General features: G+C 42.5%; 11 protein-coding genes across 14 annotated transcripts; 4 read left to right on the forward strand and 7 right to left on the reverse strand.

Moving 5' to 3' along the window:
• Window positions 1–1,191: 1,191 nt before the first annotated feature.
• Window positions 1,192–21,861, reverse strand: qrsl1 (glutaminyl-tRNA amidotransferase subunit QRSL1). The gene is made up of 11 exons (XM_061743843.1): window positions 21,706–21,861; window positions 16,551–16,710; window positions 16,378–16,476; window positions 16,200–16,296; window positions 14,344–14,505; window positions 14,058–14,233; window positions 12,781–12,893; window positions 12,341–12,533; window positions 2,784–2,901; window positions 2,474–2,679; window positions 1,192–2,181 (listed from the first exon to the last, which is right to left on the reverse strand). The coding sequence occupies exons 1-11, from the start codon at window positions 21,727–21,729 to the stop codon at window positions 1,964–1,966; spliced, it is 1,566 nt and encodes a 521-aa protein (XP_061599827.1). The 5' UTR covers window positions 21,730–21,861; the 3' UTR covers window positions 1,192–1,963.
• On the forward strand, window positions 21,859–38,602 carry rtn4ip1 (reticulon 4 interacting protein 1). 2 transcript variants are annotated; one of them, XM_061743844.1, is made up of 9 exons: window positions 21,859–22,338; window positions 25,107–25,258; window positions 29,835–29,903; window positions 30,126–30,250; window positions 31,793–31,841; window positions 32,014–32,150; window positions 32,322–32,505; window positions 36,921–37,013; window positions 38,258–38,602. In XM_061743844.1, the coding sequence occupies exons 1-9, from the start codon at window positions 22,056–22,058 to the stop codon at window positions 38,387–38,389; spliced, it is 1,224 nt and encodes a 407-aa protein (XP_061599828.1). In that variant the 5' UTR covers window positions 21,859–22,055; the 3' UTR covers window positions 38,390–38,602. The 2 variants fall into 2 exon arrangements, with proteins under 2 accessions (XP_061599828.1, XP_061599829.1); XM_061743845.1 differs by lacking the exon at window positions 21,859–22,338 and adding an exon at window positions 24,945–24,963.
• Window positions 38,603–43,541: 4,939 nt separating this feature from the next.
• On the reverse strand, window positions 43,542–54,759 carry rrh (retinal pigment epithelium-derived rhodopsin homolog). Its single transcript, XM_061743449.1, has 7 exons — window positions 54,536–54,759; window positions 49,100–49,290; window positions 47,650–47,749; window positions 46,503–46,656; window positions 44,970–45,138; window positions 44,564–44,742; window positions 43,542–44,476 (listed from the first exon to the last, which is right to left on the reverse strand). Exons 1-7 carry the CDS (start codon window positions 54,738–54,740, stop codon window positions 44,371–44,373), a joined length of 1,104 nt encoding a protein of 367 aa, XP_061599433.1. The 5' UTR covers window positions 54,741–54,759; the 3' UTR covers window positions 43,542–44,370.
• A 1,488-nt stretch (window positions 54,760–56,247) lies between these two features.
• LOC133462316 (cytochrome c oxidase subunit 8A, mitochondrial) lies at window positions 56,248–59,707 on the forward strand. Its single transcript, XM_061743512.1, has 2 exons — window positions 56,248–56,439; window positions 59,390–59,707. Exons 1-2 carry the CDS (start codon window positions 56,323–56,325, stop codon window positions 59,486–59,488), a joined length of 216 nt encoding a protein of 71 aa, XP_061599496.1. The 5' UTR covers window positions 56,248–56,322; the 3' UTR covers window positions 59,489–59,707.
• A 430-nt stretch (window positions 59,708–60,137) lies between these two features.
• On the reverse strand, window positions 60,138–69,782 carry hus1 (HUS1 checkpoint clamp component). Its single transcript, XM_061743579.1, has 8 exons — window positions 69,600–69,782; window positions 67,989–68,116; window positions 66,578–66,754; window positions 66,232–66,339; window positions 66,030–66,104; window positions 64,836–64,935; window positions 63,134–63,268; window positions 60,138–61,055 (listed from the first exon to the last, which is right to left on the reverse strand). The coding sequence occupies exons 1-8, from the start codon at window positions 69,649–69,651 to the stop codon at window positions 60,973–60,975; spliced, it is 858 nt and encodes a 285-aa protein (XP_061599563.1). The 5' UTR covers window positions 69,652–69,782; the 3' UTR covers window positions 60,138–60,972.
• Window positions 69,783–71,291: 1,509 nt separating this feature from the next.
• On the reverse strand, window positions 71,292–73,895 carry hikeshi (heat shock protein nuclear import factor hikeshi). Its single transcript, XM_061743072.1, has one exon. It carries the CDS (start codon window positions 73,782–73,784, stop codon window positions 73,182–73,184), a length of 603 nt encoding a protein of 200 aa, XP_061599056.1. The 5' UTR covers window positions 73,785–73,895; the 3' UTR covers window positions 71,292–73,181.
• An 8,866-nt stretch (window positions 73,896–82,761) lies between these two features.
• hectd1 (HECT domain containing 1) lies at window positions 82,762–134,051 on the forward strand. 2 transcript variants are annotated; one of them, XM_061743715.1, is made up of 45 exons: window positions 82,762–82,976; window positions 93,805–93,944; window positions 94,193–94,342; window positions 94,433–94,667; window positions 95,739–95,966; window positions 97,465–97,746; window positions 97,834–98,104; window positions 98,641–98,717; window positions 102,127–102,225; window positions 102,364–102,478; window positions 102,667–102,841; window positions 104,107–104,245; window positions 104,334–104,504; window positions 104,745–104,967; window positions 105,051–105,314; window positions 107,567–107,778; window positions 107,863–108,009; window positions 109,521–109,615; window positions 109,986–110,091; window positions 110,193–110,327; window positions 110,403–110,542; window positions 110,989–111,201; window positions 111,615–111,725; window positions 111,930–112,096; window positions 112,748–112,924; window positions 116,651–117,634; window positions 120,219–120,440; window positions 121,440–121,573; window positions 121,779–121,868; window positions 123,339–123,495; window positions 123,848–123,918; window positions 124,473–124,624; window positions 124,710–124,764; window positions 124,885–125,113; window positions 125,518–125,600; window positions 125,938–126,065; window positions 126,767–126,968; window positions 127,268–127,405; window positions 127,623–128,104; window positions 128,220–128,378; window positions 130,284–130,362; window positions 130,839–130,932; window positions 132,802–132,952; window positions 133,074–133,218; window positions 133,294–134,051. In XM_061743715.1, exons 3-45 carry the CDS (start codon window positions 94,203–94,205, stop codon window positions 133,429–133,431), a joined length of 7,815 nt encoding a protein of 2,604 aa, XP_061599699.1. In that variant the 5' UTR covers window positions 82,762–82,976; window positions 93,805–93,944; window positions 94,193–94,202; the 3' UTR covers window positions 133,432–134,051. The 2 variants fall into 2 exon arrangements, with proteins under 2 accessions (XP_061599699.1, XP_061599700.1); XM_061743716.1 differs by lacking the exon at window positions 121,779–121,868.
• On the reverse strand, window positions 134,009–139,371 carry ap4s1 (adaptor related protein complex 4 subunit sigma 1). The gene is made up of 6 exons (XM_061743717.1): window positions 139,162–139,371; window positions 137,059–137,208; window positions 136,900–136,986; window positions 136,750–136,818; window positions 135,858–135,869; window positions 134,009–135,347 (listed from the first exon to the last, which is right to left on the reverse strand). The coding sequence occupies exons 2-6, from the start codon at window positions 137,194–137,196 to the stop codon at window positions 135,219–135,221; spliced, it is 435 nt and encodes a 144-aa protein (XP_061599701.1). The 5' UTR covers window positions 137,197–137,208; window positions 139,162–139,371; the 3' UTR covers window positions 134,009–135,218.
• Window positions 139,372–140,326: 955 nt separating this feature from the next.
• Window positions 140,327–167,836, forward strand: strn3 (striatin, calmodulin binding protein 3). Its single transcript, XM_061744477.1, has 16 exons — window positions 140,327–140,779; window positions 147,543–147,646; window positions 152,890–152,963; window positions 153,429–153,507; window positions 153,742–153,903; window positions 155,056–155,188; window positions 155,335–155,470; window positions 157,311–157,450; window positions 157,538–157,716; window positions 161,998–162,045; window positions 162,435–162,556; window positions 163,816–163,983; window positions 165,091–165,231; window positions 165,312–165,419; window positions 166,264–166,350; window positions 166,697–167,836. Exons 1-16 carry the CDS (start codon window positions 140,576–140,578, stop codon window positions 166,864–166,866), a joined length of 2,055 nt encoding a protein of 684 aa, XP_061600461.1. The 5' UTR covers window positions 140,327–140,575; the 3' UTR covers window positions 166,867–167,836.
• A 4,888-nt stretch (window positions 167,837–172,724) lies between these two features.
• Window positions 172,725–202,721, reverse strand: scfd1 (sec1 family domain containing 1). Its single transcript, XM_061743766.1, has 25 exons — window positions 202,635–202,721; window positions 197,261–197,331; window positions 196,485–196,573; window positions 193,621–193,711; window positions 191,889–192,011; window positions 190,820–190,907; window positions 189,606–189,695; window positions 189,045–189,100; window positions 186,883–186,968; window positions 185,585–185,684; window positions 185,337–185,476; window positions 184,596–184,686; window positions 182,468–182,541; window positions 181,433–181,514; window positions 181,082–181,178; window positions 180,792–180,862; window positions 180,327–180,406; window positions 178,733–178,795; window positions 178,410–178,485; window positions 177,900–177,953; window positions 176,892–176,944; window positions 176,752–176,785; window positions 174,927–174,992; window positions 172,962–173,030; window positions 172,725–172,884 (listed from the first exon to the last, which is right to left on the reverse strand). Exons 1-25 carry the CDS (start codon window positions 202,663–202,665, stop codon window positions 172,861–172,863), a joined length of 1,899 nt encoding a protein of 632 aa, XP_061599750.1. The 5' UTR covers window positions 202,666–202,721; the 3' UTR covers window positions 172,725–172,860.
• A 5,403-nt stretch (window positions 202,722–208,124) lies between these two features.
• g2e3 (G2/M-phase specific E3 ubiquitin protein ligase) lies at window positions 208,125–222,593 on the reverse strand. Of its 2 annotated transcripts, none has more exons than XM_061743521.1 (17): window positions 222,462–222,593; window positions 220,047–220,121; window positions 218,430–218,527; window positions 217,533–217,634; window positions 215,539–215,663; window positions 214,749–214,917; window positions 214,479–214,585; window positions 214,199–214,315; window positions 212,540–212,664; window positions 212,294–212,387; window positions 212,048–212,218; window positions 211,812–211,954; window positions 210,667–210,851; window positions 210,405–210,577; window positions 209,613–209,652; window positions 209,236–209,407; window positions 208,125–208,488 (listed from the first exon to the last, which is right to left on the reverse strand). In XM_061743521.1, the coding sequence occupies exons 2-17, from the start codon at window positions 220,102–220,104 to the stop codon at window positions 208,208–208,210; spliced, it is 2,160 nt and encodes a 719-aa protein (XP_061599505.1). In that variant the 5' UTR covers window positions 220,105–220,121; window positions 222,462–222,593; the 3' UTR covers window positions 208,125–208,207. The 2 variants fall into 2 exon arrangements, with proteins under 2 accessions (XP_061599505.1, XP_061599506.1); XM_061743522.1 differs by having other exon boundaries at window positions 222,421–222,563.
• Between the last annotated feature and the right edge of the window lie 6,225 nt (window positions 222,594–228,818).

The raw sequence follows: 228,818 nt of genomic DNA on the forward strand, positions 1-228,818 counted from the left end.
AGACAGGAAGGCGACACCATGGAAATCCAAACATCCACGAGAGAATGTCAGAAGTAACGAGAGCCCAGCATCGGCTAAAAAACTCCAGAGACTGAAAACTACACTCAAGCTAAAGCCATCTTAGTTTTTTTTAATCTTTTTCAACCAAGGACACAAAAAAGAAGACTCCTCTATAAATTATAGATAAAAAGGGATTATCTGGGTAGAAGCAGATACACAGCTGAATGGATTTAACAACATCTCCCATGGAGGACATTTTCATTAGACTACACAGACGTGAATGTTAAAAAGATCAACTGAGTTGGGTTTTAGTTATATTTGAGTAAGTAGCCTACATAAGAAAATATTGGCCGTGTGGGGTCTTAAAGGGCAAGACCTTTCATTTTCATTGGCCTGTAACTTTGAATTAGTTTGACAAATTGCATCATCATTTGATAAGATTTCAATTTTCAACAATGCCACCTGGAGATGTAGTATAGCAGGTTACACACAGACACCTGGAGATGTAGTATAGCAAATTAGACACACACACCTGGAGATGTAGTATAGCAAATTACACACAGACACCTGGAGATGTAGTATAGCAAATTACACACACACATCTGGAGGAAGAAACCTTGAGGACTTTGTTTGGCCCAACCTGTTTAAAGGGATATGCCAACATTTTGGGAGTTTGATGAGGGTAACTGTTGGAGTCCCAAATCAACACAACATAAACAACGAAAGACACAGAGGCTGTTGATTCAACATGGGACATTTTGCTGTAAACGTCTGTCGTCAGCTCTGCAGCCATTTCAGCAGGGATCAGCTGAAGGAGCTGGTAGCCACAGCTAACTTTGAGTGTTATATAGTAGGTTTTTGTTCCTTTCTTGACATGAAACATTCTTATTTCTTTAAGTTTCTTTTTTTTTTTTTTTAAATCACCTAACCAGATTTCTATGCCCTCGTTTTTGTTCGAGTTAGTTTCGTAAAAGGCTGGAAAACCAAACCTTTGTAAAGCGATCCCTCCAGGTGTCACAGATTTGCTTCGTACCATCTCTGAACACCGATGAAGAATTGTCAAAACAATCCCGATTTACCGAACAGTTTTAAAGTAACCAGCCAATGACGACTAAAAACCTTAAAAGATAGGACAGACATTTCTGTCCCATTCCTAAACCATACTTTTTGTCACATTTAGTAAAAATCTGTTACTGTACACTAAAAAAAATAATTTCTAAAAAGTGAAGAAAAAAAAAAAGCCTTGTTTCAAGACAATTAGTCTTGGTTTTGTCTACAGGACTGTTTTGACAGTTTTAAGAATTAGTCAAGCCGGTTTTTCTGACCCCATCGGCAGGGGTATTTTGCTGAATATAAAGCATTTAGACTAGATTTAGGAAGATTAGACTTATTTCTGGAGGAGTTTTTGCAGTGTGGCTATCCATCTCATGAGTACACTGTAAAACAACAAACCTGGTCTTCGTTCATGGACCCGGAACAGAACAGAAACCCAGCCCCCGAACCAGAACCAAAGCTGCAGGGTTGTACTAAAAGAAACTAAGAATTCTACACCTGCTGAAAACAGCTACTTGATGTTGCACTTTGCCACAAAAACCAAAAGGTTGTAATTATCAAAAGAACAAACTGAAATGATTTTATATGAAACAAGAATTGAATATTGGCTTATGTTCGTTTATATAAAAAAGCAGTTTCCCAGTATTCATTAAAACATAAACAGTCAGGACAAGCATTTACACTGCAGTAAAATTAAATATGAAGATGAACTGAAAAGAAAAACAAGTACAACTTGCATCATTTTGCACATGAAAAACAACAGGATGTGATGACACATCTCAGGGTTGTCATTATTCATTATTTATCCCTAAAGCTGTTTTGTCTTCAGACTGGTAGATACAACAGCACAAAGAAAATCCTTTTTACAAAATAAAAGCGCGTAGTGGGTTTCTTGTATCTACAGCGCTCCTCATACAGCTGAAGTCTGCTCCCTCTCGGTCATTCCTAAATCACTCCTGCTCTCCCGTGGCTCATCACAGTCGCTGATGGAGGGGAATCCAACCCTCTTCTCCACCCACCGAGCCACACTGAGCAGCTGCTTGTCCTTCAGGGCCGGGCCAATCAGCTGCAGGCCAATGGGAAGGCCCCGCCTTGATAATGCCACTGGGACGGAGACGGCGGGCAGACCTGCAGCGAAGAAAAAACAGATCTGAAAGAAAACTCATGAAAGAGTGAAGGATTTGACAGAGAGGGCGAGTTAGAGAGCGGCTTGGAAGATGGAAAGAATCTCGTAATGAAATGTGTAAATGAAGGCCTCTTTAATACAGGGGAACATATGACGTCTTAACCACACTGACGCTGGTTTAGACAATCCAGTTACAGGTGTGGCTGCTCACACTCTGCATCTGCGCACTTGTGGGGGAGGGATAGTACTTCCTGCACTCCGTCGCCGGCTTAGCTTGAAGGGATTTTTTTGTACCTGCCATGTTTGCAGGCTGGGTGAAGACGTCTTCCTGTGCACTGCGTGTGCGGTTGTCTTCTTGTGTAAAGTCGTGGAAGCAGGCCGCATCCGTTAGGGTGGTGGGCGTCAGCAGCAAATCGACTCCTGAGCCAAACACGCGCCTGAAATCATCCGCGATCAGCCGGCGGACCTGCTGGGCCTTTACAAAGTAGTGCTGGTAGTTCCTGAAATAATTCAAGTGTCAGGAAACATCCAGCTGATAGACATGCAGCTTTAGTTTTAGTGAGTAAATAAGGAGGGCACAGACAGGTGCAATCTGCCGCCTTACTGTTGAAGCAGGAAGTAGTTTCCGGACAGTATCCTCCCTCTGACCACATCGTTGAAGCCCTCGTGTCGAGTTGTAGAGTACATGACCTCAGTGGAGTTGTCCATCTCGCTCCGGTGGCCTGGCAGACCAGATCAATAACCTTTATCACCACTTACATGCCACAAGCAAGACAATTACTTTTAACCAACAATATAAGCAAGCTGCTTGGAATTCACTGGTTTCCTGCATTAAATATTCACAGCTGGATTCACACCCCGACACTAATCGTTTCAGTCAGTGGCTTCCACACCTGGAGTCCAGCTGATGAACAGAGTTTGGAGGTGTAGTTTAGAGCTACGTGGTTTAAATAGACACAAACATTTTGTTTACTGTTCGTAAGAAGCATCTGCTGACGAGACGCATGCCTCGCAAGAAGAAGACCTCTGAAGACAGCGACCAAGAGTGGTTCATCTCCATGGGACTGGAGACAGAAACAGAGTCATCTCAAAGCGTTTAAACATCCATCGGTCCAGAGTTTGACAAACTGTCTGGAAGTGGAGGCAGTTTAGTTCGGTGGCTACCCTTTCCTAGAAGTGGATATCTCCAAAGACATGACAGAACCCTCAATGAGGCAAAGAAGAACTGTTGGGTTTAAGGTCAGGGCCTGTCGGGTAACAGCGCCACCTGTAGGCAGAGAGGGGAAATGCCTCACCTCCCTGCTGAGGAGAGGAAAATCCCCTGCTGATTAGGTGACTGAGAACACCTGCCTTCGGTGCTCCAGCAGAATCACTCCAGACAAGAGAGGAGAAGCATGTGTTCAGCTTGGGTCAAACCTTGGAGAAGCTACTGGTATGATTGTTTGCACTTTAAAATCATTTATGTTAAAGTTACAAGGACTTTGAATATTAAGTTAATTAAAATATTGAAAAAGTAGATACTACATGTTTTGTTTAAAAGTGATGTTAATACATTTCTGTTTTCTGTTCGAAGGTTTTCAACCTGAAACCTGATGAGATTCCTCCAATGAAAAAATAAATAAAAATTGGAGAAAGGAAGGAAAGAGTTGTCCCGTTGCTTCCTTCATGGTTTACCAGGCCTTTGTCAAGTTTGGGCAGTAGCTGAATACTGAAAAAACTAAATAACTTGTCAGTTGAAAACCAATGCATGACAGTGAAGACGAAGAAGGATTAAAGGCCTGATAAAAGTCAAAAAGGAAGCTGTCGAAGCAGAAGGGAAAACTGGACTTGATTATAAATTGTAAAATCCTCACAAAATGGCGGAGGAAGCTTTTGGAAAGACAGTGAGCCAACTGAAGAAAGAAAGGACTTTGGCTAAAAGTGCTTTCACCAGAGCAGCTAATTTCCTCACCAGAGGAGCACAAGACATGGCTAAAAGTGAACTACAACAGGAGTTTAGAAAGCTCACCTGTGAAGCAAGAAAACTCTGTGAAGCAAGTGATGACTACAAAGCTGGTTTACTAGCAGACCTTGAAGCTGAAGATGAAGAAGCAGATCTTAGCAAGCAACAGGAGGCTGACCTGGAGAAAACAATTAATGACTGTCAGTCAAAATTGGATGAAGTCAGGGAGCTGGTTCGAGTCAGACTATGGTCAAGCTATGGACAGGATGAATTGGAGACTGCAATCCAGGAAGCAGAGAAAGCTTGTGAGGATGCTGCTGCAATGCCAGTTAGTGCTGTAAATCAAGATGGCTATGAAGTACAGATGACCTTCAGTAAACAGCTGGTCCAAGAAGCTACAAAGAGCCTAGAAGCTTGGGAGATGTGGATTCAAGTGGAGGAAAAAGCTGATCTGGAAGGCAGAGTGAAGGCCCTTAAACTAATGAGTAATAAGCTTGAAACGAAAAGAGCAAACTTTGCCATAGCACAAAGCGTTGCAAAGGAGGAGAAAGATGCAGCAGTCCCAGTGTCAGCAGCAGCTAGCATAGCAACCACACCAGCTGCACACGCCGCACCCATTGTGAGAATAAAGCCAACTAGTCTGCCCAGGTTTTATGGTTGCAAAAGAGAGTTTCACCGATGGAAAAAAGACTGGGAGAGCCTACAAAAGCAGGGGGAACCCACCGGCTCAGTGGAAGTGAAAAAAATGCAACTGTTGGACAGTGTTGATGAAAAAATCTCCAGAGACCTCCGTCTGTCATCATATAACAGTGCTCAAGACATGTTCAGAGTGTTGGAGAACCGATTTGGAAATAAGTCCACAATCACTGTGGAGATAATCGAAGAACTCGATAAGATCCCCGCCTTAAAAGCACATCAGCCAAGAAAGGTCATTGATTTAATCCAAACTGTTGAAAAAGCCCTGGCTGACCTTACAGAGCTTGGAAACACGGGTGCCATCAAGAACCCTCTGGTAATTAAGTCCATCGAAAGCAAGCTACCAGATGTTGTGAAGAAAGACTGGCTCGTGTTCATGGTGAATCCCGCAAACAATGTCACTCCTGACAACCACTTCGATAGTCTCCTCAAGTTCCTGAAAACTCAAGAGGAAATTCTGGAGAAATTGGAGCAGCTCGGAGTAACTGAGAAGCCAGAGAGGCAAGAAAGGAAGTTCGAAAGGAAATTTGCTTCCACACGTTCTGCAAGACAAGAAGTAGGATGTGTTGTCTGTGGAGATGTAAGGCACGGAGAGAAAGTTTTCTTCTGTAAGCGGTTCAAGGAATTGAAGCTGGCTGGGAAACTGAATGCTGTAAAGAAGCTGGGAGCATGTAAAAGGTGCTTAGAATGTCATAAAGAAGAGGATGAATGTACAAGCACCTACCTGTGCAGAAACAAAGACTGCAGAAAGGGGAGCTCATCAGACCACCATTTCTTTCTCTGTCCGAGAGGAGGATCCAGGAGGGGCGAGGAAGACAGAGGTGGGAAAGACAGCAGGAAAAGGACTGAGCTTACAGAGGAACAGGAAAAATTCATGGCTGAACTCTCCCCTGAAATGGCAGAAAAATGCAGACGGGCTTTTACCAACATGACTGCAATAACCAACTGTGCAGAGAAGGACCGGTTGGGACTAGTGAAGGCAAATGGATTAGAAGAGCTACCTGTTATTATGATGCTGCTAGAAGTCACTGCCAATGCAGGTCAGAAGATCGGAACCTTGATCGACTTAGCATCGGACACCAACTACATCACTCACAGAGCTGCTGAAAGACTTAAGCTGAGGAGTGAAGCGATTACCTTAGTTGTCCAGGGAGTTGGAGAAATGGCGATGAGAGTCAACACCAGGCGATATCTACTCCGAGTGAGAGTCAAGACACCCCGAGGGACGGAACGAGCTCATGAACTCGTCTGCTATGGTCTAGATGAAATAGCAAAAATCCATAGAGTCATCAAACCTGAACAGTTGAGGAAGTTCTTCCCAGAGACTGAGCTGGAGGATTTGAAGCGACCAGAGAGTATTGAATTACTCATCAGCCACCGCGAAGGCAGACTTGCCCCACAGAGAGTGAAGATCGTTGGGGACCTCGTCTTGTGGGACGGCCCACTGGGGAAAACTGTAGGAGGAGCTCATCCAGGTCTCTTTGAGGAGGTTTACATGGCAGCACATCAATCTGAAACACACTTCGCTCGCTCAATGAGAACAGCTGCCGTGAAATATGAAGAGCTCATTGAAGCAGGAGGGAGGCAGGCTGACACCATGGTTGCTGGCAGAGAGTTCCTTGATTGGTGGAAATGGGACAGCATCGGAGCAGCCTGTGAACCGAAGTGTGGTGGATGTCGCTGTGGTAGCTGTCAACCAGGGGGAAAGGAGATGACACTGAACGAAGAAAAGGAACTTGAAATTATAAGACAAGGCCTCACCTATGTAAGAGCGGATGACCACAGTAATGCCCCACACTGGGACACAAAGTATCCCTGGACTGAAGACCCAATTTCTCTTCCCAACAACAGGAGTGGAGTGGTGGCTACCTTTCTGAAGACAGAAAAACAGCTCAGGAAGGACACCGAGTGGCAGGCTGCCTACACAGCCCAAATACACGAAATGGTGGCAAGAGGAGCAGCAAAGAAACTCACCAAAGAGAGTATTGACTGTTGGAGGGGACCGTTGTGGTATGTGAGCCACTTAGCAGCACCAAATCCCCACTCTTTGACGACACCAATCCGCATTGTATGGAACAGCAGCCAAAAATTCAAGGGGCTGAGTATGAATGATCTCCTTCTAAAAGGACCCGACGTTCTTAATCCAATCCAGGCAGTCTTACTCAGGTTCAGAAGAGGAGTTTTTGCAGTTCTGGGGGACATCATGAAGATGTATAACTCTGTGTGGCTGGAAGACCGGGAGATGCACCTCCACAGGTTCCTCTGGAGAGATACTCAGGATGAGGAGATCGGAGAGTATGCAATCACCAGAGTCAACATGGGTGATCGACCAGCAGGATGCATAGCACAGCTGGCTATGCGGGAGACGGCAAGGCTGCCAATGTTTACTCACCAAGAGGAGGAGCGTAGAGTCCTAGAGGAGGACAGCTATGTTGATGATATCCTGACATCCCACAGTGACTCAAACAGGCTGGAAAAGACCATCAAGGGCGTAGAGGAAATTCTGAAAGCTGGTGGATTCTTCCTGAAGCCGTGGGTCCGATCAGGGCAAAGTGGGAGGCAGACAAACCCGGAGGCAGGAAAACCTGGATCTGGAACATCAGCAGAAAAGGATGGAGTCATGATACTTCCAAATCAAAGGAGGGAAGGTGAAAACAGAGCCCTAGGGATTGGATACCTGGTCCAGGAAGACAAGCTTTACATCATAACCTCAATCAACTTCTCAAGAAGAAGAAAGAAAATAAGAACTGGACAAGACCTTCTTGAAGGGGAAGTGAAAGTAAAGACTCCTGACCCACTAACCAGAAGAGAGCTATTGAGCCAAGTAGCTGGACTCTATGACCCAATCGGGCTAGTCTCACCTACCAAGCAGAAAGGAGCCATACTTGTCAGGAAAGCATTCCAAGAGGCTGGAGGTGGAAGTCTGACCCGAGACACTTGGGACAAGCCACTTTCTGGAGACCTCAGAAAAGAAGCCATCAAACTGTTTGAGGAGTATGTGCGTCTTGGCCAGATCACTTTCCACAGAAGTCTCACACCAGCAGGCTGGGTTGGAAAACCTTGGGGAGTAACATTCTCGGATGGAAGTGACAAGAGCTTCGGAGCTGTGGTGTACCTCAGATGGGAGACAGAGCAAGGCATCCAGGTCAGATTGGTTGGATCCAAAGCGAAGCTCACACCACTGGACCAAAAAGGGGAACCAGTCAAGGCAGAGATTTGTGGTGCAGTCTTTGCAACCCGGCTCAGAAGATACTTTGAAAAGCACAGCCGAATGGAAGTAGAACGGTGGTTCCACCTGCTAGACAGCCAAACTGTGCTGGGAGCCATTCACCGAGACAGTTATGGATACCAGACCTTCTTTGGAAACAGGGTTGGTGAAATCCAGAAAGCCGGATCGCTTGAGGACTGGTGGTGGATCCCAGGAGACGTGAATATTGCTGACATTATTACCAGAGGAGCAACTCCTGAGGTTCTCCATGAGGATTCAGAATGGCAAAATGGACCATGGTTCCTGAGGCAGCCAGTGGAGGTGTGGCCAAAGAAGTCAGCTAAAGAAGTTGCAGCAAACGCCAAGGAGGGCATAGACCGACTCCAAAGGAAGGCTTTCTCAGCAGTAATGACCAGGGCTCAGGCAAGGAGTAACCAAAGTGTTGCACCACAAACTACTGACTGCAATAAACCTGTGACTCCTCCAATGACTCCTGATAATCGGAGAGAAGATCCAATCCGCAGACCTCCAGCAGGCTCTGCAATCAAACTGCTTGTGGATGAAAGGAGGTTCAGCAGTTTAACCAAACTGATCAGAGTCATTGCCTGGGTGTGGAGAGCTGCAACAAGGTGGAAGATGAAAGGCTCAGCTGTCAGTCAGCCAAAGTGGGAGGTAATAACCCCAAAGGAGGATGCTAAGACCAAGGCCAAACAAGCTGTACTGTCTGCTGGGGAGTGTGAAGACGCATTTCGAGACCTTTGCCTTGCGGCCCAGGATGGGGTCACCTTTCATGACACTACCCTCAACGGACTGGCTGTATACAGACACAAAGAATCAGGATTGCTGCTATGTGGAGGAAGAATACAGATCTTCAATGAAGAGGAAACCGCAGTACCAATCCTACCATATGAGGCTTGGATATCAACACTTCTGGCTCAGGAAGCCCACAAAGTGAACCACGAGGAGGTAGCAGGAACACTCCTACGGATGAGGAAGAAAGCCTGGGTTGTAAGAGGCCGAAGATTGGCTAAGAAAGTTGTTGACAGCTGTGTGATATGCAGAAAGGCCAGAGCAAGGAAGTGCCAGCAGATCATGGGCGACCTTCCAATGGAGCGGACGCAGCCAGCCAGACCATTTGAGTTCACAACAGTAGATCTATTCGGACCGTATGAAGTGAAGGATGCGGTGAAAAAGAGAGTGAAGCTCAAGGTCTGGGGTGTTGTCTTCTGCTGTATGGCGTCGAGGGCTATACACACAGATGTCGTTAGTGACCAATCAACCGAAGGGTTTTTACTTGTTTACCTAAGATTCACAGCATTGAGAGGGCATCCAAGAAAGCTGTGGTCAGACCCTGGGACGAACTTTGTGGGAGCCAAGCCTGCCCTGAAAGAACTTTACCTCTTTCTGCAGCAGTTGGAAAAGGCAGAACTAGAGAATGAGGCTTCCAAACATGGAACAGACTGGAGCTGGAAGATCCACCCAGCAGACTCGCCTCACAGGAATGGAGCTGCTGAAGCAGCCGTTAAGCTCGTGAAAAGAGCCCTGCATAACCTGGGAGGAGATGGAATCTTTACATGGGGGGAGTTTCAAACATTCCTTCACATGGCAGCCAACCTGGCTAATGAGAGGCCGATAGATGCCCGGACTCAGAGTCGAGAGGACTGCATAGACTACATCAGCCCAAACTCTCTACTGCTAGGTAGAGCTGGACCTAAGGGGGACCCAGGAAGCTTTGACTTTGAAAGCTACTCTTACAAGAGGCTAAGAGTGATCCAAGCAGAAGTTAACAAATTCTGGAAAAAGTGGAGTCAGTTGGCTGGCCCCAACCTGTTTGTCAGGAGTAAATGGCATACAAGAGAGCGCAATGTTGCCATTGGAGACATCGTCTGGGTAGCGGACCAGAACGCCTTGAGGGGCCAGTATAGGATGGCCAGAGTTGTCGGTGTCAACACCGACAGGAAAGGAGTCGTGAGGGATGTGTACGTTCGAACCTTCCCAAGCTACCCAGTCTCCTCTGGGAAACCTATCAAAGGGGTTGGCAAAGCAAAGACGGAACATTCAACCCAACTCCCTGCTACAGTTCTTCACAGAGATGTCAGGCGGATAGTCGTCTTGCTTCCAATGGAAGAGCAGGGTAACACAGGAGATACAGGTGATGAAGAGGATGGACCAAAGGTTGGACAGGCCACCACTAAGTAGATGGCTGTGACCTCCTTGGGTTCAGGAACCAGGAGCTCAAGTGGGAGGTGTTGGGTTTAAGGTCAGGGCCTGTCGGGTAACAGCGCCACCTGTAGGCAGAGAGGGGAAATGCCTCACCTCCCTGCTGAGGAGAGGAAAATCCCCTGCTGATTAGGTGACTGAGAACACCTGCCTTCGGTGCTCCAGCAGAATCACTCCAGACAAGAGAGGAGAAGCATGTGTTCAGCTTGGGTCAAACCTTGGAGAAGCTACTGGTATGATTGTTTGCACTTTAAAATCATTTATGTTAAAGTTACAAGGACTTTGAATATTAAGTTAATTAAAATATTGAAAAAGTAGATACTACATGTTTTGTTTAAAAGTGATGTTAATACATTTCTGTTTTCTGTTCGAAGGTTTTCAACCTGAAACCTGATGAGATTCCTCCAATGAAAAAATAAATAAAAATTGGAGAAAGGAAGGAAAGAGTTGTCCCGTTGCTTCCTTCATGGTTTACCAGGCCTTTGTCAAGTTTGGGCAGTAGCTGAATACTGAAAAAACTAAATAACTTGTCAAGAACCCATGGTGAAGCATGGTGGAGGGAGCATCATGTCTTGGGCTTACTTTACTTCTTCAAGACCTGGACAACGCGTCAACATCTTTAGTTATTGCCGCTACAGCTGTTGCGAAAGTAGTCAACGGATGACGACAGCAGCAGATGATCATTTAAATGATTATTCAGAGGCAGAGCCCTGATGTAATGCAGTGATGAATAATGATTAAGTTGTGTTATAGCACAACTACATCAGATAAATGAGTAGGCCTGCAACGATTCCTCGAGTATCTCGAATACAAAAAATAATCGAGGAATTTCTTTTGCCTCGAAGCCTTGTTTAATTCAAAAATAAATTTAAAGCTCACGTTTCACACTGATTCTTTTTGATGTGACACCACACCACAGATACGCCCATAGATACACATGATAGACTATATTTAGATACACTGGATATATAGATACACATATGACATGTATACCAGTGTATATTATATATAATATTATATATTAAAAATGTTTGGCAACAATATATAATATTATACATTGTACATTACATATTATACACTGTATATAGATACACTGTTTAAACGTTGCACAATTGAAAGGCATTTAGAGGTGTTTAAGAATAAATTTTATTTTAGATACTTAGATACTTAAAAACAAATAAAATTGTTTCTCAATATTTTTTCTATGTCTCAGGAAATGTTAAGTTTGAAGTAATTTTATTTATTTTTATTGGAAAATTTTACAAACAGTTAACTATTTATATGTAAATCAATGTCATTTTTTTCTTATAAAAGGAAACAAATTGGTTGTTTTTATTAAGTGATCTGTCTTGTTTTCTATTGTGTATTTGTAATTGGGCTTTAATGAATGAATGAATGAAAACCTTTATTGTCCCCGTAAGGAGACTCGGTTTGTCAGCCAGCAACAGAACAGTTAATTAAGCAAAAGTACGTTTTATCCGATTACTCGATTAATTGATAGAATTATCGATGACTAAAATATTCGATAGCTGCAACCCTACAAATGACACCAGAAAAACTAGATTTTGATAACTTTGGATTGACTGATTACGCCACATTGAGTCATGCTGGAGTCGTGCAAATGCAAAAAAGTGTTTCATTACACTTTTATAAATAACCTGGTTTATCGACACGTCTGCAAAACCACCACTTAGGCTTTGTGCAATTCTAGTGGTAATGAAAACACGACTAGTGATCCTAAACATAGAGATACTCTGTCCTATCTGCAGAGTTTGTACCTATTTTTGAGAGAAGGCTAAAGACTCAGCTCTTTAAAGAGCACTTCTGCATCTAGTAAACTAGACCTGAGAGCTTGACGAAGTCATTGCTGCCACAGAAGAGTCAACCAGCTGTTTGCTTACGTTTCCCTCCAGCACTGTGAATGTTTAATGGTCATGTTCAATAAAGACACAAGTAATTGCAATAGTTGGTGTTTTATCAGTGCAAGCACAATGTTTTTGTGTATTATTGTGGCTTAAATGAAGATCAGATCACAAACTATAATAAATCAATGCCACTTCTCTGCCACTGTAACGCGGTGCAGCTTGGCTCATACCGTACTCAAGTCCATCGAATCGGGCCATGTTGGATGCCACTTCAGCGTGGCATAGAACGTGGTAACAGACGATGGAGTACTGGGTATGTGGGAGGGACACTCGCTCCACCCGAGCCCCCGCCCTCTCAAACATGTCTGCCACACGACTCCACTGCGCCAATATCTCCTCGGACAGACCGGGGGCATGGTATTCCTGGTGGATAATCAGACAGGACAGCAGGATTGGAGGCGTTAGTCGGGCTAGTGCACCGTCTAGCCCCGTACTTACTCCTGGTAATACTGGGTACTCTTCACGGACTTCCCGCTGAGCCCAGGACTGAATTTTAAATCCTTCTTTAATCAATTGGCATTTTATGGATTTGAATGGGAATATATCTGAATGATGACTGGACTGTAACAGCTCTGTGGTCCATAAACGCTGAGACCTTTTATTAACTCACCTCTGGGATGCCGACGCAGATATTCCTGACGTCCAAGTCTTCAGGGAGCTCCATTTGTGATGAAGGGGCAGGAACTGTGGTGGAGTCTCTCACATCGAGTCCTTGGAGGACACCTGTTAGAAAACCAACGGAGTCTCAGGTTACAGAGTGTATCTGAGGCCGGTTTATCCCCGTCACATCAACCAGATAGCATCATCTAGTGCCACAGTTGATGGTTAGGAGCACATTAAACAATCTATCGTATGGGTGATCTACCCAATACTTTCATGTTTGCATTTTGGCTATAAACATATAAACGAGCTGATTGATAGAATTTTTTTTTTCTTATCCTGTTTTCAGGGTCAAGAAATTTTTTGGGGCAGGTGCTCATATCAAGAGAAAAAGCACTCAGTTAAGTAATATTTGTTTCCAGTGTGATATGCTGCATACGAGACCTAAAGCAGCACTTGTTTGGTCAAAAGCGGCATTTGTTTGGTTTAATTGTGTAAAACTGCTTGGTGACAAAGCTTTGGCACTGTAAAAGTAAACATATTGTAACTGTTGCGGTGTTTTATGTTTAACTGGCTCAACAAAGCCTTGCTTTGTTTGCTGCTAATAAATGTCATTGGAATAACTGTTACTTTTAAATGCTTTTATGAAAATGTGTGACATCATATGTGACCCATTGAAAGAAATCAGACCAACTTCCTGTCTTCTTGCAGCTCATTTTGCACCACTTGTGATGTGACTTCTGTCCTACTTTAACGATCTCCCATTCTGCTGCCAGACGCACAAACATTTACACTGTTTTAAACGGTCCACATAACGGGAATCGATGCAAACAGAAAGCTTTAGAGGTGGAATGGAGCTGCTGTGGAGGCAGACAACTACTCAACAGGTGTACTTTCTCCTGGCTTTTTCCTCTTGCATGTTTGGTGCTTCACGCTCTCGTAGCCTCCGACACTGTTTTCATTATTTAACATTTGCCTGCAGGAAGCTGGATTAACATCATTTGGCTGCTGCGACACACACGTCGATGGAGCTGTCAGAACTAGTACTTAATCATCTTTGTTGTGACCAGTTTTTCATTCAAATTAAATTCTGAGAGATAAAATAATGTTTCTTTTTAAAACGCAAAATAAAAAATTGCTGGAAAAAAAGTTCAGTAAGGGTATTCATAAAGTCAGAACGTGAAAGATAGTTGCCTCAGCACCACCAGGAGCCTTCCCATTTTCGTCAATTGGTCTTAGGTCATAAGAAAAATTAACTAGTTGTTTATCAGCACCTTCACTTCTCACCTAAGACGACAGATGCATCGCTGACGCAGCGCGTCATTATTCCTGGGACGTCCATGGAGTTGACCAGTGGGATGAGACCGTGTCTGGACAGGAGGCCGTACGTGGGCTTCAGGGCCACAACACCACACAGCGCTCCGGGGTTACGCGTCGACCCGCCCGTGTCTGACCCCAAAGCCCTGCCAGGTAATTTACCAAAACAGTCCATGAACATTTGAAAGCTCCAGTTTGGATTTTGCTCTATATTTCTTGTTGGCTTGATTTCCTGAAACATGAGAGTGCCCCTCACAGGTAGCTGGTGAGTGAAGCGACAGCTGCGGCGCTTCCACCTGAACTTCCTCCAGCGATGACCCAGTCGGAGTCTGCCGCCGTCTCCCTATGCCCCCTGTAGGAAGCAGCGTAGCTCCAGGGGTTCCTGACTGGACCGAAAGCCCCGTCAGTACTGCCTGAACTGAGAGAAAAACAGAAAAGGAAATACATTCCCAGTCATTTGTATTTATTTGTATTTAAACAGTTCTACTTGTAGTCATGTGAAAAGGTTTGTACCTGCTCTCTTAATGGTCATATGTATTTAAAAACATTGTAAAAATCCTCTGATTATAATAGGTCAACAAAAGACCTGTTTTTTTACTGTATCGTTGGGGGTTGTTTCTTTTAAAAAAAAGTGAAGCCAAAGACAAAAATAAAACTGGACAATGCAAAGTACCCACTTAATGCTTCAGTAGGATTTAAGAGGGTTACTTGCTGTCAGGTCCTGCTGATCATCTGCCCCGTGGAACTGATCATTGACCTCATGGGAACTGATCATCAGCCCTGTAGGAATTGATCATCAGCAGTTGTGCTGATATTTTGGCAGTTTGCTGTTTTAGGTGCGTGACAGAAAAACCAAACAGTATCTCAAGCACGGTGGTGGAGGAGGGGTGACGATTTGCAGAGACAGTGAGATGCAACACTGGCGTACCTCTGTATCTCAACATCTCCACTCTTTCGAAAGAGCCACAATGCGCATTACCCTGTTTTTGAGGTGGCCTAACCTACTCTTAAGTGCCACAAAACGTGTATATTTGGGTTTTGTGGTGAATACTGATCTATCGGTGTTTAGACACCACCTAGGTGGCCTGGTCTTGCTTTTGGATGCATGACACTGCTCTCAGATGCTGCACCACAGTGTAATACGAGGCTGTATTGTGAAATTACGTTCATGTTAATAATAGTGCATATAGCAGACCTATTGGTTAGTTTATTTATTTTTATTATTTAAAAAAGGACAATGTTAACCATCGCCATTTCACATTTCAGGAAGCTGAGCAGCGAGCATGGAGGGTTAGTGTCCGTGCAGTAGAAGAGGGAAGTAGGGCTTTCGTAGTTAGATCAGTAGTCACATCCCGGGGGAACTGGGAGTGTGGGGACAGAGTTTGAGGAAGACATATGTAGTCTGGTTATTTATTTGAAGTTTGTTTTTCTTTTAGTATGAAAATGAGGGTGTGAGAGGTCTGATGAGATCAACCAGGCCTTTGAGAACGAAATCCAGGGAGAGGAAGTTTATTTACGGCTCGGCAGTGGCCTATTTGCATTTCTTTGTTAGGGACCATCCTGGTAAGTTTGTTTGCTTGTGATAGGTGTTAGGGAAGGTAGTATCAGCACTGTTAGTACCTGGAGCTTGCACGAATGGGACCTGGGTGTGTTGAAGATGGCAGAGGTTGGGCTTTGGCAACCACTAGTTGTCAAAGCCCGACCTCTGAGGTAGTTGTGTTGTTGAGGAGCAGTGACAGCTGCATAAGAGGAGTGACCCTGGGACGCCAGAGATCACCGTTTAGCCTTCTGAAGATGTTGTGGGACCAAATAAACGAGACACTAGCAAAAGGAGGTTCCCATCTGAAGACCCCTGAGACACGTCAGTTACTGCAACTCTCAGGTCACAGTCAAGTTGTGCCACAGCCTTTACTGAGAGCTAATCCTTCTGGGAGCACAAGGGTCAACCTGCCTAATACTAACACCCACTATGATCAGAGGATTTTTGTAATGTTTTTATACAAAAGACAGGATTAAAGAACAAACTTGGTCAAAAGCGCATTTAAAACAAAACACGTTCATAGACAGAAATAGAGTTACTGTGAAAAAACATAGTGACAATGTGAACTTTACCCCATTGCAAACTCGTCCATGTTGGTTTTGCCCATGAGAACGGCTCCCTGGTCGAGGAGCTTCTGCACCACGGTGGCGTTGTACAGCGGAGCGTAGTCTGTGGACAACACAGACACAGGTTCATAGTTCTGGACCCGTATGATTGGAAATAAAACCTGAAGGAATTTTTACTACAGACTTTTAAGCATCCTGGAAGCACATGTGGTCTTGATATTCTCAGTGCAGAAGTTGTCCTTGACTGCAAAGGGGATTCCATCCAGGGGGCCTCTGGGAACACCTGCAGGAAGACAAGTTCAAGCGGTAACTCTGATGCGTCCACTCAGAGCAGGAGCAGAGCTCATGACTACAAACCTTGCAGCAGCCGGGCTTCCGACTGCTCGGCCTGCTTCAGGGACAGCTCCTCTGTCACAGTGATGTAAGCGTTAAGGTGCCAGGTTTTCTTGATGCGATTCAGACATTTCCTGCAGAGCTCCGTTGGGGAGATTTTCCCCTCCCTGAACGCCAGAGATACCTGGAAAACAACAACGAAACAACGTCAATGGAAGGTAACTCCACATGGATGAAAGCATATCTACTGGGCCCCGATGCTGCATCATTCCAGGGAAAGTCATCAACAAGTCGATGGTCAAATGGACAAGCCCATAAACAGTGTGGCTGAGCTGAAGTCTGGACCTCTGAGATGCTTCTGACAGGCTTGATATAATTTAAGTTACCTGGAGCTATACCTGTGGGAGTATTTTATTCCCATCAAACACAAGGGGTTCACTGCATGACATCATCAAAAAATCTAAAGAAATCATCAGGGAGAAAATAATTGTCTGGATTATCCTTTGCCACAATTTCCAGACACCTGGAGGTCCCATGTTCAACTGTGAAAACAATAATATGCAAGAAGAAACAGCTTGCAGGCCTCAGAAAACCATCCTCACTTTGAAATATGGGAATGGCAGCATCATAAAGTGGGGCTGCTTTATTATAGTACACATCACAAAATAGACATGATGAGGAAAGTCCTTTCCTCATTATGTGGAAATACTGAAGCAACAACATCTAAAAGTGAAAGCTTGGGCATGGATCTCCTTCCAAGGAGACAATGACCTCAAGTAAAGCTCCAGATGAGCTGCAAAGAGGCTTCAGGACGAGTGTAAGGGTGCGTCCCAATACTCCCCCTCGCCCTCCTTTTCTTCCCTAACCCTAACTTTTGCGCGTTCCCGTGAAGGTAGTGGTGTCCCAATTCCTCTTTTCACCAAGGGGGAGGGGGCATAACGAGGGCTAGGGGCTGAGAATATCCCCTTCAAATCGAGGGATTTCAGATGCTGACTTGGCGAGCGAGGGGGTATGAAGATTTCCCAGAATGCTTTTCGTCGTCATTTGCGGACTGAATCAAAAAAAAAAACATGGAGGACATTTCTGTTTTTTTTGGGAGTAAAATCAATATTTTGAGTTAGTTTCTGCATAAAAATGCATTTTGATTACATTTCTCGGCGCAAACCGATATTTTACTTTCATAATATTCACTCAGTGAATGTACATCATCCCTTTTTTGTCCGTTGTTCGCTAAGATCACGCCGGAATATGGTTACGTAAGCTACGCCGTAAGCTACGTAAGCTACGCCGTAGGCTGCGTCTATTTAAAGCTCGCCGACCGAGGAAAACATGCTTTACAGACTCGTCTCGATTTTGAGCAAGCAAGCATTTTTTCATTTTTTTGAGTCAAATGGCGAACCGCAAAGAGCAGGAGGATATTGAACCCACAAATGTAAGTATAATGTCCCATGGAATTAAAAAAATCACAGTGCTTTTGTATGTTTTAACAGTTTGAACAGTACATAGAAATACCACATTGTTTATTGTTTATTTTTAATACCAAAGAGTGAAATTACCGGAGTCAAATTACTTGTTGGACAATGTTCGAACCTGGCCAATAAAGCTGATTATGATTCTGAGTTAACGTAAGATAATATGTGGCTGTTGATGATGAGTCGGGTAGATAACATGCCGTGTCCTGTTAACTACTCGTTAACTCTCATATTTTCTACAAATTTGTTGTATATTTCACATTACTATAAGGCAGCAACGTTATTTGGGGGGGGTTACGAAGTAATAACGTCGCTTGCTGCCTTGTTATCATAGTTCAAACTTTTTTTTTTTGTTGTTTGTTTGTTTTTTTTACGAGGACGTTTGTGCATTGCAGTAATCACATTTCATTCCAGGGACTCCGGATCAGGTCCGACACCTAATAAGGTGAAAAAAAAGAATGAAAAAACATGGACAGGTTCCTGAACCTTTTAGAGAAAATGGTGGACCAGACACCTCATCAGCAGTAGCAGCACATACACTGCAAACTTTTTTTTTGTACATATTTCTGTGCAAATTTTTTTATATGGAACAGCACCTTTCTTTGTTCTGCGTGCAATGTTTACTTTTTTTCTTTTTAAAAATGTTATTTGAATATAGCAAATAAAGCCTTTTTTACTGCGGATTCTCTCACTATCCTTATTTTACTATTGATCTTGTTGTACAGTTTATAATTTGAGACATTACCTTACTTTGAGAAACCCCAGAAGAGAAAACTGTTGTGAAACAAGTTTTATTAGACAATTTAAAAGTATTTCCAAGTGAGTAAAACCACACAAGTACAAAACTATATGAAGAACATATGGACAGGTTCCTAAACCTTTAAGAGAAAATGGTGGACAGGACACCTCATCAGCAGTAGCAGCACATACACTGCAAACTTTTTTTTTTGTAAATATTTCTGTGCACATTTTTTTATATGGAATATAAGTGCCATATTAACAGCGCTACAGCTGAAATTAAAACAGCTTTTGGCTCTCAGCTTCCTGATCAGGCTAGGGATGGAAACGAGGGGTAGGGGGAGAATTGGGACAGGCACCTGGGCCAAGTGCCCTAGATTTTAAGTGCCCTAAAATCTCCCCCTTCTTTTTTAGGGCTTAGGGAAGAAAAGAAGTGCGAGTGGAGAAAAGAAGGGCGAGGGCTGTTGAAAATTTGTGTAAGCCCTGAAAAAGGCATCTACGAGCAAGAAGCCCACAAACTGGACTCAGCTCCAAGAGATCTGTCACGGCCAAACCAACCAATCAACCAAAATTCAAACAAGATACTGTGAGAAGTTGTGGATGCCCACATATCTGAACTTAAACGGCTGTAAATTTCAAAGAAAGTAATGAAAACTTCTTTAAAATAACTTTGTATCATCATTCTCACATGGAAAAAAGGGGAGAATCACTCAACTGCATTTAACTACATAAGGCTGTGACGGATCGATAATAATAATAATGTTGATAAGTCAACGTTTGAAGTGGATCGAAATATTTCACCTAGTCCTAAAACAAGTCTTAATACTGTGCGTGTTTTTTTATCCGCTTCAGATGTGGACTACTGTGCCAGTAATTGTGCTAGTCTTCTGTAACAAGGTCATTCCAAAAAGCTGTATTTCCAGTTTTGATATTATATTAGTGGTTGTTTTTTTCCCCTATGATAAAATATTAAAGCATATTTAATTTTTTTTTAATAAAAAGGAGACATATAATGAAATGTTTCAAATAAAACTATTTGATGAGGTCTAAATGAAATATTTGTAATTATTATTTGGTCAAAACAAAGTTACAGGCGGAGGGGGCGGAGGCAGCTCTTCAACTTAACTCTACACCTTTTATCTGCTGGAAGTGCCTCTTTCAAAATGTGTGTTACAGCTTTGTGCTACTCAATTCTGAGATATAGTGAATGCAGCATAATATGAGGCTCGGTGGATGTAAAAAAAATTGGGAGGCTGGAAAATTGACCTATTGGTAACTCCCGCCCCCTTTAGTTTTTGCTGTAAAACTTGAACATCTATCAGCTTGGATTAAAGTTTTACCGTCTGTGTTGAAACCTTGTCCCAAGATTTTTAAGACACATTTTGCACACAAGAGGACTACTTTTCATCAAGGAGCATTCAAATGAGACTTAACTATGACATGCTGGGATATGTACAACATATAGAAATAGATATAAATGGTAGTAATGTTAAATTTGCAGGTGAGGGTTTACAGATCACACTGAAGCAGGAGAAGCCTCATCTTATTGTTGTCATGATTATGAAGCCTCACGACTGGAAAACATCCGGGCTGTTTATTCACCGCCAGGTAAGAAAGGTTATACGTTTGTGTCTGGTGCTCGGTGGCTCCATAATCTGAAGAAAACTCAAGACGCTAGTGATGATTAATGTTAGCTACCGTTAGCATCAGCAAGATAACTTATCAGAGGCAAAGTCTGTGTTGCTTCGTCACGATGGTCATTCAGTAACTCTGGGTAATGTTAGAGTTAAAAACGTGAACCTTCTTGACATTAGGCAGCTTAATCCAAAGCAGACATTAAGCTTTGTTCTGTTTGGATTTAGGAAATGGAGCAAAATAAACTCCGCTGTCCAACTTCTCAGAACAAAATAGAGTTCAGGATGTTCCATGGTGCGTCCGAAATGCCATACTAAAAAGTATATACTAAAAAGTATACTTAAATTGGGCACACTTTTGAGTAAATATCAGTAGTGTGCATTAATTGGGACGTACTATTAAGAGCACACACGGCACTTCCTGCCGTTGGGAGGAAGTGACGTGTCACAGCAGCAGTAGCAGCACTGCTCCGCTCTTTCCCGTTTATTCTGGCCGAAACAAGATGACATTATATAATATTATTATATACGAATATTATAATATTAATATTATATAATAATATTATTATACTTAATATTATACTTATGACATATACGTAACACTTAGCAACCAAACACCGCTGCATTGCATTGTGGGAAGTTTCTGCTCGGCTAGTGTCCATCAATCCACACTAATAAATTTCTACGGAATGAGTATGGATAGCGCATACTATTGAGTACGTCCTAATGTTTCGGACGCACTAAAAAATCTCGCATACTCATTTTGCATACTCATTAGGGTGCAATTTCGGACGCAGCCCCAGTGTTTTTCTAGGAATCTGAAAGCTACAGATGTCCAAGCTCCAGTCCCTGTGGAACTGATAATGGACAGTTATTGGTTTATCTGCTTGGGGGCGGGGCTTACTGACACGTCACTTCTTCCCTGTCGGGGTCTGTGATGTCACAGAACCCTTCACATCTGAATTTCTCCTGCAGAAATAATCTGCCCCAAATTAAGTAACAGGTTGTTTTTGCTGGTGATTTTGAGAGGCTCGTTACTTCAAACATTCAACAAACAGTTTTTAAACACACAAGTAGTTTTTTTTCTTTTTACATAACACGCCCCCTTTAAAGCATTGTTACGTATTGGCTATTTAACAGCTTTATTTACGATTTTGCAGGCACATATTGTCGTTTATACACACATAAAGCAGTAAAATGCTGATTGTCGATTAAAGTTTACTTGAAAATAAAGACAATTGAGCAGCAAAACAGGTTTTAAGTTAATATTCCATGAACATACAACAGAGACTATCAAGCTAAACAATGAGGCAATGCGCAGTCAGTCTTACTAACCTCCTTTAACGTCAGGCCAAGCATGTTTTGTTGGTTTTTTAAACAATTGTTCAAATTCACAACAACCTTAACAGTGTGCTGCACAGAGAGCTGCCATGTTTGAGCCGGCTGTCAAAACCCAACATCCTCATCTGTGATTGGACGAGGCGTGAAGAAGCCGCGCTCTGATTGGTGGAGGTGCTGAGGAGCCTGTCGAGGACAGCCGTCTCAGAGTTTTACTAAAGAACAGAAAGAAAAGATGATTTACTGCACGAGTCGTTAGACGTTTCTAGATGAGAAGAAGCAATTGTTGAGTGATTTCTGCACTTGTCGCTGATCTGCAGTTGAACAGTGTTTTGGGGGGTTCAGACATGAATCCTGCAGGATATCTAGTGTCCAGAAGGTTGCTGCTTCATCTCGCCAAGGCAAAGTGCACACACACGTGTGCGTCCTGGCGCTGCGGCCAGGTGAGACTGCTGAGGACCTCCGGCAGGTCCAGGACTGTCATGCCGGCCTGGGTCATAGACACATACGGAAACAACGATGTTTTGCGGTTCACGAGAGATGCCAGCTTCCCCGTCATCAACTACCCCAATGAGGTGGTGGTTAAGGTGTGTGCGGCGGCTCTGAACCCGCTTGACGTCAGCATGAGAGGTGAGTGCATCATTTCCCACCAGCACAAGGAGGTCAAATAAAAATACATTTGCATATCCGTGTGTGTAAAATACACTTGCCACCCAGTTAGGGTTGCCACCTTTCAGAAATAGAAATAAGGGACGCCCTGATTTCAGCAGCGCAGGAGCCAAAAAAAAGCCCCAAAACTTCTAAACTGAATAAAAATGTGTTTATTTTATATGAAAAAACAAAATGCTTTGATTTAAAGTTTAAAGTGCTTTAATAGCATTGAATTTTCATGACTGTACAGACAGCCAACCATACTAGCAACTGAAATAGCCTCCTATGCTCTGTATGTCCACATCAGCCCAGATGTAATATAGCCTACAGGTAAAGAATATGGTGTAAAAGTTAACTTATTTCAATAATTCAACTAGAATATGGTGTAAAAGTTAATTTATTTCAATAATTCAACTAGAATATGGTGTAAAAGTTAATTTATTTCAATAATTCAACTAGAATATGGTGTAAAAGTCAATGAAAATACGGAATCGTGTCCCGTATTAGTTCAATACGGGACGCAACATTTTTTTCTCAAATAAAGGACAATTCCGTATTTTACGGGACGGGTGGCAACCCTACCCCCAGTAGATACCACTGCTGTCTGCTGTGGGTTGGGGAGGTTGTGATTAGGACTGGGTAGATTGTATTCACCACACAGAAAATATACCTGTTTTATTTTTAAACGTAGACTAAAAACTCATCTCTTTGGTCTGGCTTTTATGTAGCATCAAATTTTATAGATTTATTCTGTTTAACATTTTTTTAAGGGTATCTGTTTTATTTATTTATCTATCTCTTGTAATGTATATATATTTTTTATTGCTGTGGACTGATTATTTTTTAGCCTTAATCCTTGAACTTTTATCCTTTTTTTTTCATTTTAATTAACTATATTGTATGTCAGTGTGCATTGGTCTCCCAGTTTTTATTTTTTTGGTCTCCCAGTTTGTTTGTTTTTTTTTTTTGTTTATTACGCTTATCCTTCAGTCAAAATGTCAAAGCACTTTGTATTTCATGTACCTGGATGAAAGGTGCTATATAAATAAAATTTGATTGATTGATTGATGTTTCAGCTTAATGGAAAGCTTTCTGTCATTTGCTGGATTGCTTTCTGGTTACAAAGTGTTATAATACATTTTAGATTCATGTAAATGACTGAGGGAGACCAGAAAGAATCTAAAAAGTAAAATCAAATAAACAACATCATGTAGACATCATGTGTGTAAAGATATTTTTAAAAACCGTCTGATCATAGTGGGTCTTATTATAAGACATAACATTATTATTTACCAAAATAAAGTGGTCATCAGCAGATGTGCAGACCTCTATAAAAGAAGATATTTTGTCAGTTTGTTGGGTCTGAAGGATGATTTAATATATTTTAGTCTTTAGATATTCCTTGTGGGTTCTTCTTTGCCTTGTTCATTCTGTGAAGCATCTTGGCTGGATGTCCACTTCTAGGAAGAGTAGCGTTCGTCCTAAACTGTCTGCATTTTGAGACCGTTATTCTAAGTTTGGACTGATGGATGCCTGGCCACTTTGAGATGACGCTTGGTCCTTTTTAATCTTCTTGAAGGCATGTCTATGGAGATCTCCTTTTACTGAGCTATGGTTCACATCTTTTATCAAAGTCAATATAAACTACAGTTTCAAACCCAGTTTGTTAAGTTGACTCCTTGCACACAAGTTAGTGGTCCCTCTTTGCAGCCAGTGTTTGGTTTTATTCAAGATTTAAGAAAAATCCTCTGATTGGAGCAGCACCAACATCTAACCTTTTTCACCACATTATTTATTAAAGAAAAAATTTTGCCAAAAAGAAGAAATCATGGCGATAACGAGCACCCCATGAGTCAGGAGTTTATCGAGCTGCCTTCAGCAGGAACATTAAGTCATTTCCTGTATAGACTACTCAGTTTTGTCCTTCTTCTTTACAATGTTGTTTCACTTTGTTAATAATTTAGTTTGTTTTATTTGTATCCATTTATATTTTATGATTTTCACTTTTTGCTTTTGCATTTCAGATTTATTTATTTATTTAGATTCATGTAGTTAAATTTATTTTTTTCCTTTGAGGGGCCATGTTGTTTTATTTCTCTTCAATAGTTTTTTTTTCAACCATTTTATATCTTATTTCTTATCTTATTTCATTCAAAGTACAGATGTGTTTTGCACTGATGAATATTTTTGATCATATTCATGTAATATAATAATTTCCACCCCTTTTTAAGATTAAAATGATCCCAATCATTTTTTGTTTGAGAACACTTCCTTTGAACTTTTAAGTGGGAAAAATAGCAAATAATAGCAAAAGTGATGAAGAGACATGGATGTTGTCTGTGATGTAGCGTAGAAAAATGCTTCTGAGGTTTTAAAAAACGTTTTTATTACAGAGTTCACAAAGTCTGCTGAAAGTGAGGTGAAATGCTCAGCTCTTTTGTGTTGCACAGTTCTGTTTAAGTAAACATATGTAACATTTAAACGTGAGGTGGCTACTCCGGGTTTGAAGCTCCTGCTGTTTAGCAGGCTTGTAGGAGTTTCCAGTGTAAAGCAGCTGAGGTTGGTGTGGATGTAACCAGCACAAGAGTTATTCTCGTGTCACAGGTCTTTCTCTTCTGGCTGCAACTGAAATTACATTTTCATCTTCATGTTACACAGCTCTTTGACTTCTCTCTTTTATATTTTGCTCATCTCAGCTTCAGGCTCATTAAGATGTTTGGTTGAATCAGAAACTCTCTCCCTGTCAGGTGGCTTCGGTGCTGCTACGCTGGCTATGAAGAGAGACCCTCTGAACATCAGCCAGTCAGGCAGTGAGTTCCCTCTGATTCTGGGGAGGGATGTGTCTGGGGTCATCATGGAGTGTGGTCTGGATGTGAAGTACTTCAGAGAAGGAGATGAGGTAAAGAAACCAAATGGCATCTGAGTAGAGTAATAGGAGCTAAATGAGTCTTGTGTGAGCAGCATGTCGTCAGAGGTTTTAAAGAACGACCTCGCTGCAGCGGTGGTGCGTACACGACATGCGTAAAGATTATTTGCAATTTAAAAACACAAAACCTCAGCTGCAGAATGAGCTGTCTGATGCCACATGATGAGGGTGTAGTCACACTCTACAACAGAGATGTAATCATGCAAAATACACAAACAGCTGCTGTTCTACTTTTGTGGGATTGATTTTCAGCTTTGTCACGGCAACAAGACAACAACTCTACTGTGAGCGCCGTCAGTCACATGTTTTACAAACTTCAGAGTTTACGACGGCTCCAGCAGCCCAGAGTCTGTTCAGAAGCTTGTAGGGTTGATTTTTACTGTGCTTGACTCCCTTTTGACATGACGCCTTAAACTTAATGTTATTTGAAATGTTTAAATTAATGAAATGTCATTCTTAAGAAAAAACATGTATTCTTGTGTCTAATGGCATCCACTCATCTGGAAGAGTCAGGACACGGTGTTTACCACAGTGGAGCATCCTCTCCTCTTTTAACGACGGTCCACAAACGTCTGGGAACAAAGGAGAGCAGTTGTTGTTTTTTCAGATGCTCCAAATTTTTTCACTTGGTGAACGGTCTGAACTGCGGGCGAAGCCGTGCTTTTTCAGTGGACGCAGTTTAGCATTGTCTTGCTGAAAGAAGGCAACGGCTTCCCTGAAAAAGGGATGGACAATGGACCTCGAAATCTTCATACATCTGGAAGCAGATTTGCACATAAATCCCCACCTTGGCAGAAACCTGCTCCAGATTGACAAACAGCATGTAAAAGTTGGTTGATAAATAGTGTGCTTGCATTTATGAATGACAGTTGCTTGCAAACTAACAGCACTATGGAAGAGGATTAGGGCCACTGAAGAGAACATTTAATTCTGAGAAAAAAAGTCTTTAATCTCAGAATTCTGACTTAAAGCCTAAACCTAAAACAAAAATAAAATTTTACTGAGGATTTTTGTTTTCATTTCTAAAAAAAAAGTCAGTCTGGGGGGCACGGTGGCGCAGCTGGTAGTGCAGCGGTCTCACAGCAAGAAGGTGGGTGGGGTTGGCGAAAGAATCTTTCTGTGTGGAGTTTGTATGTTCTCCCCGTGTTCCCTTGGGTAGCTAGTGTGAGCTACCCTCACAAAAACATGCACACAGTCCTGGGCTATACATGCCCCCTCTGGCCAACCGGGGCGCCAGATGGGGTGGGGAGGATCCGGCCGGAATAACGTGATCCTTCCACGCGCTACGTCCAGCCAGAGAAGCCCCACCCTGTCTGGTGAAAAGAAGCGGCCTGCTCACTCCTCAGGTTAAGGAGGAGACCTGAGCTCAGTGCAGGGCCCTCCTGGGGTTGGTAGAGGATGGCAATGCCCAGGACTGTCAGTAGGTAGGAGCACGGGGTGGTAAAAATGGGAAAAAAAACGGGATAAAAATATTAAAAAAAAAAAAAAAAAAAAAAAAAGTCAGTGGCCCTAATCCTCTTCCGTACAGCTCCTCCTGTTGCTCAATAATGAACACAATTCCTCATCCAGAGACGACCATATGAGGACGTGTAAAGGTGCATCCTCAACGTGCATGTTTACGTGACATCACAATAGAGAGAATTGTAGCTGAAGTGGAGAAAACAAGTTATTTTGCTCCATTAGTGGGGTATGATGGGGACATGTGAGGCACAGGCTTGGAAAGATGCAGGTAAAACGTCTGGTCAGTGAAACGTTCAAAAGGTGAAGCAAAGATGGTGGGATAGAAAGTTAAATGCAAAAAATTAGTATTTCTCTACATCAACAAAACTCTGCTGCAAACAACCGTGTTGCCCCAAAAACTGGAGTGACGTCTTTTATCAGGACTCATATCCAATGGAGACAACAAACTCTGAAGTAAAGCGTATACTTTTATACAGTATGTGTTGCATCTATGCACCATGTATCTGTGCACTGAGGCAACCGGGGGGATGTATGGCTCCTAAAACACTTTTAAAGTAACTATAGATAGGAATATAATAAGCTCCAATAAATCAATCTGCAGACAAAGGTAATTTTAAACAATAATTCACATCATGCAAATTTTATTTTTCATTTATTTGGTAAATTGAATCCCAATTCCTGTTCGAGTCGACGTGTGCCCTTCACCTCCTGGTCCATTGATTTTAAGAAACATAATCTGAACCGTAAATATGTGAAATTCCCAACAATTAAGACAAATATATTTCTAATTTATTCTCATCAAACATGTTTTTAAATGTATCTGCACATTATGAAGGTGATATAATGCTGTAAAGTCTGGTGTTGACGAACTTAGACGTGGGATTCTTGTTTACACGAGCTCTGCGGTGCTCAGGGGAGGACGAGGTTTTGTTCGTTCCTACAAAAAGTTTGGAACTGCTAATGTTTTTGAGGAATGGCGAAACACCCCGTTAACAGTTTATGACTATTTGTTCTGCTCACATTTCATGAAAAAGGCAAATAGCCTGGATGGGAGCGTGTTGTGCTGCATCATGTTACGTGACTGAAGCTGATTTGTGGCACAGCGACTGTTTAAACCCAGATTCCTCGACGGGGTCCCGAGTCCTTGGAGTGGTTTCCATCAGATAATCATGGCTGGTTCTGACGCAGCCTTGACCGTTTGACAGTTTGAAGATGTAGTTTTTACAGAGGGGTGAACCTCCACCCATCTTTACTTCGGCAGACTGCTGCACGTCACTGATCTAATGACCTTAATGCCCCTCCAGGTGTTTGATTTACATTATTTTTCCAGTCGTCACATTTGCTGTCAGGAAATTCAAAAAGAGCAAATGCTTTGCATGAAATGGTAAAATGTCACACTTTGTTTTCTGTGTTCGTTGGGGAATATGATATGGAGTTAGGAAATTTGCAAATCATCGCATTTTTATTTTTATTTACATCCTAGTAGTTGATATAATCACCAAAATGCAAAACCGAACGCCACAGAAAGTCGTTCCTTCCAGCTGCCATCAAGCTCTATAATGTGCAATAACTGTCCTATGTGCAATACTCAAGCACTTTATTCTTAGCACTTTATTACTCAGTACTTTAGTACCCCGGCATTTTAATTTTAATTTTAAATCTAATTTTAATTCTAAGTGATCTGTTTTTTTTATTGGATCTGTTTTTTATCTTTGTGTTGAATGCATGCAGAAAAAATGCACTGATGCTGCTGCTGCTGCTGATGTAACACCTTAATTTCCTGCAAAGGATTAATAAAGTATCTATCATAATGGCTCAACTACAGCTGTGGAGCTTATCGCTGAACTGATCAGGTTTTATGGTAGAATAAGTGATGTACAGTATTTCAATACAGTGGATAGAGGTGATAAACAAACCTCCCCCATATAGTGTAAATAGCTCAGCTCGGCTGTGAGCTTTTGTTATTATCAGCATCATCTTAACTGATAATAAAACATTATTTTCTTTCAGAATCAGCGTGCGCTGACGTACCCCTGAATCAATCCTTGTTTGAATAATGTGTCATAAACCACTTTTACATTCCTGCCGAGTTATGTGGTATCAGAGATATGTGCCTGTGGCGCTAAAATGTTTCCGCAGTCAGATCATTTGTTATAGAACCCCAAGTTAGACAAAGTTTGGACGATATGAAGGAGAATGAACAAAGAAGGTATAAAGCAAAGACAGTATATTTGTTTATTTAATTGGATCCCCATTAGCAGCTGCACTGCAGCTACTAATCTTCCTGGGGTCCACCCGTAAGTTCACATAGAGTGATGAAAAAGTTCAACTAAAATACAAATTATAATGATAAGGAAAAGCTTACACTAATGATGACAGCAACTATTGCAGTAAAGTATATGGTTTCATGAAATATAATTTAATTTCATATATATATATATATATATATATATATATATATATATATATATATATATATATATATAATGATATTAAAGATCATTCTATTAAATTATACTAGTTGGGTATTAAAAAAAATTAACATTTCTTTAACAGAGGATTTTTTTATTTATTTATTTTTAAAAACTTACAAAGAAAACTAAAGTCAAGTTTTCTTTATTTTGTGTTTTTATCACTTCCCGAAATCAAATTCTGTAATTCGCGCCGCATTGGGGCAATCGCAGTGAACCAGCTGCACAGATATATCAATAACAGTTTCTTCCCCCAAGCTGTTGCTTTGATGAACTCTCATCACTCATAGAGTCTCAAAGTAATCAATCACCGTGCAATAATAATAATAAAAATAATAGCAGTAATTATAATAACACAATCATATGCTGCAACAATGCACTTTCCAATAATCATATCAACCTCATTCTGCTGCACCTTTCACTTTTTTTAAAATTGTATATGTTAATAAGAGCTGTCATTTGTCTATTACCTATTTACTGTAGAGTGAGCGAAAATAACCAAATCAAATTCCATGTCTTGTCTGACCTGACCTGGCCAAATAAATGTGATTCCTATAAAGTTGATTTTCTTTTCTTCCCTGGATTAATTAGTTTCTTTTTGGTGTTGTCTCCCTCAGGTGTGGGCAGCGATCCCACCGTGGAGGCAGGGCAGCCTGGCTGAGTTTGTGGTGCTGAGCGCCAATGAGGTACAACTCTGCTGATAAAACTCTTATCTTGTTTATGGAAATGTGTCACCTTGCTGTTTATGTTCGATTTGCCTGCATGAAGGTTTTTTTCATCACTTTCTCCTGTGGTAGCGTTATCTGTTTCCTTTTTAATGGTTTGTTGCATAACACAAGTCTGCTCTTGAAAGGTGGTGCAGCGCTGCTCGCCTAACCGCTGTTCCTGCTTGTGTGTGTTGCCTTCAGGTATCCTGGAAACCTAAATCACTCAGCCACACGGAGGCAGCAGCCCTTCCTTATGTGGCAGCCACTGCATGGTCGGCACTGGTGAACACTGGTGGACTCAATAAAGACAACTGCACCAACAAACGGTGAGAGAACATGGACATGCATCACTGTGTCCATCCCAAACAAGCTCTCTCTCTCCAGTCTGGTCACTCGCTGCTCCTGAAGTGCCGTCCTGATGTGTCGCGCCAGTGCTGCTTTGTAATGCAGTAGACATGAATAAGGGAATTCAAATTCTGGGAGTTTTCATAGTCGGAAATAGTCCCTGGAAATTAAAGAGAATATTTCCGAAGTTATAGAAATTTGCAAAACTGCGGGTGAGCTTCTTACAAAGAACTTCAATGCAGGAGAAAATGAAAACAATCAGATGGAAAATGCAAAGAAAGATTATTGTACAAACAATATCTGAGTTTAAGGGTTACATTTAGGTAAGTATGGTTTGCTGAAAAAAGTAAACAAGAGATTCTAATTTTTAACATACACTGCAGTGGTAGTGATGGAGATTTAAAAGAACCCACCTGATAATACATGAGAGTCTATGGGAGAGATCTTGATGGGAGTGATTTTGAACCTGGCTGAAATGGCGCCAGTATGGACGGGGCCACTGGTGGCCTGGCTTTAGGCTGGTTGGACAATAACACACAGAGTTCGCTCAAGTTGTCAAATCAGTCACGACTCTAATAGAGCGTATGAATGAATGAATGAATGAATGAATGAATGAATGAATGAATGAATGAATGAATGAATGAATGAATGAATGAATGAATGAATGAATGAATGAATGCTTTTCTTAGTGGATGCATCTCCTGATCGTCCTTATGAACAAACCGTTTCTGGAGTAGACCAAACAACTGTAAAGCTTAAATAGTTTACTTGACCTCCACGCCTATAGGGAGAGCCACCGTGCTACACGTTCAGAGGCTAAAGCCTGATTTAAGGTTCTGCGTTAAACCAACGCAGAGCATACGCCGTCGCCGTGACGCCGTCGTGAACCCGTCTGACTTTTCCGTCACTCCATTTCGCTGCGGTGCAAAACCCCCCGAGAGCGCTAGTTGATACTTTGTTTAGCTTCCGGCTTTTCCGGTCACAGTGAATCAAAGAGATAAGGACAACTATTGTGCAAAAAAACAAAACAACCTCAAAAAATAAAAATCAGACACACACACGAAGAAAAGAGCGCTGAAAGTTCACGACTGCTTCACGAACCGGAACCGGAAATGCTCTTGAAATGCTCATCACTGTGATGCTTTTTCTTTTCCTCCTGTTTGACAGTTTCTTGTTTTCATTTAAGAATTTAGGTTATAATTGTTTTTAACTCGATTAAGGAAAGCTCAGCTAGTTTATATCTAGTCATTTTTCCAACATCAATTTCAAATTCTTTTAACTTGGGCATATTTGGCAAAACAAGGATGCAGTATTTCATGGCTTTGCGTTATTATATTCTATGAAAAATGCTGCCCCATTTCATCCCAATTTGTATTATTTCCCAAATACCTCAGTTTAACTTCTCATTGGATTGTTTCTGCAACTTGTACAACCATAATCTTAGTCAGGTAAACAAATGTAGTGTCATAACCACGTTGATGCAACGTTCATATTGCATCTGTGTTTCATTCTTTACTTTGCAGGATTTTGATCCTCGGGGGGTCAGGGGGAGTGGGAACGTTTGCAATACAGGTATGTACGTTCGACTGACCAAGCTGCATATTTTATAGATGTTATTCTGTCACATTCAGTGTTTTTCACTTACCGTAACCCAAACGTGGGAAGTTAGAACAAAAATGGTACGAATGACATCCCTTAAGCCTGAATACAGCTGCTCATATTTGGTGACTGAACTTGTGTGTAGCTGCTGAAGGCGTGGGGAGCCCACGTGACAGTTACCTGCTCCCAGAATGCCGAGGGCTTTGTAAGGGGACTCAGGGTGGACCATGTTGTGGACTACACAGACGGACCTGTTGAGGAGCCACTCGGTGCATTGGAGAAGTAAGAGGATCTCACACCCAGATAAACCCTTCAGAGTTTATGCTTGAAGTGTGTTACCGGGAGAAACCAGACCTCTAAGCTGCACCATCAGTCATCTGCCTGAAGTTCTGCCTCTCGTTTCTGTCCTGCTCAGTCTCCTGATGTTCATTTATCTCTGTCTTCACACTGAAGATTTCACCTGATCCTGGATAATATCGGTGGAGACACAGAGCGCTGGGCGCTGGGCCTCCTGAAGCCATGGAGTGGAGCTAAATATGTCACTCTTGTGACACCCTTTCTGCAAAACACTGACCTGCTGGGTGTCGCTGACGGTATGATGCAGACTGCGGTGACAGTGGCCACCAAGGCCCTCAAGGTAATCCTGGCACAGTAAACTTAAACTTAAACTTTATTTATTTATATAGCACCAAATCATACAGTGCATATACAGTCTGATTACACACAGTACCTTTTTATTTAAAAAAAGAAAAAAGGGTCTTCCCTTCTGCCACTTATATGTAGTCATTTACATGTAATATGATGATTCTAGCTGAGTGAAGAAAGATTACGTTTTAATTCCTCTCTATTTACATGTGTTTCTCTTCTCCATCTTTGCACTTCTTCAATTTGTTTTTGAAAAACGTTGTGGTTTTCTCTTTTAAGCCTGGAACACTTGTAAAAGAGGCATTACTTCAAGTAGAGAAGTTCCTGTATGTCAGGGTGTTGTTCATTATTCATGGGTAAGTAAGTGATGGAACAGGAGATCAACAGGCGGGTTGATGTGGCGTCTGCTGTTTCTGGTCTTTTGTGATGAACAGAGTCGAGCCAAAAGGCAAGACTCTTTATATACCAGTTGATCTTTGCTCTTACTGACATCCATGGTCGTGAGGTGTGGGTCGTGATTGGAAATAACGAGACTGCAAATCCCAACAGCTGAAACAAGTTTCCACTGCACAGCAGCTAGACGCTCTCTTAGAGATTTGGGGCAAGAAGTTCAGTCATCTGGGAGGAGTTCAGAGCAGAGCCACGGCTCCGTCACGTGAAGAGAAGCCAGTTGAGGTGGTGCTCACAAAGCTGAACAGTCTGACTTGGGGTACCCCAGAGATCAGAATTGGGGCCTCTCCTTTTTTTCATCTACATCTTCTTCTTGACAACATCTTCCATCACTATGCAGGAGTAGATTTACGGTTCTTAAATTCAAATCAAGTTAAATTTCAACAGGAACCCACCGCCAAAGGCGACTGTTCCCGACGTCTGTTAATCCCCTGTCAAAACAGTTTGTTACATCTGAATTGTTGTTGTATCGCAGGGCTGTCAACTCTCACGCATTTCTCACGCTGAGAAGTGATTAACTTCAATGCACAGAAATCCCAACAGCCCATTTTACGAGTCAAAGGTAGACTACACTGCAATGCTGAGCCCTCACAGCTCAGAGCAGCTGTCTGGAGTTAACGACCTATCGGCCAATCAGGAAATAAAATTTTTCAACCAATCAGAAAATAGAATTTTTTGTTGCCAGGTGACATCTGAGTTTCAGCTTCAAGTATTTCATCTCCTGTAAGACATTTCAATTTTGAACATTTGAAAACAGAAATATTACGTTATTAAGAATTCAGGAGGTTCAGATTTGAGAGCGGCATAGACGTAACTGACGTTTGCATAGACGTAACTGACGTTTGCATAGATGTAACTGACGTTTGCATAGATGTAACTGACGTTTGCATAGATGTAACTGACGTTTGCATAGATGTAACTGACGTTTGCATAGATGTAACTGACGTTTGCATAGAGTAACTGACGTTTGCATAGAGTAACTGACGTTTGCATAGATGTAACTGACGTTTGCATAGATGTAACTGACGTTTGCATAGATGTAACTGACGTTTGCATAGAGTAACATACTTTAAGAAAAATCTGTTTAAAGGTTAAATGTGTGAAGCTTTACAAGTAATCTCATTTTAGCCCTAATTGCACTTAACCACATCCTGTGGTGGAGAAATGGTGTTAGCTGCATTTGCCAATTTTATTTGTCACTGTTTTGTTTTTTTTATGAGTTTTTTTTTCCAGACATATCAAAATGTAAAGGGGATGTACGGAGGAGTATCAGGTCCACAGAGGAAAAAAAACTACTGGCAGAAAAAAGGCAGAATTCTGACTTTTTTCTCAGAATTGTATTTTTTTCCGTAGGGGTGCACCAGGGCAAACTGATTTAAAGGCGTTCCCTAAAACCCTCCAAGGAGCAGCAAAAAGAGGTTTACATAGACATTAGAACCTCCTCATACTGCAATGATGTTGCCCCTCACAACCTGTCCAGACCCCTGCCACCCTTTTGCCCCCCCATGTAAAATAGACTAGATCCGCCACTGTCACTATGGTACTCATGTTTGCTGATCACACTGATGTGAACAAAGCTCACCACCCCTATACTCTCCACTACCCAGCCTACAAACATGTATTTAAGAAGAAGAAAAAAACTACATGACTGAAATGGCAGCAGAACCAAGATACCAAAATGAGCATTTGCTGAAGCAGATATAAATCCACCATTTATGAAACCATCATCCCAGTTCCCACACAGGTCAAGAGGTTGTGAGTTAGTTTAGACAATACTCTCACTTTCAAGTCATATGAACTTTATCTCCCAGGTGGCTTTCTTCCACCTTCCTCTTCCTCTTCCTCTTCACTCGACGCTGCTGTATATTTACCCCTCAGATCGGATATTATAATAATAACCCATCAGGCACGTGACAAAGCTTCCCCAAGAAACTCTCATAAGAACCAGTCATAAGAACACTTTTTTTTCTCAATTTTGAGATTTTCTTGAATTTATTTTACATTTCTGTGCAACTTGTTTCTCTTTTCTGAGTTAGATGGAATCTGTGATTCCAGAAACTCTGCTTTCACTTAACCTTGGAGATGTTTTATTCTGCCTTGGCAGCCTAAAAAATGACCGTACAAACTGTGAAATTTAGTCAATCATACAAAGTCAAGCTCCTTACATACTGGAGGCCGTTTGAAAACTTCCCATGTGATGCAAATGTGATGTGAAAAAATTATCATTAAAATACTGCAAAAATACCAAAACCTTTAAACTTCTGTTCAGGCTTGCTCCCCACGTTTCCTTAGATTCTGTCCTGTGTTTATTAATTTGTTTGGAAACGGTTTCGGCCTCCCCAGACGGATGTGCAGCAGCATCTGCTTCTCTCAGTCTACGTTCCCAGGCAAAAGCGATCAAAATCAGAATTTTTATTCCCATATCTGATTTTGTTTCACTGTCTGAACAAATTCCGACTTGGGTCACTTTCATATGTGGCGCTAAATCGGATACATATCCAATGTTTTCCAGTGCAACGTCAGTCTGAACGCTCAGGTCGAATCTGAGGTCGCTGTTATGGGCTGATGGTCTCAGTTCTGTGCTGGCGGGACTTTTGTGGCTGAAATTTGCTTTAATGAAACCGGTCAGGTTATGGTCCACATGTCCACCGGTCCACCACTCCCTGCTCTGATTCCTCATCGCCACACGTCTTTGTACAGCTATTGACGCCATCATTCCATGCATGGCAAATGTTAAAAGTCTGGCTCTCCTTTTCCTCAGGTTTCTTCTCATTATAATTAGCTTATGAATTTGTCCAGTTCCACTGCACAAAATCATCTTTGTTTACATCTGTACGCTTGACGTACACTCTTTGACGTCACTTCGTCTTCACAAGAGACTCCTGTTCACAACGAAGTCTGATATAAGACGCCCCTGAAATACTAATGTGAACAACCACAAAAACACACAGAACAGATCTCTGCAATCTGGTCAAGTGCATGTATGCAGCGGCGCCCGGCTGCCACTTAGCTGCCATGTAGAAGCAGGTAGAGAGTATTTCTCAGGTGAGATGAAGTAGTGCTGCAACCTTCAGAAGGTCCGTGGAGGGAACTCGAGGCCGAGTAGGACTGTGTTAGTCTTCCTTTGGTCCCTGATACGAAACATGTGGACAGCTACAGATTATTTCATAGCTAATTTTAATTCCCCTTTACAAATTAATAGTTTTTCAAAGCTTTTTTTATTGGACACTGTATTTTCTTCTCTGGAGTAAATAGTTAGAACATCAAACTGGGGATGACAACTTTATCAGGCTCTATGTGGAAAAGCAGACGTGGTTGTGCATCTTTGATTCTGTGCTGCAACGTGTTCTCTGCACCACAGAAACTCATGGTTTCCTCTTGAAGTTCTTTCATGTATTTAAAATTTTTAAGGAAGTACTAAGGCCAAGAGAGCTCGATTTGTCATTGTTGTAACGGATCTATTACATTTTTTTGCGATATGCAAACTGTGTTTTTTCTAAAGGAAACAGGATGACAAACTAGTGATGTAGTTCACCTCAGGCAGCTGGTTGGGATTTCAAAAAGCTACCAATGTCTGTAAATGATACCTATAGATACAATATATGTTTTACAAGTACCAGTCTATCAAATAAGTACCCAAAGAAACGTGGCCACAACTCTTTAAAGAAGAGCTAAAGATGCCAGATGACCGAGTAAGAGACAGAACAAGTCTAACAAACGTTCCTTTGTGCTGCTTTAAATGACACTTGTTTACAGTGTAACATACAGTGTATATAATACCTACAGTACAACTTGTTCATTGACATTGACACTTCTTTCTCACCTGTACAACCATAGATATACTCATCAGTTTTTTCTTTTCTACTATTATTTGTTTACGTGTTGACCGTCATCAGAGAGCAGCTGAGTCAGAGCCTGAACTGGAACATCCATTTCCATCTCTCTGTTTTCTTGCAGCATCTGGCCAAAGGAGTTCACTATCGCTGGGGGTTCTTTGCTCCTAGCGGGACTGCACTGGACGAAGTGAAAGACCTGGTGGATGCAGGACAGGTGAGAGACGGCTTTATCCTCTCAACCGTCCGGTGAGGGCAGGCAGACTTTAATTTCTGACCAGTTTTATGTGTCCGTATGTTCATCTGCTCCTCTCTCTTTCTATTCCACATGTTCCTGCATTGACCTGCGTTAAGAATTCACTGGAACGTTATTTAAATGCTTTAATGATGATGTTTTCTGCATACACATTTTGTGATGTTCTGTCTGAAATGCTCTGTTTAGCTCCTGAGTCTTTAAGGTCTGTTTCATGGAAGGCCATATCTCCTCTGTTTGGTTACAGATTGATCCACAATAGGAAAGTGTGAGACAGTTGGCCATTCTTTGTTTTCAAATGTGCTGAAGCAGCGACTTGGTTTCAGTTACACTATTGGGCATGCACGAGCCTGGCCAGCCGTCCTAAGAGATATTATGGTTCCATTGGATCCAGGTTTCAGTACAAGGGGGCATGAGATGCAGATGAAACTGCCTCCAGATGCTATCAGATTGCTCAAGAACAAAGCATGTGATGTAAACCGAGTGACAGCTAGACTAGTGTTGGCAAATCAGATCCAGAATGGCTGCAGTCGAGAAGGAAGCTGGCGAATGAAATGTTTTGCAGTTAAAAATGTGTTTCTCCAAGGTTTAAGTAGCAATGCTGCAGTCATCTCTGTTGGTTTGAACAGTGACTCTTGGAAGCTCCTGCATAAGTAATTGCATAACATCCGCCTCCACCCACTGGGATGGATTTGTAAGTCCTGTACTGGTGGAAATGGTTTGAACAGAAGAGGTACCAGACTGTTGTATGTGAGGGACTTTCAGCTAAGTAGATGGGTAGAGCAGTACGTCTAGAGCAGGGGTCTCCAACCCTGGGCCTGGAGAGCACCTATCCAGCATGTTTTAGGTGTCTCCCTGCATGAACACACCTGATTCTAATCAATGGTCGTCATTAACTTGTCATCAAGGTCTGGACAGTTCTGTTGTTGACACAGCTCCTTGTATCATGGTGTCTGAAGCAGGGAAAGATCTAAAACCTGCTGGATAGGTGCTCTCCAGGACCAGGGTTGGAGACCCCTGGTCTAGAAGAGCAGAAGGTTGTAGTGATCCCGTCTCACTGGCCTTTACATGAAACGGTTCACAAAAAAACATGACGGCTGAATGATCATCTGTATTGTTATGGAAATTGCGTTATCCGCCTCGCTCACTGATTATTGGTTACGTTCAAAATGGAGAAGTGTGACTTTCACTTCCTGTCTCTGTGTCAGATCCGGGCCGTGGTGGAGGAGACCTTCAGCTTTTCTCAGGTTCCTCAGGCCTTCAGCAAGGTGGAGAAGGGCCATGCCAGAGGAAAGACCGTAGTGGAGATCAGCAAAGGGGAGAGTGATTCACAAGGCTGACCCCCCCCTACCACCACCACGACACAAACTGAAGTTGTTGAACACAGAGCCTCCGACTGTGGCTTTCATGGTGCACTAAACAGTTACCACGAATACTGCTCCTGCAGAGAACAGCTGGACTCCATGTTGCTGAGCTGCTGAACCCATGCACACTGTCAGCATAAATGTGGGTGTTTGCTTACTGATGTTTGTCATTTATATTGGATGAATGGAAGAAAAATAAATAATTTAACTTTTTGCCACGTCAAACCTTTATTCTCTCGACACTATAAAATGTGAATGAAAACTGTTATTACAAAGATCCTAGGTCCCTGTAACGATGAGACATCGTTACTCCACTGGACATGTGTGGACACATAACTTTGCTTGTGTATTTGTTATGTCTTTTAATACAAACCATATGCCTGCCTGTCAGCTTCACCTGTAAATGGAGGGGCAGCAAGTGGGATGTAAAGTGTATATTGTATCAATTTTAGTAATGTGTGAGCATTTGGAGCAAATTGGAAAGGATCTCCTGTATGTACTTACCCCTGGGGTGTGTGCGGCCAAACGGTTCCCCGGGGGTTCATGCACTATTTATTGTCTTTGGGAGGGAAGGGTAAATGGTGTAAGGGGTGTATATTTACACTCACCGGCCACTTTATTAGGTGCACCTGTCAAACTGTTGAATTGGATCAGAATCTCCGTCATTCATTCCCGCACAACACAACGCAGAGGGAAAATAGATGGCTGCATAGACATGGTCAAGACGATCTGCTGCAGTTCAAACCGAGCATCAGACTAGGAAAGAAAGGTGATTTAAGTGACTTTGAACATGGCATGATTGTTGGTGCCAGACAGGTTGGTCTGAGTATTTCAGAACTGCTGATCTACTGGGATTTTCACACAACCATCTCTAGGGTTTACAGAGAAGGGTCTGAAATAGAGAAAATATCCAGTGAGCAGCAGTTCTGTGGGTGCAAATGCCTTGTTGATGCCAGAGGAGAATGGTCAGACTGGTTCAAGCTGATAGAAAGATAACAGTAACTCAACCAGTCGTTACAACCGAGGTGTGCAGAAGAGCAACACATGGAACCTTGAGGCGGATGGACTACAGTAGCAGAGGACCACACCGGGTCACTCCTGTCAGCTAAGAACAGGAAACTGAGGCTACAATTCACAGAGGCTCACCAAAACTGGACAACAGAAGATGGAAAAACATTCCCTGGTTTGAGTCTTGATTTCTGCTGCAACATTCAGATAGTATCTAAGGGGTGAGGTTTTGGACCCAAAAGCAGCACCAACTGGACCAGATAGATTGGTAATGACTTTTATTGTCAGCAGAAGCAGGTAAGCACAGCAAACACTCACAACTGTTGAAATGATGACACTGTTCCAGTGATGAGCAACGGAGAGCCGAGGAGAAATCACACACTGCAGCAGTGGAGGTGGAGGACTCTGAGAAGCCCCGTGAGCAGGCAGACAAAGTCCCGGAAGTGGCAAACACAGAAGGGCTGAGGCCTTTACCAGGGCAGAGACGAGGCAGGTAGGTCGGGAGCAAGCTGGGTCGAAACCGGAAGATCAGACGAAGGGTGAACGCTGGAAAGTCTTGCATGAGTACAAAGAACAACCTGGCAGTGAGTGTGGAGGAAAGTGGAGCTTTTAACCTGGCTTGAAAAATAGCAAAGGGAAATAACTTTACAAAATAGTCAAGTGATGAAGTTTTGTACAGTCGGCTGTGTAATTTAAAAAAGCAACATCATGCTTTTCCTTCACTGAAGGTTGAAGGAAAAAGGACAATGTTTCTTCATGTCAGCAGCTTATTGTAAAATTAAACCAAATACTGAAACTTAATACTGAATAAAAAGCATTAGTCACTGCAAAGTCACTGCTGCGCCTCACTTATCCACCAGCAGATGACAGTGTTGGCTGGGAAGAATCTCCTCCAGGGTTGGAGATGAAAGACTGGATGCAGCAAACTATGGTACGATAAAATGTTTTTCATTAATATGAATGTTAACCTCAACCACTATGATGAATTTATCTGTACTGATCAATAAAACTCAAACAGAAACCCTAGATAAGCACCAGCAGGGGGCCGGTACACTACCACTAACAAAACTGGCTTCTCTTATTTCCAGCTCAGGAGTTTTAGACTAAGCATGAGGCTTTTTAACGTATTATAATCGCATTTAAGTTTAATTTTATTTGAAGACTGGAGTTATAGATCGCCGCTACTCCTCTGCCTTGGCCCAAGCTTCGGGGAATATGATGATTAAAGTAGCCAGGCGGAGTCGATTCATTTAAACTAACATACTCTTCCTCCTGTAGCCATGTTTCTGTTAAACAGAAAATATCACTCCTGGTCTTGGTAATTAGATCTTTTACTAATATCGACTTGAACATTAAAGATTGTATATGTAGTGGTCCACATCTAACTTTCCGTTCATTAATTGGCACTGTGACAAATATGTATAAAATAAACACAAAAACCTCTGTCATTCAAATGAATCAGAATTTATTTACACAAGGATTAAAAGTGAAACAGTACTTACAATAAATTCTGATATCTAAACTACACATAAGCAAACACATCGGCGTGCACGGGTCAACATGCAGCTCGTCTGGGGCTCGGAACACTAGCGGGTCGCCCGTTGCAGCGTTACTGTAGTTGCCTTTTCCTGGCAACCAAATGCTTCTTTAGATACAACGGTTGAGAATGAAGGCCTTCAGCTACTAGCTCTCACGTAGGAGTTGTGGCCTTCACAGCTCACAGGCTCAGAAGAGAAGTCTGTGTTTGTGAGAGTGAATTTGAGAGAGAAGAGAGCGAGTGAGAGGGGGAGCCGCTCTTTATAGGTGTATGTAGGTGGGCCTGGGCTGCTGTGCATCAGCGGGCAACCCTGCTGGGTTTTGGGATCCATGTCCAACAGGAGGCCAGTGGCATCACTTTCACCCCTGTTTGTGAAAAGCAATGAAATGCAAAGCCTGCTGGGGTTTTGAGTCATTTTTAAGGTTTTTTGTCTTTCTTTGTTCAACACAGTGTTGTGGCTCAACACCTTATTAGAATCGCCAATTACATAATGCATTCCTATATTGTTACTGGCAGGCGGTAGTCCTTTAGAAGCAGCAGAGAAGCATGAGAGACTGCAGCTCTGCATCCTGGCCTGGTTTGTCAGGGGGAGTGTCTAATAATATCAGCCAGACTTCTAGAAATAAGAGCTGCACCATCCCGGGTGGGATGAAGGCCGTCTCTTCTAATCAGACCAGTCTTTCCCCAAAACGTCTTCCAGTCGTCAATAAAGGCCAAGTCATTATCTGAACAGCACCGATACAAACAGCGGCGGAGCGATGACATGCAGCTAAACATATCATCACTAGTCGGATTGGGAAGGGGACCAGAGAAACCTACGGAGTACGACATAGTTTTGGCGTAGTTACACAGCGACACAATATTAATTTTAGTGACCTCCGACTGGCTTAGACGGGTGTCATTAGCGCCGACATGAATGATAACTTTACTGAATTTACTTCAAATTTGCTTCGATGTGGCCTCTGGAATCCACAAACTAACGATGGTCGCTGGAGTTGGCCTCACGTGTCTCAAAATAGACTCGCCAATCACCAAGGTCGGTTTCTGGTTTGTCGTTGAGTGTGTTTTTAGTGCTTGTCTTATATTCTCAGCTATCTCGATCCAATATTGTTAAAAATGAGTTGGAACTTCTTTGATTTTGTCAAAATCAAAGACGTTCCAACTAATTTTGATATTTTTAAATTCAACATTATTTGATGACACGTCAAGTAATGTCAGATTTGAAAATAAAATAATTATTTTGAATTAGTGCCATCCTTTGCTTGAAGTTGTGAGAAAGCCCTGAGTCATTCCTTCAAATAATTGATTTGTTGGGATGAAGCCCCTCCCCCCGCCCATCTAATAAAACCACTGTCAATTTTTTTTCAGGGAGTCAGTGGCAGTAGGTTGAGAAGGGTTGTGAGCAATATATTTTTTAATTACCTTTTTCTATATATACCCATTTTGTGTCCATATGGAATCATATCCATGAAACCAATTTTCCAAGTTGTGCTGCCCAGTAGTAACTTCTGAAATGCGGCAAGGCTAATCCACTCTTATCCTTGTGTGAACAGAGGACTTTGAGTTACACTTTAGGCCTTTTGTTCTGCCACATGAATTTCACTTGTCTGTCCAAGCATGTAGGTACTCTTGTACTCTGAAACCTCCACATATTTCCCCAGGCAATGCATAAGAGCCAGTATAGATGACTGTGGAATTCTTATAAACAAAAGAAAATCATCTGTGAACAGCGAAATTGTATGCATCTCATCTCCATCATCAACTTTTCCCTCAATATGATAATTTCCGTTATCAACTCAGCAAGAGGTTCAATATACAGTACAAACAAAATAGAAGAGATTTGATTTCCTTGCCAAGCACTCTGCTAACAATCCTTAGGTCAAAAAACTTGGAGCAGGTGTGTCATTGTCCTGTATACATAATGAAAGATCTGATAACGTTTTTGGCGCAAGCTCTTCCATGGATGGATGGATGGATAGATGGATCTCACTTTTTCAAATTGCAGCTATTAATTCATCCGCCCGAGATGCAAATTAAGGTCTTTGAACATAGCTTCCAGTTTCCTTTGCCTTCAGGCTTTTAAGTCCTGTACAAATGAAGCTAGAGTTTAGTCCACATTACCGGTAGCAAGTCAGATTCTTCCCAGGTGGGACATAGAGTCCAGCAAGACTGCCCTTTCTCACAGATTCTCTTCATAACTTCTTTGGGCAGAATTTATAGGTGCAGCGAAGGACCAGAGGGGTTCAGGGGATTAAATATCTGGTTTTTGCAGATGATGTGGTCCTCAAGACTTTATATAGTGGTAATCTTCAAATCTCACTGGAACAGTTGTCAGACAAATGTGAAATGGGGAGGATGAGAATCAGAACCTCCAAATCTGAAACCATGGTTTTGAGTCAGAAAAGGCTGGAATGTCCTCTCCAAGTCAGGAGTGAGGTGTTCTCTCGAACAGAGGTTAGGTTAGGTTTGTTGAGGTTTTGTTCATGGCCGAGGCGAAGAATGGAGCAGGAGATCTACAGAGATCTGCAGTATTGTGGGCTTTGTACTGGTCTGTTGTGCTGGAGAGCTGAGCTGAGACTGTTTATTGGTGTATCTACATTCTTCCCCTCAACTATGGAACTATGGGAAGTGACTGAAAAGACAAGATGAAGGATACAAGTGGTTGAAGTGAGTTTCCTCTGCACTCTCCCTTAGAGATAGGAGGATAAGTCATCCAGGATAGACTCGGAGTAGACTCACTACTCCTTCACATTCAGAAGATGTGGCAGTGAAGACACTGAAAATGATTTATTTGCACTTGTACCTGTTCATTAAAATCTCAAAGCAGGGATGGTTTATCTGGATAAAACATCTCTGGGACGCCTCCCGGGGGATGCTGTTTTTGGCAAACTGGCCCAAGGCAGAAACAGGGCAAGAAGAAAACCATCCTCTCCAGCTGGAGAAAGGGACGTTTGCATTTTGTTTCAGAGTTGTATTTTAAGAAGGTAGAACCTTTGAAATGTGAGTCTTCAGACTGAGTTGCATGAAGTCACACAGAATCACACCAAAGTTTCATTCTCAATTTAGTTTGTTGTGTTGCTGGAGGAAGATACATCGCTATGAATCTGAGAGCCAGCCTGTCTGTCAAAACACAAGAGAGCAATTTTGAAATTCTGACTCTAGAAATACAAGTCCATGTGCAGTGACATGTTCATTGTTGGTTTGTTATTGTAACTGAACCACAAACCATGACAAGAAAGTGAAGCAAGTGGAGTTTACACAGTAAATACCACAGAACAGTCCATAATCATACAGAGATAGGTACAATAGAAAGATAAACACTGACAGGAAGTTAAACCATTACAACGCCCTACACAGGGTAATAACAGGGTCATTTAATACTAATATACTGTCATAGTACAGCAACACTGTCTCACGGGGTCAGATGTTGTTGAGATATTGTCATGGGAACCTGGGTACTGATGGTGATCCGCTGCCTGGTTTGACAGCGAATCATTCCAATGATTGCTCTTCTGAACCTGCAAGAGAAGATCATTTAAGTCCCTGAATGTCCCATCAGCACAACCCAAACCATGTAACAGTGAGCCAATATCACAGATACTCACTTTTTGTTGGCAATAACGTAAATGCAGGGGTTATAAAAGGTGGACGACTTGGCAAAGAGGGGAGCTATTATTGCCATGGGGGCAGGGATGGTCCTTGGGTCGCCAAACGATGCCCAGAGACACACTATGGAGTACGGAGACCAGGCAACCAGGAACATGAGGATCATTACTATGGACATCTGTCAACAGAAAAACAAAGAGTCAGAGGAGATAACACAGCAAAACAACGCTACAGGAGTGTGGCTCACCCTGCTCAACAAGCAGAACTACAGCATATGCTGTATTTATCCTTTAAAACGGATTATGTCACTGGAAGCCATTGCTGTAATAGCCTAAAATGAACGCTGAAAACCACTGAAGGAGGCTCACTAGCTCAACAACTACAAGAACAAGTCTGAGTTTTCACCTTGGTGACATCCATCTGGTCCGACCAGTCGATGTTGAGGTTTTCCAGACAGTTGCTCGCTTTATATCTCTTCATAGTGACGGACACGTTGTAGTAGCAGTAAAACATGACGGACAGAGGAATGATGAAGTTTACAGCTATCACTGCCATGGTGTAGGAGATAAAGGAGCTGTGGAAAAACAACAGTGGAGTTTACAGGTCTGGCACTACAGATGTCCTCGTCACTATCAGGGCGCTCAGGTTGTCTGCACTGGGAATACTGACATTTCCACATTGTCATCTCAGAGAAAATGTTAACATTCAGAGTTCCAACGTGTTTGAATAAAGCACAAATTATTAAAACACTCGTGCCTCGGAAGTCTACCTGATGTGTTTCCATATTTGTTTACTTCTCAGTTCAACATTTTTGTCTGCGCTTTGTTTTTTTATTCTCATCTTTTCTTGGATTTCTGCTGTGGTCTTGTGTTTGATTTGTTTCCTGATTTATTTTGAAAGTCTGGTTTCTTGTGTGTTGTTTCTTGTTTGACTTCCCTTTGCCAATCTTCCCTGACTGCACCTACGTCTCACCAGCCCCAGAGTAAATATTGTCTTTCCTTTGACCCTTGCTGGTCCATACTGTGTCTCCTGTTTTTGTGTTTCCTTTGGACGGAGGGTTTCTGAATTTATATTCGTCGCCATTTGGATTCCTTCCTGTGTAGTATTTTGTTCATTAGAAGACTTTTTGTAAATTATTCATGACTCTAGACTCCTTCAGCTGATCCAAATGAAACAGTTCCTGGTTAACACCTGCAGCAGGACCTCCTGTCTCAAATGTCTTGTGGTGGGGACATCAGTTAGCACAAGCTGCGTGCTCTGAGCCAAGCTTCATCCTCAGACACTTCCAGACCAACCCTCTACCTGTCACGGTGTTCTGTTAGTAAAATTAACAACACACCAAAACATCTTCTCCCTAAAATATGAATGACTCTGCTCTATCAGGTCTTTATTAATGGCTCAAAGGTCAATAGAGTGTTATTCCTCTTTTTAATGTTACTTTCTGTTTGACAGAAATTACTGCCTTTACTCCTCTTTTAAACTATCCATCTTCTCTGTCTAAAAAGAGGACATTATTGTCCTCAAAATGTTCCTCTTCCCAGAGATGCAGGTGGAGATTCACCTGGACCTGATGAATTGCTTTTCAACAATGGTCCGTGTGTTTAAGTTGTCTATTTCTCTGAAGTAAAGGCGTGTGACTTCAACAGTGAACACTAAAACTATAAATGCCTCGTACCATTTTCCTGTTTGCAGCCAAAGGCCACGTGGACGTGCTGGAAGGGCTTTCGTGGACCTGTCTGCCCCCTCAGCTCTCAGTTACCCATGTCCACCAGTTCTTCACCTTTCCTCCTTGGATCTGCAGTTTATTACAGACTTCTTGCAAGTGTGAAAATAAATCACCCCTCAAACTGTTTACTCTCCTGCTGTCTGACTGTGGCTCTAGTCCACGAGTCAAAAGTCTTGTTTGATCTAAAATATCACAAGCTGCTGCAGACTCACGCATCATTCTTCCTCCAGTTGATGGTGCACGTGGCTCCGGTGGGGTCCGGGGCGTAACCGGCCCAGCCCACTACTGGCATGGAGGACCAGAACACGGCATTCAGCCAGGCAGCCAGAATCAGAAGGTTGTAGGACCGCATCGTCATTTTCTGCCCTGGAGGAAGACAAACAACGATCCCTGTAAATCAGTAACTTTGAGAGGAAGGAACATGATGTTGAGAATTTGATGTTTGGTTCCGAGTATCCCAGTAAATGAGAACTAAAATTATTTTGTTTTCCACCTATTGGGGAAAACTGGGTCTTTCTGTTGTGGACGTCATCTTGAGAAAGGCCTGAAAGTTGGAGAAAGCACCCTCAGTCCCAGGACGGAGGACACAGAACTCCTCGAGACATTTGAATCATTTAAAAAATGTATTACATGCTTTATTTACATGCAGCAGGTCCACTCGCCTGTTACAGGTTTAAAGCTCAGACTGTGACGGTGTCAGGATGTCCACTCTGAAAAAACAACAACAACTACACCTTCTTCACTCCAGCTCTAAATTAAGTCTTACCTTTGGTGTTTCAACATCCTAAATCCTAATCTAGTGGAAATCTCCACGAGTTTCATGTGACTCCAAGTCTGTGTCAAATCTAAATAATCTTTGATCCTGCTGATTATTTCTAATCTGCCAATAAAAATTGAGCTTGCATCTTTGAAACAGCCTTTACTTCATTCTGATTGAATCATTTCTGAAGTTATGTGGATTTGTAAACTAGTCATTGATTATATTGGCTGTGAAGAGTCCCTGGAGCTGTCAATAATCCAGATCCATCTTCCTTCCTGAGATATGTCCTCTGCCCAGCAACTGTCCCACATGGGTGCGTTAGAACATACTGAAGAAGTCTGCTGACACAATTAAACCCCAAACTGTTGTGGTTGCAAAGGATTTAATGCATTTAGTGACATTTATACCAAATGTCACAGGTAAGACTAAATGTACCTAAACATTCCTTCCAAAACAAACTATTCCAAAAACCTTCAAAAACTCCACAACAGGAGCATCATTCTTGTTCCAGTAAATGGTGAGATGTTCTATGATAACCAGATGACCCCTGACCCCCTTCCTTTCCTTTATCGGGTAGGCGGAGCTCTACAAAGACGTACCGATGTCCGGTCTGCAGATGGTCAGGTAGCGATCGATGGCCACCACAGTCAGGAGGCCGATGCTTGCCATGCCAAAGAAGATGTTGAGAGCTGCATAGATCTGGAGGCAGACATGTGGAACGATCAGTGACTGAAATTACATGTTTATGTAAAGTTAGAGGGACAAACGTGAGTTCAAGTGCTTTTCTGTTAACCAGTTGAGTATGGTTTTGGTTTGATTCTGTTTGTCTGTGATGCTGGATAGTACATTATGTTTCTAAACCAGTGGATATTTTGGTTAAATCAATAACTTTAAAGTACTTAAAATGTTCTGTTTTGAGAGGACTTCAATTATTTTTGACCTGTTTCACTACAGAGCATGGACCAGAAGGACCCCAGTGGTCAAAAGAGGAACCGCATGTCTGGATCCAGACCCTAGTGGTCAGTAGAGGAACTGCACCTTTTGGCTCTTACGTAAATGGGGGCATTTTGAAAACTGGAGGTTGGCTCTGTTCTATCTGGCTCAGTATGTCACTAAACTCTTGGTACAAGTCATACTTATCTCTCACCTCGACTTCTGCATCTCTTCTTGCACGGATCTTCCTTTATAACTGAATTCCCAATAGATGCTCCAGAAAACCTGTGAGTGATGTCACAGGGGGCATGTCCAGCTCTTTTTACGGTCTATGGGTAAAAGTTGTCTTCATACTGGTTCTCCATTATTTGTCAGTACTAGTAACCCCTCTTTTAATCCTATATTGTTGTTTTTGAGTAGAGACACAATAGAAATCTTGATATTGTCGTGGGTCTTTGTACAACCTCAGTCACAATATCTAACCTCTTTCATCATGTCATTGTTTACTGAAAAGATAAGACCGTGATATGGGCATACTTAGTAACCCTCTTATTCATTAAGATGGATGCGATAAATGTTGACTGAAGGATATGGAAATGTTAAGAGTTCAAACCGTTTAATTATAATACTTTAATTCTATTCAAAGTGTCCATGCATAGTCGCTGTTTTGCCTCACTCAGATAAAATAACATAATTACACGTCTAGTTTCAGTCCTCCAAACTGAGCATTTTTCTCTGCACACATCACCTGCAGGCCAACAGTAAATGTCTGGCCTTCCTTTTTCTCTGCATTAGCTTCACATAGTTCAGCGTCAGTGTGCAAGAACAAGAACGGAGGGCAAAGATAATCTGCAGAAGGAATGCAAACCGCTGTGCTGCAGGAGCAGAACATGCGTCAGTCTGCTCAAAGGCTGGCCTTATGGCAGCTTAGATTAAACAATAGAAATATTACTGCAACATGTTTAAAGGTTTCAGGTTTCAAACCTCAAACGTGCAGCCCATTGACTTTACAGGAACTGGTTCAGAGAGGAGAAATGTTCTCATCTGCTGCAGGCCAGCAGTCAGGGTTCATGTCAAATACATCAGACATGACAGGTTCCACCACGGTGTACCAACCTGACAGCCGGCATAGCCAAACTTCCAGCTGCCGTGGAGGTCTGACGCCGCCGACATGGGATAACCAATCCCAGACACGCCGATGTCAGTGAAGGCCAAGTGGATGATGATGAAGTTGGTGGCAGTGCGGAGCTCCCTGAACTTCACAAACATCAGCAGCACCACAATGTTACTCGCTAAACTGATGACGCCTGATGGGAAAAAAGAAGAGCAGCGTCACAGGTAAAAAACATCTAAATTCAGTTAGAATCCTTTACTCAACGAAAACATGAAAAAATCTCATCGTAGCAGATCTTATACAAATAAAACTTCAAATGAACAATAATATCTTATTCTCTCCCACCCCACTTCATTATTTCTGACAAAACAAGAAGAAGACAAAATATGTGGACAATCCTAAGTACTTCTATGATTCAACATCGTGTAGATCCACCTTCAGCAGCAGGAACTCTCCGTAAATGTTTTCCTGTCTGACTTTATCAGTGTCTCATTGTGGTTGTGGAGGAGATCTGGTCCGTTCTTTTCCCCAACATTGCTTTGGTTTTTAGACGTTCACTTCTACACAGGTCTCTGCAGGTCCCACCACAGCATCTTAACCAGGTTCAGGTCTGGACTTGGACCAGGTCATTCTAGAACCTGGATTCTTTTATTTTTCATCATTCGGATCTGCTGTTGTGTTTGAGACCATTTCCTGTCACATAACCCAGTTTTCTACCTTTATCTGTCAGTGGTCACATTTGTCTCTAGAAGACTCTGGTCTACAGAGGAGTTCATGGTCCACTCAATGACTGACAGGTGTCCAGGTCCAGACCATCATCCCTCCACCACCGTGCTTGACAGTGGGTGTGAGGTGTTTCTGCTGGTTTTCTCCAAACATGGTTCTGGACATGAAGACCAAAATCTCCACGTTGGTCTCATCTGTCCAGAGGACATGGTTCCAGAAGTCTTCTGGTTGTACAGATGCAGTTGTGTGGACCTCATTTGTGTTATCATGTTCTTTTTAGACAAAAGAAGTTTCCTTCTGGAAAACTCTTCCAAACTAACCGTCCTGGTTCAGACTTCTTCTGATGGTGCTTCACGGACTTCAGCATCTTACATGTTCAGAGGAGCCTCTAGACTCTGTGATGGAGCTTTTAGTTTATTTAGGTTTGTTGTTGTTCTTTTTATGTTTATTGTTCTTTTGCTTGTTTTTTTAATTGTTTTTTGTTGTTTTTTTGGTATTCATCTGGTCATTGTATATGGTCTAATCTTGTGTACATGTTCTGGTACGTTCACTCCTGGTGAGATTATAATTGTTCTCACTGGAGAATATCAAACTCCAAGTACTTGTCAAATACTTTGATATCCCTTTCTGGGGGGAATAAGGGGAAACTAAGTATTACAAAAAATTAAATATTGGCACTGTGAATAAAAGTTATATTTTGTCGTTCATCTGAGGTGGTTGTATTTGTTTCCTATTCTAAGATCATTATTATTAAGTTTGTTCGAATATACCTTAAAAGAAAACCAGTCCTGCTTTATTATTATTAATATTATTATTTTGGTCTCTGAAGATTATCATAAACTTCAAAATCCAACACAGCAGACTCATACAAAAAAAATTAAATCAAATCCCTGATTTCAGGCGTCTTTGTGGTCATGGAGAGGAAATAATAAGCTCAAGTCTGAGTCTTACCCTACTGAGCAGCAAAGATAACATTGTTCACTTGTTTCAGTTAATTTTCTGTTTATTTGTGTTGGGACGTAAAAGTCCTCACACAAAGAATGCTTTCATCTTCTAAATGTGACACAAAAACCTCTAAAAATGTGATGTTGTGATTTTAGAGCAAAACTGCAGCCGTTCCCTTATCATTCACTTTCCTAATGTTCCTGCAGCTCTGTTGAGTTGGGGGCTTCCACATCAAACACCTTCTCATGCATTAACCTGGAGGACTCAGCTCCTTATGCTGGTGGCTGGAAACACTAAGGGCCTGATTTACTAAGATCCTAAATAAAGAGTACTAAATTGCGTGTGTACTGAAAAAAGTTTGCACGTGCTGTTGTTGTGTGTTTTGTGGGTGATCAACTAAGAATGCTTGCGCAATTGATAACAGGTGCAAACCGCAGTATTTAAATGAGGTGTTGCGTGTCTTACGGTTTGCGCCATGGAGAGTCTGGATGGAAAGCAGATAGTCGCAAGCGCAAAATGAAATTTGACGAGTTGGAGTTAGAGATATTAGTGGAAGAGGCAAATAAACACATTCATGAACTACAGCAATTTAAATATTACCAAAAGAAACGCAATATGCGAGAAAATCTGCGATAGAATAAATGCAGTTGGTAAGACAAAAAGAACGGCAGATGAGGTTAAAAGAAGGTGGCAAGATATAAGGCGAAGAACTAAAGAAAAAGTGGCCTTTAATAAAACTTGTGCAACCATTTTTAAAATAGCATGCAGCAGAATAAAGACTCTGTCTCTGCGTATTCTTTGATTTTGGCGATGTCGCCTCCTTGCCAGTTGTGCCGTATTCAGCACCCCTGCTGTGAAAAGCACCCCCTCGTCGCGGGAACGCACATGTGGAGATGACGCTATAAACTACTACCAAACGGACATATATTATCCACAGATCTCTTATTCACGAGTAAATGTCAAAAAGGACTAAATGCTCATGTTTAATTTACTACAAATGACAACGTACACACAATGACAAAAATTATATTCTCATTCCGTGTCACGTTCTGTTTAGCGTCCAGTTTTGTGTTAATGATTCATGTTTAAATGCGCTCATGTAATATATGTCCGTTTGGTAGTAGTTTATAGCGTCCTCTCCACATGTGCGTTCCCGCGACGAGGGGGTGCTTTTCACGGCAGGGGTGCTGAATACGGCACAACACCACAATAACAGCAGCCATCGGTGCGTAATGGCAGGCAGATTAGCACCTTCCTTTCGAACGTATTAAATACAGACACAATCACAATCCCCGCAATAACTTTCAGGCTTGGTAAATCTCATTGCGTGTGGTAAATTAACCTATTTGCATTTTCCCCTCCCAGTATTTAGCGCTTTCTGGCGGGTACGCCCCATATTGATTATTCATCAGGGCAAAAGTACTAAATGAACAGCGTGTGCTATTTTGCTCATTTGAGAGGCGCAGTCCTCTTTGCACGCTGTTAGTAGATCAGCTTGCACATTGGTTTGCGCGTGATGTCAAGTTTGCACACGTTTTACGCACGCAAACCTTTAGTAAATCAGGCCCTAAGACTGATACCTGCCAGCCCTCAGGTGAGCAGCTTCAGCATCACCCCCTCATGAAAATGTTGCTAACTTAGCAGAAGTGTCACAAGGATCAACTTAGACGAGTTTCCTGACATCAGAATCATCGGCTGTAGAGTTTTTAAAGACCCTGCCTTTATTGTCATTTGCCTGTAACTTTGTAATAGTTTGACAGACTTCTTCTTCTCCTTCTTTTATTTTTAATTTTATCATTGCTGTCTGGAGATGGCTTTTGTGACTACAGGAAGGACCTCGGAGGAGTTGTTTTTCTCACCATTTTTATGAAATTATAACCGTAAGAACAGCTGAGGGAGTGGAAATGTGATTATCAATAAGTGAAAACAGAAGGTACTGATGCTGCTCCCAAGATTGAAGTGAAACCATTATTTGCCAACTACATTCCCCCGTAATGCCATCTGGTTTTAAATTTTGGTGCACCATTTCTGCACACCTGGGGCCTCGTGTACAAAGAGGGCGTGGATTTCATCATGAATCCTTGCGTGGAAATGTTCAGATGTTCAAAACTGTGCATACGTCCAAATCCACGCATGTTTCATTTGAACATCACAACCAACGTGAAATTGAATGTGGACACAGGGGCACAACACTCCTCCCTGTGTCCTCCCTCAGGTAGATCAATTTGAATATATGATGAGGATAAATATCAATGAAAAACCACTCATCCAAACAAGGAACTTACAAAAGTAAATGATAAATTGAAGAAAAAAAACATCGGCCGTGAGCTGGATACGCTCCTGTCAGAGTTTTACAACTCCCAGAATACGTGTCCAGGATCCCCTCTCTCATAAGTATAACAACTCTGGATCCAACAGTGACTCAATCTCCACTGACCTCCATGTTAAAATGTCCAACTTCACAGCAGACCTTCACCTCAAATCATTTCAGAAACCTTACCCGTAAATGGCTAACCAATCATGCATAGCAGCACTCAATAACCTGTTGCTGCAATCACCTGCCTGGGCTTGCTAACTTACTGCCTGGGCGACTGTGGCTCCCTGCAGAGCTCTGTTAGTCCTCGGTTCAGCCCTGGCAGCAATGGCTTCAGATGTCATTTCAGTAATGACTTTTGAAATTAGGACGTTTGGACATTTGATCAGGTAACATTAGTGAGCATCATAGTTCACATAAGTTTTGGAGACTGGTGTTTGGTGGAAATGTTCCAATGAGTCAATGGACATTTCTGTTCCACCCATTCCTATTGTTGGATTAATCAGTTGTGTGATGTCACATCCTGTCAACATGGCGCCCTGCAGTAAGACGAAAAAGAGGCTTCAAAAGCACACTTCAGCAAACCCATGGATGATGTCACAGAGGGTTGTCCCGTTCTTTTTATGCAGAGTGGGAATAAACTTTAACATTCTATCAGACTGAGCATGTACATAAACGTTGAGTCAATCTGCAACTATTTGAAAAGAAACTCTACCTAAATGATATATCTTTGTTACTAATAGCAGGAGGAGCCATTCTCACAGACATCAATGTGACATCTGAAGTAAAATTGTTTACATACAGTACAGGTGAGATAAAACAATGTAAGTTTTGGATATATTTGGAAATCCTGCTCCCATTTTGTTTTGGGTTCTTTGAGGCAGAAGAAAAAGAAGATAACAGAGAGACGAGTAGAGGGAAAACTCTGCGGTTTAGAGAAGGCTGAAGACAAACATTTTCTTCATACGTTACATCTTCCCCCACTCTGCTAAATGTCCTCACTCTAGAAATCTACATGAAATTTCATATCAGATTTTTCCTGATCATGGTTTAATGCAGGTCTGTAAAAAATCATCTCATCTGACACAGAACTGAGCCGGTGTTTTTGATGTTCCAATAGACATAAGTGTGTGACCAGTGAGCGGAGAGAAATTGCAGAAGATCTCAACCAAAAAATAAATGACAGCATTTGAGACTCGGTTCTAGTCACAAACTGGTAGACCATCTAAACTTTGTACAGGCTACTGGTCAGTATCTGATTACTTTAGGTATAAAATCTGAAGAAGGCACATTTGAGGTATATTAAACTGAAGTTACATTCACTTATTGTCATTTCAGACTGATTATAATCAATGTTTTACCAGAGGAATGAAAGTCTTCTCTTTTCTCTGCTCAGTTACACAAACATTAATCATTATAAACAAACGAGATATGAAGATGTGACGCTCATTACCTGCACTGATCAGATATCCAGCCACAATGTTGTGCTCCAGCTGGGTGAAAGCACTTTTCCCTCCATAAGGTACAACTTCATCTGAAATGTTCACTTTAGCCTCAATCATCTTCACATAAAATGATCTAAACAAGAATACTAAAATGATCTGAAATGAACAGCACAAAATGATACTGATCCTTGATGAACCAGAACAAAAGTCCATATAGGAGGAGTTGTGTAGTACTGCTTCGAACTAAAGTTGATTAGAGCTGGGGGTTGAGGGGGTTCAGGGATTATCACATACCACATCTTCTCTGCCCAGCGGGCAGCAGTTTGTACACAACGGCCCTCTGGAGAGGATTATTGCTCACGTGGAGCTGCACGAAGAACAGAGCTGTATCTGGCTTTCAGGTTACAACACTGAATTAAAGCTGCAAGCAGCGTTGATTGGGCCTTATGGCCCCCGCCCCCAGATGCCAACACTATTCTGTAAATTCAAATGTATGCGTTTTGCATTCAGAAGGTCCTATACTGACACAATGACAATCATGTCTAAACTTTCTGATATTTCTGTGAGACATCATAAATTTATTAAAAGTACTTCCTCACAATATCTGACTTTCGTCTAATGGTGTTATATTCATTCTTCCCCCATTTATCTATCCAGGACCTGTACCTGTCCAGGACCAGGAAACGGGCAAGTAGCATCTCTGCAGACCCCTCACACCCAGGACACAGTCTGTTTGAACTCCTCCCCTCTGGACGGCGCTACAGAGCTCTGTACGCTAAAACCTCCAGACTCAGAGACAGTTTCTTCTCCCAAGCTGTTGCTCTGATGAACTCTCATCACTCATAGAGTCTCAGAGTAATCAATCACTGTGCAATAATAATAATAATAATAATAATAATAATAATAATAGCAATAATAATAACCACAATCATATGCTGTAACAATGCACCTTTCAATAACCATGACTACCTCATACTACCTCGCACCACTTTTTTTTTTAAACTGTATATATGTTAATAAGAGCTACATGTGTCTATTTACTGTTTGCTACTATTCAAATCTGGGTTCAGTGATTCCCTGTCTGGCATGTTCAAACTTAGCCAATAAAGCTGATTCTGATTTGTGATCTAATCTGAGCAGCATGGTGGTTTAGTGGTTAGCACTGTTGCCTCACAGCAAGAAAGTCCCGGTTCAACTCCGAGGGCCCAGCAGGGGCCTTTCTGTGTGGAGTTTGCATGTTCTCCCCGTGCCTGCGTGGGTTCCCTCCGGGTACTCCGGCTTCCTCCCACAGTCCAAAAACATGCATATTAGGTTAATTGGTGATTCTATATTGCCCAAAGGTGTGAGTGTGCATGGTTGTGTGTATATATGTGGCCCTGTGATGGACTGGTGACCTGTCCAGGGTGAACCCCTGCCTCTCGCCTAAAATGAGCTGGGAGAGGCTCCAGCAGACCCCCGTGACCCTGCAAAGGATAAAGCGGGTATAGATAATGGATGGATGATTTGTAATCTTTCATTCATTTTCTACTCTACTTTAATTTTTTCAACTGAAAATACTTGGGCTCCTTTATCGACAAATTATCTCCCACAAATTATCTCCCACATCCCCTCATTTTAATCTAACAGCAATTTATGTCCTAAATGTGCTGTCATAATCCAGTTCCAACTCCGCTCAGTAGGCGGCAGTAACTCACCAGTTACTCAAGAAAAAGAAGAAGAAGAAGAAGCAGCAGCAGACAGAATTTCCTTCGACGAAGAAGAAGCAGCAGCATCGAGACAACTTCAGATCACAAACATGTCAGGTCTTCTGAGAACCATGACCGCCCGAGCTGCCCCTGTCCTGCGGGAACCCGCCGTCCTGCAGAAGGCGAGCCTGTTCACCAGACCCCCGAAGGATAAGATCGGGCCCCTGGTGAGTTTGTCACGGCATGCTAACCGGCGGCTAGCCGCTAGCCTCCGTCCTTGCCGAGGTCACGACCGGTTACGCTCAAAACCTCAACATTTCTGTCCTTATTTAGCCTACACTTTGTGTTTAAGTTACTCAACTGAGTGCACACATCTCCATTCCATCTTGTTCTGTCATTTTAACATTTTCTAGCTCTTGTATCGAAACTGTCAGGTTTTATTGATGCAGCGTCATTTCTGTCTCTGCACTGTAAATATATTCTTATTTATCTGGTTATACGAAGGTAGCTACATATACAAATACACTGAAATTATATTTATGTTAATATACTGTATTTCTACAGTGAAACACAGCAGTTTTCTGCCCAGACATGTTGATATTAGGGTGTTCTGTCCTCCACATGTGGGTCAGGGGTTTGTCAGGTATGGCCGCTCAAACCCACTCCTGATTAGGGTTGCCACCTTTCACAAATAGAAATAAGGGACGCCCTGTTTCAGCAGTGCAGGTGCCAAAAAAAGGCACATCCCCAAAACTTCTAAACTGCATAGAAGTGTATTCATTTGATATAAAAAAAACAAAATGCTTTGATTTAAAGTTTAAAGTGCTTTAATAGCATTTAACTTGCATGATTGTACAGACAGCCAACCATACTAGCAACTGAAATAGCTTCTTATGCTATGTATGTCCACATCAGCCAAGATGTAGAATAAAGCTACAGGTGAAGGTCGGAAAATTAGAATACGGTGTAAAAGTTAATTTATTTCAATAATTCAATTTAAAAGGGGAAACTAATACATTACATAGTCTCATTACATGCAAAGCAAGATGTGTTAAACCGTTATTTGTTATAATTTTGATGATTTAATTGTTTTTTTATTTCATAATATAGAGATTTTTTTTATTTAGGGTTTTCATAAGCCATAATCACCAAAATTATAACAAATAAAGGCTTGAAATATCTCACTTTGAATCTAGTGGGAAATAATATATTTGTTTCACCTTTTAGTTGAATTTACTACAAATGAAGTTTTATTCAAATATAAGTATATTCAAATTTTCCGACCTTCACCTATATATTATGACATCAATAAATAAGACCATAATATATGTCCGTATTGGTTCAATACGGAACGCAACTTTTAATTCCCAATTACGTAACAATTCTGTATTTCAAGGGACGGGTGGCAAGCCTACTCCTGATCATGTTCAGCTGTGTTTGTCCTCTCAGGAGACACTACTTCACCTTCTGTCGTCTCAGGTGCTAAGACCAGTATTTAAGTCAGGGCCGCATCCCTGCATGTTTCAGATGTTTCCCTGTTTCAGCACACCGTGGTAAAAGTAGCTGTGACACCAACAGAGCTGTCCAAACCTTGATGACCAGCTGGTGACGACCATTAATTTGAATCAGGTGTGTTGATGCAGGGAGACACCTAAAACATGCAGGATTGCGGCCCTTGATGACTGGAGTCCGAGACCTCTGATTTAGGTGAAGTTGTGCTGATGTTTCTGGCCAATAATCCTTTTGAGAATTATAAGAGCAAGGAAGGTTACATTTTTTTAAGTTTGAATGAAAAGTTTTTCAAAATTTGGTTCATTTAAATATAAATTGTGCTCTCAGTCCTTATCCCATAACCAAGCAGCCTTACAGACAGGCATGAAATCCTGCTGTTAACAGAAATAAAAGAGCATTAATAAACTCAGTCATCACACACACACACACACACACGTTGTCCATCTCTGAGCTTCATGCAACCATGTTTGTGGCTAATTAAAATGAAACGAGTGCATGAAGAACAAGTCCAAACACTTTTGTCATATAAACAAAAAGCTCAACCAAAACTTGTTTAATCTAAAAGTCTTGCCTATTAAAAAATGCAGGGGTGAATTTTAAAAAGTGCACATGGGGAAGTTGATGTTCAGGTAAAATAGAGTGATTCATATTTTTTATATATATATATATGAATTTTTAATTCAAACTTTTGTCACACTTCGGATCCAGATCCTTTGTCACATATCGATAGTTGCCTTTTATTTATTAAACATATTATTGTTACAAATATTTGATTGATATGAATGTAGTTGTATGAGAGATGTCAATTTTCCCCTTTTTTTTCATGATTTTTCATTGAGCAAAAGTTTTTCTACATGTTCATTATTTTGCTTTTCCTCTTGTTAATTTGAGAATTCAGGGATAGACAAGTCACACTTGAGACTTGGATGCCAGATTTCTTTAATCAGTCAACAGTCGTGACTTTCAGATTAAAGTCGGACTTCAGGGAACGGCAAGTCCTGCAGCGTTTTTCTTTGACGGCGTCGCTGACCCTCTTCTGTGGTTTACAGACACCAGTCGTTTAGCAGCTTGGTCTTTCAGCTGTGTTTCAGCAGAGCTCCAAGATTGATCTTTGGAGAATTGTCATCATACTGATACAAACCAATTAAAGTTCTTCCTGCTTGTGGTTTTTAAAATGGCTCCACCCACGCGTGCGATTTCATTGCTTTGTGCTGCAATGCAGTTGGCAGAGGAGGCGGGTAGCAACCAAAAAGTCTGAAACAGTCAGCATCATCCGTCTGCACATCTGTCAGCTGAATCAGTAAAAACAGATGGGGGGGGGGGGACAAACGGCAGTCACGGTAATGTTTCTATAGCAGTGACCATAATGAACAAATCCATAACCAGATTGTTTCTCACCCTGACAGAACTTCTTTTAGACTTAAGATTATGATTAAAAGTTTATGTCTATGTTTCTGCAGAATGCTAAATGTGGTTTTATTTTTATTTCCACTGCTCTGCTGATGGATCTGAGTCTCAGAAACTATCTGCCGAGCGTACTTGGTTTTTGGCCTAACTCTCCAAAGCTTATAAAGCTCCTGCCTCTGTGTGACCTTCTTGTACCTCAGTTCTTGTTTCTAATTCATTGTTGATTCTGATCAAACATCCTCTCACTCTGTCATCTAGGAAACCTGCATTGGATTCGCCATGTTCTCCCTGGCCATCCTGGGACCATCTGGATGGGTCCTGGCCCACCTGGAGGAGTACAAGAAGAAGGCGGCATAGAGTGGACAGCCCAGCCTGGTGCATGGATCCTGTCTCGACAATGGACCACAACTTTTCTGTTTTACATCTGATAAAAACCTGGACGAGTCTTACCTGTTCTCTACCTCTGAGAGTTCCACTCCAGACCATGTTACAACCCAACCAAACAATGATGTGTCGCACATGTTTGTCGGCACAATGACCACATTGCATAATTAAACTTTAGTGTTCTAAATCTCACTGCGTCTTCTCAGATTTGTTTGTACCTTCGGTTAAAGAAAGGAAGAAAAAAATGCAATGGCTACTATGACTAAAACTGTATGTATGTGAAAAACAAAAGAATCGAGAATGATTGTCCAGGTCCATCTGAAATTGTATTGGAAGGAACCCAGAATATGATGGACAATCAAAGAATATTGAATTATACTTTCTTTATTCCAAAAGGGGAATGGCATTGCTGCAGTGTAAATGAATGAGAAATATAAGTAAATTCAAAAATGTAATTACAATACACAAGGTAAGAAATTGATGCATTCTAGACACGGTTGAAACCATGTCTATTTTTGTTTTGTTTTGTTTTTCATTCTGTTGCCAGGCATCAACTGCAGTGACGACATCACATGCACTATCAACAGATAAACTGTCAGAAGACGACATGGGTGGATACATTTCAATATATGGAGTAAAGCAGTGCTCCTTCAGTCACATGTCCAGGATTGCATGACAAGGTTTTAACAGAAATCCTCCGGGTACAACAGCCTCCAAACATAAAATATGCTCCAACAGACGTGAAGCACGTTAGCATTCAGGTTTACGGCAACCACAAGACTACTTAAATGAAAAACCTATTTATTTTACATAACTGCCTCTGCACTTAACTTGTTTGCCAAACTATGGATAGACAAATCTGTCTTTATGCCACTAAAAAAAAATACTAGTTTATCTTTAAACTGCTATCCCACTCAAGTTTGTCTTTTCTTGGACACTTTAGTTTCAAATCTGTGACTTCAGCACAGATATGTTGTAATAAATATCTGTGGTGCTGCCACCTGGGGGGGTCGTTGAGGCTGCAGGTACTGAAATCCAGATATATTGCAAGACATGTAGTCATGGTCCATGTCCACAAAATTATAGAATTGCATCGTAAATACAGAATCTTTGCATGTTCTTTTGAGGCAGATGAAATGAGGTGGTGAGCCAGATTTGGCCCGCAGGCCTTGAGTTTGACGTCCGACCTGGAACATGTGAAGACAGACAAACAGCAGCAGGCTAAGGTCCTGTTGTCCAAGTAGAAAACATGACTTCTTACAAATGAAAATTGTGAAACTTGGATGTAAACTTCCCAGACATATCCTTTGTTCTTCGTACATGTTAAACATGCGAACACTATTAGAGGTCAGGTCTTCCCCAGGTCCGTGGTGACAACTCAGACCACCTCCTAAAAAGTCTTTGAAATACTGAACAGTCTTGTAGACATGGAGGAACCAGAGAGGTGAGCAAGAAGTCTACGCCACGGCGGGGATGAAGTACTGCAGGGAAACGTCTTCATGCAGCAGAATCAGGTGGACGATACTCTGATGGACGATATCTGTGGAGACAAGAGGAAAGCCAGTCAAAAAATGTCCAGACAGCGGCCAAAAACAAACGTGGTCTCCGTGATTTCTTTTTGGTATAAGCAGGAGAACATCATGGATGAGATGAAGCTCCGACTCAGACACAGGGTTTGAAACCCACGGAGCAGAAAACTTCTCTGACAAGTTTGTTGGGGTTGTTTTTTCTCATCATGATGCAGCACTTCAATAATGCTCATCAAAAGCTGTGCTATTCATCCTAAAGCACTGAGTCCACCGTTCCTCTGGACATCATGGACGACTCCATATAAAGGGGTTTGATTTTTGACAGTTCATTACATGCAAGTCATTTAAGAGTAAAAATAACTGACTAGTGTCGTTGCAGAAACTCCTCCCACCCGGCCTTCCTGTCTCCTCACCTCCTAACTTGATGGAAATGAAAGAACGTCTGGACATCATCACTATAATTCTTGGAAGGACTTGGAGGAGAAAACATAAATGTCTTTTCACAGATGGGTTTTATGGAGATTTCAAAATAGGATTTGAGCCAATGCGAAAGGGAAACAGCTTCTGTCTGCCTCGACTTCTCGTGTCTCCCGCCTGCCTGTTCTCTTCACCCCCTGACTACTGTGTCCCGCCTCATCTTCTGCCTGCCTCCTCGTCTCCTTGCCTCCAACCTCCCTGTCTCCTGCATCCTTGCCTTCCGTGTCCTGTCTCATTCACCTGTATCTCCTCACCTTCTGTCTCCTCATTACCTCCCTGTGTCTCCTGCCACCTGTGTCCCGTGTCCCATCTCTCTTCCGCGTTCATTTCATCACCTCCTGTCTGATTTACCTTCTGTCTCCATGTCTCCAAGCCTCCCATCTCCTCAGCTCCCTGTCTCCTCTTCCCCCACTTGCCTGTGTCCTTGCCTCCCCATCTCCTCCCTGCCTTCCTGTCTCCTCAGCTCCCTTTCTCTTTGCCTTCTGGCTCCTCTCATCCCCGTCTCCTCACCTCCCTCCCTCCCCGTCTCCTCACCTTCCTCCCTCCCCATCTCCAGTCTGCTGCCTCTCATCTGCCTGCATCTTCGCAACACCCCTCTCCACAACTTCGTTATCCTCGCCTCTTCACTTCCTGTCTCCTCACCTCCATTCTCCTGCCTCCTCGGCTCCCTGTATCCTCTCCTTCCTGATTCCCCTATTCTCGCCTCCTGTCTCCTACCTCCTTGTCTCTTGTCGCCTCACCTCCCTGACTCCTCGGCTCCTGCGTCCCCGTCTCCTCGCCTCCTCTCCTTGCTGCCTCTTCGCCTCCTCTCTCCTGCCTCCCTGTCTCTTCAACTCCTGTCTCCTATCTCCTTTCCTCCCTATCGCTTTGTCTCCTTGCCTCCTGTCTCCTTGCCTCCTGTCTTCTGCCTCTTCGGCTCCCTGTCACTTCGCCTCTCGTCTCACATCTCCTGTCTCCTGTATGTGGGTCCACTCTGAATAACTAACATAGCTGCTAGTTTAAACCACAGAGAATGGTGGAGACAGGCTTTTGCTTTTGGTCAGGTAGAGGTATAAAACTACTATAAAGATAAAGGAAATATTTTATAAATTTAAATTGTGTTTCTATTTTTATTTAATGGATTTTTAAATGAATTGTGGTAAATTTAGACTAGAATGAAGCACTCCTAGCAGACAACAGTCGTGCATGGATGTGGACAGTTGATGATCTGACATTGATCTGCTACACTGGATGAGAAGTAATAATGCCGCTCTTTAAACCAGTTCTTAAAAAAGGTTTCTCTGAAGACCAGAGTATTTCAGATACAGCAAATCTATATCAGAATGATACAAATGAAAATAATCCAGGTTTAAGAATGAACTGGTCCAAGTCCAGACCTGAACCTGGCTGAGATGCTGTGGTGGGACCTTCAGAGACCTGTGTAGAAGTGAATGTCCAAGAACCTCAATGAACTGAAGCAACGATATGAAAGAATAACGCACCAGAATTAGAAACTAAGGATATGGAAAACCATGAAGAGTTTCCTCTTGTTTGAATGACATCATGTGTAACCCATTGGAGCAGCAGGAAAGGATTTCTGGAGGGCTGTATAAGGAGCTGTGAGGGGACTTACTGCACATGGCCTTGCTGGGGTTGACCTGCTGTCCCATGAGGAACTGCTGTAGCTTCCGGATGTCCACTCGGGCCTCTGACAAGGTCTCTGGATCTCTGCTCTGAGACGGACCTCCTTCCTGAGAGGCATCATCACCTGCAGGGAGAGGAAGTAGAGGGAGATCTCGGATGAAACACTGTAATGGCTCTGAGCTCTTCCCATCAGCCAGAAAGAGGTTTTCTGGTTCAGCGAGTTAGAGGGCACACAAGTAAAAGTTCTGGTATCAAAGATGCAGTTGTAAGTCTTTAACTCTACATGCAGCCATCACTAGTTCATCTCTGAACAAAGAACACTGGAGCATAGGAAACTTTTCAAGTTACTCCTTAACCAGATGTGTATTCCTTTATGTGGTGAGTCTGAGACAACTCCTCCCAGATGTGTGAAGTGGCAGGGTTAATGCGGATTCCAGTCTCCGGTCTGGAGATTATCACCTGTAATTCACTCATACACAGACCTGGTCTAGCTATTGTCATTAGCACCGCATTTGCATCGTCTAGCATAGCCTTGGTAAGGGGGTCATGGTGTCTAGAGCTATCCAGCGTTGTTATGATCTTGCTTTTCAGCTGCCCTTGTGTTCAGCCATAGCCTTGTTGTTGTACCTCAACCTCTAGCTGCAACATCAGGTTCTGCTTCCAGATGTGGGAACACTGAGCCACCAGGTGTTTCTTGGTTAAGATAGATGTTGGGTTTCGTAGCATCTAATGGCGCTTTTGCACTAGTCCCGCCTTCGCCCGGCTCGGCTCGGTTCAGCCCCGTCTTGCACGTTTGCACTAGGGGCTGTTTGGTGATCCAACTCTGAGGTGCAGATGTTCATAAACCTGGTGACCGACGAGAGAATTAAAAAAGGGATGTAGACGGGCTGTATTACTCTCAGCTGCTCGCGGCTCCAGCTGATTTCTGATCTGCGCCGACATGAACAAAGCGGTTGCGCAATCGAGTACGTCACAGCAGCTTCACCCCAACCTGCACACTTCTCCCCTGGCTGTGGAAAAACACACGGGTGGAGGCGGGTTAAGGCGTGACGAGCCGAGTCGGGCCGAGTAAGTCCTAGTGCAAAAGTGCCATAAAAGGTCCAATATCCTCTGGTATTTATCCTTTTTCATCTGGGTTGGTTGCATAGTAGCATGTCCTCTCTATTCCACACGTCTCATTCCAGTGTGTCCTGGTCCCCTAACAACTAATCTTGTTGATCTGAGCAACCTCCAAGCTGGCACGGTATTATTATTATTATTATTATTATTATTATTATTATGTCTTTCACTCATGATTCTGTTGCCAAGGTATGTGACTGTAGCTTCATATAAAAATAATGGTGGAAATTCACAGAAATGTCTTTGATTTGCCAACTAAAAAGGAACATGGGAAAAAAACAAATTGTTCTTGTCTGTACAATTCTTGATATAGGAGTAATATTAAACCGTTGTATTCCAGCACCCTCTAGAAGTATACCCGTGTAACTGTAATTGTTAGGGATCTTTTTCCTGAATCCATGTATCAGGTTTGATGTTTATATAGCATAGTGTTTAGTTTTGGCTGTGAAGACACTTTTATGGCAGAATAAACTGGGACAATAATAAACAATAAGCTCTGTCCTGAACTTAAAGCGAAGTTTAGGGTTAGGAGGCAAACGTCTCCTACTGCTGCTACTAAACATGGTTCTCACCCCACGCTGGGTTCCCCAGGTCCTTGAAGTGGGTTGTGACGGACACCAGATCTGTCTCTATCTTCAGGTTCATCTCTCCGTTCAGGTTGGCTTCAATTATCTGACACACACACACACACACACACACACACACACACACACGCACACGTTACTTCTTATCCAACAGTTTTAAAGCAGTTTCTCCTGAGTTGTGTCAGGTTTCAGGTGTCAACAGAACAGACCTGAGGACTCTGAAAGTGTCTGCATCGAGAACTGTTTTCAAATGAATACAAGAACTTTGGGACAAAACCAGAACATCCAAGTGTGTGAACATTTCAGAACAAAGAACCCGAGGACTTCTGTGGTCCTCAGCTTGTGACTTGCTGCTGAAGATCCAAAACACGTATGTTTGTTTGTTTGTTGATTGGTTTAATTCAATTGAATTTGATTCAATTTTATTTATATAGCGTCTATTACAATAGAAATTGTCTCTAGGATCTTTCCAGAGACCCAGAACATGACCCCGAGCAATTATTACATAAACATAACATAAACAATGGCAGGTAAAAACTCCCCTAGTGGGAGAAAAACCTTAAGCCAAACAGTGGCAAGAAAAACTGCCCTTTAGGAGGGAAGAAACCTGAACCAGGACCTGGATCATAAGGGGGGACGCTCCTGCTGAAGGCCAGCTGAGCAGAGCAGGAAAAGAGAAAACAGACAGAGAGAATGAAGAACAGAGAAAGGTGAGACACAGACACAATGGCTAACTGGTGCACTACAGGGATTATTATAAACAGGTGTAGACAGCAGACACTGAGGTGGTCATAAAATATACAGAGAAAATGCACATTAATAAACATTTCTGTAAATATGCCAGTTTAGCCTAGTGGGCTAATTTTCTACCTTGGTCCGTGGGGCAGGTAACATGAGCACAACAGTTAAGAAGCATTAAAAACAGTACTATACGCATTTATGAAATACATTGCATACAATAAATTATAACACATACAATAAAATAAAAACACATTACATTCTTAGAGAAGATTGTAACACACTTGACTCTCTCTCAACTGTCATTTTAAATTTATTTTAAAAGCAGGATAGGGGGAGAAGTTTTACTGGGAAAGCTTGCTGAGAAGGACACCGTGATCCACAGTGTCAAAGGTTTAAAAAAAGTTTTAAAAAACTGTCTGGAGTTATCAAATGTGTTCATACCAGGAAGTTGGAGAGGTTCTTCATCCTGTCCACAACATTCTTCATGGTTTTCAGAGGAGGCATGTAGATACTGACCTGAAAGGAAATAGATAGTTGTGGATGAAAGCCAAAATCACTTCAATCCTGAAGGAGGATAATCACATCAGAATCATATGACGTGGGACTCTAAAAGAGGATCTCGCTTCATAGAGATGACACTTACGTCAAAGTCTGGCATGTCTGGCTCTTTCAGTTCGTGCCAGAGTCTCCGGGGAATTACCTCAACCGGGATATCATGGGTGACAACGCGACTGATGCTGGATAGGGTGGGCTGGACAGGACAGAGGGACAGATATCTGCATTACTGTTACTGATGAGCCAGCAGGTATCTCTGTGGGTTTAGACCCATCAGGAGGCAGCTTCAGGAAGCATAAAGTATCTCCAGCTCTGTCTCTTATCCTGCATCATACAGATCCACAGCCAGAGATGCTTCTGCTGCTGCTCTCAGACTATTATTTTGGCTAATAAAGTAACTCCTCATTGTTTACATTTGTTCACCAACGTCTCACCAGCTCTGCTGCGATGGTGAGGCAGGGGCAGTGCTTCTTGGTCAGCTTGACTTTAACAGATTTGGCGTTCTGAACTGTCTTCAGGGCTCTGGACAGGTTCTCCGGAGCCACCTCTAGACAAATCTCATTGTCCTCAGAGGACACGCCCTCCATCTGGTACTCATCAAAGAAGTTGGCCTGCCGGGAGAAGAAGCACGTGGACAAGTAGACGCACGGACATAATGAGCTAGAAGAATGAAGGCTCACTGCATGTTTAAAGTACACATCAAACATTTAATGGTTTCATCTTCTCATATGTAGAGATTTCAATCTTGGATGCACAACAATAGAGAATGACGCTTTAATAAGGTAAAAAGGTGGATTTTTATGGGAAAGGGACTTAAAATTAAACCCATCAGAGGTTTCTTAAGCTCTTTTTGCATTTTTTCTATTGTTTTTCTCAAACATTTACCTGTCCTTACTGATTTTTCAGGGGTTATTTGTAGTTGTGATTAAATCTCCTCGGACTTCTGGGGTTGCGTTAGAAAGGGTATCCGGACTAAATCAAGCCAAATCAATGTGCGGACTATGATCTGCTGTGTTGAACCCCCCCCCCCCCCCGGCTCTACAGACATGTCTCTCCCGACCAGTTATTATAGTTAATGAAAACTAAGACTAAAACTGAAACTAAGAGTGAAAAAATAATCCTGTTAACTGAAATAAAAATCCAAAGTTAACAATGCAAAACTACCGTAACTGAAACTATACAGAACTGCAGGTAAAATCAACTTTGTTTTCATTTCGTGCCTTATTTTTTATGTTTGTGACTTCATTTTTCTAATTTATTATTTTATTCATTTTAATTATTCAAAATAAAGATTAAAAAATGTCAAAAGAAAAAATGCAGGCACTCTGGTGGATTGAAAAAAGTTAAAAAACCTTTATCTTATCATGGGTTACATCTAAAAAACACCAACGCGTGTCGGCTTGCGCCTTCCTCAGGGTGTATGGAGACTTTTTTCAATCCACCAGAGTGCCTGCATTTTTTCTTTTGAGTTCACTGTTGCACCCATTGCAAGAGCACTGGTGGTCGTAGGGACACCAGCAGCGCTCCTGTTTTTTGTAAAGATTAAAAAATGTTGTACTGTATATAATTGCTGATAGGATATTTTCATTTTAGATTTTCTTTTGTCATTATCTATAAGTAAATACCTCAAAAAGTAAAACTAACACTTTTTCAAAACTAAACTAAACTCCTGATGCGCTTGTTAAACTAACCAAAACTAATCAAACCAACCAAAAAAGGAAAAATTATAATGAAAACAATTGAAAAGGTAAAAACTATGATAATGGTGATCCAGGATCGTCTCTCCAGACTGTGTTCTGGGAGTCGAGTTTGTTTACTGACAGGTGAAACGTCAGGTGAGCTCACCTGTGACAGCTCACACCACATGCTGACTCCTCCGTTGGCCACTTTACTGGACAGAACAAAGAACAGGTTGTCTGGAGTCAGTCGCAGAACGCACGTTTTCGTCAGCTTTGAGATGGTGTTCACAACCCCTGAGGAGGACCAGGATGTTACAAGTCTGACAAAAACTCTCAGTAAACACATTTTATCATACATAAACACACTCTGGATGGTACTTAGTTTTGACCGTGACACCAAGTTTTGTGTCCGCAAACTTTGCAGCCTCAGTGCGTCACCCTCAGATTTCACATTTACTGAATCAAGTTCTTCTTCAAAACTTTTACATTTCTCCCTGGCATTGTGGATATCAGTTTCTGGACCTCACTGATGGAGATCTATCTGATTTTTGAGGACGTACCACAGGTTCCTGATGGGATCAGAAGATCTGTGGAATCTCCTGGCCACAGTTCCAACATTTCAAAGCCATAATCTCTAAGCCACTTTTCATCTTTCCGGCCATCTTCTAACGCTACAGGTTGAATCGGGTCGGGTTATTGAGGCTGCTGCCTATGCAGAGAACGACAGACTTTCCTCTCCCTGTCCACTTCATCCAGATCAAAAGGGGGAATCCCAAGGAGACCATCTGAGAGACATATTGCTTCCAGCGATTTTTCCACCGCCAAAGTATTTTGCCACAGTAATAAGAAAGTGAAAAGTGTAACTGGATTTACTTTGAACATGTGGAAGTCAAACAAAAAACATTGAAGAATTCTTTATAATTTTTGAAAAATGATACATGGACGATGTCCCATCAATACAATTTTGGGTTTGATGCTGATTCCAACCCTGTAGCGCCTTTATCCCGCCCTACTGCACTGTGGGATTTACGCTGAAGCGTAATGGCATACCATGTTTTTCTGCATCTGTTACACCTGAGTTCCACTGTGTACGGTATTAACACCAAAATAATTGTAACGATGTCAGTGCTGTGTGAACTAACATTGCAAAAAGGTGTAATGTGCACTCACACAGTGCCTTCACGTTAAAGCTGATGGGGCATCTTCGCCATACCATAAATAACCAACTAAATATGTTCTTGATCGCGACACACAATTTAATTCATGACTGCAAACTCCGTACAGAGGATGAACCTAGTCCGTCACTGGGACAGTGAGCCACCAGAGAGGTATTCTGGTCAGCTGAAGGTAGATAAGCAGCTGTACTTGTCCCGTTCTTCTTATACAGTCAGGAGTGGGCGTGGTCTGTCTTCACCGCATGACCAATCTAAAGTTTTGTTTCTTTTAAATAAAGTACTTTATTAATCACAGACCAGCAGACCTCGGGGCGATGTGTTAAAATGTCTTAATCTTCTTTTTTTTTTTAACGTACAAACGTACAAAAAAAAACATACAAACTACAATAGGAACAACCAGTTAAATAAATGTTGACAAACTACAATAACAGGCTGTTCACCATTAAAGCATTTAGTAGCTTCAGTTACCTTGATGAACAATACTTTTTGTTATAATTTAGATAAAATGTTTAACCTGCACAGCCTTTGAACAAGTGTACAGAGTAACGTCGAACATTAAAATGTGACTTTCCTGCTGTTTCCATGTCGGTTTAGAGACTCACGGGTAAAGTGGTTGAGACAGGCAACGTCTATAATTTTCCCTCGAAACTTCATGGTGGACGGGGTCGCAGAAACTGCGCAGTTGTCTGCACAAAAATCCTTTCAGTGATGAGTCTGCGGAGGTTTCTCACACACGGAGCTTCTTCCTCCTGCCGGTTGTTTTGTCCAGCCGCGTAAGAGGTCCGACGGAAACAGCAGCCTGAAGCATTCTGTTCCTAATCCAGAGGCCACCGCAGCTTCACCGCGCCTTCATGATGTCCTGTTGAAATAAATATAAAAAATATACAATTCGGTGGTTGTATCATAATCCTAGTCATTTTAAACAAATATTCTGATACGATTTAAACAAACAACGGTTAAACAAAATAAAATACGTTTGTTACCACCACACAATTGGGCTGTCCAGTATGGCCTTCAAAAAGAAGATCCTCTCCAGACAACATGTATAAACTAGTACTGATTTAAAAAAAAAAAAATAATAATAATGATAATAACACTAATACTAATAATAATAAGAAATAAATAATTTAATAATGTGTAATAAGCCTTTTTTTTTACATCTTATAACATGAAGACATTAGCTTTTATTTTTGTTTTGAAGGACCCTTAAACAGATTATCTTGTAGTGTTTTGTTGTTTATATCTTTTCCAGAAATGTTGGCTGAGTATTATGATCAATATGCTGGAGCGAAATATAGGAAGAAAAAAAATCAAATACATGATCTTGGCTAACAGTTTTGCACTAGTTACCCACCTCACTAAGCGACCTGTGTATGAAGAATGAAGAGAAAGTCGACATATACTTTCATCTAAAGATCTGATGGTCCAGTCTGACTTCAGCACAGAGTTACAGCTGTCTATAGTAGTTACTACTTTTACAAAACTGTACACAAATGCCCCCATCAAATGCGGACAAACAAACAAAGACGGACCTATCTCACAATGTTATTGTTTTATTACAACTCCAGTATCAAAAAAGATGAGATGTAAATAGACACAGAATTGACCTATTGTCTCAATGCAAAAGGAAACACAGTTGTCTCTGTATCATCACACCTGATTCTGATTAATGGTCATCATCAGCTTGTCATCAAGGTCTGGACAAGTGTGTTAATGACACAGTCATTTGTATGATGGTGTGTTGAAGCAGGGAAACATCTAAAACCTGCAGGTTGAGGGTCCTGAGGACCAGGGTTGAAGACCACTGAGCACCAAGCCTAGAGTGGACATCCAGCCCTGCTGAGCAGCTCCAGTCTAATATCAGACAACATCCTTCTACAAAACGCTATTTGCTGGTCTTCTCAGCTCCAGACTGTTGTAGGAAGATCAGATGACAGACAGTGGGAGAGATCACGCTCAACCAACTTTTTTGAGACACGTTGCTGCCATCAAATTCAAAATGAGCTTTATGTGGACACTTGAAAGATGTAAAACAAGTAAAAGCCAATCAGAAGCCAAAGTTTGATTTTTATTTCCCAGTAAACTATAGTATAATAAAAGCTATTGAGATCAATACCCGTACTTCTTTGACTAATAGAGTATTGGTAACAGTAGTGGTTTTCAAAAGAGATGAAAACATCACTTTTTTTTAATAAACACAATTAACATAGACATAAAAATAAATTAGCAAAAATCAATCGAATGAGAAGCAAACATTTTGAAAAAGAAAAATAATGCTTAAACATAATTTAAAACTTGCTTTGGGAGTTTTTAATTAAATAAACTCACAGAAACAGTCCGAACCCCAAAAGACAAAGTTGTAAAACCCCAGATATTCCTTAATAATCCCATATTCATTTGATTAGATTTGGTGATGCCATTTCCAGGTCCACCTCCCTCCTGAACTCGAGCTCTCAACAGGTTCATAAACAGGAAGTGGGTGGTGAATTAGTAATTATTGTGATTGTGATGTGAAACGGTGCAGTTTGTTCCTGAGGATCTACGTACTACTTTTTAGTCTGGAGACTTTCCCTATGGTCTTCCTCAGAGAATAAAGACCTCAAGCTTTTAACTAAAACCCTGAGAGAGCAGGCAACAATTCAGCAGGCTTCTCGTTCAGAAGCTACGGTCCTCGTGCAGTCAACCCCGTCTGAGTCCTGGCCTGAGTCCCGGGCTGTGTCTCTTCTCTCTTTCCACCCTCGTGTCAATAAAAATCACTAAGGCCATAGCATCTTAGACTAAAAATTGAAGATGTGAAATGCAGATCAAAACTCTCAAACATTATCAGACCTTTTGGGGGTAAAAACTCCCCAAGGCGTGACAAAGTTTCTCGTAGTCTCAGTACAATGTCTGTAACAGGTTTTGATCAATAGACCCGAGACATGTTCAACCTTGGCTAAACATGGTTTGGGGACGGGGTTAGACACAAGACCCCACCGCCCTCTTATTCTAGGTTTTTCTCTTTGGAAATTGGAATTAAACACTTCAGAGCTGCAGGAGATGCAGAATGGTATGAAGCTGGATGGAGATACAGACGGGGAAGCTGGGTATTTCTGCCTATCTGGATCTGTGATGTCAGAGAACCCTGCAAACTTCAACCTAAATTAGAGTGTTTGAACTTGTAGCTACTTCTGCAAATCTGTTTTGTATTTACAAGAAAAGATTTTCTTTCTCTTTTTGAAATGTCCCATTCAAGAAGGAATGTTTATTACTCAATCAGCACACAGCTGACAGAAAAAAGGGACAGTTTGGTGTTCAACATCAGTTATAGTACTACAGGGAGAATCTGACATTTAACATGTTCCATGAGGTCTGTGGGGGCTGAGATGTAAAAGGTTTTTATTTTGTGACCCATGGGGTACATTTGCTGGCACGTCCAGTCCACCCTGAAACACTGAACTCCAAAATGTGCTTAAATGGTTTTATGACCCCTTTAGATTGATGTGCAGCAACAACTACAAGTATTTGCCTATGTCTCTCCACCTTGGCATTATGTTAATGAAAAGAGCCAAAACACCCATTTTATTCCAACATTTTCTGCAGATGGCATTTGGATGAACACCAAACTCCTTGTTGGTTGTTCTTTTTAGCCAAGAGTGTAAGAGCAAATCTTAATTTTAACAGATGTGCTGGATCATCTACCCAGAAAGATTCAATAATCAAAAAAGTCATGTTATCTGCTGAGGTGAAGAAGCAGAATGCTCCAGAATCAGCTAGAAAGTCCACTTTAATCAGAAATCTGAGAAACACGATGAAACATGGCTAAAAACCTTACAAGTTAAGAGCCTCTCTTCAGACTTTATTGAGCAGACTGAATTGTTAGGGCTGTTTATCTGACGTGTCTACAATTAAAACTGAAATTATAAGGCTCTTGCAAATAAAAGGGCAAGCCAAAACTTTGCATGCAGTTCTTCTTGACTAACAAGACAAATGCGTGGATTTTTGCTTCCTTGGGATTTGATCTGAAAGGTCTGAGCTACGGGGGATTGATAGTGTGAATGTTTGCACAGAAGATCAACAGATTGAGTCACAGACAGGTGTGGATGTACATATGTTTTTGTGGGAGCTGCAGGGAGACTGAGTGAGTTGCTCTTGTCTCATGTGAACCATCCAGGCACTGTGGGAGAGTTAATGGGTGGCCGTGCTCAGCTCTTCCAGAAGTTGGGGTTCTGCGCCAGCCTCCTCTGGAAGTTCTCGTACCACTTGAGGATGCAGCTGGACGGGATGAAGGTCTCCGTGGGGTTGGGCCTCATCTGCGCCTGCGCCACGGCGAAGGAGGACGCGTAGTTGTAGAGACTGTCCAGCATCTTCTGCGTGAACTGCAGGAACGAGTCCACGGCGGCCACGGCGGCGCCGGCCGCCGGCATCTGCTGGGCCAGCTGCTCCAGGGACTCCACCGACACGCCGAGCTGCGCCACGGCCGCGGCCCCCGGGGACGCGGCGGCCGCCGCCCCGAACGGGTGCGCGCCGCCCTCGCCGGCCGCCAGCCCGGAGATCTTGAAGATGGCGCTGGGCTTGTCGTTGGTGATGAAGCCGAGCAGCTGCCACACGGCGGCCCCGCTGCCCGGGTCCGGGAAGGAGAAGTACACGGCGCCGCCCACGCCGGCGGGGAACGGCACGGTGCCCAGCATGAACACCACCACGTGCTTCACCTGCTCGTAGTCCGCCAGCGGGAACACAAACTTGTCCGCAGCCACCTGCACCGCGTCCGTCTGGACCAGCCTGCCGGCCACCAGACACCCGAACATCCTGCTGACGGCCGAGGATAGAGGGGAGAGCTGCGGGGCTCGGCGGCCGGTACCGGAGACGGAACCGGAGTTCTGCTCGGTTCCTCCGTGTCAAAACAACCACTTCTTCTTCTCTGAGCAGGCCGGGCGTTGCTCAGCTCTCTGCTGGTCTCTGCCGCCCCCTGCTGCCCAGACTGCACATCTGGGTTTTCTTTTGTCAAATATATTTTATTGAAGAAGATATTTCAATTCAATTCAATTTTATTTATATAGCGTCTAATACAACAAAAGTTGTCTCTAGATGCTTTCCAGAGACATAGAATAGAATAGAAGACTTTATTGATCTCCCAGAGGAGAAATTCAATCGTGCAGCAGCCAAACACACACACGCTCAACGGTTTATACAAAAAATTTAAATAGAATAACCAATAAATAGCTGAATAATAAAAAAGAGCAATATAAAATGTAGAGAAATGAGTAATGTACAAGAGGAAAAAAAAATAGTAAACACAAAAAAACGGATAATATTTACATGTGCAAAAATACGTGAGGTATTTAGCGGGCAAAGGTTATTGCACTTACAAATAGACAGGTTATTGCACTCGGGTGGCTACAGTTTGTTATTATAAAGTCTGATGGCTGTGGGGATGAAGGACCTAGAACATGACCCCCGAGCAATTATTACACAAACAATGGCAGGTAAAAACTCCCATAGTGGGAGAAAAGCCTTAAGCCAAACAGTGGCAAGGAAAAACTCCCCTTTAGGAGGGAAGAAACCTTGAGCAGGACCAGGCTCATAAGGGGGGACCCTCCTGCCAAGGGCCAAACTGGGGGTCGGGGAAGTCAACAGCACAGCAGGCAGGTGGAAACAGCAACAGGATGACCGGGGGTGGGGACCGCAGGCCAGCATGCAGCTCCCGAAGCTCCGGCCCAATCAGCAAGCCCCAGGTTAGGTGCAGGGTCGGGGAAAGGTTGAGAAGCTATTTGAGCTGTAGGACATGAACGCAATATATATATTTTTTTTAAGAAGAACAAATGAATGTGCTCAGGTGTTTGTTATGAATGCTCACCCCATTATGATCATGTGGAGGCGCCTGATTGGATCACATAGGCCTACCAGCCATAGACAAGCTCTTTGTCCGATCTGCTTGATGCCTTGAAAAAGGTCTATGACCGAAACGTTGGCATAATAAGTAAGTGAACAGTGAGAAGAAGGTGTTTTCTTGTTAAGTTTGGCTGCTGCTTTCCTCCTCCGACGCACCTTTCTGCAAATCCGGTGTGCAAAAAGTTGCCCACTTAAAAAGAACAAAAAAAAAAACAGAAAAGATAACATCACAACACATGATACACAGGAACATAAGAAAAACACCTCCTATCACAACCACCCTCCCTCCCACCTATTCTGCTCAGTACATAGTGTGTAACAATACAGGTAGCAATGGAAAATAATAATTTCAATAAGACAGAGTGGAAAATACTAGTGGACAACTAACTACAAAGAGTGTCCACTGTGGGTTATTTGTCAGTGGTGGTGGGGGAAAAAAATCGATATTGCAATATATTGTTGCACTCTCGGTCGCAATAAATAATCGATAAACTGACGGCATATATCGATATTTTATTACAACACACATAAGGATTTAGGCAGTTGTCACCGCACTATTGTTCAAGCACTTTAATTTGTCCAGCTGTACAGTGTTTACATTTACAAGACTAGGAGGCAGTGAGGTACTATGCTATATTAAGTTGATTACTGGCTTTTCAGTATTAGAAACAAAGCAGTGCACTGTCCCGGTTTATATAAAACATGTTATCAATGTTCATGCACTTTAATTTGTCCAGCTGTACAGTGTTTACATTTACCTAGCAAGCTGGGCAAGCCTAGGAGGCAGTGAGGCACTATACAAATGCACTTTCTTTATACAATGTATGAAGTTTTGGCATTGAATAAATGCATAACTACAGACGTTTTACTTTTTATGGGAAGTTTTTCTTTTTCAGTCACATATATCGGGATATATCGTTGATTAAATTTCTTACAATATATCGAATATCGTAGATAGATATGTAGATATCGTGTATCGTGATTTTATCGTTAGCTGCTCCAGGGACTCCACGGACACGGCGTTATCAATTCCTCATCCATAATCATCATGCTTAGTAAAGCAACCAGCTGTTTGTATTATATTATATATATACCCAGCGTCGGCTCTGTGCAGTGGTCATTTTTAATTTTGCCGTCGAGTCAACATGTTAAAGGGTATATCCCGCTGTAAATGTCTGACAACAGCTCTGGATATTTCAGCAGGGTTTAGCTGAAGGAGCTGGTATCCACTGCTAACTTTGATTGACACACGGTGGGCCCAGTAAACATGGCTGCGCCTTGTACGAAGAAAAAAAGCCTTCAAAACCACTCTTCAGACACCAATGGGTCATGTGACCAAATGCTTTGTCCGTTGTTTTGTACAGTCTATGGTTGATGCCTGAAGTTCTCTTTAATGCAGCTCACCACCTTACCTGGGCAAACTCAACTCGTATTTAATACAAATAGGTAAATGGACGGAGTAAACTAGTCTGCAGGCCTCCTAGAACACGCCCACTTTAATCAGTCCAAACATCCTCATTTCATCTCAGCTTGTTCCTGACAGAGCTCCGTATGGTAAAATCCCTTTTACCTGGCCTGGGAACATTTTATTGTTTTCATTATTGCAGTCTACATCCACCCCAGTACCAACACAAAAGAGGTCCTGTACCAGACTATCACTTAGTGGCGAAACACACACCTAGAGGGTGTGTGGTTTTTCAACTTCATTCATCTTCATTGTAACTGGAGGTGTCAACCAGGCTGACTTGAAGACCTAGGAATATGTGGATTTTGCAACTAGAGGATGTAACACACTTGGCTTGGCTTATACAAACATCAAAAATACTTATAGAGCTGCCCCTCGACCACACCTTGGCTCCTCTGACCATCTCTCTGTGATGCTAATACCTGCATACAGGCCCCTAGTGACCAGAGAAACCCCCACTGTGAGGCAGGTGTGGGTCTGGCCTGAGGGAACAATGGAAGCCTTAGAGGACTGTTTCCAGTATACAGACTGGGAGATGTTCCAAGCTGCTGCAACAGATACGAACACACCAAGAAGTGCGCATCATCCGTCTGACTACATCTAAAAGTGCACAGAGGACTTCTGCGTCGTAAAGCACATCTCCACCAGGGCCAACGAGAAGCCATGGATGGTATGGGAGGTATGGGAGATGGTGAAAGCAAGAAATGCTGCTTTTAAGTCGGGTGACATGGTCGTGCTCAGAACAGCCAGAGCCAACCTCAACAGGGTTATTAGAACAGCAAAGCGTGCACATGCAAGGAAGATTAAACGCTTCTTTCATGATCCGAACAACACCAGGAGCATGTGGCAAGGGATCCAGGCAATAACGGATTAAGAAGCTACTCATCCACTGTGTGACGACAATCCTTTCCTCCATAATGAAGTTAATAGTTTTTTATGTTGTTTTGGAGAGAGACCACCAACAACCCTGCAACAGAAACCAGGCCCTTCCCTGAGGAAACGAAACCTTAGCATGGCTGTGGTCCATCACACCCTGGGCAGAGTGGATGTGCACAAGACAGCAGGCTTGATAACACTCTACGATGAATACTCAGGGAGTGTGCTGCCCAGTTTATGTGCTCACAGACATTTTAACAGTTCGCTGGAGCAGGCAGTTGTTCCATTATGTTTCAAATCCGCCAGTGACCAAAAATCCACCATCATATGCCTAAATGACTACCGCCTGTGGCATTAACAAGCCGCTGAACCACTCCATCGAGGATATCATCTCCTCTGCTTTCCATCTGAGTCTGGCACATCTGGAGGATAAAAACACCCACGTACGAAAGCTGCTGGCTTTCTTACGTTCAGCTTTCAACACAATCACTTCCCAGCAGCTGATACCCAGGAGTCCACTGGGTATCAGCACCCCTATGTGCAACTGGCTGCTAGACTTCCTCACCAACAGATCACAGTCAGTGAGAGTGAGAAACATCATCTCCGGCTCCATCTCTGTCTCCGTCGAATACCCACAAAGATGTGTTCTGAGCCCATTTTGGTTCATACTGACACACAGAGGTGGACAGAGTACTCGACCCCAGTACTTGAGTAAAAGTACAAATACTACTGGTCAAAATTTACTCCGTAACAAGTAAAAGTAGCTCAGTCAAAATATTACTTGAGTAAGAGTAGAAAAGTACTTGCTTTTAAAGGTACTTAAGTATCCAAAAGTAAATGCTTTTAAATTTACTTTAAGTAAGAGTAAGAGTAAGAGTAAGAGTAAATTTCTTATTTTCCACATCAGTAAATTACTATATTTTTTCTAAATTAATTTAAGGATCTTTTAACTCTTGTTTCTGAGAATTTGATGTTGAGTTGTTGAAAGCAGAGAGGTAGTTCTGCTTCGGCAGACACAATAAACATTTGAAAATAAATGTCTGTGGTTTTTCTGTGCCCTCGTATTTTACTCGGTCGAACTCAAACATTGAGTTAAGATACGGCCAAGGATTTTGTGAAAGACCCTGCTCCGAGTCCGGCTCATTATCAGACTCAGACGACTCAGCGGATTGTCTTTCTTCTCCTGACGCAGGCGTAGCCATTGTTGCGGCTCTGTCTTGACTTGTTGCGGCTCTGTCTTGACTTGTTGCGGCTCTGTCTTGACAAACGCAGGCTACTTTGGCGGTATCGTTTTGAGGAGGCTTGACGTATTTCCGCTTTACGTACATCCCAGTGGAGAGCGTGCACTGTGATAGGTCTCCTCCTTTGACAAAAACAGCTTGTGTCCAATAGGATTTTAGGGAAGAAGAAAAAAGAGCAGACCTGAAAGTAACGAGTACTTTTCAGCCTTCCTAGAAATTTACTTGAGTAAAAGTAAAAATATTTGTCTTGGAAATGTATTCAAGTAAGAGTAATAAGTACCAAAGAAATCTAATACTCAAGTAAAGTACAAATCCTCTGGATATGTACTTAAGTACAGTACTCAGTAAGTAAATTTACTCCGTTACTGTCCACCACTGCTGACACACGACTACTGCTCTGTGTCTGCCTCAAATCACATCATTAAGTATGCAGCTGACACAACAGCAGTGGGTCTGATTCGGGACAACAATGAACAGTCCTTAGAGAGGAGGTGAGATGGCTGGTGGACTGGACAAGGAGTTAATCATCCACTTCAGGAGGAATCAGACCAGCCATTCACCGTTCATCATTAACAATAAAGCTGTGGAAGTGGTCAGCAGGACCAGATTTATGGAGGTGAATATTACAGACAGTCTGGACTGGTCATTGACCACATAATTTTTGGTTAAACGGACGCAGCAACATCTGTACTTACTGCAACTGATGAGGAGAGAAAAGCTGTGCCCTTCTGTCCTGACTACCTTCTACAGTGAACCATAGAGAGCTTGCTGACCAGATGCATCTCTATCTGGTTTGGCAGCTCCAGGGTCTACGATATGCATTTTTTTTGTGCTGGCTCAAAGACAAATAAAGAATCTTGATAGGAAGTTCCTGTGGAGAGTGATGAGGTCAGCGGAGAAGATCATCAGGACTTTTCTTCCATCTGTCCAGGATGCGGTACACAAACGCTGTCTCAGCAGGGTCCGCAGCGTCATAAAAGACTCCCCACATCCACACCGTGGCCTATTCTCCTCGCTCCCCTCTGGGAGGAGGTTCTGTAGCTCCAGAGCTTGAACAACCAGGTTCTGCAAAAGTTTCATACCCCAAGCCATCAGACTCTTGAATTCAGAATAATCCTTCTAGGCGAGGACACTCATGGTTCACACCTCTAACCGCTGCCACATTCACTGTTTTAGTGCAATAATGCTGCTACTAGCGTGTGTATGTGTGTATGATTTGTGCATGTGGGTACGTATGTATAGATATGTATGTGTGTATCCAGAGCCGCCGCAAGGGGTGTGCGAACCGTGCGACCGCACGGGGCCTCGCGCCCCAAGGGGCCTCGCGCTATGGGCCTTTTGGAAAAAAAAAAAAAAAAAAAAAAATTTTTTTTTTTTTTTTTCGTTTTTTGTTTTCGTTTTTTCCCTTATAAATATCAACAGTCACATTCCATTACAGACCTAAATGTGTACTAGTCTGTGCATATCAATAAAATATATGTGCAATGATGACGCGTGTCTGTTGTTCAATACAACTGATCAAACCAAGCGCATTGACACAAGCTGCTCTGATCCAGACGGGTGGAGTTGGAACAAACTGTCACACAATGTCGAGAGAACGAGACAGATTCAGGAAATTTCCATCAGGGGATGAAAAAAGAAAAAAACTAAAGAAAATGGAAGAGTTTAATGCCTCTCTGAAAGGCTCGTTTGATAAATTTGTCACAAAAATCACCAATCCGACCGGGTCTCAAGCAGCCGTGGGGCCCCGCGTCGAGGCAAGTCAAATGATGATGAGGCAGGGGAAGGTATCCAGTATTTTGCTAATTGGAGAGTTAAAATTGCGCATATAGACACCCGATCCGACCCAAAAAACCCAAAAATTTCAAAATTTCGAGGGCCCCCCCGAGCCATTTCGCACAGGGCCTCGCAAATCTCCCAGACGGCTCTGTGTGTATCTATATGTGTATACATGTAAAGGTAAGTATATTTCAATCAAGAGCTCAGACGTGGAGCTGGTCAGGACTTACAAGTACCTGAGACTGCAGCTGGATGACAAATCGGACTGGGCTTTTAACACAGACAGCATCCACCGTAAAGGACAAAGTCATCTTTACTTCCTAAGAAGACTGGTGTCCTTTAACATATCTAAGAAACTGATGATGATGTTTTACCAGTCGGTTGTGTCTAGTGTTCTTTTTTATACTGTGGTTTGTTGGGCAGGTTATATTAAATAGAGGGATGCTTGACATTTAGACAAACTGGTGTAAACTGGAGGGCTGGATCTGTGCTTGGCCTCTAGTAAACCGTTGCATTGAAATTTCAGCTGTGTCAAATGTGCATTCCGTTGCCCTGTACTTTAACATGTGCAATGACAATAAAGTTTAATCTAATCTAATCTAATCTAATCTAGTGTATGTTTTGTTTGACAATAAAGTGGCTATTCTAATCTTTTCATTCTCTATTTCAGATGTTTCTCTTGAAACATTTTAAATGAATACTGCTCAAGCTGAAGTGAACTGGCAAAATCTCTGTGCACATGAGACAAGGCTGTAAATCAAAAGTGGATGCCAGAGATATTCAGGCCCTGAGACAGAACTCTTATTTAAGCCAGACATGATTCTGTAACGGAAATCACTTCATGGACTCAAGAAAAAAAATCCAGAAATCCCTGTCTAGGAACATGGTTGGCCCATAGATGGTAAAAAAAAGTACTGTACAAATCCTCTGTGTGACCAATTAGTTTGCCAGGTTTCTGAAGAGTGGTTCTGAAGTCCATTTAGCAAGATCAATGTGGACCAGATGAATAGAGGCAAAGCTGTCACGCATACAAAAGAAGACGTGCACATGATCTGGAAACATTGTCTTCTCTGGGATAAAGCTAAGTCAAAATTAAGGCAATGAGGCAAATTTGAAAACTCTGAGTTAAATATGGAATATTTTTTGGAAACCACATACGCTGTGTCTTGCAGATTAAAGAGAAGGACCATCCAGTTTATCAGCACTCACTTCATAACCCTGCATCTTGGATGGTACGAGGATGCATCAGTATCTAACACATTGGCAGCTTGTACATCTGGAAAGGAAATATAAAGGCTGAAAGGTTAATATAGGTTTTACGGCAACATTTGGTTCCATACAGACGTCTTTTTCAGGAAAAGCCCTATACAATATTTTCCCACAACTGCCTTTTCTTCATTTACTGGTCTCCTAAGATCCCAGACGTATGCATTGTTGTTAAAAGAAGATGCTATACAGTGATAAACAAGCCATGTTGTTGCTGTCAAATTCAAAATCAGCTTATTTCTTTAATTTTATGAAATGGTAAATTGCCAGTTAAGTAACATCTGTTATGTTCGATATATTCTATTATGAATAAAAGGTATATGGGGTTTTAAGCTTTGCAAATGATTGCATTCTGTTCTTATTTATACTTTACACAGTTGAAATTGGAGTTGTACCCTCCCACATACAATATATGGATCCAAAAAGTATGGGATCTCTATCAAATGGAGCAAATCACCTTCTCATTAAGGCTCCAAAAATCCACCTTTATTAAGCGGTGGAGCCCTGTCATAGCTTTATTAATACAATGAGGTCTATTACTCTATTACTGGGGGTCATGTTCTGGGTATGGGTCTCTGTAAAGCGTCTAGAGACAACTCTGTTGTATTAGACGCTATATAAATAAAATTGAATTGAAATTGAATTGAATTACCCAATGTTGCTCGGCCCACCTGCCTAATTCTTACTGTATTCCCTCTATACACATATTTTATACACATGCCAATTTTTCCTAGAGTAAATATGGTGCCTGCTTTTCTATATACACCGTTGTACCTTGGAGTGGACAATTATTAGTATTGACTTTACTATTTTTTTTAAATTTATGGGTTTGTTATTATATACATATATTTTCGAGTGAATAATTATGTTGTTGTTTTCTCTTGTTGTATTTGCTTAATACTTAATGTGTACAAATGTTGTATGCAGCTGAAAAAAGAAAAAAGAAAGAAGAAAATGTATGTGGTGTATTGTTGTTGAAAACTAAATAAAAATTAGGTTCCAAAAAAAAGAAATTGGAGTTGTACCTTTTAAGGGGGTATTACTTTAGTAGTGTATTTTTTATTCGACAAAAATCTACAAAAATTCTACGTTATGTTTTTTTTCTCCAAATAACAATTGTGTTATTGCATAGAAATACAACATAATAAGGTAATCGTAATAATAAAATGATTCAATTAAAGATGTTTTTACAGCTTGTTTACCATGAGCGGCCCCTGGACGGTGTTTTTTCCGAGCTCGGGGGCGTGCCGTGAACGCAGCAGCAGCGCTGCTGAATTGTCCCCGCAGTCCGGTCGCTCAGCTCTCCGCACCGGCGCAGAACAACGACACCTCCGCCATCCCTCACACACCATGGCAGTGCCTTGATCTCCCCACCAAGGTCGGTGGTACGAACCTGGACCTGGACCTGTTCGCCTGGACGCAGCAGCTCGCCGCTCACACGGCTGCCGGTCGTTTCCCCGAAGGAAAAGCTGGTCCTGAAGGTGAGACGGAGCTGGGCCCCGCGTCGCTTGTGGTGAGTGCCGGCGCTGCTGCGCGGCCTCTCGGCTCTCCCAGAACTCGAGACCCGAGGCTTGCATGTGCAGTATAGGGCCGCGACTGCTGCTGACTCATTTGAACGTGAAAAACAAAACAAAAACCCATCTTTACTGTGGTATATGCTGTGTAGCTGCGGTATTCGAGGTTTGGGCTGAAGTACGCTGTTATGAAGAGCTGTTGTCAACAGAGTCCGGCTCAGACCAGCCGGGCTGGAGCTAACCGGCTAGCGGACTAGCTTCTACCTTTTACTCGAGGCTCACTGTTTCACCGATACATTTCAGGTGTTTTCACCAAGTAATAGTGTGTGCTGTTGGGGTGACAGTGTGGACACGTTTATAGGTTATATTATTACAGCACCAGCAGGTTCTGGTGAGGGTGTAGGAGCTGGGGGTGCAGCAGCATCCCGGGTAGATCCTCTTAGGTCGGTGTGTGTCTTTAAATTAATCAGCTGACGCCCCGTTAGCTTTGTCAGATTTGCGTGTCTGTGAGTTACCAACCCCCGTGTGTTTGTGACCTGGCATTGTGTAAACTGAAAGTCGCATAATGATGCAAGTTTGAGTCAGAAAGTGAAAAGACGAAAAAGTGACAACCAGCAAACACGAGGAGGGATTTATTGTTCTGCTTACAGGCTTGGTTGTGTAATGGGGTTCTGTGTTACTTTAACTGACAGTAACTTTGTCTGTTGTCCTCGATAGTTGGTCACATTAGTCTGAAAATGTAGAGGAGGCCATGGATTCGTATTTCCAGGCAAAGTTTCTGAAGTATTTGATAATAAGACCCCCACTTTGGTGTGTGTGTGTGTGTGTGTGTGTGTGTGTGTGTGTGTGTGTGTGTGTGTGTGTGTGTGTGTGTGTGTGTGTGTGTGTGTGTGTGTGTGTGTGTGTGTGTGTGTGTGTGTGTGTGTGTGTGTGTGTGTGTGTGTTATATCAAAATAACAAGATCACTTCACAAGTTAACTTTTTGTTTCACCGTATATAAAATGAAACCAGTGAGGGGAAAAAAAATCATATTAGCAGTACTAAGTCCCTTCTCACCACTTCAGTAGAATTTATGAGGTAAAGTTGCAGCCAGGTGTTGCTAATTACCATAACTGATTAACTAATCATCAGTTGTGAAGACCTATAGATCTGTAAAACCAAGCTGTTTTGGTCTGGCCCATTGAGGTATGTGTTAACACAATATCATGAAAAGAGGGAACAATGTCAGCAGTGGTTTTCTAGAAGCATATGTCAGTCTGGAAAGGGTTACCAAACAATTTTGTAACAATTTGTACTTTGTGTCCTACAGTTGGAAAGATTATAAACAATTGTAATACATTTAAGATAGTTGTCAATCTTCCCAGGAATAGTTGTCCCAGTACATTTACCCTAAGGTCATACTATGCTATTTGCAGAGAAGTAGAAAAAGCCCAAGATCTCTATCTCAGAGTCTACAGGCCTCAATGTTGAAGTTCTTGAAGCACAATTAGAAGAAAACTGAACAAGTAGAGTTTGTTTTGAAGACCTCTTTTATCTAAAAAGAACATAACACAACTGAGGTTTACAAAAATGCATCTGAACAAACCAGGAGACTTCTGGGATCAAACTCCTCTAGACAGATGAGACCAAAGTGGAGATGTTTGGTCTTAATGTCCATAATCATGTTATGAGAAAACCAAACAGCATTCCAGCAGAAACACCTCAGACCCACTGTCATGCACGGTGGTGGAGGGGCGATGGCCTGCACCATGGCATCTTGCAGTCAGTGAGTGGACCATTAAGTCCTCTGTAGACCAGAGACAAATACGAGGACAACTATCTGACAGCTGAAGATTGGCTGAAATTGGGTCATGTGACAGGAAATGATCCCAAATACAGCACCAGATCTACATCAGAATGATGAAAAATGAAATAATCCAGGTTCTGGAATTACCTGGTCCAAGTCCAGACCTGAAACTGGTTGAGATGCTTGGTGGGTCCTTCAGAGACGTGTGTAGAAGTCAATGTCCACAAACTTGAATTGCAGCAATGTTTGAAAGAAGAATAGACCAGAACTCATCCAGAACCAAGAGATACACTGATGAAGTCAGATAGGATACATGTACCGAGAGTTCCTGCTGTTGAAGGAAACGGCTACTTGAGAGTAGGCCTGGGTGATAAACCGAAAATTTACCGTTAACGACATTCACTGCGATGATCGACGTCAAATTTCCCATGACAGTAAATTCTGTGTTTTGATAAAAAAAAAAAGAAAATAAAGGTCTTTGTGTCTGTGTGTGTGCGCTGACAGGCTATTTTCATTCCCCTTTTAAGGTGTGTGTGTGTGTGTGTGTGTGTGTGTGTGTGTGTGTGTGTGTGTGTGTGTGTGTGTGTGTGTGTGTGTGTGTGTGTGTGTGTGTGTGTGTGTGTGTGTGTGTGTGTGTGTGTGTGTGTGTGTGTGTGTGTTCACATGACTCCACCCATCACAGTCTGAGTGAGAAGGGAAACCCAAGAAAATTTTATTATGCATTTATCGTTATTGAGGTAAAACTGCCCAATTTATCATGATATTGATTTGAGGTCATACCGCCCGGCCCTGCTCGAGAGTTCCTGCTGCTGAAGGAAATTCTACACGGGGATCTGCTGGAGTCTATCCCAGCTCTTCCCAGGTGAAAGGCAGGCATACACTTGGACAGGTCACCAGTCCATCGCAGGGCCACATGCAGATAAACAACAATTTAGAATCATCAGGTAACCTGATTAATACCAAAATGGATATTTTCTTGTAGCATAAACGGAGAATAGATGCACAGAAAAATGGAATTAGTGGTTGGACTGTTCGAAAGTAGGAAGTGTCGCAAAGAGGAAGCATTGTTGGAACCCGCAGAGGTCAGCATGGATATATGCTGAAAGGGCCAAGGAGATGGTCGGCCCTGTCGGAGGTTCCCGTCTGGCAGATTTACCCTGAACTCCTGCTAGTGGAAACCTGCCTTTACTGTGGTAAGCTAGGTCAGCTGTTTCCACATGTAAACAACTTTCCCAACATAACAGATGTTGAAAAACGGCAAAATAAGCAGGTAGTCTTTTTAAGCAACAAAACATCCAAACCAAGGAAGTAAAAATATTGTACCAATAACACCAGCACTGGTGTTATGCTGAGACCTGCACGTTAGTCAAGAACCCCCCCCCCCCCAAGTCATATTATTTTGATGTTTTTGTAAGCACAGAAAAAACCTGACCCAAACATGATGTACAAATATGATGTTGGTCATTATTTTAAGAGTGTGATAATATGGAAGTCATAAATTCCAACATGAAAATTGAAATTGATAAGACTTCTGCATGCACACAGCGGTGACGGAGAAAAAAAATCTGATAGCTGTCATGTAAACGAAAAAAAATTGGATGCAGTCAGTGTGGCGGTATAGATGCAGACAAAAACACTTGATTAAAAATGGAATTAAAGCTGCAAGCAGCATTGATCGGGCCCTCGCACATGTGGGCACCGCCCCCCAGGTGCAACCACATCCTTGGGTCAATATCACTATAAAGTGCCTTTTGGTGTCAGTCACTCAATCATTATAAACTTATTTAGAAAACAGCAGCATTCTGAGGTCAGCGAGTAAATTACCAAACATTTACACACACACACGTCTTTTGACGTGGATTTAAACCATTTTATACAGTTTTCTTTGATTGAATGTAATTTGGACATGTCCCTCATGCTGTTCTGCTAACTCCGGTGAATGTTAAAAGTGGACACAGTATCAAAATACTTTTTATATCTCTTCATTTTTCCTCACATGTTATTTGATAAAAGTAGCAACTTTGATGATTTGTATTCCATTTTTGTAATAATTTTAAACATTTTGTCAGCGTCCCTGAAACTGCTGCCCACCATGTTGTTATGGGGTAATTAACCATTTAACAGACCACTGACCTAACTGATGTAATTAGTAACATCATCAACACCATTCTGTCTTTCTTCACAAGATGTTGACTCAACTGCTGCAAATACATCAATCTCCTGCACTTATATTTCTTCATTTTCTTCATATTGTGTTTTGAGTTGATGTATCCACACTGTCATGCTGAAATATAAATTATTATAAAAGTAGCCAAAAGTGAGGGGCCAAGGCTGCAGAAACCAGAAGCAAAGAATATGTCATTTATTTGTCAGACCATATCAAATATACACAAAATGAAAAGTTTAAGAAGAAATATCTGAGATGTTGATCCATCCATCTTTTACATTTAAATTGGAACAAGACCATCTAATGTTTCGAAAGTGATGGCTTATATTTTGAAATCAGTATTAAATTCAACAGGAAGCCAGTGAAGGGAAGCAAGTACAGAGTCGATGTGATCATACTTTCTTTGTACCAGTAATAAGTCTTGCTGCAGCATTTTGAATTTGTTGGAGAATACGGAGGGAACCATAAGTGATACCTAAATGCAATGATTTACGTATTCTCACCATTATTTCTGTTAGGCATCATTAACTTTTTAAGTATTTTTTCAAAAAGTTTCACATGTCTCTGATTGTTTTGAGAGTTGAGGCACATGCAATCATTAAGGTAGGTGGTCCTATAACCATGATCAAATATGAGCATATGGATCTCAACTCTGATCACACACAGAAAATTTGAGGTGTCCATGCCAATGCAAAATGTAATACAAAGCATGTTTCCTGTTGTCAACAGGTGGCACTACAAGTTTTCCTGAATATTACACTCCAGGTGTGTTCAGAGTTGCATCAAATTTGGGCCAGATTAAACAATAAGCGTTTTTAGATTGGATCCAGCTAATATCGCTGGGTGATGAACGTGTGTTTACTGCGTGTTGGTAATGTAAACGCAAGGTGTATTATTTGTCACCTCGGGCCTGAAGGCTAGTTGAAGTGTTACTCAACTAATGCGAGTCGGGAGGCGTTGTCTGCGAGAATGATGTATTGTCCCTAAATCAGCAAGATTTAGTTCTGTGTACATTAGACCTGACCCGTGGTTAAAACGACCCTCGGAGGAGTTATTTGTGGGGCAGCTTGACACGCCACCCCGCGTCGTTCAAATGTAAAAGGGGCACACAACAGATCCATGCGTTAAATGTGGGGTATTCAACAATATAAAAGGGGCTTCTGGGTAGCTTTTTTTCAAACGGACCGACCACTTCCTACACAGCAGGTAGTTGAGAGGGAGTTCAGCAACTACCTTTTTGTCTCCAGGTGGAAGGTCTATCAAAAGAACTTCCCCGGAGTAAGACAACTGGCAAAACATTACTTGTGCATTCAGGCCACATGTTCCGCATCTGAGGTGGTTTTCAGTACAGGTGGCAACATTGTCACATGCAAAAGGGCATCTTTGAAGCCAGATAATGTAGACCAGCTTGTATTTCTGGCCAGAAACCCCTAGAGCCTGTCATGGGGTGTCATCAACCCTCAATAATGTCCCTGCCCCAGCAACATTTGCATTTGTTGTTGCTCACTCTCTCTCTCTCTTTTTTTTTTCCTGTTTAATGCTGGAATTCTGAGCACTTATTTTTTTTTCGCCTGGCTGAAGCACCTTTGTTTAAATCTATAAGAATAACATAAAAAGCCTGTTGTAGTTTAAACTTTGTCAATATTAATAGCTTTAACTTTAGAGTTTTATGTTTATTTGACTGCAATTTCAAATGTATTTGTTTGAAGGCTAAATACTAATGAACAGTGAACAGTTTTTATTTTTAAAATGTTATTCTGGAGGACTTTCATAGACCTGGCAAAATAATTTGTGGTTTTACAGGCATCTGTTGTGTGCATTCTTGGCAGTATTTTCGGAGGCTTTTTATATTTTTTATATCTATCGGAATGTTATCGTATCAACCAAAATTATGAAATTATATTGTGATGCAAGTTTATCTATCGGAATATCGTCCAGCCCTAGGTTCCGGACATACTCTGTTTTTTGGTGTCCTCAGCTCTTCGGCTGAGCAGCTCCCAGATGTCCTTGTCCCCCCCAGTTACTCATCTTGTAAATAAAGGCCCTGCCAGTAACCTTCACCCCCTCATAGCATCCACAGGTCCTTTTCCTAATCTATGGGGACTTCAACCATGCTTCCCCCTTATCTGTTCTGTTATCTGTTCTACACTCAGTACGTCACCTGCCCAACCAGAGACAATAAAATACTGGACTTATTTTATGCCAACACTAAAGAGGCATATTCTCCATCCCCCCTCCCTCTCCTAGGAAGAGCTGACCACAACATTGTCAATCTGCAGCATGTGTGTAAACCTGTAGTGTCATGTGTGGTGAAGAGGTGGACTCCTGAGAGTGAGGATGTTCTGAGGGAGTTTGTATCCACCACTGTGTGGACAGAGCTCTGTGACTCACAAGGGGAGGACATCAACGAAATTGCAGAATAGAGCACAGAGTATACATTTTTGCTTTGAAAACACTGTACCCTCCTAGATGGTGCTGTTTTTCCAATACCAAGCCATGGATTACTCCTGGTATTAAAGTTCTACTGAAGGAGAAAAGGAGAGCTTTTAGATCAAGGAACAAGGAGGAGCTGAGGACTGTACGGAAGGAGCTGAGGAGGAAGATCAGAGAGGGGATGCCCAGCTGCCGGAGGGAGATGGAGGAGCAGCTGCAACTGACGGAACATTAGTGGGGTGGGGAGGAGCCGAAAGACCATCTCCTGCTTCAAAGCTCCCCATGTTCAGGCGGACCTGAAATTGTTTTACGATCTGAACTTTCAGTAGATTTGATCAATCACCCTCTCCTCCCCCCACACAGCTGCATACCACACCTGGACAGTGTCCAACTCCCTCAATCCTTCACACCTTTGACTCATCCCATCATGGCAACACTTCACATGTCTTTGGAGTAGCCAACCCCCACAGCACACAATCCCCTGCCGAACTTTGTCCTTTACAACAGCCCAGGCGAGAAGAGAGCTGATGGTGAGGAAAGGAAGAAAGGAAGCTGGACCAGACGGCATCAGCTCCAGGCTCCATAAGTATTGTGTGGAGTTACGGAGCATGTCTGAGCCTCAACCTGAGGCTGTTACCACAACTGTGGAAGACTTCTTGCATGATACCAGTTCCCAAAACATCACATGCTAAAGATGTCAGCAGCTCCAGGCCGGTGGCTCTCGCGTCCCATCTGATGAAGACACTGAAGAGACTGGTCCTGGACCACCTCCACTCTGTGGTGGGTTCAAATATGGACCCACTGCAGTATGCCTATCAGATGGAGGTGACCATCATTATCTTGCTTCTCTGTGCTCTGGCTCACCTTGAGGAGCTTTTCAATTTCTCCAGTGCTTTCAATACCATGCAGCCAATGCTTCTGAGGGACAAACTGGAGATGGCTGCGGTGGACTCTGACCTGGTGTCGTGGTTCCTGGACCACCCCCAGTTTGTGAGAGCCCAGGACTGTATCACTGACTTTCTGATTTGCAGTGTGGTTGCTCCCCTAGGGGACTGTACTAGTCTCCTTCCTCTTCACCCTCTATGCTGCAGTTTTGAGACACAACACAGACAGCTGTGTTCTGTGGAAGTTCTCTGTTGATTCTGCAATTATCAGCCTCATCATTGATGATGACAGCGTGGAGTACAGAGGACTGACGCAGGACTTCGCATACTGATGTCAACAAAACCACTGCTTCATCAACGTAGGAAAGATCAAGGGTGGTGGATTTCCGTAGATGTCAGTCTTCTGCTCTAATGCTGGTCAAAATTCAGGGAATGGACATTGAGAGAGTACAGCGTGAACTCTTATAAGTAACTGGGTCCTGTACAATAAATTGGACTGGACTGACAACAAGGACACAGGAGTTAAGGAGCTGGACAGCCCTGGGGACAAATTGCCCTTTTCCACTAGTACCTACTCAGCGCGCCCCGGCTCGGGACGGTTTGTCACGCCTCGTACCGCCTCTACCCGCTTTGTCCTTGTTTGTTTTTCGACACCCAGGTGAGAAGTGGGCGGGTTGGGGTGAAACTGCTGTGAGGTACTCTATTGCGCAACCCCTTTGTTTGTGTCGGCGCTGATGAGAAATCAACTGGGAGCCGCGAGCGGCTGAGAAAAAAACAGAGCGCCTGGTGGATCTGCTCGTTCCTTATCGACGGTCTACATCCCTTTTTAATTCTCTCCTCAGCCACCAGGTTTATGAACATCTGCACCTCAGAGTTGGATCACCAAACAGACGTTTGCGCTGTATAATAAAATCGCCGCGAGTTGTCTCGGGCTGACTCCCCGCTTCCCGATTCAAACGTCTGACGGCCCCGCCCCCCGACCAATCAGTGGCGTGGAGGGTGATGACGTCTGATACAGGGCCGACTATGCACGCTCAGAACCTCGGCCTAACGGGTACAGAAAAAGTATCTACTTGGCCAGCCTTTACCCGTCTCGGCCCATAGTGGAAAAGTGCAAGACGGGGGCGTGGCGAGTAGAAGCATGCAGAATAGGTACTAGTCGAAAAGGGCCAAAAGTTTGCTCTTCTCCTCTCTGTCCTGCACCAGGGACGGCAAACCCAGCGTCCTGAGGGGAGCCACTCAGATACTGGGAAGAGAGCGTGTGAGGGGTCCTGCATGATTCGTCCTGCTAACCTGAGAATCTGCTACTCGTAGATGGTAGACAGAGTCCTTACAGGAAGTCCAATGGTCTTAGACAGACTGTGACCATGCTCTTCAGGTGGTTTCTGTTCAGGAGACTGGTGGAGTGGAACCAGCAGGTTATCAAGAATATAGTGATGCTCTCAATGGAGTAACAGAAGGTAGCTTGTCCGTTTCTGTAGCATTTCCTTGGGAAGCGATCTATGATGATGGTGTGATGTGTTTGGAGTCCCAGCTGCAGCAGAGTCTCTATGGCGTATGAGATCAGCGGGTCGCAAGGGGCACTGTTTCTGTTTGCAGTCACAAACTCTCAGAAAAGTGCAGCCGTCTCACAGCAAGAAGGTCCTGGGTTTGATTCCCACCGGGGGTGCTGAAGTGCGTGTTCGTTCCCCCATGACTTCGGCGCTCACACCCTGGGTGGGGTTGGCGAAAGGGCCTTTCTGTGTGGAGTTTGCATGTTCTCCCCATGTTCCCTTGGGTAGCTAATGTGAGCTACCCTCACAAAAACATGCACACAGTCCTGGGCTATACATGCCCCCTCTGGCCAGCCGGGGCGCCAGATGGGGTGGGGAGGATCTGGCCGGAATAACGTGATCCTTCCACGCGCTACGTCCGGCCAGAGAAACCCCACCCTGTCTGGTGAAAAGATGCGGCCTGCTCACTCCTCAGGTTAAGGAGGAGACCTGAGCTCAGTGCAGGGCCCTCCCTGGGTTGGTAGAGGATGACAATGCCCAGGACTGTCACTTAGGTAGAGCACTGGGTGATGAAAAATGGGGAAAAAAATCGGGGAGATATATATATATATATATATATATATATATATATATATATATATAATTAAAAAAAAAACTCCCAGAGAAGCCAAACTTGCAGAAATGCCATAGCACTGTCCGTGCTGGAAGCCATGTTGAACTGACTGAATGTCACATGGATATAGTGCGGTTTGAATGGCTTAATGTGATTGGCTTATGAGTAAATCGTCCCCCACGTGGGGTGCGTACTTATGATTGGCTGAAACAAGGAAGATATCTGATTGGGTACAGATCATTTTGTATTTAAAAAAAGACATTTGTGGGTTGAGGCTAGTCGGGGGAGTCTCAAAAATCCACACAGAAATGCAGAGAAGTCCAGAGACCACAAGCCATTTATATATCAGGTTATATTTTTGTGCATCAGAAATACATTTGTGAATCTTGTCCTACGCACCTATGAAACGTCCTGTTCATTTGTGAATATTGACTGTTCTAGCTCCATACTTGACAGAGGTGCAACTTTTTTCTACAAACTTGACAATGAAGAGAACTGGTATCTACTACCTAGTCTGGTTCTGCCATTTTCAAACACTGCTGTGTGTTAATTCAGGAAGCAGATATGCACGCAACCGGACAGGTGTGCGATTTGTGTGTGTACACTACTAGTTAAGGAAAGAGTGAGCAGTTAGAGACGTTGCCATTGTTAGGACGGTTTCAGCTCAGCTGTGAGTAAAAAAAAAAAAAAAAAACTATCTTTGAGAAGAAAGCAGATATGCTTTCTTCAGACACCCATATGAGGTTGTGTGAGGTGGACAAGGATTTTGTCTCCTATCGGTGCAGCAGATGAGTCGGAACATAAAGTCTGCTGCTTTATCTCCAAACACAACTTAGCTCTTCAGTTTATTTTACAACTAAAGTCATCTGTTGAGAGTTTACAAAGAAAACGGTTTCACCGCAGTCCACTTAAATTCCAGTCAAATCCTGCTTGTGGTTCTGATTGGTGAGAATAACCATGTCCTCAGCCTTCTATGGAAGCAATTCTTTGTTCTGGACCATCAAAGTCTTGTTCTGCTGCAAGACCTGTTTCGAACTGATACTTTAGTGGTTGCAACAGACCTGGTTTTACACTGGATTCTTGTTGGACGCTGTCTCTGAACCAGTAATTGGAATAACTATGGTGGAAACTGCTGTAATGAGAATAAGACGATGCAGCAGTGTCTTTATTCCCTCTGATTGTACTGTTCCAAACAGGTCAGGAACCAGCTCTACAACTTCGCTAACGCTCTTTTCAGAGTTGGCCCGGGGTTCTTTACTGCGTGTGTGTCGGTGTGCGTGTGCGTGGACAGACAAACATGTTCTATCCTTGAAATAGTCCGAAAATTGCTTCAGAAACCACCTCCCTAATTTCATGCTGTCAAGTATTTTAACTTTTTGTGTCTGTTTTTCCTCATCCATGTTGTGTTATTGTTCACAGAAATCCCCTCGGAGAGCAGAAACCACCTCCTTGCAAGTGTTAGGCTCTCCTTCCACCCGGTTGGATGAGTACCGAACAGTGTCACAACTCTGAGCAGTGATTGGGCACTGAGCCAGACGGGGTAGCCAAGGGGGAGCCAGGTGAGGCTTTTTCTATGTCCTTTACTTGACTCCACACATTTTACCCTCTAAGCAAAGTATAGAACTGGTTAAATGGTTCACATTCATAACTCAGAGTGCCTTTGATCAGACATTCATGGGAACATCCTAAACGGTCTACAAAAGAACATATAATTTTGTGAGAGCATATTGAAATGGTTGATCTGAAAGTCCATGAGTAGTCTGTATCTTTTGTGGTGTAAAGTTGTATTTGTCCTGTTGCTTACTAGGCTAGCCATCATGGCAGACGTGGACCCAGACACCTTGCTGGAGTGGCTGCAGATGGGCCAGGGTGATGAGCGTGACATGCAGCTTATCGCTCTCGAGCAGCTCTGCATGCTGCTGCTCATGTCAGACAACGTCGACCGCTGCTTCGAGACGTGAGTTTTTACTTTTGTTTCACAGACATTGTGTCCTCCAGTCAGTTGTGAAGCTGGAGCTGAAAAAGCTCTCCCTTCCCCGTCTATCAGGTGCCCTCCTCGGACCTTCCTCCCAGCACTCTGTAAGATCTTCCTGGATGAGAGCGCTCCAGATAATGTGCTGGAGGTTACGGCCCGGGCCATCACCTACTACCTGGACGTGTCTGCAGAGTGTACCCGCAGGATTGTGGGGGTGGATGGAGCGATCAAGGCACTGTGCAACAGGCTGGTGGTGGTGGAGCTTAACAACAGGACCAGCAGAGACCTGGCTGAGCAGTGTGTCAAGGTATGAGCCAAGTTAGGAGGCCACGTTCATCAGGGTGATTAGATCAAGTCAGGGTTCTGACTAGAGGGCTGCATTGGGATTGGGTCCTGCTGGGTCCTGCGGGACCCAATGCAAATTTCGCGGCAGCGGGTGGTTTGAACTTTGCTTCGGGCGGCTAAAAAAAAAAAACACTGCGGGATCGGGATGTAGTCTAGCGACAAGATGGAAATACATGACGTGGAAAAGAACCTCAAACAAGGTCTTTACAAAACAAAGACAAAGCAAGGCAAGTCAGATATTTGGAGAAGCTGCATTTTGTGTCTGTGGGCGCATCTTGGAAGAGAGACGCGTGGGATTGGGACTGCAGTCGGTCAGCAGCATTCTCTTCCTCCACAGCAATGTAATGGCTAAGCGATTTATTTGTTAAATGAATTCATTTCATTCGTTAACTTTGTTTATTTTATGTTATTTATTAGTGTTATTTGAGCCACTCACAGCCTACTCTCGTTGCTATAACTTCAATCACATAATTGATACATGTGTGCGAAAGGCGAAATAGCTTGTGCGGTTAATGACAATGATGGATTTGCATCCAACTTTCGGTCAGGAGGCCTATGAACTGCCAATTATCCATCAAGCTCCACAGTGATCATGTTAACATTAAATCAGATATTTATCTCAGACAACATTTCTCTTGCGGGACGGGAGAAGACAAAATCATTGCATCTCTATTATTGTGCGGGCATAAACTCTCAGTTTTGCGGATGCGGGAGGGAGTGGATATCAACACTGCGGGAGTGGAAGGGAGTGTAACACACACGTTGCGGGTGGTAATGGTCAGAAATTCAACGGGAGCGGGATGAAGAAAACAGTCCCACGCAGGGCTCTACTGCTGACCTCCTAGCGGTGCTTTCTGGTGCTGCATTTACCTGTATTTCACCTGATGATTCCCGTTTTATCATGTTCACAAAGCTTCTTTGGTCTTTGAGTCTGTATTCTCACTCCCACTGATTTTTGAAATTCACAAAAGTCCCTGACAGAGAAGTCCAGTGTTAGGTGGGTGTATATAAACAGGCTGATCTTCATGTGCAGGTTCTGGAATTGATCTGTACCAGAGAGTCCGGCGCCGTCTTTGAGGCTGGCGGTTTGAACTGCGTGTTGAGTTTCATCAGGGACAGCGGCCACCTGGTCCACAAAGACACGCTCCACTCTGCCATGGCTGTGGTTTCCCGCCTTTGCAGCAAGATGGAGCCTCAAGACTCTTCCCTGGAGACCTGTGTTGAGTCTTTGTCCAGTCTCCTTAAACATGAGGACCACCAGGTAACACATCGATTTACTTCTGAATTACTCCAACTTAAAGCCAAAGGCTGCTGTTTTGAATAACTTTATTGGGGAAAAAAAGTCTTTCCCGTTCACAAAGACAAGTGTTAGCATTAGCACATCACTGTTGGCAGAATGACAAAAACACACAACAGTAGCTATAAGAGCCAAATCAGTCATTACATTTACATGGACTAAAAGAAAGTCAAATTACTGCCTTAGTCTGACTGATATCGACGTTTAAAAAGTCATGTATACACCTTAGTCGGGCTGCAGTCGAACCGAACTGGAGTTCTTGGAATCGAATGAATAGAGTCGTCTGAATCAAGCTATTCAGTCATGTATATGCAAACCACGGTTAGCCGAGCGATTGACTGCCCGGAACTTCCCCGTCTGGAAGTGACGAGACAAATTGTAAAATTTACCTCTAATACAAGAATCTGAAAATATGAACATTACCTTTCCACATACAGAGAACAACATACACAGAAGTGGGTGAGAAAAGCTGTGGAATGATAAAACAAGGAAAAAGAAAATCTGATTCTATTCAATTTGCCGCCGGTTTCCCATCTTTGTCTCAAGAAAACATTTCTGATTGAGATAAAAACTTGAATAAATGAGATTTCTAGCTGATGATGGGAGAATTGTTCTCCGTCAGATGGCTTCAGTGTTGATGTATTAATTGACCAGGGAACACTTTTTTAGAATCACTGTTAGGTGTTGTGTGTAGGGATTTAAGTGAATGAAGGTAAAATGAGTAGAAATTATTATTATTATTAACAGTACAACAAGATCATCTAATTGTGGATGTGTCAAGTTTAAGGTGTGTATCTGCAGTTAACTGCAGGCGGGTTTGGACAATGACGGAGTATTTCTGATTTGGGTGAAAATAAAATTGTCAAGGCATGACAAAAACACAGTAGCAGAAGAAGAAGAGGAGGAATTAGCATGCATCTTATGTGCAGCATGATCAGGCTTAGTATGTACGAAATGTACAGAGCTGCTGCATCACTGCCGTCCATATTGTTGCGTGTTGTTGTCCTCCTACGTCTGCTTCAAATCTGCAGCGTTTGTTCACTAATTATTCAATTCAATTTTATTTATATAGCGTCTATTACAACAGAAGTTGTCTCTAGGATCTTTCCAGAGACCCAGAACATGACCCCCGAGCAATTATTACATAAACATAAAATAAACAATGGCAGGTAAAAACTCCCCTTGTGGGAGAAAAACCTTAAGCCAAACAGTGGCAAGAAAAACTGGGCAGAGCAGGAAAAGAGAAACAGATGGAGAGAATGAAGAACAGCAAAAGGAGTTAGTTGTTCTAACTAACTGGAAGAATGCCAACGTGAAAGGTTGTGTAGATTTTTCAGCAGCTGATGAATTAATAATTTTTGTCTGAAGGGAAATACAGTCTGAAATAAAGAAGTAATCTAGATTTAGAATTTATAATTTTTAGCTAAACCTGAAATGAGTCCACGTTTTTCCTCCCCTCCAGGTGTCTGATGGGGCTCTGCGCTGCTTCGCCTCATTGGCTGATCGGTTCACTCGACGAGGCGTTGACCCTGCACCTTTAGCCAAGCACGGCCTGACGGAGGAACTTCTGTCCCGCATGGCGGCTGCTGGGGGGACGGTGGCAGGCTCTTCCTCCTCATGTAAGCCGGGCCGGCCCTCCACGGGTGCCACCCCCTCCACCCCTGACTCCAAACTGAGCAACCAAGTGTCCACCATCGTCAGCCTGCTTTCCACGCTGTGCAGGGGGTCTCCTCTGGTTACGCATGTAGGTCAACAGAAAACTCAGACATTTCAATGTGTTTAAAATAGTCAGTGTTGTCGAATGTGTATCAACCCTCTGCTTCGGGTTCAGGATTTGTTACGCTCAGCTCTACCCAACTCAATGGAGTCTGCTCTGGGAGGGGATGAGCGCTGTGTGCTGGACACCATGCGGCTGGTGGATCTCTTGCTGGTGCTCCTGTTCGAAGGGCGGAAGGCGCTGCCCAAGTCCACTGCAGGTTCAGCAGGTCGGATTCCCGGGCTGCGACGTCTGGACAGCTCAGGGGAGAGGTCACACCGACAGCTCATCGACTGTATCCGCAGCAAAGACACCGATGCACTGATAGACGCCATAGACACTGGAGGTGAGGATGGAGATCAAACACTACAATACCCATGAGCCTTTGTCGTTGTAGCTCGAAAAAAATACCTCTGCATATATCGTATCATGTATGTGACTTAATATTAGCAGGATAACTTTAAAAGTTAACTTTACAGCATAAAAGCCCTTAAAAAAGCCCAAAAAAACCCCCATAAATTACCACTCTTGAAGGATTATTGTTCAACTTTTTTTTTGTGTGTGTGTGTGTTTCTTTTCAGCCCACTGGAGCCTGCTTTTCTATAAAATCAGGACGTTATCCAGTTAAATTGAGTAATTGTGTATCCGATTGTTGAATATTTTCTTCTTATTGTTCTTTACAATAACCTACAGCGGTTATTTACATTTCTGTTATGTTTTTGTAATCCATTTAAAAATAATCCTTCAATTGCTATCAGTCCAACCACAATAAAGTTTTTTTTTTTTTTTTAAGATTTGTTCCTAACAGACGTAGTGCAGTAATCCCAGAAACCATTGGGGCTCTGTAGTTTCCTGGTGATAATGGACTGTTGTCTCTTACAGCTTTTGAGGTGAACTTCATGGATGATGTGGGACAGACACTGCTCAACTGGGCTTCTGCTTTTGGAACGCAGGAAATGGTAAAATAAATATGATTTTTTTTTTTTTTTTTTTTTTTTTTTGTGATGTTTACTGTGTGGAATTTGAGTTGGTAGAGAGGTGAATGTGTTAACAATGACTGGATGATTCATTAATCCTCAGAGGATGATTACTAGTTATACAAGTAACTTAATTTCGCACTGTCAGTAGTTGTTGGCTTTTTTGGCGTTTTATTGAATGACATCCTTCTCAGACACGCATGTTTCTTCTGGTGGGGGAGCACTGTCTCACATAATGACATTTCTGATGGTTTGTGTAAATTGTGTTGCTGCTAGGGATAAAATAAATTCAAGGGTAAGGACAAGCTCCTAAAATAATCATTGACTGGTTACAGAAAGGAAACAGAAGCTTTGAGACTAACAGGAGTTGCGTCTCGTGCACTAATGTGAGTTTGACCTGTTTACTGGTTTGAGCAGATTAATCTTCAGGTTGGACGAGTGTCTTCCAAATACAGTCTAGACATCTCGTAAAAGATTAGGGACATGTCAGAAACTTGGTGAAAGCTCAATTGTATAGTGCATTTAGTGTGACTTTTGGCTGTATCCTCATGAAAATAGACTTTTAACCCAATATGAAATGTTTTCTTTATTTTAAAGTTTCCCATAACCACAGCATTGTTTCTAGAAGCCCTCATAAATGCACAAACCCTGTTTTAAATAAATGAAATTAAAAAATAGCATATGAGGACTCCCGAAACATCAATATCATGTGGATAAACACTGAGGATGAAACAGTGTTTATCCTCGAGGATTGCAGTGCCTGGTAGAAGTCCTGCTGGGTAATCGTATACACACCAAACAATCTACAACAAACAAACACATCAATGACAGATCAGTGACACAGGAAGCAGAACACCAGTATGGAGTCTTATTCCTGCTAACAGCATACATGACAAATGAGCAGTGAAGCAGCGTTAACGCTTCACGCACACTAGTCCATATTTGTTCCAGAATGCTTTTTCAAAACTAAACTGATCCACGTCCAGACCAGCGTTTCAACTCGGACAAGATCACCATCCACATTACACTGCTGTAAATCCACATCACATGCTAGTGTGGACCAGAGAAAACAGATTGAAATCTCTGTTGCAAATAAACTTTGCTCTTTCCTCATGCACATGTACAGAGGTACAGGAAGGCGATTCTGAGGACGACAAAGTCGGCAGAACTTGCTCCTCAGACTCCATCTTGTTGTCTACATCACCGTTAAAAAGAACCCCGGTTATTAAGACTTGTAGGCCCTAATAAGCCATAATTGTTCTCTTATACTAAAATATGTTGTTAGAAACACATAAAATAATGTAATTGCTTTAAAGATTTACAATGTTTATTACATATTTTGACCTGCGGGAGACGCCATGTTTTACCTGCGCAATGCACTCTGGGGGCGATGACGTAGTTCGGTTGCCCTGGGAAGATAAGCCGTGTTTGTTTAACTGCGGCAGGTATCTAAAACATAGATGAGCAGCACTCTCCCGGTCGTGGAGGCTGACGAGGGCAGCCCATAAGACGTCTCGGTTAAGGCAAACTGGCTCAAAACTCCCGTGTGCTGTGTGATGCACGGGAGCAAAAATGATCAAAGTGGTGCACATCTTATCAGTGCATTAAACTGTATATCCTAATGCAGTGGCACCGCCAGCCGGAATCCTGCACTGTGCGTACCCTTTTTTTGAAGGATTTATGTATTTATTTTTGGTACGTGCTGGGTCCACCGTTTGATGGTACCATGACAGACAAGAGGCTGAGTAGACTTGCACAGGAGTTTGACGAAACGGGGAGGCGCAGACTTTGCTTCAAATAGGCAAGAACATCATTATTTAATTTAATGACTATTCTGATCATTTTGGTGGAGCCACATCTGGCTGGGGTTTGTATTGTAGCATAGGCTATCTGCTAGTTGAAACGTGTGGTCGGTTAGCCTATCTGAGTTTTATGGTGTTTTTGTAGTTCATGCTTTATGGTGCTGCACTTTTTTTTTTTTTTTTTTTTTTAAACTTTTTTGTAGGTGCGCCGTCACCTTAATGTTTAGCTGTGTTTTAATCTGTGTTTCTGGTGCGCCGACACGACACCATAGTGTTTATGTTTTCATCTTTGTGGAGGTGCGCATAATAATGTCACCATATCTGTACTGCGCTGTGTGCACGTTATCCAATTTGTCACTGCAAAGTTTTGTTTGAGGAAAAAAGATCTTTGAAATACTTATTGAACTCTGAATAGCCAACCAATCTATCCTCTACCTAATATAATGGATAGTGGAATATTCAGGCCGAGTGAGAGCCTGAAATTAGCCGTATAGAGCAGTGGACGGACTGTTTCTGTGCCTACTACGAAATTGAATCCTGGCGGCACCACTGTCCTAATGATTTATAAAGCATAGGACAGTGGTGGATGCTTATAATCTCCAAAATTATTTATATTGGAATATGTTTTATCACACAATAGCTTAAAGTGAACAGCTGCTGACAAAAATATGAGCTCTTCACAGCAAACGCTCTCCTCCTCTGTTGGCATCGAGACACAGTTGCTGCACAGACACCATCGATTTTGTCCCACTCTCGCCTCATCCCGTCTTTCTTGGTCTTCATTTGGCTCGTTTTGAGATATGTTTTCAGTGTTGTCCTCCTCCTTGACCTTGCGCTTGGGTTCAAATTGAAATGGCTGAACAGATGACATGTTTATCATCTGGATTATCTCGTTGAACAGTCACAACAGTGTACGGGGGCAAGCAGGTGCAACCGACTGACGCCACTACCCAGAGTGCATTGTGGTGTAAACAACAATGGCGACCTACGAGTTAAATTATATTTTCAAATTTTATAAAAACGAAGACATCAAAAAGGTTTTTTATATCACATTGTTATAATTGATACCAACATTTATCTTTTAAGACCTACATGTCTTAATAGCCAGGGTTCCCTTTTAAGAGTTCGTCTGATCTCTTCTGGTCACATGACACACACCTGGAGAATCAGGGAAGGATACGTTATGACCCAGAAGAACAAATCATGAATCTCTGTTACTATAATCATTGTCTCCAAGTGGTTTAGTTTTGATCCATTCACATGAGACTGCTGCATCTAGAAACTGAAACTGAAAGTCTGCAGGGGTTTAAAGGTTTTCTGTTTTGAGGGTTGAATTCTTAGAGCAGAGAGGGTGCCAGGTGGAACCAGAAGAAACTGAACCAAGGTAAAAATACAAGTTTACAAGCTCTCGCGATTCAGAGCAGAACCCCTGAACTCAGGTGTGAAAGCAGCTTGAAAGTGTTCCCAGCTTTCTGAGGGCGTCCTTTGTAATAAAATATGTTGAGAAAAGTAGTTGGAGGTTGGAGGGATGGTCTCATTCTGGGATTGGGAGACCCACTTCCTTCTGGACCAACTGTGTGCTGTTTCAGGTGGAGTTTCTATGTGAGAGGGGGGCAGATGTGAACAGAGGCCAGCGGTCCTCTTCCCTACACTACGCTGCCTGTTTTGGACGCCCACAAGTGGCTAAGGTAACACGCACTCGGCTTCCTCATGTAACATGGAATTATAAAACATGGTGATCTTTAAACTTATTCGGTGAGGTGTCTCAGTTTCCTCTCTGTTGTAATTATAACTACCCCTCACCTGGAGTAACCTTGTTCATTCAGACTCTGCTGAGGCATGGAGCCAACCCAGACCTGAGAGACGAGGATGGAAAGACTCCTCTGGACAAAGCCAGGGAGAGGGGACACAGTGAGGTAGTGGCGATACTGCAGTCACCAGGTCAGTTTAACCCAGAGCACCACTTTTTACTTACTGGTGTGTCTAACAGTTTATATCGAATGTAGGCTGACTCCAGACTTCCTCATTTGTGAGACTGCCAGAGTTTTTTTTTTGTTTTGTGAGACACTTGATTCAGATGAAAATGTGTTGGTTTCCCATCCAGGTTGATAAAAAAATCTGTGTTTCAGGAGACTGGATGTGTCCGGTGAACAAGGGCGATGACAAGAGGAAGAAAGATGCCAGCAAGGAGGAGGAAGAGGGCAGTGAGCCCAAAGGAGACCCAGAAATGGCTCCCTTCTACCTGAAGAGACTTCTTCCTGTTTTTGCACAAACCTTTCAGCAAACCATGCTGCCTTCGATTAGGTAAATTCCCTCAATCTTAAACTGCTCCCTGGGTGCCGTTGCCCACTGCTCCTAGTCTAACTAGTGATGGGTTAAACGAAGAGGACCATGTGGGATAAATTTAAGTTAATAAAAAATAGTTACTAGGCCTTCTCTAAGTGCTTCTTGCAGAACTTGGAGCTAGATCTTGGAGAATTTTTTGTCAAAGTATATCCTTAAATGTTATTGAACGAACGTAAGACTGATTTTAAACCTTATGAAATAAGAAAAACTCTAGCTTTATTTAAAGGAGACCTATTATGGCATCTAATACCTATTTTAAACCGGCCTTGAATGTCTTAAACAAGCTTTTGATTTTTTTTTGCTAAATAAATTAGAAATTCTGCCTCTGAGCCATGTCTGCAGCATCCCAGTCTCTAACCTCATTCTCTATGTGGGATTCTGAGTGGGTGGGGAGGCTATGATAATGAGGCACTGTGCTGATTGGCTGCCTGAATGACACGTAGCAGGGGAGGACACAAAGTGTTGGTTTTTACAACAAACAACAGAGCAATTTGCATGTCTAGCTCAGACAGACGCCATCACGATACACCGCTACAAAAAAATGGCGGAAGCTCCGGCCGGCAGAGTTGTTGTTGTTCCGGCCAGAGTTAGTTGTGGGCGTGGTTTCATGCATCGGAGGCCAACCTATGTAAATCTTATTGGCTCGTAGAAGCCACATCACACTGGATGGCTCATCCGGGCAGCTGTACAGACACTGCAGAATTTGGTTGCTTTCCTCCTTCTCTGAGTTGGCAGGCTGAGGGGAGACCACTTTATATATGTTAAAGCAAGAGAAAACATGTTTTTCATAATAGGTCTCCTTTAAAGTGGGAACAGAAATGTGACTCATGATGGAGTTAAAGCTCATTGATGTTTCTTGGAGTAGATCAAACAAATCTTACACACCGGACATTACTTCTGAATTTTCCCAGCTCGCTACACTTTTCCACATAACTAAATTAGTTATGATCATGTCTCTGCCCAATATGATCTTGTTTATATTAGATATTAAAAAGCGTTGATGCATTTCATCAACACCTTTGTCCTTTTGCATTAATTCTGTCTACAAATCGGCCCGGTTTCTTTGGAACAAAAAGGTTGTTGATCTGAACTATGATTAAAATGATTCGTCAGTGGAATTAACTCGGTAGTCTCACCGTGACGAGGCTGTGGGGATGTCTGGTGAGGGCTTGTGATGAGACAGTGACAGCACTTTGACCTGACCGTCTTTTGTTGGTTTGTAGGAAAGCCAGCCTTGCTCTGATTAGAAAGATGGTCCACTACAGCAGTGAAGTCCTGCTGAGGGAGGTGTGTGACAGCGAGACGGGACATAACCTGCCTACGGTTCTGGTGGAGATCACTGCTACTGTCCTTGACCAGGAGGTACTGACACGATATAATACAATAGATGCCAATATAGAGTGCATCTTTGTGTGGATTAACCTTTCTGTTCCCTCTGTCTTTCTGTCAGGACGATGATGATGGTCATCTCCTGGCTCTGCAGATCATCAGGGATCTGGTGGATAAAGGTGGAGATGTCTTCCTCGACCAGCTGGCCCGACTGGGTGTCATCAACAAGGTGTCGACTCTGGCTGGACCGGCGTCTGATGACGAGAATGAGGATGAAGTAAAGCCTGAAAAGGTGGGAGGGGAAGGCAGAAGTGACACATTCTTGGATGAGATTTTCTGCATCACATCCTGTTGAACTGTATCTCTGGTTTTTAACCAAACATGTTGCAGACTAAACCTCTGGAATGTTATTAAAACAAGGATGCAAAGTTGACCCTTTGTTCCTTTTTTTCCCCTCCAAAATGTATAGTCAAAAAGATTGATAAAATTGTAAAAAGCGTGTAAAACAAGATCACGTTTGCTTCCCCTGCAGGAGGAGGAGGTGCAGGAAGATGCTAAGGAGATCCAGCAAGGGAAGCCGTACCACTGGAGGGACTGGTCCATCATCAGAGGCAGGGACTGTCTCTACATTTGGTCGGATGCTGCTGCCCTCGAGCTCTCCAACGGCTCCAACGGCTGGTTCAGGTTCATCCTGGATGGAAAGCTGGCCACCATGTACTCCAGCGGGAGTCCAGAGGGGGGTTCGGACAGCTCAGGTGGGTTTTGAAAAGCAAGTGTTGCAGCTTATTGATTGGTTTGAATTCTAACTCTGACCAATGATCGTCTCGTTTTCCTGCAGAGTCTCGCAGCGAATTCCTGGAGAAGCTGCAGCGAGCGAGGAGCCAGGTGAAACCAGTGACAGCCAGCCAGCCCATCCTCTCCAGTGTTGGTCCCACTAAGCTGACAGTGGGGAACTGGTCCCTCACCTGTCTGAAAGAGGGAGAAATCGCCATCCATAACTCTGACGGGCAGCAGGCCACCATCCTGAAGGAGGACCTGCCTGGCTTTGTGTTCGAGTCAAACCGAGGAACTAAACACTCGTTCACGGCTGAGACGTCTCTGGGTGAGTCTTCATCTTGAAATGCTTCCTTTTATGGAAAATGCGTGCAGATCTCAGGAGGACCCACATTTATAAAAAAAACTGAGATGCTGCGTAAGGTGTAAATTTAGACAGAATGAAATAATTTATATAGTTCTTATTAACCCATAGCCTATTCACAGTCAATCATAGAAAACAAATAAAAGCTTTAAACTGAGGAAATATACACTCAATGATTGAAATAAACACAAGAAAAATTAAGGAAAAAGTAATTTAGGACTTGATGGAAGCAGTGCATCTTAAAAAGGTTGGTTCAAATGCCTGGGAAGTGAGGAGACCAGTTGATGGAGTTTTGGTAGAGGAATGTTGTCCCATTCTAATCCGAAAAAAGATTGGAACAGATGCGATTCTTCATTCTCTTGGGCTGCGTCCGAAATCGCATACTTCCACCCTAATTAGTATGCAAAATGAGTATGCAAGATTTTGCTAAGTGATATGTATATGTCATAAGTATAAAATGAAGTATAATAATATTATTATATAATATTAATATTATAATATTCGTATATAATAATATTATATAATGTCATCTTGTATCGGCCAGAATAAACGGGAAAGAGCTTAGCGGAGCGCTGCTACTGCTGCTATGACACGTCACTTCCTCCCAACGACAGGAAGTGACGTGTGCGCTCTTAATAGTACGTCTGAATTAATGCACACTACTGATTTACTCAAAAGTGTGCCGAACCTAAGTATACTTTTTAGCATATACTTTTTAGTATGGCTTTTCAGACGCACCGATAGTTTTCCTTTTGTGATGTTCCAAATGTGTCCAGTTAATCCTTTCAGACCTTTCAGTCCAGTGAAAGGTCTGGACTGCAGTGGACCAATTCAGGGCCTGGAGCTGTTGTAAGGGATGCAGTTAAACATTGTCTTGCTGAAAGATGCAAGACCAATATGTTGTCTGGATGGGAGCAGATGTTCCTCTAAAACCACTGATGTTTCCTTTCCCCTTTTTCAAAGTATCTAAAATAAAAAAATATTCTTAAACACTGCCTTTAAATTGTGCAACGTTTCAACAGAAATGCTTGGCTGTGGACCGGGACTTGGAACAATAGTCTTAAGCCCCAGATATACTTGCTGTTGGTTCTTGCGTTCGTGTCCGTTCACGTCTGTTCGCGTGCACCACCAACTGCAACGTTGCTCGTGTAGTACACAAGGAGAGCGCGTCGTACCGGCGGTAACCGATTGGGGGCAGTAAGCAGAGCAACAGTTGGAAAAGTGATTAAATATGTACTAGGAGCGGTAGTAGCAGTAGCAGATTAGAACAATGAACAAGTTTACATGACACCATTGGATGATGCAGGAGATTATAACATTGCTTTGGTTGCGATTTCGGCAAAGGAAACGGCACCAGCGACCTCCGCGTCGTCACTTGTGGCCAGCTGGTATCTGACCGGGACCACTCGCGGGCAGAGCGAGAACTGCAGGTCGCGTATGCGTTCAGTGTCTTTTTGAGAAGGTACTGTACATGTCGACGCGTCAAATGAATGCAGGATATGCGTGGTGGCCATGATGCGTACGTGGTCTGAACTGCAAGTGTATCCCAGGCTTAAAACAATGTGGACCGGGACCTTAATTTTTTATTTAAAATGATCCCACACCTTCGAAATCTTCTGTCTCTTCCTCTAATTACTTTGGCTTTGCTGCGTTTGCTCATCGTCGCTGTTTTCGGTCCTGGGCCGGTGTCTGCACAGCAAAACTGTTCACACGTTACGAAAAACCCGCCGCCGTCTTCTTCCGCTTTATAGGGGACGCACACGTGTAAGCACGTTGTGTCACACTAAAAAGAATCCGTGCGAAACATGAGCTGTACATTTTTTTTTTTTTTATTAAACGAAGCTTTGAGGCAGAGAACATTTTTTTGTAATAGAGTTACTCGAGGAATCATTGCAGTCCTACTTTGGGTGATTGAGCCCAAACTGTAAACACCTGATGACCTCTAGTGAGGGCACCGATATTACAAACATAACCACTTTAAAGCCACAGTTGCCTGGGAACAGGGCTACTGTTGTTTTTGTTCCACTAATAATTATTAGAAAGTGTTTTTTGAAATAGAAAGTATTTGAACCATAAAACAACACATAGCGTTTTGTTAGTCTTTGAAAGTTAGTATGGTGGAAACCTGCTCTGACATCTTTAGTACAACTCAAATATCCTAATGCTGCTTTCCAGACCAGGAGGTGACCAGCTCTGACTATATTGTTTATGGGCAGGCTCTGAGTTTGTGACGGGCTGGACGGGGAAGCGAGGCAGGAAGCTGAAGTCAAAACTGGAGAAGACGAAGCAGAAGGTGAAGAGCATGGCCAGGGAGCTGTACGATGACCACTTCAAAGCTGTGGAGAGCATGCCCAGAGGCGTGGTGGTGACCCTGAGGAACATCTCTACTCAGCTGGAGTCTGCCTGGGAGCTTCACATTAATAGACAGGTACAGAGAAACCCAGAAACCTCTGTGTAAAGCACTATGAAGTCATTACAGGCGTAAATGTTAAAATGAGTGTTGTGTTGACAGTGTATCGAAGGAGAGAACACATGGAGAGACCTGATGAAAACGGCTCTGGAGAACCTGATCGTAGTTTTGAAGGATGAAAACACAATTTCTCCATATGAAATGTGCAGCAGTGGCCTGGTCCAGGCTCTATTTACCGTCCTCAGCAACGTGAGTGCATTTTCCACTTTACTATTCTTTAAAAAAAGAAACTTGCATTTCATTACCCTCCAAAACAAATAAAGTTCAGCGTTGCAGATAGTAGATGTGCAACTCCTCAAAGTGACGTTAGTGATGTCCCACATACTGCATTCAGCAAAACCTGAAAGATTATATATATATATATATATATATATATATGTGTGTTACAGGCCTCTTGACAGTGCACCTTATTTATTGACTCCTAAAAAAACCCACCCGATTCTGTCAGAGCACCAAAATCACAGACAGTGGGACAACATGAGCAGGAGATAAAAAAGGCAAGACAGTGGTGGGCGCAGCTTGGTGACTGTGTGGTGACTTGTAGTGTATGAGTTTGCATTCAATTGTTAGAATAAAAGCACAGATATTTTAATGACAGAGAAAGAGAGTAGCATTCCCTGTTCAATTGTATAATTAGTGTATTTCATGTGTGTGGGGTGCGTCGCGTCTAAGCCTGTGAGTATATTTAAATGGCTGTGTCTGGGCTGGGGGAGGGGTGGGGAGAGGACATAAGTACATACTGATTACATAAAAATTACACAACCATACTATCTATGTATAGACATATACAGCCATGCATCTTTAAATGCTCATACATATGTACACATAACAATATCATTACATGTAGTCAGTTATACAAACATATTGTATACAGTTAAATTAATGGTAAACAAAGAAATTGTGCAGTCCTCGATTTAAGGCAAACAAATATGTAAAGACCTATTTATGAGTATGTACACATCCCAAGTTTATCATAAATTTAAATATCTATTGTGTGGTGTGTACTGTATAACAGTTCATGGTTAGCACTCATGGATAGTTATATTTATACCTAAACTACATCATGCACATATGTGATCAAATATATATATATACACACACACACACACACACACGTACGTACGTATGTATATAAATACGATGGTAAGTTTAGAAAATTACCTGCGATCTCCTTCCATTTTCAGCCAACCTGACCGCAACTGGAACTACAAATTTTGATAAATTCTAAATAATACCCGACCTGCTAAGTGACCCACATTTTTTTTTTTTTTTTTAATTCCAAAAATAAAATGCATAAAGGTATGCTCTTGACCCATCATTGGCTTAAGGACAGCAAATAAAAGTGTTGAAATGTTGTCTTAAGTGACTTGAGGTCTAGCGTCCTAAAAAAAACCCTGCCAGGATGCTGGGTATGTGGATCTGGGATTGAAATCAGTCAAAGATCCAACATCAGTGATGGTGACCTCCATGCTGACGTGCTGCGTTTCCTTTTTGAAACAATGTATTTTTAGTATCGCGTGAAAGGACTTTTGCATTTAGTATGCAAAACAATAAAAGAATAACACAGTAAATGGAACAGTATTAACTTTGAAAAGCTGTGAAATGCACTTGTATGTGTTATTGAGATGTCCCAACTCGCTGTCTGGTCTTACATGATGTGGTGTTCTTACCAGATGTTCGCTGTCTTTGTATCTCTTCAGAGTGTGGAGCTGGACATGAAGCATGATTGTAAACCTTTAATGGAAAGGATCAACGTCTTTAAGGCTGCTTTCAGTGAAAACGAAGATAACGAAAGGTCAGAAAACTGTTTCATCCTTTGGGAGGGGGATTAAAGTTGTCCTTTTTAAAGAACTGCTTTACAATAGGGAGTAGAATCAAAGGCCAACAGAGCTTTTAGTTTGAACACTAATGAATGTTTTGTTTTGAATACAGTGAAGAGAAATGTGTTTTCAAGAAAGAGTGTGGAAAGTAAGACACCTGGATGGAAACAAAGAAACCAGAACAATCTTCTAGGAGATTCGTTCTTTTCAGTTGTGATTTTGATCCCTTTCACCCTCTCAGAGATTTTTTTTATATTGTTGGAATAGTTGTCCTAAAGCAGATTCCTGCTTAAAACAGTCAGATTACAGGTGGTGATAAAACTGTGTGTTTGTGTTTCTTTGCAGCCGACCTGCTGTTGCCTTAATCCGAAAGCTGATAGCAGTGCTGGAGTCGATAGAGCGTCTTCCCTTGCACCTGTACGACACTCCAGGTTCCTCTTACAACCTGCAGGTGAGCCGTGTTCCCGGGTCCCGCCGTCATCTCTGGGAAAGCCTGTCATTCCACTTGTCTCTGCAGGTGCACAGCTGATGGAGTGTGTTTGTGTCTGTCAGATCTTGACGAGGAGGCTGCGGTTCCGGTTGGAGCGAGCACCGGGGGAGACAGCTCTGATCGACCGGACGGGTCGCATGTTAAAGATGGAGCCTCTGGCCACGGTGGAGTCTCTGGAGCAGTACCTGCTGAAAATGGTGAGGTCGCACGGAAACCATGTGACACGCTCAACCAGTATAGACCTTGGTTTCAGCTCACCTCTCTGTCTTCAGGTGGCCAAGCAGTGGTACGACTTTGAGCGCTCCTCATTTGTTTTTGTGAGGAAGCTGAGAGAAGGACAGACTTTCACATTCAGACACCAACACGACTTCGATGAGAACGGCATCATCTACTGGGTTGGAACCAATGCCAAGTAAGAGCAGTGACTCTGTAAAGTCAGCTCCTCTATTTGTTTAATTTCAGTCAGTACAGGCATGGACTTTTATTATTTCCTTTTGTTTTTTGAAACACTGGGGACACCAGATACATACAACAAGCTTTGCATGGTGATGATAACTTTTTTTCACTCCTGTGAGCACATGATAACATCACAAGCCCCATCAATGACCTTTTTGTGTTGTAATCTGACATTTCATTCCTGACTGAGTTGCTCTAGGGGGATATTTGTTTTCCTTTCCATTTCCTTTTTATGAAAGGCAAAAGTTAAGATTATTCTGAAAATGCCTTCAAATGATAATTTTAGATTCTATTGCGTGTTCATGAACAAACACTTGCGCCGGCTTTTTGGTTGATATGATTACGAAGGAATCTGTACAAAAAGGTTCATGATAGCCAGTTCTGATCTGCGTTTCTCTACAGGACCGCCTACGAGTGGGTTAATCCTGCGGTGTATGGGCTTGTGGTAGTGACATCATCAGAGGGGCGTAACCTTCCCTACGGGCGTCTGGAGGACATTCTGAGTCGGGATAGCTCCGCCCTCAACTGCCACACCAACGATGACAAAAATGCATGGTTCGCTGTCGACCTCGGCCTCTGGGTCATTCCCTCAGCATACACTCTGAGACACGCCAGGTAACGACACACACACACACACACACACACACACACACCAAATACACACCGCGTAACGAGACATGCACACCTGATGCACACCAGGTAGTGAAACACACATGCCAGGTACCAACACACACTCAAGACAAGCCAGGTAACGACACACACACACACACCTGAGACACACGCCAGGTAATGACACACACACACACACACACACACACCTGAGACACTGCAATGAAGCAGCATTCTGCCTCAAACAGCTAAGAGAGGCTCAGATAGACATAGAAACAATGATTTCTTTGAAATATGTAGGAGACTAATTCTTTCTGTCCTTGCCCCCCCTGTTCTTCACATCTCCACCTGTTCCTCCCGTCCCCTCGTCTTTGTCCTCGTCCTGTTCCTCCTGTCCCATCCTCCTCGTCCTCCTGCAGAGGTTACGGGCGGTCAGCATTGAGGAACTGGGTCTTTCAGGTGTCGAAGGACGGTCAGAACTGGTCCACACTCTACACCCACATAGATGACAGCAGCCTCAACGAACCAGGGTACAACATTCATCTGAACTGAGTGAACCATCATTACACTTAAAATGTTAACTTTGTTTTAAATTAATGCTAAAGGTAAAATATTGACATGCCTCCCTTTTTATCTCAAACACGATGCAAATTTCTGAATAACCTATTAAACTCCTCGTCATTTCTAATTGCTGCATGGACTTCTGGGAGTTAATGCAGATCTGTCTGAAACAGGTCGACGGCCACATGGCCTCTGGACCCCTCCAAAGACGAGAAGCAGGGCTGGAGACACATCCGGATCAAACAGATGGGGAAGAATGCCAGCGGTCAGACACATTACCTGTCCCTGTCAGGACTGGAGCTATACGGCACCGTCATCGCCGTCTGTGAGGACCAACTGGGTGAGGACTGATGTCACCCGGACCGTCTAAACGGATGCTTTTTGATGAAATGAGGCACGCACCAGTGTGGATATAGAGAGGTTTTCATTTGCAGCAGACATATTTTGACTGCTACCGCTGGACTGATCCTCAGTCTAGAGTCTTTTCTTTCACAGCCAAAAGAGCTGCAGATTTGAACATGTTACCCTGTTAAAATGCATCACAGCGGGTGAATGGCTGCTAGTCATGTATTTTTAGCTCAGGATGGGTCCAGTTCCATAAAACCATGTGCTTCTCAGTACGATATACTATACCAGAGAAGGAGGCCTGGGTTGACGAATCTCATTTTCTTTCAATCTTTTTCTGTCAAATTCATGTTTTAGGCCTCAGGTTGGTCATTTTACAGAGTCAGAACACACAACAATATTAACCTGATGTCTTCAACTTCATTAAAGTATTTGTTGAATGATTACTAACAGCAGATTTCTAAAATACTTTCTTAGAAATAATCTCCCAAACTTTGAATTTTAGAAACCTCCTCCTGCTATTGCTTTGCTCATCTACACTTTTATCTCTGGAATTGTTTTTTTACAAAGATCCTTTTTCCATTTATATACCAGTTAAATGTAATCCATTAACCTGTCTCTCCATCTCTGACTCCTCCCCCTCCAGGTAAAGCTGTGAAAGAGGCAGAGGCAAACCTTCGCCGCCAACGGCGTCTGTTCCGCTCCCAAGTAATGAAGTACATCGTCCCGGGAGCACGGGTTGTTCGTGGTATTGACTGGAAGTGGCGGGACCAGGATGGAAACCCGGCTGGAGAGGGCACTGTCACTGGGGAGGCTCACAACGGTAAGACCCGTCCCGATGAAACAAGAAAAAACTGTAAATGAAAACTATAAAATCATGAGGCCTCATTCATCTCAGAGTCACAAACCAGCTGCTGTTGTGCTTTCAAAATATCTATTCTTTTTAATCTTTACACAGGAATTCAGCTCTTTATTTCAGGACTTCAGTGTGAGCATATGTTTTTGTCCCCATCTCCTTTTCCTTTGAATGTAGCTTTTCAACTATGCTCACGTTTATTATCTAATGTATTCTCCTCTAAAGCGGTGAAGTTCAGGAAGATCAGTCTGAGCATGCACATTACCTATGTTCTCTCTAAACATGACCTGCAACCCTGCTGATGTCAGAGGTCACATGTCTGCGTGATGTTTCTCATCCGTGCTTCAGCTTCATGTTCACATAATCACAATAGTTTTACTTTAATTCCAAAATGATTGTCCAGATCATGCACAGTGAAAAGCAAACCGTGGTGTCAAATCAACTTATGTGATTCACTATCAGCTACTTTCCATCTCAATTTCCTTTCATGTGATTTTGCTGAGTTCTGTGCAGGTTTCGGGTGCTGAAAAGTACATTTTGGGTTATTTCTGAAATACCACAATAATAATGTTCTTAGTGTGTCTCAGTAATAATAGTTCAAATTTTAAACTCATTAACACAGTACTGTCAGTTGCTCGTAAGTCAACACAGCAGATCTGTACGCCCCCATGTGGTCAGCAGTGGTACTGGTGCATGGAGAGGCCTTAAAGCTTATTCAGGAGCACCTTCATGACGATGGTCTGATCTTCCAGAAACTCTGGATTCTTCCTTTTTTCTGTCATTCTTTCTCTTTTTATTTCTTTATTTCTTAATTTATAGTGAAAATACATCTTTACGCAGTATTGCATGTTATTTTATGAAGGCAAATTTAGTAAAAGCAATCCAAAAACTTGCGATTAATAAATAAAATTGCTGAAGAAAAACTTGAAAGCACTCTATACGGAGAAGAAGGAATGCCCATTTCTGTCAACATTTATGCTGATAGAAATGTTTAAAACTGCCGCAGCGGTTTTATTTTGAGCAGCTCCAGTATGACTGCGTCGTACCGGTGATCTCGTCTCGGTTCCGCCTCCACTCCTCAGCTGCCCACTCAGTGATCCGTCCCCAGTGTGTGTTTGCAGCGTTCCATGATCTGAAGATGGTCCCTTTCCTCTACTCCACCATCGACCGTCAGCGCCAGTTCCCAAACGTTTCTGGTCCCTGGCTGGTTTTACGTTAGAAAGTCTGAATAATAATCTCACTAGTCTTGATATTTTTACTCGTCACTCAACAGGACTGCTGATCTGCAGATATAACATTAAAGGACAAACATATGCAGCGTCAGTGGTTATGATCTGACTTCCAGAAGGATTTATAGATAAGTGCTGCTTTAACTTTCATACTCCAAACATATGTTCACCGTCACCGACATCTGGCCTTTGAGCTAAATTAACAGGATAATGGACTCAGACTTAAACGTGCTTAAATCTAAAAGTAACTTGTGTGTGAGTGCCATCTCACAGACCAGTGAACGCCTTTATCATTTATAAAAATACCACTTATTGCGCGATTATCTAAGTAGTTGCATATTCATCTTCTGTCACTCAACTATTGATAACATTCATGTAAGGGACAGGGACATTCAAATTGGCAGCACCGCGCCTTTTCTGAGTTCATGTGATTGCAGTAGTTCTAACCATTACACAAATACAACCTCGGATTAAAAACGTAACTTTTTTTCAGTTTTTGTTGATGTGAAAAATGAAATATAATGTGGGCAGTCGTAAGTACTCCCTTACTGCTTTCAAATGATTTAAGAGCGAAGTTGTAGTCGGATGCTGCTAATCATCATCATTGATGAACTGATAATCAGCAGGTGTGCAGACCTCTATTAAAAAATTAAAGCAGATGTTTTATCAGTTTACTTGTCTGGAGCATATTGACAAAGGGAAAGACATCAGCAATGATCTTAGACAAGCATCAATCTGGAAACATTTATAAAATCGTTCCCAAGCGATTTGGAATTTAACATTCTGCAGTAAGAAGAACTAGTCACAAGTGGAAATCGTTCAAGACACTTGTCAATCTTCCCAGGAGTAGATATCCAAGTAGATCTACCCCTGAGCAGCAGGTGGCTCTAATGGTTTGAGCAGGTGCAGCTTATGCGGAGGCTGTCGTCGTCATCCAGGTTTAAGTCCCGGCCTGTGGCTCTTTGCTGCATATCTTCCCCTTCAATTAACTCTAAGTTTCCAGTGTTTCTGATAAAGGGTACTTAAAAAAAAAGGATTTACCTCAATATCAGACCCAAGATCAGATATAGTTCCCAGAGAAATGGGAAAAAATAAAGAAAAAATGAATCTAAAAATAAAGAGCTTCATCTCAGAATCTAGACACCTCACTGAGCATGTTAAGCCTGAATTATGGTTCCGTGTCAAACCAACGCTGTAGGGTACACGGCTACGCGGAGAGGCTCTCCTTAGCCTACGCCGTAGCCTGACCTGCGCCTCCCAAAAAAATGTAACTACGCGGACCCAACGCAGACCGAGAGGGCTGTGATTGGTTTGCTTGGTAGCAACGCATTTCCGGTTCTGGTTAGTGAAGCAGTAGTGAACTTTCAGTGCTCTTTTCTTCGTGTTTGTGTGTGATTTCCTTTCCTTTCCGCCGGGAAATGGAGTGACGGAGAAGTCCGAAGGGTTCACGACGGCATTACGGCTACGGTGTAGGCTCTGCATTGGTTTAACGCAGAACCATAATTCAGGCTTTAGATGTTAACATCCATGAAATACAGTCAGAAGAAGTTTGTTTGGAAGTTTCCAGGAGAAAACTTCTCAAATGAACACGGAAGCACAACTGAGGTTCACCAACTGCATCTGAACAAACCAGCAGACTTCTGGAACGATGTCCTCTGGACAGATGAGACCAACGTGGAGATGTTTGGTCTTCATGTCCAGAACCATGTTTGGAGAAAACCAGCAGAAACACCTCAGACCTACTGTCAAGCACGGTAGTGGAGGGATGATGGTCTGGACCTGGACACCTGTCAATCATTGAGTCGACCATGAACTCCTCTGTAGACCAGAGTCTTCTGGAGACAAATGTGAGGACATCTGACTGACAGAGATAAAGATTGGCTGAAACCGGGTCATGTGACATGAAATAATCCCAAACGCATCAACAGATCTATATCAGGATGATGAAAAATAAAATAATCCAGGTCCAAATCCAGACCTGAACCTAGTTGAGATGCTGTGGTGGGACCTGCAGAGACCTGTGTAGACATGAATGTCTAGAAAACCCAGTGACCTGAGTAATGTTGGAAAGAAGAACGGACCAGAATTCCTCCAGAAACACTGATGAAGTCAGACAGGAATCATCTACTGAGGGTTCCTGCTGCTGAAGGTGGATCTGCACGATGTTGAATCATGAGTTATTTTTATTTTGGTAAAATAAACGGGTGCCTCAATGAAATACAACTATGTTCTTCTCCATTTGAGGTTGTATCTCTCTATGAAAACCTACTTCTATCAGATACTTCTATCAGATACCTTTTCTATCGTTTTTACACATATGACCTGATGCAGTGTGGAGCTGTTCTGACTGCAAGTTGGTTATTTGCTGTCTGCCTCTTTCTACCTCTTTGTCTCTCTGTCTGCCTCTCTGCCGGGTCTCTGACATCCATCCGTCCGTCTGCCTCCTATCTCTCTGTCCATCCAGGCTGGATTGATGTAACCTGGGATGCTGGCGGCTCTAACTCTTACCGTATGGGCGCTGAAGGGAAGTTTGACCTCAAGCTTGCTCCAGGGTACGACCCTGAGTTGGCTGCCACAGCGCCATCACCCAAACCTGTCTCATCCACTGTTTCAGGTCCCGCCTCCTCCACGGTGGGACCCTCTGTGACACCCGCGGCCATTGGCGGAACCACCACCACCACGTCATCCTCGTCATCATCCACCTCATCGTCCTCGCAGCAGCCTTCATGGAGCAGCTTGGTGAAAAATAACTGTCCCGACAAAGGCGGGGCCAGCTCCTCCAGCAGGAAGGGCAGCAGCAGCTCCGTCTGCAGCGTCGCCTCCTCCTCGGATATCAGTCTGAGTTCGTCCGCTGGACTGACTGGGGCAGGGGGCCTGCAGCTGGAGAGGAAGGCTGAGGGGCTGCTGCTGGATCAGGGTGTCGGGGTGGGAGGAGTACTGGGAGGAGGAGGAGGAGTTGGTTCTGATGGACATCAGCAGGAGCCAATTGTTGTTCTGTCCTCGGCGGCAGAAGGAGGATCCGGTTCAGCTTCCAGCTCTGGTACAATCACCGCGGACACATCCGCAGCCGGAGAAGAACCCCACTCACCCACGGCGATGGCTGCCACCGACCCAGCAACCGCCATCTCCATGGGGCTGGTGAGCGTCAGCTCCCCGGATGTGAGCTCGGTGTCCGAGTCATCCAGCAAGGATACGCACTCTCAGAGGCCGCTGTGCTCGGCAGCCAACACGCGGCTGTCCGTCAGCTCCCTGCTGGCTGCCGGCGCTCCCATGAGCTCCAGCGCCAGTGTGCCCAACCTTTCTTCCAGAGAGGCCAGCCTCATGGAGTCCTTCGTCCGCCGGGCACCCAACATGTCTCGCACCAATGCCACCAACAACATGAACCTGAGCCGCAGTAGCAGCGACAACAACACCAACACACTGGGCAGGAACGTCATGAGCACAGCCAGTGAGTACCACAGCACCACACACTAATACACAGAAATACACACCAGGGGCGCATTTACACTTGTACTTGGTACTTCAGTCCAAACTAAGGCAGTTATACTTTCTGATACAAAGTCATGTTAGTCTTTCAACTTTGGATGGGAACGACACAACAGAAGAAATGTGGAAAAGTTCACAACCTGATTGGACATGTTAATGAGAATAATTGTTAATTGGTTTGAACCATTTGGACTTAGACTAGGAGCCACATTTCCAAGGGGTCTTGGTCTGCTTGTTTGGTGCCCACCAAGGCTCAGGTAGCAGCTTTGACACATTCAAGCAAACCAAACCACTAGGACAGCCCAAACATGCATGAACATGAACACATCCTGCTCTGCTGACATGAGGACACAGGTCTGTGGTGAGTGTGCTGTGTTTTCAATGACTAAAGATGCATTAACTTTTGTTGTCAGCTTCAAATTTTGTCGCATATGCCTGTATGCCGCTCAGCCACGACATTAAAACCTTTAACAGTTGAGGTTACTAACTGATGAACTACAGCTGATGGACCATAAGCTGCTTGGGTTGAAAAATAGGAAGAAAATGAAAATTAAGTGTTCCCAATGATCACATGCAGCTGCAGAGAGAAGGGTCCTACTTTTTTTCCCCCTGACTAATAAGCATAGTGCTCTTCTGAAAGTTACTGTCACCACAATTTTTGTTTTCCTGACAACTCACTGCCCAGATATCTTCAAAAGTAGTAAAGAAACACTTCTAGCGATTGATGCTGCGTTGAATGTTTATGATAAAGTTGTTTATTTGGAGTGAAGCACAATGAATCACCTTGTTGTTGAATTGTGCTATACAAATAAACTTGTTCTCTCAGATGTAAGTCGCTTTGGATAAAAGCGTCTGCTAAATGGTGGTAGTAGTGGTAGTAGTAGTGGTAGTAGTAGTAGTCTGTGCATTAACTTCTTCCTGAGGAGGGCCCATCGTTGCAGAAAAACAGCACTGAGATCATTCAAAACATTGAAGGTTGTAACATTTTAAACTTCAAAGTGTGGAATGAATATGGTTGATTTTAAAATATACCTAAGCAAAGGTTTGGTTAATGCATATATTTACTGTGTTGATGAAAGGGCCACTGAATGTTCTGTGGAGACCCTCTGTCGAACCTTGTAGTAGTAATTATTGTAGTGTTCAGTCTATGTTCATCCACTCAAATGAAGAACAATAAGTGATGCTTATTTTACATATTTCTCGACGGTCCATCTAGGTGGAACTAAGTGTTAGTTCCACCTAGATGGACCGTTTAGGCCGAGCTCATAGACAGGTTGAGGTCAGATAAATGAGCAGTCAGCAGCAGCTTTGTGTGAACAACACTGGTCAGTAAGTCATTTCCAACTACCAACGGACAACCTTCCATACTTCATAGTTGTACGTTGTTGTCTGGCAATCCATCTGACTCATGAACTTTCTCTTGGCATGCTGCTCCCATTTGGTGTGGAGTGGGCTCGAGTGATGGAAATATTGGTCTTAACCATTCTATGACCTTCCTTACGAGTACAGTTTTTGTCTTTGAGAGTTTTGGCTCTGCTGTCACACAGCTGCAACAGCCGATTATGATATTCATTTAGTGTTTAGCCTTAATCATTATGTTGTTCAAATTACTATGTATTCAGTTTTTCTGTGCCACTTTTGCACTGAGGTTCCTGATGTATGTTTTGACCCACTTGCATGCAAATTACATTTCTTGAACTTGGACCATCTGTCATGTCTTTTTTCTTGTTAACTTAATGCACTCAGTTTTACCCCAGATAGTCACCCAGGTGGTTAAAACATATAATAGAGGTGTTTGTGATGGATGTTAATATTTTTTTCTACAACAGGGTGCTACATAGTGTCACACAGAGGATGATAAGATATGCACTTGCACCATTTTATAATGGGGAAACACAAAATACCGTACTGGACCACTCAGTGGAAATGGGGCTTTAAAGACCATCTCCTAAACAAGCCTTAATTCAGACACCAAGCAGCTACTAGATATATGACTACATGCACCAAGTGGTGAATTTAGAAAGGCAATTAAAAAAAAAGTGGAGTATTTATGCATTATGCATAAAAAGAAGTAGAGATGTGTGTAACAAAAGGCTGGAAAAGAACATGGATGAACATCTACAACTAATGATGTTGATTAACACAACAGTGACATTTAGAATTTCATTATCTTCAGGAGGCAGAGTCTCTGAGAAATAAAGGACAGATGTTATCAACCTGAGGAATAAAGTATGTACTTATGAGCTTTGCCGATCATTTCATCCTGTTTTTATTTACATTTTAGACATTGTCCTTACTTGTTTGGGACTAAAGTTAGTCAAAATTGACTCTTGGAGCTGCATATCAGGGGTCTGTGATTGGACGAAGGGACCTGACACATCATTGAACAACTGGTTTTAATGTTGTAGCTGAGTGAATGTAAGCGCAGCATGAGCGCCCTGCGGGCAGCGGCTGTTACCCGTCAGCTGACCGGAGCATGTACTGCTGTGTCTCTCTGGTTTCTGACCAACTAACTGCTGTTTGTTTTTTGTTTTGTTTGTTTGCAGCTTCTCCTCTCATGGGTGCTCAGAGCTTTCCTAATCTCACCACCACTGGTACCACCTCCACCGTAACCATGTCAACTTCCATAGTAACCAGTGGCAATAATGTAGCCACAGCTACCACGGGTCTGTCAGTGGGCCAGTTGCTAAGCAACACCCTGACGACCAGCCTGACATCCACGTCCAGTGAGAGCGACACAGGACAGGAGGCGGAGTTTTCTCTCTATGGTTGGTGCTCACACTTGCGTAGAAGAACAAATTGAGCCTGCTCCAGCTTAACCTGCAGCCTAACCCTCCGTATGGCAAAGAGCATTGGCCTTTAACTGTTTTCTTTATATCTGATATGCAAGGTGTTGAATCAGAATTAGCGTTAAGTAGAGAAAATTCAGCTAAGCTTCCTCAAGTAATTCAGTCTGCTCTTCTGTCTCTTGTTGTAAATGGCATCAGTGTCACATTTACAATCCATTCTGGTCTCCAAGTGAACACCCAGGTGTCCAGGTGGGTGATTAATTAGGTGGGAAAAAGTTGTTTTAATTCTGAAGAATTATGCATGAGAATATTTTTTTTAAATCATATGGGCATAACGAGGTCGTAGAGTAAGATAAAAACAACCTTGGATGAATAAGAAGGCAATTATTACACTACTATTTATCAACCAGAAAAAAGAAAGCAGAAACAGTGTTTGTAAAGACTAAGTACCCCCTTCCATAGGATTTAAGAGGGTAAGTTGCAGCCAGGTGCTGCTGATCATCATCAGGTGTGCAGACCGCTACAAAGGCAGGTTTGCTGGTCTGACCTTGCAACCCTCAGAGAACCTGTAAAGACCACACAGAGACCCTACTGCGGAAACATGATAAATGTTAATATTGATTTCAGTACAACGGGTAAAGACTGAACAATGTGGGTCGTTTGAAAACGATGCCTTGGAGGAACCCTCGTCTGTCTGAAAGATATTACGGCAGGATTGTAAAACTGCATCTGAACAGACCAGCATAGAACGATGTCCTCTGGACAGATGAGACCGACGTCTATCGCGTGCAACCAATCAGAGAACAGGACACTTATCACCTCCCATTTATATTTGTGGATTTGTGAAAGACGAATGATTTAAAATGTGTTCCTAAAAGTGTGTGTTTGACTATTTTTGTGCAGCGTTTCTCACCCAGTAGGAGTCTTATTAGCAGTTTGCTCATTCTGAAACCTTTTGTTGTGTCTTCCTGAAAACAGACTTCCTGGACAGTTGCCGTGCCAACACGCTGCTGGCTGAGCTGGATGATGAGGAAGACCTTCCAGAGCCTGATGACGACGACGATGAGAATGAAGATGACAATCAGGAGGATCAGGAGTATGAAGAGGTCTTGGTACGTAAACTGACCCTGTTTTCATGGTGGTTCTGGTTTTGTGTCTGACTGGTATTTTTGCTTTTTAACATTGTTTTGTAATAGTGCGTTTGTTGAGACTCAGTTCTCTGGTTTCACTCAGATATTTGCAGCTTCACACAGGAAATGATGTCAGACCATTTAATGAGCGTATTGTCATTGTGCTATTTTCCTAACTACCGTTCAGGTGCAGTTTAAATATATCAATAAAAGAAATGAGACAGAATACAAGCCATATACGGAAGGCAAGGAAGATAAGAGTCGTGGATGTCATGAGGTAGGGATTTTATAATAGTACACATGAGGTAGGGATGTTATCGTAGTACACATCATGAGGTAGGGATGTTATCGTAGTACACATCATGAGGTAGGGATGTTATAATAGTACACATCATGAGGTAGGGATGTTATCGTAGTACACATCATGAGGTAGGGATGTTATAATAGTACACATCATGAGGTAGGGATGTTATAATAGTACACATCATGAGGTAGGGATGTTATAACAGTACACATGAGGTAGGGATGTTATAATAGTACACATCATGAGGTAGGGATGTTATAATAGTACACATCATGAGGTAGGGATGTTATAACAGTACACATCATGAGGTAGGGATGTTATAATAGTACACATCATGAGGTAGGGATGTTATAATAGTACACATCATGAGGTAGGGATGTTGTAATAGTACACATAATGAGGTAGGGATTTTATAATAGTACACATGAGGTAGGGATGTTATAATAGTACACATCATGAGGTAGGGATGTTGTAATAGTACACATCATGAGGTAGGGATGTTATAATAGTACACATCATGAGGTAGGGATGTTGTAATAGTACACATCATGAGGTAGGGATGTTATAATAGTACACATCATGAGGTAGGGATGTTATAACAGTACACATCATGAGGTAGGGATGTTATAGTAGTACACATCATGAGGTAGGGATGTTATAGTAGTACACATCATGAGGTAGGGATGTTATAGTATTACAAGTCATGAGGTAGGGATGTTGTAATAGTACACATCATGAGGTAGGGATGTTATAATAGTACACATCATGAGGTAGGGATGTTATAATAGTACACATCATGAGGTAGGGATGTTATAATAGTACACATCATGAGGTAGGGATGTTATAGTATTACAAGTCATGAGGTAGGGATGTTGTAATAGTACACATCATGAGGTAGGGATGTTATAATAGTACACATCATGAGGTAGGGATGTTATAATAGTACACATCATGAGGTAGGGATGTTGTAATAGTACACATCATGAGGTAGGGATGTTATAATAGTACACATCATGAGGTAGGGATGTTATAATAGTACACATCATGAGGTAGGGATGTTATAATAGTACACATCATGAGGTAGGGATGTTGTAATAGTACACATCATGAGGTAGGGATGTTATAATAGTACACATCATGAGGTAGGGATGTTATAATAGTACACATCATGAGGTAGGGATGTTATAGTAGTACACATCATGAGGTAGGGATGTTATAATAGTACACATCATGAGGTAGGGATGTTATAATAGTACACATCATGAGGTAGGGATGTTATCGTAGTACACATCATGAGGTAGGGATGTTATCGTAGTACACATCATGAGGTAGGGATGTTATCGTAGTACACATCATGAGGTAGGGATGTTATCGTAGTACACATCATGAGGTAAGGATGTTATAATACTACACCAGTAAGATTGCATGGATTATGTCTTCCAGGAGGAGGAGGAGTACGAGACCAAGGGAGGACGCAGGAGGACCTGGGACGATGATTTTGTCCTGAAGAGGCAGTTCTCTGCTCTGGTTCCCGCCTTCGACCCCCGCCCAGGAAGGACTAACGTCCAGCAGACCACGGACCTGGAGATCCCCCCACCAGGCATGCCCCCCGCACAAACACAAACACAAACATTACCAGTCTAATCTTGAAATCATTTTCACTTTTTTACTTTGAAAATGTGAAACTAGTACAAAATAAGGTCCAACCAGAGCTTTAGCAAAGTTTTAGATGTTTATGTGAACATTAAAAAGGTGAAGTTTTAAATTTAACTTTAATTGAGGGCTCATCTGTGAAGGTGCTCATTTTTCCACATGATTCCCTACCAACCTTGTTTAATTTTCAGATTTTGTGATTTTTGTTCTTCTGAAGTATTAAAATGGAAAAAGTGAAACCGTCCTGTTTAGGTGTGAACTAAGCACTAAAACTCAATTTCCTCTTACCTTTGTTTCAGGGACGCCTCGGTCGGAGGTTCGGGAAGAGGTGGAGTGTGCCCCGTCTCCTCACCTGGCTCTCACTCTAAAGGTAAGACGAAAAGATGTTGCTTCACACCCTAAATCAGGTTCATTTTTCACTGAGCGCATCAACTCGAGAGAATTGTACGCCAGCCAAACAACATTTAATACAAATGACCTGAACATACGCAGCAGGAATGCTGCTGGAACAAACCCATGAACCTCCAGACGTGTTCCAGCTGCATGGCTGTGCTGAAAACTGGAACTGCTACACATTGTACCATGTAGAATGTGCATGTGACGAAGACAATTTGGGATTTGATTGACTGCTGTCTTGAAGGCTTTCCAATTGTCAATAATCTTTCTCACAGTAGAACATAGACTTCAAAATAGTTTGGAGATGGTGGTATAACTGTTTCCAGGTCAATGTGCAGCAGCTCATGCTTCTCTAAGATCATATGTTCCAGACCAGAAAACTAACAAGAGATGGAAAAAAAATAACACATAATATGCATTATTTCGTCAGAGGGTGCATTTGCATTATTTTAATATCTTGTAAAGAGCAGATTAAAAAAAAAAACCACATTTTTTAAATTGGGTATGTTTCGTTGTGTGTGCTTTCAGGTGGCAGGGCTCGGCACAACCCGGGAAGTGGAACTTCCTCTGTCCAACTACAAGTTGACCATCTTCTACTACGTTCAGCGGCTCCTGCAGCTCTCCTGCAACGGATCTGTGAAGACGGACAAACTGCGGCGCATCTGGGAGCCTACGTACACGTAAGACAGAAGGCAATGTGAATGAAAGCTCAGGGAAACCCGTGTTTCAGATGTTTGAGTTTTAACGGCGCCTGTCGTCCCGCAGGATCATGTACCGGGAGCTCAAAGACACCGAAAAAGAGAAGGAGAGTGGGAAGATGGTGAGTGGACGGGATATCAGCGTTTGTTCTGCCAGCTGGAGAAGATGACTGACAGTAAACCGTGACTTTCATTTGGGATGGGGTTCTCTCAGTTAAGGTAAATGTTGTTTTTGTTTGCAGGAGTTGTTTGAAAACGGCGTCAGTCTTGGGGGTCGTTCTGGCGGTCTGAGCCCGAGCTCGGTTTCAGGCAATCAGAGCAGTGAGATCCTGGGATGGGCGAAGGAGGCGGTGCAGGCCAAAGCCGGCTGCAGCCAGAACGCCTGCGGGGTGGAGGACGTCCTGCAGCTGCTGCGCATCCTCTATGTCATCGGACGAGACTCTGCCTCCAGTTCACGAACGCTGCAGGAAGGTACAAAAATCACTTACTCTTCTACGGTTGCTGCAGTTTTAGTCACATCAGCTGGAATTCAGGAGCAGCTTGGAGCTTACTATTTAAATAGTAAACGGTAAATGGCTTACACTTATATAGCGCTCTCCAGCTGTACCCCAAAACGCTTTAAACTTTAGAGATTCACCCACACACTCACACACCGGTTGTCGGCGTAGCTGCCATACAACAGCGCTGGCATGACAACTGGGAGCAATTTAAAAACTCCAACTGGAGAAATCCAGAGAAAAAGGCCACAGGTGTAGGATGTCCTGATATTTATCACACATTTCAACAAAACAGAGGAAAGCAGATGATATGGAACCAGAAGTCAGCAGAAAAATAATCACTGAGGGGGTTTTTTTAATTTTGAAATTGTGTTGCAGATATTGATGAGCTGCAGTTCAATGCGCCGCTAGAAGAGTTCACCAGCAAGAAGATCACCACCAAGATTCTGCAGCAGATCGAGGTCAGTTTGCTCTCTTCAACTCTCCAGTTACATACAAGCCTTTATTACTCAACCTTTTTCATCATTGGCCTTAAAACTTTTAAAAAAGAAGACAAAACAGGACTTCTCTCATTTTTTTTATCGTAGTTATGACAACAGTGGTTGACAGTAGTAGTTATAATAATTATGACATTCAAACTGTGTGAAGTTTTAAGAGGCTGACTTTGTAAAAGAAAATAGAACTAACTTTGTGTAAAAAAAATATGAAGTTTAGTTTTAGTTCTAGATTTAGTGGTGCCGTTTCCCCGTTAGCCCCCTCACCTGTGCAAACCGCGCTTGCTGATGTTTCGTTCTGCAGGAGCCTCTGGCCCTGGCCAGCGGAGCGCTGCCGGACTGGTGCGAGCAGCTCACCTCCAAGTGTCCTTTCCTCATCCCCTTTGAGACCAGACAGCTGTATTTCACCTGCACTGCCTTCGGGGCCTCCAGGTGAGTCTGACACATGAGGGGATGAACATTTTAAACTTTAAATATCTTCAGTGGTTTCCCTTTCTTACTGTTACTTGGTTTATTACAACCCTGATGACTGTTAAGTCCACAACATCTTGTGTTTTTGATGTCTTAATCCCGCCCGTTAAGTGGACTGTAGAAGAGAGGGGCCCAGTGCATCGTGGGAGGTTCTCCCAGTAGTCTAGAACCTATGACAGCAGAACTACAAGGATGGTTCAGATCACTGAGTAGCAACAATGAGCTTTATCAAAAGTAAAGTTTGATGGCTAATGTTTAAGGTAGAGACTGCTAGAGGTAGGTGTCTGCCTCCTGGCCCCAGACTGGTTCCACCAGAACCAGGAGCCTGGTTACTGAAGACTCTGCCTGAAGACTGTTCAAAACTCTAGGAACCACCAGTAAACCTGAAGTCTTGAGAGACCAGAGCTCTGCTGGGATGATTTGGAGCTAGGTCGTCACATGGCTTCACTCACTCACAGCTGTGGCCAGGGTGAAGGGTGAAGGTCGGAGTGCAGAGCATTAAAAAAGAGGAGCAGTGTTTAGCTGAGTACCTGTCGGGGGACAGAATGTGATTATTCCACTTCAGAGCTCTGGGATGTTGTCTTCCTGTCCGTAGCATTGGGCAACCTCAGTTTTCCACCTATAACTCAGACCTTCTGGCCGTTGTCCTCTGGTGTCTGCAGGGCAATCGTGTGGCTGCAGAACCGGCGGGAGGCCACCATGGAGCGCTCCCGGACCTCCACCACGGTGCGGCGGGATGATCCCGGGGAGTTCAGGGTGGGTCGGCTCAAACACGAGCGGGTCAAGGTTCCCAGAGGAGAAGCCATGATGGAGTGGGCAGAATCAGTCATGCAGCTCCACGCCGACCGGAAGTCCGTGCTGGAGGTGAGGGGGGCAACTAGGGAGGCAGGATCCACTCCACCTGTGGATTTTTAATTTGACTGATTGTTACTTTGATGATTTAATATTTACATTTATGAGGTTTTGAGTTTAAGGTCCATTCAGAGGTTTGTTGGATGTTCTCTTTGTTAGACAGATGTTTTGCCACATTCTCAGAGTGTCAGATTTCAAATATGATGAAGAAAAATAGCTGATGTCATTAATTATCTTTAACTATCCCATCTGGGATTAATAAAGTATTTTAGATTGAATTTAAATTGATTATCCTGGTTGGTGTTTTCCAGGTGGAGTTCCAGGGAGAGGAGGGGACCGGTCTGGGCCCAACTCTGGAGTTTTACGCTCTGGTGGCTGCAGAGTTTCAGAGAACGGCTCTGGGTATCTGGCTGTGTGACGACGACTTCCCTGACGATGAGTCGCGACAGGTCAGTCACAAAAAAAAAAAAAAAGAAAAGTGGACGAATTTTCTTTTAATGTCAGTACAAAATAAGATTAACTAGCCGCTGAAAGGTCAGGTGGCCAGAAACCGAGTGAGCAGCCAAAACAGATCCACAATAACCTGGAGTTTTACTGGTCGTTTGGGAAACACATTTACTGCCCGTTGATGTATTTTTGTGACGCGCTTGGGTCTGTGTGCCTCAGGTGGATCTGGGTGGAGGCCTGAAGCCTCCTGGTTACTACGTCCAGCGTTCCTGTGGACTGTTTCCGGCTCCATTCCCTCAGGACAGCGAGGAGCTGGAGCGAAATACCAAACTTTTCCACTTCCTGGGAGTTTTTCTGGCCAAGTGCATCCAGGACAACCGGCTGGTGGACCTGCCGGTCTCTCAGCCTTTCTTCAAGCTGCTCTGCATGGGGGACATCAAGTCCAACATGAGCAAGCTGCTGTACCAGTCTCGCGGCTCGCCACAAGGTCACGTCTCGGAGCGGCACCTGCAGCCCTTCCTGCTGCTGTCGGAGATGCAGTCGGAGGCGTCCACCGAGGAAAGCCAGGAGACCTACTCGGTGGGCAGCTTGGACGAGGACTCAAAGTCTGAATTCATCATGGACCCACCAAAGCCCAAACCGCCCGCCTGGTACCATGGCATCCTGACCTGGGATGACTTCAAGCTGGTCAACCCACACAGGTGAGAGAAGCGGAAGCTGCTCGGCTGCAAGTGCCGCTGTTTGATCTTCTTTGTGTCAATTCTGTTCCGTTACGGCTCCTTCATCTCCTCTCTCCATCTGTCCTCTCTCCTCCAGAGCTGGATTCCTGAAGGAGGTGAAGGAGCTGGCGGTGAAAAGGAGACAGGTTTTAGCAAGTAAGAGTTTGTCAGAGGATGATAAGAACACTCGGCTGCAGGACCTGATGCTGAGGAACCCGCTGGGCTCCGGACCTCCACTCAGCATTGAGGACCTTGGGTAAGATACGCACACAAGCACTAGACCTACAGGTTTCCATGGAAACGGGCTTATCACATATACAGTATATCTCAAAAGTGAGTACACCCTTTAGATTTTTGCAAATATTCTGTCATATCCTTTCAGAGGATAACATTATCCTACTGAAACTTTGATATAACTTAAAGTAGTCAGTGTGCTGCTTGAATAACAGTATGGATTTATTGTCCTTTGAAAATTACTCAGTACACAGCTGTTAATGTCTAAACAGCTGGCAACAAAAGTGAGTACACCCCATAGTGAACATGTCCTAATTGTGCCCAATGATGTTGTTTTCCCGTCCTGGTGTCATGTGACTCGTTAGTCTTACAAGGATTCAGGTGTAAATGATAAGCAGGGCTGTTAAATTTGGTGTTTTGGGCACAATTCTCTCTGAATGCTGGACAACATGGCACCTCATGGCAAGGAACTCTCTGAGCGGCTGAAAAAAAGGATTATTGCACTTCACAAAGATGGCCTTGGCTATAAGAAGATTGCCAACACCATGAAAATGAGTTGCAGCACAGTGGCTAAGATCATACAGCGGTTTTCCAGGACAGGTTCCACTCGGAATAGGCCTGGCCTGGGTCGACCAAAGAAGTTGAGTCCTCAGCTCAGCGTCATATCAAGAGGTTGGTTTTCAAAAATAGACGTGCGAGTGCTTCCAGCATTGCTGCAGAGGTTGCAGAAGTGGGATGTCAGCCTGTCAGTGCCCAGACCATACGCCACACACTGCATCAAATCGGTTTGTATGGCCGTCGCCCCAGACGGAAGGCTCTTCCGAAACCGATGCATGAGAAAGCCCGCAAACAGTTTGCTGAAGACAATGAATCCAAGAACATGAGTTACTGGAACCATGTCCTGTGGTCTGATGAGACCAAAATAAACCTGTTTGGGTCAGATGGTGTCCGGGGTGTGTGGCGGAACCCTGGTGAGGAGTACCAAGACAAATGTGTTTTGCGTACAGTCAAGCATGGTGGTGGCAGCATCATGGTCTGGGGCTGCATGACTGCTGCCGGCACTGGGGAGCTGCATTTCATTGAGAGACACGTGAATTCCAATATATACTGTGACATCCTGCAGCAGAGCATGATCCCCTCTCTTCGGGAACTGGGCCATAGGGCAGTTTTCCAACATGATAATGACCCTAAACACACCTCCAAGATGACAACGGCCTTGCTGAAGAAGCTGAAGGTTAAGGTGATGGACTGGCCAAGTTTGTCTCCAGACCTAAACCCAATTGAGCACATGTGGGGCATCCTTAAGAGGAAGGTGGAGGAGTGCAAGGTGTCCAACATCCATGCGCTCCGTGATGTCGTCATGGAGGAGTGGAAGAAGATTCCAGAAGCAACCTGTGCAGCTCTGGTGAATTCCATGCCCAGGAGGGTTAGCAGTGCTGGATAACAATGGTGGTCACACAAAATATTGACACTTTGGGCACAATTTAGACATGTTCACTATGGGGTGTACTCACTTTTGTTGCCAGCTGTTTAGACATTAACAGCTGTGTACTGAGTAATTTTCAATGGACAATAAATCTATACTGTTATTCAAGCAGCACACTGACTACTTTAAGTTATATCAAAGTTTCAGTAAGATAGTGTTATCCCCTGAAAGGATATGGCAGAATATTTGCAAAAATCTAAAGGGTGCACTCACTTTTGAGATATACTGTATATGAACATTCATTTATCGAATTGTAACGTCTGATTAGTGGCTGACAGGTCATTCTACAAAATATTCTGGTTCTTATTTATTTCTAATCCTTGATGTCAAACTTTTATAGAATTCGTGTTTGTTTTTTTGTTGTTTTTTTAAGTATCCATGTGTAAATTGTGACTGAAAATGCATCTTAAAACTGACCTGAACATGTTCTTCTGTCTCCAGGTTAAACTTCCAGTTCTGTCCGTCCTCCAAGGTTCACGGATTCTTTGCAGTGGATCTGAAACCCAACGGAGATGACGAGGTAACATGAGGATCAATGGATGGGAGGGTGGGCGGATGGAGGGATGGGTGGTTGGATCGGCAGGTGGACAGATGGACAGATGGAGAGATGGATGGGTGGATAATAGAATAAATCTTCACAGCAGGTTTTGAAAAAACCTGTAGAAGTTGAAGGAGATGGAAGATCTGTAGGAAGGCTGCGTTCAGCCACGACTGAACTTGACAGAGATGGAACTCCTGATGTTTACTGGTGACACAAACATCTCAGGTCCAGCTGAGCTTCTGAATTCATTTAAGGAAAGAACATAAATTCATTATTGATCTGAGATGGTTAAGACTCAGAATTAGCACTTCAAGTCAACTCCAGATTCACGGTGACCTCTGCAGATCTAAACCCTATATCTCTGCTGCACCTCAACCATCATTTACTTTACGCTCAGTAAATTATACTGATATAAAGTTCCTTTTAATCTTCACTATGTTTGTGTTTGTATGCAGATGGTGACCATGGAGAACGTAGAAGAATACGTGGAGCTGATGTTCGACTTCTGTATGCACAATGGCATCCAGAAGCAGATGGTGGCCTTTAGAGGTAAAAACAGAATCTTACTTCTGTCCCTCTGGGGTCGTCTGTGATGTTCTGACATGCAGGTCAGATGGAAGGAGCTCATCTGACTGATGCTGAAGCAGAAAGAGGTTGTCACTTTGTGGCCTCCAGTAGGATTAACCAAGTGAGGAGTGTGAAACAGAGCAGAGGATTGAGCTCATGGTGGTGAAATAACAACACCCGCTGTGTGATGGATCATGAGACACAAATGATCCCTCATTCAGGAATCCAGTGACGATGGAAAAAGAGAAACTGGCTGTTTCTCAGTTCTCAAGAACGCAAGTCCATACTTGTAAGAACAAGTTGGGAGAATGTACTTTGGTGGACGGACCAAGAGAACACATCCCTTTCTTCCTGCAGTTGGAGAAACAGCGTAACTTGTGTTCATGGTGATATCAGAACTGAGATAACAGGCTAACGTATCATGAAAACAAACACCCTTAACACTAAAACAACTGACAATAGGCCATATATTGCGCCCACTTAAGTCTGTATAATCATTGCCTTATATGATCCGCCTTTAATGGATTTTACGCTTTTGTGTGCCAGCTGTGTTGTAAGTTCGGTAGAAAAGAAAAAGGTTCAGAAAACGTCAGAGGAAATTTTAAAATACACTCTATCTCTGACATTAGCACAAATATAAAGTTATGATATCATATTCTTCGATGAAAACATGTTAAAACTACTAAAACTACATTCTCTCAAACGAAAATAAAGTTATCTGCAAAACTTAATGTAACCTGTGTGTAGACGGAGGTATTATCCCCACACCAGCAGGATGAAATACGCCGTCAGATAGGTGTAGTTTTCAAAACCAGGATGGATGAACATCAGTATGAGAGTCTTTTGGCCGGGTTCTGGTTCTTGCAAAGTCCCAGTTTGTCATCTTTGTGTCCACTTCAAACAGTGGACCATCATCCTTTTGTGGTTCCGGACATCCACCGGTTTATGGCGTCCTCGTCTCTGAGGCTGAGCAGCTCCCAGATCTCCTCGTCTCTCCAGTTACTCATCTTGCACATATAGATCCTACCTGTGACGTTCTGCTACTGCTGTTTCTTTATTTTATAAAATAATAAATAAATAAAAACTTCCCTGGTGGGTTGTACTGAGGTTGATCAACAAACCCCTCCCACGACCCGCTACCCCAGTTAGTTCGTTTACATTAGACCTGACCCGCGGTTAAGACGACCCTCGGAGGAGAGTTATTCATGGGCAGCTCGACACGGCACACAGGTCAATGTAAAAGGACAGGTGACAGGCTAGATCCATGCGTTAGACGCAGGGTGTCTGGCAATGTAAAAGGGTCTCATGTCCACCAGTACAGAACATACCAAACCATTAACGGCAGGGAGGGGGGGGGCTTTATGTGATGACTCATGCAGGAGTATCCAGGAACCATGATTCAAAACATCAGAGATGGCCATCATCACACCTGTCTCTGAGTGGCTGTTTGTCTATCCAGTGGGGGTCGGCATCTTCTGGCACCGCCTCCTGGAAAACCCAATCCAGAAGATGGGAACAGCCAGCTGGCTGAAGCTCTGAACCTTCCTGTTTAGAACAAATCAGTATTGATCAGAGTTCATTTAATCTTGTCTGGATGATCAGGTGTGTTTGTCTGCTGCGGTGCTGATGGGTTTTGTCTGAAAGCAGCACAAGATTCATTTTAAATGTAATTTAGAACATCATGTGACAGGACCTGAACTACCTGGTCACCTTACCACTATGAAGTTCACGTCCTTTTGTTGTGAAAATGTTTCTCAGGTCGTTCCAAACTTCTTCCAGAGATGCTGTATTTTCTCGTAGCCAGCTTTCTTTCTTACTGATGAAATAATTAATCTGTCTCCTGTTCTTCAGAGGGGTTCAATCGTGTCTTTCCAATGGAGAAGTTGAGCTCCTTCAGTCATAAAGAGGTACAGATGATCCTCTGTGGCAACCAGTCACCTTCTTGGACTTCTGATGACATCATCAACTACACTGAACCAAAGCTCGGATACACCAGAGACAGGTACTCCTCTTCTGACTGACTTTTTTTTATTTTTTAAAGTAGATGGTGACATCATTGTTACTTACCACTCCTCCTCTGTCTCTTCTCCCTCCCTGCTTCTCCTCTGTCATTCTCTCATCAGCCCTGGGTTCCTGCGCTTTGTCAGGGTGTTGTGTGGGATGTCATCCGATGAGAGAAAAGCTTTCCTGCAGTTCACCACCGGCTGCTCCACACTGCCCCCCGGCGGCCTGGCCAACCTGCACCCGCGCCTCACCATCGTCAGGAAGGTATGTCTCTGCTCCAATTGGTTCATTGGCAGGTGAAGATGTGGGTGGAGTCTGACTTGTTGCCGCCCCCTGCAGGTGGACGCCACAGACTCCAGCTACCCGTCAGTCAACACGTGCGTCCACTATCTGAAGCTGCCTGAGTATTCATCTGAAGACATCATGAGGGAGCGTCTGTTAGCCGCCACCATGGAGAAGGGCTTCCACCTCAACTGACCTGCTGCACACTGAGCATGCTCCTCAGACTCACCTCTCCGTCTCGCCAGAGCAGCCGGCCGAGTGAAGGATGGACCGACGGCTGCTGGAGGAAGAAGTTTACGTTTAAAAACCCGATAGAAGAGCTGCGGTCCTCACGTCTTCTCCTCCTTCCTCCTGATCAGCATCATCTTCCTCGCCACAACCTCCAGAGCTGCCATGTTGTCTTCAGCTCATCGTTGCAGGCTGGCGCATGTGTGTGTGTGTGCGCGTGTGTGTGTGTGTGTGTGTGTGCGTGTGTATGCGTGTGCGCTGATCTGGTTTGACTTGTAGCTTTTGTTTTCACTTCAGACTCGTTTTTAGTTTTTCTTCTTTCAGCTTCTGTGTGTGCGACAGTTTTTGGTTTCTGACCAGAAGAAGAGGTCAAAGCTCAGTTTGTTTCCTTTCCGATGAAGCGACGGAGATGCTGCTGGTGTGCGAGGCACACCTAAAAACAAGAAAGAAGCTCTGCTCTCCCTATATTTCTTTGTATATTATAAACATTTATTTAACTGAAGTTGCAGTTTGAGGTAAACAGATATTTTCAAATGTGTATGCTCCAAAAATAATCATTAAAACGTTTGCAAAGTATGAAGACAAGACTGAGTCGTGTCATCTGTGGATGGAAGCATGTTTTAATAAACCTAGTTTAAACTATTTTGGAATAAAAACATTCTAAATGCATTCATTTTCAAACGATTTATTTTGTATATGTATTCTTACATATTAAACATTTTGCAGCAACAGCCTGTTCAAGGCAACGGAGAGATACGCTAGAGGGCTCATTCATTTTGGTTTGGAACGCTTCATCTGACATTATTACTAGAAAACTAAAACGTTTACGAATTTTTTTAATAAATCCTGCCTGAAGCTCCTTTAAAACTTAAATTTTAAACTTTGTGATGTAATTTTAAAACCAGCAGTTTAATACCACGTCTGACCACAGGAGGACCACAGACCTGCTCACACAGAACTACTAGAATGCAACCAGCGGTCTAATGCTGCCACCTACTGGCAACTAACAACCAATGAAAATAACATCTAAGAATAATGCTGTGCTTCACAAGAGTAAAACAAACTGGACATTAAGACATGTCTATATGTATATAATATATATGTCTAGGGTTTCAGCAGCAACACGTCAAATGATGTTTGAACAGATTTGATCCAAACTGATATAAACTAACAACTGAGTGAAAGTGTCCAGTTTGCTTCCAGACCTGCTTGATCCAGCAGTTTGTCCTGTTTCAGATGAACCAGGCCAGTTCCTACCAACATGACGCTGTGCAGTAAGAAAAGCCTACAAAAACACACTTCAGGCATGTGTGTGGGTTACGTCACAGGCTTCTCAAGTCTTATTTGAGTCCGATGCACAAACTTTATTTTGATATACTGCTCCCATGTGGTCACAAGTGGTGCTACAAACACTACAATATTTATATCAAACGGTAGAACAGGATGGGCAATCATAATTATTATTCCTGGTCCTGGGGGGCCGTGCCTCCACATTTTAGATGTGTCCCTGCACGTGGAAGGATGGTCCAGGAGAAAAGTAGGAGAGCTGCTGCAGCCAAAACCAGGAGAAGTGTTTCAGCTGTCTCGCCGACAAACAAACCCGAGTCACCAGTCTGAGTTTATTGGTACAGCAGCAGCATTCACACCTAGATTCTGGACTGACACTGGTTTCATGCCTCTTCAGTCTGACATCTGGAGACACCTGTCGAGTCCAGGTCCGACTGAAATAGTCTGTGACATCAGTGCTGCAGGCGTCATCCGTCTGACATCTTGTCGATGGCCGTGAGCGGCGCAAGGATGCGGCTCTTGTTGGTCTCCACGATGCGACCATTCTGGATCATTTCGTCGAGGATGATGTGAACGGAGTCCAGGTTAAACATGATCTGAAGACGTTATGTAATCAAGGAAATGTCAAGAAAACTTGTTTTTATTGTTCAGTAACTTCCACATCCTCACCTCCACCTATAAATCTGATTAAACCAGTTCTGAGTTTCAGACAGCTCATATCTAATAATAAAAAGCTGTTCAATTCAAAAATACTTTATCACTGAAGGGAAATTTGATTAATTATAGATATTAAAATGAATCTTTCCAGCTAAACTTGTAAAATAATGATCTGCATCCAAACGTCTTCCTCGTCCACCAGAGTTTGTCTTGAACTATTATTTTTCACTCTACAAATGCTTCCATTAGCTGCTTTCATCCAGCAGTGTTTCTACACCGATGCTGCTCAGATAAACCTGCAATGAAACCAGATTAGACTAAAAAACTAACTGGACTACAAACATGTATGAGTCTGAGCACGATTCCCAGCAGCCTTCAGCTTATCCAAAAAGGTTGCAGCGGCAGTTCTGATGACCACCAGGAACAATCACGTTTCTGTTAAAGGATACATCCAGTTCACTCTGTTGGCAGGCAGACAGACAAAAAGACAGTTACTGCAGTAAAACTGACCCGCAGGCCTTATGCACTTGAATATAATTCTAAAGTTATTGTCATTCTGGTCAAAGAAAGCCTTATAATAGTGTTTGGTTGGACATGGAAAAGGGACATAAATGTTATTTTTTCTCTGCTTGTCAGTAAGGACGGGAATTGATAAGATTTTTACAATTCCAATTCCATTTTTGATTCTGCTTATCAAGTTATTCTTTACCAATTCTCATTTTGAAAAAAGGGCAACAAAAGGTCGATTAGCATCACCAATGAAAATTGTAATATTCTTCTGTAGAAATGAACAAAATACAACATTAATTCTGTGGCAATTCCTTGAAAATGTCCAACATTTTTCTAATAGAAAATTAAAATTCTCCTTTTTAAAAGGAAAACTGTCAGCCAGTGACAAATCCAATTGAGACAAATCCAATCAAACTGTGCATTTTGCAAATCTGCAACCCTCACCCTCTGACGAAACATCCACTTGGCAAGTACTGAAAGTTGCCCTGTTGTATTTTTTACTGAAATGTGATGCAATGTTTACTATTGACTGCTAGCTTATGTAGTTGCATAGCAATGTGCGTGATGACATCATTCCTGCCCACTGGAATAAAAAAAAGGGAATCGTTTGCAAATTTTACAAATGATTCCAAGGAATTGAAACTCTGAGAATCGGTTCTGAACAAGAACCGGTTCTTGATTCTCATCCCTATTTGTCAGTGTAGAAAAATTGTTAGTCTTCTTGATCCCGTGCTTTTTAAGTATTTAATATTGTCCACTTGATTTCTTCATTTTCACTCTGTTTTTGTTAAATAAATAGTTGTACAGTAAGCTCACTGAAACTGAACTCACCACCCGACTGAAGTATTTATCCAAAACCTCCACAAAGTTATGAATCAGCTCGTAGATGGACAGCTCGTTCTGGAGAGTCACAACGAGAGAGAAATGTTGTGCTGATGAAGCAGACAAATTTCATCCACTGAGGTTCATCTGGAGGCTCACCTCGCTGTCTGAGATCCCCACCACAATGTACAGAGCAGCGTACTGCCGATAAACCAGCTTGAAGTCCTTGTACTCGACGAAGGAACACTGCAATCAGATGGGTCCGGAGTCAGAGGCCAGCGCTGCAGCGGATCAAAGCTCCGGTTAACAAGACCATACCTGCTCTTTCTTGCGGCTCAGACAGTAGCGAACGGCGTCGGCCTCCAGCGCCGCTCTCCTGCTCAGCTCCACCGGCTGGTAGTACCGGGACAGTCTGGTCTGACCCTGCTGGTTCACCATCAGCACAAAGTTTATCATCCTCCAGCCGTCCTGAAACCCAACCACAAACCCGAGTTACACTGACTCCATCCACCAATCAGCTTCTTCTTATCCAGGTTCAGATCAGAGGAACAGCAGCCCAAGTAGACCCCAAGCCACCCTCCATCTCTTCCAGGAGGACACCAAGGCATCCCCAGGCCTCTCCCCGGTGGGTCCTGGGTTTGCCTCAGGCCTCCTCCAGGAGGCATTCATAAAGCGCCTTTCTACAAAGAAATGTACGTTTTACGTCTCATTTATTCATTCACACACGCACTAATATACTTGGGAAACAGTTAGGCACCAAATATAATATATTTAATTTTCTCAGATGGCAAAAATAAGAACTTTATTGATCCCACATAGGAGTAATTCATGTTATATCAGCTATAGAGAACAAGGTAGTGCCGAAAAACAATATATATCCCCCCTCACAAAAATAAGAAAAATAGAGAAACATATTTTCTCATCAACAAAACATATTTTAAATTTTCAAGTAACAAAATAACATATTTGAACCATTTTTCAGACAACAAAATAACATTTGAACCATTTTTCAGACAATAAAATTGTTGATGAGAAAATATAGTTAAGCGGCTTTTCCCTAAAAGCCGCTTAACCTGCCTCTGCAGGTAAATATATACATAGATATAGAGCAGATACAGTTAATAGAGACAGTTAATAGAGACAGTATAGTGTAAATAAGTATATTTATATAAATATTTATATGGGCATGGGTGTACAAATATATAGAAATATGCGTGTGTGTGTGTGTGTGTGTGTGTGTGTGTGTGTGTGTGTGTGTGTGTGTGTGTGTGTGTGTGTGTGTGTGTGTGTGTGTGTGTGTGTGTGTGTGTGTGTGTGTATAATTACAGTATATAATAATAATAATAATTATTATTATTATTATAAATATTAGTTACTTAGCAGTGTGAGTACAGTGTGTGAGTATTGATAAATACAGGTTAAATGATCAGTCAATGGGGGTAGGACTAAATAAGTTCACACTTCTTCCTACTCCTTTTTTGGCACATGTAAATTAAGATAGCAAGTGTTAAAGGATGAAATTCTTTATTTTGTTGTTTTGTTTTCTTAAACTTCTCATGAAGTGTATTTTTTTTTACATGTACAAAAATAAATCAAATCAAATATGTTTCTGTATTTTTCTTATTTTTGTGAGGGGATATATATATTGTTTTTCGGCACTACCTTGTTCTCTATAGCTGATATAACATGAATTACTCCTATGTGGGATCAATAAAGTTCTATTTTTTGCCATCTGAGAAAATGAAATATATTATATTTGGTGCCTAACTGTTTCCCAAGTATATTAGTGCGTGTGTGAATGAATGAATGAGACGTAAAACGTACATTTCTTTGTAGAAAGGCACTTCATGAAAATAAGTCCATTTACTTGTATTAGTTTACAGCGCAGTCTTGCCACATCCAATATGGCGGCGTCGTTGACGTATCGCAGCAGCTCCATGGGGCGTCTACGTATATAATATGTCTATGCCTCTGAGTACCAATGGAAAAATAAAAAATACAGTCTAGAAGTGTACCCATGTCTCACCTGATGACAGGTGGGACAGGCTGTTTGTGCCTCTTTAAATGATCCTCATACACACACTACTGACGTCCCAGTGCGCACCTCCTCCAGACACACTTTTAATATTCTGAATCGTGTTGTTACATCTAAGGGCAGACAGAGAGAGGTGGCCCCGGTAGTTTGTCTCAGAGAGCAGGTAGCTGTCGGTCACCTGGAGAGGTAATCTCCAGATATAAAACAAAACAATGGTACAAATCACACAAGAGGCCCGGGAACCTCGCCAGCCTTACGGTTACGGCCTGATCTTGATATATTATTGTCTTCCAGAAGCACATAAGGCCACCACATTGATTGTTTCAACCCGATTACAGGTGCTTTTAACTGCGGTCTGGTGCCATCAGGACCAGTGTTGTACTTACCTGCGACTAGTTCGTGCCAGCTGTTAAACGAGTCTAAACCAGGAAGAACTACAATATAACCTGCTTCTAAATTGTACTGATACACATCCTATCATCCTAATGTGGCTCTATAATGCGCCTGTATTGATATACAGCCTGTTAAATCCATTACAACGAAAGCGGAGAAGAATAACAAATGTTAGTCAGCCATCACGTGTAGCGCGCTCACAGGCGGTATTACGGTTTCCGCCTTTAGGGAGGACTTTTCAAAATAAGAGCCCAGCAGAAGCACAAGAACCACTTCGTTCCAAAATGTCAAGACCTTCAAGTGTTGTATTTCAAAATAAGAGCCTGATAAAATGTCAATACCCATCACCTCAGACTGGTGTTAAAAGGAAAGAGAGAATGATTTCATTTGATTTTATTTACTTAAAGCTATTTCTACTTTTTACTTTCTTCATTTCAATTTTTTAATGTATTTTTCGTTTTTTTTTTCCCGTTGAATGAACTACTCCTCTTTTATTCTGTTATTCTATTTTATTTCTGTTGTATTTTATTTCTTTTATTTCTTTTGTGACACACTTGTGACACACTCGTGAAAACGGAAAACATATAAACAATTGAAAGTGCGATTTTTTAGAATTTCGGGGGGAAAAAAATATTAATAATATTAACTCATGTGGAATTTGATGGCAGCCACACGTGAATAAAATTTGATTCATGAACAACAAAATGTTGCAAAAGTACGCTGTAATAAGAAAAAGAAAGAGAGAAACACGGGAAGAATATCTACAACTAAATAAATTAACTTCCGACAATTCAATGATATGATTGCTTAGTAAATAAGTCTATCAGAAGTAAAGATAGACAGAACTTCACCAATCTGATTAAAAAAGAACATGGCTGCAAATTGTAAACCAATTTAACTGCTATTTAAATACAGTGACAGATTATTGGATTATAGCATTGCATTCTGTTTTCATTTACAGTTTAAATTGTTTAAATTAGGGGATGTACATTTTATTTATTTGCTTTCTTTTTGTGCTAAAGAATAAAAAAACAAAATGCGACTAAAAAAATAATTTACATGTAGGCTAAACTGGTACATAATCCGTGTTAAAACAGTAATGACTGGATTTAACCTCATCATAGTTTATGGGGAGTGTGATCTGCTTCTTCTCTTGAATTCATTCATATAATAGTTTTTACGGGTTCGTGATTCGGTTATTTTAACGACTCTATAAATAGTCGGGGTGGATGTCCCGTGATGCAGCGCGGCCAGCCCGTCCGGACCGGGTCCAGACCGACGGCAGTGATGGCGGCGGCTCGGATCCTCCTCACGTAAACACCGCCTACCGTAGACGCTCCGGGGCCGAGATCAGCTCCGAGCCGAGCTTTCTGCGGGGAAACTCGACTTGTTAGCGGCACTAGAGCCATGGAGGAGCAGCCCGGCGGAGCGGGAGCAGCCGTGTCCCCGCGGCCGCAGCACGGCGCCATGCTGCCGCAGCCCGGGGAGCACGACGGCCCGCGGCCGCAGCAGCACTACACCGTCCCCGGGATCCTGCACTACATCCAGCACGAGTGGGCCCGCTTCGAGATGGAGCGGGCTCACTGGGAGGTGGAGCGGGCCGAGCTGCAGGTCAGTGCCGGGGGGGGGTTCGGGGGAAATGTGGGGGGTTTGTGTGTGTTTTCTGGAGCTGAAGCTCCAGGACCAAGCTGTCAGGGGGGACTGGAGTTGTAGTTAGCCGCTAAGCACGCACTGCTGACGGGGGAACCAGCTGCTGCTGCTCCGTTAGCTCCAGCCTCCTGCTTTAAGCCTGATTTATGGTTCTGCGTTAAATCGACGCAGAGCCTACGCCGTAGGTTCTGCGTCGATTTAACGCGGAACCATAAATCAGGCTTAAATGTTATTGCTACTAGGGCTGGGTATCGATTCAAATGTCAAGAATCGATTCGATTCCGATTCTTAAGATTCAGAATCGATTATCACGATTTGATTCGATTCGATATTGATTTGGCTTAGTGTTATTTAAAAAGTTTTTTGAGCTGTTGCCTGAATTATGACTGTAAAATAACTAGTGAAATAATAATTTCACATTAATTATTGTGAAATAACTAAGAAATAACTCAAACAGGCCTTTCAATATCAATTTAAAGTGCAAAAAAAGAAAGAAATTGCAGTTCATGCAGTAAACAAATCATTTTAGTTTATCTAATTTATTCTGTCACCACGCACACATATTGCCATGAAGCACCTGGCATTTTTCAGAAGTGTCATGACAAACTGTGGAAAAAAAATATTAAAAAAAATCGATCTTTAGACATAAGAATCGATTTTTAGGAATTAATATGAGAATCGATTTAGAATCGGAAAATCGTTTTGTTTTTTTTCAACACAGGCCTAATTGCTACTTGTGCTCTTTAATCTCTTGATTTCCTTATCACTCCTTATTTTCTGTAACCCAGCAGTCCATTTTGATTAACCACGTTTAATTCTGTTTGTTCACAGTCCTAAAGCCTGAATTATGGTTCTGCGTTAAATCGACGCAGACCCAACGCAGAACCATAAATCAACCTTTACGCTGCTTCCACCAACTTACGTTTTTAAGGCTGATTTATGGTTCCGCGTTACACCAACGCAGAGCCTACGGCGTAGGGTACGCGGCGACGCTCACCGTACGGTGCACGTCGCCGCGTACCCTACGGCGTAGGCTCTGTGTCGATTTAACGCAGAGCCATAATTCAGGCGTTATGGACCAGTTTCTGGCTGCTGAGGGAAATATAAGAGGCAGTGCCAGCTGTTGTGGTCTGTCAGCGTGACAAAGTTAGCTGCATTTGTGGTGGTGTTAGTCTCAGGCCTATCTGTCTCTCACCCGGACACACACTATAGGAAAAGTGCTCAAAACCTCCTTCCACACGTGCAGGGTCTGTTTGGGTCCAGGACAGGGTTAGCAGAAGTCCAGAAGTGATTCTGTGGAGCTATGCCTGCCATCACCTGGATTTACCTGAGCAAAGAGGAATAATATTGCAGTGATTATTAGTTATTTACCCTCCAAGGGTGCATTGAACAGCCTCTCTACCTTAAACAGTGTCAGGATGTCAGACACATCCTGTAGTTTGGGGGGAAAAAAATGTCCCTGTTTCAGAAGGTCAAATTATTGCTCTGCAAAACAGCTGACAACATGGATGAACCTGCTACAAAAAGGTTTTTAATCTGCTACCCAGCATGAAGATTGGACTGTGGCTCTTTGGAAGACGGTCACGTGGTCTAAGTACAGATTTACTTCAGACTGACAGGGGCATCAGCGTAAGAAGAGTGCTGGATAAACTGATGGGTCCACCATGCTTTGTACCCAGTGTGCAAACCTTTGGTGACCGCATCACGATCACGGGTTTCATCGGTTGGCCAGACCAAAGTTCAGCTATGTTATGCTGCTGAACCTGGAAAAAAAGCCAACCACCTAAACAAGCAGTCCCCGACGCCCATCAATGGATTTTATTTTTTCTTTCCCTAAAGTTACTGGCATACTTCAAGATGACATTCGTCACATTTCCATTACCTTTGAAATCCCATTAATTGGAATTGTGAATAGAAAATATGCCTAATAGAAACAATTTTGTCCACAATGTTAATGTTTTTTTTTTTTTTTTTTACAAAACTCGCATTACTTTTTTTTCCTGGGCATTTTTAAAAAGGAATATTTCACACATTACACAAATCTGTAGGTCACATGACTTACCAAAAAGAGTCACCTTTTTTCCCTGTAGGGATGGGCTCCCTTAGTCATGATATGCAGGTTAACAGGACGAGTTACTGAGTTACTATTTTGAATCAACCACTCCTACAAGAAATGGTGGACAATAAGCTCCTAGACATTTCTGAGACGTGGCTGGCTCCACATGTAAGGGGCTTGCCTTGCAACAACTCCACATCCTTATGGAGCGATAATTCAATTTTATTTATATAGCATCTATTACAACAGAAGTTATCTCTAGGATCTTTCCAGAGACCTAAAACATGACCCCCGAGCAATTATTACATAAGCATAACATAAACAATGGCAGGTAAAAAAAAAAAACTCCCCTAGTGGGAGAAAAACCTTAAGCCAAACAGTGGCAGGAAAATATCCCCTTTTAGGAGGGAAGAAACCTTGAGCAGGACCTGGATCATAAGGGGGAACCCTCCTGCTAGAGACCAGCTGGGCAGAGCAGGGAAAGAGAGAACAGACAGAGAATGAAGAACAGAAACATGTACATAAACAGTAACATGATGATGGAAACAATCATTTTTCAGTTAAGTTTTGTTGACATTTAGAATTATTGCTTGAAGTCTTCTGACTCCCATTGATTTATTCGATGCTATCCTGACTGGAAATTCCCACTTTCTTTCTTTTTTTCGGGTCGGAAGTGTGAGGTGTGGTGCTGTGAATCCTTTCAGTCTGAGGTCTGGTGGTTGTAAACATAATCAGGGGGGCACACATTTATCCAACCATGAATGGATAAGTTCATCAGGCACCAAACGTTGGGGTTGTTCCTGACAAACTGAGCTCTGTGATTGGATAATGTGATCAAACTGATTTGAACATGTCTTTTATGACATAATTGGGACAGATTTTTGCACTTGTATATTTGTATCAATGTTGTAGATATTTTCTACAAATTCAGACAGTTATGTGCGTGTTCAAGGTGTTTTACTCATTCACACATTAGAGTGTAAGTCGTCGCACCAGGATTCACTTGTTCCTTGTATCAACACGTTCAGACCCAATGACGCGTTAAGCCGCGTTTATACTTGCAGTTCAGAACGCGTACGCGAGACGCAGGATACGCGTGACGTCACGTCTCGCGTATCCTGCGTATCCTGCGTACATTTGACGCGTCGACGTGCACGTTCTCAAAAAGACACTGAACGCGTACGCGACCTGCAGTTCTCGCTCTGTCTGCTAGTATCGCTGTTCCCGGTCTGATCCCGGCTGGCACGATTATGCTGCTCTCCCCTGGAGAAAGTTCCCCGTGCATATATTTATGCAATATTTAACTTCCCCCCAGGGTTTCCGTTGTCCGGTAAAATATGCCGAAGTCCGGTATTTTATAATCTCTCCGGTCAAAATACTCACTGGTGCTGCGGGACTAGAGTCCCCGGGAGTACCGCGGATGGCGAGCCCCGGCCGCCGAGCCCCGGCGACCGAGCCCCGGCGGAGGTACGCGCCGAGCCTCGGTGCCTCCCGGAGCCGGGAGGAAGCGGAGCCGGGAGCCAGGAGTCAATTGACGGGACTTATTTTATTTTAAATACTCTGTTTTTCAATAAAAATACTATTGAATGACTTGGAATCATATTAGGAACAATACATTTTTTGACCATGTTAATCTTTCTTATATATTGACATCTACTTCTCCATATGAACCTAAAATTAACTGGATTTATTGTTTCGTCATTCTTGTTGAGATGGGTGAGGAGAATGCTGGATAAATTAGTCTGGAAAGACTATCCACTTTTGATAATAAGATAAGATAAAATAGTCCTTTATTATTACTCCCTCAACGGGGAAACTCACGTAGCAGAAGTACACACACACACACACACAGGGAAGGGGGTAAAACAGTAATATAAATAAGTAATACACATTAAAAAAAGAGTAATAATAATAATAATAATAATGTTGTGGTTTTCTTTAGCTTCCTTCTAGGCACCCAGAGCTTTACAGAGATCATTATTCATTCACACACATTCTCCCCGGTGGTAGCTCCGTCTGTAGCCGCAGCTGCCCTGCAGACTGACGGGAGCGTGGCTGCCATATCGCGCCAAACGGCCCCTCCGACCACCACAAACATTCATACACACTCATACACATTCACACGATGTTATAATCTCCTACATCATCCAATATTGTCCTGTAAAAGTGTTCGTTTTTCTAATCTGCTACCGCTGCTGCTGCTACTACTTCTGCTACTTAATATAAGTAGCTTTTCCAACTGTTGCTCTGCTTACTGCCCCCTATCGGTCACCATCGGTATGACAGGCTCTACTCGGGTGGTACGCGACGTACGCAGTGGAGCATGAACAGACACAAAGCAGGCTACGCAGGCTACGCAGGTTACGTGCGTAGAGTATATTTCCGGCTTTACAAAGCTCCTGTCACTTATCTGCCTACATACACGTCACCCCAACGTTGGCAACATGTCTGTGACTCTCCAGTAAAATGAAATGGATTTTTAAAATGTCATGTAGCTTCTCTGCCATCCTGGTCATGGTAATCCTGTAAACAGAGGGGTTCTGGGGGAGTTTTCATGGGGCCACAAACACCCAGGTCCTGCAGTGAGGATTTTCAGGAGCAAGACAAGTCTGTTCCTCAGGTTAGGGGCTTCAGCTCTAACAAGCTTCTAGGTGGAGGTTGGAACTGGTCAGTGCTGATTGGATGTGCTGTTATTGAGCCATCTCAGTCTTCTCACTCATCGCTGCCATCGCAGCGTAAACAAACAAACGAACGCAGAAACCATATCAGCTCCTTCAGTGTTTCCTCATTCCAGTTTTCCAGTTTTGTTTTCCCTTTGCTTGCTTGCTTGCTTTTTTTTGTGATATTTATTGGCTGTTGGCAAGCAGTAAAAGTGGTTGTAGTAGTAATGATAACGATAAAAACTTGAACAGAATTGGCAATTAGAGTACATCCTTTCTTATGCACCAGATTTCAGATCATTAACTTTTATCATTTGAAAAATGAAAGTATATTGGAAAATAAGACATGCATTTTTTTGTTGAAACAGTAGAAAAAACTGATGTAGTTTAAATGCATCATGTAGCTGTGAGTTAATATGTTTTTAATTCAAAACAAGAAAAAGACAACAGAAGGAACAGAAACCAAAAGGTTTGGAACAGTAAATGTAATCCAGCACTTTTACCAGTAAAAGTTAATGTATCGGCCGATGCTATAGAGGCCTGTTCACACTTGTTATGAATATGTTGCCCAGTGTATTTATACGGAGTTGGACATATGCATTATGTATACACAACATGTTAGTAACTCGAATAGAATACTTATACCAACGAATACTTTGCGTGTTGCCAGTATTCACTAATTATGCCCAGTGACGGTTTGAATTATCCACCGCACATGTTGGCGTGTCACAGACCTATCACCTGTTGTAACCTGTAAACACGCTGCCACTTGAAGCCAAACAAGACATGTCAGAAGTTGCAGTATCAACATCACCTCATACCAAAAACATCAGACACTGCCAAGAAGTCTCCTGGTGAGAAACGTTTACCGTCACCCTCTGATAGGGATGACGTTCCGACGCCTCTCGTGCATCATCAGCTGAATCAGCCAGGCTGCGTCTGTGGCCTCCACTTTCTCTCAGCCAATGGAGCTCCACCATGAGGTGGTCATACAAGCCTCACTCTCAAACCGCAGCACAGGCAGCCACACTTCGCTCCAGGGATGAGCAGCACACGTGTTTTAAAATCCGTTCATAAATGGAAAACAGCAGCTGGTGAAGAAAACCTGGACGCTGGTCGAGCTGGAGGAGTTGCAGCGCTTTTATTTTTGGAACAAATACCGAGCGTCCAGCTGAATCTAGCGACGCTGTTCAAACCTTCCCTTCAACGTCTCTACATATCTGCCCAGTACTACGCTGTCACACTGATGTACGCTCACACACACACACACACACCGAGCTCAGCTTGTTAAAGGGACCATGAAGCTCGTAGGACCAGGTGATGCTGATGTTGTGGAACTAGTACGTATCTCGGCCTTGCTGGGTTCTGCATCTCTCGGATGGACATCTGCTCACCCTGTAGTTTTGAGGTGACACATGTGAACAAGCATCAGTGATCACATAACTTACGGCTCACATATGCGGGACATATGAGCCGTATGCTTCTATGACCTATGCTGGCGCGCTTCATTGCTCTCTTCACTTTTGCAAAACCTGCCCATAACTTGTTTGATGTATTTACCTATTTTATCATAAGTAGGCATAAGTGTGCTAAATCATCCAGGTACGGCAGGCTTTAACACCCGATGACGTGTAAGACGTGCCAGAGTCCATTCCCACTCATTAGCAGAGTATTGTCTGTGACTCTTTCCTGGCCACAGTAGTTCTTTATGCCCCCATTTGGTCAGGGGTGGTATTGCAGTGTAGAGTGGTTTTAAAATGGCATGTTCAGTGTTGCGAAGTTTATGAAAGTTAAGGAGATAAAAATAAAGTTGGCAGAGCACACCACTGCAAATGTTTTCACGATAGTCTTTATTGTTGCTGATTTTAGTTCTTAGGGCAAAAAAAGGTAAATGGGTGAGAGTTTTCCCCTGGACCCTCGGTTACCTCCTCCAGAATGTCCTACTGTAACTTCAGTGTCTGGTGAATCCTGTCTCTTCTCATTCAAGGTCTTCTTTGTGTCTCTCCAGGCTCGGATAGCGTTCCTGCAGGGGGAGAGGAAAGGTCAGGAGAACCTGAAGAACGACCTGGTTAGAAGAATTAAAATGTTAGAATACGCTTTAAAGCAGGAAAGGTAAGACACTCACAATGAGCCGTGTTCTGTTTAGAGGTGTTTTAATGTTGTTTCAACCCTTCTGCATTTCTGGAGTAACGGGAAGGTTTGACATGTGCTTCGGCAAACTGGATCCTATATTAAAAATGTTACATCTGCATTGTAATGTAGCTGCTAGTCTGTAAATGGTCAAAAAGAAGTCCAGAAATCCTGTCACAGAAAACAAGACCGTAAGAATCAGAGTGGAAATGCAACACACAGCAGTTTAACGAACCGTGAATACTGTGATGGCAAATTCTGATAACAGAAATTAAAACCTCACTTAGAACACATTAAATAACTTCATTTGTAGTAAATAACTGTGTACGAAAGCAGAAATGAAGAAAAAGTCCTTTTCAAAATTATGTAAGTAAAAGCAGTTCTCGCTTGAAAATTGTTTAGTTATTCTTGATTCATTACAATAGATCAATTACAGAATCTATTAATTGCCACTAACTGCAAACAAGTAGGCTACATTTAAGTTTCTAAAAAAAAAAAGTTTTTTCTAATGGCTTATTTCAACTGATGAATACAACTACACTAATTATTAGGCTTTGGTAAGTAACTGCCTTTTAGTTTCAAGTAGTGTTCATTTCAGAGTAAAATAATAAATTATATGAAAAAGACAGATTGCATAGGTAGTGCTGTAGCACTAGAGGTTCTTGAGTAATAAAACAAAAAGGCTAAATGTGACAAATCTCAGGGAGTATCATTAAACACTGTGCCATCACAACTTTATTGTACATAATTTCAACAACATCTGCAGTGATGTCGATGCAAAATATGAAGCTTGCACAAAATAAAACTGATCTCATGAACACGTTTCTCTGTAGGGCAAGGCAGGTTTACTTGTTCAGCACATTTCAGCAACAAGGCAATTCACGGTGCTTTACATGATGAAAAGTAAAGAGAAAAAGTTAAGAGAATCTACATGATGGCGTTGCATGCTTGGGCTCAACTGTCTGCAGCAGAGGTCAGAAACCCCCGTTATCTGATGCTGCCGGTCTTTTGCAGAGCTGGTGCCGGAGGGTTTTCTTTTTCTTGACTGTTCAGAATTAAGTGAAGCTGCGAGCAGCGTTGATCAGGCCCTCGCACCTATGGCCACCACCCCCAGCTGCCGCCACATTCCCCCACTATTTTGTGTCACATACACTTGTGTTTGATTAAATAAGTCCCATGTCAACGTCATGACAGCCATGCCTTCGAATGTGCACTCCTCCATATTTTTTGTGAGACATAATCAACTTAAGTACGATATCTGACACGTCTTGATCATTCTGAGAGGAATGATGCACGTGAGTCTGAAGCGAGGTACGTCCTTTCACCACAAGGTGGCGCTATTAGCATTAACACCTATGAGCATATGGATCTGTTCAGTGCTGGACTCTGATCAAACACAGAGAGTCTGAGGTCTCCAACGATGCATCCCAGACCTATAAGAGCTGGGTTGCCATGGCGAGTCACCGGCAGCACTGCCACATTCAGTCCAGAACATTTATTTATCAAAACAATGCTCTTTAAAGGTGTGAATCATCAGCACCTGTTTCATCAGACCAAGAGAGGAAAGTTTGTAGAAGCAGCAAATCACTTCCTGTTGTCCGTTAGGTCCAGGGTCACAGCCACATTTACTTTTAGTTTAGTGATATCGCCACTAATGGCACTTTTCCACTAGTGCCTTCTCGGCTCAACTTGCCTCGGTTTTGCGCTTTTCCACTAAGGGTGGAGGCGTGCCGAGTAGATACTTTTACCGTATCTATTCTGCCGAGGTTCTAAGCGGCTGAGTCGGCTGTATCTGACGTCATCGCACTACACGCCACCGATTGGTCGGGGCCGTCAGGCGTCTGAGTCAGGATGAGGACGTCAGTTGAAGAGCGAGTCTGACTGCAGCTTCTTGTTCATTTTATTGGACCAGCATTGGCAGCACAGAAGTCTGTTTTATGGTCCAACTCTGAGGTGCAGATGTTCATAAACCTGGTGCTGAGGAGAGAATTCAAAGGGATCTAGACGAGGCGATAAGGAACAAAAAGATCTACCAGAAGTTTCTCAGTCCATAGCTGTTCGCGGCTTCCAACAGACTTTTCAGCAGGACTGAGACAAGCTAAAAAAAAATTTTTTAAAGCGTTGCTGCTGAATCTTCTCTCACACTCATTTTTTAACTTGATATTGAACACAAGCCACAGACCCAGCAGCACATCTATCTCCTCCTTTCTTCTTCGTTTGGGTCCCACAATCAAGTTCATCACAGCAGCTTCGCTCCAACTGGATTGTAGTGGAGCATCGATCCATCTTTTCACACCACCCTTTACAGAATACTTCCACATTATCTAATCCACAATGTTGGGAAAGTAAAAATAGAACAGCACAACATCCCATGTCCTCAAAATGTCACCCTGTGGCCCAGATGTGTAGAAACAATCACGTTTCCTCTTTTCTTTACATGCTAAAGACATTTTTTCAATGAAAATTCACCTAGTTTTAGTAAAGTCAGGGGCCAGCAAGGATTCATGATTTTATTCAACTGTTCTTGATTATGCAAATTTCAGACCGGTCAAAATGATCGGTTGTTCTCAGGATATTGTATCAGGGTAGCTGGGACTGAGGTTGGAACTGGAGGGTTTGCAGATTTTTTTAAAATATAAAATGAAAGGCTTAATTTTAAGTCGGCAACAATACGGCATGGTATTTTGTGATGATGGTATTCAAGAAAAGCATTCTACCCTCACTTGGTGGTGGCAAGCAACATGCGTGGACACGGCTGCCCTGTGGCATACTGGTGGTACCATGGCAGTCAGTCTACCCCCAAAGTCAAAATATTCATAACCCCTGGAATCAAGGAGATGGAAGTGCCTTGCCCAAATAAAAAGGGAAGTGATGGAATAGTATCTGAAGCACAAATCTTACAGTGATTGGATAACCTGCTCTCCCACCTGGGCCACTGCCGCCTTTTGTTAAATAAATGTTAATGATCACATTGCCTAGCAAAGGTCGGGGGTAAACAAAATGATAAAAGTGAATATACAAAGGAGTTGATGTTGTCCCCTTACGGACGGGAGACAACACTTCCTCATCCTAAACTACAGGAACAACACAGCTTTCCTATATAAGACGGTATGCATGACATACTTTGAGGGAAATGCATTTTGCATGTTCTTTTATTGGAGCTTTTTTGGCATGAATGCGTTCATTGACTGTGTCATTTGTCCGGGAACGCAGAACTGAATGCAATACATTTATAGTTAAAGAATGTGAACTTATGTGAGGTCCTGGAACAGGCTATGGTCTGAGCCTGAGCACTGAAGGTTGTCTTGGCATCGGTATGGGACTTACTTAATGCACGACAGGAGGATGTGACTGTACAGAACACTGTAGGAGGGTCAGTATCACTATAAAGGGCCTTGGAGACTTCCTGACTTTGAACACAAAGAAAAGATTTTCCATTTAACTTAGAAATGGATGTTGGTCACGTTCCAGCCCTTTTAAAAAAATAAATTATAAACATAATGTACAAGGAACTCCAAAACATGTCCACCCTGTCATGGACAATATGGAAGTGGAATAAGTACATTTTCATTGCAGGATGATTATAAAAAACACATGTTCATAGAGAGAATCTGTCCCTTTCTTAACATATTTTTCTTAGATAAAGGGATAAAGACAATGGGAAAACGTTTTCAATGATATTACCTCAAAATAATTGTTTCCCTTAAAATATGTGATAGTTGTACTAATAGTTTTGTTTAAAATATATATATAGTCAGGTTTAAAACCTGACTGCAAATATATTTGATCAAACTTTTCAACCAAACAAAACCTTATTTCAAATCATCAAAATTGCTAGTTTTATTAAAGGTATTGTGACATAATTTTTAACATGCTTTTAACACTATTAAAGAACATGTAAACAACAATGAGGAAATGTAAAAAGTATTTGGATACTGCGTCCACTTTTTGCATTCACCAAAGTTAGCAGCGCAGCATGAGGGGTGTCAAGTTACACTCAAAGAAAATGGTGTAAATTCACGTCAAGAGACTTGCCATTAGGCAAGGCACGTTTTATTTGTGTAGCACAATTCAACAGCAAAGAGATTCAAAGTGCTTTACAAAGACATTTAAAACGTCACATAAATAAAACACATGATTTAACATTTAATCAAAAAGAAAAACAAAAGAACAATCAAGAAAATTCGTAGTTACATTGTAATCAAGTTTTGAAACTCAATTTTAAAAGTATCAGTGCAGATTTGGAGCATCTGAGAACAGGTGTGTCTTCTACCTGGACTTAAATAAACTTGAGTGTTTCAGCTGATCTGAGGCTTTCTGGGAGTTTGTTCCAAAAGCTGAATGCAGCTTCTCCATGTCTTGTTCTGACTCTGGGAACTGATAAAAACCAGATCCAGATGACCTGAGGGGTCTGGAAGGTTCATACTGGGTCAGGAGGTCCCTGATGTGTTTTAGTCCTAGACCATTCAGAGCTTTATAGACCAGCATCAGAACTTTAAAGTCTGTCCTCTGAGGGACAGGCAGCCAGTGTAAAAACCTCAGATCTGGACTGATGGGGTCCAGGACTCGAGCAGCAGTGTTCTGAATGAGCTGCAGTTGTCTAACTGACTTTTAAGGTGGACTGTAAAGATGCTACGCTCATTACACTCAAGTATGTAAATGTTTGGTCATTTTTACCAGGACCTCAGAATTTCACCATTTAGTAATATGTTCATGATGATTGGGTGACTTTGATGGGAACACCAAAACATGTTAGTGATGTTGACCCGGGAACGTGGTACCTGGGGGGCCATAGCTGCAAGGGCCTGATCAATGCTGCTCGCAGCTTTAATATTTCTTGTTGCTTTGGGCCCCCATTAAGGACATGAATATTATGATAATGTGTGATGTCCACATGTGTATGACTGGAGGATCATGTGCAATATCTGAGGGGCTACTTGGAGTCCAAGAAATACGTTTATTACCTGCATATGACAATAACATTTAAAACTAACAGTAATCATCACAGAACAGGCAAACTCTTCCTTTATTGTCAGTACGGCGTGACTTCTCACCACCAGTTCAGGTGAAACCAGAAACGGGCAGCTGGCTGCTCCTCGCTGTGTCTGGGCTCCATTCAATCTGGCTGTAACTTTTCTACTCTGGGTTCTAGTCATAAAATATTCAGTCTGTCTTCGTTTTAATGTTTGGCTTTTTGTCTGATTTTTATTGTCTTCTGTCCTTAGAGCAAAATATCACAAGTTAAAATATGGAACAGAATTAAACCAAGGAGAGATGAAGATGCCAAGCTTTGAATCAGGTAGGTGATGCACACAAGAGCTTCATACTTCCTGTCATCTTCCTCTTCAGACACGTACCAACTCTTCTTTCATTAGTTGTCATGCACTTTTATTCTGTTTTATTAAAACATTTTTCTGAAATGAATCAGAGCAGACCTGGGAAGCGGGCCGGAACATGTCCACTTTATCTTAATTACACTTAGCTGTTTTCGCGTGGCTGACTTAGCTTACGCTACTTCTGCAGGGATCCACCGTTGGCCCAAATAAAGCATTTTTATTTGGTGTCAGAGCAGAGATCGGTACAAACAAAATAATAGAAGAACTTCCACCTTAAACACAATTATATTCTCTCATGAAGTACTGAGTCAGGAAAAGAGAGCACTGTTAGTCAGTGGGTCTGTTTCTTGAGGAATCGATCAGTTTCTTTCATTACACAAACATGGCAGTGTGCTTCTTCACTCAGGATTTGTGTTTCTGTCCTTCAGACACCAAAGAGTCGGAGGTCTCTGCTGTTCCTGCCAACAGTCAGCTCACGTGGAAACAAGGACGGCAGCTACTGAGGCAGTAAGAGCACCTGATGTTGAACCAGAATTTAACTACGTTGTACATCTGTCAAGCTACAACCCAGTAGTGATATTTAAATGTTAAATTCCATTGTGGGAACGATTTAATATTAATTAAACTATTACATTTTTTTGAAGCCTTAAAATTAAATGAGTGCCCATCACAAATGATGTTTTGAAAAATGGTTTATCCAGTGGAATCTGATGTAAGTGTTTGTTTTTGTGGTGTGTTCAGGTACCTGCAGGAGGTTGGGTACACAGACACCATCCTGGATGTCCGGACTCAGAGGGTCCGCTCGTTACTCGGCCTGTCGGGTTCGGAGCAGAACGGAGCCATGGAGAACAAAAACCTGCAGCACCTCATCAACGGGACAGAGCGCTGCAAAGACAGCAAAAGGTCGGGTTTCCATGACATAACACAACTTGAAGATGACGTTTGTGAAAGACTTCCTTCTAAAAACCAAAAATACATAATTGTACACAAAACTCAACCTGTAGTGGCAAGCGAACATTAGTGAAACCTGTTTTAATGAACTGCTTTTCTGCATTATTTTTCCATAAAATGGGATCTGATTTTCAAAATGTAAAGCTTCCTGTTCAGAGGAGGTCTGTCCTGATGAGGGTGATCTCGGGGGCGCACGACACGAGCAGAAGTAGTTGATCTGCAGAAGGCTGGAACTTCATCTCAGCGGGTTTAGCCGTTCGTTGGTCTACTGAGAGACAAACGATGCTGAGTCCTCAGTGAAGTGGAGAAAAGCCCATGAAGATCAGCTGTTGGCGGGTGTAGATTTTCAGACGTCCAGGCTTTAATCATTAAGTGAAAAGATTACAGTTTACCACTATCAAAACATCATGCTGCTAGTAAAGCACAGTGGAGGGACCATCATGATTTTAACTTCCTTCAAAACCGGTCAACTGTCTCGAGACATGGACGGCTTACAATCCTCAATTCCTCCTCCAGGGTGATGTCAGGATGTCTGTCGTCCAGCTGAAGCTTAGTGGAAGTAGGGTGATGTACCAGGACAATGAGCCTAAATGTGGTAGTAAATCAACCACAGAATGACTTCAGAAAACTAAAATCCCCCTCCTGGAGTGGTCCAGTCAGAGTGCAGACCTGAACCCCAAAGAGATCCTGTGGAATGATCTCCAGAGAGCCGTTGCCAGCAGACGTCCTCCGGGAAGGAGCAGCGGTCCAGAACTCCCCCTGAGAGTTGAGCAGCTCTAACTCAGACGTCCTGAACGATCTCGTTGAAGCTGAAGAAGGTTCAGCCAACCAGTAACTACGAGACCCGTGGCTTTCTCCTCCCAGACTGTGAATGTTAGATGGATGTGTTCAGTGGAGACAGGAATGATAGCGGTTTGATTTTAGCTTTAGCTTATCTATTACCTATTTGTCATGAAAGTTACCCAAGGTCACATCAATAAACTCATGCAGAAAAGCAGGTCATTCAAGAGTTCACATACTTTTTCTATTTGTTTTTTTTTTCCCTGTGTATGGGGGGGTGGTACACACAAGGTTGTGTGTGACCTTGTGTGAATTTGTGTTCAGGATTCCGAGTGACGATCTGGAGACGTTCAACTTCCTGGAGAACGCCGAGGACAGCGACGAGGATGAGGAGGGAGACCTGATGGATGACATCAGCACAGACAAACACCACCGGGGCAAAAAACACAAGACCAAGGTGCAGCGACAGCAGGCGGCTCCCCTTCTGTTGGGTTTCTCTGCTTGCTTTTATTTCCTTCTTTTTTTAAATTTATCCCTCCAGGACATTTTTCTTCTGTTCTGCTTTTCTATTGTTTTTTTTTTTTTTTTCTTATTCTCTTCCAGGTTGGGAACGAGGGCTTAGCTTCGGAGGATGATGCTGACACAGAGGAAGCCCTGAAGGAGTTTGACTTCCTGGTGACGGCGGAGGACGGAGAAGGGGCGGGTGAAGCTCGGAGCTCTGGAGACGGGACAGAGTGGGGTGAGATGTTCATCAGTCGCTGCTGAGGAGATCCTCAACCATCGCCTTCATCTCAGCACTGCTGCACACCGCCGAGCAAATAATCACACACACACAAGTCACAGGGCACTGAGCTTCTACATGACACTCCTAAACGTTGTCATTGCAGCCACTTCCTGTCCAGGAAATGTCCGTGCCGGAGGAACTGGCTGCAATGACACTGTTTAGGAATCGGAGGACATGACTGCTCTTTTGGCTCCTCTGTCATTTTAAAAGTTAAGCACAGTCCTTTAATCAGTTTGATTCTGAGATAAAGGGACCAATATTAGGGCTTTGGCGCCATCATTTTAATGTTATATATGTTTAAAGTGTGGGCTATGCTATGCATCAGTGAGAATCTAAAAAAAGGTAAGTTTGTAATAGTAAGTTCTATTAGCTCTAATGAAACTAGCTTTGCTTAAATACTAGATCGCTTCTTTTAGGACATGTGATTCCATGATGCCGGCTACACATAAAGTAACCTGAAAGTGCCCAGTATAAAAACAAGGTAGATTTTACATCTAAATATGATACATTCCAACCCTGCTTATAATTTAGATTAAGAAAAAAACAAAACAACTACTGTATTAATCCCTGAAGGGAATAATACTTGCCCTCAGGGATGTAATACCACTTTGTCGCTCTAGTGGAGCACGTTGTTGTTTTCTGCCAGCGACTGACACGTGCACGTTTCTGTGAAATGCTGCCCCATGTGGTCAGACATGGTGTTGCTACAAAGAGCAACTTTAAAGGGGACCTATTATGGCATCTAATCCCTATTTTAAACAGGCCTTGAATGTCTTAAAAACAAGCTTTTGATTGTTTTTGCTAAATAAATTAGAAATTCAGCTGCTAAACCTTGTCTTTATCTTCCCAGTCTCTAACCTCCTTATCTATGCAGGATTCTGAGTGGGCGGGGAGCCGTGTCCTAACTGCATGCGATGCGAGCGTCGGTGATAAAATCAATTCCATTGCTTTATTTTCTATTGGACTGTCCTAACTGGCCGCAGCGCGACACGGCGCGCCGTTTTGAGCTGAACATTTGTCAGACGCCCTGCTTCTATTTTCTTCCTGTCGCTCACGTTGAAAGCCGGTTGAAAGCGCTGTAGGAAACAGTCATGGATGAGGAACGGCTGATCCAGTTAGTTGAAATGAGAAGTTATCTCTATGATACCTCCTTATTTCACTACAAAAACCTCAATAAAGTGACAGCTGGCTGGAGGGAGATGGACAGAGAGCATCCGATGTCACGCAGTGCTACGCGATGGTCGGACGCTCATGCAGTTACACGGTTTCATAGTTGTGGGCGTGGTTTGCATTTTGGTTACGTAACGAAAATGCACAGAATCTGAACGGCTAGTAGAAGCCTCATCACACTGGATGGCTCATCCGGGCGGCTGTACAGACACTGCAGAATCTGGTTGCTTTCCTCCTTCTCTGAGTTGGCAGGCTGAGGGGAGACCACTTTATATATGTTACAGCAAGAGAAAACGTGTTTTTCATAATAGGTCCCCTTTAAGATGCATCAATTTAAGAAAGAAGGAGCAGTCTGCCTCCCCAGGAGAGACGACTTGCTTCTGACAGGGCGTATCTTGTCATCTGGAGGATAACTTTGTTATTGAGTTACCTTTGTGACAGAAAAGAGTGATGTTTTCTTCTTTCTTTACTTTTTTTCTTCCTAATTTTGGAGAAAAAGAAACTTCATCCATATTGTTATTCTGTAATAAACCCGTTTCTTGAAAAATGTAGCTGATATGTTTCATTTGTGATCAGCAGGATGTTTTATGGGTGGAACTGAATGGCAGCATGTTTGTCTCTGCAGTGGAGCCGCTGCCGTTTCCTGCCGGTGGGGGGAAGACCTTCCTACTGGGAGGTTCAGACGACGTGCTGGAAAGTGTGCTGGGTCTGGGCGACCTCGCCGACCTCACCGTCACCAACGACGAGACGGACTTCGGCTACGATGTGAGACGAACTAAATGCAGCTGTATTCTATCAACTGAGGCGGCCACTAATAATGGTGATGTCACTGTCGTCACGCTCTCCCCTCAGATGTCGACCAGTAAGGACTCTTCGTTCAGGAAGACGTGGAACCCCAAGTACACGCTGCGGAGCCACTTTGACGGCGTGCGAGCACTGGCCTTCCACCCCGTCGAGCCCTGTCTGGTCACCGTGTCTGAAGACCACACGCTCAAACTGTGGAACCTCACCAAGACCGTCCCTGCCAAAAAGTAGGTTCCCTCCAGCCTAACCCTCCAATCCTGCCCTGAGAGACAGACGTTGACCTGTAGTTACTCAGAAGCCACGTCTTTGTCCAACACTAAAGGCGGGAATATACTCTACGCAGGTGGCTGCGTAGCCTGCGTAGCCTGCTTTGTGTCTGTTCATGCTCCACTGCGTACGTCGCGTACCACCCGAGTAGAGCCTGTCATACCGATGGTGACCGATAGGGGGCAGTAAGCAGAGCAACAGTTGGAAAAGCTACTTATATTAAGTAGCAGAAGTAGTAGCAGCAGCAGCGGTAGCAGATTAGAAAAACGAACACTTTTACAGGACAATATTGGATGATGTAGGAGATTATAACATCGTGTGAATGTGTGTGAATGTGTATGAATGTTTGGTGGTGGTCAGAGGGGCCGTTTGGCGCGACATGGCAGCCACGCTTCCGTCAGTCTGCAGGGCAGCTGCGGCTACAAACGGAGCTACCGGGAGGATGTGTGTGAATGAATAATGATCTCTGTAAAGCTCTGGGTGCCTTGAAGGAGCTATATAAAACCACAGCATTATTATTATTATTATTACTCTTTATTAATTTGTATTACTTATTTATATTACTGTTTTACCCCCTTCCCTGTATGTGTGTGTGTGTTGCTGCTACGTGAGTTTCCCCGTTGAGGGAGTAATAAAGGACTATTTTATCTTATCTTATTATTATTGCTTATTATCAAAAGTGGATAGTCTTTCCAGACTAATTTATCCAGCATTCTCCTTACCCATCTCAACAAGAATGACGAAACAATAAATCCAGTTAATTTTAGGTTCATATGGAGAAGTAGATGTCAATATATAAGAAAGATTAACATGGTAAAAAAATGTATTGTTCCTAATATGATTCCAAGTCATTCATTCATTCATTTGCAAGTCATTCAATAGTATTTTTATTGAAAAACAGAGTATTTAAAATAAAATAAGTCCCGTCAATTGACTCCTGGCTCCCGGCACCGCTTCCTCCCGGCTCCGGGAGGCACCGAGGCTCGGCGCGTACCTCCGCCGGGGCTCGGTCGCCGGGGCTCCGCCGGGGGTCGGCCGACCCCCGGCGGCCGGGGCTCGGCATCCGCGGTACTCCCGGGGACTCTAGTCCCGCAGCACCAGTGAGTATTTTGACCGGAGAGATTATAAAATACCGGACTTCGGCATATTTTACCGGACAACGGAAACCCTGGGGGGGAAGTTAAATATTGCATAAATATATGCACGGGGAACTTTCTCCAGGGGAGAGCAGCATAATCGTGCCAGCCGGGATCAGACCGGGAACAGCGATACTAGCGGCCAGAGCGAGAACTGCAGGTCGCGTACGCGTTCAGTGTCTTTTTGAGAACGTGCACGTCGACGCGTCAAATGTACGCAGGATACGCAGGATACGCGAGACGTGACGTCACGCGTATCCTGCGTCGCGCTTACGCGTTCTGAACGGCAAGTATATACAGCCCTTAACACATCTGCTGGCTGTCGGACTGATGAAGTTCAGCCATGCAGGAGCTCCATCTCACCTCCATCCATGTTCACAGTAACAGACTACACTCACACGGCAGGTCTTATTGCCAAAGATGTGTGTGGGTGAGGGATCAGGAGTGGAGGATCGAGGCAGGACCAGCTTCCTTGAAGCAGGTTTCATCCAAAAAATAGTTTTTACGACAACACCCTGAGTACATCCAGAAGCAACGTGTTGTTCAGCACCCTGCTCAAGGAGACGTGAGGGATCGGTCCGCTGTCCCTCAGCTTGGAGGAGGACGAACTCCTCTGTTTTCTGTCTCTCACCATCTTCCATTCCAGCAGTTATTTACAGTCTTTCCACAGCAGCTACTCGCATAGCCAGGGAGTCTGATGTATGAGACGTTAACGTCCACAGAGCAGATAATTCAGCCCAAAAAGAGCCACAACTCACTTCCATCCTGACAAATCCACCCCATCACAAAAGGAGATTAACTGTTTGCTCAAAACACACGGTACTTCAGACTGATCAACACGGTGATGGGAAAGGTTAATTAATGACAAATCCTCCACAGGAATCCTCTCCAACAGCGGCTTCAGCTGCTGGAAGTGACTCCAGAGAATTGTTTGAAATTTGTGCTGACTTGTCACGTTAGGATTGGAGTGGCTGTGGCTCTCCACTGAGAGTTACGCAGTTACACAGCAGAGGAGTTCTCCATAGTCACTGGCACTGATGCAGCTGCATCCATACAAGAAAGGTGCTGATGTTTGAAAGCCAGCCCTCATCCCCCTGAACTTAGGGTGGCACATTAAAGACAGCTAGAAGTTAACCTGCATCTGAACTAAAGTGTCAAGAGGCGAAAGGGAGATCTGAAAGAAACTGTGATTAGAGATCAAACTTAATTTCTGATCTCATTTGCTGGAAACACCAGAGGATTAACGGCATCAGGGTCACTTACAGAGTTACGTGCCAAGTGTTCCCCAGTCCTCTTGGATCTGGTTCATGTGGATGTTTCTGCATGTTAGCCCACATTAGATGTCCCTGGTGCACACAGGTATTCATAAGTCACCTTTGAATGTAGCCATGTTTTCTAAGCAAGAGGCCGGTCTGGAGGAGCAGGTGATGTTCAGCTCTGTGAGTTTGTAGACCAAGTGGTGGATCCATCCACTCACTCGTCTATCCCTCCTTCTGGATTACTGACTACCGGACAAACTGACCACAGTTTGTAAGACTGAACGGTTGTGTGTCTGACCAGGTGGTCAGCAGCACTGGAGCACCACATGGAACTGTACTCTCCCCCCTCTTCTTCACACTATACCCCTCAGACCTCCAGTACAAGTCAGAGTCCTGTCGTCTGCAGAAACACTCAGATGGTTCTGCAGTTGTGGGGTGTCTCGGTGATGGACCAGAGACTGAGGACAGAGAACTGGTGGACTGTTTCTGTCATGGTGGGAACAATCATCTCATCTCGAATGTGAACAAGACAAAGGAGATGATTGTGGTTTTAGGAAACCAGGATGAAGTTATCAATGGAGAAGAAGTGGTGGAGTATAAATACCTCAGTGTTCACCTGGACAACAGACTGGACTGGAGATGCATCACTGATGCTGTTGATAAGAAAGGACAGATCAGACTTTACTTCTTGAGGAAGTTTAGGTCCTTCTGTGTTTGCAGCAAGATGTTGAACATCTTTTACCAGTCTGTTGTGGAGAGTTCAGTCACATCTGCAGTCATCTGTTGGGGAGCAGCAAACTGATAAAGAAGGCTGGTTCTGTTCTGGCTCCTCTGGAAATGATTGTACAAAGGAGAATACTTCATAAAATGAAGATCGTTGACAACTCTGAGCATCCTTGTCCCGACACATTGACTGAAGATACTCTGTTGCTGAATCAGAGATTAAATTGATGCTGAAGTGTTCCTAGTCTGCCTCAGGTGACATGCACCCACACCAGATGGACCGCATTTTATTTTGTTTTCTTGTTGTTACAGAAGTTCCACTACGAAGGCCTAATTCAGTTTCCTCCCAACATTTCATGTTGAAGTTTGATCTTGGGCTCTAATCTCAGCTGCTGTCTCTGTGCATTTCTGGCACTTGTTTGTGTATTTATTTAGTTATTTATTTCAAACATGTAGAATAATTGAAACCCTAATGGCTGTTAACAAACCTCTCCTCTGAAGCTGAGGAGAGTCTTGCTCCTCTTTTCCTGGTGGGAGTCCCAAACACAGCAGGTGATTGTTTTTCATCATGAAGGAGTTTCTGAGCGGGACTGAGCTCTTAGCTGGAAACCATCCGGGTGATGAAACTGCTCCATTGAGCACAGCGTGAAGGATTTATCAGGCAGAAAGACTCTGGTTTTTACAACATGAAGGGCTGTTTAGTTTTACGTCTTCAGCTCCGGTGTGATCTGAGCATGCTGGTCTGTTTTTGTGCTGGTTTTAATCGATTAACTCTCAGGACTCAATGATGCAGGTTTCCAGGGTGACCAGAGATCGATGACAGGATCAGCTGCCAGGTTCTCTCTGGGTCCGAGGAAAATCCTCCTCTTAATCCTCCTAGGTTCTTCAGTATTTGCATAACATTTTCTCCTTGTCACAGCAGTTCTTTGATGGTATTCAGCCAGACTTCAAATACAGGCATATCACTGATTCACGTAAATCCCTGTGAAGGGATTTTCTGCTGCTCGTGAGCCTTATAAGAGCTTTGCTTCCACTTTTGCTTTCAGAACACCAGCAGAGATGATGAACACGCTGTTAAAGTTGATGATGTGCTGAATAACGCTGTGTCTGTTCTCTTTTTCAGAAGTGCCTCTTTTGATGTGGAGCCCATCTACACATTCAGGGGTCACGTGTACGTATCTGAGCCCTCGCCACACATGTTCTCAGTTAAACGTCCCACGTCATGTCATTTAGATCCTTGTTAATATTGATCAGCACCGCAACAGAGTCATTTTACTTTGATTACGACTCAAACTCTCCACCAGTCAGTTTGAACTGACAACGCATGCTGGAAGGAGAAATATCATAAAACCAAGAAAAGGAAGTCCAGTCTTCTTTTTTTTTTTTTTTTTAAGTGTTTGAGGATACCCACACTTTAATTTGAAGTATATAGTTTGAAAATCTTAAATGTGTTGGGCTTGATTTATCCTGCTGCCTGCGCGTCCAGCTTGGTTCTGTTCAGTTAAACTCATGGAAACTGCCCCGTAAGAGTCTTTGTACTAACGGCGACTCTGTTTTCAGCGGTCCAGTGTTGTCGTTGGCGATGACTGCGAGCGGTGAACAGTGTTTCAGCGGCGGCATCGACTCCACCATCCAGTGGTGGAACATCCCCAGCTCCAACGTGGACCCCTACGACACCTACGGTACCGTTTACCTGCTGTCCCAGCCAGGACTCCCGTTGCCATGAAAGGCTTTTCATACAATACATTTACCTCCAATTTCCCAAAGATGTCCACACATATAACTCATCTTTGAATTCAGTAAATCAGCCTCTAGATAACGTCCTCACTTTCCACACATTTTAGCTCCTCCGACATTCAGTTTTTGAAAATGTCATGAAACATCAATATTGACCAAAAAAACACAAGGCGAGTTTATTTGTTTAGCACATTTCAGACTGAAGTGGAGCTGCCGCACTTCAAGGTGCTTTTGTAATGAAAACATTCAAAGTAAAGAGAAAAATAAAATAAGATATAAAGAGATCTAGTGCAGTGGCAGAGTGAAAACAAGTTAGTTAGCTAGATTTACAGTGTAATACTGAAATTTACAACGTTTAAAGTTAAATTCAGAGTATTTTAAATGATTCAGCTGTAAACAAACAAGTTTTTAATCTTGATTTAAAGAAACAGAGTTTCAGCGTTCCTGCAGTTTTCTGGAAGTTTGTTCCAGATCTGTGGAGCATAGAAGCTGAGTGCTGCTTCTCCATGTTTGGTTCTGGTTCTGGGGACACAGAGCAGACCTGAGCCCGGAGACCTGAGCGGTCTGGATGTTGCTGTGGTCCAAAAACAACTGCTTCACTAATGTTTTTGTTCAGCTGAAGATAATTATGGAACATTTTTTTTATTTTATTGAACCTTTATTTCACCAGGAAACAAAAACTCGTTGAGATTAAAAATCTCTTTTACAAGAGGGTCCTGGCCAAGACAGGCAGCAACACAGTAACATGACATATGACACGACACATAACAAAACAAAACACTGTTGACATTACTCATAGCATTTGCAGGCAGAATTGGACATTTCAAGATCTGTCAGGAGCGATTTAAAAGCATTAAGTGAGACCATCCACTCACTGATCTGTTCCCTCAATCTACTCACTGTTTGGTCTCGTTGTCTCCTGGTGGCATTGTCATGTAAAGCTGTGTCATCTGCGTAGTTATGGTAACTAGTCTTCTAAAGGTCTGACAGCATGATGTAGAGTATTTATCATTTTGGTGACTTTGACACGTGGAAACCAGAGAATCACTGAAGAACTCAGCTGGACTGACACATTCATTGATCAGGAAAATCTGTGATTTTATTCCCTCAGAAGCATGTAGGGAAGCCTACAGGCCTGCTGTGATGTCTAAAGACCCAAACTGTCCTGTATGATTACATCCCATGTGTGTCCTCCTGTGGTCAGATTCCAGCGTCCAGGCGGGGTCGTGGGCGGGGCATACAGACGCCGTGTGGGGATTGGCCTACAGCGGCATCAAGAACCGCCTCCTGTCCTGCTCGGCTGATGGGACGGTGAAGCTGTGGAACCCGGTGGAGAAGGAGCCCTGCATCAGCACTTTCAACGCCAACGCGGGTGAGAGCAGCTGCTGGTTTTAGGATCTGAACCTCTAAAACTCCCCAACACTTTCAGTACTTCTTCATTCCACCTTTATTTCATCAAGAAATTCAGCCTTCATTTTAATTGATGTTGAGACGGAAATAAACAATTGGTGATCATAGTTTTAAATTGGCTAGAAATGTTGATGACCTGACTCTTGTAACCAGGTGTATCAGAAGTATCGGTACAGTTGCCTGTTGAGATGTTTCTACTGTAGTACAAACTGAAGAAGAAGGAAACCCCACAAAACATCTTTCAGCTTCATTTTGAGGAGGAATATTTTCCCAGATTAGTCAAACATCCAGAACTGAGCAGCGAGAGTAACTGACTGCGTTTACATGCAGTCAATAACCCTTTTTAAAACCCGAATATTGTCAATAACCGGAATTTGCACGGCCATGTAAACATCAATAACCCCTTTTGAATAACCCAAATTTGGCCACTGGGTTACTCCTTTTAAAACACGAGTATTCGGTCATGTAAACGCCAAACGGAATATCCCGATCAAACGGAACAGGAATTTGTTTTCTGCTCATGCTCTGTTTGCAAGGAATCCTGGTCTTTTGAGTCCAGGAAGTTCTTATAAACACGGATAAACACAAGACCACGCTACACTTTTGGAGTGAGGAGGAGACTAATCACTTCATAAATGTAATGAAGGATATGAACATTTTGGCATTTGTAGACGGTAGAAAGTACGGGGATAGTGAGATTTACAAGAAGGTGAGCGAAATGTTGCGCAAAGCAACATTTGTTTTGAATTTGGATACAGGAAGAAGAAGCGGAAATGACGCTAATTGCGTCATCATGTTCTCCGTGTGTCGCTGGTTTGATCGGGATATCCCAAATGATTAATTACCATGTATACAGGGATAACCCTGTTTGCTCACGCATGGAAACGGAATATTCCGAATGTCTCAGTAACCAGATAACCCGAATTTTGACTGCATGTAAACGTAGTGACTGATCCCTGCAGTGCAACCTCTCAAACGAGCCCTGAAGGCTTCCGGAGCTCCGGAGCTACGGGCCAACGCTGCTCCAGCAGCAGTTTACCAGCGAGAGCTAATTTCTGTGTGTCTGCAGAGCACGGTGTCCCCACATCGGTGGACTTCAACGGCTGCGACCCCGCCCACATGGTGGTGTCCTTCAACAGCGGAGACGTGGTGGTTTACGACCTGGAGACCTCCCAGATCGCACTGGTGCTGAAAGGGCAAGGAGACAATGGTAAGAACAGTTCTGAAGCGACGCCTGCTGCAGCGTTGAGTGTCAGGGACTTGTCAACACATGTGCTCCTCCCCCCTCAGCTGCCCCGTGTTGGAATCATATCAACAAAGTGGTGAGTCATCCCACGCTGCCCATCACCATCACCGCTCACGAAGATCGACACATCAAATTCTTCGATAACAAGTCAGGTCAGTCTGCACGCCGGTTGGTTTGTCATGTTTAACAGTGACATCGACAGCATTTTCACACGATGTGAACGTGGAGGCGTGGAAGTACGGCTGGGCGATATGGACCAAAAGTCATATCTCGATGTTTTCTAGCTGAATGGCGATACTCGATATATATCGATATTTTTTCTGTGCCATAATTGGGGTTTCCCCCAAATCAATATAGAATAGCATCTCTGTTAGCTCAAAACAGTCAGTTTTAATACAAAGCCTCGTGCCAAATGTCACACAGGTACCTTTATTAACAGAGGTCTGCACAATATCAAAATGTATAAAACAAATGAAATAAAAATAAACTGCCTGCATATATAGAATAAAAATGCTTCTTGAATAAAATAAAACAAATATCCCTTTCCTGCATAACAATTAAATTAAAATACACTGTGCAATTAATACAATGTAGACAGTAACAGGCAGACTTTTCCACTGAGGTTGACAGTTGTGCAAATAACAAAACATTTGTGCAAATCTCAAATAAAACATTCAAGTCAATTTGTCACAAAATAAGCTATATCAAAATCATAAAAAAAAAAAAAAAAATGAAATCGATATAAACGATATTGTCTCGTACCATATCACGTTTGAAAATATATCGATATATATTAAAGTCTCGATATATCGCCCAGCCCTACGTGGAAGTGACGTTTGGAAGAACCAGAAACGATGACCGAGCCGTCGTCTTCTTGCTTTGGTGTGAACATGTTGAACTATCCGGGTCTCTGGTTATGAACCTTATCATCTCAACCATGTGACAGATACGTCCTCCTCTGTCTCTGAAGTCTGACCCGTCCTCTCCATTCTGCAGGTAAAGTGATCCATGCCATGGTGGCTCACCTGGACGCAGTGACCAGTCTGGCTGTGGACCCTAACGGGATCTACCTGATCTCCGGCAGTAAGTTCACACAGCTCCAAACACAAATGTTTGCTTTAGTGGCAAACGTAAAACCCACCTGTTTCTCCAAGCTCTTAAACATCAGTAGTTAGAGGGTTGTTTTATGACCACCATGTTGATTTCATGTACTTTTATTCTAGGAGTTTTTATCCGTATTGTCTTGTTTTTATCGTATTTCTACTTTTATTGTAGTGTTTTATTTGTGTTGTTATTATTGATGTGACATTGTCTGTGAAAGGTGCTATATAAATAAAACTTACTTAGTTGCTGATTCAGCTGCTGGCTTGTGTTTCAGTCTGGTTCTGGTTCCGGTGATGGGAAGATCTGATTTTAATGTTGATTTCAGGTCACGACTGCTCTCTCCGTCTGTGGAACCTCGACAGCAAAACGTGCGTCCAGGAGATCACGGCTCACCGCAAGAAGAGCGAGGAGGCCATCTACGACGTGACCTTCCACCCCTCCAAGGCCTACATCGCCTCCGCCGGAGCCGACGCCCTCGCCAGGGTCTACGTGTAGATGAGGAGAGGACGAAGACGACCGCAGGGCGAGAGGCGGGGACGAACGGGCTCGTCTGGGCCACCACAGCCACACTTCAGGTCTACTCAGGTTCCTGATCAGAGTTTATATGAATACTAAGACTGAAACAAACGCGCACTCAGATGGATAAACGGCAAGTCGTCTTGCTGCTGACTGAAGACGAACGACGCGGAGGCATTCTTTAAACCTGCAGACACACAAAGAGCAGCTCACCCGCACCGCATGTTGCTCTGTGGCGTCATCTCCCCCAGAGTCCTGACCTCAGCTCTGACCGCGCCCCACCGCCTCCTCGTAGTCGCAGTAGCGCCATCCTCTTATCCACACACGAGAAACGGCATTTGAAAGGGAAAAATCCCCAGAAACCACATCCACAGTCACGACTTTGGTGACTCCCTCTTCTCTGTTCTTGGCAGTGACGTCACATCCTCTTTCCCGTCGGTGTTCAGCACCCGTAGCCATGAGACTGTGCTGTAGGGTCAGCATGTGCTGTTTACACTACGTTTTTACTGCCACTGGAGATTCTAGCGTGTATTGGGGATCATTTCCACTCGTGTACGGCAGTGAATGGAGCCACAGGATGAGCATCAGTAGCAATGGCTGGAGCTGGCTGGCACAGATAAATATATCCCTAGAAAGAAGTAACACGTGCATTTATGTCATAGGAAAACGAGAATGAAAGAGATGACTGTTTGAACAAGTGTCGGCGTCTCGGCTGTAGAGTCCAGATGATGTGAATCTCCCAGGCTTTGAACCACGATGCAGAGTGAACGGTTTAGATATTTACGAGCTGTTTTATGTTCCACTTTAGGGATGCAGTCAGTTTTTTGGGCACTTCACGGACTCTTAGCGTCGGCTGTAAAACGACTCTGAAAACGCTCTTTTAGATGCCAACAGCATCACGATGTTCCAGCTGCTCTGCAGGAACGTTCCAGCGGTTCTGGAGACCCTCTACGACCAGTTTGTAGGACGCGTCGCAGCTCTGAGCACTCGCTCCTTTTCTGAAACACGGAGGAGAAACTGCAGCCAGCTCCGTTATCGTGTCAGATGTGGTTCTGGTCCGACTCTGGCTCTCAGATTTCTGAAGAGTTTGAAATGGTTCTCACATGTGTGACGCATCTTAAAATTGCCACACAAACACTCAGCTGCTTCTGCTTCAGATGAGCATTTATAACCCGCACACACCAAGTCATTGTATTGTAGAGTTGCCGGACCTTGAGCCTCACAGCAGAGGGAGAGATGGTTCTGGTTCCTGAACCCAGAAACCTTCCAGGTTCTGTGTTGCATCTCTGAAACCCACAGTTCTTCTCATTCAGTTTTTACGAGACTAGATGCTTCCTAAAGTCTCTCACGTGCACCTCAAGTCCTGAGTCCAGTAAGAGCAGGACTAGTTCTGCTGTCAGGCCTCACTCAGCTCCTCAGTTTCTTCTCTTAACTCAGAAGGAAGTCCAGACGTCTGGGCCGTCTCCTCTGTAGCTCCTAGAGAGTAAAGGTTCCCGGTGTTTTGTGTTGCTGCTCAGAGGATAAGGGAACATTCAAGGCTGCGGTTCTGCTGCTAGAAATCCAGCTGCTGCTCTGCAGATGTGGTTCTAAGCTCTCTGGAAGGTTTGCTGCTTCAGGAAGTGTGGCAGTGTGAAAACCCCCACCTCCAGGTCACACGACCCACCAAAGAGTCGACTGTTTTCGGTCGGAGCTGGCGTCCTGGTCGGGTCGATGCGAAGAGTTACCGTCTCACCGACTTAGCAAAATCAGTTTGGATCAAATGTTCCTCTGAAACCTAATAATTTCCTCCCAGAAGCCCCACAGACGTGACCAGCTCCCGTCACAAGCAGCCGGTGGCGTCTGCCGACGTCCGGCGGCTCCAGACGTGAAACACGACTCCAGGTCCGGTTTCATTTCACCCATTTTAACCGGAGCAGGTTCAGCCGTTTCCCCCACAAGCTGAACCATCAGGGCCTTAAAGGAACCCGGGTGAAAGCAAGACGTGCTCTTTCACTCAGAGCTCACGTCATTTCAGGTTCTGAGAAGCTGCATCACATCCATAAGAACGTCTACAAACCACCAGTTTCAGTCCAAACTTGAACCCAAAACTGCAGCTGATGAAGGTCCAGGTTCACGTGCACAAATCTGCTCGGACGGTCGAAGTTAAACTCTGACCGTCCTCTTGAAGACGTTTTACACCGGGAGTCGGCAGCTGTTGGACTAGAACTGAAGCCCGTGTTTGGTTCTGTTGTTGTTGGTGTTCTTGATGTTGTTTAAATGTTTAATAGAAAAAAAGAGGCGTGTCGGTGAGGAGAAGTTTGAGAGGAATTTGCTCCTTGAAGTGTAGAAATGAAAGTCCCGACCTGTTCCAGAGAACCAGCTGAAGCAGGTTCCTGTTCTACAACCGGATCAGAACCACGAGGGCAGCAGTCCTTGTTGTGGACGGATCTGCAGAGCAGCAGCCGGAGGAATATCGGAGGAATATCGGAGGAATATCGGATCCCAAACCGCTGAGGAAGATGAGGGGCTTTTTCCTTTTAAATGTGCCAAAACAAGGTCTGTCGTTTCTGTCGTTCAGGAGTTTTTCTTTTCTAATCAAATCTCTTCTGAAGCTTCTGGGGAACCAGATGGAAAACTTTTTTAGCATTTGTACAGTTTTTAAAGAGTTTAAATGGGGGAACATCTGAGCGGGTTTTGTTCTGAAAACACAGCAGATGGCAGGTTGAACCTCTGGATCCAGCTGCTCGCTGACGTTCACACTCGTTTAAAAACACCAGAAAAGCAACAGAACCGGCCGAGGAGTGACCCGTTTTAGCATTACTGTAGTTACTTATTGTAATTTGTGTGAAGAAAAAAAAAAAATCTAGTTTTTTATAACCTTTTTAATAAACAAGTGGTTGCTGGGAACGAGTTCCGACTTTGGTTCCTCCACCCGTCCAACCGTCCCGCCATCATGGACCCGCCTGCTCCCTGTTTGCAGCTGTGGCGGTTCAGAGCTTTGATTTGGAGGTTTCTGCTGACGCCGAGGAAGAAGCTGCTGCCGAGGAAGAGGACGGGGACGTTTTTAATTCACTTTCAGGCCGATATTTAAAACAATCAGACGTAGAAGCGTCCCGATCACACCAGGACACGCACGACGGAGACGTTTCCACCCCCCAGGAACCCGGCAGGAGCACCACCAGTGAACGTTAAACGCAGTATTTATGAAGGCTTTAATCCGTCTTTGACTAAATGAACAAATCCGGACACTAAAAAATGGTTCTGGTGAAGCAGATGGAAACACTGATCTCACAAACACTGCAGCTTCTTTTCTCACAGACGATGTTTCACTGAGTTTGAACATTTCAACAGTAAATCTGTTTGTTTTGTTGTTTTTATTTCATTAAAACTGACGTTTCCTGTCATCAGATGTCAGACGTTTGTGATCCAACAGAAAACCTGCTCATCAGCTTTGGCGTTCTGCTTAGTAGAGTTGCGTTTCAGAGCCGGTTTCTCCTCTCCTGCCATCCACCCTCAGGAAGGAGATGCTGCGATCCGATTGGCCGAGAGCAACTCTTCCACTCAGGAAGAGGCTCCAGCCACAGTTTGAAGTTTGTTTTCTGCTTGTTTGTAAGAGTGGTTGCTCACAGATCACATGCCCAAATTCTTCTTCTGTTTTATTTTGAGTCTCGCAGAGATCAACTTTGTAACTACGTTTTCTGTTTGTGTTAATTGCATGATTAATACAATCAAAGTATTTTTTTTTTTTTCTAGTCTTCCCAGAGAATGAAGTTCAGATCGATTTTGAAAGCTTTTGTTTCTGGATTTTAAAATATGGACGCCAGATTTTAAAGACTGTACTACATAACAGAATGCAGTTGTTCAGATGTATATAAAATGTCTATAATAATTATTAAATGGTGTACCTGTACAGCCGCTGCGCCGCTCTTTATTCTCCGTAAACTCCGGCAGCTGCTGGACTCACCGACATGTGACACCACATCAGTCCAGGACGGGCCGTCTTTAAAGCTACTGTACAGTAGGTAGTAATACCACTTCTGACCACCAGAGGTGCACTCATTTGTAGGTAGGGAGAGATGCCAACTTTATTAGTCAGGTTTGAGCAATCAAGTGAGTTTGACTCTGGCAGACTTTGTCTCTCTAGCTTTTATTTTGATACTGTGTCCACTTTTTACATTGAACAAAGTTAACAGAGCAGCATGAGGGACATGTTAAAGTTACACTCAATCAAAGAAAACTGTATAAAATGGTGTAAATCCACATCAAAAGACTTGTCATTGCACTCATGTGCAAATGTTTCGTTATTTACTCCAGAACCTCAGATTGACCCCAAAATTTGACGATAACTTTAAAATGATAACAGAAGCTGAAATCACTGTAGCACAGCTATCTCACAGATGCCTGTTGGAAAGTCATCTGGCCCAGACAGTCTTACAATGGAACTTTTAAAACATTTTTGGACTGAAATTAGAGATTTGATTCATGATGCCTTTAAGGAATGAAGCAACTCGACTATGAAACGGGGCATAATCACACTTATACCCAAACCTAACAAAGACAAACTATCTTTAGATAATTGGACTCTTCTCTTTGTGGATTACAAGCTTTTATCACATGTCTATGCTAATGGACTTAAAAAAGGGATAAACAAAATAATTGATGAAACCCAATCTGCATTTATTAAAGGGAGACATATTCACATATTAGTCCTAGATACGTTTGATTATAATTCATTGATCTCACATGATAGTTTCATTTTATTTTTAGATTTCTTTAAAACTTTGGAAACTTTTGGTTTTGGTTCAAACGTTTGCAATGTTATTCAAATGCGTTACAGTAATATTAACAGCAGTATTTCCCTCTGCCATGGCTATTCAAGAAGGCTCCTGAATCCTGATTAAACGGGGTATTTGTCAGGGATGCCCGATTAGCCCGTTATTAATTTTAGCTGCAGAATTGACGGCTATACACTTTAAAAACTCATATTCAAGGCATTCTTATTAATTTTATAAGAATGCCTTGAAGTTTTTAGAATTTAGAAGTTATTGAGTGGACCATGAACTCCTCTGTAGACTAGAGTCTTCTAGAGACAAATGTGAGGACATCTGATTGACAGAGATAAAGATTGACTGAAACTGGGTCATGTGACAAGGAATGATTCCAAACACGGCAGCAGAATGATGAACATTAAAATAATCCAGGTTCTGGAATGACCTGGTCCAAGTCCAGACCTGAACCTGGCTGAGATGCTGTGGTGGGACCTGCAGAGAGCTGTGTAGACGTGAAATCTCAGTAGACTGAGGTAACATAGGAAAGAAAAACGGACCAGAACTCCTCCAGAACCCCGAGACACTGATGAAGTCAGACAGGAAACACGTCCTGCTGGTGAAGGTGGATCAACAAGCTGCATATCACACAGAACCACCATGATTATACCATCTTGTATGTTTCATCATGAATCGTCTCCCATTGAAAAACTAAGCTTGATTATGTCATCAAAACTGTAACCAATCAAAAATCATTGTGATTGGTGATTGTGAACTGATGAATGCTATTGGCTGACTACAGGTGTCAATCATCCAAATCCATCCAGCTATTTCTCAGATCAGAGGCTGGTACACGTGGAGGTTTAGCTCCAGCAAACACTCGGTGGTGTCTGGTGACCGATGAGGCCAGATGTTTGGAGCAGGACGGACGGCTCATCATCAGCTTCCTCCAACTTCACTTTCTCACTTCTTTCAATGTGAGCTTGAAAACGTTGAATTTAACAACAAACCAGCATCCTTACGTTCCACAACCGCTTCCCCAGCCTCAGAGCCAGGCAGCTCCAGCTGAATAATTGAGTCTGAGTCTGAGTGGGGGGAGACTGTGGGTTTATTAGCTCTGAGGAGGTGGAACGGTTAACGATTAGTGGAGCAGAACAGATTTAATATAAAACAAGCTGGAATCAAGAGTTCAGAGATGAGGGACGATCCGAGTCCCGCCGAGGCTCCGTCACTTCTGGCTGAGCTGAGAGAGCTGCGGAGACGAGGAGGAGGGGTCAGGTTACTGCTGCAGCGGTGCAGGTGTACAACAGCGCAGGTGTGTTTTCTCACCTGTTTGAGGAACTGAGAGGCGTTGAAGAGTTCGCTGCAGCCGTAGACGACCTTCCTCCCCTGTTTGGACTGAACACACAAAAGCTGACATGAACGCTGCTGAACATCCAAATGATTGAAATGTTTAGTTCTGATGCCAGGTTGACCTTTTAATGTGTTTTAATGATTGATGACATGAGAATAGAACTTTAATGATGCTCTTCATGTGGAAGATGTTTTTAGGAATCATTAAAAAACACATGCAGCATACGAACTTCAGTATTTGGATCCAACTTTGCTAATCATTTTGGTTCCATGTCGCCGCCAACAGCCACACCAGGGGGCGCTGCTGATTTTGACAGGTTGACACGTTGGCAGGCCGGCTGTTGTAAAGCTGCAGCTCTCTCAGCCTTCAGTCTCACACGGTTCAGGGGCTGAAGGCTCAGAGAGGACAGTTCTGCTCCAATTGTTCCTTCAAAAAGGTGAAATCTGGCATTTTCGAGGCGTTCATATGTCCAGGATAATCATTTCATCTGAGCTGCAACTGTCTGCCTTTTAAAGAGAAACTCTCTCATTTCAGAACATCTAAGTCCAGAGTGTTTTTTCTGCGGTTCCTCTGGTGTATAACGGTGTGCTGCTGCCAGATAAACGGTTCAGTCTCCACCTGCCAGCTCCAAGCAGGAAGTAGGACGACAGTATTGTGCAGTTTGTAGGGGTGTAACGATACACTAATCTCATGATACGGTACGATACACGATATTGAGGTCACGATAACGATACGATACGATATTATAGCAGTATTTTTTTAACAACCTTGAATGAGGAATATATGACTGGAAAATTTGTCTTTTATTTGAAAGACACAAAATACAAAACAATGCTGTGTGTTTGCCCTATTGTTACAGTTTGTAATGCTTTATAACTGTTTAAGTTTTAAAGAGAAAGCCAGGCCAACCATTTTCCACAAACTGAACTAAAAGTAAATGTCAGGTTTGCATTATGCATCTTCAGTTTCATACAAGTACAAATATTTTGCCACAAACTGAATAGTTTCTCTCATGTATGATTTGACTTTTTTCTTTTCCAGAAATTTAACAACTAAAATTAAATAAATAAATAAAAGTAAATAAATACATACAATTTACATCATAAAAAAGATTGATTCATGCTCACCTTATAAGTGTAAGAGGAGATTTATTTTTGTTAAGAAGGTTATTTTGGTAATTCAGGGTTCATTATTTTATAAATATATTCTTTAAATCAGGGACTATAATTACACTAGTCAGTTTATCTGTAGTGATTAGTCTGTTTTAGATTGGGCGGAGTGATACAGCACTAGGTGCTGTGTTGATGTTCTAAAATCCTACACTGTTGAGGGACATTAAAGTACACTGGAGCTCAGCAGAAGTTGTCCCGTGTTTATCCTACTCACGACCCCAAAAAGGTTTAATTTAATAAGGTAAGGCTTAACTCTACACCAGACTTACATAAGTAAAAGTTCAGAGCTCAAAACGGGGCCGCAAAACGGGACTAGTTTCTTCTGAGCGGAGTAAGATTTTTGTCCGCGCGGTCGCGGTCGGATGCGCGTTACTAGTCAAAACAATAGAATAATATTAATAACCCAATATCGCGATACAGTTTGTCACCTCCACGACACGTATTGTGACGTTTTTGTATCACGAAATTTCGTGGCACGATATACAGTATTGTTACACCCCTAGAGGTTTCTGAAGTAACAGGTGGTAGATGGATACAAATACTGTCAAATCATGATTTTTGTCAGAATCAGCAAGTGTTTGTTATCATCTGAACACACAAGTGTGAAACGTGCTCTATGTGAACTAAAATCCATAATTCAGTTCTGGAAATAAGGTGTCTTAATGTGAGGAAACATGACTGATGCATGCTCATGACATGTGAGAAGAGGGTGAAGAAGATCCACAACTGATACCAGCACCAGCGGGAGTTCTGATCTCAGGACTGTACCTTGGCATAGTCCACCAGGTTCTGATACTCAATGTAGTTTCCTCCTCCCACTACGAACACGATGGCCTGAAACACAGCGGCACAAAAGACTCGGTTCAAAAGTATTTCCCTCTGGTGGTTCAAAGACTGAACATCTGAATCAAACACAAGGAAATGACGTCTTCATAAATGAGCAAGAGACAAAGTCAGGACAGAAACCTCAATGTCAAAACAGATGGGACAGATGGGTGCAAGAGAGTCAGTAAAACAGAATCTCATAAATCCATATTATAGACAAGAGACATTTAACCATTCAATGAAAAATATGACCTCATGTTAAATCTGATGGCAACAAACGAGACAAGGCTGGAAACTGAAGTGGTTCTGGGAAGAATCACCCGGAGGAACATTTACAGGTGATGACATTACTGTCTGACAGCTCAGTGACATGACTAGGTATAAAAAGATCCATCTCAGAGAGAGTCCAGGAAAGATGGACAGACGTTAACCAGTTTGAGAACAAGTGCATCTAAAAACTGTCCTTGGACATCTTATCATCTACAGAACATGATATCAAAATCTGTATGTGAGACATGACTGAAACTCAGAAGTGGACACCCGAGTCTCCAGGGTCCTCTGAACAACCGTCTCCAGGTGTCTCAGCAGGGTTTCTTCTCCAGACCTGTCCACAGATGTCCAACAGGATGTAGATCAGGACTCAAGGAAGGACTCTTCAGAACAGTCCAGTGTTTGGTTCTGAGTGGTTCTTGACTGGTTCTAGTTGTGTGTTTTGGGTCATCATCCTGGTGGAGGACCCAGGACCTGCCACTGAGACCAGGCTTTCTGACACTGGGCGGCACATTTGTCTCCAAAACGTCTTGAGATTTCATTGAACCTGCACAGATTCAAGACACCCGGTACCAGACGCAGCAAAGCAGCTCCAGAACAGAACCGGGTCTCCTCCATGTTTCACAGTAGATTTATTCTTTTCTTTGGCTTCATTTTTGCATTTGTGAACGTAGAGATGATGTGACTTGTCAGAAAGCTCCAGTTGTGTCTCATTTGTCCGAAGCACATTCTCCCAGAAGGTTTGTGGTTTGCCAACCTGATGGATGCTGTGATCCAACACAGATGGACCTGGACTTTGGACTTCACCTTGAATCTCTTTGGAAGTTGTTCCGTCTCTTTGGTTTCATTTGTACTATCCGTCTCTTCAGTTTCTCTTCAAAACTCATCAGTTGTCCTCTTGTGTCCACGTCCAGGGAGGTCGTCCTCAGTCCTGAGAGCCTCCACCTCTGAATGAAATGTCCAGCTGCTTGGAGTTTTCTAGTCTTCACCTTTGGTGATCTGGAATGTTCTTCCTGATGTCTTCAAACAACCGTCTCCTTTACTGTCTCTGGTCCATGTTCAGTGTGGTGGACGCCATGATACCAAACAGCGGAGACACACTTTTAACCCGTTCACACTTTTCAATGTCTGAATTTTAATAATCCGCGTTAAGTAAATATTATTTATTACTTGTTTCAGGTGTTTGGGGTATCATCAAATCTGTCCAAGAGTCCATTTTCATATCGCTCCTCAGTGACATCTTCATGATGATTCACCAGGTTTCTGCTCAAAGACTCTTGCACATAAATGTGTTCTATCAGTGTTTGATGTTTGCGTTGTTCCTTCCTGTGATGAGTAACTTCAGGGATTTAAGTAATAAAAACAGTGACATATATCCTAAAACACTCTCAGCTCCCATAAAAGTGAAGCTGCCGTCTGGTTCATGCAGCATCACTGCTTCACTTCGGCTCATGTTTGTCAAACTGAATGAAACTTTGATGCAGAAACACAAACTCACCTCCTGGAACGGGTTCTTGTTTCGGGGAATGGAGCTGAAAGAGAAGAAGATTGGATCTGAAGAGCTGCTGCTGTTTCAGGGACAGAAGCTCAACTGACGCTGGGCTCAAGATCAGATCTTGTTTTGATTCGTTGTCCTACCTTTCACTGCCTCGCAGCATCTTTGGGTCAAAGTATCGATAGTCGTCTGTTTCCTGGAGAAATCAGAGAATATGACGGGGAACATTAGTTCTGACCGTGAATCCAGACATGACTGATGTCAGAGTCGGTCTTGATACTCCAAACTCCCCCTCAGGTGGTCTGACTCACAGCTACTTAACAGACATGAACTTCTCCATGATGAAACACCGATAAGACACTCTCATCACAGGAAATAAACGATCCTCTGAAAGATTCCCTCAACTGTAAAGCTATTTTCTACAAAGGTGAAAGACTTGAGACCAAACAGATCAGAAGAAACCTGCAGGAATCCTTGAAATTAACTGGTTTTTGCAATAACTTACTATAAAATGTGACTTAATCTTTTGAGTGATTATTGTGTGATGAGTGATGGACTATTGAGTGATGGACAGAACATTCAACAAATTACAAAATAATTGGGCAATATGCCATAAACATGTACAGGACTGTCTCAGAAAATTAGAATATTGTGATAAAGTTCTTTATTTTCTGTAATGCAATTAAAAAAACAAAAATGTCATACATTCTGGATTCATTACAAATCAACTGAAATATTGCAAGACTTTTATTATTTTAATATTGCTGATTATGGTTTACAGTTTAAGATTAAGATTCCCAGAATATTCAAATTTTTTTAGATAGGATATTTGTGTTTTCTTAAGCTGTAAGCCATGATCAGCAATATTAAAATAATAAAAGGTTTGCAATGTTTCAGTTGTTTGTAATGAATCCAGAATGTATGACATTTTTGCATTACAGAAAATAAAGGACTTTATCACAATATTCAAATTTCCTGAGACAGTCCTGTATATGTTTTTATTGGCTCTTGATAGGCCCCTGATCCGTGTAGGCCCGGGGCCACATCCCAGCTTAACCCGTGCATTAAGATTGTACCCACAGTCCTACCCAACACCCACCCACGGTCAGAGTTCATGAAGACAGAAAGTGAAAATAAAGATGCAAACTCACAGGATGAGACTTCATCTCCATCAGGTTGTCCAGGATCCGAGTGACTGGAAGATTCTAGGACACAAGAATGAATTAAACTCTTAACTAAAAAAATAGATCTTAACATTTCATATACTTCTTAAACAACAGCGTGGTTTAGGTGGAGGTGTTCACATGATCCCTGGAGCTATGTTGTTTGGGAAAACTGCTCCTAACAGGGTCTCACAAGGCAGATAAGTCCTGGTGGACGGACGAGAGGAAGTGTGACTTGACTGAGTCTTATGGACAGAGGAAGGTCAACAGCTCCATGTCCCTCACCTGGACTAGATACCAGGCTCAGAAAAACTTGAGTCACTCAGGTTCACCTTCTCCTGGCTTCACCATCAGAGTGGCAACTAAACCAACATCCAAAACCAGTGATGCGAAGCTGAAACCAAGACTAGAGCCTGAAACCAAGACTAGAACCTGAAACCAGGACAAGTATATCTGAAACCTGGTGAAGTTTTTTCCAGCCAGAAGTGTTTCACTCACATGTTGCTTCAGGACCAGGTTCTTCACACCCTCCATGACAAACTGGGAACCAGTATTCATGACTATGGAGAGGAACCTGGGGGGGAGGAGGAGAGCAGGGTGTTAGAGGAAAAAAACAGCTGGAGGAGGAGGAAGAGGAGAACTTTGGTGTAATCAGAGAGTGGACAGAAGCTGAAAATGTTTTTCTTCATCATATTTGGGTGTGGAGGAAGGATTTTACGACGGTCTATGATACGACAGATTGTAAACACAATTGTTTCTTTATACATTGTCTGTTAGTCCATAACAAAGCAGCAGAGACGTGCAGACCAGTGTGAGCTCACCCCTTGTGCTTGACTCCGCTGTTGCTGTAGTTGGCTGGGGTGGCAGCCATCTTGGTGAATGCCCTGAAAGAAAGCAGCGTTTTCAACCAATGTACATGATTAAACATTAAAGGTGGACAGGTTTTGAACCCTGACCTTATCAAGTGTAGATATAAAGTACTTAGGGCTCAGCCTGATGGAGCTGCAGATGTTTCTGGTAAAAGTGAGATCAGAAGATCTGCTGATGCGTACGATGACAGATGAAGCCTCTCTGCTGCCGGAGCTTTACTTTGGAGAATTTCTTGAATGCAGATTTCTTTTATTTGCTTGGAAATCTAAATTTAACTTTTTTTGTGAAGTTTTCCTAAAGATGGCAACACACCAGACCACGTCAGGCTTGACTTTGAGCCTGACTGACTCCTCACAAGCATGCTGGGCTCTACTGTGAAGCCTGCTGCAGGTGATTCATGTAAACCTAATCCCAGTGTGTCAGTACGATTATTGCACTGCTACCAGTCAGATCAGAGCCTCTTTGGTCTTGAGTCACAAATGACAAATAGGAGCCAGCAGAGCATGAGCATCAGCACACCGTCCACATGTTGGGTACTTCTAAGTGTGCCACATGTCATGTTTGAGGAATCGCCACTACAAGCTTTTGCCGTTGGTCTCACAGTTCTGTGTACGTTCAGATGATTCTAACATTGTGAGACAAGACTGTCCTCATGTCTGTGTCTCCCATGATTTTAAAATTGTTCAGATCTGCAACTCTGCTCATCTGCAGCTGCCCTTAAATGACAGCAAGGCAACAAAAACGTTTAGTAAGCTGAGTCTCTGCAGGACAAGGTCCACGTCTTCAGGGGAGACTCACTTGTAGGAGGGGAGCCCACAGCAGGCCCAAACCAGATACAAGCCTGACCACCAACAAGCCCCTCACCCGGGACTGGCTCCTAGGTGAAGCCCCAGTACATTCAGATGATTCCTCTCCATATGAATCCACAGAATCACCGTTTGTGTGTTCGTCCTCCTCCAGCAGAGGAGTTAAAGTATCTCAGGGTGCTTCTCATGAGTGAGGGAAGATTAGAGCAGCAGATCCAGGGGTGAATCAGTGCAGTGTCTGCAGTAATGTGGACTCTCCTGGTCTGTTGATGTGCAGAGAGAGCTGAGACTCTGTTTACTGCTGGATCTATGTCCCTGCCCTCACCTATGGAACTGTGGGTAGTGTCTGAAAGAACCAGGTGGAGGATACAAGCAGGTGAGATGAGTTTCCTCTGTAGGCTGGCTGGACTCTCCCTTAGAGATGGGAGAAGTTCAGTCATCCAGGAGAGACTCAGAGCAGAATCACTGCTCCCCCGCACTCAGAGGAGACAGCTGAGGGTGTTCATCTAGTTAGGATGTCCCCGGGACGCTTCCCTGGGGACGTGTTTGGGGCCTGTCCAAATGGGAGGAGTTCTCAAGGCACGCCGAGCATACACGGGAGAGATCTCATCTCTCAGCAGCTCTGGGAATGTTTCAGCATCCCCCTGGAAAAGTTTGAGGAGGTGGCAAGAGGGTTTGGGCTTATCTGCTTAGGCTGCTGCCCCTGCAGATGGATGGATGGATGGATGGATGAACTTACTTCCATTGTTTGATGTAGGTGAGAGGAGAAAGGTCGCAGCCGGCATCCAACAAAGCCTTTTTATACTGCTCCAAGTCAGACTGAAACAAATACACACAGAAGTGGATACAAGCTTAAAATGACTTGCATAATAATAACTGTAGAGAAATTGACCACACAGGGTGAGCATATCAGCTCCTGGAAACACAACAAGGTGCCTTTCCAAGACGCACCGCACTGCCCGACTCATCAGCACAGTAAAGTCAGAGACTCTTTAGTCAACAGAGCAGAGCTACCTGCTCCCATGTGGTCAGAAGTGGCACTGCTTCATGGAGTTACTTTGCAACGGTTAAATCAAATAAAAGACAAACAAGTGAGGGAATAAGTGGAGTCTCGGTTAAGACCAGAAGTGATTGATGTCATGTCGTTTAAGGCCTATATTCTCTTTGATCTGTTTTCTTGTGGAGGGTTTCGTCGGTGCGTTACCTCCGAGGGAACCTGCTGGGCAGTGATGTAGAAGATCAGGAAGAGCCTCATTTTGTCCTCTGGAGTCCCAGCTAAGAAACACAAACATATGCAGTTGGTCATGTTTGCCCACGTTTCTGTGGGATGATTATTGATTTCACTGTGGAGGTTTTCATTTGGACAATTTAAGAAGTTTTATGTCGAATAACAATAAAGAATCAACTGATGCTGTGTTGTGCTCTACTCCTGCAACAATGATGGAAGATATTCTGTCTCTGTGTTCGGATCTGTGTGCGCTCATGTGTTCATACCGTCCGGGTCACTGATGATGTCCAGCAGAGATTTGTCTAATGTCGATTTGCTCATCAGTTTCTCTTCATACTCAAAGTAAACATCGAGTTTCCGGTTCTGAGGACAGTAAAAGCATTGATGACATTTCTGAGAGGCTGCGCAGCGACACATGCAGCCATGTGAAGAAAGTAGATCCTTGATCAACTCCCTGGTTTTACATATCAGGTAAGACTATATTCAGACATCCGTTCAAGTTTTTCAAAATAAGAAACTGCAAGATCAGATGAACAACAGAACGTGACGTATCACACCACACCTTTATTTATTAAACACAACTAAACCAAACCCAGAAACAGTTTGTGAGAATGTACCTTGATGTGGTCGAGTACTGCGGTGGCAACGTTGGTGTGGAGATCAATCAACCTCTTCTTCTCCAGGAGTTCAGGCAAAGAGCTGCAGGAAACACAAACAAAAGACCATATTATTAACTCTAAAACTAATTCTGAAGGAGGACACCTCCCCAAACACCGACAGTAGGCGCGTGGCCATCACCCATAGAGTTGTGCAAAAACAAATATCACAAAAGAAATCCTGGAATGGAAATGGCACTGATTCCAAAAAAATACCAATTATCAAATACACCCTTTTTAACCTAGAGGTGGTTTTTCAGGCAATTCGATAATCTAGTTTATTGCAAAAGTGTAACGGAAACACTTTTTTTGAATTTCCACGCGAATTTCCCCATTCCTGATGTGACGTAGCCGGTGAATCTAAAGTCATCAACATCTGGTTTCCAGCTGTTTCTGGCCTCATTAATACAAACTAGTTGTACTATAACACTGCTTAATCAATATACAGTTGGTACAGAAAGTATGCAGAAGACATAAGGGCTTTGCCTCTCATTGATCATCTGCTATTCATGGATATTTTCTCAACAGCAATAGTGGCAATAACAATAATTATGACCGAAGAAGTTTTAGTCCATTTTCTTCAGGATTGAGATTTTCTTTTTGGTTGTTTTGAAGAGAAGTCTCACAGGAGAGTCACGAATTACGCTTATTTGAAAAAGAGCATTCAATGGGATCACCGACCCACTGCATCGCTACCTTCATCAAACTTTCAGAGATTCAATTTTCTTTTGCACAAAAGTGTGATGGACATGTGACGAGTTACAGTTAAACTGGATCTCTGACGGATAAAAGATCACACATGATCTAACCAGTTTATAGAAGGGTGTGTGAGGCCTTTACTGAACCCAGATTAAGCCAAAAACGGTGAATGTACATGCTGCTGAATCATGGGAATAGTTATTATCAATAGCAATAGTAGTTATCATAAAAATATATTCTTGTTCAATTTTAAATACATCATATATTTATCCATAAGCAGTTAACAGTGCTGGTTACCTGACAGCGGAGGTGAGCTTGGCTGTGTTGTCTGACAGCATGCTGATGGCTCCTTCATCCTCCCCCTCTAACCCCTGGAGAAAGAGCAAACATGGAAGATGAATGGAGGTCTTTCCCAGCGTGACTGGACTGGGCCTGCACCACCTCACACCACCTCAGACCAGTGTAAACTCAACACAGAGCCATTGATCTCTGAGCCGTTCACTTCTTTAGGTATAAAAGCTTGGATGTGACAATAAAAATTAAGATAGAGAGAATTCGGATAAACCGTGACAAAAGGTGATGCTTCGACAGACCATGGAGATTGTATTTTAACCAGAGGTACCAGTTTGGTACACTTGTGTACTTTCCTCCATGTACTCCTGAGATGAGGCTGCTTCATCTCCCCTGACTATAATCAGTCCCTTTGCTCAAATCCTCCCCTCATGAACATGAACCTCACAGCTATGTGCATTTAAAGAGATTAAATTCAAGCTGAAAAAGTTTGAAACGGGAACTAGGAGTTTTCTTTACGCACTGATGGCATCTCATGATAAACTAATCAATCACGAGTGGAACCAAGGAGACTATGAACACAGCCTGTGTGTGGCTCTAGTGATGTCACAGGACGGTTGGCTTGTGTGTGTAAACGCTCCTTCTTCAGTAACCAGATGTTGGACACTTGTGTACTTTGGAGGTGTATCTTTGGAAGAGCTTTGAAGGACCAGCGTTGTACACCTGCCTCCCTGCCAGCAGTTGTATCACAACACCATCAAGGTGGGCTGCACACTGGCACCCACGTGGGTTTGTCAGCAGGTACCATGGTGGTCATACTTGCGTTTGTATGGAACTAGAACAGACTCAATATTCACAAATGCACAGGACGATTCCCAGGTCCATAGGACAAGATTCACAAATGTATTTGTGATGCACACAAATATAACCTGATTTAAAAATGGCTTGTGGTCTGTGGACTTCTCTGCATTTGTGCTCTGTATGTCTGTCATGTTGGTTGGAACCGGAGCGTCGTGGGACAAGTTCAGGGCAGTGATCCAGTCTCATCCTGAACCAGCAGACCAGTGTGGTCACTGAAGACTCCCTCCAAACTCTGTCTTCTAGTTGTGCCAAAGCTTCCACAGTTGCACAATTGTGACTTGATCTTAATCAACATGATCATCAACACTTTTATTGTCTCAGTGAGAATGAAAGTTCATCTCATGTCATGTGATGGACGTCTGTGTTCTTCACAACCATCACTGATGTGTGTTCACATCTTCATGAGACATAAACATAGAAAACTTATCAGTTCACGCTGGATTTAGGTTGTAATCACTTTCAGGCATTTCTGAGGGAAAATAAAGTCTGACGTGGTTTTATTTATTGTTCAGGTCTAAATCATGAGTATTGAATTGTGAAGAGTTATTGTTCAAATCCTTCTTCACTTCAGGAGATCTAGAGGAACATATGCTGGTGTATAAAAGCCAGTTCCACTACTTTATTGTTGGATTATAACAACTGACAAAATGTACATGGCGGTACGCACATTTTCATACCAAGTCAGAATAGTGCATGGTGGTACGCACAAATCCACGCAAAGTTGAGCTTTGAACATCCCGATCTGTGCATGGAAAGTGGCGTACGCATATTTTGTGTGCTCCACACTTCTTGTACATGAAACCCCTGATATACTTAAACTCAATAAGCATTCAAGCTAGGAGTTGGAAAATATGTATAAAAATGATATACTCAAAATACTCACTTGCCTAATAATTAGGCACACAGTGTAATTTTTAACTGCTTTCAAAATCCCACTCTTAATGATTTTTCCAACATCTTTCACCCTACCAGTCACTTTATTACAACTGAGTTTGTTGAAGGTGGCAGTGCTGGTTTGGCTTTGGTAGCCATTTCGTAGGTGACGTGATGGAGGCCGTGTAGGTGAGGAGCAGTGAGAGCTGCATGAGGGGAGAGACTCTGGACGACAGGGAACACTGTTCAGCCTTCTGGAGGTGTCGTCAACGAAACAAGACCAGGGATGTCTGTTATCACTGCTTATCGTGACGTTTACTGAGAACTAATCTTTCTTTCAAACATATTTAGACTCTACTAACAACTATACTGTGTGTGTGTGTGTGTGTGTGTGTCTCACCATGATGCTCTTGAGCCGTTTGACCTCGTCCTCCTGGGCTCTATAAGCATCCAGCTCCTCCTGAACGGACTCTGCCACCTCTGGAAACGGACTGTAACACATACCAACACATTAATCGACTCTTCACCTCTTCAGCGCTCCTGACATCATCATCATTTCAGAGGGTTGTGTGTGTTTGTGGTAGTGTGACCAGATATTCCTCCAACACCAACCACACATGCTCCTGCTGTGGTCCAGGGGACTGGTCCACAAAAGTCAAGTAAGAATTTCAACAACATGACAGCTTACACTGTTGGTTTGTTTAACGTCAACGTGCTCAGATTCATTACCTGCAGTCTGCTTTTATTTATAGTTTCTTGGTTTGTGGCTCGGTTCCACAATTAAAGATGGAATATGTAGGAATTATACTTCTGGACATGTAAAAATCAGCCACATTAATGCAACCATAAGAGAGAACAACAGTTCTGACATGTTTAATGTTTATATCCGCTGTAGATGACGGATGGTATGTACTGGCACTGGACTCCCCCCTGTGATGTCACCCACAGCCTTTCTGACTCCAACCCCCAACCCCTCTCTGTCCAACATTATCTCCTGGTGGGCGACCCGTATCATACTGCAGTAATTCTTCACAAGTATGAGGTTGGATTTAGAAAGTTATTGTTATCTGGACTTGGAAAATAAGGAGTTTGGATTTAAACGGCTCTGATTGACGATGATGTGGTTCAGATTAAAACCAACCTGCCCTTGTGTTTCTGCCAGAACTTGTCAGGAGCTGTGAGGTCATAGATGGTTTTGTTCTTCTTCTTTGGTCTGGCGCCGGTGGGTGGTGACTCTGCTCCTCCACCCCCCTCCATCACCACCCTGTTCAGATGGAAGTCCTTGTGGACAAAGACAACACACTTGTTGGAGATAAGATTCCTAAAGTTGTTCCCTCCACCAGGATGTTATGATCTTGATAACTCTCAGACAGATGATTGACATCTCACCAGGACATCGTGGATCAGCGCCTGGTAGGTCCAGGTGTGGTGCAGGGGTGTGGCCATGTCCATGTTACGATCCGCCAAAACAAACAGGGGCCTCTGGAAACTGTTGAAGACACGACATTGAAATAATCATGGGTCGATCCAACACAGTGCACTGCATTGTGGGAGATGGAGTCCTCCCCTCTACTCCTACTGGGGTACAGCGTGGGCTTCAATTTGAAACAGGCAAATGGCATGCAGCCCCTGCGGTTTCAGTCGATGCAGCCAATGAGAGCTTCCAGTAGACTAAATACGCGTTGAGTTACAGAGATCCTGTTTAGTTCCAGTAATATCTGCCCCACATTAGAAAATCAGCCGGCTGTGTCCACTTATAGCCCACATAGATCCTACTCAGAGTCCATTTGAGCAAACGCAGGTATGACCACCATGGAACCTGCAGACAAACCCCAGTAGGAGCCAGCGTGCAGCTCACTTTGATGGTGTTGTGATACAACTGCTGGCAGGGAGGCAACTAATATCTGTTGTACAGACTCAGATGTATCCAGTACTACTGCTGGTACATCAACCTGCATTCCTTCATTCCTTTGTACAGACTCATCCGGCACTTTAAAACCTCATATTGTACATTTCTGTTTATACATTTTATTTTATTGTTTATACATTTTATTTTATCTCTTATATATTTGTTTTTATATTTGTATTGTGTTGCACCAATCACCACAACAAATTCCTTGTGTGTGTTAACAAACTTGGCAATAAACCCTTTTCTGATTCTGATTCTGATGATGCTTTACCTCCATCAATGATGTCAGAAACCAGAACAAACCAAGGGCAGGCATGCAGCTGCCTTCATTTTTGGTAGCTCAGGTGGTAGAGCGGGTCGTTCAATGATCGGAAGGTTGCCGGTTCGAATCCCGTTCCGTCCCAGTTGCTGTCGTAGTGTCCTTGGGCAAGACACCTTACCCACCTTGCCCCATGTGAATGTGTTTGAATGTTTGGTGGTGGTCGGAGGGGCCGTTTGGCGCTATATGGCAGCCAATCTTCCGTCAGTCTGCAGGGCAGCTGTGGCTACAAAACGTAGCTTATCACCACCGGTGAGAATGTGTATGAATGAATAATGGTCTCTGTAAAGGGCTCTGGGTGCCTTGAAGGGCGCTATATAAAACCAAGCCATTATTATTAACCGTCTTATAAATTAAATGGCTACAATCTGGAAAAAGAAAAATCTAACTCCATCAAAAAAAGTGTAAATGATCAACTGAGCCTTGAACTTCAGTTGAAAGTGGAGCTTGAACACTGACCTGAACTGTCCAGCAGCCATGCTGTCTCCAGTGAACAGACTGTTTCTGGCGTCACGCAGGTTCTCACGGAGCTTCTTATCCAGCTTCTACACACAAAACACAAAACTCAGCTCTGACAGCAGCAGGCCTGCGGTGGTGGACATGACTGGGAATCAAAGGAGAACCAGAACCATTTAACTCAGTGTGGTTGGTCAGGGAGGGAAAAACACAGCGATTTTCCAAGAATGCAGCATGTATAGTTGCATAGTTGTTAGTCTGGTGGCAGTTTTGACTCAACAAAACATACAAAATGAAGCTCTGAAGCATTTGTAAAAACAATTACAATGCCTGATATAAAATATGGAATCACCAATCTTGGAGGATGTACGGTCACAAGCAGAACAGGTGAAAGCACAGCTCCAATTATCCAATTACTCCTGTAATGAATGGTACTGTTGGAGATCAAGTGGAAGAAAATAAACATGATGGGGAAACAAAAAGCCTATATATGCCAAAGAGTCTGCAGGAAAAGTTTGTTCTTATAGATGTGAATGAGTTGCTGCAGCTGCAGAATGACAGACATGAGTCAACATCGTGACTACCACCAGAAGACAGCTGAAACGGTGTTAAGGATTACTAGACTCCTCCTAAAAGGTAACTCAACATAGAGAATGGCAAAACACGTTCTTCATCGTCTGCTGTGGATACACAACGTGGGAAGAAGGTCACTGGGAAACCTACAGGTAGACCAAGGATGATATCAAAGATCAGGACAGTAAACTGAAAACAGTTTGGACTTGGAAATAGCAACTACTCAACAACACCTATGACAACCAATGAGTACAACCAGGAGTCAATGACCTAACTGTGACCAGATCATGTGAAGGAAATGGGATTTCCTGCTGGACTTCACCGACCACCTGAAGGAGCTGGTCACTGCTGCCACCAAAATGACCCCCTGCCCCAGTCCTGCACCTAAAACCCTCCCACCCTGTCACCCCCCACAGACTCCTAACCCCCACAAGGTCTTCACTGACCAGACGAAGGCAGGGTCACCAGATTCTTCTGGAAGATCATCACCACAGAGAGCCCTGCATCACCTGAGTCGTCTGAAACAGCTGGTGAAAGAGGCTAGTCCCTGGTGTCCAACACCCCCCCCCTCGGCAGAAACAAAAACACCATCTCTCAAACAGCCAGATCAAGTATCAGCAAGTTCTAACTGATATGTGCCGGGTCCAGGCCGCACTACTGTGTGTACTCATAGCTCTTTCCAGGATAAGTCGGGGCCCGATATGGACGTAGCTTTTCCCATCTCTGTTTTAATACGTGGCAGAAAAAGATTAGTCAACCTTCAGAGGAGAAAGGCCCAAAACAAGCTGTACAGCCACAGCCTGCCCATAATAAAACCAGGACACACTGAAACTAGCTTTACTTAATATCAGAGAAAACTTTAATCAATGATTTTATCCTTTATTGTCCTTTGACTTTGATCATGACTCTAAAACTTCTAAAACCTCAATTTTCCCTCCAGAGTCCCTCCAGTAAGCAGCCTCTTTGTCCTTCCCTTCCTACTGCTCCCATCTCACCCTGCTATTATGGGTTACCTTCCAGACCAATCACACCAACGGTCACATTGCCACGGCAACAGAGACAGAACTGAATTGCTTCTAAGGGGCGGGCTGACCCTGTGTGGTGATCTGTGATGGGAGTTCAGACGACTAATCTGCGGATGAAATTAAGGCTCATGAAAGCAGAAAGCTCCAAAATATCTGGAAACTCCCGGTATAACAGCACTTTAAAACGTGTATTTACTACTTAATCGATCATGTACCTCTTAAAACAACAGCTACACCTGAAAACTGGGTATATGACAGTTAGACTACTCTGAGCATTTTACAGTCAAACTAAATAACATCCTCCAAGACTGGTGATGGCATAGTTTCTGCCGGATGTTGGACCACCTACAAACGCGCTGTTTTATTAGTTCAGCATTCCCACTGGAGAGAACACAACCTGTAATTTTGTACTGGTACTATACGAATAAGAATAAAGGAACTGACACCATCACTGGTAGTGTTTACGTCTGTGGTTTTTCAGATAGTCTCCGATGTTGTTCAAATATATAAAAAGGTTTGTAGTTTTGTGATTTAGGAGATGTTTTGGTCTTATTAGCGTGAACTCACCACAGCGACCATCTCTGCAGCATTTCCTCGAGGACAGCGGATGATTGGCACCGCGCCTGATGAACAGCACATTAATGAAGTCTTACAAACATACAAAACGACATTTAAAATAAAAAAAAGATGTCTTGGCACTAGTGGCCTTTATTCAAAGTAGGTTGATAGGAAATGGGTATAGAGAGAGGGGGAAGACACGCAGGAAAGAACGACAAGTCGGGATTCGAGGGTAATAGCCTCTATAAATGTTGATATATGGCACCAGTTCATATTGAAAAATAAAGTCAAATGATGAGAAACCAGAAGTGGTGATGTTTAACCAGATTTCTTTTGCAGAGTAGTGGGTGGAGCCTAATCAGACAACTGGACCTGACCAATCAGAGCAGGCTGGGTTTATTCTTTTTAGCCTCAGCTACTTATGTTTAAACAGTAAATCTGTAAATGTGCAGAGGCAAAAACATGGTGCTGGCCATTTACTGGAGTTTTCTGCATAGGTTAAATGTACACTACTCTACTCTACATTTTGTCAGAAATCAGCAAAGTTCTGGATAACCCAGCTGTACTCACCCAGAGTAACAAAGAAGCAGAAGAGGCTGTCCACTATGGTGTCCATGATGGCCTCCATGTCTGTGTCCTTAATGTCTGCTCTGTTGATGGCTGCACAGGGAAGAAATGGAGCAAAATACTTCATTTTAACCAGAACACAATCCTTCAGTGGAAGAGTAAAAGCTGCACAACTGCAACCTGCAACCTCCTAAAACTCATCTCAGAGGGTCTCCTACAGATGTGGAGATACAGTTGGCTTTAAAGCAATAACTGGCCTTTTTAATAAATAATTATATAATCATTAATTATTATAATAATGAATAGGCCTCATTTTTTATCACTCGTTTACTGTTCCTCACGTATTCTGCCACTACTCTCTTAAATCATGATGTCCACTATAGCTCTGTGAGCCTCATCTAACAGTAATCCTTGGTCATCATTGTTGGTGATGGCATGGCTGGGCGTATATGTATGCATGTACGTATATGTGTATAAGTATGCATGTACGTATATGTGCACACACCTGCATAAAATGTATGTGCAGCTATTGAGCCAAAGCCGATGACGGCCCACAGACTCAAAAATACAAAAAGAATAAAAACGAATTCTTTAATTACATTCATACTACTCATAAACGCATATCTTCAGGGATCAATAAAATATGGATAAACTGTCAAGAGGGCTGATGAATGAAACACACTCACACCCCCTTGCACACACAAACAGGAGGTTCAGTTGCAAATGTTCACCAGCAGCTCCTAAAGAAGCCAGGGGCCATAGGCGATCAATTCAGGGCCCTTTTAAGTGCAAGTCTGCTGCCTGACTTCACTGGGTGTAAACTCAGCGTAGTCAGGCAGGCCGAGCAACATGGGTCACAGTGGAAATTCGCAAGGCTCCTTTTAACTTGCACTTTTTTAAATCTTTCAGTTGTGACACTTGAAATAAAGGTGTTTGGACAGATTTGATGAGAATGAATGTACGGTCATTTCAATTAGCATCATATGCTACACCAGCTAAGCTAAAACAGTTTACTGTGATTGACATAAAGTGGGCGTGTTCCAGCTGGCTACCAGGCCTGCTCATTCTTCTCACTTACAAAGTAACACCACACAGCACGAGGAAAACGAGGATTCAAAAGTACTCTTCAGGAACCTATGTATGACATCACAAGGCTGTGCCCAGTACTTTTTTTACAGTGTAAACCAGCGAGATGGTTGAGAGATGTCCATGCTTACCGTGGTACGAGATGAGCTCTTTGTTTTGATGACAGAGGATGAACATGTCGTCTTCCAGAGTGATGAAATTCAGGTACTGATCAAACACCTGAGAGAAACACATGGATGTGACTACAGAAACAAGCTAAACTAATTCACTACAAAGACAAAACATACAGGCTGTGGTTTTTATTAATATAACATTTTGACTCGAGCAGGATATTTGTATATATCTGGGCCTTTATTTATTTTTTGCTATTGAAACAATACCACAAACTCCATGAAAAATAATTTTTAATTGGACAGCAATATAATAAGGCCCAAAAACAACACGCAGAGTGAAAGATTTTCTATTTGCAACTGATAATTCAGATTGTTCAAGTTTAATCATATCTGGAACCACTGCAGCTCCTGCAGATTGTTTTTTTTAAATATCTAATAATATCATCTGGTCTTTAGCAGGTCTGATAATGAGGCAAAAAAAACCCGATATGAACAACAACACAATATATTATACTAGGTCATTAGCGTATGATAACTAAAACAAAATACAGAAGCAATGTGTGGAAAAAACAAGTACCACCTTACTGCCTCCAGGGAACTTAATAGGTTGAGTTGCATCCTGGAGCTTCCAATCAAATTAACTTTATGAACTGATCATCTGCAGGTGAGCAGACCTCTAGGAAGTAGATTTGGGGTTTGCTGGTGTTGGGCCACAGCCAGAAAGGCCTAACATCAACCCTATAAATGATTCAAAACCGCAGCAGGCTTTCCTCCGTTCAAAACATCAGGTGTTAATGTCGTCATTGACCTCTCATTGGGCATGGACTCCAGTAGTGGAAAAATGCCATATGTCTCTCGACTGGCCTAGCAACGCCTCACAGTCTCCCTAGAAGAGCTGGTGAGGGAAGTGTGGACATCTCTGCTAAGACTGCTGCCCCTGCAGCCCAGTTCTGGATAAGCGGACGAAAATGGATGGATGGATGGGTTTTTGCTCAATAAATGATGAGTGTCATTTCTTCTCATTTGTTGTTTATTGTATGTATGTATTAGTATACAGTATATAATAAATAAGTATAGCCGTGGTAACCTTGGTGACTTGGGTGACCACATTAGCAGACAGGGCAGCGCTGGCGATGTCCTCCAGTTTGCTTCTGCTGATGGCGGAGATAAAGTTCAGGTAGTATGATTCGTACAATTGGTTCCTCAGGTCCTACACACACACGCACAGACACACGCACAGACACACAGAGAGAGAGAGAGAGAGAGAGAGAGAGAGAGAGAGAGAGAGAGAGAGAGAGAGAGAGAGAGAGAGAGAGAGAGAGAGAGAGAGAGAGAGAGAGAGAGAGAGAGAGAGAGAGAGAGAGAGAGAAAATATTGAGTATTCACTGATTTTTACACAGGTTTTAAACATCAGGCGTAAACCTTCAAGCTAATATGCTTTTGCAAACATTAACATCTAAATGATCCTGACGATTAAATGGACCACTTATTTGTGTTAAATATCAACGCTCTCAATGCGTCACCTGCTGTTGCTTAATATCGTCAAAGGGAGAATTTGATAGCTTCCAGAAAATCTCAGATACGTATGGTTTAGAAAAAAAGGATTTCTTTAGGTACCTTCAAACTAGGACTTATTTTAATGATGAGATAAAACCAACAGAAAAATGTGAGGCCAATTTAATTGACATGTTTATTGACATGTATAAAAATGGCAACAATAAGAAACTTGTCTCAAAACTGTACTCCCGTATTCAATCTACCAAAAGTGACTCAACAGATAAGATTAGATTAAAATGGGAGAAAGAATCTGGATTGTCATCACAGAAGAAGACTGGTTGAACATGTGCTCTGTGCAGTCTAGCTCTACCAGCTCCGGGCTCTGGCGAGATTTTTGCTGGCGGAATTTAGTTAGGTATTTCATAACCCCTAAGTTAAAATGTAAGCAGACAGGGGAGACGGGCAGGGGTCTATGCTGGAGGAACTGTGGAGAACAGCTGGTGGATCATTTTCATATATTTTGGAGCTATTCTGCCATATTGGCAAGAGATCATGCAGGCAATACAAAATATTTTTGGTGATGTAATTGATTGCTCTTTCTCCGTTATTTTTTTGGGCAACATCGCATCCCATTTATTGGTGCGTGATAAGTACCTACTTAAAATATTGCTAGCAGCCAGCAAGAAAGCTGTAACGCGAAGATGGTTACAGGCCTCTCCTCCAACAGAGACAGACTGGATAGATAATGTGTCTAACATTCAAAATATGGAAAGAATGACCTTCTCAGTAAATCTATGGATGGAAAAATATCTGCAATACTGGGATAAATGGATTGTGTATGTGACCACAAGAGATGTCCACTGACCCACTTCTGTATGGACTGACATGTATCCCCATGAGAATAGGGTATGTATCAATGTATAGGTGACCGACTGCTGGTTGTATGTTATTCTGTATGTTTTTTTTGTGTATGATTTTTCTACAAAAATAAAGTATAAAATGCAAAAATACAAAAATAAATACCTGGTTAAAAAACCCATCAAATTATTTTCAATATGCTGATTAATCTACAAAAAATAGAAGGGAACTGCACTTGGTTTTATCATTTTCCAACACCCAGGGTCAGGGATGTTGATTAATGTAGACAGAACCTTTAGTCCAGGGCTGCTTTTAGCAGTTGTTATTCAGCATCTTTCCATTTTCACTTTCACATTTCACTGCTTTTGACATCATCTCTTCTCTTCTAAAACTTAAGAAACTTCTGTCTCAAAGCAGTGTTCACACACACTTGATGAATATCCTGTTTCAGTGTGTAGAATCACCTGACAAATCCTGTCGATGTTTTCCTCTGTGGGCATGAGAAAGTAGATGGCTGGAACATCTGGAATTGGATCTCTGTCTGAGTGAAGGAGCCTGGACACACAAACAGTGTTATCTAAATATAAAAATGTAATTCAGGATTGAATATGCATCCGGTAAATACAGCTAAATATCCAACTCTTTTTCTAATATTCTCTTTTTTACTCGTATGCTCCTCCTTGGAAGAAACACTGCCTAGTTTCTTGAGAACGTTTGTTATATTTTATTGACTTCTAATCAGAACAAAAATGGGCTTCTGGAAGGACTTTGATGAAATGTTCCACACAACATAGCATCTAATTTAAATATGCAAGGCATTTTCAATAATTAGCAAAGAAAATAAATGACCCATGTTTCGGAGAACCAGGGCTCAGTTCTTAACCTTAATGAACCTGGGCCACCTAACCAACAGGATATTTCTTCAAGGATAAACATCTGGAATCACTACATCTCTTTCTACTGTACAAACATCTGGAACCACCACATCTCCTTCTACTGTACAAACATCTGGAACCACTACACCTCCTTCTACTGTACAAACATCTGGAACCACTAGACCTCCTTCTACTGTACAAACATCTGGAATCACTACATGTCCTACTATACAAACATCTGGAACCACTACACCTCCTTCTACTGTACAAACATCTGGAACCACTAGACCTCCTTCTACTGTACAAACATCTGGAATCACTACATGTCCTTCTACTATACAAACATCTGGAACCACTACACCTCCTTCTACTGTACAAACATCTGGAACCACTAGACCTCCTTCTACTGTACAAACATCTGGAACCACTAGACCTCCTTCTACTGTACAAACATCTGGAATCACTACATGTCCTTCTACTATACAAACATCTGGAACCACTACACCTCCTTCTACTGTACAAACATCTGGAACCACTAGACCTCCTTCTACTGTACAAACATCTGGAACCACTAGACCTCCTTCTACTGTACAAACATCTGGAACCACCACATCTCCTTCTACTGTACAAACATCTGGAACCACTAGACCTCCTTCTACTATACAAACATCTGGAACCACTACACCTCCTTCTACTGTACAAACATCTGGAACCACTAGACCTCCTTCTACTGTACAAACATCTGGAACCACCACATCTCCTTCTACTGTACAAACATCTGGAACCACTAGACCTCCTTCTACTATACAAACATCTGGAACCACTACACCTCCTTCTACTGTACAAACATCTGGAACCACTAGACCTCCTTCTACTATACAAACATCTGGAACCACTAGACCTCCTTCTACTGTACAAACATCTGGAACCACTAGACCTCCTTCTACTATACAAACATCTGGAACCACTAGACCTCCTTCTACTGTACAAACATCTGGAACCACTAGACCTCCTTCTACTGTACAAACATCTGGAACCACTAGACCTCCTTCTACTATACAAACATCTGGAACCACTAGACCTCCTTCTACTGTACAAACATCTGGAACCACTAGACCTCCTTCTACTGTACAAACATCTGGAACCACTAGACCTCCTTCTACTGTACAAACATCTGGAACCACTAGACCTCCTTCTACTGTACAAACATCTGGAACCACTAGACCTCCTTCTACTGTACAAACATCTGGAACCACTAGACCTCCTTCTACTGTACAAACATCTGGAACCACTAGACCTCCTTCTACTGGACAAACATCTGGAACCACCACATCTCCTTCTACTGTACACACATCTGGAATCACTACATTTCCTTCTACTGGATAAACATCTGGAACCACTACAGCTTCTTCTACTGGACAAACATCTGTAACCACTGCATCTCCTTCTACTGGGAAAAAAACCCATCTGTAACCATGACAACTCTTTGAAGCTGAATGAACACTTAGAACCCCTACAGCTTCTTCTGCTGGACAAACATCTGGAACCAGTACAGTAAGTAAGTAAATTTTATTTGTACAGCGCCCTTCACAGACCATGGTCACAGAGCGCTACACAGTTACAATAAAAACAAAACACAGTTAAAAGATTCATACACATTTAAGTTTAAAAGGCCAAGACAACACATTGACAGTCATAACAGCCCCAAGACAATTAGGCAAAAGCCTACACAAGTTGCCTTTTGAAGGAGTCAACAGACTCCATCGAACACAGAGAGAGTGGAAGATCGTTCCAAAGCCTGGGAGCAACGGCCTGGAAGGATCTGTCTCCTCTGGTCCGGAAACGAGTATGTGGTACCATGAGCAGATTCTGATCCACAGACCTCAGAGCCCGAGCTGGGGTGTACAGCTCCTTGTGCTGGTGTTCTGTCATCTTTCTCTCAAACCAGAGATGATGTCTGAGCATTAACTGGATCAATTATAAACCTATAAATGCTTTCTCTTAAACTATCAGTTTGAATAGACTAGTGTGTCAGCTGTTTACCTGGCTTTGGACTCCAGGTGTGTATGTTTGTAATACCACCTGAGTAGGAGATTCAAGGAGAATGTGGACCTTTTACATTAGAGAAACCAAACTACCAAACTCTACAAACACACAGCCCAACACAGGAGAGCAAGAGAGCAACCTGAACCTCCTACTCAGGTGGTTTTACAACCATCCACACCTGGATTCATGTGACCACAGCCAGGTAAACACCTGACACACCAGTCTTCTAAAACATCTGGATGGAAGGGGAATAGTCTTCAAGAACCATGACAATGAAGTGCAGTTGCCTCGATTGCAGCTTTTGAGGATAAAAGGTGGATCGTTTTTCCTGTTCGGGACAGAAACTCTACTGAGACTCTACTGAGTTGAAGTTTCCATTAAAACAGTGAAAACAGAGTGTGTCTTACAGATGCAGGGTGACGCCCATGTCTCGCAGCTCTTTGACAGACAGCAGCGGGGAGATTATGTCCTGGCCGAACCGGTCGTATATCAACACCTGCAGAAAGGCACATGTTAAATGTCAGCTGAGGTTTGAAATGAAAACATCTGAACAAAAAGGAGCTCTGAACGTCCTCATGCTTCTGAACCAGAGATAAAACTGAACCAGAACCGAGGAGGCGGGATTTCTTCCTGAGTCCAACCTGTGATTTACAGAAGTGTGTTTCAATCTATTTTGAGGTACAGCATATGTTTTAAAAATGAAACAAAACCAAGCAGCACCCCACTCCAAAAAAAATACATGTATTCTTACCTCCACCTTTTGCCTCCATCACAACTGTCCTAGGTTCTGAAGGGGATTTCGTGGGACAGGGAAGAGTACCAAGAGGACCAATAATGGCAGTAATTTGAAGTAACCCGGACATTGCTTTTAGTTTTACTGGAGTGAAAAAGAGGAAGTTTTCCATTTCCTGAACTCTACAGCTCTTCATTTGTTAAGTTCTGTCACTTTCAGGACAAAACAGAGTCAATAATGTCAGAATACAGGACCACCAATAGACTTGTAGAACCCCACTTTTAATAAGACTTCATTTTTACAGAGCAGCCCAGCAGATGACGATGCTGTCCTGTCACTTCATCACATTTAACTGTGATTTGACGTGAAGCCTTTAGATTTTACTAAAAACTGCTCGTAACAGAGATGAGGAAACAGAAGAGTGAGGAGAGCGTTGGTGTGGTGTTCTACCTTCCATACTGGCTCAGCCGTCGTGTTCTTCAGAGGAGGAGTGTTGAAGTTCAGCATGCGCTTTAACCCGACTGCAGAAACACAAATATAACCTTTATGTTCAGATTATCCATTTATAAACTGTCCATTTCTCTCAAGACGCAACAAACACATGAGCAGCTGTGCTGAGAAAATTATAATCCTTTTAATTCAGCAAAGAAATGTGCTACTGGCTCTTAAACATGAAAATCACATGGTCTTTTTCTGTATCACTGGAAAGAAATTAATTCTTTTAATTTTCTTTCTATTGATTCTATTATCAATTAACTTCTTAAGATTCTCTGTCATGAAATGGTTCTGGTCCCATCTACAGCCAACCAGCACCCGATGTACAGAACAAGTCACAGCAGTGACGTATAGAGTCGATCTGATACCGAAACCAGAACCAGAAATACTCCACAATTCTGCTCAAAATTAGTCGGTATCTGAGAGCATTCACATCCATCCACCATCTGGTACCTGGACATTTTTACAAACAAAATCACAATTCTTACTCATTGCTCCAAAATCCAGCACAGGGAGTTACACAATCCTGCCTCACAACAAGAAGCAGCGACAGGTGAGTTGTTGGACTGAGCTGGAGTTCAGGCTGAAAACGGGGAAAACGGGGACGTCCTGGTTATTCCAGGGTCTCCAGAGGTGGAATGAACATTGATAAATTTAAATTAAACATTTGATTATTTAAGTTAGCATTTAATTCTCAACAAAACAATGCACTGTTTTAATCATACTCTCATACATTTTCATTGCTATGCTGATGATAAACAGCTCTATTTGTCTATGAAGCCAGATGAAACAGAACCGTTAGCTAAACTTCAGGCATGCCTTAGGGACATCAAGGACTGGATGTCTTTTATGTGCTTTTAAATTCAGATAAAACAGAGGTTATTATTTTATTTTTGGTCCAAAGCATCTTAGGAAGGGATTAGATGGTGTTGCGATGGTTTCCAGTGCAACTGTGAGATCTCTTTGGTATTATTTTTGATCAGGATTTGTGGTTTAAACTGTATATTAATCAGATTTGTAAAACAGGGTTTTTCCATCTCCGTAATATCACAAAGATTAGGAACATCCTCTCCCAGAGTGATGCGGGAAACCTAATACAAGCATTTGTATCTTCTATGATAGAAACATTACTGTAATGTGTTATTAGCAGGATGTCCAAGTAATTCTCTGAATATCCTCCAGCTGATCCAAAATGCAGCAGCGCATACCAACAGGAATCAGCAGGAGAGACCACGTGTCTCCAGTTTTAACCTCACTACATTGGCTCCCCGTAAAACTCAGAATCCAATTCAAAATGTTATTACTTGCGTATAAAACCCAAAACGGCTTAGCTCTGCCATATTTGCAAGACCTGATAGTACCTTATGTTCCTAATAGAGCTCTCCGTTCTCAGAGTGCAGGTTTACTCGTAGTTCCTAGAATATCCAAATGTAGATTTGGAGGACTTCTGCTATCAGGAACCGTTACTATGGAACCAACTTTCAATCTGGGTTAAGGAGGCTGACACCACCTCCAAACATTAGCATAAGTATATAATGTTTCAATTCAATTGTATTTATATAGCGTTTATTACAACAGAAGTTGTCTCTCGGATCTTTCCAGAGACCCAGAACATGATCCTCGAGAAATTATTACATAAACAATATGAGGTAAAAACTCCCCTAGTGGGAATCGTAGTTTTTTTTTACTTTATAAAGTGTTGAACTGTTTAGATGCACTTGTGTAGCACATTTTAAACACAAGGTGGTGTGTCAGGTTTTTCTTTCTTCTATATTTCTGATTATACAGAGGATGGTGCGAAGGACCCATGGATTGATCGTGCCACCTTGTGCTCACCTGGCAAGACCTCGAGGTGTCGGAGTCAGTAACTTAAAGCTGTTAAACCACTGCAAGATTTCATCGATGTGCTGCCTGCGGGAGAGCTACGCGACCGTCTCTTAAACAAAGTAACTCTCAGCATGTTCAGAAGCAGTTTCCTCAAGCCAGCAGACAATAACACTGAGCTCACAAAAACTATCAAAAAAAACATTCTGAGTTACATGACTAACATATACAGTGACCCTGTCAAAGACTAACTATTGGACATGGCCTCACTTATGGATCCCAGGTTCTGCACAACTTACATTCATCCTGAGAAGGTGAAACACATTAAGAAGAGAGCTGTCACAGAACTGCTGAAGCTGCCCACTGGCAAAACCACACCAGAGCCTGGACCAGCTGTGCAGCTTCACCAGGAAGAAGAAGAAAGAATAAGAAAAGCTTGGCAAGCCTCTTCCAGCCTCTTCCTCCCTGTCACAGGGAGACAGAGTTATAACTGAGCTGGAAGCCTGCTGACGCCTGAGATAAGTGAGGATGCTGATCCACTTCAGTGGTGGGAGAAACACGGAGACAACTTTCACAGGTTGAAAAAAATACCTCCCATAACCAGCAACGAGTGCCCCATCCGAGAGGCTCGTTAGTGATGGAGGGAGCATTGTGACGAGGCATCCCTCAAGCCAGAAGTAGTAAACCCTTTTGTTGTAGGCGCTCTTCATCATCGTTATTAAAGTTATTATTTGACATCGAGGAGTGTGTTTGTTCAATTCGCATTGTATAACTCTGACTTTCCCAACAAAAGTTTACCTACTACTACTACTATCTTTTTAGCAGAGGCTTTAATTCAAAGCGACTTACATCTGAGAGAACCCCACAAGCACAAAATCACATAGGAGGGTCAGACTGCTAAGAGTCCAGTTGGACACAGGTGCTGCCATGCCAGTGCTAGATTTAAATTGTTATTTATTTTTTTGTTCCCTTCCCACCTAACCCAACCCATTTATACAAGAAAGCTACGTCTAAAAAGACTTGTAAAATGCATGCAGCTTTCTCGGTGCTGAGTCCTGCAAAGAGCTGGATCTTCTGACTAATTCTAATGAGCAGTTTACTAGATGCAGAAGTGCTCTAGAAGTCTTTATCTTGCTCTGAAAAGTAGGTACAGACCCTGCAGATGGGACAGAGTTTGGTAGGTCGTTCCACCATCGGGGAACAATGGAGGAGAAGAGTCTAGCTACTGATTTCACACCACGTTGTGGTGGAAGCAGCAGGCGTCTTTCACTGGCTGAGCGGAGCGGTCGAGAGGGAGTGTAGCTCTGGAAGAAGGAGTGAAGACCTAAGCTTGACTTCAGCCTAGAATGCTCTTTAAATGTCACACATTAATCCTCCGCCACAGACCTCCTAAATGGGAGCATGTCCTGCTGCACCAGCCCATTCCTCCCGGGCTTCAGATGGACACACACACACCCCGACATGATCCTGGAGGGGCGAGTGGTGGAGGCTCACACCACGATGCTGCCTCCACCGTGCTGCACTGTTGAAACCAGGAGCGTGTGTGCTCCGTTCAGGGACTGTGTTGTATTGTTATTGTGACTTAGATGCAGATTAAATCACATTTTATGGTAAATTAATGCAAAAACACATTAGTGCCAAGGGCTTCACGTACTCTTCCTCTCGTCACTGTGTTAGGGTTGCCACCCGTCCCTTGAAATACGGAATTTTTACGTAATTGGGAATTAAAAGTTGCGTTCCGTATTGAACCAATACAGACACTTATTATGCTCTTATTTATTGATGTCATAATATACAGGTGAAGGTCGGAAAATTTGAATATATTGCAAAACTTTATTCGTAGTAAATTCAACTTAAGGTGAAACAAATGTATTATTTCCCACTACATGCAAAGTGAGATATTTCAAGCCTGTATTTGTTATAATTTTGGTGATTATGGCTCACAGTTTATGAAAACCCCAAATAAAAAATCGCAAAAAATGTGAACATTTTATGAAATCAAACAATTCAATCATCAAAATTATAACAAATAAAGGTTTAACATATATTGCTTTGCATGTAATGAGACTAGGTAAAATATTAGTTTCACCTTTTCAGTTGAAGTATTGAAACTTTTACACTATATACACCATATATTACCATACTTTTACACAAACATAGCATAGGAGCCTATTTCAGTTGCTAGTATGGTTGGCTGTCTGTACAGTCATGCGAGTTCAATGCTATTAAAGCACTTTAAACTTTAAATCAAAGCATTTTGTTTTTTTCGCATAAAATATATATATTTCTATGCAGTTTAGAAGTTTTGGGGATGTCCTTTTTTTGGCGTCTGCACTGCTGAAATCGGGGCGTCCCTTATTTCTATTTCTGAAAGATGACAACCCTACACTGTGTTGTGTTCGTGGCTCCAGAGGTGTCAAGTAACGAAGTACAAATACTTTGTTACCTTACTTAAGTAGAAATTTTGGTTATCTATACTTCACTGGAGTAATTATTTTTCAGACGACTTTTTACTTTTACTCCTTACATTTTAAAAACAGCCTTGTTACTCTATTTCATTTCGGCCTTTAAAAAAAACTATCCAGTTAAATTGCGCCATCCGGATAGAGTGAATGTGGTTGTGGTTGTGGTTGTTTCAGTTTTGTTCTTACATCCGTTCCCTCAGATTCCTGCAACTAAACTTGGATGTATATTCCAATAAAGGGTAGGATAAATGATAACATGCCTCTGAAGTTTGACTTTTTGCACCATTACAATACTTATAGGCAACTAGTCATCATATCTTCTGCTCTCTGAAACACATGTTAATGCTCAATAGTACACATATATGGTTCTTTAATATATTTGCATTATACTAAGATGCATTCATTTTCAATGGCTTTTGTCCTTGATGACTTTTTTCCCCCTTACATTACTTTTATACTTTTATACTTTTACTTGAGTAAAAAACTTGAGTTGATACTTCTACAGGAGTATTTTTTAAACTCTAGTATCTATACTTCTACCTGAGTAATGAATGTGAATACTTTTGACACCTCTGATGGTAAATTAATGCAAAAACACGTTAGTACCAAGGGCTTCATGTCCTCTTCCTCACTGTGTTGTGTTGGTGTCTCTAACACCAGGGTGATCAGTAAGTGATGTTTATATTGATCAGGATGAATGGAGACGTGTCTCTCAGCGTTAGCAGCTGGCTAACAGCACCGAGCCGTGTTGTGGGTCACCACCGTCCGTCCCCACACTGACCACGGTACCGTGACCTCTCCACGTGTGGCTGGACAAATATTACAGAGTAAACGGGGAGTAAACGCACCGGTTTCTGCCCCTGAAACAGAAACTCCAGCTAAACAGCTGAGCCGAGCCCAGTCCGGCTGGTGAGGCGGCTGTCGGCTGTTTAATGGCCGAACAGGACCGGCCCACTCCCGCTGTCAGTCCCGGGTTCCGATGGAGCTGTCTGCCCCAGAAAATGCACCTGCACGGGAGCAAAGAGGCACCTCCGTCTTACCTGTCTGCTTCTCCCGGACAGACGTCGCCATGTTTTCTGTTGTCAGACCGCGGAGCGGCGTGACGTGGCAGCTGTGACGTGGCAGCGCTTAAGCCCGCACAGACTAGTGGACGAGGAGAGGTCTCACTCCCCCCGGTTTCCTGGGACCAACGACCATGGGTGCAGATCCCGGGGGGGACGGGGGCCGGGGGACATGTCCCCCCCAATTTCTGAAAAACATGAATTGTCCCCCCCAATAAAAATACCCTAAATTATTCAAAATTGAACAAATGTATTTTCAGACTTAAAGGTTGAATATGTAGAATATTTATTAAAAATATATTTCTAAAAAAATAATACATCCACTGTGCGTTTTGAGGTGTACAGAATGAAAGTATTGCTAATCCATAATTTTAGTCTAGTCATTATTTTAGTCTGAATTAATATTTTTAAAATTTTTGACGGGCTCGACAATGACTTTGCCAACGTACTTGTTTAGGGCTCCATATTTCATCCATATATCAATTGATCGTGTATAAAGTAGTCCCATAGGATAAAAGGAAGATGGTGAGAAGAATTTGAGATGAGTAGACACTACATGCCCAAAACCCTTAAAATTATGATTTACGAATTACAGTTAAGTAAGCAGTGACACACACTGTTGGCTGTTTAGGACAAATAAACAAGAAAGGTAAGCACAATAAATGATTCCCTGTGCAGTATTTTTTGGCAAGCCTTTACCAATTTATGGCATGGTATGAGTTGCGTATTGGCAAAAAATTTTTAATTAAAATCACGTTGATGTCCCCCCCAATCCTGACATCGGATCTGCACCCCTGCCAACGACAACGACCATATGTTCAGAGAGAGAGCTCGCGGCCCGTGAACTAATAAACAAGCTTTGTACAGACCCCTGCAGTGGTTATTAAGGCCCAATCCCAATACACCCCCTACTTTCTTTCACAAATGGCCCTTTCGCACTAGTCCCGCCTCACCTCGGTTCTACCCGCCACGGCCCTGTCTTGCGCTTTTTCACTAGGGGCTGAGACGGGTAGAGCCGCTCCAAGCCGATACTTTTTCTGTAACCATTCTGGCGAGGTTCTATCCGGGCTGAGCCGGGACTATTTCTGACGTCACCACCCTCCGTGCCACTGATTGGTCGGGGGCGGGGCCGTCAGACGTTTGAATCAGGAAGCGGGAGTCAGCGCGAGAGCGACTCGCGGCTCGCGGCGATTTTATTATAAAGCGCAAAACGTCTGTTTGGTGATCCAACTCTGAGGTGCAGATGTTCATAAACCTGGTCACTGACGAGAGAATTAAAAAAGGGATGTAGACGGGCTGTTTTACTCTCAGCCGCTCGCCGCTCCAGCTGATTTCTGATCAGCGCAGACATGAACAAAGCGGTTACCCAATCAAGTACGTCACAGCAGCTTCACCCCAACCTGCCCACTTCTCCCCTGGCTGTGGAAAAACAAACAGGGACAAAACGGGTAGAGGCGTGACGAGCCGAGTCGGGCCGAGTAAGGACTAGTGCAAAAGGGCCATAACCCTACTTTCTACCACTAGCCCTCCCTCAATACCACTACCCCTAAAAAAGAAGGGACAGATTTTAGGGCACTTGAAATCTTCCCAGGGGCCTGTCCCAATACTCCCACTACTCCTACTTTCAGCACCACCCCTAAAATCAGGAAGCTGAGAGCCAAAAGCTGTTTTGATTTCAGCTGTAGCGCTGTTAATATGCCACTAAGTTTTAATATTTTTTCAGGCGTAAAAGTAACCATTAAGATCCCCAACATGGGCTCAGTTTATCCAAATAACGCCTGTTAAGAAATTTGATCTGATGTTTTTGGCGATGATAAGAGCCGCCGGCCCGGGCGCAGCAGCAGCCGGAGTACAGACGTGATCGCCGACGCCGGGTCAACCCGCGCCGTCGTCCCGGGGAGAAACCTGCAGCTCTGTGGAGAATTACCGCTGGCTGAAATAAATCATTTATGAAGATAAATGTTGGTTTAATAGATGAAATCTAACAGTTGTAGCTACGCCTGTTAAGAAATTTGCTCCGAAAATTTCGGGATTTCTGCCTGCCGGCTCCGGAGCTGATTTATGGTTCCGCGTTAAATTGACGCAGAGCCTACGGCGTAGGGTACGGCGTAGGGTACGGCGTAGGGTACGGCGTAGGGTACGGCGTAGGGTACGGCGTAGGGTACGGCGTACGGCGCGCGTCACCGCGTAACCTACGCCGTAGGCTCTGCATTGGTGTAACGCCGAACCATATATCAGCCTTTATTCTGGCGAGGTTTGAAAAAGACTTCGCAACAACGGGCAAACGAGTGATTATGTACATTCACTGAGTGAATATTATGAAAGTAAAATATATATTTCTCGCTAGAAATGTAATAAAAATGCATTTTTATGCAGAAACTAACTCAAAATATTGATTTTATTCACTAAAAAATAAGAAATGTCCACCATGTTTTTTTTTTTTTATTCAGACCGCAAATGACGACGAAAAGCATTCTGGCCAGATTCATAGCCACTACACTCATTTTCTCCACTACCTCTAGGTGAAAAGAGGAATTGGGACACCACTACCCTCACGGGAATGTGCAAAATTTAGGGATAGGGCTCAAAAGTAGGGGTAGGGGGAGTATTGGGACAGGGCCTTAATAGGTAAACAACAGGAAAATAAGATGGAAAAGGGTCAATGACGTGACGCCTATATTTTCTGAAAAACAGATTTTTTTCAATTCAAAAAAGGTTTAAATGGATAATAAAATACCATATATATGACTTAACTGTCCCACATATGGACTCACTTGAATTTTCCAAAATATACTAGTAAGATTTTGTTGTTGTTTTAAGCGTCAAAATGTCATGTCCGAGTCACGTCCGACCATGACTCTTGTTTTGAAAACTTTTTTTGAAATCACTAAATGTATTTAAATCAATCTTCTGCCCTATCTTGCATGATTTCCGAACTGTCTTGTAGTCCTGTATAAGATTGCAACACATTTGTATTTATATTTCCATCATAATATACAAACAAAGTTTGACTGATGATGTCCATTTTATGAAATAAAATGTGGCCATAAAAAAAAACAACAATTTCTGTATAATACTGAAAATGTGTAAAAAAAGATGTCAGAATGTTAAGGAAATTAATTTATTTTAATATGAATCATGGTTGCACCACATGCCTTTTTTTAAGGCTAGTGCCAATTAATCTTGACAAAAAACTCTGAAATCACTTAATTTTTATTTAATTTTTATATGAATTTATGTGTACACAAATTAATGTTTGAACTACTGCAATAGATATTCTTTTTTTTATTATTTTAAAATTGACCTGTTGAAAATCCTTATTCGTCATTGACCCAAAAGCTTACATGCTGCAAACCCAACATCAGTCTGTGAAATATTCAATTTAGTCCTTTACTCAAAATATGATCTCATCATTGTAAAATTTCATTTGCTCAATTTGTTTGCAGTTAGGTTTTTTGAGAAGAGTTGCTTAAAACCTTGTTTGTGTAAATGCTAAAATGAGTTGGTATGTAAAATATAGCAATTTTGTCTGGAATTTTGTTAACTTAAGTGTTAAATCATGTAAAATGATAGACTAAAAATTGACTCATTTATGCATTTTTATTGTTTATAAGGTTTTTGAAGTGTCTTTGTTCCAAGGCGATTTCTCCTCTCAGACACCAGTCTTAGAATAAACTCTTTCACAGGTGCAGATGAAGATGGTGAGAATTACACATGTAAGTGCGCGTTGATAAAGGTGTGGATATGTTTTCTGGTTATTTTTCCAGTATTGTGACGGGTCTTGGAACGATCCATGAAGTCAGGGGAACAAGGTGAGGGCAAGCAAACACCCACAATCTAACAGCAACAGCTAAACTCCATCCAACAAATCTGCAACATGTTTGTTTCCTTATAAATAGACTTTGGCGAGGGTAAGTTAACTGAAAATTAAATAAAACTAAGAAAGACATTACATTTCTCCAAATGTTCCTTCAATTATGTTAGCAGTGTGTGTATAAATTTTTTGTTCTGAATTTTTTTAATACATTCAAAATAATTCTTGAAATCGATTTGAAAAACAGGAAAGAAAAGTTGACCTTGGAAAATTTGGTTGTATGTACTGTATGTGGAATTCTGCAATTAGAATAATCAAGTTGTATTTTTCTATCTTTATCAATATTGACACATTTTGAGACAAATCTGTTAGTAGGGTAAATGTTATGTATCATTTTATATTGAACTTCTTTGATTTTATTGGAGATACCAATACAGGGGTTCACTAGTGCGCTCAGTAGTGCTGACGCACCAGTGTTGTTCGTCCCATCACTAGTCCACGCCACACCTGAATGCTCCGATAAACTGCCAAAACACTTGCTTTTCTAAAGGTCTGAGAACCTGCTGATGATCCGAAGCATCTGGCTGCACCTTACCCTCAAAGCATGTGGACGCAGTGACAGGATCTTAGTATTTTGGTGAAAAGCATACATATCTGTAATAATGTCCCATCAAGGATGAAAACATTACTACATAATCTATCAGAAGCAGGAAATCAATTTAAAAATCATTCATAGGACATCATATTGTTTACATAATGCAAGTGAATATTCAGACAATTCTGCAGCTTGGCTACATTTCTTTTATTTTCTGGATTAAAGTCAACATCGTTCAAAAGTTTTTTCACTTTCCAAAGTTTATATAACAAAATCTGTAAAACATGAAACAAACACCAAGAAAGAAAAGAACAAGCAGAATTCAACACGAAAAGAGAAAAAACAAACTGTACGATTAAAATGAGACAGAGATAAAAGGAACTCAAGGCAAAGTATAAAGTCAGCACCATAAAAATGCTAAACGTGGTTATTAGTTTATAGAAGAAGGACAAAGGACCAACAGCACCAATCAAACACAAAAAATTAAACATTCTAACAATAAACTGGGATGGATTAAGAGGACAATTCTGTGACTTTGGCTTCAGGTTGGTCATTGTTGTTCAATATTAAAACGATTATCTCAGTAAAGAATCAAACAGGAAGAAAAGTCTTGTATGTCATGAATATATGCTGAGACACGATTGCTTTTATAAACAAAAGATCAAAACATTGCATTTCAGTCCATCATCTGTTTACCTAGTGTTGGATTAATCCCAGGAGTAAATCTGAGGCAACACTGAAAGCATCTCTCCAACTTTAGGCTTCCTTTTCCGATCAAAAATATGTATTTATGAAGTTGATTTATTTACAGTGACTGCTGCAAGCACTGATGGAAAATGTATCTTTTAATGAAGCTGTATCCCACAGTTTTAGGAACATTTTAAACTTTTCTCTTTTTTTTAATGGCACACTGAAACTGAACATTTTCCACTTCATTTAATAAAAATATTCAAAGCACAAAAAGAAAGAAGGGATGAAGATCTTCCTCAGGCAGTGACCTGAATGAAAGGCTGTTAGCTGCACCTTAGATAACTTTCTTTGTAAAAAAAAAAAAAAAAAAACATTTTGGAAATGTATCTGCAAAGAATAAAGAAAGCAGAAGAAAAAAAAAAAAAAGCAGTTAGAGGAAACTGCTCCTCCTCCTCAGCTCTGTGAGGGCAGGAGGTGTATGTGATGGCTGACAGCCTGCTCCATGGAGCTTTTAAAAGCGCTGTAAGTGGAGGCAGCAGGCAGGAGGAGAAGTCTGGACTTGAGTCTACTTTGTGGAAAGAGTCCCTCGTCTCTCTTCTCCTCTTTAGACCCTGGTTGGGAGGAGGTGGGGGGGTGAAGGAAGGAGATGGAAGGGAGCAGGCCGACAGGTGGCACCTCGTCAGCTCCGGTGGCAAAGCGGAGGATATCCTGCAGTGAAACGGAGCTCTTTCCAACTGAGGAAAGACAGACATTTGTTAATGTCGAACAAAAATTAAAACTGACACTGACACCGATAAAAAAAAAAAAGAATTTCTCCCTATTTCCACCTCAGGTTGAATCTGGACAGTTGTGTTTCCAGAAGAAAAGTGAAACTTGCTTTTATCACTAAAATATGTTACTCTAATATGATTTATTCAGAATATTATGATTAGATTTGAAATGATTTTTTTTTTCATATGTTTGAGCGCTTATGATTTACACCCAAAATAACACATGTAACTCCATCCCAGTACCACTACATGTTGGTTCCAATAGCAACAGGAATCTTTCAGAGAGAGCTGCTGACAGGTCGGACATCTGTCAGTCATCCCCAAGTCGACTATGATGGCTGCATGAGATGACTGGTCCTCATGGGGGGTTAACTCCAGCATCCTGGACCTCCTCATGTGAGGTAAAGTCCAGGCTAGAAAACTCCACTGATGTGCATCAACTTTTCTGGAAAACTTGGACTTTGAAGTCCAGACATTTTTTCTTTATTCCAGGTGTGGTGTGATTTTCTGATCCTGCTGTCTTAAAAACCTCCACCTGGAAGACTTCTTGACCAGGTATGACCTTAATCCATCCTTCCCTCCACACATTCCACAGCTGATGGGTAAACATCTCAGATGTTTGCAGATGTTTTCATGAAAACCAGATAAAGATAGATGTACAGAAAGTCTATCTGTCTGATAACAACAAGCTTAAATAAATAAAAATCCTACCTTCACACTCCAGCAGGAAGTGTCTCCAGAAGGTGACGACAGGTATCTCTCGTGTCTGCTTGTGCTTCTGCTGAGAGAAGCTGACGGTGAAGAGCTGCTCCAGCGTCTGAGCCGTGATGCGATCGGCGGGTTCGCAGAAGATGTCGTAGAAGGCCGCGGGGAAGAGCTGAGCCTGGACCAGATCAAAGTTCTGTTTGTAGTTTAACCGTTCCTCAGACTGACTTGGACATCATCTTTCCAAACGCTACAAGAACCCCTCTATTCTTACACAATGTCATTCACTCACAGCAGATTTAAGCAAATGAAAACTATTGCAGTGTTTATCAATGTTTTCTTACTGAAACAGAGCTGCAGGAAGAAAAGCAGATTTAAGTCACCTGATCAAAGACGCCCAGAGTCTGCAGACCCTCCCGGAACCTGCAGCAGGACAAAAGCAAGAGAAGCAAAGTTATTACTTCAGCTGCAGTTAGCTGGTGCAGTGTGACGGTGAGGAGCTTCCTAACTCACTGTTGGATAATCCTAGTCTGTTCATGTTTTTTAAGTGAAAGAAGAGAGATCTGGTAAGGAGAGAGCAGCTAATCAATACTAGTAGCTATCATGGAAACGAGACGAAAGACCAGCAGAAAGGAACAGATCACGTCCCACAGCCCAGACGAGATCATTAGACACATTTTTTCAACAGTGCCCCAGCCTCCACACACAACAGATGTTTTTGTAATCTCTGAATAATTATTTAATTCTTTATCATCAGAACATGAAAACAATCTCAACTGATAAACTAGACTTGAACTGACCACCTATTCCACCTGTAGGAATGAGTCAGAGACAGGTGGACGTGTTGGCACTGCCTGAACCTCGCATAGCAACAAGGAATCTGAACGTTTCAGTCATTTTAAATGTCAGCTGTCTCAGACTGGAAATAAGGTTTTATCCTTTAAAACATCACCATTAAACATCATTTTCTAGAAATAAGGTTTAATCTTCCGTTTGAGCTCAAGACACATTTTTATTTTGTGCTTTCTTGATTCAATTATGCTGGCGGTACTTTCGACATGACAAGTAGCAAGCTGTCCTTATTTTAGTCTTTAAAACGTTGGACAGCTTTAAACTCGGGTCCACTGTGTGGTGTTATAAATGGATCTGAGATGTGCTCTGCTGGTTCCTCCCACCTCTGCAACGGCAGCTGCATCCTGGTGATCATGGTGAAGCTGACCAGATCCTCCACCAGAGCCTCCTTCTCCTCCAAGCTGCCGATTGGTCGGTTGCAGCCAGCCAGCTCCAGGTAGTCGCTGTTCCCTGCCATGACTTCTCTCAACTCATCCAAAGACTCCGCCTTCGCGATCTGGTTCAAACGAAAACGAGCGCCGTTCAACTGCCGACTGGTCCGCAGTCGAGGGATGAGAAGGACGGACGGAGACTGTCTGCACTCACCTGTGTCACCTGGCGGGTGAAGCGTGTGTCAGGGGTCATGTGACTGATGGAGAGCGGCAGGTTGGCCGGATGGTTGAACAGCAGCTGAAAGAGAGCTCGGGAAAAGAAGTTGATGGGAGGACCACCATGAACGAGGGACAGAGCCAGCAGGCAGCCGATGTCGAAATACAGGTCTTCACGCAGAGCTGAAACACACACAAATAAATATGTGTGTGTAAATATGTAAAGCACTTTGTGCTACATCTTTATGTATGAAAAGTGCTTTAGAAATAAAGATGTATAACCATTATCATCATTACTATTATTATGTGATGAGATTTTGCTATAAAATATATCCCCTTGTGCTTCTCCTTGCAGAGAAGCAGGCCCACACCATGATGCTACCACCTCCATACTTCACAGCTGGGGTTCTGAGGCCTACAAACTTCCCTCCTCTTCCTCCAAAAATTAACGATGTGATCAACTTGACCTAACGCTGCAGTTTTAGACTCATAAGATCCCAGGACGTGTCTACATAAATCCAGATTTTTGTCTTCAACTTTAATCTGTCTCGTTTCTGGTGGTTTGGGAGCAGCACTTTGCTCTCTCTACCTGGTCTCTCAGTTCAGGAGATGTCTTCTTGTAGACAATGATCTTCTCTTTACAAGGTCTTTGGGTGTTGTCATTGTTCCTGGGTTCATTTAAACATTCCACATCTCCTTCCAGAGCGCTTCGATGGCTGTTTCCATTTGTGTTTTATTGTTTGAACACATTAACGTGGGACCTTCAGAGACTTTTATGTTTGAAGCTGCATCAGTCCATCCACAGACATGTCTCCAAATGGGGCAGATTATGCCAGTCAGCTTCTGCCAGAGGCTTCTCGTGTCAGAGTATAATCTTGTGGAGGATGTTTAAGGCCCCAGACAACACCATTTATGTAAACTTCTGAATTTACTAAAGGAATACAAAAATCTCTCATTAGTCTGACTTTTAAGAAGAACTGACCTAAAACAAGAGAAACTTCCTCAACTTTACTGCCAGACTTTGAAAACTGTTTATAAACTTCTGGCTGCGGCGGTTTATTTACAAGAGACAGCCAGCAGCCAATCAGAACCTGATCATTTGGATGAAAAATTCCTTTCAACGTCTCAATCTCTTGGTCTTACCCTGGGAGTCCAGGGCTAGGTTTTTGGATGCACAAGGACCTTCAAACACCACAGAGTCCTGGATCTGCTGCATCAGCAGCTCCAGGAAGTACTGCCGGCGCACGCTTCCATCTTGGAGGCCGTTGTATAATTTATCTTTGAACCTGGACAAAGACGATGAACAGTTAGGGGTGAGACTCTGAGGAAATGTGTCCGAGGACAAGGAAGAAGTGATCTTCATGTTTTGGTTGACTGACCGGACGGAGAGTGTGTGTGTGGGGTTGAAGTCGGCCCTCCTGACCAGGTCCAGAGCCGCTGACAGAGCCCAGTCGCTGTTTACATCCACCTGCACGCTCACAGGTTGGAGCTGAAGGACAAGAGACTGCAGGAGCTCCTTGGGTGATCCGGACCTCACAGGTAAAGATGGTCTGAGAGACAGAAACGCAACATTAACCATCAATAACACCTGCAGACGGGGACAGGTGGTGCATGTGCCTGCTTACCTCTTACAGCTGATGGGGGACTGGGTGGAGGACTGGTGGCGTTTAGACAGCAGACCTCTCCTCCGACCTCCCTGAGGTGATGCAACCAGCGAGGCTGGAGGAGATTTGAAACAGTTCACAACAGTTGCAGCTGGTTTTCACTCGTGTTGGTACAGCAGAGAGGAGACAGAACTGACATGGAAGACGTTATACGGCTGAAACACAGTCAAATCTTTCCCAGCACTAAGCACCACCGTTTGGTCTCACCTTTCCCATCGGTAGCTTTCATGCAGTCGGAGCATGCCCAGTCCGTGGTGTTCAACTTCAGCCCCGAGCATTTCCGGTGAGTGCCCTTGGATCCACACAGCCGACACCGGATCACCTCAAACCAGCTGGAACGCCACAGAAACAACAGTCCTGGTGATTTCTGACTTCATTCCTGCACGTCAACCGTGAGGCTTTTCTATGACATAATAAGGGTTGATGCACATCTGAAGAAACTCTCAGTAAACCTGGGGTCCGACAGTTAAAAATATTTTGGGATATGAAATCCCAAATACTTGCCCAGTGATGTATCTTGGGAATATTGGAAAGGTTGTAACAAGAGAAGATCTGTACTTCACTAAAGTGTTACTCGCAGCAAGTAAAAAGGCAGTCACAAGAAACTGGCTCAATGTAAATGCCCCGAAACAGGAACAGTGGTTGGAAATTGTCCAGGAAATTTGTGTTATGGAAAAATTGAAATATCTTTTAAGGATCAAAGAGGATGTGTTTGAGAAGAACTGGGAAAAATGGAATACTTACATGAGACGTGACACCAACTGAACAAATGCCGAATGGAACAGTGGACTGAATAGAGGATCATCTCCAGACAGTTTGTTTTTGTTTTTGTTAATTTTATTATTATTGCTATTCTAATATGTAACTTGTTTGCAGTATTGTTTTGTTTGTTTACTTGTGAAAAAATAATAAAAATTTAAGTTTAAAAAAAAAAACCTGGGGTCCGACACTTTTACCAGATACCTGATCTAGATATATAACATCTATTTATCCTTGGAGGATGCTGTTGATCATCTTCCTGAATCATTCATATGCAGCCAACAGAATATCTCCATCTTCTTCAGTAACTTTTCCTCCTGCCTGAGTCAGCTGGGCTGTATTTGCCGCAGGGATCAGTCTGAGTTCCTTCTGCTCTCTTTTAACATGCTGTGTGTTGGTCCAGCTAAATCAAGATCATAACATGTCCACTATGGTTTCTAAATGGATGCCTCTCATATGTGCGCCGTGATAAACCTGCAGACCCTGCAAGTCTCCCTAATCCACAACTCTGATTTCTAGTTTTAATCTTGATTGACCCAAACTTTCCTTAATTGTAGTCGGCAGGTATCCTTTAGGGGGGGGGGCCCTGGAGGGAAACCCGGAGTCCCGGGATCGGAGCAGAATCGACCTGGTCCTGCCGATGAGTCTCCGTTACAGTATGGGACCAGGACCAGCTGATCCACTGATGAGACAGAAACCATCTCACACCACTAGATTTCACCGTTAAAACAGTAAGCAGATGGGTCATTTAGAATCACCAATCAGCCCAAGTTAGCATGCTGTTGGAGTGCGGGAGGAAACCAGGGAAAACCCATGCCAGCATGGGAAGAGCATGTCAACTCCACACAGAAAAACCCCTGCTGGGATTGGAACCAGGAACCTACGAGCTCTGAGAAACCAGTGCTAACCACCATGACAGCGTAATGATTTATCTAATATTTCATGAGTGGACTCTTAATAAAAGGTTGGTTGTTGGAGTGGTTTTGGAGCGGACACCCAGTGATTGTCAGTGGTATTGCACATAACAGAGCAGGACTGGCTTTAGTTTGGAAAGCCAGGATCGAAGAACGCTGCTGTACAGTTTTAACTGAAATAAACGTGTCATACCCGCTCTTAGCAGAGTAGTTGCGTCCTTTGTGGCTGAGGCATTTGAGAGAGTCGCATTGGTTGTAAACCTCCAGTAGCTCAGAATATGCATTTGCCTCCAACTCCCATGAAGCATCTCTGCACAGAGAAGAAAATTCACAAAATCATCCAGTATGCAGATCCAGCAGACAGAATAATCTACTTCTGGCCTCAGACAATCTCACAGTGGTGATTTTAAACTGTCTAATCGCCGATTTAAGGACAGAAAACCCTACAGACGTGGACGTCACAGTTGTGTTACCTTTCTGGGATGAAGATTCCCATCCTGAGCATCTCCTCCTGGAAGTGTTCCTTGTTGTTACAGAGAGTACATCTGAAGAAGTAGATGCCTGCACTGTGGGCCTGATGCTGAAACCCACAACAACAAATCAAACAATAAGTCACTGATTCTGATTGTTATATTTCAAATCTATAACGCATTGATCATCACTATGCAACTGTGATCGATCTTATTCTAACAGATGATCTCCAGAATGTGCTGGTTAAAGATTGAGGTTGAGGAATGACGTACCTGCACACAGTCTCTGTGGAACCAGCTGGTGTGACAAGATGGACACTTGAGGACGGAGTAGGACAGGACGGGATCAATGGAGTCCAAACAGATGGAGCAGGACTGAGGCAGACTGATGTCCAAACTCACATCCAGAGACTGAGAGGGGCTGTGGTCCTGACAGTAAGACCTGGATAAGAAGAAACCCACCCTCCTGATCAGGAACATCTGACCATCACAACCCGATGATTCTGTTTAAGCCTTTTAATGTAAAAACTGGATTCAATTTAAAATAGATTTGTTTTCAGCTTGTCGCGTGTTATGATTCTCCCTTCGGCTGAGCTATAGCACAGTTGTGGAGAACAAGCTCAGTAGGAACCAGATCATTTAAAGTTAAATTTACTACTTAATCTCTCAGAAATGTGTTCAAGAGAATTTTGAAATTTTGAATAACAGAATATGGGACCTTTATAATTACAATGTTCAGTAACTTTCCGCTGTTTTCCATGATTTCTGGACCATTTCAATGACTTTTCCCCATTTTAGTTTTTGCAATTTTTCTACTTTCTACAAAATTTTCATTCTACAATTATTTACATCCGAATCAGAAATAAGTTTATTGCCAAGTCGTTTAACACACACAAGGAATTTGTTGTGGTGATTGGTGCAATACAAAAGAACAAATATATTATGAAAAGAAAAAATTACTTTCATAAATACTTTTTCAGGAACTGACACTATAATTCACACACACACACACACACACGCACAAACGGCAACTTATATCCACTGCTGAGATGTTTGCACTCACGGGAACAGTCCTGTGAACTGTGAGATGAACATCTGATTCTTCCCGCAGGGATAGTGGACCATCTTCTTGCAGCTTCTGATGTTACAGCCAACACATGCTCCATTCTTCTTACAGCTACAGCACCTCTGAAACACACACGACACACCAGGAGGTGTTCAGAGAAGAGGGCATCCTGCACCAAGAATGCTGCTCTCTTTCATTTTTAAACAAGAGGAAAACTGAGCAGGACAGAAAAGTAACTTGTCTATTTACTCTAAATTCACAACATTTTACAGGGCAGGGTTTTAATTTTTTTAATTTTTTTTATCTGCTCAACAAACAGATACCACCAGGGTTTTAGCTTTATTGATAATAAATCCACATCCCATAAATTTTTTTATTTTCCAACTTGACTAAGGGAAACAGTATTTTGAATCTCTTTCGTCTGAATTCCCAGCTTTTAGCTCACAGTTGTGTACAACAGCTGAGCCTCATGTACAAAGAGTGCAGCGCACACAAAACTTACATATACCACTTCCCACGCTCACGGTTGTGCATTCAAAAAGTGAAATGAACATGAAAAATTGTGGTCCCTTACATTCATGATCAAGGTTGGTGTAAGTATATTTCTGAGGTTTTGTCCATTGGTGACACTTGTGGCGGTGAAGTCCAGAATATGAGGAAACGTGACATCAACAATAATGTAGTGGACTTGGTTTGGTGGGTGTGTTCGTTGCCATAGCAACTCATTAGATTGAGCCTCACCTGAGATGTGCTGTTGCTGCTGAGACTCTCAAGGTAATTGTACTCAGCTGGGGGGGGGGGGGGGTCTCGTTCGATCAGAGAGTCAAGTCGTGGTTTTAACTTATGTTTGTGTGTAGTTTTGTTTGTCTTGGGTTTTTTTTACTTAATTAAATGTTTATTGTTTAAATGATTTTAAAACAACAACAGTAGGTTATACTCGTGGCAGTTTGGGGAGGCTGGGAGGAAGTTGTAGCTGATGGGTATGAGAGATGGTGCTCAGCTGTCTCCTGGTGGTGTGAAACCAGGCGTGGTTGGTTGGGTGTTTTTTTTATCTTTTCAGGACAATCTTGTGTCAGCTGAGTGGGATGGGCTAATGCCCTGGGAGGTATCAGTGGTGTGTTTACCTGAAGAAATAAAGCCCTATATCTTTTTAAACCGTGTGTGTTGAGTTCTGATACCGGTTGATAAAGGTGGTGGCAGCAGCTTCTGCTCAGTGTTGAATATTATTCAGACATAGATTCAAAAGATCTATTACAATAAGTTCACGACCACACATGAGGAACACGACAGTCCCCACATCTCCAGATAAATAAGTTACACACAGACATGCCCTCTGCAAGTTATACGACTCAGAACACATGTATATTGGGCCAATTGTGCAATTTTATAATACAAATATAAGCAAAATGTAACAAATAGAGCAGTCGTTCATGCCACCAACTTAAGTTCTGGTGTCGATTCTTAAAATACAAAGAAAAAAGCCCAATGATACACTAACGTTGAATATAAACATTCACAAACCTTCACGGAACGCAACCCAAAACAAGGAACACCGATACCTATAATGCAATGCAGTCAACACAACTACTGCACATTACCCTGTTGTCTTTTACAGCTTAAATTGGAGGAAATGCCACCAAATAAATTATTTTTCCAGACTCAACTTCTGACAGGAGCGTATCGAGCTCACGGTCAATGTTTCTTTTGTAAGTTCCTTGTTAGGATGAGCGTTTTTTCATGGATATTTATCCTCATCATCATATTCAAATTGATCTACTTGAGAGAGGAGACGGGGAGGAGTGTTGTGCTCCTGCATCCAAGTTCAATTTCAGTTGGTTTTGATGTTCAAATGAAACATACGTGGATTTGGACGTACGCACAGTTTTAACCTGGTGGGGTGAGTTGGGGTGTGTGATGAGGGGAGATGAGGTGTTGTGAGAGGAGAAGTATGGTGTGGTAGGGTGAGGTGGGGTCTGAGATGAAGCACTCACTAGCCGAGCTGCTCTGCGGATCTCCTGTTTGATGTCGTCCACCAGGAAGCCAAAGACACCTTCATGTTCTTCTCCTCGCTGATAAACTCCACAAGACGTCAGCTGATGGCAAATACATATTTAACATGAACAATAGAAATGACATGAGCTCTTTAAAATAAAAGCGACTGGACGAGCTTTCCTGTCAAACAAGAGCTTCAACATCTGACAAGATAAGATTTCTTTAAAAAGTCTTATATCCTTGCAATGATATCTAACTGCTTTAGGAATAAAATGCTCAAGTTGAGGCAAAACCACAAAAAAAGTAAATAAATGTGCCTCACTGTAGGTGTTCTACACAATTACTTCATACTGTATTTTTATTTCTTTTTCCATATTTATTTATTTTAAGTACCTTAGAACTGCTCAGCTGTCTCATTTTTAATAACAATGACAATACAGTTGTTGAAAAAAGGAAATTGGACCAATGCATCAGCAGATAAATAAATCACTAAAATCTCCATAATAAAACAGCCAGCTGGAACCCAGAACCCCCCGGAGCTGCTGACTTGTGACCTGCACATGCATGAGCGTCCAGGTCTGTCTCAGCGTCCTCCAGCATCGTTCACCTCTGATTACAGTCAAAAGACTGCAGTTCTCTCAGTTTCAGTCACCAGTACAATGCTGGTGGCTCTAGAGCCGCAGGTCGGGACCGGACCCTGCACGGGCTGCACGAGCATGTGAGCCGCTCAGCCACACCAGCCACATAGAGCCCCAATGTTTCTAATCTTTAAGTTCACAAATGCAAAGCATTTCCCACAAAAATGTGTTATTTTGAATAACTGGGATTTCAATATAACCCCCCCATAATCAAGAAGCTGTAAGTACAGTATGAAACACTAAAAAAAAGATACTTACCAAGCAGAAATAGTGGACGGAGATCTTGTGCTCTTTGAGTGAGACCTTATCTCCAAATATGACCGGGTCATCATCGCTGAGTCGACACAGAGCACAGCCTGGACACAAACACACAGCTCCACATCACTTCATTGTTTTTTGAACAACAGGAGTCACATTTGCTCCTCATCTTTTTCTAACGTTATTCCGAACTGAGTAACTAGATCAGAAGCACAGAAGAAGCTCCACCTGTAGCAGCTGCAGGTTAAAGCTGCAGTACTGCAACTGCTAGACTTAAAGGTGTTGTCAAAAACATCCCGTCCTGCTCACACCTACGAGCTGGTAAACGGAGCCTCTCTATTCTTGTTTTCCTGTTGGACTTGGAAGCTTCTCTACTGCTCACAAACATTGGAGGACTCCTGCTCAACTCCTGCTGGTCTGTCTGAACTCTTTAGTCCTTCTGTATCTTCTAAAATCCATCTAGAAATCTCCAAAATATGCTCTTGCAGTCATGTCTTCACTGTCTCCTATCAGTTACAAGCTCATCTTCCACCTCAGTCAGGGATCTTGCTGCTCCTCCCCAAATTTTTTTTTAAAACTTAGCTCAAACAGAAAAAAGCTCAAAAACTCTCCAGAAGACATGAATAAAGACAGTCAGACTGCAGAACTGCAGCAGGCGCCGCTAACATCTCAGAAGACTTCACTCCTGCTACCCAACTGTTTCATTTATTTTAACATCAATGAATAATTCATTTTAATATGTTTCATTAAGTGATTTGCACTGCAATAATATAGTTTCCCTTTAAAGATTTAGGAACTATTATTTCTTCTTCTTATTACTCCCCAGTACTCCTGAAAACATGGCTGTTCAGTATCTACTTCTACACACAATCTAAACCAGAACCTCAATCCTCTCCAAGTGGAGAAGCAGCAGCAGGTGGACTGAGCCAGATATCTGACGTTAGAATGACATCAGCAATGAGTTATTTATTCTGGACATTCCACCAGGACTCACAGCGACACCCTCTTTACTGCAGGCTGAGGTCTCCAGCAGTGAAATCAATGTTGCTAAAAAAATAACACAAGCAACCTTATTAAACATTTAATGTTCCGAAAAAAATATAAAGAGAAAGATGGACGAACCGCTGCAGCAAACTCTGGAGCTAGATGTTCAGAAATGAGAGTTATTCCTTCAAATAAACCCAGAAACCACAACAGTGATGATAAAAGTGTTGAGTCGATGGTCCTCGATGAGTAGCTCTTAACCCATGTTGATAAGGAGCTCCTAACCCATGTTGACTGAACATCTGGAGCTGGGCTTCAGTTTTCACATCAGAAAGTGATCTCTGCAAATGCTACAAGACTGATTGATCACATTTATGCAGATAAAAGTTCAAACTGATTTACAAACATTTGGCGCTTTGATGTATTCAAATGTCATACTATAAATGACATTTATAATATGAATATTTATTTTACGTATTAAGTTTAATTCCTGGATTGGTTTAATTGTTTAATCAATTAATTATTTATTAATCGACTGGTACTGGATCAGAACTCGGAATTGGCTGATCTGCTTCCTGACCGTGTGTGTGAAAATGAGACAGACAGACATTTAGTTGCGTGTTCATCACTCACAGTCCTCCGGGATGCTGGGTAGTTGAGCGACAGACGCCTTGCTCGTCTTCGTTCTCATGCTTTCATCAATCAAACCTGCGGGAACACAGATGACGGGGGGGGGTCAGAGGTCACATTCAGCCTGCTTTTATCACTATCCATCATCACTGAATAAGCACCAACATCATAAAGCTGAGAAGAAACTGCTCTGCTGGGTCACCTGCAGTCAGGAAGGGCATCAGGAATGATGGGCAGATGTCAAAGATCAACATAACCAGGGATTCATGATGGCGGGCTTAACTAACTCAAACATCTGATTCAACGCTGATGATGACATCAGTGAACAAACCACAGCAGTTTGTGTAAAACATCTGACGACCTTCACAAACACTGACGGCTGATTTTAACATGTTAAAAGTTGTTTTCTGCTGCTGCTTCCCATTCACTTCCCCTCTGAAGTTCTGTTTTATTCTTCTCTTCTGAATGAGGCAGGCCAAAGGCTTCAGTGGCAGTGGGGTTTTTTGTATTTTTTTTTAAATATAGTTTTCAAACTGTCTCAGTCACATTGCTTGTATCTAGTTTATCACTTCTCCTCACAGCCCACTGCTGCTGGGTTTCATTGTCCATCCTTTCACTTCTCCACCAGCTCCACACAGATGCGGTTTAACAACAGAGCTCAGTGTTCTGGTTGGTCACCATAAACCACACCTTCGCCCTGACGCAACCAGTGCTCGGATCTAGCCCAGCAGTTCTGGGACTGGTACTTTGTTCAGCAGAAAAACAAATAAAATATTTGTTCTTCTGCTGGTTCTGCCGGATCTTTTGACACAGAAATGGTACCACTTTGGTGGAGAAGGCCCAATAGTTCACCAGACAAAAATTCCTTATTAAAACTTAATTTGCTTCAAAATGTACAGACTTCTGCTTCTCTCCATGTAAACATTAATTCTACATCAAGTTCCTTCTCATGACAAAAAATAACTTTGCCATTTAAATTGAAATCTTTTTTATTATTTGTCTCACCCACTCAAACTGCTTCAGTTTTGTTTCTTCCATTATTTGTCCACATCACTGCCTGTCATAGTTGATGTGTCCTGTTGCACGATACACATGTCTATGGGAAGGCTCATATGAACATCTGTATAAACCTACACTCCATTTGATTGACATTTCTCTCATTTATGCACCAAAACTTACATCTCTACTCGTCCCAGTCACGTGTACACCCAACCGCGGTTGAATTGGTTTGATATTGGATATTGGATATTCGACATTCAAATTCAACACCCATAAAACTTGTGATACATACCACTGCTTTTGGCCAAACCACTTGTGATGTGTTCATGTTCATCTAGACTATGTATCACAAAACAGTAATTATTAAAAAATCATATATATGGGCTGATTTAAAAAATCATATACTGTATATGGGCTGATTTAATGTGGTTTAATGAATTCAACTCCCATAAAACTTGTGATACACACCACTGATTTTGGTCATATTGCTTGTGATGTGTTCATGGTCATCTAGACTATATATCACAAGAGAGTAATTATTATAAAATCATATTGACCATGAACACATCACAAGTGGATTGAAAACAATCGGTGTTATGTATCACAAGTTTTATGGGTGTTGAATTCATTAAACCTCATTAAATCAGCCCATAATATGATTTTATAATAATTACTCTCTTGTGATATATAAGTCTAGATGACCATGAACACATCACAAGCAATATGACCAAAATCAGTGGTATGTATCACAAGTTTTATGGGTGTTGAATTTGAATATCCAATATCCAATATCAAACCAATTCAATCGCGGTGTACCCATCTGTGCGCGATAAATTCCATATTTTCCTTTATTCATTTGTTTATTTATGCGTGAGGTAGAAGAACTAAAATTCAGGTACTAAGTGAGATGTAGACTTGTGTAAATTTAAAACACATAAACCCTGCAACCTTACTCCGTTAATCCTCACGTGACCCGTGTTTTGAGCAAACATGTCATTTTAATGTGTCCGTGTTCCAAGGTGGACCTGATGCTGAAATAAAACTGAACGGCTCTTTTTTCTATTTTCCCTCAAGTGTCGAATCAGATCATGGTTAATTTATTGAACCACGGTGGTCAGATTAATAGTTGGTAGTTTCTGCGGTCAAACGTCAATAGGTCTGTTCGTGCTGGAACAAACCGAATCATGCAACAAAAGAACAAAAAATGAAATAAAATGAAATATCCGTGTTAAAGCTGAACTACAACTTCAATTAAATATGAGCAAATCACGGGGAAAATTTAAATGTACTTCAAAAAGATCTACAAAACGTTTCAGCGACTTCTGGGAATGGCGACTTTTAAATATTAAATGTAAACAAAAGTACCCAGATTAATCACCTTAAAACGGAGGAAAACGTTTTTCTGTGGACCCAATTTACCTCAAGGGGTGAAAATGTCACTTTGTCGTCATTCCTATGTCTTCTTTTTTAAATGTATTCCGTTAAGCGTTTTTTTCAAGGTAGACTCGTCAAACACTTTTAAATTTCCCTCTTTCAAAACAAAGAGCCTCATTTCCGTTTCCGGTCCCCTCCCCCTTCTTCTCTAACGACGTGGTACGTGTTGACGTAGTACGTCTACGTAAACTTACGTCCACCTGCTATAGCGCCTCATTGCCACTAGAGGGTGGTGTAGTAATAAAAATAATAATAATAATAATAATAATAATTGTAATAATAAAATAATAATAATAATAATAATAATAATAATAATAATAATAATAATAATAATAATAATAATAATAATAATAATAATTGTAATAATTGTAATAATAAAATAATAATAATAACATAATAACAAGAAGAATGCAGATGATCCCATGGTTGGGCGAGACACATTACATAAAACAGATATTGTAACAAGATGAAAAATCTGAAACCAGCTGATAAGTTTCAGTTGTTCATCGAGAATAGAAATAATGATCAAATTCAAATTCAAAGCAATGTAGAACAAGTTTCTGTTTTGTTCTTTCGTTGTTGTTTTTTTTCTGGTCTTTTAAATCAGAATTGAATAAACCATAAATATGAGAAGAAACTATTATCCAGAAATTTTATATATATATATATATATATATATATATATATATATATATATATATATATATATATATATATATATATATATATATATATATATATATATATATATATATATATACCGGTATATATCTTCACAACTACTCTGCAGAAAACTGAGGGTACTATCACATGCACATGCAATCTACGGACGTGAACCAGAACTGGTCCTCACCTCCTGCCACCTTTTAAATCTTAATGTTTTGGCAGTGCCTCTGACGTAAAAAACTGAACAAAAAACCATGATTAACAATCATTACGTTGATACAAATCATGTTCCTGTAAGACCCCTCAGATTGACTAAAACTCATTAAAATATTCTAAGTGATGTAAATGGCACTAGTTTGTTAAAAAAAGTTATCTTCTTACTGAAGTCTATAATTTCATCAGCGGTTGCATCACTTCTAGGTCACATTTTAAGTGAAAATCCAACCCTCCGGCTTTTTAGATATTCCTGGGAATATGAAACACGTTGATTCAGTTTGTTATACATAATAAAAAGCCATTTTATTATATATAACAAACTGAATCAACGTGTTTCATATATAATAAAATGGCTTTTATCTGTTTCAATTTAACTACCATCAATTCAAAATCAGGTATTGTGCATCTTTGTTGTATTATTAAACTAGCTAAAAAAGTTAATTAATCTGGGTCTATTTTAACTGGTATATTAAAGAGTCAACTTTTCATGTCGACCTCTAAATATGGTCTGGACTTTGACCGGGTCATTCCAGAACCTATATTCTTTTATTTTTCATCATTCATCATCTGCTGCTGTGTTTGGATCATTTCCTGTCACATGATCCAGTTTCAGCCAGTCTATCTTTCAGACAGATGTCCCCACATTTGTGTCTAGAAGACTCTGGTCTACAGGAGTTCATGGTCCAGTCAATAACTGACAGGTGTCCAGGTCCAGACCATCATCCCTCCACCACCGTGCTTGACAGTAGGTCTGAGGTGTTTCTGCTGGTTTTCTCCAAACAGAAAAGCCTTTCGTCTGTCTCCTCTGGATTTAGTTTGTCCTGCTGATTAACACTCTGCCTGTCCACGGCAATTCCTTCAGTCTGCTCCCCCTGAACTTTGTTTGGCCCGTTGATGTCTGCCAGGTTCTGATGGTGCTTTCGTGTCAATTTCAAGTCCAGCTAGCCTCCCCACAGTCACCACCTTCTTCTAAGACTCACAGAAATAGTCTGTCTTTTCCAGAGCTCTCACCAGCTTGCCATTCAGCACTGTTTTCTGTTGGCTCCTGGAGTTTTCCAAAGACCGACTGGTTGAATATCTGTCTGTTGAGAACACAGTTAATAAAGTACTTTCAAATTACCACCTGACGTTGGGTTGCACTCGTGTTTTTTTTATTTTTTTTTATTTTATTTTTTCTGCATTTGTTTGATCTTGGGGTAAATTGTCTGGTGACTGTCTTGAATGTTATCCATTTGTGGATAATCTCTCTATACAATTAACTAACTTTTTGTAAATATTTCAATAATGTCTTCCAGACCACTGCTTATGTCTTTCCCTTTTGGGATTGTGTAAACACATACAGTACCTGAATGCTACAGAGCAGGATACTGCCAAAACAGCTGCTTTATTGTGGTCTCAGTATCTACTGATGACCAGGGGATCATGACTGATTAGGATTTCCTGCCTGCTGCAACTCCGTCTATGGACTTCCACTTACAGTATGTGGGTTCAGCTAACAGTTGCATCAGTGTAACCAGAGATCCAGACCTCCCTTATCCAGCACCTCCAGGAGGACACCAGGTATCCCCGACCAACTGAGAAATATCTCTTCAGTGTGTCGTGGTTCTGCTTCAAGTCCTTGTCCTGGGGGGACGTACCTGAAACCCCTCCCAGGGAGGTGTTCAGGAGCAGCAGCGGCTCCACTCCGTCTCCCCTGGATGACTGAATTTTTCCTCCTATCTCTTAGGGAGAGTCCAGCCATCCTGACGAAGAAACTCATCTCAGCCGCTTGCATCCTCCATCTGGGTCTTTCAGTCACTACCCACAGTTCCATAGGTCAACTCCAGTCAACGTTATTGTCAACTCTGACATGACTGTGCAACACAACACAGGATCGAAATGACCATCCTCAAAGGCCAGACGGTGCAGCAGCCAAACAAAACAATTTAACAAATGTGCAAATGTTGCGTATATAAGAATGAAAAACAAAATAAAAATATATATATAAATTGAACTATAAAAAAATAATAATGTCCCGTATATTCAAATAGAAGAAAGGAATGGGTGGAGTGGCTTCTGGGATTGGCCTGAAATTGTTTTCATTTGAATCTCGAAATGAGGACTTTGCATTTCAGATGGACTTCTAAGCCTCCTAATTTCATGCGATTGTTTTGTTTTGCTGATATAATGCACAGATGTGTCATAAATAAAGGAGCTTATGGTTAATATTTTGGTTGCTTATTTATAACATCAAACTGGCTACTATGGACTGAAATGCTTATGCTCAATGCTTAATATAATATTCAAATAAAGAAATCTTGGTGGAAAGTGGTGCTTTGTCATTATGCGTGTTTTATTAAAAGTAGGTAAATATCAACTTCATTAAGTTTGTACAATGCATGGTTTCAAAATGAACTTGCATTTAAAATAATATTTCTTTATCTGAATATTATATTTAACATTCACAATGACTAAATCTGGAGACAATTAATACATAATTCATATGTAAACTAGACAGATATATTCTCCTGCTCATCCCTGTGCACAAATGTATTATATATACATAAATCTCCGTCTTTGAGTGCAAAATACATTTTGATAACCCCCAAATTTTCCGCCCGCGCGCTTTGTGCGCGCAGGCAGTGCGCCCCTCTCCATACTGTCCTTTTGCAGATGTGGCCCTCTGCCTAATCTAGTTGAAGACCCCTGGCCTAAGGTGTGAGTTGGGGGGGCAGAGCAGGTAGAGAGTTCAGTTTCCCCAGGGCCTGGTGGATGAGGCTGTCCCTCAGTCTGCTGGCCCACATGGCTGCTCTTTTCTGATTTATTGGCTTCATAGAAAGTGTATAAGTTGTCTTGTGCAAAGATCCACTTCAGTTCAATTTTAAAAAAAAATGCTTTTATACAAAAAAATATACTTTTTTGTTAATGCACCAGAAATTTTGAAGTACTTCTCACACAAAAAGGAACATTTTTCATGATGACAATTCATGTGCAGCAGATTTGAGTGTTTCCAGATATGAAGTGTGGGGCCACTAGGGTTGCCACCCGTCCCGTAAAATACGGAATTGTCCTTTATTTGAGAAAAAAATGTTGCGTCCCGTATTGAACTAATACGGGACACGATTTGTACTGTATTTTCCTTAACTTTTACACCATATTCTAGTTGAATTATTGAAATAAGTTAACTTTTACACAATATTCTAGTTGAATTATTGATATAAATTAACCTTTACACCATATTCTAGTTGAATTATTGAAATACATTAACTTTTACACCATATTCTAGTTGAATTGTTGAAATAAATTAACTTTTACACCATATTCTAGTTGAATTATTGAAATAAATTAACTTTTACACCATATTCTAGTTGAATTATTTAAATAAGTTAACTTTTACACCATATTCTCATTGAATTATTGAAATAAATTAACTTTTACACCATATTCTAGTTGAATTATTGAAATAAATTAACTTTTACACCATATTCTAGTTGAATTATTGAAATAAATTAACTTTTACACCATATTCTTCACCTGTAGGCTATATTATATCTGGGCTGATGTGGACATACGTAGCATAGGAGGATATTTCAGCTGCTATATGGTTGTCTGTCTGTACAGTCATGCAAGTTCAATGCTATTAAAGCACTTTAAACTTTAAATCAAAGCATTTTGTTTTTTCATATAAAATAAACACATTTTTATTCAGTTTAGAAGTTTTGGGGCTTTTTTTTGGCTCCTGCGCTGCTGAAATCAGGGCGTCCCTTATTTCTATTTCTGAAAGGTGGCAACCCTAGGCAATAGTATACGGCTGCAGACCCGGAGGCAGCAGATCTGAGCAGCAGATCTGAACCGCAGTTCTAGACGTCACAGAGCCCCCTACTGGATGACTGTAGAACTGCAACTAGTAGAACTGCACTGCAACTAAATCAGCGTTCCACCTTAATAAATATATGAAGATTTAATTGATAATGAGGCATGGAGCTTAAATATGAAGATTTAATTGATAATGAATCTCAATATATGAAGATTTAATTGATAATGAGGATGGAGCTTATAATTAAAGAACTTACTTCCAGGGTAAACGGCAGGGATTCGTAGCTCATTCAGCACTATTTCAGATGTCATTTGTAGAGCATAGGTCTTTGCTGGTAGGCTCTTTTTTTTCTGGCAAGAGATTTAGATCATAGGCAGCACCAGTAGGTGCAGTTAAGACTGTTATCAAACTAAGGTGAAATTTTAAATGATTTCTTTAAATCATGAATGAGGCAATATAAAAAAATTAGTCTTTACTTGTTTTAGCCTAATGACAATATATATTTAAACACTGAGCAACCATAAACATCATAGATAATGTCGTGATTGAGGCTTGGTATTTTACCATGTCTCTGCAGGACTGTTATATGCACAGAATTATAAAGGTGTTGCAATTGCGTGGATATGACAACTGTCTTGCCACTGACAGAGAGGACTAAGATGTGGCGTTTAGTGGGATATATTACCCCCAAAACTTGAACAGCATTGATCAAACCCACTACAACATAGTGTATTTGGGTGTCAAGTCCTCACTTTTGTTGTAGTAATTGTTAAAAAAAGAAATAAAGAAATAAAAACACTTTGATATACTGAAATGGTAAGTATGGTAGTATTAAGTCCAAAATTCCCAAACAGAACAATATAACATTTATTTAACAATATAACTTGGGGTAAACAATTGTCTCATCTTGATGAAATGTACAGTATATAATATATATTCAGTGCAGGTGCAGTCACATCCCACATTAAGGAGATCTGCAGAGAAAAAAAACAGCAGAAAAAACACTCAATACAAATCACAATCAACACTGAAATACTTAAGATTCTGGAGCATAGCAAATTCATTATATTGACATTAACAGCATTACAAGGCCCATACAAACAGCATACAAGGCCCTTCCTTTCTGGATTGTTATGTGTACCTAAAAAAGAGTGTTCAATTAGTCCAAGTTAATATTTTTACACTGTTTTACAGACAAAACTGGGCCAAAACCTAATAACGGACAAATATACATTTTCATCTTATGCACTGGATTAGCTAAATTTCTGTCCACAAAATATCTAAATATAGGCTATATAGTGATATAAATGTGAATAGTTATATAAACACATATAATGTATAATATGAATAAAAAGATAAGTTAAGATATTCCTTCAATTGTCCCACAATGGGGAAATCCACAGTCAAATGTCAAATTGAACTTAACAATATAGTTTGTGGATCATGTTAGGCATTTCACTGATTGATTAAATCACTTTTGCAGATCAATTAAGTACCAATATATCTTGAAAAGAATACACAAAAAATGTGATTCACGGTAATACTCACACTCCGGTCGTCATCCATCTTGAGAAAAGGAGAAAAGAGCACGCTGCCGGAAAAAAACGAGAAGTCTCGATCTGAACTGTTGATTTAGTTGCAGTTATAAAGTAATCCAGTAGGGG

Source organism: Cololabis saira, chromosome 16, assembly GCF_033807715.1.
Source record: "Cololabis saira isolate AMF1-May2022 chromosome 16, fColSai1.1, whole genome shotgun sequence".
Classification (NCBI taxonomy): domain Eukaryota; kingdom Metazoa; phylum Chordata; class Actinopteri; order Beloniformes; family Belonidae; genus Cololabis; species Cololabis saira.

Coding starts and splice junctions, on each gene's coding strand:
- qrsl1 (XM_061743843.1), bottom strand. CDS start 21,729: ATGCTTGGCCTGACGTTAAAGGAG. Junction 16,711..21,705: donor TTGGCCTGACGTTAAAGGAG/GTTAGTAAGACT, acceptor GTTGTTTTCCAG/GTATCTCTGGCGTTCAGGGA. Junction 12,894..14,057: donor CGATGCATCTGTCGTCTTAG/GTGAGAAGTGAA, acceptor GTTTTCTAACAG/GTGTCCTCCAAGGACTCGAT.
- rtn4ip1 (XM_061743844.1), top strand. CDS start 22,056: ATGAATCCTGCAGGATATCTAGTGTCCAGAAGGTTGCTGCTTCATCTC. Junction 25,259..29,834: donor ACTTCAGAGAAGGAGATGAG/GTAAAGAAACCA, acceptor TGTCTCCCTCAG/GTGTGGGCAGCGATCCCACC. Junction 32,506..36,920: donor TGGCCACCAAGGCCCTCAAG/GTAATCCTGGCA, acceptor GTTTTCTTGCAG/CATCTGGCCAAAGGAGTTCA.
- rrh (XM_061743449.1), bottom strand. CDS start 54,740: ATGGACTTTTGTTCTGGTTCATCAAGGATCAGTATCATTTTGTGCTGT. Junction 45,139..46,502: donor AACTGGAGGAAGAATGATGC/GTGAGTCTGCAG, acceptor GTTTTTCCACAG/CTCCTTTATCTCCTACACCA. Junction 44,743..44,969: donor ACCAGATGGATGTCACCAAG/GTGAAAACTCAG, acceptor TTCTGTTGACAG/ATGTCCATAGTAATGATCCT.
- LOC133462316 (XM_061743512.1), top strand. CDS start 56,323: ATGTCAGGTCTTCTGAGAACCATGACCGCCCGAGCTGCCCCTGTCCTG. Junction 56,440..59,389: donor AGGATAAGATCGGGCCCCTG/GTGAGTTTGTCA, acceptor TCTGTCATCTAG/GAAACCTGCATTGGATTCGC.
- hus1 (XM_061743579.1), bottom strand. CDS start 69,651: ATGAAGTTTCGAGGGAAAATTATAGACGTTGCCTGTCTCAACCACTTT. Junction 63,269..64,835: donor CCTGGGGAACCCAGCGTGGG/GTGAGAACCATG, acceptor CTCTCCCTGCAG/GTGATGATGCCTCTCAGGAA. Junction 61,056..63,133: donor CCCCAGCAAGGCCATGTGCA/GTAAGTCCCCTC, acceptor TTGTCTCCACAG/ATATCGTCCATCAGAGTATC.
- hikeshi (XM_061743072.1), bottom strand. CDS start 73,784: ATGTTCGGGTGTCTGGTGGCCGGCAGGCTGGTCCAGACGGACGCGGTG.
- hectd1 (XM_061743715.1), top strand. CDS start 94,203: ATGGCAGACGTGGACCCAGACACCTTGCTGGAGTGGCTGCAGATGGGC. Junction 112,097..112,747: donor CGTCTGTGAGGACCAACTGG/GTGAGGACTGAT, acceptor CTCCCCCTCCAG/GTAAAGCTGTGAAAGAGGCA. Junction 126,969..127,267: donor ACCGGAAGTCCGTGCTGGAG/GTGAGGGGGGCA, acceptor GGTGTTTTCCAG/GTGGAGTTCCAGGGAGAGGA.
- ap4s1 (XM_061743717.1), bottom strand. CDS start 137,196: ATGATAAACTTTGTGCTGATGGTGAACCAGCAGGGTCAGACCAGACTG. Junction 136,987..137,058: donor TGAGCCGCAAGAAAGAGCAG/GTATGGTCTTGT, acceptor ATCTGATTGCAG/TGTTCCTTCGTCGAGTACAA. Junction 136,819..136,899: donor TGGGGATCTCAGACAGCGAG/GTGAGCCTCCAG, acceptor GTGACTCTCCAG/AACGAGCTGTCCATCTACGA.
- strn3 (XM_061744477.1), top strand. CDS start 140,576: ATGGAGGAGCAGCCCGGCGGAGCGGGAGCAGCCGTGTCCCCGCGGCCG. Junction 140,780..147,542: donor TGGAGCGGGCCGAGCTGCAG/GTCAGTGCCGGG, acceptor GTGTCTCTCCAG/GCTCGGATAGCGTTCCTGCA. Junction 155,189..155,334: donor GCAAAAAACACAAGACCAAG/GTGCAGCGACAG, acceptor ATTCTCTTCCAG/GTTGGGAACGAGGGCTTAGC.
- scfd1 (XM_061743766.1), bottom strand. CDS start 202,665: ATGGCGACGTCTGTCCGGGAGAAGCAGACAG. Junction 189,101..189,605: donor CTGCTTCTTTGTTACTCTGG/GTGAGTACAGCT, acceptor GCTGTTCATCAG/GCGCGGTGCCAATCATCCGC. Junction 178,796..180,326: donor ACCTACATCAAACAATGGAA/GTAAGTTCATCC, acceptor GCTTTCTTTCAG/GGCATTCACCAAGATGGCTG.
- g2e3 (XM_061743521.1), bottom strand. CDS start 220,104: ATGAGAACGAAGACGAGCAAGGCGTCTGTCGCTCAACTACCCAGCATC. Junction 209,408..209,612: donor CTCTGGGCGTCTTTGATCAG/GTGACTTAAATC, acceptor GATCTGGTCCAG/GCTCAGCTCTTCCCCGCGGC. Junction 208,489..209,235: donor CTTCCTGCTGGAGTGTGAAG/GTAGGATTTTTA, acceptor GTCTTTCCTCAG/TTGGAAAGAGCTCCGTTTCA.